The sequence below is a fragment of the Spermophilus citellus genome (assembly GCF_964194105.1).
Source record: "Spermophilus citellus genome assembly, chromosome: 7".
NCBI lineage: Eukaryota > Metazoa > Chordata > Mammalia > Rodentia > Sciuridae > Spermophilus > Spermophilus citellus.
In genome coordinates this window covers 111060286-111348643 of record NC_138188.1, presented here as the reverse complement: position 1 = coordinate 111348643, position 288358 = coordinate 111060286, and the positions used below count along the sequence as shown (strand labels likewise).

Genomic DNA, 288358 nt, shown 5'->3' with positions numbered 1-288358 from the left:
GGAATCCCGGTCCCTGTTGAGCAAGCTGACCCACTCACATGAGCTGGCAGTCAGAGAGAAGGGGCTGTTCAGCCAGAAGAGCTCGCTATGGAACTCCATCCTTTGGAATAGTGATCAGTGCTTGGAGACATGTGTGAAATAGGAAGGAGGAATAATCAATTGCATAGTTTGTAAGAGCCTTCTGGCCTCTCTTGCAAGCCTGCTCGGTCTTTGCTTCTAAAGCAACTGGAAAACCTCCAAGATTCTGTTTTATCACACATCAGTGGCTTGGGAAATAAATTGCCAGTGCCTAATTAAGGATGACATTGAGAGAAGCAATCCTGAGGCCCTAGGTGGGGTGAGCACTTTAGAAATCACCCCTATAAGCCTCAGTCCTTGGGCTGCCACCTCCTTCTCCAGGTTCTGAGGCCTTACCTCTGTGCAAGATGCCTGGGTCCAATATTTCATGAAAATGAGGCTGTAGAAAGTGAGGAGACAGAGGAGCCCCATGGCCACTGGAAAGGCCCACTCTCCACTCTGGGCCAGGGCTCGGCAGCTGAAAAACAGAGCCAGAGTCAGTTCTAGTCTGGGGCAACCCAGAGTGCCCCATGAGGCCTGGCCCACCTGAGATAGGACTCACACACCTTAAGGACAGTTTTAATATCTAGGCTAGAAACACGCCACAGACACCATCAAATGTCACTAGCATGACCCACAGTTTCCTAAATGCATCAGGCACTCTAGATCTGTATGCTTCTTACTATATATCCTTCTACCCCTTCCTGATCCTCTCCCTCCACTTCCCTGCCTCTTCACTATCACTATTTTCCCTTCTAGCTCTTTGTAAACAACCTAGCAGCTTTCATGGGATACTCATGGGATGGAGAAAAAAAGGACACTCAAAGTGACCAGTGCTGCCACATTAAGAGATGCCCAAAGGCTTGGCAAAAGCCAGACAGATTTGGCTGGAGTTTTGGGTGAAGGTGAGAAAATATCTGAGACCATCTTGGCTCATTGCCTGCTCTCAAAAAAATGAGAGCCACCAGATGGCTCTTCTGGTTTTTACCCAGAGTGCCATGACGACAAGTGTGACATAAGAGAGGTTCTGGAATGGGGGCTCTGGCTGTTTCCTGTGGCTTCTATGAGTAAAGATCCTCTTCCCCCACACACATGGTGGTGTTGGGAGTAAATCTGCTCTTATCTACCCAGATAATTTTTGTGTTAAGATTTATTATTGAGAGAAACTAGTCTTAAGGATTTTTATTATGTCGAACTCTGTTTAAAGAATCACTGTTAGTTTAGAGGATTACACTCCACTACAGATTCTGAATTTTTCTTTAAAACTAAACTTAGTTAACATACGAACAACAGTGTAATTATGGTGCTGTTACTTGTTTCTTGGTATACTAGTTGTGTTCATCTTTCACATATACAAATCTTTTAAATTTTATTAGATTTACAAGCGCATTCCATCAAGCTGTTGTTTTTCAAACTGAAGTTTGAAGTAAATATTTGGGATTATAAAAATTATGTTTCTTGCATTGTAGCTATTATACAAACTCAATATGGCTTTACTCTTGCTAATCTCATTTTATATTTTTCTTGTAAACTCCATAATATTTTCTGTTAATGCCTTACACAAGTACAACTTTCACTAAAACAACCTGAGTTCATTAGAGATGCTAGGCCTTCATTGATAAGACAGACAAAATGTAAGTCTGACTCTCAGTACTAATATTGAGCCCAATTAAATATAAGAGGAAAGATAAGTACAAAGGAGACATTAAATTTAAAACCAAGTATTTCTACTTAAAGAAATGTAGACCTGGCTTGCTGGTTGTTGGTTACCAAAAAACCAAAGGCTGTATGCTTTCTCTGATATGAGGATGCTTATTCACAACTTGGGGGTGTGGGAAGAAAAGAGTCTCTCTGGATTAGGTAGAGAGAAGAGAAGGGAAGGATGGGTATAAGGGTAGAAAAAAATAGTAGAATGAATCTAACATTATTACCCAATGTACATGTATGACTATACAACAAATTTGATTCTACATCATGTACAATCAGAAGAATTCATTTATGCTGATGTGTCAAAATGCATTTCATTGTCTTGTATAACTAATTATAACAAATTTTAACAAGATTAGGTGATACAAGTGTATATATATATATATATATATATATATACAAAATATTGCATAAAAACTGAAAAGTATCAGACCATCTTTCTAGTAAATAAGTAAATATAATCTAAATTACCGATTCCAACATGGCAGCGGGCACGGAGAGATCAAGTCTCTGACCTCTTCAGCTGTGCGGGCATAGGGAGTTGTAAACAGTCTAATTTCTCTTTGCTCAGGATCACTAGGCAATGCTGAGCTGACGTGGATCTGGGGCGAACAGTCTGGGCCTCTGAGAACACACACTGAGCCCGGATCAGCTGAATTCAAGCTCCTGTTCGCCTGCTTCCCGCAAACAAATAGCTGTGACTCAGCACTAATCCATCCGGCTGAAACAACTGGTCAGCCCTTCTGATCCTACGGAGGTAAATGCCAACCGAGCCTTCATAGGTAGTGGCCACAGGTTTGAAACGGGGCTTTGGAGAGACAGTAAGGACCCACCTGTTGCACTGGTCACCTGGCAAAGGGAAATGAACTGTCGCCATTTGCAAGAGATACCACCATGGCAGAGAACTGACGTCACCAGACTGCGGTGGAGGAGATAACTTCATTGAAACCTGCAGCTACAGGTGTGTAATTCCCTAGCCTTCCCTCTCCACACATCGGGGAAACCTTAAGGGCCCCTCCCAGCTCTCCCGTGAGCGCGATAGCCAGACGGAGGGAATCAAAAGTGGCACGGGACCCGCAGCGCGGAACTCTCGGCTACCGCTCCCACCAGTGCTGACAACTGAGGTCTCTTGCACCAGCTACCGGGTGCATGGCTACCGGAGGGCAAGTAAAATTTGCTGAGGATTATCAGCCCCAAGCTCTACAAACTTAGGGTCTGAGGGAATGGCAAACAGGGAGAGTGTGCCCAGTCGTTCATGAAAATAGGGCTTCAGGGAGCAGCAGACCTGGCGTGTAGCCAGTATTGTGGTGAGCGTCACCAGTGAGAGGGGCCTGGCTAGAGGAAAAGTGGAGAAGTGACTAGACACAAGAGGAGGCCCTAGGCACTCAGGATTGGAGACTCGCCCAGTCTAGGAGGAGGAACTGCCGCACAGTGATTGGTTCCTGCATATTGACAGGAGAAGCTTGGCCTGGTGCGCACAGCTCCACCTACTGGAAGAGAAGTTAATCAAACTCTAAGACTGCACTTATTAGTTTCTTTTCTTTTTTTTTTTTTTGATTTGGGTTTTTTCTTTTTTTCTTTTTCTTTCATTTTCATTTTATTGTTGTTTTTTAAATTTTTTAAAATTTATTTTTATTTTTTTCTTCTAATTTTAATTTTTATTATTTTTATTATTATTATTATTTTTAAATTTTTTTCTTTTTTTATTTCCTATTTTTTTCTTCCTTTGTCTTTTCATTTCTTTTCAATTTTCTTATTACCCCCTTCCTTGAATCCTTGAATTCTACCTGCTTACTCTCATTCTCTTTAGTGACTTCTTCCCTTCCCTTCAAATACCGTTCCTCCCAAGCATCAAATAAATTTATAGGAGTAAACAGTAACTCAGCAGTCACACAGAACAAGAAGTAACATGAGCAGCATGAAAAAGCAAGGAAGAAAAGGAGTACAAACAATGCAGGACAGCCTAAATATTCAGGAGGACCTAGAGTCATCAGAAAAATGGTCATATAAAGAACTCAAGGAACACCTTAGACAGATGGAATGGAACCTTAAAGAGGATATGAGACATCAAATTCACACAGTGAAAGAACACATTGAAAACGAATTACATAAACAGATAAAAGAAGAAGTTAAGCATCTTTATCAGGAGATAGAGATTATAAAAAAAATCAAACAATAATTCTAGAAATGAAGGAAACGACAAACCAAAATAAAACTCAATTGAGAGTATTACTAATAGAGTGGAGGAAGTAGAAGCCAGAACGTCAGATAATGAAGACAAAATATATCATCTTGAAAAGAGTCTAGCCAACTCAGAAAGGCTGATAAAAAAATCATGAGAAAAACATCCAAGAGTTATGGGATAACATAAAAAAACCAAACTTACGAGTCATCAGGATAGAAGAAGGTACAGAGATTCAAACCAAGGGAATGAGTAACCTGATGAATGAAATAATTACAGAAAACTTTCCAGAAATAAAAAAGGAAACAGATATACAAATTGTAGATGCATACAGGACACCGAGCACACAAAATCACAGTAGACCAAAGCCAAGACACATTGTTATGAAGATATCCAATATACAGAACAAAGAGAAAATATTAAAAGCTACAAGAGAAAGGAGGCAGATTACATTCAGGGGTAAACCAATAAGGTTAACAATGGATTTTTCATCACAGACGCTGAAAGCAGGAAGGTCATGGAACAATGTATTTCAAACACTGAAAGACAATGGATGCCAACCAAGAATTCTGTATCCAGCAAAATTAAGCTTCAGGTATGACAACGAAATAAAAATCTTTCATGATAAACAAAAGTTAAAAGAATTTGCAGCCAGAAAACCAGCATTGCAAAGCATCTTGAGCAAAACACTACACGAGGAAGAAATGAAAAACAATAACCAAAACCATCAGTGGGAAGTGCCTCGGTAAAGACAGAGGGCAGGGGAAAAGATAATCAAGGAGAAACAAACTAAACTTAAAAAAAAAAGGATAAATAATCAAACATGGCTGGAAGTACAAACCATTTATCAATAGTAACTCTAAATGTTAATGGCTTAAACTCTCCAATAAAGCGACATAGGCTGGTATCATGGATTAAAAAAACAAATCCAACAATATGCTGCCTCCAGGAGACACATCTGATTGGAAAAGACATACACAGGCTGAAGGTGAAAGGATGGGAAAAAATATACCACACATCCTCGTAAGCAAGCAGGGGTGGCCATCCTCATATTGAATAAAATCAACTTCAAGACTAAGTTAATCAAAAGGGATAAGGAAGGACATTATATACTGTTAAAAGGAACCATTCACCATAAAGACATAACAATTATCAATATTTATGCACCAAATAATGGTGCTGCGACATTCATAAAACAAATTCTCCTCAAGTTCAAGAATCAAATAGACCACAACACAATAATTATGGGTGACTTCAACACACCTCTCTCACCATTGGACAGATCCTCCAAACAAAAGTTGAATAAAGAAACTATAGAACTCAATATCACAATCAATAACCTAGACTTAACTGACATATATAGAATATATCAACCATCATCAAGTGGCTATACTTTTTTCTCAGCAGCACATGGATCCTTCTCAAAAATAGACCATATATTATGCCATAGGGCAACCCTCAGTAAATATAAAGGGGTGGAGATAATACCATGCAACATATCTGATCATAATGGAATGAAACTGGAAATCAATGATAAAAGGAGGAAGGAAAAATCCTACATCACATGGAAAATGAACAATATGTTACTGAATGATCAATGGGTTACAGAAGACATAAAGGAGAAAATAAAAAAATTCTTAGAGATAAATGAAAATACAGACACAACATATCGGAATCTATGGGACACAATGAAAGCAGTTTTAAGAGGGAAATTCATCGCCTGGTGGTCATTCCTCAAAAAAAGAAAAATCCAACAAATAAATGAGCTCACACTTCATCTCAAAGCCCTAGAAAAGGAAGAGCAAAACAACAGTAAACGTAGCAGAAGGCAAGAAATAATTAAAATCAGAGTGAAAATCAATGAAATTGAAACAAAAGAAACTATTGAAAAAATTAACAAAACTAAAAGTTGGTTCTTCAAAAAAATAAATAAGATCGACAGACCTTTAGCCATGCTAATGAAGAGAAGAAGAGAGAGAACTCAAATTACTAACATATGGGATGAAAAAGGCAAGATCAAAACAGATGCTACAGAAATACAGAAGACAATTAGAAATTATTTTGAAAACCTATATTCCAATAAAATAGAAGATAGTGAAGACATTGATAAATTTCTTAAGTCATATGATTTGCCCAGACTGAGTCAGGAGGATACACACAATTTGAACAGACCAATATCAATGGTGAAATTGAAGAAGCCATCAAAAGACTACCAACCAAGAAAAACCCAGGACCGGATGGGTATACAGCGGAGTTTTACAAAACCTTTAAAGAAGAATTAATACCAATACTTTTAAAGTTATTTCAGGAAATAGAAAAAGAGGGAGCTCTGCCAAATTCATTCTATGAGGCCAACATCACCCTGATTCCGAAACCAGACAAAGACACCTCAAAGAAAGTAAACTACAGACCAATATCTCTGATGAACCTAGATGCAAAAATCCTCAATAAAATTCTGGCGAATCGGATACAAAGGCACATCAAAAAAATTGTGCACCATGATCAAGTAGGATTCATCCCTGGGATGCAAGGATGGTTCAACATACGGAAATCAATAAATGTTATTCACCACATCAATAGACTTAAAGATAAGAACCATATGATCATCTCGATAGACGCAGAAAAAGCATCCGACAAAGTAAATCATCACTTTATGTTCAAAACATTAGAAAAACTAGGGATAACAGGAACTTACCTTGACATTGTAAAAGCTATCTATGCTAAACCTCAGGCTAGCATCATTCTGAATGGAGAAAAATTGAAGGCATTCCCTCTAAAATCTGGAACAAGACAGGGATGCCCTCTATCACCACTTCTATTCAATATAGTTCTCGAAACACTGGCCAGAGCAATTAGACAAATGAAAGAAATTAAAGGCATAAAAATTGGAAAAGAAGAACTTAAATTATCACTATTTGAAGATGACATGATTCTATACCTAGAAGACCCAAAAGGGTCTACAAAGAAACTACTAGAATTAATAAATGAATTCAGCAAAGTGGCAGGATATAAAATCAACACGCATAAATCAAAGTCATTTCTGTATATCAGCGACAAAACTTCTGAATCGGAAATGAGGAAAAACACCCCATTCACAATATCCTCAAAAAAATAAAATACTTGGGAATCAACCTAACAAAAGAGGTGAAAGATTTATACAATGAAAACTACAAAACCCTAAAGAGAGAAGTAGAAGAAGATCTTAGAAGATGGAAAAATATTCCCTGTTCATGGATAGGCAGAACTAACATCATCAAAATGGTGATATTACCAAAAGTTCTCTATAGGTTTAATGCAATGCCAATCAAAATCTCAATGGCATTTCTTGTAGAAATAGATAAAGCAATCATGAAATTCATATGGAAAAATAAAAGACCCAGAATAGCAAAAGCAATTCTAAGCAGGAAGTGTGAATCAGGCAGTATAGTGATACCAGATTTCAAACTATACTACAGAGCAATAGTAACAAAAACAGCATGGTACTGGTACCAAAACAGGCGGGTGGACCAATGGTACAGAATAGAGGATACAGAGACTAATCCACAAAGTTACAACTATCTTATATTTGATAAAGGGGCTAAAAGCATGCAATGGAGGAAGGATAGCATCTTCAACAAATGGTGTTGGGAAAACTGGAAATCCATATGCAACAAAATGAAACTGAATCCCCCCTCTCACCATGCACAAAGGTTAACTCAAAATGGATCAAGGACCTTGATATCAAATCAGAGACTCTGCGTCTGATAGAAGAAAAAGTTGGCTCCGATCTACATATTGTGGGGTCTGGCTCCAAATTCCTTAATAGGACACCCATAGCACAAGAGTTAATAACAAGAATCAACAAATGGGACTTGCTCAAACTAAAAAGTTTTTTCTCAGCAAAAGAAACAATAAGAGAGGTAAATAGGGAGCCTACATCATGGGAACAAATTGTTACTCCTCACACTTCAGATAGAGCCCTAATATCCAGAGTATACAAAGAACTCAAAAAATTAGACAATAAGACAACAAATAACCCAATCAACAAATGGGCCAAGGATCTGAACAGACACTTCTCAGAGGAGGACATACAATCAATCAACAAGTACATGAAAAAATGCTCACCATCTCTAGCAGTCAGAGAAATGCAAATCAAAACCACCCTAAGATACCATCTCACTCCAGTAAGATTGGCAGCCATTATGAAGTCAAACAACAAGTGCTGGAGAGGATGTGGGGAAAAGGGTACTCTTGTACATTGCTGGTGGGACTGAAAATTGGTTCAGCCAATTTGGAAAGCAGTATGGAGATTCCTGGGAAAGCTAGGAATGGAACCACCATTTGACCCTGCTATTGCCTTCTCGGACTATTCCCTGAAGAACTTAAAAGAGCGTACTACAGGGATACTGCCACATCAATGTTCACAGAAGCACAATTCACAATAGCTAGACTGTGGAACCAACCCAGATGCCTTTAATGGATGAATGGATTAAAAATGTGGCATCTATACACCATGGAGTATTACGCAGCACTAAAAAATGACAAAATCATGGAATTCGCAGGGAAATGGATGGCACTAGAGCAGATTATTGCTTAGTGAAGCTAGCCAATCCCTAAAAAACAAATACCAAATGTCTTCTTTGATATAATGAGAGCAACTAAGAATAGAGAAGAGAGGAAGAGCAGGAAGAAAAGATTAACATTAAACAGAGACATGAGGTGGGAGGGAAAGGGAGAGAAAAGGGGAATTGCATGGAAATGGAGAGAGACCCTCAGTGTTATACAAAATTACATATAAGAGGTTGTGAGGGGAATTGGAAAATAAACAAGGAGAGAAATGAATTACAGTAGATGGGATAGAAAGAGAAGATGGGAGGGGAGGGGAGGGGGGATAGTAGAGGATAGGAAAGGTATCAGAATACAACAGTTACTAGTATGGCATTATGTAAAAATGTGGATGTGTAACGATGTGATTCTGCAATCTGTATTTGGGGTAAAAATAGGAGTTCATAACTCACTTGAAGCTAATGCATGAAATATGATATGTCAAGAGCTTTGTAAGGTTTTGAACAACCAATAAAAAAATTAGGCTAACTAGGGAAATTTTGCCTTTGATCATCTATAACACTGGAAGTAGGATTAGGTAGCCTATTAAGCACCTGTTTATGAAGTAGATAAATAAGAATTTTTATCTTCCTATACTTCAACTTTATATAGAAAATAGAAAGGAAATGGTGAAAGTCAAGTTAAATGTAATTTGTGAAGTGCATTATTCTGTGCATGAAATGATAAAAAAAGTGGAAGAGTATATCTCTGTGGTTCATACTAATATATAAAGGTTTCTGAGTTAGTAAGGAAGAGAAAGTTGAAGGAAAAGTTATTTTCAAGTTGTATGTTTGGTTTTTAGTTTGACATGTGTCTAGCTATGATTATCTTTTTCTAATCCTACAAGCAAATCTGTAAATTTATGTTTTCACCAAATTTATAAACAGGAAATAGCATTAAAATGTAATCTTGTAAATGTCTTCAGAAGACAGGTAGAATATTGGAGAATTGAATATTTGGAAGATTAATTAGTCAAAATTAGCCAGTTTGTTATGTGATATGCTGCAGAAGGAGATAATTGTAAATCAAATCTCAATACCTTCATGTAAATAAGTAAACAATTTAAAGTCTATTATGTGTTCATCATGTTTTCAGTCTATGAATTTTACTATTTTTGTTTATTTTTTCCAAGATGTTTGAAAGTAAGGTATAAGATTACTCATGATACATTTGTTTTTGTTGCAGAAATAACATCCCAGCTAATTTTACCAGGGGTGGAAAAAAATTAAGCCATCAGAAAAACATTCATCAGGTGACTTTTCTTTTCAGAAGAAGCCTGAAGGTATTTAAAAAGCCTCGATGGTGTTTTCTTTTTATCCAAAGAGAATCCTTTACCCTTTAATCATAGACAGCTCTTGGTTGAGGCAGGGATTACATCTGGGATATGGGAAACAACTTTAGGTTAGTTCTTTGTTACATTTTTTTCTTTTCTTGCCCTAAACTTCTTATAAGAATTTAATTGGTTATTTAGTAATAAATTTATATTTGCCACTTGTTCTAATACAGTAACCCTAACAGAGAAGTGTTGGCAGAATAGCACAGACCCCTCTCCTGCACTCACATACATGCCATACTGGGTTATGAAGTTTTATAGTGCATGATAGCTGCTTGGATTCAAATTCTTTTGAGATCTACTGCTTTCTTTTTTTCCGTTTAGGTTCAGGCCAAGTTGAACACAGAACAACTGCTACAAGATATAGTAGCAAAGAGAACTCGTCTGTAAGTTTCAATTTGTCTTTCAAGAGGTCATTTTAAAATTCACAGAACACTGGCTACTCCATTTACCATGTTCCCCAGTCTGAAAGAAATTAAATGAGACCCAAAATGAAGTTAAGCCCAAATAAGTCCTATTTTATTTTTGTTTTTTTTTTCCCCTAAACGTGCTTTTGAGTTTTCACATATCATTGATGTAGTAGTGTTAGCACCAGGTAAATTAGCATATTTATTTTTCATTGCCTTTTATTTCACATTAATGAAATTGGTTTTTGCTTCTTTCCCCCCTGTAACTGCTTTTATATGAATAGAAGAAAATCTAGTAGAACTTTTATAAAATTTGTCAAACTTTGAAAACACTAGAACATTTTTCCTTCACCATAATATTTTTTCCCCTGTATCAGAAAAGCTGTTTCTGTTACAATTACATGCCCCAAATGTGAGTTATAACACTCCAAATATCAGGTTTTGAGATAAAACTATTAAAAGTTATGGTTATTTTTTGGAAAATGAAACATAAAATGTGGTGATGGTCCAAATATGACACTAAGTATAATAGGGCATGATTTTGAGCAATCAAAGTATAGGAAAGAAGACTATTTGAGCCTAATGCTGGCAGCATTCTTTAGTACAGAATGTATGACACTAGAAACCATAAGAAAAGAATTGTCTTATTTGCTACTGCAATTAACCATGTTTCCATAATAATTACATAAGTTCCATTTGTTTTGACCTTTGAGATTGAATTTGTAGCCAAAGCATGGAAATATTATAAAATATAAAAATAATTTTAGCATGTTTATATTAAAGACTATCTTTAGAGATACATTGTAAAGAATCATGATTTCTATAACCTCCTCCCAAATAAACAGTAACAATAATTATCTCTGTCTCCCTATCTATATGTAGACAAAGCAAATGTGGCAAAGCTTTAATCATTTGTAAATATAAGTGAAGAGTAAGTGAGTATTCATTGTACTATGTTTGCAACTTTATCTAGATTCAAATGTCTAAAAAATAAGCAAGGATCTTAGTATGGTTTTATTTTCTTATGATTGTATCCTGATCAATATAATCAAAATAGAAATTTCTTAGCTTATAGTGATCAAACTTTGAATATATTTTAAAATTAAATTGTTTTCCCTGTAGTTTGTCATTTTTTGTAAGTATTCTTAGGCAATATTGCCAAATGACCAATTCACTTAACTTACCAAATGTAATGATTTACCAAAATTCTTTTTCTTTTAGTCATATATACTGTATGATGTTGTAAAACTTTTGAGGGCTAGGGCTATAGCTCAGTGGAAGAGCAGTTGCCTAATCTGAGCAAGGCCCTGGGTTTCATCCCCAGTGCTGCAAAAAATAAAAAATAAAATGAAAGAAAGAGAAAAAAGAATTTTGCCAAGTTTTAATCACCTGGTTTTTATTTTGTCTTAAGAAAAAAAAAATTCCACACCCTCTAAGCTGTTAGTATTGGTTTGTTTATTTACTTACATAGGGAAGTTTATTGTCAGCCTTGGACACTGTATACAAATTTGGAATTTTTAATTTTAAAATGAAAATGAATAAAAACCTTATTTATGTACTAAGCAAAACCTTAACAGCTGAGGAATGTTCAATTTGTCCTTCTTCCAACTTCTTACGGCTGGACCCAGAGGAGAGACCTCTGCTAAGTTTCTTAGGACCTCAGTTGCTGAGCCTGGCTTTGAACTTATGATTCTATTGCTTCAGCCTTCAAAGCCACTAGGATTACAGGCTTGAGCCACTGCTCCTGACTCAGATAAACATTAAGCTCTTGATACTAACAATTGTTGATTTTGCTTCTAGGTTTTTATTCCTCTTCCTTTTTCTCCAAAGCTATCTCATGACTCCCAATTCCTGTATCCCTCCATCTCAACACTGAATTTCTTCTACCCTACTGCCAGAATTTTCTGGTTTCCATCTTTGCCATTTTTCAGTCAGTGGAAGATGTTCTTCCTCTCAACAGCTAAGTCACCAAGGACCTGCCCTTCATATTCTATAACCTCCTAGGTTCTCAGGCCACACAGACTTACCCTGGCTCTGCTGCACCTGCCACTTGTCCCTATGCTCTCTCTAACCCTCAGCAAAACCAAAGAATGTTCACAAATAATGCATTTAAAACCAACTTCTTGGACTTTTCTCAACTCAAGTTCTAGAAAGAGGAGACTATACCTACTATATGTACTATTTTCTCTTCATTGTCATAATGTGTCTGTCTTTTCTTTTAAAAAAAAAATTTACTTAAGTTTTAGGTGGATACAATATCTTTATTTTACATTTATGTGGTGCTGAGAATCGAACCCAGTGCCTCATGCATGCTAGGTGAGCACTCTACCACTGAGCCACAACCCCAGCCCCTGTGTCTATCTTTTCAACATGTCATTAACTACCCTTTTCAACACCCTGCTACTAAATTCAATGAGCCCTTTTCAGTCCTACTAAATGACTTCTGTGACACTAGGCACTGTTAATCTGCCTTCTTCAAATGAGTGCCTCCATTTCTGAGGCAGCATTCTCTGGATTTTCTCTTGCACCTCTGGTTGTCTTATAGTCTAGCAAGGCCACAGGAACGTGGCTCTGTCCATACTTAGCATGTAGGCCTATATCCTTCTGCCTGTTGCCATACGTCCAGCCTCTAATTCAAGTGTAAGGCAGGGAAAGCAAAGATGTGCAAGAGACAAAAAGGAAAGCAGGAAAGAATAATACTTATGTCAAAAAAAAAAAAAAGCAGAAACTTTCCCAGAAACCTTCAGTTGCAGTCACATTGGTCAGAATTTTCACCTGGAACCACACTGCAGCAAAACACTCTGAGGAAAAGTGTTTTTAAAAGCTAAGTACAGGGATGGATTTGTAGCTCAGTGGTAGAGCGCTTGCCTAGCATGTATGAGGAGGCACTGGGTTCAATTCACAGCACCACATATAAATAAATAAAGGTGTATCAGGAACTAAATGTATATATACATTATATTGCATTTATGTATGTATATACGTACATATATACACACATATATAAAATCTGGGTACAGCTGGGAGCAATGGTGCATACCTGTATCCCCACCATTTATTCTGAGAGAAAACTGATACACAATAAGGAAATATTTCCCCCACTCCCAGTCTGGGGAAAATTTTAATAAGTTGTTAGCAGCTGAAATTAGAACATTGTTTTCTATTTGTAGTCTTGTGTTTGTTTCTTTCACTCCACATGTAGTGGCTGATGTCTAAAACTTTCAGTAATATTCAATCTCATTAAATTGAGGGTAAATCATGTTTGCTTTTAATTGTCGTTCATTCCCATCTCCCATCTCTTATCAATGTATTTCTTAAGTTCGTGTGTGTATGATTGTGTTGGTTCTTGTTCCTTATATTCACTTGAGAGCCAGAATAATTTGGTAAGAGCACCTGACGGAATCCTTTTCCTGCACAGTCACTCAGAGTATCTTTGTCTGGCAAGAAGGAGCCTGGTCTCTCTTGAGATGCTGATATCATGTATTGATGAAGTATCTATCTGTTGATGACCCTACAGAGCAAAAGTACTTGCCTTTTTAAAACTTTGCTGTAGGAAACAAGTTATTTTGCTATGAGCAAGTTACAAATAAATAACTATGGGGGCTGGGATCTGTAGCTCAGTGGTGGAGCACATACCTGGCCTTTAGAGACCCTGGGTTCAATCCCCACTGTGACAGAAAAACAAACAGAAAAGGATATTAAATTAGTCTTAAATGGTATTTCATTCCCTTTCCCTTCTCTGTTCTTCATTTTATAAATGAGAACACAAAATTTAGATGATTTGTTAAATGTCACTTAGTTAATGAGAAGCAGAGCCAACACTTAGAAACTCTTTTTCTGACTCCCTATCCTATGTACTCCTTTAGAAACTGACTCCATCCTGAGAAATGATTTTTGAAACTGATATATACCCAAGGCAGATATATGGCAAATGGGGTTGTTAGAGTCCTCATGTCTTCCTTCTTCCTCAATTTTCATTGTGAATAAAACTTTGATCATGAAGCATTTTATTATTTGTAGTCCTAAATTATAATATATATGCTCTCCTTTCAAAATTTTGCCTTCATTTCTGTGAATGCCTTCATGACCTTACTTTTAGATTAATATGTAACATTTCTTTACATTTTCTTTTTTGTAGCTACATCAAGTTCTCGTTATACATCAGAAAAATGAAAAGAAAAAAATTCTATAGAGGAAAGGAATCCACTTAGCCTTTTCTGAAAAATGGAATACTGGGTTTGGAGGCTTTAAGAAACTCTACTTTCACCAACACTTACACATTCTGAATGCTAAGTTGAGAAGGCCATTTACTTGGAATAGACAATTGAGTCATTTCCAGTATAGAAAGAAGCCTCTTCAAATCCAGAAATCATGGTCAGAATGAAACCTTTTGTGCTAAGACCAATTCTAGTGTGGCTACTCAATGCTAGTATTTTGTCCTCTAAAGTGAAGAGAAAGCACACTAAACACATCATTTCTTCTTCAAGAAGTCTCCTGAAACTCTGAACAGAGAAGTTGCTATCATCACAAAGAACTCGGACCACAAACATTGTGGAGAGTCACTTGAAAGCATTTTTTAGCCTGCCAGCATTAGGTCAGACCTATGTTCATATGTCTAGGACAGAGCCACAGACTTCTGAGTTTCCCATGAAGTTCACTAGGAAAAGCCATAGTCCAGGTGAGAATGGCAAGACTGTGGTCACCCTGAGCAATGGTAAGATAAATCACTTTTGTCATGGCTGCTATTAAGGGCTAGAGCACCACAGGAGTGGGAGACCCCAGATTACAAAAAGTTCCAGCTTAACCAACATCGAAGAATAAAATGTCTCTTCTTATGATATATGAGAAATTATCCATGATTAGATTTCAGTCTAGGATTCTCACATCCCAGCACTTCAGAAAGAAAAGCAAAGTTCTCCAGCCAGGAAAGATCCAGCGAAGATGAATACAAAAGATCACTGGGGACCACCAGGAGACCCTTAGGGATAATACAAAGGATGGCAGTTGCAGCCCATTTTCTTTCCCAGAACCTAAAGATCCTTCTTGTCAGCATCAGCCATACTCCCCAGATATGGACAGCAATGTTGTGGTGAAGGGAAAGAACTCCCATATGCCTGATGGCCACCCTAAAGGAAGTCCTTTCTTGGACAAGGAGCTTAATTTAGATGAAGTATTCCCTGACCAACAGAATGGCAGTGCCACATATCCTTGGGACCAATCACCTTGTTCCCCTCCTAAGTAGGAATATACAGAGCTGATTTATGACATGCTCTTGTCAGAATATCATTCTAGTAAAACGTTCACTTCAGAAACTGAAAAAGAAATTATGACTCTGGATCAGGAAAATTAGAAAAGCGCTGTCAGTGACCGCAGCAGATAAATCTGTGAGAAGTGTAGATGGGCCTGTGTCTGAAGAGAATGTTCACAATGAGAACTCCTACCAGATGGAAGAGGATGGATCTTTTAAGCAGAACATTCTTAGTTCTAAGTTGCTGGATCACCCTTACTGTAAAAGTCCACTGGAAGCTCCCCTGGTGTGCAGTGAATACAAACTAGAAAATCATCTGGGAGGTGGGAAGAACAATCCAAAAGCATCTCCAGTGAATGATGAACAGCTTTCAGTCTGCCTTTCTGGTATGCACTTTTCCTTTATTCTCCCCAACCTCTGGCCCACACTTGCTGTCCATTAACTTTTCTTATAATGAGTCCTATTTTTCTCTCCCACACATGGCTTTCCCTTTAACCACTTGGATGTTTTTCTTGAGACCTTTTATATTACTGTATTATGTAGAGCTCCACAAATTATTTTGATTGGTGATGGATTGACTGTGTGATAGATACTTAAGATTTCCAATTGTTTATAACAGTGCAATGAAATTCTTTATACTTACATATTTGTTTCTGTAAGTTAATTCCTGATATTAGAATGGCCAGTGAAAGAGTATTCACAACTTAAAATTTTAAGAAAATTGTTTAGTTACCTTCCAAGAAGTTAAACCAGTCAGCTTTGCCAGTTTTATGGATTACAAGAGAGTTTTAATTTGGCATTTTTAAGTTTGACCATCTTTTATGTTTTGAACATTTTATTATTTTTTGCATAGTTTTTCTGTGCCTGTTTTCCTATCAGAATGTTCCTATTTTATTTATTTAATCTATAAGAAGGTCCTATACCAGCCACTATGCTGATTTTTAAGGGTGTAGCAACAAGCAAGATACACTGATTTCACTCCCCTCCAACCTTCCTGATACTGGGATTGAATCCAGGGGTGCTCAGATACTGAGCTACATCCCCAGCCCTTTTTATTTTTATTTTGAAACAGAGTCATACTTGCCGCAGTCTTGGCTGGGCACAGAATCACGAGCCAGTCAAGCAGGAACAAAACTTTATTTTGAAAAAGCCGCCGCAGGCAAGCCAAACCCGGTCCTCCCACGCGGGCGTCTGCCGGAACCGCGCGCCTCCCGGAGCCAGGGTCCCGGACCTTCCCCGGAATTTCCTCCTACTATCTTTCCCCAACCAATGGGAACTCTCCAGCAGTCCGGTAACTTGAGTCCTGTAGCAAGCCAAGGTGAACAGCAGGAGCCCAATTTGCATATGAATGTAAATCTTAGCATAATAATACCTCAGTGGCTAGTTGGCATCACTTTACAACCAAAGGTGTCATTTATATTTTGTTTGTGGCTCCTAGCACATACTAAGTTGCCAAGCCTGGCTTCAAACTTGCAGTCCCCCTGCCTCAGCCTCCCAAGTAGTTGGAGTGCCACTACATCTGGCAGGATATATAGAATTCTGCCTTCGTAAACCACAGCATCATTTTAGTTGTAAAGGTGTTAAATTAATGACTAATTGTAAATGTCATAAGAATTGTACCTTCAAAGGTTCAAATTCTTCAGTAGCCCAAATTATTTGTATTTTTGCTTCAAAGAAATTTTTTAGTAGTAAAAATTGTCTTTAACTTTATGGCTTCTAGGTTTTCATCATGTCTTAAAAAGCCTTCTTGTCAAAGTTTGCATCAGGCAGTAAATTGGCATAAACATTTTTAAAAGACAATATGGCATTTGGCAGTCTTTGATCCATCCCCCTGCTTGAAATTTATCCTAGATATAAAAGAGTACTAATATGTTTATATAAACGTATTAATTGTATTGTATTAGTTATACCACTATATAAACATACATTTTAAAACTGAAAACAACCAAAAGCTGGGCGTGGTGGCACATACCTGAAACCCAGCAACTCGAGAGGCTCAGGCAGGAGGATCACGAGTTCAAAGCCAGCCTCAGCAACTTAGCAAGGTCCTAAGCAACTCAGTGAGACCCTGTCTCTGAATGAAATACAAAAAGGGCTTGGGACCTGGCTCCGTGGTTAGCACCACAGGATTCAATACCCAGTACCAAAAAAACAAAGCAACAACAACAAAAACAAAAACTGAAAACAACAGGATTCTATTAAAGCATTAATTTTGGCACATTCAGGAAATTATATGCATCATGCAACTGTTTAAGAATATATTTTAGGGCTGGGGGTGTAGCTAAGTGTTAGAGGGAGTGCCTAACATGTGTTAGACCCTGGGTTTAATCCCTAGCAGCACTAAATAAATAAGCTTGATTTGTATTTTGATATTGAAAGATGTCTATATAAAATTAAAACAGCAAGCTGAAAAATGTTTTAATATAATTAAGTTTGTAAAATAAAGAGACAAAAAGTAGAGGGCTAGCAAATCATTTATTTATTTAGGTACAAGGGGATCCAATCTGGGGGTGTTATACCACTGAGCTGCATCCCGAGCCTTTTTTATTTTTTTATTTTAGACAGGGTCTCATAAAGTTGCTGAGTTTGGCCTCAAATTACAAAATCCTCCAGCCTCAGCCTCCTGAGTCACTGAGATCACAGGCTTGTGCCACCGCACCCAGCAGCAAATCTTTAAAAGAACTATATCTGTTGTTTATATTGTCCTAGAATAAAAATGAATTTTCTTAATAAAAGGTTAGCAGAACCTTAATACTTGAACCTGAGTAAAAGTAGCTTCTGCCCACAAATACTGCTCAACTTTTATAAATGTAACACTTCCAAATATGAATATGGCATGTAGTAAAACTGTAACATGACCTAAAGAAGTAGGAACTCTTACAGAATACCCATTTAGTAACACACTGTAATTTATTATTTTAGTTGGCTAAAGGAGAAAAATTGTGGCATCTTAGTAAGTTTGGTAAGCCTGTTAATAAGACTAAGCTTCCCTCTTGAGTTTTAATCTTTCAGAAAACTAGAAATAGTCAGGCATTGTGGTGTACACCTATAATTCCAGCAATTTGGGGGGTGGTGAGACAAAAGGATTGCAAGTTTTAGGCCAGCCTCAGCAACACAGCAAAACCCTGTCTCAAAATAACCAATTAAAATGGCTGGAGATGTAGCTCAGTGGTAAATCCCCCCTGGGTTCAATCCCCAGGACAGTACCAGCAACAACTAAGATCAAAGGAAATGTCCTTCACTTATGTTCAATTAGTAAATAGTTTGTCAGAAACCCATAAAATTTCCAGGTTTAAGAGTAAAAAGTTAAATACATGGAACCTGTTCTTCCTACCCACCTCATAGAAATTATGAAAAACATATTCAAAGCATATGTATCTCCATGCTCAAAAATGAGGAACATTTTTTGTGGATGAGAAACTCAGAAGCTTCCACAAAGCAGAAAATAAAGGGAAGGACCAGAGGGGCAGAAGGAAAATCAATGCGGGGAAATGGTGAAATATGGAAGGTGCATATTTCCTGGAGTGGATGAAAGGGGAGAGAGACCCATAGTAAAAGACTGAATAGCTGTAAAAATCTCTCTCTACCTGTGCCACATATTTGTGTAGAAGACAACTCTGTCAAATCAAAATTCTAAGAACAGGAGATAGCACATTTGCCCCCACCCCTGTAACACCAGGCAAACATCAACACTCCCAGTGAAAATAATTCAGGGCAGAGCAACAACTACTGCCCATCATAGTCCCTTGCCCTCAGCAAGTACCCAGATAGAGGTGAGGTCACAATCTTATCAGTCTGAAAGGAGTCATCACAATCAAAGAGACAAATTTACCACATAGAAGAAATGAACTTGAGTCATCAGGATTCATAAAGCCATCAGAAAAGGAAATAGTGTAAGGCAATAGGCACAGTAGATTCTCTCTTAACTGACTTCTGTAGCATTCACCAGAATTGAATTCCATGGGATGCTAAATCCTGGATCCATCATAACTGTCTCCTTTCAGTTGATTTATGTATTTATTGAATTCATTATACTCACAGGAAACTTATTGCAGCGTTATAATTTTACTCAGTACTGCATAAATTGATGGATTGAGCATAAAAAAAAATTACACCCTTGAAATCCAAATTGAGTGCTTTTCTCCACCTCTAATGGTCCTGGGATTGAACCCAGGACCTACCTCATAGTAGACAAGCACTCCACCTCTGAGCTGCATTCCCATTCCTCAACCCTTTTTATTTTTTGGAGACATGGTCTTTTCCAGGCTGGTCTTGAACTTGGAATCCTCCTGCCTCAACCTCTTGAGTCACTAGAATTATAGGTATGTGCCACCATACCTATGACCATCACTCATTGCTATAGTAAAGATTAATACTGAGTTAGACTTGTACAAGACAATTTTAAAAGATTTGAGGTAGAATATGAAAATTTCAGGTTCTGTACTCAGATTACTTGGCAAGTGTCTTTTCTTCTTTCACTTTAAAGAAGAGCTTAAACTTCTATTTTCTATCTCATGGGTGAATCAGGAAATGATGGGAGGAAAACTAAAGAAATTAACAAGGTGAATTTTCCAGAACTGAAAAGTATGTGTCTTCAGATTGAAAGGCTTAGGACTAGGGGTATAATTCAGTGGTAAAACATGCCTAAGGCCCTGGAGTGCATCCCCAGTACTGCAAAAGGAACCAAATTATAAAAGTACAGTAAATGCCAATCAGGATTAAAACACCACTCTAAATTTTGTTCACTGGAATTATAGAACATTAAGGACTAACAAAAATACCTAGAATAGTTCTATTTGGAAGGAAAAGCAATAGATCCTGTTCCACAGTACATTCTAGGTGGATTGAAATTTTAAATAGAACCAAATACAGAAAACATTTTGTTATTTTTTAAATGTGTTTCTGGGCATGGAACCCTGCTAGGCAAGCCCTCTACCACTAAGCTACACCCCTAGACACAGAGAAACTTTGGGGATCTTACTCAGACCTCATGCAGTCTGAGTACTCACTCTACCACTGGGGTTTAATCTCAGCCCCAAGACACAAAAAACCTTGTAGATGAATGTCCATAACACCATTATTCATATTAGGCCTAAAGCAGAAATCTAATGTCCAAATCTATATATAATGAAATATTATTCTACCATAAAAAATAATATTGATACTTGTTTTGATGCAGACATAGTAAGTTAAAGAAGCCAGATAAAAGGCCTCATAACTTTATTCCATAAAATTGAAAAATGTTCAGAATGGGCAAATACAGTAATGGTTGCCAGGATCTTGGGAGAGGGGAGAATGGGGAGTGACTGCTAATGGAATAATGCAAATGTTCTGGAATGAAGTAGTGGTGATGTTTTGACTTTGAATCATACTTTTCCACCCATTTTTATTGATGCGTTATAGTCATACATAATATGGGTTTTGTTACATGTTGTACATGCACCCAGTCTAACTGAATTGTACTCTTTAAGAGTGTGATTTTTGTGGTATGTGAATCATTTCTATAAAACTGTGAAAAGAACACACAGGAGGCCATCTTTAAAGAAATTTAGGGCTGGGCATTTTGGGGAGGTACCTCAGTGGTACGTACAGTTCTTGCCTTGCACTTGCTAAACTGTGGGTTCCATCAACCAACAATGCAAAAAGAAAAAAAATCTAAATTGACAAAAAATTTATTTATGAAGTATTGTGTGATATTCATATGTACACTTGTGTTGATTCAAGCAAATTAACATACCCATTACACTTTTCTTATAGTGAATTGCTTCCTTTTTTTTTTCCTATTACTAGGGGTGAACCCAGGGACATTCTGCCACTAAGCTATAACCCAGCCCTTTTTATTTTATTTTTTTTAGAAAGAGAGAGAGAGAGAACTTTTTAATATTTATTTTTTAGTTTTCGATGGACACAACATTTTATCTTTATGTGGTGCTGAGGATCGAACCCAGTGGCCCCGCACATGCCAGGCGAGCACGTTACCACTTGAGCCACATCCCCAGCACCCCCCCCCCCAGCCCTTTTTATTTTAAGATAGAATCTTGCTAAATTGCCAAGGCTGGCCTAAAACTTGTGATCCTCCTGCCTCAGTTTCCTTAGTTGCTGGAATTAGTCATGTGCCAACAAACCTGGTTTTAAATCTCTTTTGTAGCCAGTACGGTGGTGCACACCTGCCTTCCAGCACTCAGGACATTGATATAGGAAGATTGCTTGAACTCAACTGGCCTGGCCAACATAGTGGGACTCCACCTCAAATAAACAAAAAACCCACAAAACATATTGTCAGTTATGATTTTCTTTTCCACTGCTGAGGATTGAATCCAGGAGTACTTTACTATTGACCTACATCCCCCCAGGATGTTGGGGGTTGTTTTTATTTATTTTGAGAGAAAAGTAATTCTCTTTAAGTTGCTGATCCTCGACTTGTTATCCCCTTGCCTAAGCCTCCTGAATAGCTGGGGTTGTAGATGTGCACCCCTGCACCCAACTCTACTATCAGTTTTCAAGTGTGCAGTAAATTAACTGCAGCTACCATACAGATCACTGGAACTTACTCATGTCTAACTGAAACTTTGTAATTTCTGACTAATGTACTAGCCTATTAGAACTAAAAATAAATAAGTTCACTTTCTATTTTATGGAATAGTTTGAGGTGCATTTGGTATTATCCAAGCTGGTGGATTTTCTCTCCTCTCATCTCCAGCCCTTGCCAGGAAGCCAGCCAGGTCAGTCACTGTGATTATTACTGTTGCCACATTTTAAGGATGAGAGAAATGCTAAGTGTCTTGCCCAAGGTCAAAGAGCCAGACAGTGTTGGTTCCTGAGCTTGGGTCTCCAGAGAGCAATGCTCCTCAGAGTCTCCCCACATTCCCAGGAAACATGCTTCTCTGAATCTAGAACAGACACACGTAGCAGCTATAGGAAGCAGCAAAAAACACTTATGAAGATTTAACAGGCATGGGGGTCATGGCATTCCCAAGAGGAGAGTGAGTGAGGGCTCAGGCATGAGACACCTCCACATGGAGCTCAGGTGATGAACCAAGGTGCATGTCCTGGCATGGCTAGGTGTGAAGTAGTGAATGTGAAGCCAAGCCTCCCCTGAGGGTCTCCTGCTGCAGAATTGGGCTGGTGGGAATCTAAACACAGAGTCACTACATGGGGGCTCTCCCTAACCTCCACATCAAAGCTCACAGTCAAGTCTCTCAGCCCCTAGAGGCAGGACAAAGGAGAGGAATGGCACCACAAATTACTGCAAGGGCCTTTGGGGGACACTGTGGGTTACCCACCCCACTGCATTCCTAATGCTTCATTCCATGTTTCACATGGGAATTCAAGTAAAAATTTCCAATAAAAAGAATCTCCTTTAAAACATTATAAATTTCTAAACTAATCTCAGTCCTCATTAATAGCTGAGGAAACTGAGGCTCAGAAATATAAGGAACTGGCCCAAGGCCAATCAGCAAGTCAGCAGTGCCATCTTTTCTCTTTGTTTATCCTAGGACAGCTGGGTGTGCTCTGAAGCCCTGTGACCTGGACTCTGCACAATCCAGGTACATAATCCTGCTCCTTAAGGCCCAAATGCTTCAACTTCAGAGCCTACCCAATATCAGAGGCTTCCTCCAACACATGTGCAACCTGCAGGCACCCCTCTCCCAATACACACCCACTACTCCTCACCTCTTGGAAAGCCACAGCCTCACCACTCCCAGGGTATATGGGGGGGGGGGGCGTGGGGGACTGCCCACCTGTGTAGAAACCCAGAATTGGAGACCTGGGCCCAGGGAGATCTGTGGGATTGTGTGGGGAGGAGATTGGTGAGTGAAGAGTATGCCTGGGATCCCACTCCATTCCTTACTTTAAACAGCTAGACTGCTTGAGACATATACCTGGGGAGCAAAAGGCCAAATGCAATAGGTCACTACCTACCTTGGCCTGTTCTTCCTAACCACCCTCAACCCTCCAGCTTAGAAAGCAAAGAGCCCAGGAACCTCATCTAGGCTACAGTTCCCCTCTACCCCATTTCTTGGGGCAAGAACCTACAAAGGCAAGGTTTGTGCTCTGAAGCCCTGTGACCTGGACCCTGCACCCTCCAGAAGGCAAGGCAGAGGGGAAGTTCCCAGAGGCTCTCAGAGTGCCCTGGAGAAAACCCCCAAAGGAAAGGAACAGTGAGTATCAGGGCCTGGGAGCTGGGGTAAGGGACAGGAAAGAAAACCCAGCTTTACCCTACCCCACCAGCCCCAGGGTCCACCACTTGAGCCTCTGGTTTACCAACTCACTTGGGTCCCAGTGGTACACAGAGAGTGACATAGCAGTTCCTGATATTGCCCTGGTCGAATAGGTTGTCCCCCTGAAGGAATTGGCCCTGGAGGGAGATGGAGATGGGAAGAAGAGCTCAGAACCAGCAGGACTTGGCAAGGCCATCACCCAATGGCCCTCCCTAAGTTGATCAGCTAAGCCAGGACTCAGCCCAGGCCTATAGTAGGACTCCAAGAGCAGGGATGACCAACAGTGACCCTGGGCCTCCAGCCTTCCTGGGTTCCTAGGAAGAGTGACCTCCCTTGCCCCAGTGGTGAGCAGCTCTCCCCAGACAGTGCTGACATAGCACCCACCTCTCCTGCCTTCCCAGGGCTCCCTCATCCTTGTATATCCCTTTGCAGCATCCTTGCTCTGTCTCCACCGGCCACACATGTCTTCCTGCCAACATCCTCTCAGATGCCTTTTAAGATCTTCATAGTGGTGCACAACTGCTCCAAAGATAGTGTCGCCATTCCCACTTCACTCTCTCATCTTTCATTTTTTTCATTCTTAGTTGTTATCAACTAAATCCATAGAAATATTAACAAAACACCATGCAAGGACTAGTAGTGTAGGTCAGTGGTAAGGTTCTTGCCTAGCACATGTGAGGCAAGGCCCTGGGTTGGATCCCTAGTACCACATTAAACATACGTACACACACACACACACACACACACACACACACACACCATAACACAAAATATTCACTAATAAACTCACCCAAGAGTCTCCACTTGAACATCTTTCATTTAAAACTGGCATCTTGAGCCAGACATGGTAGATAGGCCTGTAATCCCAGCTATTCAGTAGTTAAGATCACAAGTTCAAGGCCAGTCTAGACAGCATAGTGAAACCTCATCACAAAAAATAAAGCAAGGGGCTGGAGTTGCAGCTCAGTGGTAGAGTGCTTGCCTGGCATGTGTGTGGCACTGGGTTTGATCCTCAGAATGACATAAAAATGAATAAATAAATAAAAAGTTATCATGTCCGTCTACAACTAAAAAAAAAAAAAAAGCAAAAGTGAAATAAGCCAATCCCATAAAACCAAAGGCCAAATGAAGGTTCTCTCTAATATGCAGATGCTAACACAAAATAAGGTAGGGAAAGGAAAACATAGTAGTTCATTGGACTAGACAAATGGAAATGAAGGGATGGATGGGGCGGGTGATGGGAATAGGAAAGACAGTAGAATGAATCAGACATAACTTTTCTATGTTCATATATGAACAAACCACCAGTGAAACTTCACATCATGTATTACCACAAGGATGGGAAGTATGTATAATATGTCAAAATACATTCTACTGTCATGTATATCTAAAATAAATAAAAATATTAATAACAAAAAAACATAGCAAAACAACACACTAGCATCTTCCTTTCCCATCAGTCCCAGCTGCAATGTAAAATATTTTTACAATGACAACTTATAACAAAGTGAAATTAAAATTCTTGCAAGAAGAAGTATTTCATGATGTCAACAGAACTGATGCTAGAATTCCACTTAAATTACTTAAAAGTCAAACTAATAAGAATCTAATCTAAAAAAATCTAGTCTAAAAAGCTAAAAACTGAAAAGGGGAAAATCAGCAAGGTTGACAATTTCATTGGTTCTTCTAAAGAAGAATATGAGTTCACCGGTAAATTCTACCAAAACTTTAAAGAACAGACACCACTCCTTCTCAAACCCTACCATGAAGTAGAAGAAGGAACAAATCCCAAATCATTTGACAGGACCAATATTACCCTGATACCAAAGTAGACAAAAATATCACAAGGAAAAACTAAGACTAATAGTGTTTTTAAGTATAGATGCAAATATTTTTTTAAAAAAACCTAACAACACAAAAGAGTGAATGTAAAAGATTATTTATCATTGCCCTGGGATTAAACCCAGGAATGCAAGAATGATTTAACACATAAAAATGGAGTATAGCTGAGCATGGAGGTGCATGCCTATAATTCCAGTGACTCTGCAGGCTGAGACAGGATGATTTCAAGTTTGAGGCCAGCCTCAAAACTTATCAGGTTCTCAGCAACTTAAGGAGACCATGACTCAAAAATAAAAAGTACAAGATATGTAACTCAGTGGTAAAGCATCCCTGGGTTAAATCCCCAGTACACCCACATGAAAAAAAAAAACTCATATATGTGATAGTCTGACACTTTATCACCAAACTGGGAACTAGGGAGATGGCCAAGACTGACTCCAACCTCATGCAGGATCTCAAAATTGGTAGGCACATGCTCCTTAAATGAATGCAAGATACATGTCAGACCACATCACATCTGATCATTGCAAGAATTGACAATATTGGTAATCTCATCCATGATTGGAGTAAAACACTCCAGACCTCATAAATCAGGCTGGGGTGGAAGAATTTGAAAACAGAAACAAGATACTTGCCACACAAAAGAGTTGAAGGTTGCAAGTAGTTTACACTGAAATCTGGAACACCATTTTTCTAAGCTAAGAATGTTTTCTTATAGCTAACTACTATGTGTAGAAAGGTTTTATATTATAAAGTGCATTCTTATCACATACTTTGTAGTTTATAGAGTGATTTCCCCCAATTTTTTGAACATGGTATCTTCATGTCTTGGACCTGGTCAGTCATGCTATTAATTACTAAACACTAAAACCTGGAATAATGTCAATCATGAAGGTACACTACATTAATAGTGAAGGAAGAAATCAACATAATCATTGGATGCAGAAAAGGCATTTGACAAAATCTAATATCTTTTCATGATTAAAAAGAAACACACCAAAAAAAAAAAAAAGATAAAAGGAAACTTCCTCAACTTGATAAAGGGTATTTATAAAAAAAAATCCAACATCATATTTATTAAAGTTGCAGTCACAGAAATTAGACAAGAAAAGAAATTTAAAAGTATCCACTTGAGGAAAAAAAGAAAAACTATCTATTTGCAGATGGCAAGCTCTTGCATATAGAAAACCCTAAGCCAGTTATGGCAGTGAACTCTTGTAACACCTTGGGAGGCTATGTGGGAAGCTGAGACAGGAGGATCACAAGTTGGAGGTCAGCCTGGTCAATTTAGTGAGACCATGTCTGAAAATTAAAGCGGGGCGGGGGGGGGGGGGTCCTGGGAATGTAGCTCAGTGGTGGAGTGCTTGCCTACCATGCATAAAGCCCTGGACTTGATTTCATCCTCAGTACACCCACAATCTATCTCTCTCTCTCTCTCTCTCTCTCTCTCTCTCTCTCTCTCTCTCTCACACACACACACACACACACACACACAATCTTAAAGAATACACACATGTGCTCACACAATTAGAACTAATAATAAATAAGTCCCCTTTCTATTTGAGTAGTTTGAGGTGCACTTGGTATTATCCTAGTGGGTTTTCTCTCCTCTTAACTCCAAGTCCTTGCCAGGAAGCCAGCCAGGTCAGTCACTGTGATTATTACTGTTGCCACATTTTAAGGATGAGAGAAATGCTAAATGTCTTGCCCAAGGTCAAAGAGCCAGACAGTGTTGGTTCCTGAGCTTGGGTCTCCAGAGAGCAATGCTCTTCCCTTCCAGGAGGGCTCTGTCCCATCCCCTCAGAGCCTCCCCACATCCCCAGGAAATATGCTTTTCTCTGAACCTAGAACAGACACACAGAGCAGCCATAGGAAGCAGCAAAAAACATTTATGAGGATTTAACAGGCACTGGGGTCATGGAACTCTCAAGAGAGAAGTAAGTGGGAGCTTAGGCACAAGAGGCCTCTATGTAGGGTTCATATCCTGGCATCACTGGGTGGGATGGAGCCTCCTGATGCAGCACTGGTCTGCATGGGATGTCTCCCTAAACTCCTACCCACAGCTCACAGTCAAGTCCCTCAGCCCCTGGAGGCAGATCAAAGGAGAGGGCTGGCACCACAGTTACTGCAAGGGCCCTTGGCAGGGCGCTGTGGGTTACCCACTCCACTCCACTCCTAATGCTCCACTCCACTCCACTCCTAATGCTCCACTCCACATGTTTCACATGGAGCTTCAAGTGAAAATTTCCAGTAAAAAAAGAATCTCATTTAAAACATGATAAACTACTAGACTAGTCTCAGTCCTCATTAATAGCTGAGGAATCTGAGGCCCAGAAATATAGGGGACTGGCCCAAGGCCAACCAGCTTGTTAGTAGTGCAGTCTTTTCTCTTTGTCTACACAAGGACACCTGGGTGTCCTCTGAAGCCTTGTGGCCTGGGCCTTGTGCCTTCCAGGTCCATAATCCTGCTCCTTAACATCCAAATGCTTTAGCTTCAGGGCCAGCTCAATGTCAGGTGCTTCCCTAACACATGTGCAACCCACAGACACCACCCCTCTCCCAAAGCATACCTACTGCTCCTCACCTCCTAGATATCTGCAGCCTCGCCACTCGCTGGGGAACCCTGCCCACATGTGTTGAAATCCATAGTTTGAGAGTTGGGCCCAGGGCAGTCTGTAGGATGGTGTGCTGAGGAGTATCCTGGTGAGTGCAAGGCCTCAATAGACTCCCACTCGGTCCCTTCCTCTATCCGGAGACACATAGCTTCCAACCTGGGATGTGACAGGCCAAACAAACATGGTCACTACACACCTTGGCCTCATCTCCCTCACCACTCTCATTCCTCAGTTTGGAGAGCACAGAGCCCAAGGCTCTTAACCAGGAGCCTCATCCTGCCTGCAGTTCCCTTCTACCTGATTTTTGGGGGCAAGAATCTAGAAAGGCAAGAAGAGGGAAGTTCCCAGAGGCTCTCAGAGCACCCTGGAGAAAACCCCAAAGGAAAGGAACAGTGTCAGGGCCTGGGAGCTGGGGTCAGAGAACAGGGAAGAAGACCCAGCTTCACCCCATTCCCCCAGCCCTAGGGTCCACCACTTGAGCCTCTGGTTTACCAACTCACTTGGGTCCTAGTGGTGCACAGAGTGATATAGCAGTTCCTGGTACAGCCCTGGTTGAATGGGTTGTCCCCCTGAAGGAATTTGGCCCTGGAAGGAGATGGAGATGGGAAGAGGAGCTCAGAACCAGCAGGACTTGGCAAGGCCATCTCCCAAGTTGGTGACTCAGGCCTGGAGCAAGACTCCAAGGGCAGGGATGATTAAGAGTGACCCAGGGCCTCCTGTCTTCCTGAGCTCCTAAGAGGAGTGACCTCCCTTGCCCCAGTGGTGAGCAGCTCTCCCCAGATAGTGCTGATACTGCACCCACCTCTCATGCCTTCTCAGGGCTCCTTATCACTTTGTGCCTCCCTGTGCAGCATCCTTGCTCTGCCTCCACTGGCCACACATGTCTTCCTGCCACATCCTCCCAGATACCTTTTAAGATCTTCCTTGTGCTGCTCAGCTGCTCAAAAGACAGTGTCATAACCCCATTCCCACTTCACTTTCCCACCTTCTTTTTTTTTTCTCTAAACATGTTCCTTCATTGAATTTTACTCTCTGGGAGAGAACAGTGGCAGCGGGGGATGCCCAGTCATTTTCCTAGTCAAAAATCACATGGTCCAGGAAAATCTGGGCTGCAGATCTTTAGTACACAAAGCAGTAAAGATCTAGCTCAAAAGTCAGGTCCTCCCCTAGACAGTGACTGGCTTCTCCTCTCCCTTAATCTACATTTTTATCCCCCACAATTCAATCCATCGACCTCACCCCCCTATTCCCCAAAAAACAGGTTGGGTCTCATCCCAGCTTCAAGAGCTCAAGAACTTTAGCTAGCAAATATTCTGTCAAAATGGGAAGTGGCTCGGCAGCAACTCTGTCTACCCGCAAGCCCCCTGGCCCATGCATAAAGACTTTGATATTCAACACTATTCTCCACTAGAAATAACTAGAATTCCACCTCAGGATACTCAGGAATATCTCACCATGCCCAAAAAGCAACATGAACCATTGTGCTCCATGAGGTTCTGCCTCCTTTAAGGTGTTCTCATCACTTAAGAAACTAGTATCCTGCCAGGTGCAGTGGTGCACACCTGGAATCCCAGTGACTTGGGAAGGTTAAGGTAGAAGGATTGCAAGCTCAAGGCCAGCCTCAGCAACTTAGTGAGATCCTATCAAAACAAAATACAACAGGATTGGGGATGCAGCTTTGGTGGTAAAGCACCCCTGGGTTCAATGCTTAGTACGAGAAAAAAAAGTAATAGAAGAACATTTTTTAAAATGGCAGAATTTTTAAATTAGAAAATTTTTTGATTAGATGTTTATTAAGTATATAAAATGTTGATTGTACAAAAGGTATAGAAAACTTCTTAAAGAAATGATAATGAATAAGTTTTTAAAACTGAGCAGAAAATTTGAATACCTTTCTCTCCCCACATTGAACCCTATCTGACATGAATAGAATCCAACTGCTCTGAAATACCAAGACCAGCCTCTCTTGCTGGCTCCACTCCTGGGACTCCTGTTCCAATTCTATGTCTCAAAAGCCACCAAACCCTACAGGACCAAAATCCAGCAGCATCTTATTTTTGCCCCATTTTCTGCCCAACTTTCTGCTGCCTCTCCTCCTTCCCCTTATCCCAGAGGGATCAGGGCATCAGACTTCTCTCTGTTCCTTTCTGTTTTTTCTTCTATCCCCAAATGTTGATTCTTTTGTTTGTTGTTCACTCATTTATTCAGATAAATGTGTGCTGGGGATTGAAAAACCCAAGGCCTTACACATGTTAATCACACACTCTACCACTCAGATACAAACCCCACCCCAGCCAGAAATATTTCAGGGCATTAAAAATGCCTCAATCAAGCTGGGCATAGTAGTTCATGCCTGTAATCACAGTGACCCGGGAGACTGAGGCAGGAGGAAGGCAAGTTCAAGACCAGCCTTAGCATCTTAGTGAGACCCGGTTTCAAAATAAAAAATAGCAGGGATTGAGGATGTAGCTCAATGCTAAAGTGCCCCTTGGTTCAATACCCAGTATCAAAAAAACGAAGTCCAGTCACTGCACTGAGTGTTGAGCAGACTGCAAAGTGCATGGCCAGCCTACTTTCAGGGTGGTGAGGCCAGTAGGAATGCAATGCTCTTAGCACCATGCAGAGTGGTCAGAGTAGAGCAGAGAGATGGTATTATGGGAAAAGCATAAGCAACCCAGCCCACGGCACCCAGGTACATGCAGAGAAGAAGCCCAGAGAGTTAAGTGCTAAGACACACAAAAGGGCTATTTCAGCTACTTCCAGTTTCTGAGGCTATGTCCAGTCCAGAAAGAGTAGTCTAAAAAATGTCTACTGGCTTTGGCCATTGATGAGATCATCCTCATGACAACAAAGGCTAGGGCTGGGTTGATGTGGGCCAGAAAGTGAAAGGTGGAGCTTGTAAGCAGTGAACTCTTTCATGGAATAAGGCACAGAGGTATAGTGGAGGCCTGGGGTGTTAAGGGAAGGGCTTGCTTGGCTTTTAAGATGAGGTACAAATATGTGTAACTGACCATGGGAAGGAATGGTAGTAACAGCGGCACATAGGGCACTTTCTGGTACCAGCCACTGTTCTATGTGGTTTACATGAATTAACCCACAATTCCCTATTTTACAGATAGGGAAACTGAGTGACCAGGTAGCTAAGTAGCATATCCAAGGTCTCCCTGCTGGTCAGTTCTAGAGCTGTAATTTGAACTTTTGTCATCTGTCTCCAGAGTCCTTGCCACCAACCACCAAGCAAGTGACTCCAGGAGGAGTTGCAATTGGGGAATGTAGGGAGGGAGTTAAAGTTGGAGCATAGGATCAGTGCCTGAAATGGGTGCTGCAAGTAATGGAAAGGAGCCCTGTCCGGTGAATTCAGAGGGCAGACCACATTTAGGTCCATTGATACTGGTGATCTTGGACTTGGAGGGCCTCATTCTGAGCAGAGGAGGAAGGGCGATGGCCTATGGCCTGACCTGGGGCTGGAAGAACCACAGGATGGAGGGAGGGAAAAGGCTGCCAGGCAAACTCAATGATGGAGTGAAGCTGGAGAGAGAAGACAGGCAGACCACAGGGCTGAGGAATAAGGGCCAAGCACAGGAATCACAGTGGGGAGGGGGCCAGATATGGCAGTGGTGGGTGCTGACTAAAAGGATGGGAGGTGATGAGCAGACAGGCTCCTCTGTCTTTTCAGCTGTCTCAGGGTCTGCAGCTTCCCCCTCCCCCATTGATGCTGCCCACCAGTCTTCCTGAAAGAGCCTTTAGTCAAGCAATTGCCATACTAAAGGAATCCCATGGCAAAGATGCTCACTCCTATCATTCCTGTTCAACACTAAAAAGAAATAAAGATACACATATTGGAAAGAAAGTAAACTGTTCCTGACAGATTACATGATTTTCCATGTAGAATGAATAATGAAACTCAGTGGTAGAACACCCCTGATTCAATCCCCAATACTAACAATAAAAATAACAACACTAAGAACTTCTGCTTTTTTGGAAGATGCTATAAAGAAAATGAAGTGACAAGCCACAGATTGCAAGAGAAGATTTGCAAAACATAGATCTGAATCCAGTATGGAGAACTCTTAAAACTCAGTAAGGAAACAACCCATTTTTTTAAATGAGCAAAAGATTGGAGCAAACACTTTACCAGAGACATACTATGGTCAGTCAGCAAGACATGCAAATATGCTCAACATTATCACTCATTAGGAAAACACAAACTGGAGCCTTAATGAGCTATCACTATTCATTTATTAGACAGGCTACAATGAAAAGACAAAACAAAATAACAACAAATGACAGTGTCAAATGTTGGTAAGGATGTGGAGCAACTGGAATTCTCATACATTGCTGGTAGAAATTAGGAATGATGTAGTGGTTTTGGAAGACAAATTTGGAAATATCCTATAAAGATCAACACATGATTATTGTAGACTCAGCAATGCCACCCCTAAGAATTTACCCAGCAGAAATGAGAACGTCTGTTCACATGCCCGTACACCAATGTTTGTAGCAGCTTTATTTTAAACTGTGAAAAATCTAGCTGAGCACAGTGGCCTACACCTGAATCCCAGCAGCTTGGGAGGCCAAGGCTGGAGGATTGTAAGTTCAAAGCCAGACTCAGCAACTTAGCAAGGCCCTAAGCAAATTAGTGAGACCTTGACTCAAAAAGAAAACAAAAGATTTTTAAGAAAAAAAATAAAGCGGGTGGGGTTTGGGGATGTAGCTCAGTGGTTAAGCACCCCTGGGTTCAATCTCTAGTACAAACCAAAGAAAACAAAACAAAAACACTGTGGAAAAACTAGATACAATGAAAAATCCTTCAATTGGTGAACGTATAAATAATTTGTAGAATATTCATATGATACCACACAGCAATAAAAAGAAATAAACTACTAATATGAACAACACATGGATGAATCTCAAATGCATTGTACTAAATGAATGCAGCCAGATTTAAAAGACCAAGACTTCATTTATACATGATTCTGGAAAAAGAAAAACCAGGAAAATGTAGGAAGAAAAATTGACAACAGAAGATGATGAAAGGATTTTTCTGGGGTATGAAACTGGTCTAACCTTGATCATGGTGGAGAGTGCTGGATGATTATCTATTTGTCAAAATCCTTAACTGTAGACAAAAAAAAGGTAAATTTTACTGTGTATAAATTATTTTTCAATAAATAGCTTTTTTCAAAGAAATCCTACCATGCCTTCAAGGTTTTTACTTAATCCAAACAAAATTTGTCACGCTTGACTTTCGGGGCTGTTTTAATTTTCACCCCCATGGGGTCAGTTTCATTGCCCATGCCAAATTGTGCTTGAATTAGAGCCATTTCCTCCTCATCCTCTTAACATCCTAATTTTGAGTTTCCGGGCCGTTTTGCACAGGTCCTCTGCCTCTCCACAATCACACTTAGGATGGGTAGAGTGGCATGTCCTCCTCTCCAATGCAGGCCTCGCCAAACTTTCAGTTTCTTCCAGTTTGCTACACCACTCAGGACCCACCCCATCTTACAGTGTTCCTGGATGTCTACCGGTGTTATTCTGATCGCAGGTTGCTTATCAACCTAAGTGGCAGGATGTACTTACTCACCTCTATACCCATCCTTTAAATAACACTACTCCTCACACACAGTAAGCTGTGGAATCAAAACATCCTGGAGGGGGAATGACCACCAAGCTCCAGGGGAAGGAGAGATCTGAGCTGCATCTTAAGAGGTAGGTCTGGAGGAATCATCAGGGCTAAAGGCAGTGTAGAAAGTGCCGGGTGACAAAGAAACCTCTGCACAGCCGGGTATTCCTGCACAGGCACGGAGTCTCACTTACCTGGCCCTTGGAGAGGAGCCTGGTGATGCTCACCACTACAACCTGGATCAACAACCCCAGGATGAGTGGCAGCAGGGCACTGGTGGTGGGTACAGCCACTATGAAACTGTGCTGGGTAAGAAACCAAGCCTGGGACAGTTCCTCACGGGCCCTGCCCCCATATGGTCCCACCCCCATATGGCCCCGCCCACCTACTCTTCCTCCCTGGACTCGACTTAGTCTAATATATCCAAGGGAAACCTCACTTCACCAGGGTGTCCTGCCTGTTCCTTTTCTACCTTAATTACCCAACTCCGTGGCCCTGCTAGACTCTCAGCTCCACAGTGCATCCTACCCTGCCTATCTCCCTGACCCCATTCACCTTCCAGATGTCTTTGACAAGTCCTCCCAACAGGCTTTTCCCTCTAGCCCCGTCCACATCTGCCCCTGCCTTCATTTACCCCGCCCCTTGGCTCTCTGCCCTTCCCTTCCTTCAACCCCTGCTGTTTGCAGTGTTGACCCTTGGGACTGTGTGGATGGATAGGCATGGCTTTGTCCAAGAAGAACAGCATGTCTCTGGTGCACACAAGAAAGATAATGCAGGTCACCAGCAAGGCACCCAGGTACCTACCCCATGAGCAGAAGCAGGAATAGACAAATGTTACAATGCCCCATGCAGTTATTCACCCACCTACAGTGGTGGTCAAACACCTAGAGAGAAGGAAGGAGGCTTCCAGGATCTATCTGGACTGGCCTCCATCACCCCCAAATCCTCAGGCCTTCCCCAGCACGACCTTCTGGGCCAACTGTTCTTGGCCCTACATACCAGCTCCCATCTCAGGGAGAACCTGGCATTTCCAATGTACACTTAGGACTCCATGGATCATCAGGTCACCTGTCGTGAGACAAAACTGACTGGTGTCATTTGAGCAGGATATAGAATAACTCTGGGCCCCTTTTCTCAAATATTCAATAAATATGTAAAGAACAACCTTGCCCAGACAGACCTCTGCACTTGCAAACCTGTACAGGTTGTACACAGGACAGAAGAGCACTCAGAACCCAGGAAACCCTCTAATTTGGAAACCCAGAGGAAGACAGGCGAAGATCCCCAAAACAGGGCAGCAGGCAGCAAGTACTAGGTACTAGGTACTAGTACCAGCAAGCCAGGGGATGGGACAGGCACTGCCTTTTTTCTCCTTAACTCCACCAGGCTCAGCACAGATGGGATGCCCTTTTGCATGTCAGCACCTGTGCAAACAAGGCCAGCCTCTCTGGACATGTGCAGACATAGAGGTGATAACCAATGTAAGTGACCAAGAGTGGCTAAGAGCCACTTGTAGCAGTCTGGGAAGATGGTCTCATACCCACTCCTGGCCTATGTATGCTCTGAGGTTCCTGGTCTTGGCCAAGTACCTGGGGATGTTTTGCTGAGTGGATAGGGAGGAGGAGTACTCATCCCCACACAGATGTTGCAGTGGGGATGGTAGACGGTGCGGGGTAGGTAGTGGAAGCAGCACTTTGGGCATTAGGACATTTGAAAGGCTCTCCAAAACATCTATGCCACATATGTTGCCTCAGGGTCCTGCTTGAAGGAGCCTGGCATGGGAAGAGATTTGGGCAGTGACAAAAGCCCTTCCATCATGCAGCTGTTTGAGGCAGCCCCATAGCATCACTGGGCAAAAGAAGGGTGAAGAGGAGGTGGGCAGGGGAATCCTGGTCCCTGTAGAGCAAGCTGAACTCAGATTGGCTGGCACTGAAAGAGAAGGGGGGTTTCCAGCCAGAAGAGCTCTATATGGAGTTCCACTCTTTGGAATAGCAACCAGTGCTTGAAGTTGAGCGAGAAATGGGAAGGAGGAAGAGTGAACTGCGTGGTTTGGAAGAGGCTGTTGGCTTCTCTTGCCAGTCTGCCCAGTCCTCTCTTTTAAAGCAACTGGAAAATCTCCAGGATTCTGTTTTCACACCTCAGTGGCTTAGGAAATGAAGTGCCAGGGCCCAAGTACTAATGACATGAGAGAAGGGATCCTGAGGCCATAGTTAGGGTTAACAGTTTACAAATTACCCCTGTAGGCAAGAGCCCTTAGGGTACCGCCTTCTTCCAGGGGTCTGAGGCCTTACCTCTATGCAAGATGCCAGGATCTGACAGGTTGAGAGAAACCAGACTGCAGAGGTGACCAGAAACAGAAGGCCAGTAACCAGGGGAAAGTCCCACTCTCCATTCTGGACCAGCCATCTGCATTTGAAAACAGAGCCAGACTCAGTTCTAGAGTGGTGCAAACCAGAGCTCCCCACAAGGCCTGGCTCTTCTGAGGTAGTACTCACACAACTTAAGGACAGATAAATGTCCAGGCTACAGACAGACCATGAACACTCTGAGCTTCTGACTATATATTCATCCTCCCTCTCCTGAACCTCTCTCTCCACTTCCTTGCCTCTGCACTATCATTGTCTATTTTCCCTTCTATTTCTTTATAAGAAACCTGACACCTTTCATGGGAGACTCATAGGAAAGCAAAAGTAGGCAACTGATATTGAGCAGCAGCACCACATTGAAAGTGGCAAAAAGACTTGGGATAAACCATGAATATTCAACCGGAAGTTGGGTTGGGAGCTCAAAATCATTGCAGAATGGCATGGCTAAGCCTCCTGTTCTCAGCAAAAGAAAGCCACCTGTTACCTCTTCTGGGTTATCAACAAGAGGGTATTGGGGAAAGGAAGGAGTATCAGTTGAGTTCCTGACCTGTCCCTCTACTGCCTCCCCCTGGGCTGCATATTATGAGAAAATAACTGGATTTCTATTACACTGATATGTGTCATTGTACTGGCCACTGAGCACCTGAAACCCTCCATATCTGGCGGATTCCTCCCAACATAAGTCTTGGTGAGGGACAGAAACCATTTTCCCATCCCAAATGGAGCTGAAAATGGCCAAATACTTTTGGTTTCTCTTACAGTGATTACAGAAGCCTGTGATCCAGGTGACATCAATTTCATTGTAAAACTGCTACCACCAACTGAGAAGTCTCTGCTGAGATGCAGATGTCCAATACCCATGTGTAGTAAACCCCTCACCCATCCCATTGCTGGTTTTGTTTTGTCTTGTCTTGTCTTGTTTTGTTTTGTTTTGACAGGGGATTGAACTCAGGGGCACTGAGCTAAATCCCCAGCTCTTTTTCTTTTGAGACAGGGTCTCACTAATTGCTAAGCCTGACTTTGAACTTGCAATCCTCCTGCCTCAAACTCCCAAGCTGCTAGGATTACAGGCATGTGTCACTATGCCTGGCCAAGGAAATTAAATTAAATGCTGGTGGCATTAAAAATGGGGCAAAATTTTAAAATTTGTGCTTTTTTTTTATTGGTTGTTCACAACTTTACAAAGCTCTTGACATATCATACTTCATACATTAGATTGAAGTGGGTTATGAACCCCCAAATTTACCCCAAATGCACATTGCAGAATCACTTCGGTTACACATCCACAATTTTACATAATGCCCTATTAGTAATTGTTGTATTCTGCTACCTTTCCTATCCCCTACTATCCCCCCTCCCCTCCCCTCCCTTCTTCTTTCTCTACCCCATCTACTGTAATTCATTTCTCTTCTTGTTTATTTTCCCATTCCCGCACAATGGAAACTTCATGTGCCAAGAAAGTTGTTTGAAATAAATGATAATGTTTAGATATGTGCTCACATTCTTGCATAGAAAAGAAAATCATTAATTTGAAATTTTAGTTTCTGAAACTTTTTTGATACCAAGTAAGCATGCAGACTCAAGATGGCAGAAGCAAGGATGTTGAGCAATTGGCAGAGGAAACTTGGGGACTATGATGGCTACAGTGCTGCTATCTCCACCTTGGATGTCAGAATTATAGTTCTTTTGTTTAAACCTGGCAAGCCTATTTGTTTTGCTAAATACAGTTAAATTTAACATTAACTCATACATTTATCCAAGCCATGAATTTCTCCCTCTCATTCTCTTTTCCTGACACATAAATAAGTCAGAAGTATGCATACAACAGAATATACTTTGAATAAAAGGAAATAAAGTTTGAAAAAAAAATAAATAAATAAAAATGGGGCAAAAAAGAAACAGTCATGTAGATAATGAACGATGGGGTCAGGAAGATGGGAACTGATTCAAAAGGAAATAAAATGCTAATACTTCCAGAGCACTTGCCCCTCCTCCAACCTATTGTGAAGTTTACCTGACTCCAGGGAAATGTTCCTCCCACCAAAGAGTTGTGTTTGAGCAACCCCTGGGCAGCTCCCCTCCTGCCTTTCTTGAAAGATATGGAAAATAGGAAGAGACATCCCCTGGACAGCTTCCCTCCTGCCTTATGGGCATATAGGCAAGAAGGGAGGAGGGGCACATGAGAAGAAAGAAAACCTGAAATCTATAAAAGGAGCAGGACACCCCCACTCCCTTGGGCACCAGCTCAGGAACCCATCCTCTCCAGAAGGGGGATGTCTGTCTGTCTGTCTCTCTCTCTTTCTCTCCCCGCTTCCCCCTCCGTGTGTGTGTGTGTGTGTGTGTGTGTGTGTGTGTGTGTTTGTTTTATCCTTTAAATAAAATTTTTTGATCTTGCCTCAGTTTCTTGGGTGTTTAATCTTCAACACCAGGGAAACAGGACCCAATCCTGATTTCCAAGACTAATTTCAGATGGGGGCTCTGCAGGGATTATCACCAGGATAAGCTCCTCCGTGCCCCCACATCTTTCTGAGGTGTGCCTTTCTTTATTCCTGGAGGAAAACAATAGATACCCATCAGCTAATTAAATTCAGTTACTCCATACTGCCATCCTATAAGATTCAGGTGACAGGATTCATGCCAAAGTGGCTTCTAATCATCTATCCTGCAGGTCAGGCATGTTGAATTCTGCCAAAGCCATTTCTCAGAATCCTATCCAGGCCCAGAGTGTGTCTGGCATGAGTACACAGTGTCTCTAATCCCAGTCCACCTTTGGATTCATGGAGATGGACAAAAGGTTGGAACAACTACAAGATTCTATCCAGGGCCACGGTCTGGTAAACCTCAACAGTTTGTCCCCCAACTCCTCTCCTGACTACCCTCATGGGGGATCCTGTAGTGACCAGTCAATGAAAAAGCTCTGTGCAAAAACCTCAGTGACATACAACTCTGGGTGAGCCAAACTGCACTCTCCTGTACTAATTCCTCCCGAGCTTTCCCCTTCCCTCTCTGATCAGACTCTAGCTGTTGAGAGGAACATTTTACATGGAGCGGTTCATAAAGAAATGCCTGGGTTCCCTTTGTTCACATATTAACCCTTTACAAGCCTTACGGATTCTTCCCATTGTTTCTATGCTCCATGAGTTTCTTTAGCTGTAGAAGGGAGGCATTTTCATTTCGCCTCTTCTTTAAACTCCTACAGGATAATGGCGTTAAGCATCTAAGGACCATTAAATGTCCTCTTTACCCTCCAGAGAGTCCTTTGGCCCATAGAGTAGAGAAACATACCCCATGTAGGTCATACATTTTTCATGAGTTATCACAATTAGAAGTTTATTGTGGCAGGAGAGGTCAGTCATACCTCTGAGTCTGGACTTTCCAGTGCCTTGGCATGAGGCAAAACAAGGGCTCTTGCTCATTCTGCCAATGATGCTAGCAATAAATCTGGAAGAACCAAGTGGTGAGAGACAGGTTTTCTGACCATCAGAAGCTCATAAGGAGACATCCCTAAAGAAAAATATGGATTTTTATCTGGTGCAGGTGTCTGAGCTCTATTTTATCATGCTCAAGATGGGAGCTTCATTCTCAACAGTTGTATCTAGTTCACCACTAGCCTACAAACTGAAAAAAATGGAATTTTCATGTTGTTCAGAGGGGAGCTTTGTCCTCAATAATGAGGGGTAGAAACTGTACACCACTAGAGGTTCTGGGATGTAGGTGCTCAAAAAAAAAAATGCCTCATTTTCTTCTTCTGCCAGGCCTGGGAAATTACCAAATCACAGTTGGAAAAAGGAGATGTCTCATAATTTTCTGCATCCAACCTGGCCTGATTACCAACAAGAGGAATAAAAACTGGTCTCTGGGGGAAATATAAACTATAGGACTACACTTTAAGAAACTGATTTTGCAAAAGAAAAAAATGGTTAAATTGCCCTATGTAGGGCTGGGGTTGTAGCTCAGTGGTAGAGTGCTCACCTTGCATGTGGAGGGCACTGGGTTTAATCCTCAGCATCACATAAAAATAAAATAAAGGTATTGTGTCCATCTACAACTAAGAAAATATTTTTTAAGTGCCCTATGTATGAGATTTTTGCCTCTCAAGCTCAGAAGAGTACTTTTTAGCTTCTGCTAGATCTCTATTCACAAGGCTTACAGAGCTTGTGAGAATTACAAGACTCACAGAGGACCAGTTTGAGACCAAAGAAAAAACATCTTGTCACTTTTAAATTCAAGGCTCTGTGGGACCTAAATGGCTGGCTATTTTATGTGCTTTTACACTCTACCATCCTGATTTCTTAACAAGTTTCTTCCTAAACATTAAAGTATAGGAAGGAACAATGTAATGATCTCATATATACAAGCCTTCTTTATCTTGAGAAACTTTACCTGAGGATCACATTCCTTAGATATCTGGACTGACTCTAATCTGAGGCAAAAGTGCACTCCAATCTGATAAAGATGTTCTTCATGCTCCTATACTAGAGTAAGAATAGCTATGTCATTTCATAGAACTCCTGTTTGGAGATATATATATGTTTTGAACTCATGATTTTATGATAAATTCACATTTGAACCTGCATGCCTAAATTAATATATTTTTCTGATTAGTCTTATTTGATCTACACTCTTTGTTCAAAGGTCAATTGTTCAAGAGTTGATTCTCAAATACATTGGAAAATATCCTTTATAAAATCCTAAGGAGGACATAGACATGGTGAAGTTGGGAATAACTCTGATAGCCATCCAGGACAAATGGCCACCTGAACCCTTGATTTCAGTGTCCACCATGGCTGTCAGACTTTATTCCTGGCATTTCCGACTGTATAGGCCTGCCCTAAATTTAAGTCAGAATGTAAAATCTGCTAAACTTTTAATTTCTAAATCAAATAGAAGCTTTAATAAACATCTGTGTCATTGTCTCCTACCTGTAGATATCTCCCACAAAAGCTACAAGATCTCTGTTTCCTGTCTGTTTCATGTATGTGTGCACAACTATGTATTGTATTGTTGTGTCTACTCATGTGTGTGTCCACATATCATGTATGTGGTGTCAAAATTGGAATACAGATAAATAAGTGCTCATAAATCAAAATTTAAAAGAAAAATGGATCCAAACACCTTTTAGTTCACATGACTTTAAAAATAGTTCAATTTAAATTAGATAAACAGATGAGAGGAAAGATGTCTTTAAAATTACTAACTCAGGTACTCAGGGTTTGTACAACTCTGGTTAAACAACAACTGATATTTTAGAGTATTACACTATATTACAGAGTCAAGTTTTTCTAGGTGGTCAGACAATTAACAGATTGTTGATTTCTATAAAATGTCTAGAATGTAATATCCATTCCTTCTAAGATTTTCCTTCAACAGGAAAGAGAAGGCTAATACTATTAACTACCCTTGTCTGATATCTTGGTTTTTACAATTAAAATGAGTAAATTAGATTTAATATCAATGGGAGTAATCATAAATGTGTTTGTTACAAGAGACATATGATTAATTTTCAAAGTTAAAGTGCTAAAACATAAGTAAAATATAAAATCAAGTACTTTTGACTTCCTATATTCTAAAAAATAATATATTTAAACATTATCTGTGTTTTCAAAAATGGGAAAATAAAATAAAATTTGAGATTGTTTTGTTTCTGTGTCTTCACTACTAGGAATTAAGATTCTATCAGATGTAATTTTAGATACAATGAATACAAGAGGTTTTGGTTGGTTTTTAAAGTACCATAAAAACAAAATATTTTATCTTATTAAAGTGGAGTAACTTGTCTAAATTCAGGAATTTCATAAGGATTGTTTCAGATTGTGAATTTTAAAAGGGGTTGTCAGCTAGAAAAGAGATATGAGAAAGTTCTAGATATGGAAATCTATTTTAGTATGGAAAGTAGGAAAAAAGAAATATTTCTGGATGAGAAAATCCTTTGTTTGGTAAAATAAAAGTTTTAGAATGTCTCAGTAAGTTGCAGAAGGATTGTGGAAGGTAAATTTCAAAAACTCTTGTAACTTTGGAATACAGATAAATGAGTGCTCAATAGCAGCTCAATTCACAGTAGCTAAAGTAGTTAAAGCCATTCAAGACTTTTCTTAAGGACAAATATCAATGTACTGATATAAACCAAAGTTTAATCTATGTGTTGAAGTAACAAGGATTTCTTAAAATATTAATCTGCTCTTATCCATCAAGATGATCTCCTGTGTCTGTTAAGTTTTATTATTTAGAGAAACTAATCTTAAAGGAATTAGAGTTTGTACAACTCTGGTAAATCAACAACTGATATTTTAGAGTATTACACTATATTACAGAGTCAATTTTTCTTTAAAAGCTATACTTGGTTAATATAAGAACATCAGTGTAATTGTAGTGCTGTTACTGTATTATTGGTATAAAAGATGTATTCATGGGCTGGGGATGTGGCTCAAGTGGTAGCGCGCATGTGTGCGGCCCGGGTTCGATCCTCAGCACCACATACCAACAAAGATGTTGTGTCCGCCGAGAACTAAAAAATAGATATTAAAAATTCTCTCTCTCTCCTCTCTCACTCTCTCTTAAAAAAAAAGATGTATTCATATCTTCCAAGTATAGAAATTTTTAAAATGTAAGGTTTAGAATAAAATTTTTTCCAAGCTGTTATTTTTCAAACTAAAGTTTAAAGTAAAGGTTTGGGATTATAAAATTATGTTTCTACTTGGAATGGATCCACCATTTGACACAGCTATCCCACTCTTTAGTTTATAATGAAAGGACTTAAATTCAGCATACTACAGTGACACAGCTCAATTAAATCAATGTTTATAGAAGCTCAATTCACAATAGCTAAACTATGGAACCAACCTAGATGCCCCTTGACAGATGAATGGACAAAGAAATGTGGTACATATATACAATAGAATATTACTCAGCCTTAAATAAGAATGAAATTATGGCATTTTCAGGTAAATGGATAGAACTAGAGAATATCATTCTAAGTGAAATAAGCCAATCCCAAAAAATCAAAAGCCAAATATTTTCTCTGATAAGTGGATGCTGACCAATAGTGGGGCAGAGGGATAGAGAAGAGTAAAGGAACTTTGATTTGTATAAAGGGAAGTGAGGGGAGGGGTGGAGCTGTGGGGATGGAAAGCATGGTAGAATAAGACAGATATTATTACCCTATATACACATATGATTACACTACTGGAGTGACTGTATACCATGTACAGTCAGAAGAATGAGAAATTGTGCTCCATTTGTGTACAATATGTCAAAATGCATTCTACTGTAATTTAAATAAATTTTTTAAAATAAAGTAAATAAAAATTATGTTTCTTGGTTCATAGCTTTTACAGAAACTAAATATGTTTTTACTCTTGTTATTTTATTTTATAATATTCTCATAAACTTTACAAATATTATCTGTTAGTGCTTTACAAAAGTACAACTTCTAACATAAAAACATGAGTTAATTTGGAGCTGGGGGTATAGCTCAGTGGTAGAGCGCTTGCCTAGCATACGTGAGGCAGTGGGTTTGATCTTCAGTACCATATAAAAAAATAAACAAATAAAATGAAGGCATTCTGTTCATCTACAACTACAATTTTTAAAAAATGAGTTAATTTGTAATAATAGGCCATCACCTACAGGACAATCAAGATGTAAACTAAGTTCCAGTACTAATACTAATCTCCAACAAAATGAAAGGGCGAATAACTGTAAAATTATAGACATTAAAGTTAAAACTCAGTACTCTTTCTTTATGACTAGTGAAACTTGTTTGCCAGAGGTTTAAGACCCAAACTTGGTGACTAAATTTAAGAAGTAAAAGGGCCAAGAAAGAAAATAGCCAATATTTGGCTCTTGGCTTCTGAGGTCAGCTTGAACTCATGGAGTAAGGGGACTTCACTAAGGGCTGCAACTCTGAGCCACATGACCTCCCAATCAGGGGGAATCAATGAGACCCTGGAGAACAAAAAGCCAACAAGTGCACATATTGCAAAGAGAAGTATTATTGGAGAAGAAAATGTCCCTGATGCTTCCAAGAAAAGCCACTTAGCTAACAAGAACCTGACCCATCCTGGCAGACAGCACTAAAGGAGCTAAGAGGATAATCTCAAGTTCCCAAAAGCAACCCCCTGAGGGAACTCAGCTGACTTTTTATTTTAAACTTTTTTACAGTTGTAGATGGACACATTACCTTTATATTATTTATCTATTTTTATGTGGTGCTAAGGATCAAACCCAGTGCCTTACACATGCTAGGCCAGTGCTCTACCATTAAGCTACAGCCCCAACCCTCAACTGACTCTTAGCAATAGATAGGAACAAAGTTGATTTGATCAGCTTGGTCTTAAACATCTAGCAAAACAAGTTATGACCAAAATACAGCAATACCTGGCATTTAAAATAAAAGAGAATAGTTATTTTAATGTAACTTAAGATATACACTTGTGTTAACCCCACCAAAAGTCAGACTGGAGATTACAAAAGAGGAATTCTTTTTTTTAAGCAAACAAGTTTTTGGAAAATATTTTTTTATATGTTGATAAATTTTTATTTATTTATTTATTTATTTATTTATTTATTTATTTATATGCAGTGCTGAGAATCAAACCCAATATCTCTCTCATGCTAGGTAAGCACTCTACCACTGAGCCCAAACCCCAGGCCCAAAAGAGGGATTCTTAGAAGGAGTGCTTGGTATCCATCAACAGAGACTATCAGAATCAGAAGGTTTTTTAGTCAATAGTCAATTTAAGACCTACAATTATTCCTAGCCTCCTACACAGTTAAGCTTGATCTGTGTTTGCAGTATGATTTAGCCCTACATAACAGAGATAAAGGGGTCTCTACTAAACAGAGTTTATGCCAATAAAAACATATTTTACAAAATCAGATGACATTAGATATCTTAACTACATATCATGGAGGCATCTGTGACGTTATAAAAACTAAATGTTGTATTTACTTAACTCTGGCAATATTAAAGATTTACATTCCCAAATACAGGCCTTGTCCTCACCAGCCTTATTATGTGAATAACATTTTTAGCTCTTGCATCTCCTGGTGGGAGATTAATGGGCTTTATCATCATGATATTCATTGACATATTCCAAATGCTACAACATTAATCACATTCCAGTACTCATGTCTTTTTGTTTTTCTCATAGAAGCACTCATCCCCACATGATTGTACAGCCTATTCCTTCTGAACCAGACTTTTGCCATGGATTTCTTGACTGACCTGAAACATTCTTAAAAGGGAAGTTCAAACTGCTTGCCCTGTGTTACCCCTTCTCAGCTTGAAGCAGCCAGAGTGGTCATTGCTGATTTCCCTCTCACAGCAGTTAGCATTGTATTTTCAGACAGGGAACTGATGGGGGGGTGGCAGTATAAATAGTAAATATTTGGGTTGGAGGGGGAAGATGGAAGCTGATTTGGGTCTTGGATGATGGAGGCTGCCTCTGAGGGATTGAAATGCTAATATATCCAGAACACTTCCCCCACTTCCTCCATCCATTACCAAGCTTATCTGCCTAGAGGACAATTTTCCTCCCAAAAGGTTGTTAATGAAGCAATTTCTAGATGGCCCTCCCACACCCCCATTTGGGCAGACATGTAGAGACACCCTTAGAAGGATTCCTTCTCATATTTTGGCTCTTCTTTTGGCCCCTGGTCACACACTCAAGATAAGGGGAGAAGAAGGGCATGAGAACAAAGAAAATCTAAAATATATAAAAGGGATAGGACACCCCCACTTCCTCAGATACCCAGCTCTGGGACCCCTCTCTGAAGAGAACTCTGTTCTATCTCTGTTCTATCCTTTAAATAAAACTAGCTTTCTATGCTTGCTTTGGCATTTCTCAAGTATTCAATCTTCACATCTGGGGTAACAGAACTCCACCCTGATTGATTCTCATCACTGCAGTATCATAACTTGTTACACATTTGTGATTATCTCAGTTTTCTTTTAGGTTCTAAACTTTCAGAGGAAAAAAAATATTCAAAATGAAGTTAAAACACACAAGGAACTCTTCAATAAAATTTGTTTTGACTGTGCGTGTCCATTAACCTTGTTAAACTGTGAGATAAATCTATGAGGGCAGAAAACATGCCTCATGTGTCTTCATGTTTGCAAGACTTGGAATAGTTCCTGATACACAGCCTAGCTCAACAAGTAAAGAATATTCATTGTTACCTGGTTCTTCTCTTTAGCAGTTCTGAGTCAATGCCTCTAGAAATGAGATGGAAATACTCAGCCATAACTGCAAGAAACTTATGGGGTGTGAGGCAAACCTGGGAAGGATGAAAGAAGGAAGAAGCTGGGTTGGGCATGGAGAGCCTCTTGCCACAATGCATATGTGACCAACTCTCAGCCAACTTGATGGGAAGTTTCAGGACAAAGGCTGCCTGTTAGAGAAACCCTGCACCCCAACTCCCTTTCCATACATGGGGCAAAAATTATCAGGTCCTGATGCCCCTGGAGAGTGTGGCCTCCCTCCAATGCTGTGGCCAGTTCCAAGAGTGTTACTGTCACTGTTCACAGCTCAACAGTGAATTCCTCCTTGAAGTGACATCCCAGTGGTGCTCCTCAACACAGCCATCAATTCCCACATTTGCTTTAATGCCATCCTCTCTCTAGCAGTCATTGAGTTAGAATATGAATGATATTACTTCACAATTATTGAAAATTTTGATTCCAAATCAATCACAAACTTTTAAGACAGGTTAAACAATCTCAACTATGCCATATCTTTAAAAATTGAACTTAATTAAGGTTCCCACCCAAAAAAAAGTCTATGATAATAAAATATTATTATCTTGGTGGCTGGGGTGTGGCTCAGTGTTAGAGCACTTGCCTCCCACGTGTGAGGCATTGGGTTCCATCCTCAGTGCCACATAAAAGTAAATAAACAAAATAAAGATATTGCATTGATGTATAACTAAAAAATATTTTATAAATATTATTATTTTGTGTATAATTGTGATTACACAAAATAACCATAGTGTTCACAACCAGCTATGTGTTTAGATTCATATGAGCAAATATGAAAGCATTTGTTATATGAATAAGTGACATTTAACATCTTTGGGAACACAGGACTATAAGGTCCTTGCTTAGCATCTGGATGGCCATCTTAAGTGACAACTGCCATTTTAAGAAAAAAGTTTCACTTTTCCACCCAAGAGTATTTCTGAGAAAGGCTTACCACTCCCTCATATCAACCCAACCTTTAACCACCCCCATTAGGACCCGCCTGGCTCTGATTCCTGAGCTTCCCCCATAAAAGTCCCAGAACTCAAGCCTTTTTTGCTCTCTCTCCTATAGAGAAATGGCCTTTATTTTTCAACTCTGACAAATAAACTCTCATATGTGTCATTGCCTGGTCTCCATCTTTCATTTCTCGCTTACCGTCTCTCGTTCCTCACTTTCTCTTCAAGGACAACAGGGTTTTACAGTGAGAATAAAATATATTTGGAGTCAGACAAAACATGGTAAGCAAATTGTTGATTCATATTGACCCCTGTTTGATCTGAGTACCCTGCAGTTGTTCGTATCTAACATGCTCAGAAGAAGACTTTGCAGCCAAACCCGGAGTTTCAAAAGAGAGATCTCTTTGCTCCTTTAGAACAATAATAGCCTTGAAATGCAGACTGGTTCAAAAAAGGAAAAGGATTTCTCAATAGTCACACAGCTGGGCTGGGGTTGTGGCTCAGCAGTAGAGCACTCACCTAGCACATGCGAGACCCTGGGTTAGATCGTCAGCACCACATAAAAAATAAAATAAAGATATTGTGTCCAACTACAACTAAAAAATAAATATTAAAAAATACTCACACAGCTGGCTTTCTTTCTTGCTTGTTTGCTTTCTTTCATTCATTTTCCATATCAAAAACTAGAACATTGTGGGACTGGGGCTATAGCTCAGTTGGTAGAGTGCTTGCCTCACATGCACAAGGCCCTGGGTTCAGATCCCTAGTACCACACACACATACACACAAAAACAACAACAAAAAACTAGAACATTGTTCTGAATGTCAAAAGATCAATATTATTAAAGATGAATGAAAAGAAGAGACAGGGACAGAATTCATGGAGTTAAAAACCAGGTACCTTGGAGTGCCCATCCAGGATCTCCCCCACAACCTCCTTTCTCTTTGACTTCATCAATCCTCAGTTTCATTGTTTATAAAATCGGGATTGCACCAGCAGGTGCTTCAGATAACAACTATAAAATCTAAATAAGATGCCACACATAAAGTGGTTAACATGGTGCCTGCCACAGAGTGACTTCTCCACAGATGTGAGGACTAATATCATCTGTTCTTAATATCATTTGGAGAGTCAAAGCCAGAATAGTGGAGCTGGTCTGGGAATCCCCAATATTCTCAAGCTGTTATAGGTCCTGTCCAGTATAACCTCCCACCCTTATGACAAGAAAAAACCTTTTCTCCCAGGTAACATTTGCTTGGCATAGGGTAATAGTAATAGTACCTGTTAAACAAAGAGTCCAAATAGAGGGCATATTGGTGATTCTGTTATCCCTGTTATATCTGGGGAAGCAGAACCTGGGGGAATAGGGACAGGTGGGGGAACAAATTCCTCAAGGGGAAGTACAGCATAACAGATAGGGCACATTGAAACTGTTGCATAGGTTTGTTCTTCATGGAGGCAGAAACCATGGGGGCCTGCTTTTGTTACATGCATTGAGCCTATTGTTCCAGGAGGGAAAAACATATTTCTGATAGCAACACAGTGGAAAAGGACTGTGACCCATTACCCCAGGACTTAGTAAGACACATATCATTATAAAAACAAAAACAAAAAAATTCCAGCAGATTCCCCCATAACAGATTTACCATTTTTAAGTAACATAGAGTTGGTGTAACTCTTTGCACCCAATTCCAGTTTTTCGGGGCTGTTGCATTCAGACCTACAGATAACAGCAAAGCAATTAATGTCATTAGTTCTAATACAGTAGGATGACATCGTGACCATTGCCCCCCCTTGCCCCCGGTTGAATCCCTCAAGGTGCCACCACGACCATTCAGCCACTATGACCAGGTTTGTGACTGGAGCAGGGCTGTAGTCTCCTCAGATCCTGGATCTCAAACAGGATCTCAAATAGGATGTATCCTGTGCTCTCAATGTACTGTGAACCCAGAGGAGAGCTATAAGGAGGATATCTACCCAAGAAACTCCCATTTCCTGGCAGACTTAAGCTAGGGTGGTCTTTAGGGTACAGTTTTATAAGTTCCACTTTCCCTGAACTCTGTGGTTAGTAGGCAGCATGTAGCTTCCATTTGATTCCCAATATTCAGGTGATGCCCTGGACAATTTCTGTGATGAAGGCAGGCCCATTGTCTGACTTGATGGATAAGGGCAGGCCATATCCAGGAATGGTTTCTCTTTTATTAATATTCATTTTTTTTAGTTGTGGTCAGACACAATACCTTTGTTTTATTTATTTATTTTTATGTGGTGCTGAGGATCGAACCCAGGGCCCTGCATGTGCTAGATAAGCGCTCTTATCACTGAGCCACAATCCCAGCCCCAATGGTTTCTCTTAACAGGGCTTTAGTCACTTCTCAGGCTCACTCTTTCTGGTCAGATGACCTCCACCCACCCAGAGCATGTGCACACCATTACCAAGAGGATAGATATCCCTTGCTTGGTTTAACTTCCATAAAGCCCAGCTCTGTAACTTTAAAAGGTAAAATTCCAACAGTCTGGACTCCTGGGGTCTGGGCTGGATGCTGGTTAGCATTATTTTTGGCACAAGTTGTACACTCTGGCTGACCTGGTTACACAGTGTAGGGAGTTTGGCTATGAATTAGTACCTGTTAAGCAAGAGTCCAAATTAGTTTTTCCTAGGTGACAAATTTCATGGTTTTGAAGCATCGCCTGATACCCCAAGCTTTGTGGGATGAAAATCCACTGGTCTGGCAGTACCCTCCATCATTCTGGAATTTTCTGTTCTCTCTCTGTGGCAGCCCATTTATATTCTTATCTGGTGTACCTAGGATGGTCTCGGAGCCTTGAGGCCATCATTTGAGCTGCCTGGGATGCCCTACAGATGATGTCCTGACACAGAGTCACTTCTTTGGCCATCTAATCAGTCATTCTATTTCCTTGGCTTACTGGGTCTGTTCCTTTCTGTTGTCCATGATAGTACATCACAGCCACTTCAGCTGGCTTCCAGACTGCTTCCAGAAGTTTGGGTATTTTTTTCTTATTTTTAATTTTTTACTCCCTGTTGATATAAGTCTTCTTTCCTTGTAGATGGCCCCATGACACATGTAGAGTGGTAAAAACATATTTTGAATTAGTATCAATGTTAACTCACTGGTCAGTGGCATACTCTATGGCTGTGTTCAGTGCCCATAACTCAGTCATTTGGTGACCACCCCTGAGGTAGCACTCCCACTTCCTCCACTTGTTTTTCTAAAATTACCACAAATCCAGCCCTCCTTTGTTCTTTCTGCTGCTCCCATCCATGAATAGGGTGAGATCTGGGTTTTGCAGTGGCTGGTCAGTCAGATCAGGTTGACTGGAGTAGACTTCATCTATCAGGTCCTCGCAATTGTGTGAGGGAGGTGGATCATCTGGCAGGAAGGATGCAAAGTTTAGAGTGAGCACAGTTTCTAGTGTTACATGGGGGTTTTCATAAAATGGTCCTTGATAGTGGGCCATTCAGGAGCTGGTCAGCCTTTGGTACTCCTTGTGATCCATCAGGGCAGTGATGGCCTGTGGGACTTTTACATTGATATTCTGTCCAAGGGTCAGCTTGTCAGTTGATTAAGGTCACAGTATCTGCCAGAGCTATTAGGCACAGAGGCTATCGGGTCACTAATGCAGTTATTCCAATAAATGAGCCACTGACTGCTGCCAGGGCCCATACTCTCAGGTAAGGACCCCAAGTAAAGTTCTGCTTTTTTCTGCCACAAAAAGATTGGAAGCCATTGTTGTATCAGGCAGTCTAAGATCAGGCACCCAGGTTAACTTCATTTTAATCTCCTGGAAAGCCTGTTTCTGTTCAGTTCCCCAACATAGGGGGTCTTTTTCTGTCCCATTGGTGGCCGCCCACAGTGGTTTAGCCATCACTGAATACAAAGGGTTCCAGATTCAACAAAAACATGCTGCTCCCAAGAATTCACAATTTCTTCCTGGTGTTGGGTCTGGGGATAAAACAGACAGCCTGTTTTCAATCAGGTCCTAAAGACCATTGGCCAGGTGTAACGTAAAACCCAGGATACTTTACTTGTTGCTGATAGATTTGAGCCTTTTTCCAAGAGACTATAATGCACTTCTGAAAGAAGGGTCAGCAGAACTGTAGTTCCAGACCAACAGCCCTCTCCATCTGGCCAAGGGAATGTCACAAATGTATTATAGGAGAATGCAATTCAGTTGGTTCCCAGGGAAGGCAGCTAGATCCCTTTCTAGTGTCTCCCCAAATAGGAGAGTTCTTAAGTCCCTGGGGAGTTTGGGTCCAAGTCAGCTGAACTTTCTTTCCAGTCTCTGGGTCCCTCCTTTCAAATGCAAAGAGGGGTTGGCTGACTGGGGCTAATCAGAGACAAAAGAAGGCATCCTTCAGATCCAGACACTAACCCACTAATCCTGGAGTGAAATAGGCTGAGGAGTGTGTAAGGGTTAGGGACCACTGGGTGAAGTGTTACTACTGCCTTGTTAACTGCTTGGAGGTCTTAGATTGATAATCTTTGCTATTAGGCTTTCTCACTGGCAAAAAGGGAATGTTCCAGGGGGACTGGCCCTCGATCAGGATCCCAGAGTCTCTCAGTCTCTGGAGGTGCTTCTTACTCCAAAGGTGTGTCCCTTGAGAGGGAATACTGTGTCCATCTGGTAGTCTCTGCTCCTGGTTTCAATTCAACAACTAATGGGGGTGAATTCTTGGCAAACACAGGAGGGTTGTTTTCTGCACAGACTGAGGGAAATTCTTGAAACAAGGAGGAAGAATTTTCAGTGGCAGTTGGATTTTGGGCATAGAGTCTCCATTCATCTCCCTGGGGTAATGTAACTGCCCTAACCATGGTGGGTCCCTTCCCTAAGGTCATATAGGCAGGATCATCAGAGAAGAAGGTGATTTGTGCTCCAATTTTGAAAGAAGAACTCTTCCAAGAAGGGGAACTGGGCAGCTTGGCATGTACAGAAACTCATGTGATACCAAAAGTCCCCCCAGCTTACAGGTGTGGAATTCACAGAAAGGGCTGGGTGCCTATGAGCCAATTGCTCCTATTATAGTAACTCCTTTACCAGTGAATGAGTGATGGGTTGCATGACTATGCTGTCTGTGCTCCACACCCATGTCTACCCGGAATGTCATTGGGTGGCCTGCTACTGTCATCTTGACAAAGGGCTCCATCAGACCAAGAATCAAAGGGCCCAGTCTCTCCTATTCTGAGTCCATCCTGGCCCGCTAGTGCTGGGCTCCACTTGGTATTGGCCCTCCTGATTCGGTGGTGTGTTCTTTTGAATTGGTTTGGCCTAATTATGATTTGGGCACGTGTGTTTCCAGTGACCTAGTCCCCTACAGTAAGCACACTTGTCCTTCTGCAGTGTAGGGTGACTTCCAGGTGTCTGGTTCTTGCAAGGTGCCCCAGGCCATCTGACTGGGTCTGGACTTCTGAGTGCTGCTGCCAGAGGGACACGTGTTTCATCTGTTTGTCTGCCTCTTTCTATGTAGTTTGATCTCGGGTTACAAAGATCTTTTTGGCTATTTCAAGAAACTGGGAGGAGATCATACCTGTGAACCTTCTATTTTCTGGAGTTTCTTTTCTGATATCTGGACTGGAGTGAGCCACAAAAGCAGCGTTGACCATGAGCTGATTCTTGGGGATTTCTGGATCAAAAGGGTGTGAAAAGTCAAAAAGCTTCACAAATCCACTCATAAAACTCTAAAGAGGGCTCTTCCGTCTTCTGGAGTACCATAGCTACTTTAAACATGTTAATGGGCTTTCTTGCACCTGACTGGGCCCCTTGAGGAAGGGCATTTCAGTTTTGCTCCAGCTGGTTGCATCCCTCTTCAGTGTTGTGATCCCAGGCTGGGTCCTCCCCTGGGGCTGCTCTTATGCCCAGACTTCAGCATCTACCTTTTGGTCAGGGGCCTGTACTTGGAGCTATTTCCAGGCCTCCCTCAAAATTCAACTCTTCTCCTCAGTGTTAAAGAGGGTGAGGAAGAGCTGACAGCAGTCTCCCAGGTTGGTTGATGGGTTTGGAAGATTGACTCCAGGAGTTCTGTAAGCACCTGTGGTTTTTCTGAGATTGAAGGGGTATGGTGCTTCCAATTCAGGAAGTCAGTGGTACTGAAAGGCTAATAGTAAAAAATGGAATGCCCTTCTTGAACAGTGCCATTTGTGTTGCCCTGTGGGAGCCCATGAGTCTCTTGATGAAGTCCAGCCCCGGTGGGGGGAGTGGGGTTCCAGGGGTCCTGAAGGAGGAGTGGCATGGGAGAAAGAAGAGGAGTCAGGACAACAGGTTGCAAGTTACCAGAGGAAATCTCTGCTGCTCCTGGAGGGACCTTTTTTTACAGGTGTTTTTTCAGGTAGTTAATGGATAACTTCAAAGCCTGAAACTTTTTTGATTTACATAATTTTCAAGAGTTACAATCTTTTCTGACATGATTACCTAAGATATTGAGTACATTGTTCCAAATATTTTTTCTGTAACCTTAGTTAATCATGATTAAGCTTTTACATTTTCACCTCAATCTCTAGGTGCTAGGTGACACAACTAGACTACATGACTCCTGACCTATTATTCACTTCTAACTTCAAAGCATACCTGTAATTATTTCATTAACCTTTAACTTTAAAGCATACTTATGATTATTGGTAAGCTTTCTTACTTCTAAACTAAAATCCCAGTAAAACACACTTAAAGTAGTGAAAGTCTAGTATTTAAAAGCCTACTACTCTGAAGAGCCTCTAAAATATATCTATGTTAATTTTACATGATTCTATTTTTAATTTCCAAGGTAATTTCCTTTTTTTCATATGACCTATTAAACTGCTTTCTTAAAGAACTTCCTTGATCCTTGGTCAAACCACACCAATTCTTATGTCTTTGTAATCTTTTAACTAAAGGACAGGCTTGACACCTCAACCCACTTGTCATTTATATTAACTATGTGTTTTCCATTTTCATCATAAGTTTCTGTGTAAGGCAAAGGAGGGTCTATTGGTTGGGGGAATATATTTTTATTAGCCTCTTGTCCTCAAAGGGGGATACCATAAGCTACATATGGCGGTCCCTGTACTGTTGGCACAGCAATTGTTTTTCTGAAGCTAGGCTGTTGTACAGGTTGTGGCTTTAGGATGGGGTTGGGGGGTAGTGTAAATTGTTAACCATGGGATAAATATTTCTTGTTGTTTAAGCTTGAGGAATAATACCATTGTTTGTATCCTGAGAGACACTGAAACTCGCCTCACGGTATGTCTCAATTGTATCCTTAGTCTCATTCTGGGAATTTTCCTGCAATCTCAGGCAATATGTACTTTTATTATTGATTGACATATGCCCTATTATCCATATCTTGAGTATCATAAACAAAACACTTAACATTCTTAATGGTTCCGGTTTCCAGATGGTGTGGCCTTGCCACAGCATCCCCCATGCTGTGACCCTGTCAGACAGTGGGTGCAGGAACGCCTTCACCACAGGAGCAGCTGCAGGGCCTGTGGTTGTGTAGCAGACCAGAGGTGTCTCCTCACAGGTTCTGATCTATGGTCTTCTGGTGGGGTGGGGGGCTGAGGGTGGGGGAAGAGACAGCACATGGCAGCAGGGATATCAGGCAGTGAGGCTGATTGTCTAGGAGCCAGTTGCAGAGCTGTGGGCAAGTAGAATGGTGGGGCAGTGACTGCTCTTCAGGATCCCCTTGTTGAATGGGCTTGGCAGGCTTTGGAGCTGCTGGCTTTTTGGCTAACATAACCCTACACTGACCCTTGGGGTTAATGCCAAACCACATCCATGGAGGCAAAGTCTTGGCAATCTGGAACCAGGAGCCTATGTAAGGAAACTGACCTGGGTGACCTGGAGTCCCAGTGACAATGCAGTGCACTGCCTTGACAGTGGGGACATGGAAGATGCCTTCTGGAGGCTAATTAACATCAAAAGCAAGCCATTCAACCTCACAGAGAGTGCAGAGTTGGCCCTTTTTGAGTTTAATACTGTAATCCTCAGAGTCCCCTTTCTTAAAATACTTGATCATGCAGTCCAGGACTGTAGGTTTAGACTATATTCCTCCCGTGTCCCACCTTGTATCAGTGTGACAAGAAAGACAGAAGGGCATCAGAAAAGGTGTACCCCTATAAACCCCAAGCTTGGTCAGAGGTTCTGCTACAGGAGGTGAATCATCATTATGCCATATGAAGTCACCACAGAACTGAAGCCAGATTTAAAGATAGGTAGTCAATGTAGTTAGGTAAATTGGGTCTAACATCGAGTAAGATCCAAAATGGAGGCCATGCTGAGAATAAATTCCTGGAAAAGCAGAACAACTCTTGGCATGTTAATGAAGTCTGGGAAAAGCAGGACAAGTCGTGTTAATGTCCCCAAGGCCCAGAGCCCATCCCAAAGAAGTGTTAATGAAACAGCTCCCAGCAAACTTGAAGATGCTGACCCAAAAGTCCTTCCTCCCCAGATTACTCCTTTGGCCCACCTGTGCCCCACCCTTAACAGAACAAAGGACAGGAATGTGACAGGAATGAGGGAAAGACCTTAGCTATAAAAAGGGAGACAACCGCACTCCCACGGATTCCATCTCTTGGGTCCCCTTCTTCCTTCGGGAAAAATCTTTTCTGATGTCCTTTAATAAACTTCTGTTTTCCACTCTGACCTTGCCTTGGCGTGCTTCTCTGGTGTTATACTTCAACATTGGGGAAGCAAGGACTTGTCACCGGTACACAGCGGTAACAGAACCACAGGTTGGGACTCACTCAGACTAGGTAGCACAAAGCCATGGAGCCATAAAAAGTCATATTCACTCACACCTACACAGATACTTGAGTTGAAAGAAGTTCCTCCACCACCTTTCTTCCTTTGGGGTTCCCTGCACTGTTGGCTGGTGGGTGGCCATAGGAGGTAATCAGTCTCCTCTTGGGAACAGACCTGCCTATGGTCCTGGGTCCCCGGACCTTACCTCCAGTAGACTGCACAAGAGTTTTGTTCCACTCTTCAGGGAGTCCAGGCACTGGCAGCCACTCTGGAGTTGCAGGCCCTCTAGGCAAAAAAGAGCCCACAATTCTCAGGTGGCAATGTCTCATTCAGTCTGAGGGCCACCGTGGACACCAGCACCAAATGCCCACCAAACTGATGGCCCAAAACCAGCACAGTTGTTGGTTCCCGACCAATGCATCAGAAATGTTGTGGGAGTCAGGTAAAAAATGGCAATCAGCACTTAAAAATTGTAAGAAACCAAACATTATTTTATGCCCCTGAGCACATCTTACTAGTTTTCCACAACATTTATAAGCTATCTAGTGTCATAAAATTTCTAGTCTAAAATGATACACGGTTGTGCACAAAATTTCAGAAAACAAAATATGATTGTGCGTGAGAGTTTTCAGGCAGGAAGGGTGTTTACAAAAGCAGAGTACAGTAAGGGAGACTGGTGCATCTTACAAGGCCTTTAGCCTCAAGTAAGGGGCCTGGAGCCTCACAGGGCATTTACACTTCAAAGGAAAATAGCTGGATCCCAGGGAAAGTCTTTTACAATCCAAAGGGTAAGAGTGGATAATGTTGTTTTTTTTTTCCCTGAAAACCATCTGATGGGAAAGGAGAGGGGAACTCTCCCTCCCTCGGGCCCTAATTTTCACAGACAGTGGCCTTAGTTTATTTTTGTAAATGGTTGTTTTGGCTTGTTGAGTTTACAGGGCTTTTCCATCATCCTTTACACTGGTGCTGAAACCTGGGATGGGGGTCCCCATCGCTCAAGGTGGAACTCCGTTCCCAAACTCCGAGCCCAACCGTTCCTATCATAGTCCACTCCTCTGATCGCCTGCCTGACATCCACCACCGGCCTGCAGATTGGTGAGTTCCCCCATCCCATGAGCACCTGAACCCTAACTCACCAGAATGAGGGAATTGGCCGTTGAGTGTCCGGCAACCCCTCTGGGTGTTTTAGGGGGGAAATGCACCCCACCCAGACCCATCAGGGTCACGGTGGACCCCGGGCGCTCTGCTAGGACACCCCTGGGAATCGACCACCTGGGACATAGGATTAATTCTCTCTTTCTAATTCCTCCGTCTCTCTTCACTCTTATCTCCTGTGGACTGTTTAGCGTAATTGCTACAGCCCGTCTCACCAGAGTCCAGAACTCCATTCGTTCCTCCTGGAACTCCATTCCTCCCATTCCTGACTTTCTCGTTCCAGTCGAAAAACTTTCCTGACGTCAGGTTGCCTGCGGCCCTGGCCCTATTTGGGTCTCACAGATCGCACTTCACTGGTGACGACCGGGTAGTGCTCTCTATATTTCCTCATGGCAGTCGGTCATTTTGGGGACGCCCACTTGATCCTCCATTTGCCCCAAGCTTCCAGGAAGCTTTTTTTCCTGGCCCAGTTTTCTCTCTGTCCTCTCTCTTACTCTTTCTCTGACTCCCATCTTGCCCTTCCAGCATGGGAACTTCCTTGTCCCTCCTGGCCGATTCTCCCTTCTGGTGCCTCTTAGGTAATTTGAAAACCCTGAGCCTGGCCCCTGATATTAAACCAAAAAGGCTCATAAAATTCTGTACCCAGGACTGGCTTACATACCCCTTAGACACCAAAACGTTTGGCCCACATTGGGTCTCTGGATCCCAATTTACTCTGGGATCTTTTTAATTATTGTGAGCGATCAAAGAAGTGGAACAAGATTCCTTATGTGGAGGCTTTTTCCTTGCTTCGATCTCATCCTAATCTTTGCACCCGATGCAAGCCTCAACAGCTACTCCCTTGCTCTCAAACCTCCTTCCTCCTCTTCCTCTCCACCCTCTGCCTCCACATCTTCTCCTCCTCCTTCCTCTTCTCTGTTCTCCGCCTCTACTTTCGATCCAGCTGATGAACCGCCTCCATACCACTCTCCCCCACCCTCAGCCCTGCTTTCTCCACTTTCACCCCCTCCCACTTCCCCGCCTTCTACATCTGTGGCTTCTTCTTCAGACACTTCTCCTCCTCTTCCTCCCAATACTTCTGCACAAACTCCTCCCACTTCCATTCCTTCTGTCCCAGTCCCTCCACCTCAGTTTAGTCCACCCGCCACCCGTTCACACACTAATACAGCACCTAACCCACAAGTCACCACATCTCATCACCTAACTCAAACTTCACATGTTGTGCCCCCCCTTTGGGAGGTCGCTGGGCCAGATGGGATTTTAAGGGTTTATGTTCCTTTTTCTATGCTTGACCTTTCTCAAGTAGAGAAAAAATTGGGATCTTACAGTGAAAACTCTGTCTCTTATATTAAAGAGTTTCAATACTTAACTCAAGCCTATAGTCTCACTTTTCATGATCTCTATATGATTCTGTCCAATACTCTCCTCCCTGAGGAAAGGAGAAGGGTCTGGGACCAGGCTAGGGACTATGCAGACCAGGTTCATCAGACTAATGCCCACCATCCCTTAGGGGCCCAGGCGATTCCAGACCAAGACCCCCATTGGGATTATAATGACCCCCAAGACCTGGGACGTAGGGAACACCTTATTACCTGTCTGATAGCTGGCCTAAAGGCGGCAGCACAAAAGGCTATTAACTTTGATAAACTCCAGGAAGTCATCCAGGAGAAAAATGAAAACCCCTCAGTCTTCCTAGACTGACTAACAAAGGCTCTCCTTCAGTACACTAATTTGGACCCTGAATCCCCAGATGGGAGGCAACTTCTTATGACCTATTTTTTCTCACAAAACTACCCCAACATCCGGGCAAAGCTAAAAAAATTAGAGAGGGGACCCTTGACTCCTCAGACCGAGGTGTTGGCCATGGTCTTCAAGGTCTACCACAACAGAGATGAAAGAGCAAAACGTCCAAAATGCCAGATGTTGGCCCAGGTGTTACAGGGCTCCTTCCAACCTATGGAAACGGGGAGACAACAACCCCCACAACGAGAACCCCCTGGGCCCTGCTTTAAGTGTGGTGATGAAGGACATTGGGCTAGAGCTTGCCCTAACTCCAGGGCACCACCCAGACCATGCCCCAGATGCAGACATCCTGGCCACTGGGGATCAGACTGCCCCAATTCCCGGAGGGGAGCTGAGGTCAGTCACCCCGCCAGTGACTTGCTGGGCCTAGCAGCTGAGGATTGACGGGGCCCTGGGTCTTCTGTCCCGACCTATTCAATCACCAAGCAGGAACCCACGGTGGTTATCCGAGTGGATGGGCATCCCATAAACTTTTTGGTAGACACTGGGGCCACATTCTTGGTTCTGAGAGAGTTTGGGGGAACTACCTATCCCTCTGAATTGCCTATTGTCAGGATAGGAGGTCAAACCATCATCCCACGCAGAACTCCTCCCCTCACGTGCTCCTTATCTAAGTTCTCTTTTTCACACCATTTTTTGGTTATGCCTCAGTGTCCAGTGCCCTTGCTGGGAAGGGATATATTATCCATCTTGAAGGCCTCCATAACCTTACCCTTATTGTCATCCCCTACTTATATCTTCGTCATGGCTTTACTCCCCAACGAAGAAGAGACTTTACCCCTTGTGTCTAGTGTGGAGATCCCAGCAACCACCAGAACAAACATTTTCCCCTCCCCTGTAAAATGGTAGATCCAATTGTATGGGACACTAAAACCCTGTCTTCTGCAAATTGCTCTCCCGTGGAAGTGCATCTTAAACACCCTAACCACTTCCTAAACCAGTCTTAAGGGCCTAAAGCCAATCATTCAGAGCTTACTAAGAAAGGGGTTCCTCCGTCCCACACACTCTCCATTCAATACCCCAATTTTAGCAGTAAAAAAGCCTAATGGAACATACCATTTGGTGCAGAATTTAAGGTTAATAAATTCTTCAACCGACCTATATATCCCCTCATTGCAAACCCTTATACTATCCTTTCCTCCATTCCTGCAAACTCCACTTGTTTTTCAGTTATTGATCTTAAAGATGCCTTCTTTTTGATTCCACTATTTTTTTCTTCCCAAGACATATTTGCCGGTCCTGAAGGCCGCTGCCGCCGCCACCGCCGCCTCCCTCGGAGCACCATAGAGCAGACTCTTCACCGCGCAAATGAGCTGCCGAGTTAAATGAAACAGCTGATAAGATGAGTGACAATTTAAAATCTAAGTGATCCGAGAACACACACTGAGCACTGATCGGCTGAATTCAAGCTCCCGTTCACCTGCTTCCCGCAGACAAACAGCTGTGACTCAGCATTAATCCATCCGGCTGAAACAACTGGTCAGCCCTTCTCATCCTACGGAGGTAAATGCCTACCGAGCCTTCATAGGTAGTGGCCACAGGTTTGAAACGGGGCTTGGGAGAGACAGTAAGGACCCACCCGTTGCATTGGTCGCCCGGCAAAGGGAAACGAACTGTCGCCATTTGCAAGAGACACCACTATGGCAGAGAACTGACGTCATCAGACTGCGGCGGAGGAGATAACTTCATTGAAACCTGCGGCTACAGGTGTGTAATTCCCTAGCCTTTCCTCTCCACACATCAGGGAAACCTTAAGGGCCCCTCCCAGCTCTCCCGTAAGGGCCCCTCCCAGCTCTCCCATGAGTGCTACAGCCAGCCCGAGGGAATCAGAGGTGGTGCGGGACCCGCGACGCGAGACTACCGCTCCCACCAGGGCTGACTGCTGAGGTCTCTTGCACCAGCTACCGGGGGAGTGGCTACCGGAGGGCAAGTAAAATTCGCTGAGGATTCTCAGCCCCAAGCTTTACAAACTTAGGGTCTGAGGGAATGGCAAACTGGAAGAGTGTGCCCAGTCATTCATGAAAACAGGGCTCCCGGGAGCAGCAGACCTGGCGTGTAGCCAGTATTGTGGTGAGAGGGGCCTGGCTAGAGGAAAAGTGGGAAGTGACTAGACACAAGAGGAGGCCCTAGACACTCAGGATTGGAGACTCACCCAGTTTGGGAGGAGCTGCTGCACAGTGATTGGTTCCCGCATATTGACAGGAGAAACTTGACCTGGTGGGCACAGCGCCACCTACTGGAAGAGAAGTTAATCAAACTCTAAGACTGCATTTATTAGGTTTTTTTTTTTCTTTTTTTCTTTTCACTTTTTTTTTGATTTGGGTTTTTCTTTCATTTTCATTTTTCTTTCTTGTTGTTTTTTAATTTTTTTTCTTCTAATTTTAATTTTAATTTTTTTTAATTATTATTTTTATTATTTTAAATTTTTTTCTTTTTTTAGTTCCTATTTTTTTCTTCTTTTGTCTTTTCATTTTTCTTATCCCCCATTCCTTGAATTCTACCTGCCTACTCCCATTCTCTTTAGTGACTTCTTCCCTTCCCTTCTAATACCTTAACTCCCAAGCATCAAATTAATTTATAGGAGTAAACAGTAACTCAGCAGTCACACAGAACAAGAATTAACATGAGCAGCTTCAAAAAGCAAGGAAGAAAAGGAGTACAAACAATGCAGGACAGCCTAAATATTCAGGAGGACCTAGAGTCATCAGAAAAATGGTCATATAAAGAACTCAAGGAACACCTTAGACAGATGGAATGGAACTTTAAAGAGGATACAAGACAGCAAATTCAAGCAGCGAAAGAACACATTGAGAATGAATTACATAAACAGATAAAAGAAGAAGTTAAGCATCTTTATCAGGAGATAGAGATTATGAAAAATAATCAAACAATAATTCTAGAAATGAAGGAATCGATAAACCAAATTAAAAACTCAACTGAGAGTATCACTAACAGAGTGGAGCAAGTAGAAGCCAGAATGTCAGATAATGAAGACAAAATATATCATCTTCAAAAGAGTCTAGCCAACTCAGAAAGGCTGGTAAAAAATCACGAGAAAAACATCCAAGAGTTATGGGATAACATAAAAAAACCAAACTTACGAGTCATCGGGATAGAAGAAGGTACAGAGATTCAAACCAAGGGAATGAGTAACCTGCTGAATGAAATAATTACAGAAAACTTTCTAGAAATAAAAAAGGAAACAGATATACAAATTGTAGATGCATACAGGACACCGAGCACACAAAATCACAGTAGACCAACGCCAAGACACATTGTTATGAAGATATCCAATATACAGAACAAAGAGAAAATATTAAAAGCTGCAAGAGAAAGGAGACAGATTACATTCAGGGGTAAACCAATAAGGTTAACAACGGATTTTTCATCACAGACACTGAAAGCAAGAAGGTCATGGAACAATGTATTTCAAACACTGAAAGACAATGGATGCCAACCAAGAATTCTGTATCCAGCAAAATTAAGCTTCAGGTATGACAACGAAATAAAAATCTTTCATAATAAACAAAAGTTAAAAGAATTTGCAGCCCGAAAACCAGCATTTCAAAGTGTCTTGAGCAAAACACTACACGAGGAAGAAATGAAAAACAATAACCAAAACCATCAGTGGGAAGTGCCTCAGTAAAGACAGAGGGTGAGGGGAAAGATAATCATGGAGAAACAAACTAAATTTTTTAAAAAAAGGATAAACAATCAAACATGGATGGAAGTTAAACCATATATCAATAGTAACTCTGAATGTTAATAGCTTAAACTCTCCAATAAAGTGACATAGGCTGGTATCATGGATTAAAAAACAAATCCAACAATATGCTGCCTCCAGGAGACACATCTGATTGGAAAAGACATACACAGGCTGAAGGTGAAAGGATGGGAAAAAATATACCACACACACAGTCCTCGTTAGCAAGCAGGAGTAGCCATCCTCATATCGAATAAAATCAACTTCAAGACTAAGTTAATCAAAAGGGATAAAGAAGGTCATTATATGCTGTTAAAAGGAACCATTCGCCAACAAGACATAACAATTATCAATATTTATGCACCGAATAATGGTGCTGCGACATTCATAAAACAAATTCTCCTCAAGTTCAAGAATCAAATAGACCACAACACAATAATTATGGGTGACTTCAACACACCTCTCTCACCATTGGACAGATCCTCCAAACAAAAGTTGAATAAAGAAACTATAGAACTCAATATCACAATCAATAACCTAGACTTAACTGACTTATATAGAATATATCAACCATCATCAAATGGATATACTTTTTTCTCAGCAGCACATGGATCCTTCACAAAAATAGACCATATATTATGCCATAGGGCAACCCTCAGTAAATATAAAGGGGTGGAGATAATACCATGCATTTTATCTGATCATAATGGAATGAAACTGGAAATCAATGATAAAAGAAGGAAGGAAAAATCCTACATCACATGGAAAATGAACAATATGTTACTCAATGATCAATGGGTTACAGAAGACATAAAGGAGGAAATCAAAAAATTCTTAGAGATAAATAAAAATACAGACACAACATATCGGAATCTATGGGACACAATGAAGCAGTTTTAAGAGGAAAATTCATCGCCTGGTGGTCATTCCTCAAAAAAAGAAAAAACCAACAAATAAATGAGCTCACACTTCATCTCAAAGCCCTAGAAAAGGAAGAGCAAAGCAACAGCAAATATAGCAGAAGGCAAGAAATAATTAAAATCAGAGCGGAAATCAATGAAATTGAAACAAATAAACTATTGAAAAAATTAACAAAACTAAAAGTTGGTTCTTCGAAAAAATAAACAAGATCGACAGACCTTTAGCCATGCTAACGAAGAGAAGAAGAGAGAGAACTCAAATTACTAACATACGGGATGAAAAAGGCAATATCACAACAGATGCTACAGAAATACAGAAGACAATTAGAAATTATTTTGAAAACCTATATTCCAATAAAATAGAAGATAGTGAAGACATCGATAAATTTCTTAAGTCATATGATTTGCCCAGACTGAGTCAGGAGGATACACACAATTTGAACAGACCAATATCAATGGATGAAATTGAAGAATCCATCAAAAGACTACCAACCAAGAAAAGCCCAGGACCGGATGGGTATACAGCGGAGTTTTACAAAACCTTTAAAGAAGAATTAATACCAATACTTTTTAAGTTATTTCAGGAAATAGAAAAAGAGGGAGCTCTTCCAAATTCATTCTATGAGGTCAACATCACCCTGATTCCGAAACCAGACAAAGACACCTCAAAGAAAGAAAACTACAGACCAATATCTCTAATGAACCTAGATGCAAAAATCCTCAATAAAATTCTGGCGAATCGGATACAAAAACACATCAAAAAAATTGTGCACCATGATCAAGTAGGATTCATCCCTGGGATGCAAGGATGGTTCAACATACGGAAATCAATAAATGTTATTCACCACATCAATAGACTTAAAGATAAGAACCATATGATCATCTCGATAGACGCAGAAAAAGCATTCGACAAAGTACAGCATGCCTTTATGTTCAAAACATTAGAAAAACTAGGGATAACAGGAACTTACCTTGACATTGTAAAAGCTATCCATGCTAAGCCTCAGGCTAGCATCATTCTGAATGGACAAAAGTTGAAGGCATTCCCTCTAAAATCCGGAACAAGACAGGGATGCCCTCTATCTCCACTTCTATTCCATATAGTTCTCGAAACACTGGCCAGAGCAATTAGACAAACGAAAGAAATTAAAGGCATAAAAATTGGAAAAGAAGAACTTGAATTATCACTATTTGCAGATGACATGATTCTATACCTAGAAGACCCAAAAGGGTCTACAAAGAAACTACTAGAACTAATAAATGAATTCAGCAAAGTGGCAGGATATAAAATCAACACGCATAAATCAAAGGCATTTCTGTATATCAGCGACAAAACTTCTGAAACGGAAATGAGGAAAAACACTCCATTCACAATATCCTCAAAAAAAAAAAATAAAATACTTGGGAATCAACCTAACAAAAGAGGTGAAAGACTTATACAATGAAAACTACAGAACCCTAAAGAGAGAAGTAGAAGAAGATCTTAGAAGATGGAAAAATATACCCTGTTCATAGATAGGCAGAACTAACATCATCAAAATGGCGATATTACCAAAAGTTCTCTATAGGTTTAATGCAATGCCAATCAAAATCCCAACGGCATTTCTTGTAGAAATAGATAAAGCAATCATGAAATTCATATGGAAAAATAAAAGACCCAGAATAGCAAAAGCAATTCTAAGCAGGAAGTGTGAATCAGGCGGTATAGCGATACCAGATTTCAAACTATATTACAGAACAATAGTGACAAAAACAGCATGGTACTGGTACCAAAACAGGCGGGTGGACAAATGGTATAGAATAGAGGACACAGAGACTAATCCACAAAGTTACAACTATCTTATATTTGATAAAGGGGCTAAAAGCATGCAATGGAGGAAGGATAGCATCTTCAACAAATGGTGTTGGGAAAACTGGAAATCCATATGCAACAAAATGAAACTGAATCCCTTTTTCTCGCCATGCACAAAAGTTAACTCAAAATGGGTCAAGGAGCTTGATATCAAATCAGAGACTCTGCATCTGATGGAAGAAATAGTTGGCTCCGATCTACAGATTGTGGGGTCGGGCTCCAAATTCCTTAATAGGACACCCATAGCACAAGAGTTAATAACAAGAATCAACAAATGGGACTTAATTAAACTTAAAAGTTTTTTCTCAGCAAGAGAAACAATAAGAGAGGTAAATAGGGAGCCTACATCCTGGGAACAAATCTTTACTCCTCACACTTCAGATAGAGCCCTAATATCCAGAGTATACAAAGAACTCAAAAAATTAGACAATAAGATAACAAATAACCCAATCAACAAATGGGCCAAGGACCTGAACAGACACTTCTCAGAGGAGGATATACAATCAATCAACAAGTACATGAAAAAATGCTCACCATCTCTAGCAGTCAGAGAAATGCAAATCAAAACCACCCTAAGATACCATCTCACTCCAGTAAGATTGGCAGCCACTATGAAGTCAAACAACAACAAGTGCTGGCGAGGATGTGGAGAAAAGGGTACACTTGTACATTGCTGGTGGGACTGCAAATTGGTGCGGCCAATTTGGAAAGCAGTTTGGAGTTTCCTGGGAAAGCTGGGAATGGAACCACCATTCGACCCTGCTATTGCCCTTCTCAGACTATTCCCTGAAGACCTTAAAAGAGCATGCTACAGGGATACTGCCACATCGATGTTCATAGCAGCACAATTCACAATAGCTAGACTGTGGAACCAACCCAGATGCCCTTCAATAGATGAATGGATAAAAAAATGTGGCATCTATACACAATGGAGTACTATGCAGCAATAAAAAATGACAATATCATAGAATTTGCAGGGAAATTGATGGCACTAGAGCAGATTATGCTTAGTGAAGCTAGCCAATCCCTAAAAAACAAATACCAAATGTCTTCTTTGATATAATGAGAGCAACTATGAACAGAGCAGGGAGGAAGAGTAGGAAGAAAAGAGTAACATTAAACAGAGACATGAGATGGGAGGGAAAGGGAGAGAAAAGTGAAATTGCATGGAAATGAAGGGAGACCCTCATTGCTATACAAAATTACATATAAGAGGTTGTGAGGGGAATGGGAAAATAAACAAGGAGAGAAATGAATTATAGTAGATGGGGTAGAGGGAGAAGATGGGAGGGGAGGGGAGGGGGGATAGTAGGGGATAGGAAAGGTAGCAGAATACAACAATTACTAATAGGGCATTATGTAAAATTGTGGATGTGTAACCGACGTGATTCTGCAATCTGCATTTGGGGTAAAATTGGGGGTTCATAACCCACTTCAATCTAATGTATGAAATATGATATGTCAAGAGCTTTGTAATGTTGTGAACAACCAATAAAAAAAGACATATTTGCCTTCACCTGGACTGATCCAGAAACTAGACATTCCCAACAGTTAACCTGGACATTCCTGCCCCAGGGGTTTTGAGACAGCCCACATATTTTTGGACAAGTCCTCGCTGGAGATCTTGAGGATTTTTTAACTCTATGGCCTGACTCAACCCTCCTACAATATGTTAATGACCTCCTCATCTATAGTCCCTCATTAGAAACCTCAAAGTCGGATGCAGCCACCCTTCTGAATTTTGTTGCTCACCGAGGATATAGGGTTTCTTCACAAAAGGTGCAGCTCTCTCTCTCTCTGAGGTTGTTTACTTAGGGTTCCACATTTCCCTAGGAAAGAAAGCTATCACAACTGATAGAAAAGGCCTTATTGAAAGCCTTCCAGTACCAAAAACTAAAGAGGAGATTCTCTTGTTCCTGGGTCTGGCAGGCTATTTTAGGGCATGGGTACCAAATTACTCATTACTTGCCAAACCATTATATGATCTAGCAAAGGGGAACAAGCATGATCCCTTGTTACTTTGAGCAGCACCACATTTCAGAACCCTCCAGAAGGTCCGCTTACAAGCACCAGCTCTACACCTGCCAGATGTTAAAAGGCCTTTTACTCTCTATGTTCATGAAAACAAAGGGCAAGGCTTGGGAGTGCTGGGACAAATGTATGGGCCCACCTTTGCTCTGGTGGCATACCTTTCGAAACAGTTAGATCCAACTGTCCGGGGATGGGCTCCTTGTCTCTGTGCCCTAGCAGCCTCCTATGTTTTATTAAAGGAATCACAAAAGCTTACCTCTGGAGCCCAAATCACTGTCACCTCCCCTCATCACCTCAAGGACTTGCTAACATACAAAGAACTGCAAACCCTCCCTCCCTGTCGAATTCTATCTCTCTTGGTCTCTTTCCTCTATGACTCCTCCGTGTCCTTCCAAACCTGTTCCCTCTCAACCCAGCAACTCTGTTACCCATTCAGGCTCAAGGTCAAACACAGTCCCCAATACATAAATGCAGGGAAATTCTAGAAAACTTCCTCCAATGCCCAATTAATATCACTGAGGGACCTCTAGACCAACCTGATTACACCTGGTTCACTGATGGCATCCTTTATGCATTAGGGGATTAGAAAAGCTGGATATGCCATAGTGTCCCTATCATGAGTAATAGAAGCCAATCCCCTGCCTGAAAATACCACCAACCAACAGGCTGAGCTGGTAGCTGCAATGCAAGCCTGCGAATTGGCAGCAGGGGAAAATCTTACGTTTTATACTGATTCCCAATATGTTTTCCACATTCTTTTATCTCGTGCAGCAATTTGGAAGGAGAGAGGTCTCCTGAACTCAAAGGGTACCTCTATAACCAATTTCACATACATCACCCAGCTACTACAAGCCTCCTAGCTTCCTAAAAATCTTGGAGTCGTCCATTGCAGATCACACCAAAATGACTCCTCCCTGGTCACATAGGGGAATTCAAAAGCAGATCAGGCAGCCAGGTCAGCCACCCTTTCAGACCTCACTGGATCTCTCATTGCCACGTGCTCTCCATCATTACCCAATAACGGAGACCCACCTAAACATGCCCTCTTTACTTACCTCCACTCCATTTTCCACACCAGTCCGCAGGCTCTCAAAGCCTTTCTCCACTCTTTCTTTACTCTGACTCCCCAGGATAAAGAAGTGATACAGCAAATCACAGCCTCATGCCAGATATGCAAAAGCGTGAATTCCAATACATCTTTAAAACCCAGAACCCTCCCTTCTCATCAGGCTAGGGGCCATATTCCTGGGGCAGACTGGCAAATCGACTTTACCAACATGCCCAGAGTACAAAAACTTCAAATACATACTAGTTTTAATAGACACATTCTCGGGTTGGGTAGAGGCCTTCCCCACCTCAAATAAGCAGGCTACCACAGTTGCTAACATCCTCCTAACTGAAGTAATCCCTTAGTTTGGGATGCCTGCTTCAATCCAATCTGACAATGGGCCTGAGTTTGTCTCTCAAGGAACCCAGAATGTGGCAAAGACATTGTCCATCCCATGGCACCTTCATTGTCCCTATCGCCCCCAAGCCTCAGGTAAGGTTGAGCAAGCCAACCACACAATGAAAGACATCATAATGAAACTATCTTTAGAGACTCATTTAGATTGGGTTAAACTCCTCCCTCTTGCCCTACTACGCATGAGAGCTTTACCAAAAAAGCCATCCCTTGCTTACCCCTTTGAGATAATGTATGATCGTCCCCTTCTCCCCCCGGGAATCTCACTAGAGCCTTGGCCCCTCCCTGACCAATATGTTCTTCCCCTCCTCTTCCTTATATGCTCTGAGCTATGCCCAGATCCAGAGACCTCAGCTGCCTCCTTTCTGCTCAAACCTGGAGAATGGGACTACTTTTCTTCCCCAGGGGAAAGATCTCCCCTAACCCCAAAATGGGAAGGGGCATTACAGGTGGTCCTGTGTACACCCAATGCTGCAAAACTCCAACAGGAAGGAAAGAAACTAACCCCCTGGATTTATATTTCTAGGTTAAAACCAGTGACAAGCCCTCTGGAGGACAATCCCACCACAGCTCCCAACCTTGCAGGACCCCCACAATCACCCATATTTACCTGTGAGATATCCCCAGAAAACCTTCTCAAGCTGTTTTTCACAGTCGCACACCACCCTTCATACATAAGAATGGTCCTCCTGATAGGATCTAGGAACCCACAGCAACACAGTACACCCACACCCTTTTTAGAAAGCAGCAATTGGCACAAACAATCCTATTGGGACCTCTTCACAAACCCTATCAGCCGCTGGATTCTCCTGATACTGGGACCTCTAGTTGGGATCTTTTTATTCTGTGTCTTCCTTCCTTGCATTTTAAAATTCCTTCAAGGACAAATTAACAAAATCTCTAACCAAACTTTCAATCAGCTCCTCCTCAGGGATTACCAGCAACTTGCCAACGAGCCAGACGACATGCACATTCAGTCATCCCAAGAAACCTCCATCAAGTGCTGAAAGATGAAGATACTGAATGACAACTCCACTGAAGGGCCATCTCTACCCCACCATACCAAAGAAATAAGCCCTCAGTTTTCAGCTTTATGTTCTAATCTGCCTTCTCCTGGGCATAGGCTTTTTTTCTACCAGCCCTACAGACTGGATGACATGCCAGAAATTAATGCTGTTTCTTTTCTTTTCTTTTCATAGTTGCAGGGCACATTCATGGACTTCTCCCCAGAGGAAATCTGTGCCTTCAGTGCATGGATATGGGGCCTCCTGGCCCTTCTTCAACCAACTGACCTTCCTCCCTCCCTCTAAATGACGCCCCTACTCAGCAGGAAGTAGCCAGATGGAGTGGGACGCCTCCAAACCAAAAGGGAGGAATGTTGGTAAAGATGGTGCCCGGAGTGCTTCTCTTCCAGGAGCTCAAGAAAGATGGCACCCGGAGCACTTCTCTTCCGGGAGCTCAGGTCCATGACGCACTGAATGGCGCATGAACCGTCACCTCCAATCCATGTGAATGGCGCAACCTTTGAATGGTGCACCTCCAATCCCTGAAGTGGCATGAACTCTCAGCCAATGAAGAAGTAAAAGCCCACTCGCCTTGCTCCTCCTCATCCTGTGTTAAGCCCATAAATATCAATACCCTGTTCATGTTCGTTCTCTTACTCTTACTCTCTCCCCCCTCCCCTCCCTCTCCCCCCTCTCCCCCCTCTTCCCCCTCTCCTTTCTCTCTCTCTCTCTCTCTCTCTCTCTCTCTCTCTCTCTCTCTCTCTCTCCTCCCTTCTCTTCTGCGACTGGCCGCTACGGTTCTGCTAATAAAATCTCAGACAGGTAAATGGTTGTTTGGGCTTGTTGAGTTTACGGAGCTTTTCCATCGTCCTTTACAGAAGCAATGTTTTCTTTTCTTCCTGTAGTTGGCTTGAGTGCACCCTCTGCAGAGGGAAATGCCTGCTGGGGATCTAAGAACTTTGATATCTCCCTTTTTCTTTTTCTCAAAACCCTGTCCTCATTATTAAATTGGCATTAATTGACTTTGAGGACAGGAACCAAACTTTCAGTTACAAATTTTGGCACCTGAGAGGGGACTGTAGAGGAACCCCCACTCTACCTTCTTGGGGAAGCCTAGCACTCCAAACAACTGCATGCGGAGGATTAACTTTTTGAAAGATGACTACTGGAAAGTTAGGAGATATGCCAGTGTGATTTGGATCGAACCTAACTAGAGGAGCTAATCCTGTAAGTAAAAGGAGGGATTGAGGGACTCCCAGCAGCTGCTGAAGCCCCTCTCACTTTGGGGAACTCCCTCTTTCTTTCCCTGCACTGTAAGGATTGCTCCATCTCTGTCTACTTAAAAAAAAAGGAACACTGAATGCAGTAAAATCGCCACACCTAGACCCTTGATTTTACACTGCTGGTTGCCCCTCTGTGAGAACATCTGGTCCACTCATGGGAACATCTATGGTGCCACTGGTGTAGGAGTCATAATTAAATGGGAATTAGAAATTTGGGGAGATTTTTCTCTTATCTGGTCTGTTTTAAAAGTTCCTATCTGTCAGCCATAGTGTGGAGCTCCTTTCTGTCTGTCTGTCCTGTGTCTTTGTTTATATCTGTTTCTGGCCCTTTAAGACATGGGCAATAATGTGTTGATATCAACTGTGGAGTTTTTAAACATTGCAATGGAGATTTCACCTGCGAAAATCTACAAGGCCTTTACTACTGTGTTATGTGTGCACACTTGTGTTATGTGTTGTCAACAGATGAAAATAATGATGTCTTTATGAAAATTGGCAGATATATAGAGCACTCATGAAAATTTAAAAAATGGATCCAAATATCTTTGATTCACATGATTTAAATGGTTCAATTTAAATTGGGTAAACAGATGAAAGTAAAGATGTCTTTAAAATTAAGCTTACAAGTTTTTCTAAGTGTTCAAAAAAACTAATAAAATGTTGATGTCTATGAAATAATCTGCCTAAATTCAGAAATTTACAAGGATTGTTTCAAAAAGTGAACAGAAAAGGAGGTTAACATATGGAAAAGAGAAATTAGAAGGTTCTAGATATGGATTTAATAGAAGGAAAATGTGTTTCTGGATAAGAGAGTATATGTAATTAAGTAAATAAGAGGGTTTAAGTAAGTGATAAAGCAGGTCTGTGTACGTTGACTATATAGGTTTAAGTAAGTGATAAAGAAGGTCTGTGTAAGTTGGTTATATATGTAAGTTTTTTGAGCAAGTAATCTTAAAGAAATTAAAAATTATACAACTATGGTTAAACAACAACTGTTATTTTGCAACATTGTAATATGTTATTTCTTTAAGAGCTAAACTTGGTTAATATAAAAACATAAATGTGATTGTGGTGCTATTAATGTGTTCATATCTTCCAGGTATACAAGTCTGTAAGGTAGAAGCTTTAAAAGAGCATTATATCAAGCTGGTGTTCTAAAGTTCTATGGTAATTTTAGGCTTAAAATAAAAACATATTGGAGATTTATTTATATCATTTGATGTTCTATAACTGGACCTGTTATCAATAAGATATGTAAAGTTTTATGTTACTTTTTACACTGAGGTACAATTAATGTATTTTTAAGTTAATGAGAGCCTAATCTGTGTAAAGGTTAATATTATAAAACACAAAAGTACTTTGTTACTTTTCTACAAAAGGTTAAAAGCTTTCAGCCTTTCTTTAATTCATGTTTTAGATGTGATATTATATTGTGTTAGCTAATATTCATGTGAACTTGAGCAACAATTTATGTAAGCTTTGTAAAATGATGTTTAAAAAGCAAAGATCAGCTTCAGAACTAGAGCACTTTGCTTAAGATTTATGAAGAGCCCCGCCTTACATGAGATAAGGCTCTGTGTCCCATCTTACTACATGTGAGAATGACTATGAAAAAAGAAGGCCAGATTTCAGTACATTTAAAGTTGTGTCCAAAAGTTGGTTTTTGTCAAGATTACTAGGATCTCAAACAGCGGATATAATGTATAACTCAGCCAAAGTTCAAGGTAGCTATTACATGAACTAAATATGTTTTTACTCTTGTTAATTTTATTTTGTAGTTTTCTTATAAATGGTCTAAAGATTGCCTGTTAATGTTTTGCAGAGGTACTGATTTAAGAACATGAACATGGGTTGATTTAAGATAATGAGTTATCACCTACAGGATAGAGAGATAGACATTAAAGCCCAGTACTCTTAATATAAGGCTGTTGAAATTTATTTGCTGGATGTTTAAGATTAAGATTTAAAATTAAAGTTAAATTAAAAGGGCCAAGAAAACCAATATTTGTCTCTTGCCCTCTGAGTCAGTCTGAATCCAGGGAACAGGGGACTTCTCTAAAGAGCTTTGCAACTCTGGGGCACATACCATCCCAATCAGGGAGATTAATGAGACCACTGGAGAACAGAAAGCCAATCAGTGCATTTGCTATGCAGAGGAGGGTCATCAGAGAAGGTAAACATCCATGATGCTTCCAAGGGAAGCCACATGGTCAAGCAAGACCCATCCTAGCGCAAATGGCATTAGCAGAACTGAGAAGCTGCTGTAAAGTTCCCCCAGGACTCCCATGGAACTTCAGCTGACTGTTAACAATAGATAGAAACAAAAGTCAGTTTGACTCCTTCATCTTAAATACTTGGCAAAGACAGTTAAAACCAAAACACAGTTATTCCTGGGCATTTTAAATAATAAAAATAATTAAATGTAACTGAAGGTATACACCTTGTGTTAGCCCCCAAGAATAAGTAAACTGGAGGCTACAAAAGAGATTAGGCAGGAATGCCTGATAGCTATCAAAAGGAACTTCCAGAGTAGTTTTTAGTTTAAGGCCTACAGATATTCCTAACCTACACAGATAGGCTTGGTGTTTGCTAGTATGATCATGCAGCCCTAAGTAACACAACTAAAGGTTTCTCTATTAGACACAGAGGTCATACTAGTAAAAGGATTTTGCAAAATCAGATGACATTAAATTATTAAACTGTGTCTTATGGGGAAGGACATCTGTAACACTAAAAGTTAAATGTTATGTTTACAGTCCTGATAACTGGGGATGTTAAAGCCTGATGAGGAAACTTCTATTATACAGCGATATGTTCCAGCTGCTGCAACATTTATTCAGTACTCATGGTTTTTGTTTCTCTCAGAAGCACCCATCCCCAGATGAATTTACAACCTGTTCTTCCCAAACCAGACTTCAAACCGAATTGACTTCTAAAAGGGAACTCACGTCCCCCAAGTCGTCCCCCACGTTGTCGAGCCCCCTCACGTTCGACACCCCCTCTCAGCTCTGAAGCAGCCAGAACAACCGGCACCCCTTCTCCTTACAGCAATAAGGAGTTCCTAAAATTAGAGGGGGGAATGAAGCCAGAAATAGATAGTGTAGATAGGTAAATCGAGTCAGGTTGGATCTAGGAGTCCAATTTTGAATGAGTCTGGGAAGTTGAAGACTGTCCCCTGAGGGTTACTGGTTACTCTACCAAGATGTAGAGCCTGCCCAACTAGACCCTCAACTGAGGGAACCATGATTGGTTCCCAAGTTTCCAGAAAAAGTGGGGAATGAGAAACAAGCCTCTACTTCAGAGCAAAGCCTGTCCAAGTAAGGGGGCATGGCCCTTGTCCTTGGAAAGACCTACAGAGCACTCCTAGGCACATACCCACCCTGCTGAGTTATTTACCTACAAATAACAGGAGAGATCTACAGAGGCAGGTGTCCCTGACTCAGTCAGGCTAGGTGGGGATCCATAGCAACCCCTAGCAACCACCAATCAGCATGAGACAGGGAAAATACCTGTGATGCCAGATGACCCTCTATGTTGGGTTTATTGTGGTTGATAACATGTTGGGAAACCATATAGTACAGCACATACTCCCCTCATGGCTTAAACACCTCTTTTCTGCTTACATCAATCTTGGTCTCTGGTGGTCTTTTGGGGGTCCCGAATTCGAGCATAACATTCACATACTGTGAAATTACAGGAGAAAATGTGACCTTAACAAGGTTACATAGCTAGTTAGTTGTGATGCTAAGTATAGAACACCAAGCTCCCTTTTCTCAATTCACTGTAGGAATCTTATAAAGCAGATCACAGAATCAGACAGAAGACTAATCATGTGGCATGGGGGTGTGGACATATTTATGCTCATAGCTCCTTGTCCCATCTCCAGAAATAAATGGTTGCATGCTGCCCAGGTCCAGCACAAGCAACAGAACTAAAATCACTCTTGTGAACTTGGGATGAAACAAAATGCCACGCAGACACAGAATACCTTTTTGTAAGCTTCAGGATGGCTTCCCCAACTCCCAGCCTCAGGTTCCCACGAGGGGGGCAAGAGAAAGTTATGAGAGACTAACGGGGGTGGGGGGAGGGGGCATGTTCTTGGGTTGGCTTTTACTGGGGGATGCTGTTTCTTAGAACTTTCTATCTGAAAAAGGGCAAAGCATAGGATCACAAAGGAACAGGTAAGTGTAACTTAACCCCTTTGGGTAGGGCCTACTCCTAGAGACATCTTTATTATCTGAGCAGAGGTAAAGCCCACGTTATTGCAGGGTGCAATAATTGTTCAGTATCTCTTGCTCAGGACTTAAGGGCATATATTTTTAGAGCAGCTCCCAACAGTTGCACATGAAGAAAACATAGAGCCATGAATCAGAGCTCTGATGCACTCACTCCATGGTGTTATGATGATAAGTTATAATGCTAATGCAATTACACTATAATTGTAGCCTGCCCAGCACCTAATAGAGCTGTGTGCATACTTTTGAGAAAGATGGATGGGCTGTCATCTTAGGCTGTAGAAGTAAGATTAAAGGACTCCCATCCCTGATCCTGCCACTGATTTTGTAGCACTCCTATTAATGAGATACCTCATTTCCACCCCTCTATCATTCCTTAGAGGTTAAGACATAGTTTTAGAGTATAAATAATTAGACCCTCAAAATCCAAGGCAACAAATCTTCCCTGCCTCCAATTGCCATGAATCAGGACACATAAATCAAAGCCTCTTTTGAGGATGTGTTCATGAACAGAAAGATGAGTTTACAAAATGAACCTTCTTTGTGTTTTCCTTTCTTCCTCTTCCTCCTTTTGGCTTTTGCACAAACCTGGCTTCCAAGGTTAATCATTTAGAATAGGGTGGTTATATAAACAGAGACATTTTTGTGAAAGAGTGAAATTGCTCTTACACCAGGCCAACCAAACCAAACAATAACAGTCCCTGGCAAACAAGGACACACATTCTTTCTAGGTTAGGGTCATAATTATTAGATATGGAACATGACAAATCCCAAAATAGTATGGCCTGGGAAGAGAGAGTGAGGAAGAGGGCAACATATTGATAACATTGATTCTTTCCCATGAGAACATTGATCCTTTCCCAATACATTATTTCCCAGTGACAAGACAAGCCCAGGAGAGGAAATATCCATTAAATTCTTGACTGGCAGTCTCTGGAAAGAAGCCAAAACATTGATTCTTCCCAAAATAAATCATTTTTCAGTGACAGTATAATGGGACCCTGGGGGAAAAGAGATAAATATGGACTGCTCACCCAATACTCTCCATCTGGCCCACTGACTGCTGACACCAGACCCTCCATTAGTCATGCTCTGTCAATAATTAAGTTACCTCTCAGTGTAACACATGGAACCACAGACTCACTCTTTGGCCAGTGGCTCATTTTACACAAGGAAAGTGGGTCCATCAGAGGCATGACTCCCTTTGCTGAATAGAAGCTGTGTTGATCCATGATGTTTGCACCTGGCTTTGTCTTTTCATGCTAACATTTTTGTTCCCTGACTGGGAAACGGGAGAAAGGTAATATTTTGTACTTCCCCATTCCCTAAAAACCCATTCCATCTCCCCACAGTCAGTTAAATGATGTAGCCTGGAAAGTGACCACTAAACCTCGGGCACTTCCATGGCTTTCTGGAAGTCAGGGGTCCCCCAGCCACAGCTCATATGATATACTGACCATTCCCCCCACCCTGTAGAACAGAGGCCCTTCATGCCCTCTGAAGTTCACTTTAGCTGAGCAACTGCCAGCTTTTGTGTGGAAGAAATTTTTGAATGGGACAGAGGAGGGCTTAAGGCAACTGGCGAGGGCCACTCCCTGGTGTTGTAAGAAGGCTTTGAATCTCAAATCTGACCCTGGTAGTGATACTGCTGGTTACTGGTTACTTTATCGAGTTCTGTTTCCTCAAATATTGAAGTACAACACCAGAGAAGCACACCAAGGCAAGTGGAGGGTAGAAAGTAAGAAGCTTTATTAAAGAATAGTACAACACACTTCTCCCAGGTGAAAGAAGGGGACCCAAATGTGGAATCCATGGGATAAGGAAGTCTTGTCCCTTTTATATGTTCAAAGTTTCCCTTGTTCTCCTGCATTCTTTTCCCTTATCTTGTTCATTTTTCCTTCACCCTGTGTAGTGACTGGGGGATATCAGTGGAATGGCCAGGGGGTGAGCAGGTGGGCTGGTAGGGCCTAGTGGAGTGCTAGGCAGGAAGGGAGCAGCAGCCCAGAGCATTGATTAGCAGCTCCCTGTCTGCTCAGGAGTTGCTTAATTAACAACCCTTTGGGAAGGTGAATATCAAAGGGCTTTGGAGACATGAATGTTCCATTCTCCTAGGGGCTGTTTCCAATTTCCCAGACTCAATTAGACTCCATTTTCTACATCAGACCTGATTTACCTAGCTAGGGCCCTCCACATCACTCCTTCCCAGCAGGAAGTAGTCAAAGATCAATCTTGCCATCCCAATTTATTCTCTCCCTTTCAGAGCTCATTCGTTAACTACCTATCTTTAAATCTGGTTGTAATAGACCTTAGGGGTACTAAATATCAACCATAGTGTGGGAGAAATTTTGGTTCAAGGTACAGAGGAGGGCTTACTGCAACTGAAGGCAGCTGGCTAGGGCCACTCCCTGATGTTGCACGAAGTCCTCATGTTTCAAATCTAACCCTGGCAGCCCTCAGGGGTACCCAATATTGACCACCTGCTAAACTCTTGCAGCCTTATGCCATGTGGATGGTAAAAGGATTTGTACCAAGCCCTTTGTTGGCAGTGAAGGTGTCCTATTTCTACTTCCTCCCCTCTCCAACCTTCCCTTTCTTTATACACCCAGCAAAACTTCATGGATCAGGGACTTCCTCACCATTTTGTTTCTGAACCCACCACCCATCTTCTCATCTCTCGAGAGAGGTAAGACTCTGTCCATTCAGTCTCCAGCAGACAGGTACACACCCTTTAGCTAGTTGGGACTCTGGGGGTCCCCTACCACTGAGATTTTGGTAAAGATGTTTCCCCAGTCTCTGGTGGAGAAAGTCCAGTCCAGTGACTGGCATACCTATGATGTACAAGTCCAGAGGATGCTCTACTCTCAAATTATCACTTCCTGCACTTCTGTTGAGCCTCTCCAAATATGAGAGTTACCCACTCAGTTCCCAGAGACACTCCCTCAGACTGTATCTTCACTGATTTTAAGTCACTCTATTCTCAGACTGACCTCAAAATTAAACACCTCATTAGGTTCAGCACTCAAATTTGGCCAAAATACACTACCTTCAGCAATTCCATAAGAATTACATGAAACCTGGCAAACTCAAGTACATATTGATCAGGAAATTCTCAGCAAGGTCCAGCAAATAAAGATTCTGATATATGGCTAAGAGAACAGTTCCATATAATGTCACTGAGATTTAATGGCAAAGTGTATGCAATCACCTAATGGGATTTAATCCTTTTTATAATGCTTATTTGGATGTATTAAAGTTACAATCTCAGGTTCTGGCCATGATTACTGCTAAAACACCTACTTTTGATCATGATGAGTGAGATTTGGGGCAGTTTATCTGAAGAGGTTTCTTCCCTTTGCCTTTTAAGTACTTTTCTACACATATAGCTGCATTACTAGCCATAACTGTACTGTTAATTTTATCTCTGTTTTTGTTTTGCATAATCTGTGCAGGATGGAGACAATTAAACCATCAGGAAAGTATGGTTCCAAGGTTAATCATGCTTGCTATGCTGCAAAGGAACCAGACCCCTGAAATCATGGAAAGAGCACCTTAAATCTGATTGAGCCTTAATTAAGAATAATAGGGTCTCTGACTATATTACATGCCCAAATCATTTTCCTAACACTAATGAATTAGTTAATCTTCACCTTTCACACTAAAATTATTCTTCTAATACTAGTAAGCTAGTTATTTTATATGCTACAATTGTTTCCATAACCTAGAAAACCAGTTAATTTTCATGTATTGTTATATATTTTCTTCTCCCTATTTTTAGTTTTACAGTTTCTTAATAAAGTGACCAGATCAGTCACAACTGCTGGGAAACATCTCAAAGCCTCTCTCCTCCTGCTACTCACTGCCTGATCTTCTGAGACCACATAAAGAGAGTTGACATTGCTCATGTTGGCCTCAAAACTTCTCCCACATATCCTTTCTGCACCTCCCCGCCCCCATATTCACTTCCAGAACTCTGAAAGAGGGCCCTCTACGTCACTCCTTCCCAGCAGGAAGTAGTCAAAGATCAATCTTGCCATTCCAATTTATTCTCTCCCTTTCAGAGCTCATTCATTAAAAGAATAAAAAGTCAATAAATAAATGACCTGAAATTATATCTCAAAGACCTAAAAAAAGAAGATCAAATAACCACTAAAAGTAATAGAAGTCAGGACATAATTAAATTCAGAGCTGAAATCAATGAAATTGAAACAATTGAAAAATTGACAAAAAAATTGGTTCTTTGAAAAAATAAATAAAATTGATAAACCCTTAGCCACGCTAATGAAGAGAAAGTGAGAGAAAACTCAAATTACTAACATTCACAATGAAATAGGAAATATCACTATTGAAATACAGAAGATAATTATAAACTATTTTGAAAATTTATACTCCAACAAAACAGAATATCTCAATGACATCAACAAATTTCTAGAAACATATGATCTACCCAAACTCAATCAGGAGGACATACACAATTTAAGCAGATTGATTTCAAACAAGGAAATAGAGAATGCCATCAAAAGTCAACCAACCAAAAAAAGCCCAGGACCAGATGGATTTTCAGCCAAGTTCTATAAGGCCTTCCAAGAAGAACTAATACCAATACTCCTCAAGTTATTCCATGAAATAGAAAAGGAAGGAACACTTCCAAACTCATTCTATGAGGCTAGCGTTACCCTGATACCAAAACCAGACAAAGACACATCAAGGAAAGAAAACTTCAGAACAATATCCCTGATGCACGTTCATACAAAAGTTCTCAATAAAATCCTGGCTAATTTCATTTAAAAAAAACATATTTTAAAGATAGTGCACTATGATCAATTGAGGTTCATCCCAGGGATGCAAGGTTGGTTCAACATAGAGAAATCAATACATGTAATACTTCACATCAATAGACTCAAAGACAAGAATCACATAATTATCTCAATAGATGCTGAAAAGCACTTGATAAAATACAGTACCTCTTCATGTTCAAAACACTAGAAAAACAGGAATAGTAGAATCATACCTCAACATTTTAAAAGCTATCTATGCTAAGACCAAGGCCATCAGAGAAAAAATGAAAGCATTCCCCCTAAAAACTGGAACAAGAGAGGGATGCCCTCTTTCACCACTTCTATTCAACATAGTCCTTGAAATTCTAGCCAAAGCAATCAGAAAAACAAAAGAAATTAAAGGGATTTGCATAGGAAAAAAAGAACTCAAACTATCACTATTTGCTGATGACATGATTCTATATTTAGAAGAACCAAAAAAATTCCACAAGAAAACTTCTACAACTAATAAATGATATCAGAAAAATAGCAGGATATAAAATCAATACCCATAAATCAAATGCATTTCTATACATAAGTGATGAATCCACTGAAAGAGAAATTAGGAAAACTACTCCATTCAAAATAGCCTCAAAAAATAAAAAATACATGAGAATCAATCTAAAAAAATAGGTAAAAGACTTCTTCAATGAAAGCTACAGAACACTAGAAGGAAATTGAAGAAGACCTAAGAAGATGAAAAGATCTCCCTTTATATTGGATAAACAAAACTAATATTGTCAAATTGGCCATACTACCAAAACTATTATACAGATTTATGCAATTCCTATTAAAATCCAAATGACATGGGCTGGGACTTCTGCTCAGAGGTAGCGCACTTGCCTGACATGTGTGAGGCACTGGGTTAAATTCTTAGCACCACGTATAAATAAATAAAATAAAGATCTATCAACAACTAAGAAAAAAAATTAAATCCCAATGACATTCTTCATAGAACTAGAAAAAGCAATCATGAAATTTATTTGGAAAAATAAGAGACCCAGAATAGCCAAAGAAATCCTTAGCAAGAAAAGTAAAGCAGGAGGCATCACAATACCAGACCTTAAACTATACTACAGAGCAATAGTAACAAAAACAGCATGGTATTGGCACCAAAATAGACATGTGGATCAATGGTACAGAATAGAAGACACAGAGACCAACCCACATAAATACAGTTATCTTGTACTAGACAAAGGTGCCGATGGTATTGGGAAATTGGAAATCCATATGTAGCAAAATGAAATTAAACCTCTATCTCTCACCATGCATAAAAATCAACACAAGATGGATCAAGGACCTATGAATTAGACCAGAAACCCTGCACCTAGTAGAAGAAAAAGTAGGCCAAAATCTTCATCATGTCAGATTAGGCCGGACTTCCTTAACAAGACTCCTAAATGCAGAAATAAACTCAGGAATCAATAAATGGGAGCTGAAGTTGTGACTCAGTGGTAGAGTGCTTGCCTAGCACATGTGAGACACTGGGTTTGATTCTCAGCACCACATATAAATAGATAGATGATAGATAGATAGATAGATAGATAGATAAAATAAAGGTCCATCAACAACTTATAAAAAATTTTTTTAAAAAAGAATCAATAAATGGGATGGATTCAAACTAAAAAGCTTCTTCTCAGCAAAAGAAATGATCATTGAGGTGAAGAGAGAGCCTATAGAACGGGGAAAAAATTTTACTACACACACATCAGATAGAGCACTAATCTCTGGGATATATAAAGAACTGAAAAGACTTACTACCAAAAAAAAAAAAAAACCCAATCAATAAATGGGCTAAGAAACTGAACAGACACTTCTCAGAAGATATACATGTGATCAACAAATATATGAAAAAGTGTTCAACATCTTTAGTAATAAGAGAAATGCAAATCAAAACTACTCTAAGATTTTATATCACCCCAATCAGAATGGCAGTTATTAAGAATACAAGCAATAATAAGTGTTGAAGAATATGTGGGAAAATATATACACTCATACATTGCTGATGGGACTGCAAATTGGTGCAACCACTTTGAAAAGCAATGTGGAGATTCCCCAGAAAACTTGGAATGGAACCACCATTTGACCCAGCTATCCCACTCCTCAGTCTCTACCCAAAGGACTTAAAATTAGCATACTATAGTGACATAGCAATCCCTGTTTGGGAGGTCATGTGGCCCAGACTTGCAAAGCCCTTGAGAAGTCCCCTTATTCCAAGGGTTCAAACTGACCTCAGAGGCCAAGAGCCAAATATCAGCTGTTTTCTTTCTTGACCTTTTACTTCTTAACTTTAGTTTTCCAAATTTGGGTCTTAAACACCCAGAAAGCCAATTTCAACAGTCTTAAAGTAAGAGTTTTAACTTCTTTTTTTAATATTTATTTTTTAGATGTACACAATACCTTTATTTTTATTTTTTATGTGGTGCTGAGGATTGAACCCAGGGTCTCACACATGCTAGGTGAGAGCTCTACTGCTGAGCCACAACCCCAGCCCAGGTTTTAACTTTAATGTCTATAACTTTACAGTTATTTACCCTCTCATTTAGTTGAGGATCAGTATCAGTACTGGAAGTTAGCCTTACATCTTTACTGTCATACAGGTCATAGCCTATTACCTCAAATTAACACAGGTGGTTATATTAGAGGTTACATTTTTGTAAAGCCCTAACAGACAATAGTTATAAAGTTTACAAGAAGAATATAAAATGAAATTAACAAGACTAAGAACATAATTAGTTTGTATAATAGCTATGAACCAAGAAACATGACTTTTATAGTGACAAAAGTTTGAAGAACACCAGCTTCGGGCTTGGGTTGTGGCTCAGTGGTAGAGCACTTACCTAGCATGTGAGAGGCACTGGGGTTGATTTTGAGTACCACATTTTAAAAATAAATCAAATAGGGGATCCAACATGGCCGCCAGTGAGGAAGCAGCGATTCCAATGTCTCCACATTAACGGGATCAGAAAGACCCATTGGAACAGCGGCAGTCTACCTACTGAGGAACTTCTAGCAAAATTCCGTTAAGAGGGGACCTGCCGGGAATTGGTAGGTTTATTAGAAGTGTCAGTTTGTCCCAGACAAGTGGATCTGGGCCGGCCACGTGGGCGCGGAAGTCCAGTCCCACAGCCACCAGCCGCTTCTGCAAGCGGCCGGTGGCCCAGAGCGGCATGGCCCGCCCAAACCCACAGACGGCACCCGCCATCCCACCATCCTGGGGAGGCCCTGCTCTCGCTCTGCGAACGGCCACCACGCCTGCCAGGCTCGTAGCCACGCGGCCGCAGCTGCCTGGCTCTACAGGGGGCCCCCCAGCGGGTGCAGAGGTACAATCCCGCGGCCACCAGCCGCTTCAGAAAGCGGCCGGCGGCCCCAAGTGGTGCAGCCCGCCCGAACCCGCAGACGGCACCCGCCATCTCGCCGTCCCGGATCCTAGCCACGCGGCCGCAGCTACCCGGCTCTATAGGCAGAAGTGTCCCCACCTGGCCCAGCAGACAGCCCGTGCCCTCCTGGCTCTACTAACAGCCCCGCCCACCCCGCGAACGGCTCCCCCCCCCAGACAGCGTGAAGGGAATCTAACCAACCCTTTACGAAATATTGAACTGGGAACTAAAACCAGAGATTGTGTCAGACCAGAGACAAGCCAGTTCCACCCCTCCCTTCGGACACTCCGGCAAGGAGCCAGGGGCCTGCCACAGCAGAGAGGGGAAGTCACCAAAGTTCGGCCAAAGAGATTCCTTCCCAGCGGAATCTACTTTAGCAGGTGTGTGACTCCCACCCACACCAGATACAAACAACCGGGAAACTTCAAAATCTCTCCATGGGCGTGACTGTAAGGGCCAAGGGACTCTCGACCCCCAACTCCCCCTACTTCCAGTGACGAGGGCGTGACTGTAGGGGCAGAGGGAAGCAGAGAGGACTCCCCACCCCCAAATCCCCCAACCGCGAACTGAGAGGGTGTAACGGTAGGGGCGGAGGGAAACAGAGGACACTCCAAACCCCCAACTCCTCCTACCACCAGCAGTGTGGTTGTGACTGTAGGGGCTGAGGGAAGTAAAGGGGATCCTCAACCCCCAACTCCTATTACCACCAGCAGCGACACCAATGGTCTTAGCTGCCAGATTCCGAAGGTGTGCCCACCAAAGGGGTCCGGAAAAATTAAACAATTGACTCCCAGACCACAGCTCCACAGCACTGGGGCTTAGATGAATGACAGAGAGAGTGCTCAGTAGTTAGGGAAATAGAGCACTCGGTGGGGCTGAAAGTGTAACCAAATCCTTGGGGAACTGCCTCTGGTGAGCAGGACCTGGCTGGCTGGCAAGAGGAAGGGGAGGAGGGGCCGTAGAAGTGCAACGGCTCTGGACCAACAGGATTGAGAGACTCCCAGGAACCGCCTTACAGGGATTGCTGTTGACACATTGAGGGCAAAACTCAGCCCGGAGGGCACAGCTTTGCCTACGGGAAGAGAAGAAAATGGATCTCTAAGACCTAATTTTATTTCCTATTTCATTTTAATTTTTTCTCTCCCTTTTCCCTCTCTCTCTCCCCTTCCAAGTTTTACTGCTCTTTCCATTCTCCTCTATGCTATCTATCTCCCTCTCCTTCTTTCTTTTCAAGAACACCTACCTTCCCCTTCCCCCCAACTTTCATCCCAAGCATTATGTCCTCCATTTCGCGTAACTGTCTAAATACAAATAGGTGTGCGCCCTCCCCCTGCACCTGCAAGGTAGCCGGCCTGCAACCCACCAGCAAGTCAGGCCCAGCAACCTGGGAGTGGCAGAGCCGCCCCACGCGCCTCCAAGGTAGGCACACCTGCTACCAACCAGCAGAACAGGCCCAGCGGCCTGCCGATGTGGTAGGCACAGTGCCCCAATTGGAGGAGGAGCAGAGCCCCTGCCCGCGCCTGCGCGGGAGACTTTGCAACTATACAAGAGTAATACAAATATATAGGGGGAAATTCAATAACACAACAGTCTCAGTAAGCAGAAAGAAATGCGAACAGTATGAAGAGACAAGGAAAGAAAGGACCACAAGCAATGCAGGTCAACTCAACGTTAGAAGAGGTAATATCTGCAGCAGATGGAATGTCAGATAAAGAATTCAGGAGATACATGCTTCAGATGATCTGGAGTCTCAAGGAAGACATTAGACAGCAAAATCAGACAATGAAAGATCTCTTCAACAATGAAATACATAAACAAATCCAGGAAGCAAAAGATCAACTATGCAGGGAGATAGAGGTTATAAAAAACAAACAAACAGAAATCCTAGAAATGCAGGGAGCAATAAACCAACTTAAAAACTCAATTGAGAATACTACCAGCAGAGTAGAACACTTAGAAGATAGAACATCAGACAATGAAGACAAAGCATTTCAACTTGAAAAGAACATAGACAGCTCAGCAAGACTGTTAAGAAACCATGAGCAGAACATCCAAGAAATATGGGATAACATTAAAAGACCAAACTTAAGAGTCATTGGGATACAGGAAGGCACAGAGCTCCAAACCAAAGGAATGAGAAATCTATTCAATGAAATAATTTGAGAAAACTTCCCAGACTTGAAGAACGAGACAGAATCCCAAATCCTAGAAGCCTACAGGACGCCGAATGTGCATAATCATAAGAGATCCACACCTAGACACATTATATTGAAGATGCCCAACATACAGAATAAGGAGAGAATTTTAAAAGCTACAAGAGAAACGAAGCAGATTACATTTAGGGTAAACCAATCAGGATAACAGCTGATCTCTCAACACAGACTTTGAAAGCTAGAAGATCCTGGAATAACATATTTCAAACACTGAAAGAAAATGGGTTCCAACCAAGAATTGTGTATCCAGCAAAATTAAGCTTCAAGATGGAAGAAGAAATTAAAACCTTCCACAATAAACAAAAGTTAAAAGAATTTGCAGCTAGAAAACCATCTCTCCAAAAAATCCTCAGCAAAACATTACAGGAAGAGGAAATGGAAAATAACAATGAAAACCAACAGTGGGAGGAAGGACAGTAAAGGGGGGAAAATAATCAAAGAGGAAAACAAACCATATTCAGTAACATAAATAAACAAATATGGCTGGAAGGATAACCCATATCTCAATAATAACCCTAAATGTTAATGGCTTAAACTCACCAATAAAGAGACATAGGCTAGTAGAATGGATCACAAAACATGACCCAACAATATGCTGCCTACAGGAGATGCATTTGATAGGAAAAGACATACATAGACTGAAGGTGAAACGTTGGGAAAAATCATATCACTCATATGGACTTTGGAAACAAGCAGGAGTGTCCATACTCATATCAAATAAAATAGATTTCAAGCCAAAGTTAATCAAAAGGGATAAAGAGGGACACTACATACTGCTCAAGGGAACCATACACCAACAAGACATAACAATCATAAATATATATGCCCCAAACAATGGTGCACCTATGTTCATCAAACAAACTCTTCTCAAGTTCAAGAGTCTAATAGACCACCATACAATAATCATGGGAGACTTCAACACACCTCTCTCACCACTGGACAGATCTTCCAAACAAAAGTTGAATAAGGAAACTATAGAACTCAATAACACAATTAACAACCTAGACTTAACTGACATATATAGACTATACCACCCAACATCAAGCAGTTACACTTTCTTCTCAGCAGCACATGGATCCTTCTCAAAAATAGATCATATATTATGTCACTCTTAGACAATATAAAGGAGTAGAGATAATACCATGCATCTTATCTGACCATAATGGAATGAAACTGAAAATCAACGATAAAAGAAGGAAGGAAAAATCATGCATCACTTGGAGAATGAACAATAGGTTACTGAATGATCAATGGGTTATAGAAGACATTAAGGAGGAAATTAAAAAATTCTTAGAGATAAATGAAAACACAGACACAACATATCGGAATCTATGGGACACATTGAAAGCAGTTCTAAGAGGAAAATTCATTGCATGGAGTTCATTCCTTAAAAAAAGAAAAAACCAACAAATAAATGATCTCATACTTCATCTCAAAATCCTAGAAAAAGAAGAGCAAAATAACAGCAAAAGAAGTAGAAGGCAAGAAATAATTAAAATCAGAGCTGAAATTAATGAAATCGAAACAAAAGAAACAATTGAAAAAAATTGATAAAACTAAAAGTTGGTTCTTTGAAAAAATAAATAAGATCGACAGACCCTTAGCCATGCTAACGAAGAGGAGAGAGAACTCAAATTACTAGCATATGGGATGAAAAAGGCAATATCACAACAGACACTTCAGAAATACAGAAGATAATCAGAAATTATTTTGAATCCTTATACTCCAATAAAATAGAAGATAGTGAAGGCATCGATAAATTTCTTAAGTCATATGATCTGCCCAGATTGACACAGGAGGATATAGACAACCTAAACAGACCAATATCAATTGAGGAAATAGAAGAAACCATCAAAAGATTACCAACTAAGAAAAGCCCAGGACCGGATGGGTATACAGCAGAGTTTTACAAAACCTTTAAAGAGGAACTAATACCAATACTTTTCAAGCTATTTCAGGAAATAGAAAAAGAGGGAGAACTTCTAAATTCATTCTACGAGGCCAACATCACCCTGATTCCTAAACCAGACAAAGACACTTCAAAGAAAGAAAACTACAGACCTATATCTCTAATGAACCTACACGCAAAAATCCTCAATAAAATTCTGGCGAATCGGATACAAAATCATATCAAAAAAATTGTACACCATGATCAAGTAGGATTCATCCCTGGGATGCAAGGCTGGTTCAATATACGGAAATCAATAAATGTTATTCACCACATCAATAGACTTAAAAATAAGAACCATATGATCATCTCAATAGATGCGGAAAAAGCATTCGACAAAGTATAGCATCCCTTTATGTTCAAAACTCTCGAAAAAATAGGGATAAAAGGAACATACCTCAACATTGTAAAAGCAATCTATGCTACGCCTCAGGCTAGCATCATTCTGAATGGAGAAAAATTGAAGGCATTCCCTCTAAAATCTGGAACAAGACAGGGATGCCCTCTCTCACCACTTCTGTTCAACATAGTTCTCGAAACACTGGCCAGAGCAATTAGACAGACGAAAGAAATTAAAGGCATAAAAATAGGAAAAGAAGAATTTAAATTATCACTATTTGCAGATGACATGATTCTATACCTAGAAGACCCAAAAGGGTCTACAAAGAAACTATTAGAGCTAATAAATGAATTCAGCAAAGTGGCAGGATATAAAATCAACACGCATAAATCAAAGGCATTCCTGTATATCAGCGACAAATCCTCTGAAATGGAAATGAGGACAACCACTCCATTCACAATATCCTCAAAAATAATAAAATACTTGGGAATCAACCTAACAAAAGAGGTAAAAGACTTATACAATGAAAACTACAGAACCCTAAAGAGAGAAATTGAATAAGATCTTAGAAGATGGAAAAATATACCCTGTTCATGGATAGGCAGAACTAACATCATCAAAATGGCAGTATTACCAAAAGTTCTCTATAGGTTTAATGCAATACCAATCAAAATCCCAATGGCATTTCTTGTAGAAATAGAGAAAGCAATCATGAAATTCATATGGAAAAATAAAAGACCCAGAATAGCAAAAACAATGCTAAGCAGGAAGTGTGAATCAGGTGGTATAGTGATACCAGACTTCAAACTATACTACAGAGCAATAGTAACAAAAACAGCATGGTATTGGTACCAAAACAGGCAGGTGGACCAATGGTACAGAATAGAGGACACAGAAACCAACCCACAAAACTAAAACTTTCTTATATTTGATAAAGGGGCTAAAAGCATGCAATGGAGGAAGGATAGCATCTTCAACAAATGGTGCTGGGAAAACTGGAAATCCATATGCAACAAAATGAAACTGAATCCCTTTCTCTCGCCATGCACAAAAGTTAACTCAAAATGGATCAAGGAGCTTGATATCAAATCAGAGACAAGGCATCTGATAGAAGAAAAAGTTGGCTACGACCTACATACTGTGGGGTCGGGCTCCAAATTCCTCAATAGGACACCCATAGCACAAGAATTAATATCTAGAATCAACAAATGGGACTTGCTCAAACTAAAAAGTTTTTTCTCAGCAAAAGAAACAATAAGAGAGGTAAATAGGGAGCCTACATCCTGGGAACAAATCTTTACTCCTCACACTTCAGATAGAGCCCTAATATCCAGAGTATATAAAGAACTCAAAAAATTAGACAATAAGATAACAAATAACCCAATCAACAAATGGGCCAAGGACCTAAACAGACACTTCTCAGAGGAGGACATACAATCAATCAACAAGTACATGAAAAAATGCTCACCATCTCTAGCAGTCAGAGAAATGCAAATCAAAACCACCCTAAGATATCATCTCACTCCAGTAAGATTGGCAGCCATTATGAAGTCAAACAACAACAAGTGCTGGCGAGGATGTGGGGAAAAGGGTACACTTGTACATTGTTGGTGGGACTGCAAATTGGTGCAGCCAATTTGGAAAGCAGTATGGAGATTTCCTGGAAAGCTGGGAATGGGACCACCATTTGACCCAGCTATTCCCCTTCTGGGTCTATTCCCTAAAGACCTAAAAACAGCATGCTACCGGGACACTGCCACATCGATGTTCATAGCAGCACAATTCACAATAGCAAGACTGTGGAAGCAACCTAGATGCCCTTCAATAGACGAATGGATAAAAAAAAATGTGGCATTTATACACAATGGAGTATTATTCTGCATTAAAAAATGACAAAATTATAGAATTTGGAGGGAAATGGATGACATTAGAGCAGATTATGCTAAGTGAAGCTAGCCAATCCCTAAAAAACAAATGCCAAATGTCTTCTTTGATATAAGGAGAGTAACTAAGAACAGAGTAGGGAAGAAGAGCATGAGAAGATGACTAACATTAAACAGGGATGAGAGGTGGGAGGGAAAGGGAGAGAGAAGGGAAATTGCTTGGAAATGGAAGGAGACCCTCAGAGTTATACAAAATTACATACAAGAGGAAGTGAGGGGAAAGGGAAAAATAATACAAGGGGGAGAAATGAATTACAGTAGAGGGGGTAGAGAGAGAAGAGGGGAGGGGAGGGGAGGGGAGGGGGGATAGTAGAGGATAGGAAAGGCAGCAGAATACAACAGACATGAGTATGTCAATATGTAAATCAGTGGAAGTGTAACTGATGTGATTCTGCAATCTGTATACGGGGTAAAAATGGGAGTTCATAACCCACTTGAATCAAAGTGTGAAATATGATATATCAAGAACTATGTAATGTTTTGAACAACCAATAAAAAAAATTTAAAAAAAAGAAAGAAGCTAATAAGAAATATGTCTCCATAAGAAAGCAGATCTCCACAAAGAACTGAGAGCAACAAATGGGTGGGTGCATTCCATGCTGACTGAATGACATACTGTAAACCACGGGGCAAAGAAAAGACCACCGACTCCAATTTTAAATCAAATTAAAGCAAGCTTGTAATTGTGGCCAGGACTGTCTCTCCTGAAACACCTGGGCTAGAGAATAGTACCCCAGCTCTCTAGGAGCATAGTTTTATAGCACAAAAATTTGCAAAAGGGGGGTGTCTTGAGAACTTACAGATAACAGGATTTTGACAAACATTATACAAAGGCAGATAGTAGGTTAATGATCTAAATTGTTCAACATTTCAAGTTAGGGAGTAAATTTAGATCCCAACACCAGAATTTATGAGGCGCCACTGAGGTTTCAGAGAGGGTTGTTATCTGGTCAGGGAAAGCCAGACTTGGGTGAGTTCAAGGCACGGGCAGGCATTCCAAGCAAGTTTAGACATCCCAGTAATTTATAGTAAAACAAAAGTTAACTTTTCATGACTTTGTGATGAGATGGCTCCCAATCTTAAGATGGAATTAGGCTGGGTTTATCAATACACAAATCAAAACTGCTATCAAAAAGGGCTGGATTAGTACACATATCACTTTATGGCTTCTAGGAAGTTCCGCTACAGCTTCTAGGAACTATATATTTCAACTTCAGTATTTCATAAATACTTGATGGGCAAGTACTCTACCACCAAGCTACACCCCCAACCCCAAATGGTTTCATTTAAAATTTTATTTTTAACAAGTACAACAATTTAAACTATCCCATGCATAAATGGTTTCCAATTCAAAATTAAAATCTTTCAATAAAATCTTCAATGTTCTCCATAAAGCATTATACTATAATTTATAAGTAGTTTATATTTTTGCTATAGCATAGATTCTTAAGATCACATTTTTTATTTGTTGTTAGCATTTAATGATATAATTAACTTTTGCACATTGATTTTTGTATCCAGTAAATTTGCTAAATTTCTTAGTAATTCTAATAATTTATCATGTGTCCTTTTGGGTTTCCTATGTTCTCATCTTATCTGAAAATAATGATAGTGCTTTCTTCTTTCCCAATTCTTAAGTCTTTGATCTTCAATTTGAAATTTTAATTTAAGTGGTGATAGCAAGCGCCCTTGCCTTGTTCTGAGTCTCAAAGGAATACTTTCAGTACTTGACCACTGAGCATGATTTTTTGCTACAGTTTTTTTGTAAGTACACTTTATCAAATTAAAGAAGTTCCCTTCTAATTCCCTGTTTAAATATGTTTTTTTAATTAGAAATTGATGTTGAATTTTATTAAGTGCCTCTTCTTCATCTATTGGAATGCTCATTTAATCTACTAATATAATAATTTCTATTTTTAATTTGTGTGTATGTGTTGCTGAGGATGCAACCAGGACTTTGTGCATTCGAAGCAGGCACTCTATCACTGAGCCACATCCACAGAATGATGAATTATACTCTTAAATTTTCCTAACCTTGCATAATCCTATTTTACTATGATAAACTATACTATCTTCTTATCATGTTTTTTAAAATAATGGGGTTTTGTTTGTTTGTTTTGTTTTGTTTTTATAAAGAGAATTGAACTCAGGGGCACTTTAACACCGAGATACATCCCCAACCCTTTTTATTTTGAGACATGGTCTCACTAAGTTACTTAGGGCCTCACTAATTGATGAAGCTGACCTCAAACTTATGATCCTCCTGCCTCAGCCTCCCAAGTTTCTGGAATTACAGGTATGTACTACCATGCCTGACTTTTATACTATCTTTTTAAGAGATTGCAAGATTTGGTTTACTGGTGACCTGTTTATTAATTATTCATTTACAACAATGGATGAGATTACCCCATCAATTTCCCTTTCCCATGTAGTTCTGGGATCTTGGTTATGGTTTATCATAATAGAATTTGGAGAGTGTTTTTCATATTATGGAATATTTTGTGCAGGACTGAAATTACTTTTCCTTTAATATTTGTACAACTTGCTGGCAAAACTGCTTGAATTTTTGCTGTAAATTTCATCCAGAATGGAGAACTAGCCACATACCAAATGGTTAGAACAGAGGGAGAGAAACAAAAATAATTTTTTTTTGTATCCTTTAACAACTGCTCCATCTGGGTGTGGTGGTACATGCCTGTAATTCCAGTGACTCAAAAGGCTGACCTAAGAGAATCACAAGTTTGAGGCCAGCCTTGGCAACTTAGTGAGACTTTATCTCAAAATTAAAAATAAAATAAAAATAAAAAGGTTTGGAGTTGTAGCTCATGATAGAGCACCCTGGGTTCAATCTCTAGTACAAACAAGCAAACCAAAAACTGCTCAGCCTATATAATTCACAACTGATCAATATCCAGAAGTTATGAACAGGGAATGGTCTGAAAAGATAGGAACCAGTAATGGTTTCCTTCCTGGATAGAATTGTATTTGGGTTGAAGAAAATTACTTTATTGCTGAAATTTTAAAAATGAGAATGTATTTCTATATTACTTAAGTACCTAAGCATTTTTTTTTCATGCTGGTGAATCCAGGGCCTCATGCACACTAAGCAAATGTTCTACCACTGAGCTTTAGACTCCCAGTCACCCATTTTTAAAACATTTTTTTAAACAGTAAAAAAGATTACATCAGCTAGGCACAATGACATATGCCTGTAATCCCAGCAGTTTGGGAGGCTGAGGCAAGAGGATCACAAATTCAAAGTCAGCCTCAGCAAGTTGATAAAGCCCTAAGTCACTTAGCAAGACCCTGTCTCAAAATTAAAAATTTTAAAAAGGGCTGGGATGTTGCTCAGTGGTTAAGCATCCCTGTGTTCCATCCCAGGACCAAAAAAAAAAAAAAAAAAAAAAAAAATTACAACAATGTAAGATTTCTGGAGCACTGGTAAGTTGGTGCCCTGGGCCTATTTTCTATCCATGAAAGAATGTGGCTTACGATTCTGAATTGACTCAAGAACCGAAGGTGCCCCAGCTTCTGGACAGTCAGAGGGTACATTAACATTCTTGGTGTGAGTCTGAGTATGGTGGGCAACACAAGCATTGGGTTTCTTTTTCACCTCTGATAGGATGGATGCATCTTCTGAGAGAATGTCAATGTTACCAGCTCCCCCTAGAGGGATCTCAGGGGCCAGAAGCTGCCATGATGGACTAGCTCAAGGTCCCCTATGTCCTGTTTGGTGTGGCTGCCTCCACTTATTTTAGCTAAATCAATCAGGAGTTTTTACTTGGGTCTCCTCCCACTAAATGTGCAACCCTGTAACTATTCAAATTGCATTATGGCTTCAGAGGTTATGGAAACAATCATATTCCTTCAAAATCAGCTACACAACTGAGATGAGCTCTGGAGAGTTGAAAAGTGGTTTCCTGTTAACTCAGAGAGGCTTAAGGATAGTGGGAAGGTCAAAATGCTGGCTGAGAAATATTGAGCAAGTTCTTTAATCACTCTTTCCCTTTTCTTCATATCTAAGAGTGGGCATAACAATCCCTATCAACCATGTTTAATTATCAAAGGAGCCAATAGAAGTGGAAGAAAGTGCCTATGAAATGTTAAAGGAAGAACTATAAAAAGTTGAAATTAAACAGTTTTCATTTACAAGCTACGGTGACCACTACTATGCATTATTTCCATTTGCTTTCTGCACTAACACTTCTGATTTGCCCAACTTTTTTCTTTTGAGACAGGAGGATCTCGGTTTCAAAGCCAGCCTCAGCAAAAGCAAGGTACTAAGCAACTCAGTGAGACCCTGTCTCTAAATAAAATACAAAATAGGGCTGGGGATATGGCTTGGTGATCGAGTGTCCCTGAGTTCAATTCCCAGCACCCCCCAAAAAAAGAAGGTAATTCTATTTTTAGTTTTTAATTTTATTTGAGAGCGACTTGTCAAGTTGCCCAGGCTGACCTTGAATTTACAATCCTCCTGCCTCAGTCTCCTGAGTAGCTGAGGATACAGGGGTGCACCATAGCACCCAGCTGTACCCAGCTTTTATATATTTATATATTTAGTTGCTGATGGACATTTATTTTATTTATTTATATGTGGTGCTAAGGATTGAACCCAGTGCCTCACACATGCTAGGCAAGTGCTCTACCACTGAGCTACAAACCCAGCCCTGTACTCAGCTTTTAAAACCACTCTTCAAGGTTGTGAGGGGAAAGGGGGGGGAAACAAGGGAGAGAATTGAACAAGAGCAGATGAGGTAGAGAGGGAAGATGGGAGGGGAGGGGAGGGGGGATAGTAGGGGATAGGAAAAGTAGCAGAATACAACAGTCACTAATGTGCCATTCTGTAAAAATGTGAGTGTGTAACCGATGTGATTCTGCAATTTGTAGTTGGGGTAAAAATGGGAGTTCATAACCCAATTGAGTCAAATGTATGAAAGATGATATATCATGAGCTTTGTAATATTTTGAACAACCAATGAAAAAAAAAAAACACTCTTCCTCAGAATGTCTTGCTATAGTGTGGTTCCAGGTGAAAATTCTGACCAGTGGGACTGCAATTGAGGGTTTCTGGGAAAGTTTCTGCTTTTTTTTTTTTTTTTGACATAAGTATTACTCTTTCTTACTTTCCTTTTTGTCACTTTCACATCCTTGCTCTTCCCTGCCTTACACCTGAACTTGAGGCTGGCAACAGGCAGAAGGATATAGGCCTATAAGTAAGTATGGACAGAGCCACGTTCCTGGTGGCATTGCTGGACTATATGAAAATATTACACTGACTACCACTGGACTTTCTTACATGTGAATTAAATAGAGGTGTGTGTGTGTGTGTGTGTGTGTGTGTGTGTGTGTGTGTGTTGCTGGGGATCGAATCCAGGCCCTTACACATGCTATGTACACACTTTACCACCAAGTTACATTCTCAATCAAGTCCTATTAGTTAAGGTCACTCTTGTGTACCTTTTACTAACAGTCATTTGTCTTCTTTTCTTTTTGTATTGGGGATTGAACTCTTGTTTAACACTGAGCTCCATCCCTAGGCCTTTTTTATTTTTTATTTTGAAACAGGATCTCGCTAAGTTGCTGAAGCTGGCTTTGAACTTGAGATCCTCCTGCTTCAGCCTCCCGAGCCACTGGGATTAAAAGCAAGTGCCACTGTGCTCAGCACAATATAATTTCTTAAGACAGAATATGAATACCCCGCTGGGCATGGTGGTGCATGCCTGTAATCCCAGCAGCTCCAGAGGCTGAGGATCATAAGTTCAGCTAAGGCGAGGCACTACGCAACTCAGTGAGACCCTGTCTCTAAATATTAAACTACAAAATAGGACTGGGGATGTGGCTCAGTGGTTGAGTGTCCCTGAGTTCAATCCCCAGTACCCACCCCCCACAAAAAAGAAAGGAAAAGATAAAGTATGAATACATTTTTTAACAGATGAGAGGAAGGAAAAGGACACACAGCTCTGTGCAGTATTCTCAGTACATTTATTATCCTGCATTTATCATAAAGTGTTGTCCAAGGATACAGTTTTTAAAAAATGGCAGGGGTATAGCTCAGCATCAGAACTCCTTACCTTCCATGTACAAGGCTGCAAGGGCCTGGGATTTGATTTCCAGCATTGGGAGAGGGAGAGAGAAAGAGAGAGAGAGGAGATAAATAGAAAATCACATTTATCAAATCCTTACTGTGTGCTAGGTACCATTTTAAATATGTGAAATTACCTCATTTAATATTTTTAAAAGTCCCTATGATGTAGGCCCTTGCATTATCACCCAAGACAAAATGAAACAAATAAGTAAAACCCTACCAATTTATGTACACATAAATTACGTATACATAATGTACACACAAATTATGTATATATAATGTACACATAATGTACAACAGTATGTACACATTTTTAATGTACACACTATTAGAATAGTTACTAACTAAAAGTATCACTGGATCTCCCATTGGCAGCAAAATTTTAAATTACATACCTCATTTTTATTTATCACTCTTAAGTTCAAACATGACTATATGATGAAACCAAGCAAAATTAAGCCGTAATCAAAATTCTATATCTTGCAGTACTTGGTGATGAAAAAAATATGTGGCCAGAATACTCAAATACCTCTACTCATGGGGGCCCATGTGCAATGGCTACAAATAGCAGCATCTGTAGAAGTGTACAGAGTGGTTGCTTTTCTGATTTGCCATTCAGACCTTCGAAATGGCCCATCCCAGGGCTCTGATCCATGTCTCCGATCTAGTGCTATTCCCAATCTTGGCTCCAGACAGGATTGTAGGTGCCTTTGGAAAGCCCCTCGGCACAGTGGCCAGCATTCACATTGGCCACATCATTATGTCCTTCTGCATCAAGCCACAGAACAAGCACACAAGGAGGACGTAGCTGGGCCAAATTGAAGTTCCCTCGCGGCCAGAAAATCTACATCTCAGGTAGAGTTTTACCAAGACATGGTGGCTGGGATACCAGATGGCTATGGGATCAATACATCCCAAATCACAGGGTTCCCTGGACAGGCGTTGGGCCCTGCACTCCTGAGAGCTTTCACTCCCCTCTCCTTAATTATACACCCACCAAAACTCTGAGATGAGCCCCAGAGAGTTGAAAAGTGGTTTCCAGTTAACTGTACTAACACAATCTAATTTGCCCTTTCTAAAAAAAAGAGTCTTCTAATTAATTAATTAATTAGTAATAATACCTTGATGATCTGTGCTGTCATAAAAAATAAATTCTGAAACAGGACAGAGAAGGACACATGAATATATATATATATATATCAGTAGCAAAACATGTATGGATGAAAGAAAGTAGAAAAATATTTGCTTTGCTGACAATGCAAATTATATAAAAGTGACCAACAGACGCACACACTTTTCCCCCTGTGGTGCTGGGATGGAACTCAGTGCCCCCTTATGCATGCAAGGCCAGCACTCAACCACTGAACCTCACCCCTCATCCACCACCTCCATGGCCTAACCTTATTTTTTCAGTGACACATCATTGTCTTGGGACATGCTCCAATAGATCTACAGAGGAACAAAATATCAAACACTTAAATTATTCTCATGTCACCAAGAGTGTGAACAAAATAGTGACAATATCTGTAGTAACTCAGATGGCTGTTTTAGTTTATTGAAAAAAAGAAACTGTCCAACAAAGTTACTAGCAGCAAATACTAAAGGATCCTGACATATAAAGAATATTGAATGTAAGATGTCTTCTAGTTTCAAAACACCTCAAAGATTTTTTTAATATTTATTTTTTAGTTTTAGTTGGACACAATATCTTATTTTACTTATTTATTTTTATGTGGTGCTGAAGATCAAACCCAGGGCCTTGCAGGTGCTGGGCAAGTGCTCTACCACTGAGCCACAACCCCAGCCCCACCTCAAGGAGTTTAATGACAGTACATTAAAGCAATCAGAACCAGATTTATTGTTAGACATTCTTTAATGTCATGACCCAGATCAAGTAAAATATGGAAATAGTGAACTTTTATTTTTAAATATAGGAAAAGACAAAGTAGTTAAGAAACAGAAAAACTTTTTTTTTGCAATGCATTTAATGCTGTATATAACTACAAAGCTAAGAATAAAAAACAGGCAAGTATGGCATCCTTAACTCTATTTTTGACTGTTAAAAAGACCCTGTCTCAAAATAAAAAATACAAAAAGAGCTGGGGATGAGGCTCACTGGTAAAGTGGCCTTGAGTTCAAGTCCCAGAATCAAAAAAGAAACAAAACAACTACGAGTTAAGCATTCCTAATTTGAAGTTCCAAAATGTCCAAAATATGTGACGTGATCCCACCAGTGGAAAATTCTACACTTGCTCTCATATGATATGTCAGTCAATGCAGTGCAGGGTGGCACACACCTGTGAGCCCAGGAATTCAAGTGGAAGGGCAGAACATTTGCAAGTTAGAGGCCAGCCTCAGTAATTCAGCAAGACCTTATCTGGAAATAAATTTTAAAAGGACCGGGCATGTAGCTGAGTTGGTAAAGCACTCCTGGGTTCAATCCCCAGTATAAACACACACACACACACACACACACACACACACACACACACACACACACATGCAAAAACTACCTTCAGTTATGTTACATGAAACATAAACTTTGTTTAGACTGGGATCTCATTCCCAAGATATTTCATTATAGATATGCAAATATTCTGAAATCTGAAAATGTCAGAAATCTGTAATACTTCTAGTCCCAAGCATTTTGGACAAGGGGTACTCAACTTGTACACCAGAAATTATGTATCTAAGTGTTGTTCCTTTCCAAATAATCAACTTTTAAGTTACAATATAAATGATGTCATTATTTACTGAACAAATTTTCTAGAAAGGCAACATTTAGTCTTTTCCTCTAACTAAAACATGTATAGGTAAAATAGCTATACTTGTTACTGAGATTAAAAACCTCTTACAAAGGTATAGGCACCTATCAACTTTTATTTTCTGTCCAGGAATACAAGCTGGGTTTGAAGGCTGGGCCACTTACGAAACTCCTAGGTAAGCCTAGGTAAGCCTCCCTCTTTGGGTGCCCACATTACTGTGCTCAGGAATGAAAACTTTGTGGGGCAGTTACCAGGGACTGAACCCAGGGGTGATTAACCCCTGAACCACACCCCCAGGGGTTTTTTTGTTTGTTTTGTTTTTTGAGACAGGGACTCACTATGTTGCTGGCCTTGAACTTGTGATCCTCCTGTTTCAACCTCCTGAGATGCTGGAAGCGTGCACCACCATGCCCAGTCTGAAGACACATTTAATATCAGACTATACAGAATTACCTGGAGGGCATATCTGCTATACAAGTAGTACACACTCTAAATTTGCAAAGAAAGTTTAAATAATTTTCTCTTTTTGATTGGGTGGGGTGGTACACACCTGTAATCCCAGTGACTCAGGAGGATCAGAGTTTGAGATCATTTTGAGCCACTTAGACCCTGTCTCAAAATAAAACAAAACAAAACAAAACAAAAAGCTGCAGATTTAGCTCAGTGGTAAAGCACCCCTGGGTTCACTTCCCATTGCTAAAAATAAATTTTAAAATTTTGCTTGTTTTAACCATCCTTACCACTGCATCTTCCTCATTTCTAAGATCACCAGGAGGGCTTGCATATTGTGTGTTCACAGTATGTAGTAAAGACAGTCCTTCTGAGGAAAGGCTTTGAAATCCATACTAACTTCATATCTTAGACCCTATCCCCAAATGTCTGGTCACAGTACCTAATGCCATGTGCAGCGGTGCAATGGAGGCAGCAACTCTGGAGGCTGAAGGAGGATTGTAAATTCAGGCCAGCCTCAACAATATAGTGAGACTTCTCTCAAAATAATAAATAAAAAGGGATGGGGTTGTAGCTTAGTGGTAGAGTGCCCCCAGGGTACCATCCCCAGTATGGAATTGGGGGCTTAGCTAGAAATAAAGTCCTTTGTTTCACAAGGAAGTCTGATGAAAAGATTCAAAAACTTTCAAAAATCTCCATCAGTGATCACATCAGCTAACAGGTGGAGGGAGCCATCTTTTTTTTTTTTTTTTTTGTATTGGGGATTGAAACTGGAGGTGCCAAAACACTAAGCTACATACTCAGCCTTTTTATTTTGAGACAGGCTCTTGATAAATTGCCCACACTGGCCTCAAACTTGTGATTCTCCTACCTCAGCCTCCTAGTTGCTGGGATTAGAGGCATGGCCACCATGCCAAGTGAGCCATCTTTCAATGAAAGAATCCTCTGGAAATGTAGTGAAAGTTTAACAACCTGAATCTCTAAAGGAAGAACCATCCTTTTCTTGGGGTTGCATAACTGTCCAATGAGCATCTAATGAGGGCAGTACTGCTAACGCCTACACAACACGCTTGCATCAATTAGAGCTTTGTTTTATTTTGGTGCAATTTTTGGAAAAAAGAAAAACCTCTTTTACCTGAAGAAAAGAAGAAAAAAAAAATTGAAGCTGTTCAGCATTGCCAACATTACCCTCCCTTGAGCCCTTTCACAGTCTCCTCGAAGAGTCAAACATTTACATCAAAGCTCAGAGACTGATATGCAAATCTGTGCATACTATAAATCTATTTTAAAGTAATGAAATAGGGTTGGAGCTGGAGCTCAGTGGCAGAACACTGGCCTAGCATGTGTGAGGCACTGTGTTTTGACCCTTAGCACTATAAAAATTACAAAATAAAGGTATTCTGTCCATCTAAATACAAAAAAAATTAAAACAATGAAATAAACTAAAAATAAAAATCAAATGTTACTCCTTTCCTGAAATGGGGCAGGGGGGCAGGGAATGCTATTTCACAAAAATGCCTTAGGTCTAACTGCAGGTGGTCACAAGCCCAGAGTAAGCCAGCCAACTTTTATTGAAAGTCTCTTTCAAGTCACACATTCAGCATGAAAGTACTTCTTTTGCCAGTGTGAAAACAGCAGATTCCCAGAATACCAAGAAGTTGAATCCATGCCAACTTGTACTTCAAGCTGCTTCATGGTCACATGGGATCTCGGAGACCACCGTCCTAAGCTCTCGGTCTCCCTGTGTCTCCCCTCCAAGGTAGGAAACTGTCTTGCTTACAACAGAATCAGACAACATCTGTATCAGATTTTTCTTTTCTTTAAAGGAGAGAAGGGGAGCTTGTTGTATCAAAGGCTTTCCTATTTCATTTTGAAATAACAAGTAACTTTTTAAAATTTTTTACTGGGACCAGAGATGGCCCCAGCAGTGAAGACTTTTAGCCACGCTGAAGCAGGAGTTTTTATAACTTAGAAAGGTCACTCGACAGCAGTGTTGCCAGAATGCAGTGTGATGAAGAAAAAGTAGTTATAAAGCTGATGCAAAAATAATTCAGCTTATAATACCCACGGGACAGAGAGCAGCAGCTTCAGGAATATTAAGGAGGTAGAATCCACAGGACTTGCAGTTTTCAGACATGAGCTCAGAGAAAGGGCACAGCCCCAGAGGAGTCCAAGGGCCGATGGTAGTGCCAGTCACTTGGTCTTCCCAAATAGGAATGACTGACACATGAAGCTGTGCATGGTGGTGTGAAAGGTCTGTGTGACGTCCAGTATTTATCTCAAGTGCAAGAGAGGCCTTTGAAAAGATAGGCTTGGAAATTAAGTGGTAGACAAAAATCACAAAAGTCAGAGGCACAAAAGTTCAATTGCCTGGGAACAGCAAATTGGGGGAATCCACAGAGGCAGGGGAGGAATGGCCAGAGGTGCAAGAGGAAAGTCCAGAGAAGGGTGACTCAGAAATGGAGGGACTCATTTGAAGGAGGCAGATTAACAGTGCCCTGTGTCACAGAAGTCATTCAACAGTACTAAAAAGAGCCCAGTGAATTTAGTATGTGGGTGTTGAAAAAGGCAGTTATCAACATGTTGAAGAAAGAGGCAGATACATCATGACAATGAAAATAGTAGGTATAGTCTCCTCTTTCTAGAACTTAAGCTAAGAAAAGTCCAATGAATTTGGTTTTAGATGCGAGATTTGTGAACACGCTTTGGTTTTGCTGAGGGTTAGAGAGAGCACAGGAACAGATGGCAGGTGCAGCAGAACCAGGAAGGTTGTGTGGCCTGAGAACCTGGGAGGTTACAGAATATGGAGGGGCAGGTCCTTGGTGACTTAGCTGTTCAGAGGAAGAACATCTTTCACTGAGACCTGAAAATGGCTAAGATGGAAACCCAGAAAATTCTGGCAGTAGGATAGAAGAAATTAAAGGATGGGATGGAGAGATACAGGAGTTGGGAATCATGAGATAGCTTTGGAGAAAAGAAAGGAAAAAAGACCTAGAAGCAAAATCAACAATTGCTAGATAATAATTAAGAGCCTAGCATTTATCTGACTCAGGTGCAGTGGCTCAAGCCTGTAATCCCATCATTTTGGGAGGTCAATGCAATAGGATTACAAGTTCAAAGCCAGCCTCAGCAACTCAGTGAGGCCTTAAGCAACTTAGCAAGACTGTCTCAAAATAAAAGAATACAAAATGGGGTGTGGATATAGAACTCCCGAGGTTCAATCCCTGGTACTCTGGTACCAAAAAAAAAAAAAAAGAGAGAGAGAAAAAAAAAGAAAGAAAAAAGTGTATGTGTGCATGAGACTAAACTGCTTGATAGTGACAAATATAAGAAGTTATTGCCTACACCTCTTACCCCAGCCTAAAAGTGTGTATATTGTATGCCTTTTAGTAATGAACCCTCAATAGTGCAGGTGTTACCCATGTTAGAGAATCCGACCTCACAAACTAAATTTGTATAATTTCAAATAATTTTACCCTTTGTGCTTGTGGTACTGGGGGTTGAGCACCCTGGGGTGCTCTGCAGCTGATCTATATTCCCAGCCCCCCCCCTTTTTTTTTTTTCAGAGAGTATCTCACTAAGTGGTCCAAGCTATCCTCAAACTTGTGATCCTCCTACTTCAGCCTCCTGAGCTAATGGGATTATAGGTGTGTACTACCATAAAGTACTATACTCAGCCAGGCATAGTGGTGCATGCCTCTAATCCCTGTGGTTTGGAAGGCTGAGGAAGGGGTATTGCAAGTTTGAGGCCAGTCTTAGAGACACAGTGAGACACTGTCTCAAAATAAGATATTATAAAGGGCTAGGAATGTAGCTCAATGGTAAAGTGCCCCTAGAGCCCTGGTTTCAATTTGCAGTACAAAACAAAACAAAACAAAACAAAAAAAAACCCAACTCTTAAATGACTTCTTACACATTCAAAATGGTGCCATTACACCATTAAAAGCTTTCAAATATTTATTGCTAAAAATACCTGTAATCCAAAGTATACTCTTAGGAAAACTTTTAGACTTTTAAACATTTATTATTTTTATACTATTCTGACCAAAAGAAAAAATGGAAGTTTAGAAAAGGTAAAAATGGACATTAAAAATGTTTATTTCTAGCCCTGAAAGAACAAAATTAAATGAAGTCTCAAATACAGCAGTTAATGTCAAAGTAACAATTAAATATTGAATGGGATTAAATTAAAATAGAAGGTCATATAATATCTGAAGACAAAACAGAAAAGACAACTACTTTCATTGAATTCCATTTCTACCTACAAAACAAGGGGGGGAAAGCCAACACATTCCAACCAACAACGTTGAATTTAAAATGTAATTCTTTCTCTTATGAAAGTTTGTCAGGATTACCAGACATTTCTTTCTGCCTCTTGTCTTGGCAATGTTTTAAAATGGTGAATGATACAGACTTCAGTTCTTTCAAGGCCAGGCCACTGCTTGATTCTTCTTTCTAACACAAATACCTAACACAGCATTTTTGCCAATTTTCAATAAATGTGTTGAGTGAGAAAAATAGTGGGCATTTTGTACTCATGCTACGGAAAAGCTGATTTTAGCTGTTTAAGTATCCATTGACAGCATGGAGACAAGGAAGACAATCTTTTTATATTACTATGAAATCCCATTATAAAAGCCAAAAATAAGTATTCATCTGAATTTTAGATAGTCTATGACATTTGGAAATTTCACTGGATAGGCATCTCAGCATATTTAATAAGTTTTAGATTCAAAAAATTGATGTAAACTCCTTAAGGCTCTTTTTTTTCCCCCCTAACTATAGCTACTGCCTAATCACATCTAAAGTTTTTCTGGCTAGAATACAGAATATACAAACAAACATGTATTTGAGTGAGCCCTACAGAGAAATACTCATAGGTAGTTTAAACTCGTTTGTCAAAGGCACAGTTTGTTTAGGACTGGTGGTTACTAGATAAAACTGAAGCAGTTCAATATTTATGTTGAAGGGCAGAAAATTCCTGCTTTGTGCCAGACACTTAACAAAGACCACTGTGCTAGCCCTGGTGTCCTTACTTAACAGAGTCAATGTTCATCATTTCTAGGTAGGGGAAAAAAAAAACCAATATTTTTATAGTTTCCCAGTTCAATTATCCCTAAAAGCAGCAAAAGGAACGAGAGAAGATAACTTTAGGACCAGAAAGTCTACAATGTAATAAATAAGTACTACAGTAATATTGTCCCAATAACACAAAAGGACTCCTACTGTATTTTTAGATTTAAATAGGAATTCTCATTTTAAAGTGATGACAAAAAGGGTAAATACAAAAGATAATGATTAAAAAACATGAATCTTGATTCAGATATAATTGTTCTTTCACGAGATCTAAAAATTTTAATTTAACTAATAAATCACAATTTTGTATTGCTTTTTAAGATGATTTTGTTTCAAATGACACATTTCAGAATTAACCAAAATATATTTCTATTACAGGTTAGTTTACCCAGGTAAGTAAAAGTAAAGAATAAACCACAGTGCAGCTCCCTTAACCTAGGAGGCAGGTTTTAATGACAAAGTCCGTTGCCAGCAATGGACATGCAGGTAACCATCAAAGAAGTTGTATACAAATCCCAAATTGCTTCTATCAACAGAAAAGCCCTTTGTTGAGTCACAGCATAAAATGGGGGTGCTGGCACATATCCCATGTCTGAGGATGGAAGTGCCTTCTTGAGTGGTCATGATGAGCAGTCTTATTCAGTCAGGTTCATTTTCTATTCATTAGTAGCATCTTCTTTATCATAATCCATCCAACTGTTTACAAAGAAGGTTCAAATTTGGAACTCAAGATGCACTGTAGCTTTCCTCAAAAAATAAACCAGCTTCTTTCTGTAATTTAGTGACAGCTATAGAAGACCAAATACAGTCCAGAGAAAAATGAAATCAAGAATCATACTGAAAACAGAGGCCATTAAGTGCTCTAGATGAGTTTCATTAATTATTTTACTCATTTTTCTGAAAACCTTCCTGTACTATCGATAAAAAAGCCATTTCTCTTTATACCTGAATTTAACAGATACAGTGGAAATAAAAATGAAACCCTGCTAATTTTCCCAATATATTCCAAAACATCAAAATTACTTTTATTCATGATTTGTATTATTGCAGGATATCAAACAGGTGTGAAGAGTTCATTGGGAGAAGATGGTGGGAACAAAATGCCAGAACCAACCACAGATTTTTCTCTGTATGTGGTTCCAGGCATGTCAGGATGGCCAATACCTCCTCCAAAAGCAAAACAGCAACAATAATAACAACAATGAAAAGGAGAAGAAAAGAAGGAGAGGGGAAGGACAGGGAACTCTAATATAATGCTAAAGGTCACAGACCTTTTATTAAATCTTTTTAAAAAAGCATTACTATCATCAAGTACAATTTTTCTTCCTTTCTCCACTTTTTTACACGAATAGTTTCTACTTATTTGAAAAACAAAAACTAAAGTAACTCAACATCTCAAGTGATCCATATTAACAACTACTTTGTTATTTAAGTTCTCATAGATAATAAAACATTACTAATGGGTTGGGAGAACAGTAACTTAATGACAAATCTTTATAGTTTACTGTTTGTTCATAAGTCTCATCTCTATATTATTGATATTTCTCTTTCATGATTTAAATTATTTTAGAACTCACTAAGGTTCAAGACTTTCACTTTTGTTTTTGCCCGCCCAAATGTAAGAGGGAAAAAAAGTTAACTTTTCAATTCTGAAAATTCGATGGTTATTATATTATTTGTTCCAGGGGTTGGGGGAGGGGTAAGTGTATGGGGAGAGGTTAATTAAAAACAAAATAAAACAACCCCCCCAAACCCAAAATTGCAACATATACAGAAACTTATTTCCAAAATGAAGGGGAGAGAAGAGGGAAAAGAAAGGGGAAGGCAGCGGCACCAACCAAAGTCACGAGGCCCAAGTTAGAACAAGCACAAATCACTGTGGTTCCTAAAGCCAAGTCTGAAGAGGAAACAGGCAGAAAGGAAGACAAAACCGTAAGGAGGTAAAGTTGATGGGATTCCTTTTCTGTTTCAATGATTTTAGTTATAAATATAGATTATTAGTTTTCTTTCTATACATGTAACAAATGCCAAACTCACTACCATGAAATTTCTAAAACTGACTCTTTCACATTTGTTAAAAAAGGTAAAAATCACATACTTTTCTTCCTTGCTTCCTTCAGTTCAAGTTCTGAACTGAAATATTACATGTAACAGTAGCTGGTCGTAACTTCTACAAAAAGTTAAGCCATATCAGCCTCCTTTGCCAATATAAAGAGCTACATAATTTCTATCATACTTGCCTTCAATTTAGGCCTGAGAAGAACTTCTCAAAGCAACTCAGAAGGAGCAAGTCAAAGAAAGGAAAGGAAAAGTTATGAAGGAGAGAAATGAAGACCAGCAGATAAAACACTCTGAAAAACTCAAATCTGCCATTCAAGTATTGAAAATATCCCAAAGGAGACAACGAATGGGATCTATTATACCAAAGTCGGCAAAATAAAATGCAAATCTCAAGCATGATAAATGGCCTCGGTAGGCTGTCTGCTGAAAGATGTAAGGCTAGTGATTCAGTCCGTTATTCCTTTTTGACCCTAAAGGAGGGATTCACTTGAAAGTCACAGTTCTCTTTTTGCAATTTTTTTCTTAGTTGTCTTCAGGGAATAGTAGTTTGTTTTTTTCTTCCATGTTATGCAGACCATCTCTTTAAACACACAAAAGAGAAATAACTTTCATATATTAAAAAATTTCTTTTTAGAAAATGGAAAAAAAATATGAAGCCCCATCAATGATGTTAACGGTTACTCTTCATTGCTTCTTTAGCTGCCATGATCAATGGTGTCAAGCTAGATAATGGTTTGGCCAGTTTCAGGAAGGGGTGCTGCCAGAAAGAGGGGAGAAAGAAGTGCATAAATGTTATCAATTTAGAAACAAAATATTTTCCTTCAACTAAGCCCTGAAGAGTACTTATGAATGCAATTTACTTAACACATATTTTATTACCTGCCCAAACCCCTCATAATCAGTATGTAACTTTCTTAGTTGAAAACAGAGTTGTTTTTCTAATTTCCAAAAATCTACAGTTAAAGAGCCCATAAATACAATCAAGCCAGCATTGAATGGGCAAGATATTTGGTAATATACAAAAACTTACTATCATGATACTAAACTTTTATTCCTGGCATACAAAAACCCTAAAATGTAGCAGCTGCCTTACTAGCAGTGACCAATGAATAGTGAAATGTTATTAACACTATGAAAATTTTCTGTTGATTATTCAAAAAGAGTCAACATTTTCCAAAAAGGGTATAATTTCCAAATTTACCTGTAACAGTTCTTTGGCTGAACCCCTTTTCTCGACATCCATTTCCAAACATCGATTTAAGAAATCTCGAAATATTGGGGAAAGTTTCTCTGGATTCTGAAGTTCTGGAGTTCCATTAGTTGCTATCAGGTATAAGGCCTAAAAATAAAACAACATTTATGACATTCTACTTAGTTGGTAACTGAGGAGTATACCCAGGGTTGCTTTATCAGTGGGCTATATCCCTAAACCTTCTTTTTTATTTTTTTGTTTTATTTTGTTTTTTGGTACCAGGGATTGAATCCAGGGGCACTTAACCACTGAGCCATATCCCCTAGCCCTTTTTATTTTTTTATTTTGAGAGAGGGTGTCTCACTAAATTGTTAAGCTGGCCTCAAACTTGTGATCCTTTTTTTTTTAGTTTTATTGATTTTATTTTTTAAAATGCACAACAGCAAAATGCATTACAATTCTTATTACACATATACAGTACAATTTTTTCATATCTTTGTATATAGAGTATGTTCACACCAATTCATGCCTTTATACATGTACTTTTTTTTGCATTACAATTCTTATTACACATAAATACCATGATTTTTCATATCTCTGTTTATAGATAAAGTATGTTGACACCCAATTCGAATATTCATACATGTACTTTGGATACTGATGTCCATCACATTCCACTTGTGATCCTCCTCCTCCAGCCTCCTGGGTCACTGGGATTATAGGTGTGCAATCATTGGATAACGTATTTGCAACATTCTGAAGAAGGCTCAACAAAATTATAGTGTACTATAATTGGAACTCTGTGTGTGTGTGTGTGTGTGTGTGTGTGTTAGTACATCAAACCCAGGGACTGTGCATGCTGGGCAAGCACTTTACCACTGAACAACATCTCCAGCTCCTCTTTTTTTTTTTTTTTAAGTTTTCTTTTCAGTTGTTGATTTATTTTATTTATTTGTTTATATGTGGTGCTGAGAATTGAACCCAGTGCCTCACACATGCTAGGCAAGTCCTCTACCACTAAGCCACAACTGCAGCCCTCCAGCTCCTCTTAATTCTTCAAAGACAATCACCATAAATACTAACATGAGGTTATCATTATCTCCACCTGTTTGGATTTTGCATCCTCCCTCTTTCCCTTCCTTTTGTTTTTACTGGTGTAGGAATTGAACGCAGGCATATGCTGGACAAGTAAGTGCTCTACCACTGAACTATACCCAGCCCTCTTTTTATTTTATTTTGAGATAGGGTATTTCTAAGTTGCCCAAGCAGGCCTCAAACTTGGAATCCTCCTGCCTCAGCCTCTCCAGAAACTGAGATTACAGGTGTGTGCCACCAGGCCTGGCAGCTTCAACATTTCTGTGTCAAACTATAAATTGCTTAAAAAACAAAAAACCCAACAACAACAAAACTGATGAACACTTTCAGCCCACACACTATACTTGGACAGCATCTAGCCTTTTTAGACTGAATTTCTTTGCTAAACAATATGCACTTAAAGATCTTTCAGTTTAATATACCCATGCCACAGGCATATAATAAATTTTCCACGTTCTTTCCCTGTAATAAATAAATAAATAGATAAAATTCTCATGTCTTTTTGTGGTCTGATTTTTTTATCAATGAATAACATTCTATTGTATGGATGTAATACATATATATCTGATTTTCTTTTATTTATTTTGTAGTGCTGAGGATGGAACCTAGGACATGCTAGGCATGTGCTCTACCACAGAGATACGCACAGGCCTTACATTCACTTTTTGAAAGACATCAGAGTTCCAGATTTGGCAATTATGAATAAAGATGCTATAAACATTTTGTGTATACATTTTTATGTGGACATGTTCCAGTGCATTTGGATAAATACCTAGGAACACATTGTTGGGTTATGTGGTAAGATCATGTTCAGTTTTGCAGGAAAATGTGTCTTCTGGAGTGGAGCATCCCACTAGCAATGAATGAGTGTTTCTGTGGCTCCACATCCTCACTTAATATTTGGTATTGTCAGATTTTTTGGACTTGAGCATTCTAACAGGTGAGCATTCTAACAGGTGTGGTATCTCATTGTTATTTTAATTTACCAATTCCCTACCTACCCACAAGTTTAGCTCTTTTCATATGCTTACCCCCACCCTCACTTTTTTTTTTTAGTTCTTGGAAACTGAGGCCCTCACATGTTAGGCAGAAGCTCTACCACTGAGCCACAATGTTAGTCCTAAAAATCTTCTAAAGGAAGTCCAATTTATTTCTTTCATGGATGGTCCTTTTAGTGTTGTACCTGCCAAACCGAAGGTGAACCTAGATTTTCTCCTGAATTAATTTTACTCTAAAACGTCATGCCTTGGATAGCAATTAATTTCAGGTTAAGATCAAAGACTGTTGGAAGCCTCCAAACCTCCAACAGAATGGATAGACAGAAGCCCATAAAACACTCAAGCTAAATATTACCACCCCCCCACCATCACCAGTCCCCCACCCCTGCTCACAATCTTCTCACCATTTGAGATCAATCTCACTATATGCTTTACCTTCATTATGTTAATGATCATAAGCAGCCCAGGACTCCCAGTCATCTCCCCAGTTTCTCCACTCTAATGCCCATGTGGCTCGGAATATTCTCCTTACTTTCACCAGCAGTGCTTTCTAGGGGCGACTTTTTTTCCTCACAACTCTAGGTCTAGAGATGAGCAAGTATCCTTTCAGCTTTTCGTTGCTCTTTGAAATCTTCATCATTCTTTTCCTTTATAACACAGGCTTTTGACTACAAATCTACCTTTCCCTGTTTTAAATACCCACTAAACCTCAGGCCAGTCCCCCCTTACTCAACTTCAAGATGTTAGCTCTTTGCACTGTTATCTCTAACATTATTTCTATCATGATTCATGACTATTTCAATAGCTACACAGATGCATGTTATAATTCCTCATCTTCTCTTATGTGCTAGTCTTTCTCACTATATACATGTATGTCCTACCCTCCACAGGACAGACACCAGCAACTGCAACTCTTAATTGTTGTTGCACTCCACCTCCTATCTTTTGTATTCCTAGTACTCCAGGTCAGCAATCTTATGACTCCACTGGACCTTAAATCTCATAGGAATCTCAGTGTCCATCATTCCTTTCACATGTCACTTCCATGACCCTCTCCCACTCACCTTATAGCATTTATCCGACTAAATGTGGTTAAAACTATGTATTCTTTTCCTGTATCCATGCAGCTGAATGTGGTGGGATAAACCACTTATCTACAATGATTGACATCACTTAAGATTGATATCCACTAAGCTCATATGGGCTCTTAGTGCTTTCAGCAATCATGCTAGATTTCCCTACTCCATTTTTTCTCCTACTCTCCTTTCCTGTTGTAAGACAAATACATTTAGTTGTCATGTCTCCTTAGATGCCCCTTGGCTGTGACAATTTCTCAGACTTTCCTTGTTTTTGATGACTTTAGACAGTTTTGAGGAGTACTGATCAGGTGCTATATAATACTAATGAAATGTATCTGACATTTTTTCGTGGTTATATCAAAATATGGATTTTTGAGGAAAATCACAGAATTAACAGTGCCATTTTCTTTTCTTTTGCAGTACTAGGGACTGAACCCAGAGATGCAGAGTTACAGCCCCAGCCCTTTTTAAAAACTTAAAAATTGTGAGACAGGGTCTCACTAAAATTGCTGAGGCTGGCCTCCAACTTGCAACCCACTTGCCTCAGCCCTCCAGATAGTCAGGCCACCATGTCTGGCAACAGTACCATTTTCTCTGCATCATATTTAAGGTACATACTAGCAATATGAATTATTACTGTTGATGTTGACCTTATCACCTGGCCAAGGGCTTGTTAACTTTTTCCACTGTGAAGTTATTCTCTGGAAGTCACTAAGTGCAGTCCATGCTTGAGTTATGCTCTACTTCCTGCAAAGTAGAGCATCCACATAAACTTTTAGGATTTGTCTGCAGGGATGATTTATCTGTCTCTTCTCCACATTTATTTATTCATCATTTATATCAGCATGGACTCACAGATGTTTATTTTAAATTTCAAGTTATAATTCTTTATTACTTTATTTTTCTGTTCAAATTCTCCCAGCTTTGGCTACTAGGAGCTCCTTCACTTGCTCCCTATGATACATTTCTCTCAATGTGCCCCCACCTTTCTTTTGATAGTAGGGATTAAACTCAAATAATACTGCTATGAACACATTTGTGCACGTTTTTGGTGGACATATGATTTTGTTACTTTTTTTTTTTTTGGCAGTGCTGTGGATTGAACCCAGGCCTTGTGCATGCTTGGCACTCTAGTGTTGAGCTATATATTCTACTCCATGGATATATGCTTTTAATTCTCTTGGATATATACCTAGTAGTGGAATTGCTGAGTCATATGGTAACTCAATATTAACTTCCTGAGGAACTCTCAAATTGTTTACAAAGCAGTATAACATTTACATTGTCATCAGCAATATAAGAGGGTTCCAATCTTTTTTGTCATTTTTAGTTTTTGTAGTACTAGGAATTGAACTCAGGAGTGTTCTACCTCAAAGGTGTATCCACAGCCTTTTTGATTTTATTTTGAGATGGGGTTTTGCTAAATTGCCCAGGCTGGCCTCAAAATAGAAATCCTCCTCCCTTAGCCTCCCAAGTCCCTGGGATTATAGACAGATGTGCACCACTGTGCCTGGCCAACAATTCCAATTTTTCCACATTCTCACCAGCACTGATTATTGTCTGACATTAGGTAGAAAAAGGTATCCTCTGGTTTTAATTTATATTTAAATTATACTTCCTTAATTAAAATTTAATTAAAATTAAAATAATTTTAATTTATATTTCCTTAATTGGGCCACACATGGTAATTTAAAAGGAGATGGGAGGATGGTTGAAATTCTTCACCTCAACTGCTAGAATATTTACTTATTCAAAGTCTACTCTCTTTGAAAATGGGCTTGAACACTGTCAGTTAGAGAGTTTTCTCAGAGATGTGGTTCTATTTTCCGCTTTTCTGGACCTTGGTATACAGAGGCTGAAGTTCAAAGTTGATAACTTGATTTCTATTCTATATCCAGAAATGTATAGAAAAAGTACTAACTAGGGTACTTCATATTCTTACTTATACCATACAGAAACCATACAGCTGACTAATAAATACCTCCAGTCTTAGCTAACATTTTCAGCTCTGTAACTCAGAAGCAGAATGACTTGTAGATACAAAGTAAGGGCAGAGATTAGGTTTTGTCAAGTTTCAATTCTAAATTCTTAACCAATGAACATCACAAGAAGTTTTAACTACACTTTAAGGAAAAGTATTTTCTTACACTAAAGCTGGTGTTAAACTGGTCTTACCCTCAAAGGATTTTCATTGAGGTATGGAGGCTCTCCTTCGACCATCTCAATAGCCATGATACCCAGTGACCATATGTCAACTTTGGGGCCATAAGCTTTCCGTGTAACCACTTCTGGTGCCATCCAATAAGGTGTTCCAACCATGGTACTGCGTTTACTCTGCTCAGGGGTGATCTGGGCACAAAAACCAAAGTCGGCTAAGAAACAAACAAACAAAAAAAAAACAACTAGAGTTAATAGCTTCTAGTGATGGTTTTATAAAAGAGTGAACTTCAGATGACACAATTACATTTTGACTGTTCATGCTTTTTTTAATCTTTGTTAAAAAAAGAATAATAAAGTAATCCAGAATGGGATTAAAATACATTGATGATGTTATATACTGCCACTTTTTGCTTTTTGTTCCTACAACAGAGTGTAAATTATTAGGATAGCTTTTATTCTTAATAATAAATTCTATCCTAAAAAATTTAATAAAACTTAAAAAGTCCAAAGGGGAAGAGGGAATCACCAAAGGTGGACACCAAATCTAAATGCAGGCAATCAGGCAAGGGTCAACACTACTTTAGAATAAAATAAAGAGAAGCTAGAATCACTAAGCATACAACTTAGCAGACAGCTTAGAATTGAGTGCAATTGTATTGACAAGATACTCACTAGCATTAATCTACTCCAACTATCTCTACTATAACCAAGGAACAGAAAACTTACTTTAGTACCTGATGTTAATTTTGTAGAAAGGTCAGGATGAGAATTTATAATCTTTTCTTCCCTTCTACTGTTAAAGCCATTCAATTACTTATGTAACTACTGGTATCAGGTATGTAAACTTTAGACTGTTTTGTATTTGGATAAGAATGTATAATAGCTATGAATTGCTTGGTTTGTTTTTACTTAACTAGAATATTTTGTTAATTGTTTCTGTAAGAAATCCTTCCATACTGGAATATTTATCTGCCTCATTTTAAAAACCATAATATATTACAGTATACAAAAATACCAAATTACCATTCACTTACTGTTTGACACTTAAGATAGTTTTAGTTTTTCTTTACAATGTTGCAGGGAATATCCTTCTATTAATTGTAATGCATATATTTAGTAATTCTATAGGAGTTAGATAAAATAATATTTATAATGAAAATGAGTGTTTATAAAAGCCAGGTACTGTTCCAAGTACCTTATAAAAATATCTAATTCTCATGATAAAGAATTTTTTTTTTTTTTTGTATTTGGTTCAGAGTAATTAACTTTTTTTTTTTTTTGGACCAGGGCTTAACCACTGAGCCACATCCCTAGCCTTTTTAAAAATTTTATTTAGAGACAGGGTCTCCCTAAGTTAAGTTGTTAAGTTGCTGAGGCTGGCTTTGAACTTGCAATCCTCCTGCCTCAGTCTCCAGAGCCACTGGGATTACAGATGTAGGCTACTGCATCCAGCTTAAATAATTTATTTTAAAATTTATTTATTTTCTTGTGGTGCCAGGGAATTAGTCACTGGGGAAATTAAACCCAGGGTTTTGTGCATACTAGGTAAATGCTTTACCATGATCTATAATCCCAGACCCAGTTTTCTTTCTTTTTTTTTTTTTGCATGCAGTTTGGGTGGGGGGAGTTTAACCAAGGATTGAACTCAGGGCTGGTTAACCACTGAGCCACATCCCAAGTGCTTGTTATTTTTTTATTTTCAGACAAGGTCTCACTAAGTTGCTTAGGGACTCGCTAACTTGTTGAGCTGGCTGTGAACTTTCGATTCTCCTGCCTCAACCTCCCAAGCCAGTAGAATTACAGGCATGCACCACTGTGCATAGCCCCAGGTATGTTTACTATTAAAATTATTCACATTTACAAACAGGGGAACCAAGGCATATATATTTTTAGTTAATTTACCTAAGATCATTCATCTACTTAGTAGCAGTGACCACAAAACACTATCCAAAAAAGTCTAATTCCATTTTCATATGTCTCCACCAAAAAATGTATGCGGTTATCTACTTCCAATTTGTCCACTAAGATAATTTAAAGATAGAATCTTATATTTTGATGACCTAATTGAATAACCTTTAGAGGACACAGTTTAATAGCTCTGCTTGATTCCTCCAGAGGGCATGGCAGGAATTCCAAGATACAGACACAGAGGAAAAAAAGTTTAGGATGTTTTTCATGACTCTACTGTGTCTGATACAGAAGAAAATAGAAAAGTAGGATATTTTATTTGTCATCTCTGAGGTTACAGTTATATAGTTATATAGATCAGGCTATACTGTACAAAACTCAGAGAATGCTGAAGAGTACAATGAGAAAAACCAGTCTAACAGATGGCAGAAACAAATGCAAATTGATCTCTAAGACAGCATCAACATAGGACAGGCTCAGGCACTCCTTTACATTTTTAACTTCCCAAAAAATCCTGAGATTGGTTCTATTATCTTCCTCGGTGAATAAATGAGAAAAGACACACAAAGAGATTAACTTGCCCAAAATTATTAAGCAATTAGTAGCCAATCTGCTATTTAAACCCAGTCCAGTTCATAGTTTGTAATCTTTACCATTAAATTCCCCCCATATATTATTTAAAATATTAACAGAAGAGATTTGTTTTAATTAAAAAAGCATAAAAGTATACTAAAAATAATGAATGAATTTTTTTTTCATTTGTTACTCACTAAGTTTAACTGATCCTTCCATTCCCAAAAGCACATTGTCACTTTTGATGTCTCTGTGGATCACTTGATTGGCATGTAAAAACTCCAATGCCTGTAAACACTGAACAGAAGCAAACATATGTCAATGAAATAGTCCTAAAAGGACTATCTTGCTAGTTCACATAGAGTAGTTATGTGTCTAGTATCTAGCTAAACACCCTGCAATATATTTACATTAACATTTATAAGGAAAAACATCCTCTCATATGCAAAGTTCTGAAAATAAAATACCTTAATTAGTAAGAAGATCCCTTCCCACATTCTGATCTCTAGATATCTAGAGACATTATTAAATGATGTCTTATTAAGTCCTTTTTTTCCTAATGATTCTTTTTTTTTTTTTTTTTAAAGGAAAAGGCCTTTCTTTGTTGCCCAGGTTGGCCTCAAACATTCCTCCTGCTTCAGCTTCCTGAGAGCTAATACTGCAGACATCTGCCATGTGCCCAGGTAGGTCATCCATCACTGATTTCTTCTTCTTCTTTTTTTTTTTTTTTTTTTTGGCAGTGCAGGAAATCAAACCTAGGGCATTGTGGATGCTACATATATAGTCTACTAATGAGCTACATCCCCAGTCTCTGACATGGATTTTTAAAACTTAGTCTTCAATGGTCTCTTTTATAATATGATGGATGAGTCCATATAACTTCTAGGCCTTTTCAAGTTTAAATCCCTAGTAGTACACAGTACTTGGTCAATAAACATAAGTTCTTTAGAAATTATTTCCAGAGTAGAGAATAAACTTGTGGTTATTTGCACTTGAAACCTGAGGCACTCAGAAGTCTAATCAATGCGAGTCACTAAGACAAGCAGGTAAGATTGAGGGTAGTATGGTTGCATTCAGGGGTTCATTAAGGTAATGTACTATGTCTTCATCATTTCTTCTATGGTGGATTTTATGTCATGCTATATCCACAGCCTGACACTAACAATGAAGGAATATGGCTAGAGGTAGAGAGCTCAGTGGTAGAGCACTTGCCTAGCATGTCCAAGGCCCTAGGTCTGATCCCCAATACTGAAATAAAATTAAACAAAACAAACACTTAAACCAAAAACACTGCTAAAAATAAATAATAAAACAAAGTTCTTATGTCCATCTACAACTAATTTTTTTTTTAATTAGGATAAATTCCTCCCTTCCTTAAACACAAGAATGAGATTTTAAATATTTCTTTGTCCCATAGTTTTTCGTTGTTGTTTTGTTTTGGGTTTTTTGGGTACTGATGATTGAACCGAGGGGTACTCAACCACTGAGTCACATCTCCAGCCCTTTTTTTTATTTTATTTTATTTAGAGACAGGGTCTTGCTGAGTTGCTAAGTGCCTCACTAAGTTGCTGAGGCTGGCTTTCAACTCGCAATCCTCCTGCCTCAGTCTCCTCAGCCACTGGGATTACAGGCACATGCCACCATGCATGGCACCGCCATAGTTTTCTAATACAAACTGAGACAATAAATTATGTACTTGGGAAAAGTTAGGTGTATTTTTATTCTTATTCCCATCAGAGTAGAACAACAAATAAAGTCTGCACATTATTTGTAACTATTAAAAGTCTCATTCAAAATATTCTACTATTATACAAAGAAAAAAAAACAGATAATAATGGTCATGTTATTTTTACTAGGCATTTAATTGGATTCTGAAAAAGAATAAAACCACAGAAAAATATTCATACAAATAAGTAGAAATTAACTTGTCACATTTCAAAAACTTTGATACATAAAAGAACACCCAAGTGAATGCAGTTAGAACAACTCCTAAAATTATCAACTATGAAAAAAATTGTGAGAAACAAATTAAGTATAAATAAATTCTTATTAAATTTTTATTAGTTTTTAAGTGATACTGTTAAGGGATATAATAACTATGTTCAGAACTATGAAAGAGTTCTTATTTCCTTTAACCACTCAGGTGGGACACAACTCAGAATTAAATTTTCAAAGAATATTACCTTAATAATAATAATTCTCTATGTATTACACAAAGTTTATAATTCACTATGTATTACACATAGTACCTCATAAACTTGTATAATTTTCTCATTTATGACAATGATCTCTGTGACATCAGGACAAAATACTATCAGTTTCAATGACAATGAAAACCATTAACCTAAGTCTTCTCTATTAAAAAAAAAAAAGCGACAGACAGATGAAACACTTGCTTTTGCTTAGACTTAGGCAATTTGGAAAATTCTACTAGCTTAAGCAAACAGTACATTTATAAATTCATTAATAAATATGAAGAAACAACCAATTTCTTCACCTTCAGTGAGCTCAATAAAGCTAGAAGCAGACTTAGTGATATTAAAGGTAATCACATTATCTTGTTTGGTCTGTGCTAGTTCTAGTTCCCAATTTGGGGGGTGAGGAGCACAAGGAGGGATACCAGGGCATTTTACTACTTTACTTTAACCCAGAGGTACTTTACTACTAGGCTACAAACCTAGCCCTTTTTATTTTGAGACAGGGTCTCACTAAGTTGCTTAGAACTTGCTAAGTTGCTGAGCCTGACTTGTACTTATGATCCTCCTGTCTCTGCCTCCTGAGTCACTGGGGGATTATAGGCATGCACCACCACACCTGACTGAGTGGCATATTTTTTTTTTTTTTTTTAAAGAGAGTAAGAGAGGAGAGAGAGAGAGAAAGAGAGAATTTTTAATATTTATTTTTTAGTTCTCGGCGGACACAACAACTTTGTTGGTATGTGGTGCTGAGGATCGAACCCGGGCTGCACGCATGCCAGGCGAGCGCGCTACCACTTGAGCCTGAGTGGCATATTTTTAATAGCACCTACCCTGTCTGGATGATAAACTATCGTGATGACTACAAAGAGATTTGAAGATGAACCTAGTTCTTCAAAGACCTTAACCAGGCACGTGTGTAACCCCAGCTACACCAGAAATGGAGGTAGAAGGACCACAAATTTGAGGCCAGCCTAGGCAAGTTTTGAAACTGTCTCAATATAAAAAAATAAAAAGGGGATGTAGCTCAGTGATAAAGGGCCCCCTGAGTTCAATCATCAGCATATCTCAAAAATTAAAAAGGGCCTAAATTTCATTCCCAAGGTAACTTACACCTGAAGGGCTGAAACTCTCATTTGAGATGAAACAGTATGGGATAACTTGCAGAGAATGTGTACAATCAAAATTCCCTGTGCAGAAAAACTTTCCTTTAATTTATCTCTTGCTGACCACACATTGCCCTTCTTTATCCCAAAGAAAGCAAACTCACCTCTCTACACACAGCAGCAATCTGCGCCTCATCCATGCAGGTTTCTGTTACAACATCAGTAAGTGACCCACCAGCAAGGTACTCCATTACTACAAACAATTCATCTCCTACCAGGTAACTAAAAACAGAACACATAAAACATGTATTTTTATTTTTCTAAGCACATTACACTCTAGGTTCAAGATTTCAAGTGTTAATAAGCACCATAATAATAAAACTAAAGAGCTGATAGTTTGAGAGCTAAGAAGAAAACTGAAAAGTTACTATGTAAGAGCACAAAAAAATAACTGAGGGTCATTATGATTTTTAAGTCATAGTTTGCCCATAATAGTAGTCAAGGTGTATACATAACCAAAATAACCCTAATGTAAGGATTATTGATCTTGTTTTGCAGACACAGGGACAAAGGCTTGGAGAGGTTATGTAACTCAGAGAGTAAGTGACAGAGTCAACATCTAAAGTCAAGTTCTAATGATTTCAAAGCCTATGGCTTATCTTAACCAGCATTATATGATGACTTGAAATACTATTTTAAAAAGCAGAGAAATGTACCTGAAAAGTTTATTTTCACGAACACAGACCCCATAATTAAGGCTAAAGTCTCAAAATATATTATCATTTCTCCATCCTCAACAAATTTACATATGGAAGAAAATCACCTGTAACTCTAATACGACACTAGTATCATATAAGTGAATCACTTTTTAAAAAATTGAATAATATACCTAATTTTCCATTCTGTTTTGTTTTTTTGTTTTTGTTTTTGTTTTTGTTTTTTTAACATCAATGTCTGGGGCTGGGGTTGTAGCTCAGTGGTTGAGCACTTGCCTTGCGTGCCTGAAGTACTGGGTTCGATACTCAGCACCACATTAAAAAAAAAAAGTCAAACAAAGACATCATGTTCATCTACAACTAAAAAAATGTTTAAAAAAAATCAATATCTGAATTACATGCACTTTTCATAAACATACAATTTTCCCACAAAGAACAGCATTTGAAATAAAAACTGATCTAAAAGTTTAAGAACTGTGTGCTAGTCACCTCTGTGGGTTAAGACATGAATCCCAGTTGACCATTCCTTAATGTTTCAGCTTCTGATCATTTGCACGAATATACACACCATCAGCAAAGTCCTTCATTTACCTGCCTTCTCTCTCTTGCCAAGTTAATATCCTTGTAGCAAAAGGACCTTCTAACTTGGAATATGCTATTTTCACCTCTCCTCTTTCTCTCTTAAGTTTATTTCTCGGTACTGACACTTCAAAGTGGATAGCCTCCATCAAACCATAGACTACAAATTTCCATATTTTTATCCCCATATTTAAAAGAACCTCAAACATATTTACCTGTCTAAGAAGTTAACTATGTTGGGATTCTTTAATTCTTTCATCACCAAAATCTCATTAATGATCAGTTCCTTCTTTGGCTGTTTCTGTAAATTAATCTGTTTGATAGCAACCTATAAGGGAAATAGAATTGGGGGGGAAAAAATCAATGGTTTCCCTAATTATCTTAGAAAATAACAAACACCAACCAGTTAATTATTTATAGTAACACACAATATTACATAGTAAGATTTAACTGACAAACAAGTAGTATTTTCACTTGCACACTGCCTATGCACAGTGTTATACACTATATGGACCCTAAATATGTTCAGATTTATCCTGAAGTTGATTAACTAACCTAAGGTAAATACAGTGCCAGGAATTAACCCTCTTTTCACTCCAACCTGGGAAAATATTTTTTTTTAAATATTTGCTTATTCATGACATAATTCCTTCTCTGTTCCCCTTAATGTGAGAATGGCTATAAAATGACATAGATTCATTCTTACAACATATCTAACTTAAAAAATATATTCCTACTGATTATGCTTAGCTTTATCTAGTATTTCTCCTACACAAAAAGCTAATATAACATCTAGAAGTATGAAAAAGTTGCTACCTCCTGTCCCAGAGCCACATCAGTAGCAGTAAAAACTGTACCAGAAGCCCTAGGGGAGAAGAGAGACAATTAGAATTAAGGTTTCTGAATCACTGCCATTTATAATATCCAAAGACTAAAATTTTTTACCCTTCTTACAATTGAAAAAGGATGAAAGAACACTTAGATTCAACATCTTAAGAACCAAAAAAATAAATAAAATAAAAATAAAGGAAAAGAGGAGGCCATCTTTCTGGACAAAACTTTTACTTTGAAATATTTCAGGCCTACAAAAATATAGGGAAAAAAGAAATTAAAAAAAATAACAAATACTCATGAATACAATTCCCTTCTTAAGAAACAAAGAACTGCAAATAAACTTGAAAATTCTCAGTAAGCCTTTTCCTTCAGCATTCTCCCTCCACCCAATGGTAACCTGTCCTTTTTGTTTATCCTGTATTAGATGAGCATCATTTCCATGCATTTTTGTATACTATGAAGTTTCAGTTTATGTATTTCTCTGCAATTTGCTTTTTTAAAATTCATCTGGCTGGGTGTGGTGGCACACACCTGTAAAAGGGCTAGGGATGTAGCTCAGTAGTAAAGCGCCTCTGGGCTCAATCCCCAGAACCATAAATAAATGAATAAACAAACAAACAAATATATTCAACTGGATTTGTGATACCTATCCATATACATAGGTATTCGTCTTATTCATTACTAATTATTCAATATATAACATCTATATGTTCAAAATATTAAGGTGATTTTCAATTTTTTATTATTAAAATCAGTGCTGAATTGAATTTAGTTGTTAAAAAGAAATTCAAAAGGAAGTTTCCAAAAATTCTCATTCTAAATCCCACAAATTATTTCTAAATCCACAGAACATTTTGTAGAGATTAGTAACATTAAAAAATTCAAGATGTTGGGGCTGGGGATGTGGCTCAAGCGGTAAAGTGCTTGCCTGGCAATGCACGGGCACTGGGTTCGATCCTCAGCATCACATAAAAATAAAAAAAATAAAGATGTTGTGTCCACCAGGAAAAAAAAAATTCAAGATGTTCATTTGCTTTCAAGCAATAGAGGAAAGAGCTTAATAAGTATAGTTTAAAAACAAATTATTAAACAAAATCTGATTGGCAGACTCAAAGATCAATACTCAATGATATGATTCAAAAACATTCATTCATTCATTTATTTATTTTTAATTTTACTTTTTAATTTTAGTACTGGGGATTAAACCCAGGGGTGCCTTACCACTGAGCTTACTCCCCAATTCTTTTTATCTTAGGATCTAACTAAATTGCTGAAACTGGCTAAAAACTTGAAATCCTCCTAACTCAGCTTTCTGAGTTGCTGGGATTATAGGTGTGCACCACCATGCCCAGATAAATGTGTGGATTTTTGCTCTGCTTTGCTTTTGTTTTTGCATTGCCAGAAATCAAACCCAGGACCTCATGTATCCTAGACAAGCACTCTACATGGAACTACATACCCAACCCCAAATGAATGTTTTTATGGCCTATAATCCTGCAATAAAATTGTCTTTTAAATATGTTATGGGCAACTTTTCCATCTAATAATCCCTTACCATCTATGAGAAATAACATTTAATAAGAAACAATGATGTAAAGTCATTGCTGACATGTAGGGTTTTTTTTAACAATTACATTATGTATTTACACAAATCCCCTAGGGTACCACTCATAGAATGCAGTGAACGCTCAATGTCAGGGGGAAAAGAGAGATCATGCTGAATACCCAGTAAATAGTGAATATTATGACAATACAATCATAAACACTTACCCCTGTCCAATTTTTTCATATCTTGTATATTTTTTCTTAGGATCACCTATGCTCACAATAGTTCCTATTTTAAACAAAAACAACATTGCAAGCTCAGTTGAACATTTTAAACACAAATTAATTTTGGTATAATTATTTCTTTTAATAAACTCTGATTTTAAAACACTGGTTTTCAAACACATCAAATTTCAACAATAATTTTTTTCAAACAAAACACTGAAGAAACTTAGTAAAAAAAGCAAAAAGGTATCCGAAACAAGAAGACACATACTCTCCACTAGGTTAGGACTCCTAACTAATCATTTTCTCAAAAATCATGACATTCCAGAACAACCAATTGTTCTAGTCTGCCTGAGATTTAAGGGGATTCTCAGGATGTACAGCTTTCCAAATGGCAATTTCAGCTGAGGCAAAAGAATCATAAACTCAAGATCAGTCTTGGAAACTCAGTGAGACCCTGTCTCAAAACAAAAAATAAAAAGGTTGGGGTGTAGCTTGGTGGTAAAGCACCGCTGGGTTCAACCCCCAGGACCAAAAACAAACAAAAACTTGGTAATTCCTGGAAAATTGGTCACTCTACTTTTCTACCACACTGCATATATATTACACACAGTGATAAGTTATGAAACTACTTACTATCAGTAATAATAAATGAATGATATCAAAATGAAATAACCCTAAATGGCTTTTCTGACCATTTCAGTATATCTTCTTTTAATATATTTAGGAAATCACCCACTACTAATATGAACTAATTATGTATGTATTTTAGGAATGTTCAAAGTCATAATTAAGAAAAGATCAAAACTTAAATTCTATGACCAGTAAGTCAAAACATAAGAAAATCACATTAAATTTTCACTTAGTTAAGATAAAAGAAGACAGGGACATATCAGGAAACTCACATACATAATATTATATAGGTACTCAAATTCAAGTTAGTCACTTAAGTTCAAGCCAAGAAGCTAAGGGCAAAAAGATAGGGGGATGTGATAACTAAAGGTCACAAATGAATAGCCACAACTATTATTCTAGTTCATTTTTTTAAAGCAGCAGCCCTCCTAAGATAAGGTCTATTACATACATAAATATCTATAGGATAACACAGTCAAAGCAGTTTTATATTGGAAAGTACTAAGGAATCAAGAACAAATTAATGTAGAATATGTGATTATAACGACCTGTCTTTACAGTATTTTTCCTTGATTCTTCTATGTCACATGTTCTTTCTAACTATAGTTACTGGAGCCTTGTAATCCCCTTCCTGGAACTGTTACATTATTTGTAATGCTTAATTCAGGCCACTGATAGTTATTAAAATTAAAAGGGAAAAGTGTTTTTCCCTTGAATATATTTTATGACTACACGTTCTACTTTGAAAAGCTATAGGTTTGGACAAATATATACAACCTCTTTTGATAAGGTTTGCAACTATGTCCATGTTCATATCCTTCAGATTTGGCCCACAGAAAAGAAGTACTGCTCTCAAAGGGACTGACTTCACTATCAATACATAATATGTTTCAACAAACAAACTGAATATTACTTTGCCTTCACATTTATTTGGGGGGGGGGGGCAGGGAAGTACTGAGGGTTGAATCCCGGGGCACTTTTTATATTTTATTTTGAGACAGGGTCTCACTAAGTTACTCAGACTGGTCTTGAACTTGAAATCCTCTGCAATCTCCTGCTAGGATTATAGTCATGTGCCACCATGCCCAGCTCACTACATTTTAATTGAAGCATCTATTTCTGTAAGAAAACAATTTTTCTTTCTGCCTTGAGGCAAAATAATAGGCATATATTACAATCCAACTGGGACTTTTTTTTTTTCTTTTTTGCAGTGATAGGGATAGAATCCAGGACCTTACTTACACTAGGCTAGTGCTCTACTACTGAGCTATATCCCCAGACTTGGGTCTTATGTTTTAAGAAAATTAATAAATTAATTACATAATAATGTAAGGTGGGGGTTGTGGTTCAATGGTAGAGCACTTGCCTAGCATGTATGAGGCACTGGGTTCAATCCTCAGCACTACAAAAAAATAAATAAAATGAAGTTACTGTCCATCTACAACTAAAAAATATTTGTTTTTATAAAATAATGAAAAATGTAGGTAACATACTTAATTTCTCCATAATCTCTTCATCTGTCATCTTTGTCTTCTTTTTCTGTTTGTCTGAAGATTTGGCACCACTGTCGACATTGGAATCACCAACAGGTGCAGGAATGGGGTCAATTACAGACCGTGTATAAATCTGCAGAGATATAGTTCATTACTGAGATTTGAGAATAAAATATTTTCAGATATTCTTACTGGAACACTAATTTTTTACCCCAAACTGTTACCTCTTTTTGTTCTAAAGAATGCAATATTTTCAGACTACAAAAAAACATGTATTGAAAAACAGTGTGAAACATTTTTCTTTGCCATAGAGTAAATTTATTTAAAAGTATATCTAGCAGCCAGGCACAGTGGCACGTCTGTAATACTAAGGACTTACGCACGAGGCTTAGACAGGAGGATTCCAAGTTCAAAGTTAGCCTCAGCAACTCAGTGAGGCACTAAGCAATTTAGTGAGACCCTGTCTCAAAATAAAAAGTTAAAAAAGGGGCTGGGAATGTGACTCAGTGGTGAGATGCCCCTGAGTTCAATCCACAACACCAAAAAACTATAACTAGCAAAATAGTAGGTCCATGAATAAAATTTACGTGTACCTAGATCTAAAATAGTAAAATGGGCTGGGGGTGTAGCTCAGTGGTACAATGAGTGCTTGCCTAGCACTTGTGAGGTACTGTGTTTGATCTTTCAGCACCACATAAAAATAAATAAATAAAATAAAGGCATCTACAACTAAAAATATTTTTTGAAGTTAAAAAAAAATAAAATAGTATAACAACATAGTAAAAAACAGCTCAGTTTAAAAATGTTTTTAATAAAAAAGATGAATAAAATGCAAAAGACTAAAGCTTTGTTGTTGAAATAACTATTACTAATTGCTATAAAACATTTTACACAAATATAATACCTACCCTCCCTTTCACTTCAAAGAGCCAGTTATTGAAAACTCAGCCATCTGTCATGAGATGGGATCCAATGGCAGTTCTCGGAGCCACCACATCACAGTCCAGCCCCCTTAGTACTTCTCTCCCTGGCTCCATCTGAGCTTATTACTGTTGAAATTCTCCTCAGCTGGGGAGGAATTTCACTCTCAACTGTCTTTAGAATGCCATCAAGGCTTTGAGAGATATGTCAAAATGAGAAATAAAGTACATAATCTGGGGAAGAGGAAAGATCTAAGTTTTAGATAGAAGAGTTACCCACATTATGAAACAGAGAAAAAAACAGATAAATAGATGACCTTTCTGGGAAAGAGGGCAAAAAGAAAAAACCCAGGGGCTGGGGCTGGGGGGCTCAGTGGTAGAGCACCTGCCTCACATGAGTGAGGCATTGGTTCGATCATCAGCACCACATAAAAATAAAAAAATAAATGAAGATACTGTGTTCATTTACAACTAAAAAAACAATAATTAATTTAAAAACCCAGTGAAAGGGCTGGGGATGTGGCTCAAGCGGTAACGCGCTCGCCTGGCATGCACAGGGCGCTGGGTTTGATCCTTAGCACCATATAAAAATAAAATAAAAGATGTTGTGTCCACCGAAAAACTGAAAAATAAATATTAAAAAAATTCTCTAAAAAAAAAAGATAAAACCCAGTGAATTAAATATTCTAATTTTAAAGCAGCCATTAGATTTTTATTTTTCAAAAAAGTAGTTTTTGATGAGTACTCTTTAAGTAAATTCAATCTTAAATTAATTTTCTCATACTAAAATATTTTAAACTTGAAGACTTTTTGAAATAATCACTGAAAGTCAAATACAAATAGCTGTTTTTAGAAACACATACATACACAGATGCACACACCAGGTCATTAGCCAATCACTCACTGATTTCGTATGATCTGGTCGTGGGGCAATGACAGGAGGCGCGGCCTCTTCATCATCATCATCTTCCTCTGTTACTACTGCTGATGTTTCTGACCCCTTGGTATTAAGCTGTGTTCATCACAGGAGCAAAGGAAGACAAGCCAGTAAAATAAAAAGGTTAAAATGTGACCATCTCTCTTTTTTTAAACATACTTCAAGAAGTTGTTTTTTCAATAGCTAATTTTAAAATTTTTAAACCTTACTACTTCCAATATAATCAATTAAAGAGTAAAGATGATTTTATGAAATATGGAAAAATAAGTATATGAAATAAACATATGATAAATATTGAGTACTATTTACAAACATAGTAGTTATTTACCTCTGATGGCTGAATTCATTTTAAAAAGCAAAATAAAAATTTGGTTTTGGTAACCTAAATTAGAATAAGAACAATAAGAAATCATGAACTTACTGCTGGTGTTCCAGAAGGGAAGCCATCCTTCTCTGAATATGAAAAAGAAAAGTATGTTAGCAATTCAAGAAAGAAAACTTTTATATGACAAAAAGAAAAATAATATAAAAGAGGAGCAAGTGAAATTTCTTAACCTGATTTCATTTTAAGTTGAACTATCTCCTGAGAAAAATGACAATAACAGTAATATAAATAATAATTTTTACAGAACTCAGCTAATAACTCTCAAATCTTAATGAAACCTCAAAAATACTTTTTAAAAAAACATGAATTGATACTTAAGATGGGTAAATGAATTTTATTGTAAGCAAATTATACTTTTTAAATAAAGTTATTAAAATGTAAGGAAAACTATGATTATCAATCCATTTTAAAAATAAAACATTTAGGGGCTGAAGCTGAGGCTATGGCTCAGTGGTAGAGTGTTCGCCTGGTGTGTGTACATCACTGAGTTCAATTCTCAGCACCGCATAAATAAAACAAAAGGCTATGGACAACTAAAAAAAATAAAATAAAACATTTCTTGTTTAAGATACTTTCTCCAAAGAATTGCCTACCAAGGAACAAGGGATATAAAACCATCATTCAAACATGGCAACTGCGAAAAGCAGTATTTTTGATATAAGTTTTGTTTCTTTTTAAAAATGCAACTTACTTACTGTTTGACACAAAAGTTCTAGGTAAAAGTCTGAACTTTTAGTAAGGATATACCAGATTAAAGTAAAAAAGATCAAGATTAATATTACTTGCAAAGAAGTCTACTTTTTTTTTGAACATAGCCTTTATCTCTGTGATGATATAAACATATTAAATACAGTTAACTCAAACCACATATGATTTTTACATAATTACATTATTTTTAAAAACTAGATATATGACTTCAGAGACAGAGAAACATATAACTAGATATATGACTTTAGAGACAGAGAAACATATTAAATAAAAATAATATCCTGGGGGGTGTAAATGGCAAAATCTACACTGAGAGAAACAGGACAAATGATTTGCATCTTCTAAAGTAGAATGCAAGGAAGAGAAAGCAGGAGAACCAGCGTGGGGAAGGGGAGTTTAACTAAATCCCAAAAGACATTCTAGGGATCGCTCAACCAACTGCACCACGTGGACTTGATTCTGATGCTGATTTAAACAAACTATTTTTAAAAATCCAGTATATTCCAATTCTTACCCACTGATATTCTAATTCTGAGGTTTAAACCTTTTAGTTATAATGTTTATTTTTATGTATTTACATTTTTTATTTATTTCAATTTTTGAGTAGAAAACCATTTTTTACTTCAAGGTCTGTGCATTTATATAGCAAAACTTCCTTCCATGCCACTGACAATAAACATATCTCTAGCATAAAGATGTCTATAAATCTACATCTTTTCCTTCTAAACTGAAAAGCAGTGAGGAGGAAAAAAACCCCAAGTACATGTAACAACAAATAACACTATCACATTTAATTATAATGTATAAAAAAATCTGGAAAAAACTTAAAACATCCAGTTCCATTTCTAACAAACTATGAGAGTAATGTAATCCTCAGACTCCAGATGATGTTTAAGAGCCACAGGATAATTAACAAAAAGCAGATTCAATACAGAAGAAAGCAGGGTCAAGAAATACAGCTTAGCCTTTTATTTTTCCAGAAATAATCTTTTTATCTAGCAGTGCTTTACAATTTTCCATGTGATTCAGTCTTTTACCACCATCTGATGTCTTACCAGGAGGAGTAAAACTGAGATATTTCTGCTTTACTGTGTTGGAGTCATAGAACTTTAAGACATCCAGCACAGCTTGAGGATTCTTCTTTTGCTCTAGTTTGGTGATATTGGAGGTCTGTAACAATCGAGCCCACTGCTCTGGCATGCCCTAATAAAAAGAGATTCAGAAATGAGTTGTGGTTTGAATTGCTCTAATAAAATTAATTTTCAAAGATAAATATCAAAATACATAAAACAAACCAATACACATACTTTTAGATTTGAGTAAATTCTAACTGGTCTAGTTTTCTAAAGGTCTACTGTTCCTATATTTATTCTGCATAATTATAACTAACAGGCTCAGCTCCCCTAGGGAATCTGCATAATTATAACTAATAGGCTCAGCTCCCCTAGGGGAAAAATCACACACTACTGCTAACACTTAAAAGAAAAAGCAATAAGAACTAATAATTAACTTGTGGGCAGAAAAGTTAACTTCGAAGTTAATACCACAGGAAAAAGTTTGAGTGATGTTCTAGTGTTATAATAAACAAAGTCTACCGAGGTAAAACTTACAGTAAATTCTCCAGTAACAGCATCAAAGCCAACATGGATGGTGTGCTCAAAATCAGATGGAGGCGAAATCTCTGGCCGTTCTTTTTCTTTCTTTTTACTTCCTAGAAGGCATTCAGAAAAAAGAAAAAAAGTATTTAAACAAGGTTAATAAAGGCACTTATAATCATATGTTGACATTTTTCCTAAAACAGATTAGGAATAAAGTTATTCAAGGAAAGACAATTCCCTTAAAATACTGTCTGAGCAGAAACCAGTAAATGAGGTAAAGTAACCTATACTGTTGTAAAGATGTGGGGACTTGACAAACAGTTTGGAGACCACTTCCTTATAGAACAAACTTAATCCCTCCTTCTTACTTAACAACTGCTGTATTTTAAAACAGTTTTGGAATGATCCTACTCTTGTACTTTATGTAACATTTACACCTCACACCTATCAATTACATTCTCTGTAAATTCAAACACATCAGTTCCCTTTCTCCCTCCCCAAATTCCTCTGCTTGAATCTGCAGGTCTATTTCTGAATGTCCTGCTCTGTTACAATGATTTGCTTATCCACACCTTTATGCCAACACCAGTCTGCCTCAATTTCTGTCATTTTTAATAAGCAATTTAAGTACACAGTGTAAGTTCAATTCATCATCCTGTCTTTGTTCTTCTCCTCCTCTTTTTCTTCTTCTAATTCAAAACTACTTGGATATTTCAGGTCTGCCTCATTTCCATATGAATTTTAGAATAATCTTGTTAAATTTCTATAAGAAGCCTGCTGGGATTTTGATTGAAACTGTCTGAATCTATAGAACAATTTAGAAAGAATTGATTTCTTAACACTGAGTTTTCTCATCCATGACAACAGCGAATCTCTCCATTAGTCAGGACTTTTTAAATTTCTCTCAGAAATGTTTTACAGCGTCAGTTTACAGAGTACAGATCTATCACAGCTTTTGTCACATTTCTGCCACAGTACTTCTTACTAAGTTGCCCAAGCTGGCCTCAAACTTTGGGATCCTCCTACCTCAGCCTCCCCAGTAGCTGAGATTATAAGCATGTGAAACTGTACCTAACTATACCTTCACTTTTTAATATCCATAAAATCTGCAGAGATGGGATCTACTTCTTTCATTCTCTCTCAATTTGGTAATTTTTATCTTCTCTCTTCCTCCACCAGTCTGGCTAGAAACTTATTCATTTTATTGGTATTATAAATTAATCAGTTTTTAGTTTCGTGATTTTACTACTTTTTCTTTCATTTCACTGATTTCTGCTTTGACTCTTATCATTTCCTTTCTTCTACTTATTTTGGATTTGGATTACATTTGCTATTCCCTTTCTAGTTTATGAAGATGGCTTAGCTGGCCAGGTGCAGTGGGTTGGGCGCAGCTCGGGAGGCTAAGGCAGGAGGACTGTAAGTTCAAAGCCAGCATCAGCAAAAGTGAGGCACTAAGCAACTCAGTGAGACCCTATCTCTAAATAGGGATGGGGGTATAGGTCAGGGGTCAAGTACCCCTGAGTTCAATCCCCAGTATCAAAAAAAAAAAAAAAAAAAAAAAGATGGCTTAGCTAAAGTCATTGATTTGAAATTTCTTTCTTTTCCAATACTGTAAAACTTCCTCCAAGTAGGGCTTTAGAGATCTCTTATTTTAAAATTATTTTCAGTTGTAGATGACACAATACCTTTATTTTATTCATTTATTTTTTATGTAGTGCTAAGGATGGAACCCAGTGCCTCACACATACTAGGGAAGCACTTTACCACTGAGCCATAACAGACCAGCTTTAGATATTTTACAAATATTGATGTTTTTTAATTTTCATTTTCATTCAGTATGTTTTCTAAATATCCTTTCTTTGTTTGGAAGTGTTTTATCTACTTTCCAAATATTTTCAGAGGGTTTCCTGTTACTAATTTCTAATTAAATTACATGTGTTCACATAATACACTTTATATTGTTTAAATCCTTCTACATTTATTGAGATGTTTTTTAAAAACTTTCCTTAAATATGATTTATCTTGGTGTATGTTCCATGTACACTTAAAAGAATTATGGATTCTAACTGTTATTGCATGGAATGTTCCATAAATATCCATTAGGTCAAGTTCGTTGTTATGTTCAAATGTTCTAAATCCTTACCAATTTTCTATCTAGTTGTTCTATCAATTACTGAAAGAAGTGTATTAAAATCTCAAGTTATAACTGGATTTGTCAATTTCTTCTTGAAATCCTTTCAATTTTTATGTCATGTTTTTGAAACTGTTAGCAGTACATGTTTAGCTGCTATATTATCTAAATGATCTATCACGAAATAATTTTCTTAATCTGACAATATTTTTTGAGCTCTAGAATCTAGTTTGTATGATACAGAGTCAGACCAAGTTTATGATGCTAACATAAGTAGCCCTTATTTTTTTGTGGTACTGGAGATCAAACCCAGGGCTTTGAACATGCTAAGCATTCTACCACTGAGCTATACCCCCAGTTTTAGCATACTTTTTATTTTAACCTATCTTATGGCTGGATGTAAAAAAGCGAATTTCCTGTAGAGAGCATGTAGTAGGACTACTTTATCAATCTTTTCTGCCTTCTTTTGGATTAACCAAATTTTTTAAAATTTTTGTCCTTTACTGTTATTTTTTAATATGTGGTGCCGAGAATTGAACTCATTGCCTCACACATGCTAGGCAAGCACTCTACTACAGAGCTACCACTCCAGCCCTAACCGAGTATTTTTCAATCATCTCCTTTCATCACCTTTGTTGTTATGTTAGCTTTTTAAACTACATAATTCAATAATTATGTAGTTTAATAATTCAATGGCTTTAGTACATTTTTTAATTTTCCAACCATCATCACACTCTAACTAGAATATTTACATCATGAGCAGAAGAAATCTTGTACCCATTAGTGATCATTACTCCCCATTCCATCGCCTATGTCACCACAAATCTTAGGGATACCACTAATCTATTTCCTGTCTCCAAAGATTTGCCTATTCTGGCTAATCATATAAATGGGATCATATAATACATGGTCTTTTGCAAATAGCTTTTTTTACTTAATATTTTTGAAATTCATCCATGTTATAGGATGTATCAGCACTTCATTAAGAATATAATTATTTTTAAAAATTATTTAGCTAAGAGAAAAATATAAGCACCAGGCGCAGTGGCACATGCCTGTAATCCCAGCAGCTCACAAGGCTGAAGGAGGAGGATCTTGAGTTCAAAGCCAGCCTCAGCAAAAAAAGCGAGACATTAAGCAACTCAGTGAGACCCTGTCTCTAAATAAAATGCAAAATAGGGCTGGGGATGTGGCTCAGTGGTCAAGTGCACCTGAGTTCAATCCCCAGGATGAAAACAAACAAACTAACGTATTCCAATGCTTTTCATTTCTTAGTATAGACCCACATTTCACCTGACATCATTTTCCTTCTGTCTGAAGGACCTGGTTAAACATTTTTTGGTAATAAAGTACAGTGTGCTGATGGTAATTTTTTTTTTTTTTTAGTTTTCATAATCCCACTTCCCTTTTTTTTTTTTCAATGCTGGGAGACAGAACTCAGGACCTCACATATGGTAGTCAAGTGCTGTACCACTTACACCACAAGCTTATTTTTTTTTAAATGTATATTTTTAGTTGTAGGTGAACACATACCTTTATTTTATTTTTATGTAGTGCTGAGTATCAAACCCAGTGCCTCATGCATGCTAGGCAAGCGCTCTACCTCTGAGCCACAAACCCAGCCCCACCACCAGCTTTCTGCCATTATTTTTAAAGTATTCTTCAAGTATTTCACCCCTCCCTCCAAGACTTCAATTATACATATGTCACTCTTCCAGAGGTTGTCCCACAGTGCTGTTTGTTTTGTTTTGCAGGGTTTCTATTGCCCTATCTTCAAATTCACTCATCTTTTCTTCTTTAATGCCTACTCTGCTATAAATCCAATTATTTAATTGCGCTGTTCCTCATCTCAAAGAGATCACCAATTTCCCTCTCCCTGTGCTGCAGTCTAGAAACTCTGGGCAGAAAGCTCAATCAATGGTAGGTCTTACCTCATTTCTTTTTTTTTTTTTTTTTTTTTTATTTCACTGAAATATCCTGCTGGTCCCGTTTTATTCTGCATTTAAGAAAAATAATACCCATGCCCAAACAGCCTCTTTCTCCCTCAAGTAGAGGGTTGATATCACGCAGATTGTCTACACAGGGGAACCAATTCAAGGCAGAACTGAAAGTTCCAATTCAATCCAATCAGCCCATGTCACATGTCTGGGACCAGTCCAACAGGGCTTAGAATGTGATTTGAAAGAACCAATGTGAGTTCTCAGTGGCCCACACAGGCAGGAGCTGATATCTTGGGTTTGCTTGAACAGAAATTGAGCAGGATGGCTTTTTTTTGCAAGCCTCTGTGTGCCAGGCTCCGTGTGAGGCATTTATGTATGTTTCTTAATTCACCTTCATGACAAGCATGGAAGGTAGATTGTTTCTTTTTGATCATTTTTCTTCATTGCCTGATGTTCACTGTCTTGAAAACCATTGTTTTGTATATTTTTTCCATTACTTTAGTTCTTTTAGGTAGGAGTATAAACCCAGTCCCTGTTGCTCCACCTTGACTAGAAGCACAATATTTCACTGTCCTATCTGTAGTATTATAAAATTTGAGGATGCTGTGATCTTCATTCATTAACTGAGCTGAGTTCACAGTGAGTCACATCCATCTGGAAATAATATTCTTCAGATCTGGGACATTTTTTTCCATTATTTCTTTGATATTTTCTTCACTCTAATTTGTTTATTATCAGTAATTTGAAATTCTCATCTTTTCCATGCTTTTGCTTTTTTGGTACCCTGTATCTAAATAAAACGTAAAATAGGGCTGGGGATGTGGCTCTATTGAACCCTGTACCCAACAACCCCATTTTATTTTTTATTTTGAGACAGGGACCCGCTGAGCTGCTGAGGTTGGCTTCAAACTTGTGATCCTCCTGCCTCAGCCTCCTGAGTCACTGGGATTATTACTGGTATATGCCACCATCATCTGGCCCCATTGACATATTTTTGTTTAACTCTTTGGGAACATTTTCTTGATTATCTTCCACTCATCCTTCTATTGATATCTCTTGTATGTTTTGGTAATCTTTTAAAAAAATATTTTTATTTGTAGATGGACACAATGCCTTTATTTTATTTTTTTTTAATATTTTTTTTAGTTGCCAATGGACCTTTATTTTATTTATCAATACGTGGTGCTGAGAATCAAACCCAGTGCTTCATACATAGCTAGGCAAGAGCTCTATCACTGAGCTACAACCCTAGCTCCTATTCTGGTAATATTATATATTGAATTGCTAATAATTATTTCTCAATATTTTCTAAGTATTCTTTTCTCGTTTCATGGGTTCAATTTATCTTCTTTGAAGATTATACAGTATATATGTATGTATAGTCTGAGTTTTGAGATTTGTTTTCTCTCTACATTGTCTGTTTTTCTAAATGCCCTAATGCCCTTAAAATTTTTTTCTTTCTTCCTTTTTTTTTTTTTTTTTTTTTTTTTGGTAGTACTGGGGATTGAATGTAGACAATCACTACCACTAAGTCACACCCCAGGTCTTTTTTGAGATAGGCTCTTGATAAAAGTTACTGAGGATGAACTTGAACTTGTGATCCTCCTGCCTCAGCCTCCTGAGTCTCTGACATTATCGACATGGGTGGCTAAATGCCTTTTAAAAATTTCCCCAATTATTTTGGACTCTTATATGTAAGAGTTTTCCTTAAATGTCTGGTGATCTTTTGCTATCTAATAATATAGGAAAGTATTAAAGAACTAACTGGGAAATAAGCTAGCCTTTTCACTAAATTTAGGATCAGGGTACAGGATACCTAAAGTATATTTTCCCCAAGAACATTGTTTATCTGATGGGGAAAAAAATCCTCAAATCTCTGTGAGAACTATGAGTCAAGCTATAAGTATTCTGAAAACAGGGCAGAGGAAAGGAGTTTTATATGCTGGCTTTTATTGAATCCATGTTTTTTATTCTAACCTTTAACTTCCTGTGAAAAGAATAGGGCCCTCTCTGGTTTAATTTGTCCTGAACTAAAAGCAAATATCCTCCCTCCATCCCCAGGATGGGGGCTATATTTGTATGGCTGGAGAGGTAAAAGAGGAATGAGTCCTGGGGAGTCTTTGACACTTTATATGAAAATTTTCAATTAATTCCTAGTCCTTTCAGCCTGGATATCCCTTCCTCCCCTCCCCCTTTTCCTACAGTACTGTGTGCCTCTAAATCTTGAGTCTCTGAGGTTTTTAGAGGGAAATTCACTTCCCACAGACATTACCTTCTGCAAATGTTTAGGTGATGTCTCTCTGTTCCATTTAGTCAGGTGTCATTTCTCACCACTCCACTCTCTAAACATATACTGAGAGCTCCTGTATACTACTGTCTCTCTCCTATTCTCATTGTCCTTGTAATTATTATTTTTTTAATGTTTCTACTGTCATTTTAGTTGGGCCTTGGGAGGGAAAGTAAGAAGAATCATGTGGTCAATAGCTATGTTTAACCTGAGTATTCTCCCATTATAAAAAAGTTTAAAATGGTGATGTTTGATAGTTCTGCACATACAAAGCTGGAATTGTTACTGCTATTCTTTGTTTACAAAGGTAATAATGATCTAGCATTAATAGGAAACAGGATACCTTTTGAACATGATGAGACTTGTGTTCAAATGTCTACCTCTTCTCTAGGTTTTCTACGCACATATGTGGCCATGGTAAGAAAACAGGGCACAATTGTTGTGGAAAGGAACAGAGGGAAACACAACTCTCAGAAAATTTTGCTGTCTTTAATGAAATATACATCTGTCATAACCAACTTCTCATTTTTCTCTAGACCGACTTTGAGTAAACTGAGCTCATACCCTCTACTTCTCTTTATGTCCTATGGCTTCTAACTCAGTATACTTACTGCATTCAGAAATAAGTATTTGTTAACTATAAATTAATAGTTTAATTTGTACACTGTTCTTGTATGGCTGACAGAAAAAACAGAATTTGATGAACCATGGAAACTGGGAAATAAGCTAGCCTTTTCACTAAAGATAGGATCAGGGTACAGGATACCTAGAGATACTATTTTCCCCAAGAATATGTTTATCTGATGGGGAAAAAAATACTCAAATCTCTGTGAGAACTATGAGTCAAGCTATAAGTATTCTGAAAACAGGGCAGTTTTTCTTTTATCTTTTTGTTTGTTTGTTTGTTTTAACTGTTTGGTATCCCACTTTTGGGAACATTCCTCATGCTTTCCTTGTACATGGCTGGGAAAATGCCATTTTCTTTTATAATCCTAACCACAGACAACTGGTCCAAGGCAGGCATCTCATTCAAACCAGGCCAGCCCCAGCTGCTCCTCCTCACTCCCAGTCAACTGCTTAAGGAGTGATATCTGACCTAAGTCAGACTTGGCACCCTAAAAATCAGTCTATCTCCAGTGATTACATTTATAAGAAATAAAGCCCAGTTACTGTTGAGGGCTATATTTCCTTACATACAGAGAAACTCCAGACTGAAACAGGAAACAGGTACACAGAAAGGAGAAAGATAAGATACAGAGCAAGAGAATTCCTGGTTCCTGTTGTGTCTAAGGCCCAATAATGTTCTTCAACTTGGGAGTGTTTAGTTTAGAGAAACAAACATATTAAAGAAAGTTTCAGATGTTAGGGATAAAGAACGAAAAGTTAAAGTTACAGAAGGACATGAAAATGATTAAGCAGAACTTGAGATATACTTACATGTTAAAATCTGTTCAAAATAAAATGACACAATATACTAAAGAAATCTATTTAATTCCATTTATTTTTCACAAATACCTCCCATATTTTAGTAGTGCCCGCAGCAAGGGAAAAGAATATCAGAAAAAGCATTAAAACAAAAGTGCTAAACCAAGTCTCAAGCTGAACAATGTGCTGAAAGGACCCAGCTATATAAACTGACCACATAACTCTAGAAGCCAAGAACTAAAAGATAAGTAAAAACAATTTATTTGGACACTTTAGTTTTGGAAGGAAATCTGTTAATGTTTAAAAAAAAAAAGTATATCAACTTCCCACTTTTGCCTATCAATCATCTACAGTGTGTCTACAGGAATTAGATCACCTGATAGGAAGTAATGGACCACAGAAAGAAGCTTCTCTTAATAAAACTTATTAGTGTCCCAGGAGAGAACGAGATTCTTAGAATCATTTCCCAACTTTACATTAGACAACAAAATAAGCAGCAGGCAGGCAGCAAACTTTAGCCACCAGGTAAAGATCCTGAGGACAGTGCTGACAACAGGTACTTCAAAGAATTCTAAACAGGCTATTGTCACATCCTTTTAGGGCCTCAGTCTTTCAGGCTACATTTGAGTTACAGTTTAGGGTTAAGAAAATCTAAATCTGTTTAAAAGGAAGACTCTTCTTTTTCTAGTATAACAACCAGTTGTTACACACACACACCCTTATTATTTTGACTTAGAAAAACTTCAAACTGAAGAAACTAAATTTGTTCCACTATACAGAAGAGCATTATCTAGGAAACGGGTAGGGAAGTATAGGCTAATTTTATTACTACTAATACCAGCATTTGATTTTTGGACAAGAAAGGATGTTCACCATCTATCATCTCCATAATCAGAAGTGAAGGTGTATGTTGGTTAAATAATTAGAGGTAAAAATTGCTTTAGTTAATAAATATTATGTACTCAACACAAGCTATCTGAATAGAGCTTAGAAAAATACACCAAAACAATGGCTCACTGCTATTTTCCTTATTAAAACTACTAAACTAGCTAAGCCATTTCTCACCTGGACTAAGGCAAAAGCCTTCTAACTAGTTTCCAACTTCAGTCCTAGACCTCCAACAAAACCTATTTTCTACACAACAACCAATCCTTCCTACCTAAAATAAAAATGTGACCAAGACTTTCCCCTGTTTAAATTCTCTCGTGGTTCCCCAGGAAACAAGATAAAAATCTGAGCTCAAAACTACAGAATACAAGGCATTTTTGTGACCTGGTCTCTGCCTACCTCTCTGTTGTCCATAGTCCCCTCCATACATCACACTGTAATTCTCACCTACCCTCTGTGCTTTCAAGTGACTCTGGACTACACAGCTCCATGCTATACTGTGATGCCTCCTGGGGCTGGCTCTTTCCAAGGCATTGAACTCACTTTTTAACTGTTTTCTCACTTATCATCCTTTATTCTTCAGCTCTATTTTCATTTCCTTGCTTTCCCAAATACTTCAGATTAGACAAACATTTTCCATTAACCCTGTGTCACTTTAATAGTTTATAATTACATGCTACAGTAGTTTTTGGTTGGTGTCATAAGAGTAAGGATATCTGCTTTGCTTATTACTGTATCTCTGATGACTCACACAGTGCATGTGATACATATTATCAGGAAAGTGAAAAAGATTTCTTCAGTTGGGTTGTCATGAAAAGTTATATAAACTTTAAAAAAAAAAAGCCTCCAGACAATCAGTGGGGTAAGGAAACAACCTGCAGATTAGGAGAAAATACTTGAAAACCATTCATCCAACAAAGAATGAATGCCCTGAATATTCAAGGAACAGAAAAAAAAATCATATGTAAGGAACAGGAAATAAAAATCATAATCTGATTTAAATATGGGTAAAATGATCTCAACAGACATTTCCCAAAAGAATACAAACATATAGCCAACATGCATATGAAAAATTACTCACCATCACAAATCATCAGGGAAATGCAAATCAAAATCATAATCAGATATCATTTCATTCCAATTAGAATGACTATTAATAAAAAGCCAAAAAATAATAAATGCTGGAGAGGATGTAGAGAAAAGGGAAGTCTTATACACTGTTAGTGGAAATATAAACTTGTACAGCCATTATAGAGAACAATATAGAGGTGTCTCAAAAAGCTAAAACTGGAACTACCATCTGATCCAGCAATCCCACCACCGGGCATATATATCCAAAGGATATGAAATCGTTATGTCAAAGAGTAATCTACAGTCGCATATTGCAGCTATATTAATAAAGCAAAAGAATGGAAACAACCAAAGCACCAGTATACATGAATTGATAGAGAAAATGTGGAATATATGCACAATGCAGTATTATTCATCCATAAAAAAGAGTGAAGTTGTGTTCCTGTGCAACAAAGATGGGCCTGAAGGATACTATGAATTAAGCCAGGCACAGGAAGACAAATACTGTATGTACTAATTCATGTGGAAGATTTAAAAAAAAAAAAAAGTTGATCTCATAGATGTCAAGAGCAGTGGTTACCAAATGCTGGGGAAGATGAGGGGGAGAGAAAAGGTTACATAGAAGTATTAATTACAATTAACTTTGGTACAAAATTACAATTAGGAATAAGTTCTACCATTAGATAGCACAGGAGAGTGACAGTAGTTAATGCTAATTTATTATGTATTTAAAATAAAATAGCTTGCACGCACAAAGCCTGGGTTGAGTCCCCAGGATCAAAAAAAAAAAAAAGCTAAAAGGGAGGACTTTACATGTTCCCAACACAAAGAAATCATAAATACTGAAGATGAAGGATATGCCAACTATATTGATTTCATCACTACACAATGAATACATGTACCAAAATACCATACAGTATAATGTACAATTATATATCAATTTTTTAAAGTTATTTTTGATATTTTAAATTTTTCCAGTGACACCAATTAAAACCAGTAATCATTGAAGACACCTTAAAGTATTTTTTGTAGAATCATTGTGATTTTTTTAAAATGAAAATGTAATTCTTTCCCTTCTAGACCTCTGTAAAGATGGTGTATCGCCTACACATTGCAGTACTCCTCTTCTACTCCAAATCACTATATGTAAAAGAACACAATATATGAGGAATGTTCAAAGATGAAAAGCAACTAGGAAACAGCGGCTCAAGATGTAGGTAGAAAACTAATGCAGAAATGTTGCAGGCGGTTGAAGAAAGAAGCCAAGCAGGTAGGGATGGGGGAACTAGTAATATAGTAGGAACAGCCCAGCGTGAATACACACACACACACACACACACACACACACACACACACAGAGAGAGAGATTCTTCCTCATCTTGATGGTAGCTCCCAGGTAGGAACAATTAAGAACAGGAACATGGGTTGGAAAGAAGGGTCAAAAGGAGGCAAAATGATGGTAATGACTGAAGCTGGGAAGGAAGTTCATTATACTATTCTCTTTACTTTGTATGTGGCTAATAACATCTGTGTTTTTTGTTTTCCCCAGTGCTAGGGATCAAATCCTGGGCCTCATTCATGCTAGGCAAACATTCTGTCTGAGCTATATCCTCAGCTCAGAAACTTCTATTTAAGATGAAGAAAAATGACCTGGGGCTAATTGCAGCTCCTAGGTAATTCTGTGAGAAAGGAAGGGAAAGAGAAGTTTTGGTAATGAGAGCAAAAAAGGAAGATTCTCAAAATGATCAGAGATGGAAAAAAAAATGATCAGAGACGGGTATGTTGTTTCACATTTATGCAAATGCATGTTCGGTTTGTTCATAAACCCTAACCATTATCCAAAGTCAGGTATTGGATTGTTCACATTTTCTATTTTGTTTTGTTTCATTTTATAGTCTTCTTTTACCAGCTACAAGGTTGTTCCCAACTATGTACGTGTGTGTGTGTGTGTGTGTGTGTGTGTGTGTGTGTATCCAGCCCCCAGATTGAACCCAAGGGTATTCTACCACTGAAGCTATATCTCCAATCCCATTTTAAAATTTCTTTATTTAGAGACAAGGTCTTGATGAGATGCCAAGGCTGGCCTCAGACTTGTAATCCTCCTGTCTCGGCCTTCCAAGTTGCTGGAATTGCAAGCATACACTACTACACCCAACATATATGCATGTATGTGTGCATGGGCGTGTGTATTTCCAACATACTTTCAATCTTGTACCCAACATATTTTTTATCCTATCTTGAACATTCCCTTACTCTGCTTTGGATTCTGGTTCCCCACAGGCAAGTAATTTCAATTCTGCAATTTCTTCTGGTACTAACCACCATAATTTTATTTTTAATTTCCATAGTTTCAAATGCTGTGTTTACACTGACATTTTCAGATTTTCCCACTTTAAACATACTGACCCTCTACTATGGAAGATGAGGATTTGGTGCTAACCCATGCTTTTTCACCCTCTTCCCATGCACAGTTTTTGGTTCACTGCTTTGTCTTCTTCCCCTTTATCCTTTACTTAATCCAACCTACTTTTTATCTTCAAACATACCACATACACAGCTGATCCCTTGTTACATAAATTTAAAAGCCATACTTTTGCTAGGCTCTTCAGTTTATAGCCTCATGGAAAAAGTTTTTCAGGTGGTAGTGGGGATCAAACCCAGGACCTCATGCAGCATTCACTCTACCACTGAACTACATATCCAGAGGCAAGCACTGAGCTATATCCCCAGCCCTTGCATAAAATCTTAATAAAAGCAAAATTAGAAATAAGTGATATATATGACAAAATGAACAAGTTTGCAATTGTCTAGTGATTAAGTTGTGTTTGTAAATCAAAATTCTCCAAGATTTGATTCTTTATTAATGTTAACTCAAATTTTCATTATTTTAAAATCTCAAATGTGGGGCTGGAGTTGTGGCTCAGTGGTAGGGTGCTTGCCTAGCATGTGCGAGGCACTGAGTTTGATTCTTAGCACCACATATAAATAAATAAAAATAAAGGTCCACTGACAATTAAAAAAAAAAAAAAAAAAAACCTCAAATGTGTCTCAAACCAGGCATGGTGGCACATGCCTGTAATCCTAGCAGCTTAGAAGCTTGAGGTAGGAGGATCTTGAGTTTAGTTTAGCTAGGCCCTAAGCAACTTAGCAAGACCCTGTCTTTAAATAAAATATAAAAAACCTGGAGGTGTGGTTTAGTGGGTAAGCACCTCTGGATTCAGCCCTGGTACAAAAAAAAAGTGTATTATTATTTTATACAAAGCATCATTCTTCCAATTGGGTTTACCTCTCCATGTAGACTTAGGACCTATATCTTTATCTTTGCTAATATCGACTATCATCTATCAGAGCCAAATTAGCATGCTCAATGTGTTTAAATAAATAATTCCCCTACCCTTATTTGAAAAAGCTCTGAAAACCAAAAGTTTCTTCCTTGACTTCTCATATAAATATATACAATTTTTCATATATATATATATATATATATATATATATATATATATATGATTATTTATAGCCTTTGTCCCACAATGTGTGACAAAAATCAATGGTTCTTAACTGGGAGTGCTTTTGTCCCTCAGGGAATATTTGGCAATGTCTAGAGACATTTTTGGTTGTCACAAATGGGAGAGGGTTGCTGAAATCTAATGGGTAAAAACCAGGAATGTTGCTAAATATCCTATAATGCATGGGAACAGACTGCTACAACCACACCTTATTTGGCACCAAAATATCAGTAGTGCTGAGGCTGAGAACCCCTGGACTAGACATGTTTTACTGAAGACACACTGTTAATCACTAAGGCTGCCTCAGATCCTTCTGAGGAACTACTCAAAAATCAGAAAAACTCTTTATTCCAAAACACAGCTGACTCCAGGAATTCAGAAAGGGGATTCCGGTCCCTATGTTACCATTCTGTTAATAGTAGGTTTCTGGGCTGGGGGACATAGCTTGGTAGATTGCTTGCCTGGTATGTGTGAGACCTTGGGTTTAATCCCTAGCACAGGGTGTGTGTGTATGTGTATGTGTATGTGTATGTATGTGTGTTTGCATGTGGAAAGTCAGGTTTCCTCAAAATATCACTGCTATGGATAGATATGGTTTGTCCCTCAAAGGTTCATGTTTAAAGGACTGGTCCCCAGTTATAGCATTGAAAGGTGTCTGGATCTTTAAGAGGCGGAGCCTAGTGGGAAGCAACTGGATCCTACCATCTCAGAATACATTAATGTCTGTCTCAAGAAGTGCATTGGTTCCTGAGGGAGAAGGTGGTAAATAATAAAAAAACAAGTCTAGCTCCTCCCCACTCTCTTACATTCTGGCCCACACACGTCCCCTTCTGCAAGCAACTGCTTCCCATTTTGTTTCTCTGTCATGTTGTCAAGATGTCAAGGGCCCTAACCTGACATAAGGGCCACATTCTTTGGACTTTTCAGCCACCAGAATTATTAAGCCAAATGAATCTCTTTTCTTATAAAGTACCCAGACATAGATATTTTGTTAAGGCAACACAAAGACAATCACAAATCCCCACTAATGTGAGAAAGCCTTGAACTATAGCCCAAAGTCTCAGAAAATGGAAATGAGTATAGAAATTCATGGGCTGTAATAAGTAGGATGAAAACAACTTTATAATTTTGTAATTTTCTATTACAGTTTCAAATAAACTAGTCTTTTGTTTATTTTGTTTTATAGACAGGGTGCCACCATGTTGTCCAGGCCTGCACTGAACAGGGCTCAAGCAATCCTCCTGCCTTGGTTCCCCAAGGAGCTATGGCTGCAGGCACAAGTCACCATGGCCACCTAAAGTAGTGTTTTCATTAGTGCCTATATATCAGCACCAACTATTTTCTTGGATCTGTTCGTTGTTCATACAGTGAAAGACCAACACAGGTAACATAAAATAATAAACTAATGCTGAGACTCTTAAAACCACAACAGCTATTTACCTTTTTCTGTGCTTGAGAATATAGAGATGATTTTATTCCTGGGCTTTTTTTCCTCTGGAACAGAAGGTAAAGGTTTCAAACTATGATTGGCTGACAAAGGATCTTTGCCTCCAGTGCTAAAAATGGTACTGCTCATTCGCACAGGAGGTGCTGGAGGCTTGTCTTCCAGTTCTCCGTTGTCAGACATGATTCAGAATTATGAAATGGCCTGAAACAGATAGGCAAACCCCCCAAAAAACAATTAATAAACAACATTAAAAAAAAGCAGTATGCACAAGCAGAAGACAGTAATACTAATTCCCACACACTCCAAATTAGAAAATGTTATCCATTTAAAGTGACATCTGTGAAATTCGGGGGGTGGGGGAGAATCAATAAATCATGAGGGAGACATTTAAGAGTAAAATTGATCAAATTATGTTCACACATCATCACACCATCCTGTATAATTAATATGTACTAATTTTTTTTAGAGAGAGAGAATTTTTAATATTTATTTTTTAGTTTTTGGTGGACACAACATCTTTATTTTATTTTTATGTGGTGCTGAGGATTGAACCCAGTGTCCTACACATGCCAGGCGAGCACGCTACCTGCTTGAGCCACATCCCCAGCCCATGTACTAATTTTTTAAGGGACAAAAATCAGTAACATATATAACATTGTGATTCTTAACAAAGGTAATCTCCCCTAACAAAATTAGCAAATGTTTTGTTTTAAAATGTTACTAAATATTTAAAAAGCCAAGTGGAAATCATGATAACACTAACATATCAAAAGCAATGCCTGGGCTGGGATTATAGCCCAGTGGTAGGGTACTTGCCTAACACATGTGAGGCACTGGGTTGTGTCCATCAGCACCAAGGTATTGTGTCCATCTACAACTTAAAAAAAAAAAAAAAAAGGCAATTCCCCTAATCAACTGATTGTGAGATGGTTCCAATGGACAGACAACATGGAGTCTCAGAAAATTCCAAAGAGGAGACCAGACCAGACAATTAGAATATCTCTGGTTGGTCCCTCTTTAGAAACAGAGATGGATGCTAAGATCTTAAACCCATGAACTAACACCCCCCTGTTAGGATTCCACACAAATTATTCTTGTGATTGATAACTTACCTTCACCTAAATTTCCCAAAAGAACATGCCACTGATGCAATGTTTGATGTCTCTGGAAATCTGATATTCTGATCTACACACATTAGTCTCTTTTTGTAAGACAGTCACATGAAGCTTGACCAATTCAGGTACACTGTCAAAATTAAATCTAGAGCATAGAACCAAGGGTGGGGCCACAACCCCAAGGTTCTGTCACCCTGTCCAGGCAATCAGGTGACCTCACTTATAGATATGGCCATTTTGGTAGAAATATCAATTTTGCTTACATATGCTTATATTTTATCTTTTAAAAAGGTGGGTCAAACACATTTAAAATCAAGAATAAAGGGAAGAGGATTCCTAATTTATACAAGTTCTGATGCAAAAGTTCATTTAGGAAACAACATATTTCCCCATTAAACAAGGTTTGTATTGGTATCTGATCTTGATTTGATTTTAGTATGTAATATATTTAAGTAAATAAAATTGTGTATGTGTATTAAAAAAATAATAATAGCACTTAGAAAATTGAGGGATGAAGAGATTATACCAAATTCTACTCCAAATCTTACAGCTTTTGATTCCCTTGTTAGAGTGTGTCACAAGCACTACCTGTGCTAGTGAACTACTTTAGCACACTACTATCTGCTAAAATGACAATTATTTTTCAGCCTACAAGAAGCATAAGAGAAGTTAAGGAAAAAAAGTACACATTTTGGGGGATAACCAGATAGAGAAAGGCTGGGGAAAGGAAATAACACACACACACACACACACACACACACACACACACACACACATATATGGGGAAGACTGCCTGCCTAAGGAAGCAGTAGGGTGGAAACTAAGGTAGCACCAAAGACATGCCTCAGATGATTCTTCTAAACCAGCTGCTTGCAGGTGGTGGGGGGCATGCTGGTTGTTTTCTTAAGGGGACAGGGGGGAAGGCAAGCAGATTCAACTGGCTATTCCTAAGTGTGGACTGCTACCAATATGTACACTACCACAGGGGATCTATTTTGCTACAGATGGAAGAAAGATAAGGCTTAGTATCAAGTATTGCAAGGATTACTTGATGAATAGATAAACCAACATGGATGCTTAGGTCTTAATGTTCTTATAACACTAAGGCACACATAGTACTCCTAAAATGGTTCACTTTCCAGTTACAACAGAAATGGCACATAAAGCTACAATATCTGGATTTTGTATTTTATAATTCCATATTTATGCACACTGTTTAAAAATCAGAAGAAAATAAAAAATTTAAACACATTTATATGCACTGACAGAAGGAAATGCACCAAAATTTAACAGTGATAATCTGTGGCTAATTACTAGCTTTTAAACTCAATTACTATCATCAGAGCTGTGGTTAACAAAGTAATATAAAACAGGAGAGTACTGGTGTACAGCTTGGTTGCAGAGCATACATTCGGAATGCAAGAGGCCCTGGGTTCAATGGAAGGAAGGAAGGAAGGAAGGAAGGAAGGAAGGAAGGAAGGGAGGGAGGGAGGGAGGGAGGGAGGAAGGGAGGAAGGAAGAGCGAGCCAGAGGGAGAGAGGAAGGGAGGGAAGAAGAAAAGCGGGGCAGGGAAGGAAAAAGAGAAAAAGGAAACACAAACATAGGGCACAATAATTACTTGATGTAAACTGATTTTAAGGCTTGTCCACAAACAAAACATAACTAGAAACTCAAAAGCAACTGAACAAAAGCAAATTAATTTATTAATTAATTACATAGAATAATACCAGGAGCACATTGTCCAGTTTTGTGGTTAACAGCATAGGATCTAGAATCTGCTTTGGTTGGAATCCTAGTTCTACCATTTGCTTAAATGTGTGACCTTGGGCAAATGAGTTAACTGTGCTTCAGGATTTCTTGAAGAAATGGCTGGTTATATGCCTGAAACAGGGAAAATGTGAAGTGAGCCTAGAGCATCTAGTAGTTTTCAGAAGATAAGGAAGTACTTTAGAAGGATAAATGTGTGGGGCATGGTGGCACATGCATGCGATTTTAGCTACTCAGGAACAGAAATATCACAAATTTGAGGTCAGACTGGGCAACTTAGCAGGCACTTATCTCAAAATGAAATTTTAAAAAAGGGCCAAGGCAGAAGAATGAGAAGTTTTGCTCCATTTGCATACAAAATGTCAAATGCATTCTACTGTCATGTGTAACTAATTAGAATTTTAAAAAACCTAATAGCTTTGGAGAACTAAACATATGTATAATGCCACCCCTCCATAAAGCAGAAATGAAGACCATGTCAGTCAAACAAAAAAAATAAATAAAAGTAGATGGACTACAGACAATAGGACATATAACTTCAATAGAATGCAATTGACTATTCACATTGATCTCTAATTTTGTTGCAATCACAATAAGTGACAACTCTCTTACGGGCGCATATTAAAATAAATAATTTTTTAAAAGGTCCAGGGATGTAGCTTAGCGGTAAAATGCTTGCCTAGCATGTGTTAGACTCTGTGAGTTCAATCCCCAGAAACGCCAGCACCAGTACCAAAATGAAAAAAAGTGTGGAGTGATGAGGACATGTCAAAGAGACAAGGGACATAGGAAAGAGTTCCCAAAAACCAATGTTGGAATGATACAAAAAATAAAATTAATATAGTATTAGATTACAACTCAAAGTACACAATAAATATACATCATTTCACATAGGTACAAATAAATGAATGGAGGACAAATCTGTATAGAAGAGTTCCAAATTTATATATGTAGATACATCTCTCTGTAGGAAGTTGAGATTAATTTTCTCTCGAGTATGGGCTGGATTTAACAATTCATTTGCAAAGGATGAAAAGGGAAAAATAACTTTGCAGTTAAACCTGGCAAATACAGCCAAGCAAATACAACTGGCAAACAGTGACCATGGTTAGCAGTTACCAGTTTTAGATTAATAAAACTTAATCCCTGATATAATGTAATGAAAAGCCACTTCACCTGTGTGTATTCATCCCCAAAACCCATAACCCTAGTGTAGTCATAATAAAAACATCAGATGAACCAAATTGAGGGGCCTACTACAAAATTCCTGACCAGCATACTTCTCAAAACTTTCAAGGACATGAAAAACAAAGAATAATTTTTAAAAAATAGTAATAGTATTTTAGGCTATGTAAATTACACCTCAGTGAAAAAGAAATAATACCTATCTCACAGAATAAAGATTAAATGAGCTAATAAAGACTAAAAGCTGCTATTATTATCATTTTTTTTTTTAAAGAGACTATGATAGACACTGGGGAAATAAAAGATGACCTAGGTCTTCTCTAAGAGTCCACAAGCCAGAGAAAAAGACCAATACGTATCTGCTTAAATTAGGGTAGGCATGCCCTTTATCACTGCCTGTTCTCAATACATGCTTATTAAGTCACTCAGTTTCTTCAAAACAACAATTTTCAAACAACAGCAATAACAATTCTTCAAAACATTTCAGTTTCAAGGCCTGCACACATGCATAGCAAGCACTCCACCACTGAGTTATATTCCCACCCTTTTTTTACATCTTTAAAAAATGTTCAGGGGCTGGGGATGTGGCTCAAGCAGTAGCGCACTCGCCTGGCATGCGTGCGGCCTGGGTTCGATCCTCAGCACCACATACAAACAAAGATGTTGTGTCCGCCGAGAACTAAAATAAAAAATAAATAAATAAATTCTCTCTCTCTCTCTCTCTCTCTCTCTCCCCCCCCCCCTCCACTCTCTCTTTAAAAAAAAAATATTTCAAACAGGATCTTATGTTGGACTCAAACTTGTAATCCTCCTGCCTCTATTTTCCAAGTAGCTGAGATTACAAGCACGCACCAATGTACCTGGCCACTTTATATTTTAAGTGTTGAGGATTCTGTTATGCTTTGGATTTTAAATTTCCCCCCAAAGCTGGTGTGTTAAATAGGCTTGGTCTTAGGCTGATGGCATTACTAGGAAGTAGTGGAAGCTTTAAAAGGTTGGGCCAAGTTGGAAGAAACAGTTCTTTCTTTCTCCCTCTAGCTTTACTGGCCGGCCACGAAACAAGCAGCTCTGCTCCACCATGATGTTCTAACCTCGCTTTATAAGCCCAGAGTCAAGGGACTACGCAACTATGGGCTGAAACTTATGAAACCATGAATCAAAATAAATCTTTCCTCTTTTTGGTTGATTTCCTCGGGTATTTTGTTGCAACGAAGGAAGCTGACTAATATATTCCAAAGAGTTTTTGTTTATGAGGGTTACACTTATATTTATTTTATAAGAAATTAAAATAAGTTATTTAAAATTTAATTCACTTATAATAACAATAAATCCATTATATATTAAATAAATAACGTTTTTATGAAAAACATTTTTTAAAACAAAATAATGAATCATAACTGTACATCATTAGTTAACATTTTATGTGTTTTTTCAGACCAAAATTTCAAGCAATTCAAAGGCAGAGACTTTCTATATATTAGACAATGAAGACGACTGACTCATGGTATCATGTTCCGTCCCCAAAGGAAATACTATTCTTCTTGAATTTATTAAATCTTTTATAAAACAGCTTTTTACTAGATAATATATAAATTATCCTATATTAATAAAACTTATCTTCGGAAATAGTTGTACTTTTCCCCTTATAGCTGATTTATGGCCTTAGTCTTGTCTTTTCCATAAAGCAGATTTCGGGGGTTTTGTTTGTGTACTGCTTCTACTGACAGTGTCAAATGCCTAAAAAATGTCAAATGAGGTTGTAATAAGGTTCTTTACATTCTTCTTACATTTTATCCAGAAAAAATAATTTGTGATAAAATACTTATTTACCTTATGCTTTGTTCCACCATTACTCAAATATGTCTTTAAAAAAAAAAAAAAAAAAAAAAGCAAATAAATAGTGCCCTTCTTCCAGTCTGTTCAAACACTTTTTGCTACTTTTCAGTGACAAACAAGTAGGCGAAACAAAAAGTGTGCCCAAAACACACTGTACTCTTCTAATAGGCCCATTGTTTAACTGTGACACAACTCAAGCACAAACAATCCCTCAATTGTCTGCTGAAGGAGACTAGGGGTAGTTAAATATATGGCAGAAATGAAAAAAGTAATGGTGTCTGGAACCAGTCAGTCCAACTTTACTGTAATCCACGGAGATCAAGTACAAGTCATATAAGTTGAAAAACATAATTTGAGAAGCACAATTCTGGTTTTTATCTTTAATTACAGTTTATATAAATAACAAAAATTATGAATGTAATAACAATCAGACTTCTAACAATCTTTCAATAAGCTGCAAAACCTTCAATACCAATGGCCCTTCCTCTACCCTAATAAAGTCTCAAAAATTTCTGAGACACAAGCATTAGTGAAAATATACCCATATCACCTGAAAATGGCAACAAATATTATAAACAGCAGGTTCACAAATCAGAGGAAAAGAGTGTTTTCATTTGGTGCTAAGAACCATAACATCAGGCCAACTAGTAGCCAGGCTAGGAAGAAAAAAACAAAAGGAAGACATAGAAAACACAATCAGGAGACTAGGAGGAGGGAAGGTAGGTATAGGGGTGGGGGCGACTTTGCTTCAAAATCAAATAAATGTAGAGCTGGATAAAATACTGAACTGATAATTTATCAAATCTTTTTAAATGCATGGATGGAGCTAGTAATAGGGATGATTCCTTGGAGATCCAAAGCAAAGAGAAATCAGAAACTAAAATGAGCAAGCAATTTATTAATCCATTTCCTCTCAAGGGATTTGACTACACCCTGGAGACCTTAAGCTTCCATTCCAATGACTACCACAGGAAATAAAACTTGGTCTACTTAAGGTAAAAAACTTAAAAGGAATTCCTCTCTCATAAGGCTAGGACCTAAAAGGCTTTTAATATTTAGGATAAATCAGAAATAAGTCCCTCTGGACAGAAGGAAACAAGAAAACCTTAAGCACGAAGTCTGGTGATGGAAAGAGGGAAAAAGTAAATCTGCAAAACTTAATTTAAAAATACATTTTGATGGTCTGAATTCATTCCATCTAGAAGGTCCAAAAAAATCTTTTATCTAAAGTTTTTTTAAATCTTTTTTAGTTGTCAATGGATCTTTTATTTTACTTATTTATATGTGGTGCTGAAGATTGAACACAGGGCCTCACACATGCTGGGCAAGTGCTCTACCACTGAGCCACAACTCCAGCCTCCCCCAAACAGGTTTTAACTGCATATGGTTTCATTCTCTAGTAAGTGTCAGAAGTCTTTATTATATAAAGCCTCCCTGGAAAAAATGAACTTCAGTTCAGGTATCAAATAATAACTGAAGATAAAAGTTCTAAGGGAAAGGAGTAGCCCTCAGTGAAAACTCAGAACACAAGCAAGGCAGGCAAGACCCTGAGACTGGGAACTAGCCATACAGACTGATTACAGGAGATGATCGGGCAGAATAAATATACAAACCTAAAAATAAAGGCAGAAAACAACTACTGTGAAAAACCCATACAAAGCTTTCAGTAAAAAAAAAAGTAACAATATCAGAAAATTAAAAACTCAACATTTAAAGTTAACAGACAGAACAGACACAGCATAAGTAAAGCGTAGTGAACTGGGAATGTGTCTGAAGAGCGAGCCTAGAAATGTAGCACAGAGAACCAAAGAGAAAATATAAAAGAGAAGATACGTAGGTTAGACAGTCTAATCTACATTTATTTGAGTTCCAGGCAATGACAGATTGTTTGAGGGGGTTGGCCCCTGGATAAATTAATAGCTGAGAATTCTCAGAACTGATAGTGATCATAAATCCATTAAGTTGAAGAAATGAATTAAAAGCAGGAAAAAATAATGTATGGGCTGGGGTCGTGGCTCAGTGGTAGAGTGTGCCTAGAACGTGCAAGGCACTGGGTTCAATCCTCAGCACCATATAAAAATAAATATAATATTGTGTCCAACTATAACTAAAAACTATTTTTTTAAAAATAATAATTTACATGTAGCCACATTATAGCAAAATAACATCAAAGACAAAGAATTGTTAAAAGTTAGCCAAAAGAGAAAAAAAAGACAAACTTTATGGACACAGCAATTGAAGTGTCAGCCTACTTCTTGCTATCGACGATGAAAGCAAGAAAACAGTGGAATATCTTCAGTACTGTAAGGGGGAAAGCTGCCAAAAGAAACTGAAGATCCAACTCAACTATCTCAAGAAAGAGGTAAGACAGAAACAAAGAAAAAATTTAACAAGATGAGCATCACTCTGCACATATTTTTATATGAAAAAGAATTAAATGAAATCAACTGATTTAGAAACCAATACCAAAAAGATAACTGGAGGGGGAAATCCCTTAAGTTTATATAAATAAAACACCTTCAATAAACTATTAGAACACACTTAGAATTGAATAAGAAATTTTAGAACTGTATTAAAGTACAAAAGAGATTACCAGAGGCTACGGAAAGGATGAAATAAGAGTTACTGTTTAGTGCATACAAAGTTTGTTTGGGATCATGAAAAAATTCTTGGACATGGATAGTGCTGATGGATATGTAATACTGTAAATGTACTTATCATCACTAAATTGTACCCCTAAAATGGTTAGAATGGTATAGTTTATGTTCTATATTATTTTACTATAATCTCAAAAAAAATATAGGATATGAGGTTCTTAAAGATAATTATAACTCTGAATTTTTATATGAAAAAGCATTAAAATTAATGAGTTAAGTATCCAGTCTAAGAAGTCCAAATAATAGAAAAAATAAACCCTACGAGGGTGGGAAGGAAATAATTGGGATAAAAGCAAAAATTGCTGCATAAAAGATTAATATACAATAGAAAAAAATCAGGAAAGTTAAAAGTTGAGTCTTAGACAAAACTAGAAAAATATGTCTGGTGGCATTAATCTAAACAAAGAGAGAAAGCACAGATAAACAGTATTAGGGAAAAAAAAGTGATTCTACTGGGATTCAAGGAGCAGAGGTCATAGATGTCAAATGTTCTACAATGTACTTAAAACTCCTAAATGTTCTACCATACATAATTTATATCTTTTTTAAAAAAAAAAATCACAATTCTCTGAACCTGGTATACAGGTTTTGTTTTGTTTTTTACATTTAAAAGACTGTTTTGAAAATCTGTATTTTTATGACAAAATCATAGAATTTTCAGGGAAATGGATGGCATTAGAGCAGATTATGCTTAGTGAAGCTAGCCAAACCCTAAAAAACAGATACCAAATGTCTTCTTTGATATAATGAGAGCAAGTATGAACAGAGCAGGGAGGAAGAGTAGGAAGAAAAGAGTAACATTAAACAGAGACTTGAGATGGGAGGGAAAGGGAGAGAAAAGGGAAATTGCATGGAAATGAAGGGAGACACTCATTGCTAAACAAAATTACATATAAGAGGTTGTGAGGGGAATGGGAAAATAAACAAAGAGAGAAATGAATTACAGTAGATGGGGTAGAGAGAGAAGATGGGAGGGGAGGGGAGGGGGGATAGTAGGGGATAGGAAAGGTAGCAGAATACAACAATCACTAATATGGCATTATGTAAAATTGTGGATGTGTAACTGACGTGATTCTGCAATCTGCATTTGGGGTAAAATTGGGAGTTCATAACCCATGTCAATCTAATGTATGAAATATAATATGTCAAGAGCTTTGTAATGTTGTGAACAACCAATAAAAAAAATGTAAAAAAAAAAATTAAAAAAAAAATAAAAACAACAGTTTTTTTAGAAAAAAAAAAAAAAAAGAAAATCTGTATTTTTAACATACTCGAATTTTCCAGCTATGTAACTTCTATCAAAAATAAGTAAGTACGAAGAGCTTATACTTTGTTTTGTTCGGATTTTACCAAGAGGCCTAATCACCATTTGGAAAATCATATCACCAAGAGTACTATGCTCATTCTAAGTCACCAAACTAGTCCACATGTGTGAGACTGCCCTGTAGCCATGCCCACATATACATACAAGCCTCTGAGTACTTCAGAATGACTTTTTTGTGTGGTCGTGATCAAGTATTTACAAACAGAAATATATATATATGTTTTCTTTTATTTTTTTCTATTACAGTTAGGGCATTGTTTTTTTTTTTCCCCCTGAAATTCTGTGGGGTAGGTTTAACAAAATACGGTTTACATTTAATATGAAAGCAGTGTAACAGAGAGTTTAAGTTACAGACCCAGATATCCTATTTCTGGGAGTCTATTCCAAAGATTTCACTGGCAAAAATACAAAAAGACATACATTAGGCTATAATTGTAGCAGTATATGAAACAACAAAAGACTGAAAGCAATTCCAATGGCCATAATAGTGGATTGCCTGAATTAACTATATCACAAACTAAGGGATTATGAAGCTACAAAACAAATCCCTGACACCAATCTCTAATACAAAAAAAAAAAAAAAAAAAAAATCCATGAAAAAAATTTAAAAGGACAGCAAGAGGGAAAAATCACTCCATATAATGCTATATTCACCAAAGCATATTAGATTAAAATGCAAGATGGTGTTGGGGGGAATATATATGTATATGTGGTACACACACACAGCTTGTATATAACTATATATGTATATATATATATATATATATATATATATATATATATATATATATATAAAATGTGTATATATAATGCTATCATTTACTGAAGGGAGTGGGGAAGGATGAAATTGGCATATCAATGGATACGATTATATTTTTTTTAAATGGAAGAATGCACCATAGTTTTCCCAGCTTTGAGACATAACTGACAAAAATTATACATATCACATGATGTGATATACACTGTATAATGATTACTAACACATCTGTTACCACCTATAGCTATCATTTCTGTGGAAGTGTGCGTTTAAGACCTATGTATATATATTTTAATGATTACTTTAGGAGTGGAAGGGAACAAAAACAGGGCACTGAGTTAAAAATCGGATTTTTTTCTTGTTTTGCATACTTGATACACCTTTGTAAACTATATAAAATTGCCAGCATAAGCAAAACAAATAGTGCCTGTAATATCAGAAACCCAATATAACAATCTATTTTTTACCAAAATAGTCCTTGTAATTTTCAGTTCTCAGACAACACAGGAACCTTGCTTAGCTTTATAATTACATGAAACAAGGACCAAATATTGAATAGAATTGAATGTAAATTAGCAGTGCTGAAGATTCTCATTTCTTCTGTTTTTTACTTGTTCAGAGAATGACATCCACAATGGGATCTTCACTATTATGACACATTTAGCAAATACCAAATTATGATACTGCCCCTATTATCATCTATTGTTATGTATCAGATTTCCTTTCCTGAATTCTCTGAGAGGACACTATATCTATAAGTCTTTTTAAATTCCTCCAAGCCACCTGGTAAATTATTAAATACATCATAAAAATTCAAAATGTGTTTTTCAAATAAATAATGTTAGTCATTTTAGGAAAAAAAATATATATATATAGCCACTATTTAAGCTGTCTATTGAAAGCCAATTCAACTTTTCCTTTTAGTTCCTTCCTTCAATCACTAAATAATCTATATTACCTATTCTTTCACATTGAATGGGGATGGGAGATTCCAGGATGTGAAAAGTGCTTTGAAGAGTTTTAAATTTATTATTATCATTAATTCTTTTGTCTCTCTTGGTATGTTATATTAGAAGAAACAAATGTCATTATTTGCAAATGATTGCCTACAAAATGCAGGCTAAGTGTTATGGTTAGGATGTGAGGTATCCCCCAAAAGCTCACGTGTGAGACAATGCAAGAAGGCTCAGAGGAGAAATGACTGGGTTATAAAAGTCTTAACCCAATCAGTGAATGAATCCTCTGATAGGAATTAGCTGAGTGGTAACTGAAGTGATAGGGTGTGGCTGGAGGAGGTGGGAATTAGGGCATGGCTTTGGTGTATATATTTGTGTTTGAAGTGGAGTCTGTCTCTCTCTGCTTCCTGATGTGAGCTGCTTCCCTCTGCCACACTCTCCAGCCATGATGCTCTACATCACCTGGAGCCCTGAGGAATGGAGCCCGCCTTCTATGGACTAAGCCCTCTAAAACTGCAAGCCTTCAAATAAACTTTTCCTTCCCTACAGTTGTGCTGGTCAGATCCTTTAGTCACAGCAGTGAAAAAAACTGACTAGAACACTAAGTGATAAATTATCAGGATAAATGCAAATTTGTAGGACAAAGAGGAATACACACAAATTCAATTGAATTTTTGTATGTTGAACAGAAAATGAAATGAAGGAAAGATACCATTTACAATAGCATATAAAAATGTGAATTTCCTAGAACAGAAATTCCCAAACATTCTTGGTTCCTAGTATATTTAACATCCCAATAATTATTTCATATTGCCTCTAGGCCAAAAAAAAATTCCAGTTTCATTTATTTAGGAGTCAGGTTGAAAAACTTACTCTTAAAACTTACTATTAAAAAATAGACATAAATTGAAAGAAAATGATTACTTCATTCTCAATCACAAGTATTTCTGAAATTCCTAATAAGGTAAAGTTACATAAGCCCTCTGTTCAAGCTCTGAGTTGTGGGAATCCAGGTAAAGAGAGACTACTATCTTATATCAGACAAAAAAAATTTTAGACAAAGATTTGATATTAAAGTTAAAATTCTCTTAGATGATTACATAGAAGTATATCTTTATATAGGAAAATATCTTCATGTTTAGAAAGCACTGTGAGGAAAAAGACTATTAAATATGACTACATTCTGGATTGTAGAATACAAAGCTACAAACCAGGATTACAACAAAAGTAACTGATAAAAATGTATCATATCTTGGATAAAGGATATAAGTGATCCAATAAATAACGAACAAAGGACAAGAGCAAGCATTTCACAGAAGACGACAAAGAATAAACACATACGTGAGAATATGCCCAATCTCAGAAACTGTGGAAATAAATTAAGGCTACTAGCAGATACCATTTTATATCTCCCATGATGACAACCATTAAGAAGTCTGACCAAATATAAAAGTGTTAACAGGTATGTGGCTCAAGGAGAATTTTCTATATTGCTGGCAAGAGTCAGCTAGAACCCTGATCTTTTTCTTTTTCTATTTTTTATTTTTTCTTTTTAGTTCTACATGACAGCAGAATGTATTTTGACATATTATAGAGTATAACTTCCCATTTTTTAGGTTGTACATGATATGGAGTTTCACCGCTCATGTACAGAACCCTGTTCTTAAGAAGAGCAATCATGGGGCTGGGGATGTGGCTCAAGCGGTGGCGCGCTCGCCTGGCATGCGTGCGGCCCGGGTTCGATCCTCAGCACCACATACCAACAAAGATGTTGTGTCCGCCGAGAACTAAAAAATAAATATTAAAAAAAAAAAATTCTCTCTCTCTCTCACTCTCTCTCCTCTCTCACTCTCTCTTAAAAAAAAAAAAAGAATAAAAAAAAAAAAGAAGAGCAATCATGTGAAAATTTGGGGTCAAGGAAGAGATAAATTCAAAGATACAATGTTCCATCAGAAAATCTCTTCTAGCTGGATGCAGTGGCGCATGCCTGTAATCCCAGCGCCTCAGGAGGCTGAGGCAGGAAGATCGTTGAATTCAAAGCTAGACTCAGCAACTTTACAAGGCACTTAGCAACTCAGTGAGACTCTGTCTCTAAATAAAAATACAGAAAAAGGCTGGGGGATGTGGCTCAGTGGTTAAGTGCACCTGGATTCAATCCCTGGGAAAGAAAAAGAAAAGAAAATCTCTTCTTAATGATCACCTGAAAAACACCAAAACAATACCTATTTTCTATTTGACAAATTTGTTAGAAAAATTCTGCAAATAAACTTCATATAGTTTCAAAAGCAAAAGACAGAAAGCTCCTCAGAGTATTCCTTTATGAAATTTAGCATCTCAATAACTTTTTTTTTATGTAAACAAAGATACAAAAGCAGCAGTAAGCACCATCGTAGAAAGCTTTCCCACCACACCATACCCACTAACTGGCCACATTTTATTGAGTGATTAACACTGGATACCTCCCTGTAGACAATGGAGTGGAATGTTTTTCCTTTTTTGAGGAAAAACAGTAAGTTATCTTTTAATTTCAAAAAAACAATCTATTCATCTTACAAGTTCTCTCATACACTGCTTATTCCTTTATTGCCATAACCTGACATGATCTCTACTCCTCTGAGATCCTACAGAACTTAAGCCATTCCTATGCAGATTACTAATCTAATGCCTCTCAATTCCACATCATCCTTTTGGCCTACTCTGAAAATGGAAAAGGGCCTGTATTTTTCTTTGGCCAGATAGCACAATAATAAGTTTTGTCAGTAGAGGGCGCTGGAAACATTTCAGGGAAAAAAGAATTTTACTTCCTGGTTCCACCAAACTCCTCAGAGGCAGGTGGTTCCTCCAGTGTCAGATTCCAATAGGACAAGGTGGCCAGCAGCACCCAGTTCAGGTGGAGCCCCATTCCAGCAGCCTATTCCCACCTACCCCTCTTGTGCAGTTTTGTAGCAGAGTTAACTGTGAACAGCTTTCCATGACATCCTACAGGCAGATGTCCAGCAACTATGGCCAACACAAAACCACTAAATGGCAGAGATTTCTCTGCTATTACAGTGATCCACAACCATACTCTCTCCCACAAGGTTCAGGGCTTATAACTAGAAGGAGGGAGGGCTTGTCTCTGGGTGCTGTATCTCAACCCTGGTGGTAGTAGCCACTGCTTTTGTCATTCCTGTGTTCTTTTATTTCTTACTTCTTAATTTCTTATGTTCTATTTACATTTTACTAGCTAATTCTTCATAATCCTGCCATTCCCCTGTTAAAAGTCAGTCAATCATTCTTTTCATGTTCAAATTGCTTTTGACTAGACCTGGAATGATACAGTCCCATCCATCAATATGATAGTTACACACGTCCTTTAATGTTGATCATCTGCTTTCTAACTTTACTTCTTTCTTTCTACAAAATTATTAACTGCCAGGTGAGGCAGAACACACCAGTAATTCTAATAACTTGGAAGGCTGAGGCAGGAGGATCCAAGTTCAAGGTCAGCCTCATAACTTGGAAAGACCCTGTCTCAAAATGGAATTTTTTTAAAAAGAATACTAACTGGCTGGCAAGGAACACCTTCCATACTTCTCTGCATCTATGTACAACATAATACTTTCAACAAATGTTTATAAACTTTTAATTCAAATAATGATGCAAAAATAGCCCAGAGACCTTCATTAGTTTAAAGGCACTATAAACAAATAATAACCCACTTTGTTTCAGAATCTTCACCAGAAAATAAATTGACAATGCTAAGCCTTATAAATGGAATAGTATGAGAAGCTTTCTACTTTTGGTTTTAAAATATATGAATTTTAGCTGTATAACTTATCTAACAAACTTTTCAGAAAGATAATACCTGTACATAAATGTTCGTAGCAATATTGTTCATAACGGTTAAAAAAAGAAAGAAAAAAAAACAACCTTAATATCCAATAACTGATGAAAAGATCCATGAAATGCAATGTTATTCATACTATGGAAATATTATTTGGATAACAAAAGGAATGAAAGCTGGGCATGGTTGTAATTGCAGTTACTCAAGAGGCTGAGGTAGGACTATGACAAGTCTGAGGTCTTCTGGGCAACTTAGGAAGACTGTCTCAAAATAAAAATTGAAAATGGCTTAGGGTATAGCTCATTGGCAGAGTGCTTACCTAATACGTGGGAGGCCCAAGGTTCCATCCCTAGCACTAAAAGGGGGAAAAAAGAAAGGAAGTATTGATTCATGCTACAAGAAGGATGGCCCTTGGAAACATTGTATTAAGTGAAAGAAACCAGTCACAAAAGACCACATATTGGATATATATGTCCAAATAGGTAAATTTAAAGATAAAAACAGATTATAGCTTGTTTAGGAGTATAGGGGTGACTATTCTTGAATAGGAGTTTCTCTTTGAGGTGATTCAAATACTCTGGAATTAGTGGTGATGATTGTACAATCTTGTGAATATACACACACACAAAAAAAAATTCACCTTAAATGGTGAACTTTATCACATATGAATTATATCTCAGTCCTGTTTATAGCCATACCACCCTGAATGTGCCTGATCTCCTCTGAATTATATCTCAGTCTTAAAATTTTTAAGTGAGTTTTTGAGGAAAAGAAAGCAAGTAATGGGAGGCAGGCACATCAAATTTAAGATGGACACTGAGGCAGAGATGATGAGTTTGTCTCTGGTGAAGTAGATACTCTAACAGGCATAGTGGTGCCCTCCTATAATCCCAGAGACTTGGGAGGCTGAGGCAGGAGGATCCCAGGTTCAAAGCCAGCTTCAGCAAATCAGTGAGACCCTGTCTCAAAATAAAATATAAAAAGGGCTGGAAATGTGGCTCAGCGCCCTTGGGTCCAATCTCTGCTACCAAAAAAAGAAAACAAAATGATGGTCCAAGAGCAATTCAAAGAGTTTTTTAAATGATTTGAAGAAATGGAAGCATCACTGGAATAACCACATGGCTTTTCAATGAGATTACTTTTGAAGGTGACAAAACCACTTATAGTTTTTATTATGTTCAGAAATAGAATCACTTTCATGATTTCTTAGCTGTCCTACATTCTATGCTATTATACTTCATGTGAAAAGAAGGCTGACAACAGTCATCATTTTAAAAAACAAAAACTGCTGCCTGGATTATTTATTTTTGCTAGTAACTTTCGTTATTTTTTTAATATTTATTTTTTAGTTGTAGTTGGACACAATATCTTTATTTATCTATTTATATGTGATGCTGAGGATCGAATCCAGGGCTTCGCGAGTTAGGCGAGTGCTCTACCACTGAGCCACAACCCCAGCCCTTGTTCTTCTTCTTAAAGGGGATTGCATGCAGGGGTACTCAACCTTTGACATCTCCAGTCCCTTTTTTTTTTTTAATTTATTTTTTGGTACTGGGGATTGAACTCAGGGATGCTTAACCACTAAGCCACATCCCCAGCCCTGTTTGTTTTTTATTTTGAGGCAGGTTCTCACTACGTTGCTTAGGACCTCGCTAACTTGCTGAGGCTGGCTTTGAACTTGCAATCCTCCTGCCTCAACCTCCCAAGCCTCTACAGGCTTACATCACCTTGCCTAGCTATTTCCTTTATCTTAACATTCATCTCGATGAACAAATGTGTCTTCTCTAATTATGGTATAAACTCTGAGAGCACAGACTCAGTGAATTATCTGGTTGACCATTCTATTAATACATAGCATTGTGCCTAGACCAGAGTAGGCAATGAGTTATTATTTGTTGAACAAATAAATTGGTGAATTAACAGATTTTGTTTGTGAAGGCATAAGAATTAAAGGGTTTCTTCTTCTTTAGAGTAATGAAGGTCCAGAAAACGAGAAGACACACACATTCACTATCTTCTTGAAGGTCACTATTCTAAAAAGTGAGGACAATTAAATGGAAATGGGACATTTAATTAATTGTCCTAACTTTTGATAAAACAGATCCAGAAACCTCACACCTTAATAATCATATGTTCAAGATGAGACCAGGACTTTAAATAGTCTAAATTCTCACTACTCAATTTCCAATACAAGTATCCCTTGGTATTTATAAGAGATCATATTCCTAACCAGAAGATAGGATTCCAGGTAGGAGGAACAATAAGTATAACCTAGCTTGTGAGACAGTAAGGATAATCTTGTTATGGTAGCAAGTAGTAGCAAATAAAGACTATGCTGAATGGGCCCAGAAAATTGTAGATACTGGGCAATTGGAAGCACCTGGAAGTTGAGGAATGTTGTTTATATTCTTTTTGTTTGCTTGTTTTTGGTATCAGGGATTTGAACCCAGGGTCGCTTACCCACTGAGCCACATCCTCAGCCCATTTTATTTTGAGACAGGTCTTGCTAAGTTACTTAGGGCCTCACTAATTTGCTGAGGCTGCTTTGAACTCACAATACTCCTGCCTCAGCCTCCTGAGCTGCTGGGATTACAGGTGTGTGCCACTGTGCCCAGCTTGTTTTTATTCTTAAAAGTAGTATGTGATCATTATAAAAACCTCAAACAGAGATTCCTGCTTTCTTCCCATTTCCACACTAGAATAAGAAACAATAAATTAAAAAACATATTTAGGGGGAAATAATAAGAATTCTTAAGTTTTTCCTAATTCATTCATTCATTCAAATATATTTTGTGTGTGTGTGTGTGTGTGTGTGTGTGTGTGTGTGTGTGCGCGCGCGTGTGTATGTGTGGTGCTGGGAATTTGAACCCAGGGCCTTGTGCATGAGAGGCAAGCACTCTAACAACTGAGCTATATCCCCAGCCCTCAAATATTTACTTGGTGCCTAAAACGTAACAGGTATGAGAGATCAAAGACTTGAGTCTTAGTTGGACATTATAGTGTAAACCTATAATCTTAGCTATTCCAGAGGCTGAGGCAGGAAGATCACAAGGTTAAGGGCAGCCATGGCAACTTAGGGAGACACTGTCTCCAAATAAAATTTAAAAATAAAAAAAAGAAAGAAGAAAAAGAGAGACAGAAAAGTCTCACAGTAGAGTGGGTAAAGAGAGGTGATGGGAGGGGAGGGGAGGGGAGGGGGGTTAGGAAGGGTAGAAGAATACAATAGACACTAGTATGGCTGTATGTATAAACGTTGCTGTAAAACCAATGTGATACTGAAATCTGTACACGTGGAAAAATAAGAATTCACACCCCATTTGAATCAAATGTATGATATGTCAAGATAATTGTAATGTTTTGAGCAACTAATAAAAAATTAAAAAGTAAAAATAAATAAATAAAAAATTTTAAAAAAAGAAAAAAGGAAATAAAGGGTTGATATAGTTCAGGGGTGTTGTTCACAAGGTCCAAGGCCTCATACTACAAGATAAAATAAAAAGTTAGTCTTGGTTTTGAGGTCAGTCAGGGGGAAAAGAGCAACATATAACACTCAGCAATGAAGTAAGAGCTGAAAGAGATCAAAGAAATCCAATGGAAGAAAACCCAGAGGGCTGGGGATGTGGCTCATTGGTAGAGTTCTTGCCTAGCATGCCTGAAGCCCTGGGTTCAATCCCCAGAACAAAAAAGAAAAAGAAAATAAATAAACAGATAGATAGATAGATAGATAGATAGATAGATAGGTAAGTAAGTAAATAAATAAGTAAATAGACAAAGAAATCAGATTGGCTTTTGAAAGATGGGAAGGAATCTGCCAGGCAAAGAGAGGTCTCTGTATACAGAGAAAATACAGGAGTAAAGAAATTGTGTAATTCAGATGTGATCTTTATTATTTATTTATTTATTTATTGCTTCTTTCCTTTGGCCTCTGCTCCATCACCACACTAAAAAGTGAAACATGACCAAGCATGACGAAACTAAATTGATGAGGCTCAGAAAATGCTTTAGTACTATCTGTACAGTAGAGAATGGGGAGAGAACAGGCAAATAACAACAAAGACTACTAAAAAATGTAGAAAGAAGAAATGCATTAAACACTATTAAGTCTAGCTTGTCTAAGTTTAGCCACAAACTCTGAATGGCAATTCAAAATGGAAAAATGGGGACTGGGTTGTAGCTGAGAGTGGTAGTCTCGACTTACATGTAGAGGCACTGAATTTGATCCTCAGCACCCCATAAATAAATTAATTAAATAAAGGTATTGTGTCCATCCATCTACAACTAAAAAATTTATAAATTTTAAAAAATGAAAAAGGGCCAGGAGTGGTGGTGCATGTTTGTGATCCCAGCAACTCACAAGGCTGAAACAGAAGAATCACAAGTTCAAGGCCAGCCTCAGCAACTTAGCAAGGCCCTGCAACTTAGTGATATAGGTCAGTGGTAAAGGGTACACTGGGTTAAATCTCCAATATAAAGAAAGAAAAATGGGTGAGGGCACAGGAGGAGCAATAAATATATGAAATGTTCAACTTCACTGAATATCAAATATATACAAATTGGGACAAGATAACTTTTCCCTGTTAAAGTGATAATTTTCAATCTCAGGTAAAATCTTTTAGTGAAAGATGAAGGTCAAGATTGATTTGAGAGGCTGGGGCTGTAGCTCAGCAGGAGCGCTTGCCTGGTATGTGTGAGGCACTGGGTTGATTCTCAGCACTGCATATAAATAAATAAACTAAAAGTCTATCAACAACTAAAAATATATTTTAAAAAAAGACTGATTTGATTACTTAAGTGGTAATCTAAGTCTTAAAAACTGGAACAGAGTTTCAGGTGTAGTTCAGTGGTAGAGTATGTGCTTACATGTGCAAGAAAACAAAGGAACAGACTCATTCTAGTGAATAATGGTATCAAATCAAAGTCACTCATGTAGTCTGTCCCAGATTTCAATGAACACAATTTATACCAGACCTCTGAGTATTCCCACTAGCTATAAGGTCATTAAAACTTAACTGAAAAAGACTCATGAACCAACCATGTTCTGCCTCATAAAATGAAGTTCAACCCTCTGCCTAAAAGAAGATAGGAAGATACCTTATCCCTCTGCACTAGCCATCCCTTTATTTAGAGACTCAATGTCACTCTCAAAGGAACAAACTAGTCAAAACATCCACGGTTATGCAGAGGCAGTTCTTGTAGCAACCAGAGTTCCTTATCTTCTCTGATTTTTCTACATACATTAGAATGGCATGCATGTTCCAGAAAACAAATAAAAAATACCTAAGTGTTTGTGTATATGTAAGGTTCAGGCAGAGCTGTATAAGAGCAGAAACCTGGACTGACAAACACATCGCTTCCTGAGAGGCGTAATCAAAAAAGTAAAGTGTAACACAGCTTGCTTTGATTCTAACCTTACACCAGCTGGAACCAGGAAGAGCTCTTAGTGTAGCACATTCTAGAAACCAAAGATTTTTATATATTATGTCAGTTCAGAGTTACACGGATAGAAACACTTTGATAAGAAACACTTTGATAAGATCCCATTACCCTAACTAGAACTGCATATTAGACGAATGCCCATTATTCATTGGGAATCAGGCGATAGGTTGTGTTTTTAACTCTCAACATACACATAAGCAAGTTTCATCCAGAACCACAGTCAACAGCAAAGGCAAGAAGAACTCACAAACATTTCTAACAAATGCACAATTATTATTCAGTGATGAATAGGCAGGAAAAAAATACAATGATCCCAACAAAAAAATAAATCAGCACAAGGAAGAAGAAAGATTACTCTTCACATGGAAGCAGGGCCCAAAACCAACTAACTTCCCAACATTAGGTAAACTTTATAAAACAGGTGTATATTGAAATAAAAGACCAAGATGAAATGAGAGTAATTTAAGAAGAAAAGGGGGCCATGTGCATACACCTATAATCCCAGCTACCAGGGATGCTGAGGCAGAAGGACTACAAACTCATGAGGCAAAACATGAGGAAGGAGGAGGAGAAGGAAAGAGAGGATAAATTTTAAAAGGATGCAAAAAATTAAAACTGCAACAGCAGAAATAAAATCAATACTGAAGATAAAAAATGAAAATCAAAGGTGATAATAAGGGCAAACATTTGAGCAGCTCACAGAGAGGACAGAAATGGTAAGCCAACTTAACAATTACAATGTTTTCTTTAAAAAAAACATTTTTATTATTTATTGATGGAACTTTGTTTATATGTGGTGCTCAGAATCGAACCCAGTGCCTCACACATGCTAGGCAAGTACTCTACCACTGAGCCACAGCCATAGCCCACAATTATAATGATTTCAAGGAAGAAAAAGAACAACTGAAACAAAAGTAACAACCAAAGGTATTTCTGGAAATTAAAAAAAAAAAAAAAGTATGTCAATCAGGAGAAACTAGTATTTCAGGCAACAATAGTGAACATTTACAAGACATGATCTGTTGAAATACTTCAATAAAAAGAAAAAGGAAAATTCCTACCACCATCATGGCACAGGAAAAAGAAAGAATGCGGGACAGGACAGCCTGAAACAAATGATTAATGCAAGTTGACACAGAACAACATTGACAGAATTTCTGAGGAAGTCAATGACTTGATAATTTTATGCATGGCTTCCAAGTACTCCTACTATAATATTAGTTGAAAATATATAACATATGAAAATGTACAACATACAATGAATCCTATCAGCATGCACATCCACACAACTGGGGTCCTAATTAGAGTAAGATATAGTCTATGTACATATAATTCTAAAAAAATGGATTTTCTGTCATGTGTAACTAAAAAAAAAAAAACAATTTTTTAAAATGTATGATAGGTGATATATATGATCAATCAATTTAAATTTGAAACCTAGAAAACTGACAACCCACCTAAATACAGTTTAAATAATGTGTTAGCACTGAATGTAATTACTAGGAAAAAAGTCCTGAAAGAAGATGAAGTTAAAAATACTAAATACAAAATATATTTTAACAATATCCTGGGTCCCAAGCTCATCCTGGAAGGCATAAGAGGATGAAATGAAGAGGGTCTAGGGAAAAAAAACTAGTCTTCAGATAAAGGGAGAATCAAAATAATTTTCTTTTTCAGACAAATCAGAAATGTTTAATTTTTTTCAATTTAGAACAAATTTGAATTCACTTAAACTAGTATACTTTAAATACAGAATTTATGCATTCCAAATATTTTAAATAGAAGCAAACCAACAATAACTCACATAGTTATGTAAATAGAACAAAGTTATGAAAACAGAAAACACCAACAGATGAACGGATAAACAAAATGTGGCACAACGGAATATTACTCAGCCTCAAAAAGGAATGAAGTACAAACATATACTACGACATGGATGAGCCCTGAAAACATGCTACCCAAAATAAACCAGACAGAAAGGGACAATTAATGTATAATGCCACTTTTATGAAAATCATAAAGACAGAAAATAGATTAGAGGTAGGACACTACAGGTTAGCAGTAGGAAGGAATGGGCAGTGTTTAGAAAGCACAAAGTTTCAGCTGAGGAAGATGAAAAACATTTGAGAGATGAATAATGGTGATGGCTGCATTACAGTGTAAAAGTACTTCGCGCCAAAGACTTCAAAATGGCAGAGATGATAATTTTATTACATATATTCAACATAAATTTAAAAATAAAAACAAAGCAACAGCAAAAATAATAATAATAAAAAAGAAAACATTAAGTAAACATCAGAAAGCCAGCAATCATTATGACAATAAGCATGAATGTCTTAAGTATCCATTTTGGACTAAAATATAGTCCAAATGTAATTTAAAAAGAGACACAACAAAAACAAAATTGCAAGAAAAGATAAACTTTAGTAGTATGCAGGACAAAGAAAGTAGATGGGAATTTAAGACAAAATATAAGATGCAAAAATATTAAGCAACACATTTTTTGTTGATAAAGCATAATCCATAACAAAGACCTTAAGCGGCACAGAACTTATACCTGCACCAAATACTGCCATCAAAATGTATGAAAAACTCAGAGTCAAAGGACGAGAAGATAAGCCACACATGAAGAAAAAAATACACAAAAAAGGACTATTTCCCAAAATTTACAAAGAACTCTTAAAACTCAGCAATAGGAAAACGAGAACTCAATTTTAAAAAATGGGCAAAAGATATAATTACTCACCAAAGATGATAGCTGGTACAGTGGTACATGCCTATAATCCCAGCAATTTGAGAAGGTGAGGCAGGAGAATCACAAGTTCAAGACCAGTCTCAGCAACTTAGTGAGACTCTGTCTCCAAAATATAAATGAATGAATAAAAGGGACTTGGGATGTAGCTCAGAGATAAAGTGCCCCTGGGTTCAATCCCCAGTACAAAAAAAAAAAAAAAAAAAAAAGAACAATGACACAAATAATAGATCAGTATACTTATAAAGAAATAGAAAAAAAGAAAAAATATATAGATGGCAAAGCATATGAAAAGATACTCAACATCATAAATCATTGGGGAACTGAAAATTTAAGAACTAATGTTATTACTTCACATACACCTGAATGGCTAAAATCTAAACCACTGGTAACAGCATGCTGGCAAGAAGATGGGAAATAGGAATTCTCATTCATTGCTGGTAGGAATGCAAAATGGTGTATAGCTGCTTTGGATTTCTTACGAAACTAAAAGTATTCTTACTATACAATCCAGTAATCATGTTCCTTGATATTTACCCAAATCAGTTGAAAACTTATGTCCACACAAAAACCTATATGCAAGAACCTGAACAAACATTACTCTGAAGAATACATACATATGGCAATAAGCACATGAAAAGATGTTGAATGCCACTAATCATTAGGGCACTGCAAATCAAAACTACCATGAGACAACATATACCCATCAGAATAGCTACTATTTAAAATTGGAAGGGGCAAATAAAAAGTATAGCAAGGATATAGAGAAACTAGAACTTTCCTGTATTGTTGGTGGAAATGTAAGTATAGCCAGTGTGGAAAACAATTTGGTGGTTCCTCAAAAAAACTTAAAAATAGATTTACCATACGCCCAAGCAATTCCACTTTGGAAAATAGAGTATCAAAGAGATACTTGTACATCTATGTTCATAGCAGCATTATTAACAACAGGTAAAATGTAGAAGCAATCCAAGTTTCCACTGATAGATAAATGGGTAAGTAAAACATGGTATACACATACAATGAAATATTATTCAGCCTGGGAAAAAGAAATGATTTTTAAACATGCTATAAGCCAGTCACAAAAAGGCAAATACTAGATGATTCCAGTTATATGAATAGTCAAAATTATAAGAGACAGGAAGTAGAATGGGGAGTTTATGTTTAGTGGATATGGTTAGTTTTACAATATGAAAAGAGTTATAGAGATCAATGGTGGTAATAGTCATCCATTATTATGAACATATTTAATACCACTGTATACACTTAAAAATGGTTAAAAAGGTAAATTTTCTGAAGTGTATTTTATGCCACATTGAAAAACTGAGGGAAAAAAAACCATAGAAATGGATATTGTATAGCAGCCTCATTCCTAATTTCACAACTTGGAAGTAACCAAAATGTCCTTCAATAATTAATTGCATGAATAAATAGACAGTGGTAGGGGCGGGGTTGGGGCTCAGCAGTAGAGCACTTGCCTCGCGCATGCAAGGCCCTGGGCTCAATCCTCAGCACCACATAAAATGTATATAAATAAAATAAATGTAGTTGTGTCCAACTATAACTAAAAAAATATTTAAAAAATAATAATAATAGGGGCTGGGGTTGTGGCTCAGTGGTAGAGTGCTCGCCTAACACAGACAAGGCCCTGGGTTCGATCCCCAATACCACATAAAAATAAATAAATAAAGATATTAAAAATTATAATAATAATATAAAATCAATAAATAGACTGTGGTAAACCCAGATAATGGATGTGTTAGAAAGAAATGAGCAATCAAGTCATGAAAAGACATAGAGAAACTTAAAATGCATATCGCAAAGGAAAGAAACCAAGTTGAAAATTACATAATGTGTGATTCCAACTATAAGGCATTCTGGAAAAGGAAAAACAATAGAAACAGTAAAATGATTACTGGCTGCCAAGGGTTTGGGGAAAGGAGAGATGAACAGAGAATTTTGAGGAAGGGAAATTATTCTGTACGATACTATAAGGGTGAATAAGTATCATTATACATATGTCAAAACCCATAGAATGCACAACACAAACAGTGAACCCTAATGTAAATTATGGACTTTGGATGATAATGACATGTCAATGTTGATTCAGAGAACTACTCTGGTACATGATGCTAACGTTGAGGAGGCTTGAGGGAAGGGAGCATGAGATATATGGAAACTCTGATCTGTATTCAATTTTGCTGTGAACCTAAAACTGCTATTATATATAACAAAGTCTATTGGTTAACATACACCCAGAATTTTAAAAATTAGAAATATTCACTCGATAAACACATACTTATTGCACAGCAACTTGTTTGAAGCTTTCCAGAACAGAACATACCAAACAAATTAAGAAAACAAGCGAAGAACAACAACAACAACAACAAAAAACTGGAACTATCAACTGTTTGGAATGTACTGAATAGAACATCATTTATGTAAAATTACAGAGTGCAGCCAAAGCTGTACTCAAGAGGCAAATTAAGAGTTTTAAAACTTTTTATTTTTAAAAGGAACTGAAAATTCATTAGATTAGAAAAAATATAACAAAAAGAAAGAACAAGAGTAAATAAAGAGAAAAGCAGAAATCACGGATCAAATAAAAATAATGAAATTGCTAATAAAAGACCTTAATGACAAAAAAATATTACAAAAACTTATACAATAATAAATGTGAAAATCTAAAAAAATTGACCAGGGAAAATTAAATTTTCAAAAATAACTCATTTGTAGTGACTCCTAAATAATATAAGTAATTACAGAAGTACTAGGGATTAAATCCAAGGTGCTCTACCACCAATGCTTTTTTTTTTTTTTTTTTTTTTGAAACAGGATCTTGCTAAATTGCCCAGGCTGGCCTCAGACTCAAACTTGTGATTCTACTGCCTGAGTCTCCCAAACTGCTGATATTACAAATGACAGCCACCATGCCCAGCTTTTGCCTACTCTTAATAAAACTAAATTTGTATAAGATTCTCATCCATCCTTTCAATAAATTATTTATTCATGACTAACATGAGTAGAATTTTGGATCCTCACAATCTATGACCTACGGGATACCTATAGTTAACAGAAATTTTTAGTATTAAATACTCCTATCAATAGTTAAAAAGAAGCTAGACATGGTGGCACAAACCTGTAATCCCAGCAACTGAGGAGATTAAAGTGAAAGAAATCTAAATTTCAAGGCTAGCCCAGGCAACTTAACAAGACCTTGTATCAAAATAAAAAAGGATGGGAATATTGCTCAGTGGTAAATCACCCCTAAATTCAATCTCCAGTACCAGAAAAAAAAAAAAAAAAGTTAAAAGAAAAACTATCACCTAGTGAAATTAAGGTACAACCCCACAATGAAAAGTCTAACAAAAATAATTTTTAAACATTTTTTAAAGGAGAACAGAGTGAAATGTTCAAGATCCATCATTAAGTAAAAAAGAAAGTCAATTATTCAAAATTATTCTGATTTTATAAAAATAAAGTATAATAAACGCATAAGTAAAAGGAGAAAAACTACTGGCAAGAAACACACCTAAGTATCAACAGTAGTTATCTACAGGTAATATAAGAGGTAATTTTTTTTAAACCTTATTTTTTCCAAATCTTTAACAAGAAGAGTACAAGGTTTGAAAAGAATTTACAATACAGAAACTTTATCAAAAATTTAGCTGATTGCCACTATTATATCTGCCAATCTAACTGCCAATTCTTTAGTAAATTGCTCTTTAGAGCACCTAAGATTTTTGTCTAAATGCTTTTCCCATCTCTATTGCTTGCTTTTATTATAGAACAATTTGCTCATTCATAAGATTAAAATTTTTAAATAATCTCAGAACTTAAAGAAATAGTAATTTTTTAAGGCTAAAGTATACTTTAATTTGTATTTTGAGTGTAAAACCTTCTATCTTTTGAGAAACTTTTAAATGTTTACATAAAAAAACAAATTACCAATGTAATAGCTTGATCAGAAAGAAGTTAAGGAAGAATTCAAAAGTGCACCAAACTGGGCTGGGATTATTATAGCTCAGAGGTAGTGTGCTTGCCTTGCACACATGAGGCACTGAGTTTGATCCTCAATACCATATAAAAATAAATTAATTAAATAAAGGTATTGTGTCCATCTACAACTAAAAAAATGCCCCAAATGAGAAATAACTCTTATTTCTAAATGAGTAACTCATGCTTTCAACACACAGAACATAAAGATTATGTGTTAAAATGTTAAGATAAAATATATAATATCTAAATCATAGTGAGATCAGAAAAATTCTCAAAGAAAGCTACACACAAAAATTGAGACTTGAAAGGTGAGGATTAATCAGGTAGATGAGAAGCAGGGGTCAAAAAGGGGCATTTTCCCTTTTTAGAAAATGTGATGCTTACAATAAAAAATATATATTTCCTCCTCCAATCCGTATAATAATACTAATTTTCACACCACAGTCCTAAAACACTTTTACACCTATATTTTATTTCTGTAACAAACTATTTTAAGCTCTCTTATCCCTACCATGAACAACAACAACATAACAGAAGGATGAGGATTCAAACAATTACTGTGGGCATGGTGACATAGGCCTATAATCCCAGCAACTGTGGAGTCTTGAGGCAAGAGAATTGAAAGCTCAAGACCAATTTCAGCAATTTAGTGAGACCTTATCTCAAAAAGGGGGGAGGAGATGTTGCTCAGAGATAAACAAAGCACCTCTGGGCTCAATCCCCAGTACCAAAAATAAATAAATAAATAACCAACAACAATTATTAAAAGTACCATAATATAGAAGAATGTGCTTTATAAAGGTGGATAGGGAAGAATTTTTTGTTTGCAGCGCTGGTGATGGAATCCAGGATCTTGAGCATGCTAGGCAAGTGCTCTTACCAATACTAAACTACACCCCCCCTCCAACAATCTTAGTAACGAATTAATACCTATTACGTAAAGGACTAATACCTATTGTGTGTAAAGAACTACAATTCAATAAGGAAATATGAATAAGAAAGTATAGATTGGTAAAATCTTTTGGGAAGGCAATTTAGAATCTACCAAATCTTAAAATGCACGTTTAAAAAATTCTCTTTATGGAAATGCACAAATGTGTATGCACAAAGACGTGAGGAAATTCATTAAGGCTCTAGTTTTAGTTGTTCAAAACAAACAAATGATTATGAACAATTAAAGTAACTACCAGATGCTGGTATGGTGGCACACGTCTGTCAATTCCAGCTACTTGGGAAGCTGAGGCAGCAGGATTGCAAGTTCCAGGCCAGCTTGGTAATTAGTGAGATACTGTCTCACAATTTTAAAAAATAATAAAAATGGGTTGAGGATGTATATAGCCCAGTGACAGAATGTTCCTGGGATCTACCGCTCTAGTACTGCAAATAAAATTAATTAATTACTACCATATAATGGAGCATCTATTTCCTGATTGTCAAAAACAAAAAGATGAAGTGCAACTATTCATATTAATATGGAAAATAATACACAATGATCAGGTTTTTTAATTTTAAAATAAATGTAAAAAATATACAACATGTGACACCAATGCTTAAATAATATTTTTAATAGTGGGTAGATACCTCTAAGGAATAGGACTAGAAAGTGAGGAAGGAATAATTTTAACTGTTTAATTATAATCAACTTGTTCTAACCTTTCATAATGAGCATTTACTACTTTTGAATTTATTTTAAAAATAATAGAAAAATACACATTTCTAGTCTGTTATTAAGGTTATCTCTGACAGCTGAGATTAAGATGATTTTGTCCTGTTAATTGTTTTCACTATTTCCAAATTTTTCATAAGAAATATGCATCCTTTTACATTAGAAAAACTATTTTCAAAAAAACTGTATTTTATTTCAAAAGTAGAAGTATTTTATTTTTTTCTCATGTAAAATTAACTTTATTCTCCTGAAAGATAATTTTTAAATTTAATTATGACTGCTGGGCCCAGTGGTGCACACCTTAATCCCTGCAATTGCTAAGTATTTTATCTTCATTGTCTAAACTGGCATAAACAGCTCTATGAAATTAATATTATATTATTATATTATTATCCCCATATTATAAATAAGAAAACTAAGTTTTGAAAAGAAACTGTATCTTACCCAGGATCAAGAAGAGGAGCCAAGATTCAAATCCAGGCCTCCAATTCGTAAGTGCTTAGGATATAAGGAGTACATACCAATATGAGATAACACAGATAAAAGACTTGAACTCTAGAATCTTGAATGAATGATCAGACTATAATCAGCTAGTGATCTAAGAATCAGTAGTGAAACTATTTTGATTGGAAGAAAACTATTAGTATTTGAGGCAATGGGGGCTATTTCCCTCCTCCCTACTTATGGAAAGGAAAAAGGAAGAACTCATAAGAACAAATTCCAAGTAACTTAACACCCTCCCTCTGATTAGTCTGTATTTAATTAACCCTCTAACTGGAAAGGGTTTTGATAAAATGATCAAATCCCTGAGGACTTAATTCTTGCACATGGCCCAGTTTAATCAAAAACAGAAAATTCAGGAAGCCAAAAGAAATGTATACATGAACACCATTACTGAAATAACCAATACTGACAGATTAAAGACAGGAAAAATTTATCAGTACCTTTTATTTTATCCTTGGCTACTTATACAAGTTCTCTCATTTTTTAAAAAAGTAAAATTGAAAGTTTATGCTCAGCTATCAGAACAAGTTCTAAGTTCCCTCTTTTAAAACATAATTGAAAAGAAATACAAACTAAACTGTTAGCCATGTCTACATGGAAACCTATCATGAAGATCAAAGAACCACATGTTTAGTAGACATATACCACTACAAACTCAACAGTTACTTTATGAGTTTGAGTTTGCAACACTGGCATTAAGTGTCACCAAGGCCAAAATAATAACACTCTTTCTGAATGATGGCAAACCTGGAATCAAGACTCTAATGGAAGTGAAATAACCATGGAAGTCTTAATACAAATTATCTGCTTTTGCGGCTAGAGAGCAGGGTGAGTTTTGCCTGTAGTTTCGGTGCACCAAAGGCTGAGGCAGCAGGATGGCTCCAGCCCAGAGTTAAGAGGCCAGTCTGAATAACACAGTGAGACATCAGCTCAAAACAAATATAAAACAAACAAAACAGTTTATAGAAATAAGTGGCAGAGAAGTTGGTATCAACAGAACAAGTTTCACACTGCTACATTTCTACACCTCAATCCCTCAGGCCAACAAGGCATCCTGATAAATTACAGACAACTAATATTTGGTATAAATGATGACAGTATTGAACCTAGTACTAAGCTATTTTTCCAGAGCCTATTGGAGAGAAAGGTAACAGTGGGGTATTTAGTGAAAACAAAACACACTGAATTTAGGTCAACCTCTTTCACCAAAATCTGAAAGTCAGATTAAGACCTACATATATTATAGGCGAACACCCAGGTTCAGTTTCCATAATGTAAATCAGTGTTCTTAGCTAATTAATAGCTAGAAAGACTTAAAAGCCAAGGGTGAAAGAGTAAGAATTGCCTTAAATCAATATCTCTAACATGAAAAAGTCTTTCATTCATGGAGGAGGGGAGAAATATATATAGAGAGGAACATGAATGTTTTACATAGCCATACAACTTCTGGCAAAGCTGACAAGTTTTAACCTGCTTTAAAAATTACTGTTCACCGCCTTCATCCCGATCTAACTTATTAAATGCTATTCTTTTGGACAACCCTACAAAAGCAAAACCCCCAGAGCAAATTCTTGTACATTTCAATATCCTGCCTACTTATAAGAGCGGAAGAGTCAACACAGCAGGGGAAAAAAACGTGACGTGCACAACCTTGATCCAAAATACAGCTCGTCGTAGTCTAATTTTAGGCCTAACCATTTTGATTGTCTTTTTACAAAGTTTAAAAAATAAAACAGAAAAATTACAGATCACTTGCACTAAGATTATATTAATGGGAGTTGGTTATTATCAAAGGGGCAACAAATCATGCTCACACTACTCAGTTATTCCCATTAAAAATACTTGGATGGGGGCAAACTTACACCAACTGACAATGGCAATTACTCTAGACACTTCAGTTCTTCGGGTGACTATATCTTTAAACAATCAGTCAAAAGGTTGAGTACACCGAGGAATTTGTGGCAACGTCTTATGCGTGCAGGCGCGTCTGTTTCAAAGAAAGCCAAACATGGTGAAAAGCCAATCTCAACTTCACCTAAGTTACCTAAAGAAGCAAATATTCACCTCCTGGCAGAAGATCAAACAAGCACTGTGAGAAGATCCGAAAATTCTATTCTTAAGCGGAGGCCCTCAACTCCCGGGTAAACTGTTTCTACTAATGTGAACTAGAGCAAAAAGAGCTTACAGTTGAGAAGAGTTAAGAACTGGGACAACAATCCTGAGCAGTGAAACTGCAGCGAACAGAGATAGCAAGGTGGAGCTGAGATAAAGGGGGGGAAAAAATCAAGGAACCAACTCCGAGAGGTCCCGTCCAGCGATAGTAGACCGAAAAAAAGGGAGAGGGTGAAACGCGAGGGAAGGCAAGACCAAGAGTAGAGCCACGATCAGAACAGGGCTGGGTCCAGGAAGAGCCAGCCCTGGCAGCCCAGCAAGCTTCCCATTTCGGGCTAAAGCCGAGAAGAAAACAGCCCCAGGGAGCAGACAATGAGCCACCGCCCCAGGAGTCGGGGCCCCCAGCTCGCAGGTGGCAACTTCCCGGACCTCGCGGGGCAGGTCCGTAGTCCCAGGCCGCTCCCACCAGCCAGGCCGCGGAGAAGGGAGGGATGAGGGCGACGGCCCGCGTCCGGGACAAGCGGGCCTGTCTGCACACTTACCCCAGGGGAGGAAAGGTCCCCGCCCCGGCGAGGCGCCTTGGTCCGAGCTCCTGGCGGGCTGCGGAGCTGCCCCGGGCGAGTGCGCGGTGCTAGGAGTGGAGAGCCGGGCAGGACAGCGCGGCGGGGCGGGAGGAGCCGCGAGGGAGTGCAGCCGCTGGTAAGCTTGGCCGGGCTACGACCCAGCCCGGCGGCGCCAGGGAGGGGAGGTTGGGAGCCTTCGGCAATGGCGACGGCCCGGGCCGGAGGGGAAGCGGAACAACCGCCGCCGCTGCGCGTGGCCACAACCCTCGGGGAGGGCGAGGGCGGTGAGCGGGGGGCGGGGCAAGAGCACGGCCCCGCCCTGACCGCAGCCTTGGATCGGGGGACGGAGTTGTGCACAACCTCCCAATCGGCGGGCTCGCGCGGGGATCCTGGGAGTTGTAGTTTAATCATGATTACTGCTTCCCCCACAACACACACCCTGCCTTTTTTGGGTGGGTGGAGTGGAGATGGTCTTTGTATTGAGAAGGACAGCCATTTCCTCATTTAATTCAGCATTGCACTGTCTCCAGTCAGGTTGTGCATACCGATGATGCTGTCACAGCTGCCAGAGGATTGCTGACATATTTGATCCAATACATTTGTTTCTGGAAATTCATCCATTCTCCATTTTGCTTTTTATTTCTTTTTTTAACCTACAAATTCTCACTACATTTTGCTGCTGATTTAAACCCAACTCTTCGCAGATTAAGGCTTCTTTATTTTTTCCACAAGAGTCAATGAATGTATTCATGTATTCAACACACATTTCAGTGTCTAATATATAGGATACCCATTAGTCATCAGGGACACAGGTGAACATGACTCACCTTGTCTTTGTGAAACTTACAAATATGAAAAGAGTAATTAAAGTACTAATATCTGGTATGAGGAAAAAACTGAGGGAGATTACTTTGGATAGAGTGGCCAAAGAAGCCCTCTTTTCAGAGTTGACCTTTAAGCCATGAGAAACATCCAAAGGAAAGCATTACAGGCCGTAGGAGAAAATAGGTTTCCATTGTCAGTTAAGAAAGCCTATGTAGCCAGGTGTGGTGGTACATGCCTGTTATCCCAAAGGTTCAGGAGGCTGAGGTGGGAGGATCCCAAGTTTGAGGCCAGCCTCAGCAACTCAGCAAGGCCCTAAGCAATATAGTAAGACCCTGTCTCAAAATTTAAAAAAAAAATTAATAAAGGCTCAGTGGTTAAGTGCCACAGGGTTAAATCCCCAGTACCAAAACACCAAAAACCAAATGAACAAAAACCAAAATTTGAATGCCATAGTAGGAAGTCTGCAATTCATTCCAAGAATCCACTAAAAGATTTTAAGTGAAGCAGTGATATTATCTGGCTTATTATACTTCAAGATCACTAAACTGCTAATTGGAGAACAGAGTATAGGGATGCAAGAGGAGAAGGCTAGTGAATGAGAGAGGCAGTAATCATGATGGACACTAGGCAGACAATAGTGGAAAAGGAGAGAGGTAATCTCAGGAGGCAGAGCAAAAAACTCAATTGATATATTTAGAGAAAAGAACCAAGAAACAACATGGCAACTGAAAAATGAGGAGGGGGAGGAGGAGAGGGGGAGGAGGAGGGGGAGGAGGAGGAGGAAGAGGAGGAGGAGGAGGAAGAGGAAGAAGAATGTTTTTGGTAGTCTTCCAAACTTCACACTAACCCAAACAAGAAGGAAACCAGAGTGGTATGCAGGGCAGAGAAACCATGGTTGTTCAGATTGAGAGTACCTACTTATCAAAGAAATCTGTATGGTTTTAAAGGCTGTAAAGGAGACAAGAGAGCAAAGATAAGGCCTTGGACCTGTTCAGGAAGATGGGTCTGTGATCTTGGTAACTCAAAGGGGTTATATCCTCAAGAACATACTGGGAACATGCAGAATATTTACTTTAGCCTTGGCTTGGCATAGACAGAAAAATAAAAATTAGTCTGTAGAATTCTTAACTAAATTTTCCCTTATATGAGTTTAAAAGTTCCACTTTATAGCAAAATTCAGGAAACTTCACGTCAGGAAAGTAACTGATAATGCTTAATTAAGGATCTGGAAGAAACAAATACAAATCCTCACGGCATAGATGCACCTTCAACCCAGCTCTCAAAGAATTCCACAGATGAGAGGATTTCAAAAGCTAAACATAAGTACCCAAAATATGCTTATAAAATACCCAAGGAAATAACCCACCATGAGCAGATCAAGAGAAACTAAAACAGACACGAAGTCCATACAGATGTTGGAATGACTGGTTAGAGAATAAAATAAGTTTATTTAAATGATTAAATAAGACAGAAACTAAAAAACACAAGAAACAAAACTAACTTTTTAAAAAATGACTAAGCAACTTTGTAAAGAAACCAAGTAGAATTTTCAGAAATAAAGAGTAACTGAAACTAAATCCAATGTTTGGGTTAAAAAGCAGATTGCACACAATTGAAAAGAAAATTAGTAAACTGGAAGACAGATCTAAAGAAATTACTGAGAACAGGATGTGCCCCTGGTTTCAATCTACAGTGGGTTGAGAGGCTGAAAACAGTTCAGAGACAGAAAAAAATGAAAGAAAGTTTAAGAGACATGGAGATAGACTATAAATGTCTATCATATCCCTAATGAGAATTCATGGAGAGAAAAAACAAAAGGTCTCTGTTGTTAATAACATCAAACAACAGTTCATGATGAAATAATGGCTCCTCGTGGTGAGAATGTTGAGAATCTTCCAGAACTTATTAAAGATAAGAACCTTCAGATTCAGGAAGCAAACTGAATTCCAAGCAGTGAAAAAAGAAATCTCAAACATATCAAAGTAAAATTGCAGAACCCCTGAGATATAACAACCAAAAGTAAAAGATATTGCCTACGAAGAAACAACTTATTAAATTCATAGCATATTTTTCCAAAGCATCAAAGGGATGTTAGTCTATAATGAAATAAAATTTTCAAAGTACCAAGAGAAAACAACTAAGTGTACACCTAACTAAATTATCAATCAGATGAATGAGGCTGAAATAAAGATATCATAAAAATTTTAAAAAAGATATTACTAATAACAGAGACATACTAACACAACCCCTAAAAAGACATACTTTAGAGCTGGGTGTGGTCGTGCTTACCTATAATCTCAACAACTCAAGATGTTGAAGCAGAAGGATCAAAAGTTCAGAGGCCAACCTCAGCAACATAGCAAGGCCTAAGCAACTTAGCAAGACCCTGTCTCAAGTTTAAAAACCAACAAATTTTTTTTTTTTTTCTAAATGGTCTGGGGATATGGCTCAGTGGTTAAGTGGCCCTGGGTTCAATTCCTGGTACCAAAAAAAAGAGATAATTTAGATGATATAACCAGATTTAGATCTTAAAAAGAAGGTGAAAGATACAAGGTATCAGATCAATAGCTATTTACCTGCCATCCTATATCATTAATTAGGACAATTGTGAAGAATATACTTAGTGCATACTATTTCATTCTCTCATGGTCTACCAAACCCTACATTTGGCCTTGAGGCTGAAGCTTCCTGTCTGGAAATCTTGTCAGAGGTCGCTGTGGAAACAGCAGGGAGCGAGGCCCTAGGGCTCCTGAGCCAGAAATGTGAGCTCAGAAATGTGACCTCAGATTCTGCTCCTCCAGGGCCTTAGTTTCCCATTTCCATAGGAAAACTGAGGTTGACTGAGGACCCGCTGTGCAGCCTCCTTAGTCCCTCCTCTCATGAGATGCTATGGACTCTCCGTGTGTTCAGAGGAGCAAGGAAGGACAGGTTATGGCATAGGGATTGGACATCCATCATCTGGATACATGGTCATTGCTCCACACAGTGCTTCTGGATGAGAAAATACAATCCAAACAGTACATGAGGGTGAAAAGCTCATGAGCAGCAAGATGGTCCAGGTGGCCCTTTCTCTATAGGGGATAGTTTTGGAGATAGGTTGTGAAGGTGCTAGAAGTGCCTCTTATGCCTGCACAAGAGAGATACCATGTACTCACTAGAGAGGGCCATGAGCCCTATAAGAATGACATCCCAGAATATACCCAATATGGAAAATAAATGCCTGAGGAAATAACTAATTGGTAAAATAATACAGGATTCAGCAATAAATACAAGAACACGTGAGGTTACACTGGGGATGTTAGTAGTAAGATTGAGAAGTGAGCAATCAAGGAAATGTAGAAGACCCACAGAAACACAATGAAGCACAGGGTCGGATGTAAGGATTTATCTTTGAACTTTGCCAAGCAGGAGCTTCTGGGGCTGAGGGTGATGGCCTGGAGGACACTCAACAGGCAGGTGGCACAAATGGAGAAAAAACCTGTATGAGTAAAAGTGATTTACAGTTTGTGTCATTCCAAAAATCATGAGACACATAAACATTTGTAGCTATGTTCCCCATAATTATCAGCATCCCCAGGTGGATTAGAGCCAAGAGACCAATGATGAGGTCGGTGGTCTTAAGCCTGAGTAGAGAAGGAATGTGAAGATGTGGAAGAGAAGAAGGAGGGTTTTGGCTGAGATCCCAAGGCCAACTTCAGAAAAAACAGCATTTCTTATGCTAATATATAGTTGTTTGGTCTTTTTCATTTTGGGGGCAAGGAATCACATGGTATATATCTTAAAAGAAAATGAAGAAAATGTCTTTATTTCAAATAGTAACACTTTCATCAATTTCAATGTATATTCTTATCATCAGGAAGTGTGTGGATTCACCCCAACACATCCTTTTCCCACTCAAGTCTCTCTGACACCCTCCAGATGCCATTTTCCTAATCTTACTAAAATAGGTCTTGATTATGTAATGATTGTTGGGCTCCACTGTACATTAGCTTTTCTATATGTTCATAATTACCATATATTATTGAAAATAGTTTTTTATTATAATCTCATCCCAAGGTTTTCTGGGGTAGTGTCTTGTTTTTCAACTTTCTCTTCTTGAGTAAGCTGTTCAAATTGTTTGAATTTGCATCCATGATTTTCCATTGAGTTCAAGTGTGACCTTGGGCAGTCTATATGGTGAACTCTGATCATGTTATCTATAAAATATAGGCAGTCATATTACCTGAATTCTAGAGCTATTATGAGTAAAAGAAGATGAAGTACCTAATACAGAAGTGTTTTTGACATATAATGACCTCTAGAAATATTGGCCATTTTTAATTATGCAGTTCCTCAGATATATGACTTGGGAGATTTATTTCAGTTCTTTTAATAATGACTACCTCTGTTGTTGCCTCAAAAAAAGAAAAACAAAAGCAATGAGTTAATTCTGGAAGAACACCTCTAGTCACATTAACATATCTTATTTGGTTTATAGAAAACATTAAACTGTGTAAAATTTACAAAGAAAAATGACCATATTTGAAAACAGCTACAAGAATCAAAGTAGAACACAGGACTGTAATGAGCAGAGTCACAGAACATACTAAAGAGGTATGTATAGTCAGTCCCACTGGAACTTGTAGAGTCACATTCTTATATATCTGTGGAGAGAGGATAAAAAATAAGAAACATTTCAAATGTATGTCCTAAAGGGAAACTGCTATTTCTTGGATTTTTTTTAATTTGATCTTTTTCTCTTTTCTTTCAAATATTTTTTAACCAATGCATTACATACAACATTAGTGTTTGAATGACTTTCAGATCCACCATTTCATTTAATGTTATAGATTAAAATTCCCATAATAATTGATTTCACATTAGTTTGACTTTTTCTACTTGCTATATAGAATTCAGTGTATTATTTTTAAAAAAAAAAAAAACTATATCCCAGCATCACCTCTATAATCAATATAAACAATTACTTCCTTTGGCTATGTTTTACCTTTGAATATAGAATTATAATTTGAGATCTAGAGAAAAAACAATAAAATAAAGTATCTATTTAGTTGTTTTGTAGTACCTCTCCTCAGCTTTTTCCAGTTTGTTATTCACAAATCACAAAACTGAATATATCCTTTCCTATGGCTAGCAATGAAAAATTCTCCTATGTTCACTTTACTTTCTATGTTCTGTTTGGTTTTGAAGATAAAGGGGTTTAATTAGGAACCTTGGGAAATTTTATGTTTAAAAATAAGTTTTTAAATAAGTTTTTTTAAAAAACATTAAAATTTAGGTAACCTGGGAATACTTTCCTTTTCTGTTTATACACACCTGGATTTTAATTTCACATTAAAAAAAAAACAGTTATCAACAAAATCTATAACAAACACTATCTGAAAATCAACTTAAAAAAAAGGCACCTTAAATCTTAATTTAGAACACCACCTAATTAATGGCCTAATACCTATTTTCCTGGTACATAAAAAGAAGAAATAAAAGGAAAACAATCTATAAACTCTTAAGCATACTCTTCATTCATATAAAAAATCAAACGCAATTCTCCAGATTTTTTTCAGGTACAAAATGGCAATGGCAGTCTACTGAAAATGGTAATCTATATTGTGTAAGAGATTAGCAGCCATCCATCTTCCTAAAAGTTGGTTCAAAGAATGTCCTCCAATAAAAAACAGCAGTGCTTTACAGTAGGTCTTCACTGTAAGCAGTAGTTTCCTGAGCTAGCTGGTGGACATATTTCTAAGTAACCATAAGAAAATTACTTTAAATGTAAATATCCACAATAGTACATATGAATAAACCTGCCTTCTGGTTATCTGACTGACAGTTTTTGTTGCAAGTTCACTTGGCTCCTTGTAAAAATATACTAAAAATTAAGATACAGATTGTACCATTCAACCAAACAAAGCAGGCCTTAAGGAGAATTAGAAACAAAGAAACTAACAGTAATACAAGCACCAATTAAAAGGCAGTTCATAAAAGGGGAAAAAAAGGATAGTGGGGGAAAATAAAAAGGAAAAGAGGTACTTTGTAAAGAGACTTATCATGATGAAGAGAGGAAAGAAGTAGACTTCTGTTAACCAAAGAAAGGGGAGGGGGGTAAGTAGAAACTGTAGATTCCTAAGACAAAGCTGGTGCTTAGAAAGTATTAATGACAATTTAATAATAACTGAAAACAAGCTGGGGAAGTCAAAACTACAAATGGCCCAAAGTGGCCCAGACTAGATTTAAAAAAAAAAAAAAAAAGCAACTGTCTAGAAGCTTTATGGTAAGTTTAAATGATAGTACTGGGTTTTAGTTTCCTTTTTCTACTTCCTCTATGTAATATAATTATTTTCTTGTTAAAAAACTAATAAAAAGTTCTAAATAAAAATAAAGTTTTATTGATAAAGGAAAACTAAAACTTTACACTATTTTTCCTCAGCATTTCACACCTTTAAAAAGTGTATCAGCTATACTTATGTTCTAACCCAATGAGGCACAGGATTAACAGCCCCTAAATAATTGTATAACTTTACCCAAATAAGGAAACACTGTTACCATCAGTAGCAAAGAAACAACATTAAAAACAAACAAAAACTCACATTCTTTTTTTTTTTTTTTTTAGAGACAGCAAGAGAGGAGAGAGAGAGAGAGAGAGAGAGAGAGAGAGAGAGAGAGAGAGAGAGAATTTTCAATATCTATTTTTTAGTTCTCGGCGGACACAACATCTTTGTTGGCATGTGGTGCTGAGGATCGAACCCGGGCCGCACGCATGCCAGGCGAGCGCGCCACCGCTTGAGCAATATCCCCAGCCCTAAAAACTCACATTCTATGACAAAATACAAGACTTAAAAGAGGCAGCACTATCTAAAAACATTAAAATATTAGCTTACTGATTTATACTTCATGTTGTTCCACTGGCATATATCCTTACTCTTCAAAGCACAAGGAGCTGCCACTTGTGACTGAGCCCAGCACCTCAAAATCGGGAACTCTGAGAAAAGTAGTAGAACACAATGTCAGAAAATCTGATTTGGACTCAAGGTTAGTCCTATATTGAACATGAACAAAAGTTAATCCTGGGATATGAGTCTCCAAACATTTTAATACACTATATATATGATTTGGACCCATCTATCACATACTGTTATTTTAGCATCTTTTTTAATATTTATTTTTTAGTTGTAGATGAATACAATACTTATTTATTTATTTTTTATGTGGTGCTTAGGATCAAACCCAGGACCTCGCACATGCTAGGCGAGCGCTGTACTGCTGAGCCACAACCCCAGCCCAAGCATCTTTTCTTAATGTGGATGGATGGCTAAGAAATTACAAAATTATAAAGAAATCAAACTTGACTTAACAAATACCCCCCCTTTTTTGGGGGGTGGTACTGAGGGGGACTCTTTTTTTTTTTTTTTTTTTTAAAGAGAGAGTGAGAGAGGGGAGAGAGAGAGAGAGAATTTTTTTAATATTTATTTTTTAGTTCCCGGCGGACACAACATCTTTGTTTGTATGTGGTGCTGAGGATCGAACCCGGGCCGCACGCATGCCAGGCGAGCGCGCTACCGCTTGAGCCACATCCCCAGCCCCATGAGGGGGACTCTTAATCAAGCTACATCCTCAACCCTTTTATTTTAAGACAGTGTTTCACTAAATTGCCCAGGTTGCCCTTGAAATTACTATTCTCCTGCCTCAGTCTCCTGAGTTACTGGTATTACAAGGCATGCATCACTATGCCTGGCTCCATTAAAAATTTTAACACAAAAGATTTTTTTTTTTTTTTAAAGAGAGAGTGAGAGAGGAGAGAGAGAGAGAAGAGAATTTTTTTTTTAATATTTATTTTTAGTTCTCGGCGGACACAACATCCCTGTTGGTATGTGGTGCTGAGGATCGAACCCGGGCCGCACGCATGCCAGGCGAGTGCGCTACCGCTTGAGCCACATCCCCAGCCCCAACACAAAAGATTTTTAAGGTATAACATTTTTAAAGTGAACACATCCTAAGCATATAACTTGATAAATTTCCACATGAAAAACACCCATATAAAGAGTGCTCTGGCTGGGTGCAGTGGCACATGCTTATAATCCCAGCAGCTAAGGAAGCTGAAGCAGGAGGATTGTGAGTTCAAAGCCAACCTCAGCAACTTAACAGGCCCTAAGCAACTCATTGAGACCCTGTCTCCAAATAAAATACAAAAAAGGGCTGAGGATGTGGCTCAGTGGTTGACCACCCCTGGGTTGAATCCCTGGTACCATAAATAAATAAATAAATACATACATACATACATACATACTCTGATCAAATCCACCACTGCTGCCTCAGAAGAGGCACTTTTCAAACTTTATTTAGAGTTAAAGATACTATTACTAGAAACAGAAAATTAGACTAGATGAGAAAAGTTATGATAGCTGAAATATTTTTGAATTTCTCATTGTAAAAGGTATGATGGTGGCAGATGTAAAATTAAAAACATCCTATCTGCCAGTTTTTAGACACAGTGCTATTAATTTTATAAACATTCTAGTAAGCCAGCCCAAATTCAAAGATACAAGGATCCAAAATCTGAAAGGGGCTTCTTTAAAAAAAAAAAAAAAAAAAAACTCAATTCAAAGACTGTAAGACTGTGAAGAAGAAAAAGCAAAAGAATAATTTTTTTTCTTACTTTACCCAAATCTCCACAAAAAGAACAATTACAGAGCAAAACCAAAAGCTCATGAACAAAGTTTACAACAACAGAGGTAACAGCTAGGCATAGTGGAACACACCTATAACACAATGACTCAGGAGGGTGAGATAGCAGAATGACAAGTTCAAGGCCAGGCTCAGTAACTTAGCAAGAATGTCTAAAAAAAATTTTTAAAGGTGGGGGGACTGGGGAAGAGCTTAGTGATAGAGAACCCCTGGGTTCAATCCCCAGTACTGAAAAAAAAAAAAAAAAAAGCAAGTGATCTAACCATACCTCTGGAGTCAGCTGCCAATTGCCAATTTCTGGGAATTAAAGGAGTCAGAGGAACATGATGAACTGCATCATGTGTTTTGTACAATTAGGAAAACACCAATCATAAGAAACCCTACAGGTCAAATGGCCCAGGTCCTCTCAATACATTAGTTTTGAAGAAAAGAAGGAATGAGGAAAAAATTGAACAGGCATAATGGAAATAACAGATTTCTTTAAATGGACAAGATTAAATGATAGGATCTAAGAATCTTGCCCATTATGGTAGTAGAAGTATTGAGAAACAAGAGAATGATTAAATCAGTAGAGTGAGTTAGTGTTAAAGAGAAGGAATAGACCATGAGTGGGAAAGAATATGTGAAGTTCCCACTAGGTGCCTGGCAAAGTTCTATTTCTTGAACTGGGTGGTAGTGACAAGGGTATTTGCCTTATAATAATTCTCTAAATCATATATATATGTAGTTTTTTCTATACCTGGCTTCATTTTACAATCAAAAAAGTTTAAAGGAAAAAAGAAACATGCTTTTGCCATCCCTGTCCTTGACTGAAGACTTGGCATCATACATACCCTCAATTCTTATTTTCAACCCTCAGAAAAGACTTGAAATACGCACCTTGGTCACAATACATCAATAAATCTGGGTTGTTGACTATAATAAATGTTTCTTCGTCTTTACTATGTGGCCGGTGATAACGATAGTGCACAGGCAAAAAGGCTTGGAAACAATCAATGCACTGTGCATCTTGTCTGGCGTAAATGAGAATTTCAGATTCCTTGGACAAATAGTTTGGGGCTTCTATATTAAAGTTTTCTGAAATCATCACTGCCTGTTGAAGAGAAAACAGACATTAATCAAGAAAAAGAAAAGAGGCTGGAGTTGTGGCTCAGTGGTACAGCACTTGCCTGGCATGTGCAAGGCACTGGGTTCGATTCTCAGCACCACATAAAAATAAATAAATAAATAAAATATTGTGTCCATCCACAGCTAAAAATATTTTAAAAAAGAAAAAGAAGAAATAGATGAAGAAAAATAAAGACACAAGTAAAACCAGAAGACTGCAGTGCAAATATACAGAAGTGTCAAATTTACCCCCATTATCAACCTTTTCATTTCCCTTCCATCCTCAAGTTTAAGTAGAAAACACAGGATGTGATCTGTGTATAATAAAAGTAAACTGGGGAAATTATACTCTGGGGTGCCAAATTTACCAAAAAAAATTATTTCTATGAAATTTCCTTATTAACCTCTGTTTAGGTGACAAAACAGGTACCAAGAAGAGACTGTGTGAATAAAAACAGCATTATTTAATAAGTATAAAAGCTACTATGACAAAAACTATTAAACCTATATTAGGTTATAAGTTATTAATATCATTCTGGTAATCTTCTGTTCTTTAGTGAAGTAACTAGAGTGGTAGTAAGATAGTACAATGGGGTCAGGCAATGGTCAGCAACTCTTTCTACAATGTGTATAAAAGGTTAATGGAAAAAATGGCAAATGATTGTGTGTGTGCAGTGCTGGAGATGGAATCTCACATGTTAGGCAAGCCCTCTATTGCTAAGCCCCAGGCCCTGTAAATATTTTATTCATTCATTCATTCCTCTGAAATAGGGTATTGCTATATTGCCCAAGCTGACCTCAAACTTGTAAACCTCCTGCTTCAGCCTCCCAATTAGCGGAAATTACAAGAGTGCCACTTTGCATGGTTTGCTTCATGCATTTTCAAGCTCTTTTATTAGGTGCATAAATATTTAGGATTGTTACTTCTTTCTCATGCACTGAACTCATTAACCAAAGGACCTGGTGATAGTCTTTGCTTGCTCCAAAATCTATTTCCTAATTTTAATATTGACAACTTTCTTTTGATTAGTGTGAGCATATTTTTCCCTTTTTTAACTTTTACCTTGTGTCTTTAAATTTAAAGTACATTTCATATAAGCAACATACGGTTGAGGAGTATCGCTTTCTTATCTGAAGATCTTTATATTTTAATAGGGATATTTAGAAATTTGCTATTAATGTGGTTAAGTTTAAATACATCATCTTGTTACTTGTGCTCTACTTATAACATGATCTTTGTTCCCCTTTTCTCTTTTTCTGCCTTCTACCGGATTAACTGAATTTTCTTTTTTTCTTTTTTTTTTTTTTTTTTTTTTTTGGTACCAGAGATTGAACCCAGGGGTGCTTAACCACTGAGCAACCAGAAGTTTATATATTTTACTTTGAGACAGGGTTTCACAAAATTGCTTAAGGCCTCAGTTACTAAGGCTGGCTTTGAACTTGAGATCCTCAGCTTCCAAAGCCACTGGGATTACATGTGTAATCCACCAAACCCAGCTACCTGAATATTTTTTATAATTCCATTGCATCTGCTTTGTCACAAATTAGCTACGACCTTTGTTTTCGTGATAGCTTCAGGATTTACATGTTTAACAAATTACACTCTACCTTCAAGTGACATTAAATGACTTCATGTTTCATTTCACAACTTTATAAAGTTATACCTCTAATTTTCCCCACTCAACCTCTGTGATATTTGTCACACATTTTACTTTTACATATAGTACTAATACTACACTACACTGATGTTTTTGTCAGTAATCTCATACAGAGTTAAATTGTAAGAGAAAAAAGTTACCCTTTTAAGCATTCTCTTTCCCTTGTATAAATCTAGATTTTACTTGGTATCATTTTCCTCCCGCCTAAAGGACTTGCTTTAACATTTCTTATAGTGGAGGACTGAGATGAGTTCTTTCAGCTTCGTATGTCTGAAAGCCTTCATTTCCCCTTCACTTTGAGACATTTTCAGTAAGTACAGAATTCGAATTTCACAGGTTTTTCTTTCAATGTTTTATAGATGTTATCACAGTCTTGTTTACATTATTTCTGACAAATCTGCTGTCATTGTTGTTTTTGTTTCACTGTATATGCAAGTTTTTTTCCTGTTTTTTTGTTTTTGTTTTTGTTTTTTTAGTTGTAGATGGACACAATATCTTTATTTTATTTAGTTAGTTTTTATGTGATATTGAGGGGGTCAAACCCAGTGCCTCACACGTGCTAGGCAAGTGCTCTACCACTGAGCCACAATCCTAGCCCCCTCTCACTGCTTTTAAGAGTCTTTTTTCTCATTGTAGAAAAATTTGGTTGACGTGTGACTTGTAGTTTTCTTCATGCTTCTTGGACGTAAGCATCTTAACCATATGTTAGTTTACAACTTTCATCAAATTCAGATAGTCCTCAGTCATTATTTTTCAAAACTTTTTCCATTTTCTCCTCTTTTTATTCAATGGAGATTCCAATTACTTGTATACTAGATCACTTGAAGTTGTCGCACAAGTTCTCTTATGTTCCAGTCACCTTCTAAATTGGATCTTTTATCTTTTACATTTTTGGTAGGTTCTATTGCTATGCCTTCAAGTTCATTAATTTTTTTCTTCTGCAATATTTGATCTGCCATTTATCCCTTCCAGAGTTATTTTTGTCTCACACACTGGAGTCTTTTTTCCACATCAGGTGGGTGATGTGATCAAAACATCATAAGAAGGTTTAGAGGGAGGCACATCTCACGCAGCATTGTGAACACCCCATCATCATACTTGGGAACTGAGGATTGGTCACACACTATAGTCTTAAATGTTAGTTCAGTGCTGTTTTTTTTACAGAATCTTCCATGTCTCAACTTTCTGAACATACTGAATATAGTTACAGCAACTGTTTTAATGACCTGTTTCCTAATGCTAACATCTATGCCAGTTCTGGATTGGTTTCAATCAATTAAATAATCTCCTCAATATAGGTTTTATTTTCATATACACTTAGATAACTGCTAGATTTTGTGTGAGTCTGTGTAGTGCTAGGAATGGAACCCAGGGATTCGTCCATGCTCAGCAAGTTCTCTACCACTATGCAAACCCCTCAGGTTTTTCTTTTTCAAAGAAGTCATAATATTGTGAACCTGATCTCATTTGATGCTAGGTATTTCTGTACTCCTATACTTTTTTTCATTCAAAATGCTTTATTTACTCATTTTTGATTGTATATATTCTTTCCTATAAATATTCTTGAGCTTCATTTAAGATGCAATTAGGTTAAGGGCTAGGGATATAGCTCAGTTGGTAAAGTGCTTGTCTTGTATGCGGAAGGTCCTGGGTTCAATCCCCAGTACCACAAAAAAAAAAAAAAAAAAAGATGCAATTAGGTTATCTGGAAATGATTTGTTTTTGTTTTTGTTTGGGGGGGGGGGGGGTTACCGGAGATTGAACTCAGGGGCACTTGACCACTGAGCCACATCTCCAGTCCTATTTTGTATTTTATTTAGAGACAAGGTCTCACTGAGGTGCTTATTAGCACCTCTCTTTTGCCAAGGCTGGCTTTGAACTCACAATCCTCCTGCCTTAACCTCCCCAGCCACTGGGATTACAGGCGTGCGCCACTACACCAGGCTGGAAACAGTTTGGTTTTTTGAGGGTCTTACTTTTAAGATTTGTTATGCAGGACTGAGGCAATGCTCAGTTTTAGGCTAAGTGCTCCCCACTAATGAATAAAAGCTGTTCTGTTTACTCTATCCATTGTCCAAAAACTATGAGGCTTTTCTCAGGCTGCTCAGTGGAAAGAGACACTATACTCTTGGTCCTGTGTGAGACCAAGCACTGTTACCTCTCATTTTGTCAGATGGTTCTCCCCCTGGCATCAGGTGGTTTCCTCACATACATGCACTAATGAATACTCAGCTACATATTTGAGGGCAACCTTGTACGGATCTCTGGAGTTCTGCCTCTATGCAGTTCTCTCTCCTCAAATATACTGTCCTGTGAATTCTAATGACCTTCCTTTCCCCAGAATCCTAACTTTATCTCAAGAAGTCCATCAGGCTCTGTTTGAGTTCCTCCTCCCTGCACTACAACCAGAAACCTCTCTCAAGGAAGTAAGCCAGGACAACCATAGAACTCACCTTGATTATTTCCCTTCTCAGATATCATTGCCTGATAGTCAGTGACTTTTTTTTTTTCATTATTTCATATATTCTAGTTATTTCAGGTGGGAGACTAAATCTGTTCCTTGTTCTCCAACTTATCCGGAGGCATAAGTATTAATGCCATATATTTTGATTTGGCAAAAATATGGTTTCAAAAACACTATTTTCACTTGGATCTATAAAATAGGAATTTAATATTATACTGTTCTTAAAATATATGACAAATTTGATTAAAAATATCTATAGGGAGTAGGTACATAGATCAATGGTAAAGTACTGCCTACCATGGATGAGGCCTTCAGTTGGATCCAGTCACACTGTCTAATAGCCCTACCTAAAAATGAGGTGAGTATTTATTAGGCATGTATCTTATCCTTGGTGAACCTATTTAAGGCTTGCAATTATTTCCAAATTGCTCACAAGCTACTTAAAAAGCATTTGTTATCATACCACCCATGTGCTTTGAGAGCCCAATTCTATTTATCTATAGGAAAAGAATTAAAAATCTCACTGTAGCCAGATGCAGTGGCACATGCCTATAATCTCAGCAGCTTGGGAGGCCAGGGCAGAAGGACTGAGTTCAAAGCCACCCTCAGCAAATTAGTAAGCTCTAAGCAACTCATTCAGATCCTGTCTCTAAATAAAATACCAAAAAGGACTGGGATGCGGCTTAAGCACCCTCAGTTAAGCATTCCAGATTCAACCCCTAGACAAAAAAAAAAAAAAAAATCAGTCTAGGTATATAGGCATCAATTAATCCCTTTATATAAATTCCCCTCTATCCTCATCAAAAAATATGACTTTTCATGACAAAATCTCTCTGCATAAGGAATTAGGCCACAGTCTCTCAGCTAGGAAAAGGAAAACCATCTGATACATCAAGAAATAAACTTCCAATTACCTATCACAAATTTGGCATCTATTTTTGTAGAAATTTTTAAAATAAATATACTTACAACATTATAATTAGGGATTTGAAAGATGGTTAGAAGAGCAGTTAAAGAGAAAGTTGTCAATCAATGTATAGGGGCATCCTTTCCCTTCCACCTTTTCTTATAACATTCAAACTAATCAACCAAATCTCATTCCCCAATCAAAAGTGTGGGTGCTTTAACTTCCTTTTGGATAACCCTATCCAAACACTTTCATTTTCTTAGAACATGATAAGTGATTTTATTAAGTATGTTTAAATATGATTCCAATTCACATAATTACAAGCCAAGAACCATGTTTAAATTTGAAACCTATTATTTTAAATTCCAAAAGCTTCACTTAAAAGTCATAACTTGGCAAAGAAAATAATGAGGTCCTCCCATATAGGTACAGGTATCTAAACTGACATGCATACATACAAAAAATCTTAGAACAAAGGAAGAAATATGGTAACTGAGGATTCAGAGTCAGAAACTTAGCATTACAGACCTTTCTTTATCTCCTGAATTTTAAGCCATGAGAATACATTCTCTGTTAGAGAAAGTTAAAATAAATGAAAAAGGTGAAGAAATTGTCTTAAAACCACAATTAGAAATAAACTGCCATCATGAATGACTACAAAATTCTTATGTGAAGCCGGGTGCAGTGGCACACACCTGTAATCCCAGCAACTCAGGAGGTTGAGGCAGGAGGACTGGGAGTCAAAAACAGCCTCAGCAACTTAGTGATACACTTGGCAACTTAGTGAGACCCTGTCTCTAAATAAAATATTTAAAAAAGGCTGGGGATGTGGCTCAGTGGTTAAGTGCCCTGAGTTCAATCCCTGGTACCAAAAAAAAAAAAAAAAAAAAAAGTATGTAAATAATAATATTATTAACTAAGACAGTTTCCCAAAATTTGTTTTTCCCCACTTTGGTGGTACTAGGAATTTAATCCAAGGGTACTCTCCTCTAAGCTACACCCCCAATTTTTTTTTTAATATTTATTCTTAAGTTTTAGGTGAACACAATATCTTTATCTTACATTTATGTGGTGCTGAAGATTGAACCCAGTGCCTCATGCATGCTAGGTGAGCACTCTACCACTGAGCCACAACCCCAGCCCCTACACCCCCAATTTTTTTTTTAATATTTATTCTTAAGTTTTAGGTGAACACAATATCTTTATCTTACATTTATGTGGTGCTGAAGATTGAACCCAGTGCCTCATGCATGCTAGGTGAGCACTCTACCACTGAGCCACAACCCCAGCCCCTATACCCCCAATTTTGAGACAAAGTCTTGCTAAATTGCCCAGGCTAGCCTCAAACTTGCAATCCTCCTGCCTCAACCTTCTAAGTAGATGGAATTACAGGCATGTGCCACTATCTGGCCCAAAATTTCTTAACAGGAAGCACCTGGTTTATTAAAAAAGGTATTTGAATCCAAGCTAGATGTACTAAATTGGGATTTCCCAGGAACACAATAATCTGTATAAAAAGTACCCATTATTTTTGTTCTTATCAAAGTTGGGGAAACTCCTGACTATGTGAGATTCATGTCAGGAAAGAGCAACAACTTTGCAACCAGACAACCTTAGATTCATTTCTTGGCTCTACCATTTATCTATATGATCTTTTATAAGTTACTTGGCCTCCTTGTGCTTCAGTTTCCTTATTTATAAAATGGAAATAATACCTTCAGGATTGTTATAAAGATTAATTTTACCTTGCTTCCTTTAGAAACAAATATACAAAAATTAAATAAATATTAAATATTAGTTTCTTTTCCGAATTATACAGATATGAGGGCATATGTCTATCTACTTTAACATATAGGCTATTGAAGCACTATTTATTAAGTATTCTTTTCAAGATATACATATATATATTATATACACACATATTTTATATATATATATATATATATATATATATATATATATACACGTTTTGTGTGTATGTATACACATAAACATAATTTTCCTAAGTCACTAAACTATGAATCATTCTGCTGAAAAGCATTTAACTGGCTCAGTTTAGTTGGCTTAGTCCTAACAAGTATTACTTATTGAAGAATACTCCCATCTCTAAAGATATCACTTTATACACTGCAATAACAATTTTAAAATACTATAAAATTGTCTTATCTACTATTTTGTCTTAATCCAAATTATAGCATTCCCTAAAAAAATTTATTAATGGCTGTACCTCTGTTATGTTTCTCTCTCGTAATGAAGCCAACTCATAAGGATCCACAAAAAGTCCTTTTGGGATATAGTGTTTAATTAAGAGTCTGCAGGTCTGTAAGTCCTCAATGCTTTCTCCAAATTTCACTTTTATTAAAAGGTCTCTGAAAAACAAGTGCATTTAAAATAAATTTCTTCATTTGATTGTTAAATGAACTAGCATAACATCATATCCATAAAAGTAAAAACAATCCCCAGTACAATCATCAATGAATCAATCAATTGATAGAAATCCCTTGAGTTTTTGCCGAATACCAAGATAAGCACAAGTGAGATATAACTCCACAAAACTGGGCAAAAAAAGACCAGGGAACTGAAAAGTGAAAAACTCCAAAATTTCACATAGGACTAACTGGATGACATTCAAGTTCCAACCAACCAATACTTACAGAAACTGAAGCACTCACTACAGACCCTAGTCTGATAAGGCTTAGTAGAAAAAATAGCCTTAGAGTAAATGTCACTTTAGCTTTAAGAATATACATTTAGGGGGAAAAAATGGTTGAGAGAGGATTAAACAGATTGGGGGACAGAAGGATTACAAGTTCAAGGCTAGCCTCAAGCAACTTACTAAGTCTTAAAAAATTTTTTTAATTTAATTTAAAAACAAGAAGGAATGAAGATATATAGCTCAATGATAAAGTGCCCCTGGGATCAATACCCAGTATCAAAAAAAAAAAAAAAAAAAAGCATCAAGCCGATAAGTAACAACCACCAAAAGAAGAAAAGTCCTAAAAAAAGTCACAACTGCCAAAAGAAGAAAAGCTCTAAAAAGTCTCTAAAAGAAGACAATCCAACTCAATAAAGTTTGTATCAAAAACATTCCATGTTCAGCATCCTATAAAATGTTACTAACAGATGCAATTAAGCAGGGAAATATGACCATGAAAATATTAGTCCATAGACACAGACCTAGAAATGACAAAAGTAACAAAATGGAAATTAAAACAGTATTTGTACATACACCATATAGGTTCAGGGATTTAAAGACAAGCATGAACGTTCTGAAAGAAAGAAAGGGTAATTTTTAAAAGAACTGAATGCAATTTTAAGAGATAAAAAATAAGACTCTTGAAATAAAGTTACCCAGATGTGATTAAAAGCAATTAGATACTGAAGAATAAAAAGATCACTGACTTGATGACAGAGCATCATAAACTACCCAAACTGAAGCATAGAGAATAAAGAAGAATAGGAAGAAAAAATAAATAGTTTCGGTGATCTTTAAATAGCAAGTGGTCTAGTATATGTACAACTGGAGTCCTAGAAAAAGAGGAGAGAATGCGACAGAAAAATTAAAGGCTGAAAATGTTCCAAGTTTCATGAAAACTATAAGCCCATCAGTCAGAGATGTTCAACAAAACCTAAGCAGGATCAACATAAACAAACCACACCAAAGTATATTATTCTTCAGTCAAAAAATAAAGAAAAATAGTCAAAGGCTATCAAGAAAAAGTTCACTTTGTAGAAAGTAACTACAATAAGCCTAAGCCATAAGACAAAGCATAAGTAAGCTGCAACTGTACAAGACTAGGCATATTTAAAGTAATAAAACAAAAAAAGCTGTCAGTCTATAATTATTCATCCTGGAGAAAATCCTTCCAAAATGAAGGCAAAATAAAGACTAAGACAAACACAAACTAAGTGAATTTCTCACTGCAAGAACAGTAAAAGATATTCCTCAGGTAGAAAATGATAACCAGATGGAAACATCCACAAGAAAAAATGAAGAACATCATAAATGGTAAATATGTGGGTAAATACAAAAGACTTTTTTGGCCAGGTCTGGTGGTGTGAACTTCTAGTCCTTGCTACTTCAGCAATTCTACTTCTAGGAATTAAAAGAATCAAAAGTAAGAATCTGGAAAGATATTTGTACATATATGCTCCTAGCAACATTATTTGCAATAGCCAAAAGAGAAAAACAATCCAAGTGTCCATCAACATTCAATGGAAGGAATATTATTCAGCTTTAAAAAGGAAGAAATTTTCTGATATATGCTCCAACATGAATGAACTTTAAGAATATTATGCAAAGGAAAGTGGATAAGTCACAAATATTGTATGATTCCACTTATATGAGGTACCTAGGGAAGTCAAATTCATAGAGACAGGAAGCAAAATGGTGGCCAGGAGCCAGAGGAAAGGGGAGTTATTACTTAATGAGTACAGAATTTCAGTTGTGTAAAATGAAAAAGTAATATGGAAGAATAGCAGTGATGGTAGCACAACAACATGAATGTACTTAAGGCCACTGAAGTGTACACTTAAAAACTGTTAAGATGACTTTTTATGTTACGGGTACTGTATCATAATTAAAATAAATAATATAAAAAATATAATTGAAGCAAAAATAACAGCAATGTAATGAGGAGTTTATAACAGAAGTAAAACATGACAACAAAAGCATAAAGAAATTAATCTATTCTAAGATTTATAATCAATTTATTCCAAATAAGACGAGAGAGAAAAAAACAGAGAACAACCAGAAAAAGAAAGAGAAAAAAAGTAGCAAGGTGGATAAATTTAAACCAAAATAACTATATCAATATTTACATAAAAGTTGGAGCTGGTGTTGTAGCTCAGGGGTAGAGCACTTACCTAGCATGTGTGAGGCACTGGGTTTGATCCTCAGTACCACATAAAAATAAATAAATAAATAAATAAAACAAAGGTTAAAAAAAAAAAAACTCTACATAAAAGTTAATGGTGTGGGCAGGCACACTTGCTTACACCTGTAATCTCAGCAACTTGAGAGTCTGAGACAGAGGATTGCAAGTTTGAGGCCAGCCTTGGTAACTTGATGTGACTAGCTTGGAACAAAAAATAAATGAAACAAAAAATAACTTGAAATAAACTCAATTTTAAAAAGGGCTGTGGATGTAGCTCAGTGCTAAAGCACCCTGGTACCCAGTACCATAAACAAATTCAAAAAAAAAAAAGAAAGAAATGGTCTGGCCAGGCACAGTGGCATATACCTATAATCCCAGCAATCCAGCAATTTGGAGATTGAGGCAGGAAGACTGCAAGCTCCAGGCCAGCCTCAGCAACTTAGCAAGACCCTATCTCAAAATGAAAAAATAAAAAGGGCTGAAGATGCAGTTCAGTAGTGGAGAACACCTGAGTTCAGTCCCTAGTATCACAAAACCAATTATAAAAAATAATAAAGTAAATGGTCTAATCATTCCAATTAGAATATGGAGACTGACAGACTACATGAAAGAGAAACACTTGACTATATGCTATCCACAAAAAACATTAAACAAAAGACATAGATTAAAAGGATTAAAAATACATTCAAATATTAATAATAAATAGGGGTGGCTATTTATTAGAACTTTTTATTTTTTATTTTGATACAGAGTCTCACTAAAGTGCCAAGGCTGGCCTCAAACCTGCGATCCACCTGCATGAGCCTCCTGAGTCACTGGGATTATTGGCATTTACCAACACACCTAGAGTATTTTTAAATTTTTATAAAGAAATTTGTCTTAATTATCTTTCAGGCAACATTTCTTCATCTTGTTCATAGATACCATATAAAACTTTATTTAAAAAAAAAAAAATCTTCCAGCTGGGTGCAGTGGCACACGCCTATAATCCCAGAAGCTCAGGAGGCTGAGGCAGGATAGCGAGTTCAAAGCCAGCCTCAGCAAAAAGCAAGGGGCTAAACAACTCAGTGAGACCCTGTCTCTAAATAAAATACAAAAAAGGGCTGGGGATGTGGCTCAGTAACCAAGTGCCCCTGAGTTAAATCTCCAGTACACACACACAAAAAAAAAAAAAAACTTCAAGAAAATCAGATACACCATGACCATAGCACTTCCCTGATCCACCTATCTACCAACTTTATAAAGGAAATATTTGTAATAAATTCATGATAACTTCCAGCAACCACCTCTTCCTGTTCTGTGTTCATAAACCAACCTTTTAATAATCTGATCTAGAATTCTGCCCAGAATCTACACCAACACCAAGCTCACAATTTTGTAGTTCTAACTTACAGATTATCCAAAGGTTATAAACATTAGTTCAGCAATCTTTTTTTTTAAAGAGAGAGAATTTTTTAATATTTATTTTTTAGTTTTCAGTGGACACAACATCTTTATTTTATTTTTTATGTGGTGCTGAGGATCGAACCCAATGCCCCACGAGCGCGCTACCGCTTGAGCCACATCCCCAGCCCTAGTTCAGCAATCTTTTAAGCAAATTCTCCCTCCTACTGCAATGAGAGTTCATCAAGGAAGGGAGACTCTGAACTTATTTACAATAGTAGGCCCTTTTGTATGATTCCCTTATGTATTCTGCACTTTAGTTCTCTACTGTGAATATTTGTTTGGCCCCTTCCAGAGTAGAAGTAAATCTTTGTGACCAAGAAGAAAAGGAACAAAAAAGTTCTAATGTTCTATAACTTGTTAATCCTTCCTCATTCATTCTAGCAGCAAGACATCTGCTTTAAACATAACTAAAAAGCCTTCTGAAAAAAAGGATTACTGACATTTTCTATCTTAAACAACTCAGATTTCTACTTTCTGAATCTATTATGGGTGCTGTCATTCTTTATCCTTGGTTGGTTTTATGTCCCGTTTTCATTCTCAGTATGTGTAATTGGAAAACTACATTTCTTATCACAATAGCCTCTACAAGTACTTCTTTTTTCCTTATTAGAATCATTTTTATCGCAACAGCCTCTACAAGTACTTCTTTTTTCCTTATTAGAATCATTTTGATGGCACTGTCAAATTTACATTATTTAGTAGCCCCATTCCTCTTGAAATTCAGACCATAACAATAGTTTTATATATGCTAATTATTGTAAAGAGAGAAGTGATGTACCTAGTCTAACTACCTGGACATTGCTTAAAATGTGTCTCTGGAACTCCATTAAAAACTTTCAGAAGTGCCCTCTCACCATCTTCTCTCCCAAATTAATTTTACTACTTTACCATCACATCTCCTCTTTGACTAAAATTGGCTTGCTTAGCTTGATCACCTACCTCATTATAATAATGGCTAACATTTCCCTAGTATATCAAGGAACTTTCTATATATTCTCTGACTTAAACCTCACAACACCAATGAGGAAATACTAACATTACCCAGTTTTACTGATAACAAAGAAAAGACTTAAGTAACTTGCTTGCCTAAGGACACATAGATAATGAGTACCTACATCTTGAGGCCAAATCTATCCAAGTAACAGCAGCCCAGGTTTTTTTTTTCTCTCTCTCCTAGCCCTGCATATGCTATACTAACTTGGAAGAGAGGGGAAAGAGGAATTTCATGTAAGGTGACTATGAAATGAAATTATTTTAAAATCACAGGTATCAAAATTTATAGAACAAATGAAGTTTGGGGAAGTTTTCTTATGGAACTGTTTCATAGCTTTTTACCAGTATAAAGATCTTTAATACTGCAAACATTTATCTTCATTCATCTTTTTTTCCCCTCCCAGTGCTGGAGATTGAACTCAGGGTTTTGTATGTGCTAGGAGAGCGCCCTACCACTAAGCTACACCAAAAGTCTCATTCATCTTTTTCAAACAATTTTATTTGAAATCAAGTCTACTAAATAAGAAATAGTGATTCAGAATGTTGTATCAGACAGTATTTAAAAGCGTGCATAGCTTTGAATAATGGGATAATAGTATTAAATCTGAGTCAGAGCTTTATCACCCTAACTTCTACCAAATGATTTAACTTCTCTGAGCCCTAGTTTCCACATCTGAAAAGCAAGAAAAAGTTCATGTGTCTCATAGCCATTTGTGATTTAATGGAGCACTGCATATGTAGCTATTGCCTATATGTATATAAAAATTAAAGTACGCATGGTAAACAATGTTTTCTTCTTTTCTCCACTGTTATTAAAACCATTATTTCTGGCTGGGCATGGTAGTACACACCTGTAATCCCAGCAGCGGGGGAGACTAAAGCAGGAGGATTGCGAGTTCAAAGCTGACCTCAGCAAAAAGCGAGGCACTAAGTAACTCAGTGAGACCTTGTCTTTAAATAAAATACAAAATAAGGTTGAGGATGTGGCTTAGTGGGTGCATGCCCCTGAATTCAATCCTGAGTACAAAAAAAGAAACATTATTTCTAAGTATGAACCACACATGATAAATCTCTCACTGATAAACTTTAAAAGTGATTTTTCAATTTATCTGTTTCAACTATCAACTTTTTAATCTAAATTATAAGATAGTATTTTAATATAAATAGAAATCAATGGGCAACTTACCTGTGGAAACCATCTTTCAAAACTTCTTGCCTTAAAATAATTTCAGAACAAGTGGCCCTTATGCCTATAAGAATGAAAAGATTTTTTAAAATAAGCACTCAATGAAAGAATATTTAAATAATTAGAAAATAATTATTTCAATAGGTTTTACTTGCCAGAAAAGTAGTCAATCTAAAAGCAAATAAAAACAAGTTTGAGCTACCTCTAAATCTATTTCTAGTACAACATAGTGGTTAAGAATACTGACTATAGAGCCACACCTGTAACCCCAGAGACTCAGGAGTCTGTTGTAGAAGGATCCAAAATTCAAGGCCAGCCTCAGCAACACAGTGATGCCCTAAACAACTTACTGAGACCCTGTCTCAAATAAAAAATAAAAAGGGCCAAGAATGTGGCTCAGTGATCAAGTGCCTGTGAGTTCAATCCCCAGTACTAAAAAAAAAAAGGAGGGGGCAGATATTGACTTTGGAGTTAAGATTGTCTGATTTCAAATTCCAGTCTGTCACTTAATAGTGATGTGTCTAGGCAAGATAGTTTCTCTCTCTATGGTTATCATAAGAATTTAGGATATGGAAAAACACTTAGAACAGAGCCTACCATATGGTAAGTGCTCTATATAAGTGTTTGTTATTAATAGTACTTTAGGGTTGGGAGTATAACTCACTGGTATAGTGGTTATCTAGCATGCCCGAGGCCCTGGATTCAATCTCCAGCCCACCACCAAAAATACTTTAGTTAGATGATCCCAGGACACCAAAAAAGAAGAGAATGGCTAAAGAGCCAGGGAATCTATTTTAATTCTAGCTCAATGAAACTATGTACATATGAGAGACATAATAGAAACTTCTGTATTCTAACATCCATGCCTATAAAACTGGGACAATTGTACATTTATGCCTTGTGGAGATGTTGGGTTAAATAAAAAGGCAAGAAAACTGGAGTCACTTAAATGCTAAATGGGTTCCTTTGTAAACTTAGAATAAACAGAAATCTTACTATACTGACACCATGCAAAATTCAGACACTAAAAATTACTTAACACTCAATGTAAGTGTCATAAAACTAAAGATTCAGTTTCTATCACCACCAATACTACCAGCACCTATCTTGCTATAGAACTTTACCCCATCTCAAAAGTTAGAACTATATAGAAAGAATATTAAAACAAACACACAGAAAACTACATATTATGGAATATTACTGAACAAATTAGATATAATCCTGAAAGGATGTATTAAGAAATATGACTTGAAGAAACCATTTGAAATTAGGAAAAAATATTAGAAAATGTTACTTTTACATTCAATCTTCCACCTAGGGCTTTCATGTTTTCTTTTAAATTTCACAATCAGCAAATAGGCAAGCAAAATTACTTTCATTAGTACATACAGGAAACTCAGACTTATAGTTAGCAACTGGCTCTGGGCATAAAACTAAGTGACTGATTGGAAACAAGTTTTACCATTTATTGATTGATTGATTATATGTGGTACTGAGGATTGAACCCAGAGGTTCCCTATCAATGAGTTCATCCTCAGCCCTTTTTTAGACAGGGTCTCCCGAAATTTCGAGGATGGCCTTGAACTTACAATGTTCTTGCCTCAACTTCCCAAACTGTTCAATATAAGTGTGGACTTGCCTGACTTTATTTCGTACTGGGGATTGAACACAGGGGCACTCAACTCCAGCCATTTTTCGTATTTTATTGAGATACATGGTCTCACTGGATTGCCTAGGGCCTTGCTAAATTACTGAGGCTGACTTTGAACTCATGATCCTCCCACCTCAGCCTCCCAAGCCACTGGGATTATAGGTGTGCACCACTACCTTGCTTGCCTGACTTTTTTATAAAAGCCTATGATATTTTCACTCTTGGCTACTTAAAGAAATCTTATTTGATTTGGAGAAGCATATAATTTTTTCCAAATAAACAGATACCATCTATCTCTCAAATTAATAGGCTTAATTCTTTTTAGATATACATGAACATACGGTGTATTTTGATCTATTATACACATATGGAGTATAACTTCCCATTCTGGGTTGTACAGATGTGGAGTTTGACTGTTCATGTATTCATATATGAACACAGGAAAGTTATGTTCAATTCATTCTGTGTCTTTCCTATTCCCATCGCCCCTCCTTTCCCTTCATTCCCCTTTGTATAATCCACTGAACTTCTATTCTGTTCACCACCACCACCAGTACTGTGTTAGCATCTGCATATCAGAGAGAACATTCCACCTTTGGTGTTTTTGGGGGGTTTTGGGGTTTTTTTGTTTTGTTTTGTTTTTGCAATTGGCTTATTTAACTTAGCATGATAATCTCCAGTACCATCCATTTACCAGCAAATATTGTAATTTAATTCTTCTTTATTGCTGAGTAATATCCCATTGTTTATATACCAAGTTTTCTTTATCCATTCATCTGTTGAAGGGCACCTATGTTGGTTCCAGCTTAATTATTGTGAATTGAGCTGCTATAAACATTGATATGGCTGCATCACTGTAGTATTCTGATTTTAAGTCCTCTGGGTATATGCTGAGGAGTAGGATAACTGGGTCAAATGATGGTTCAATTCCAATTTTTCTGAGGAATCTCCATGCTGCTTTCCAGAGTGGTTGCACCAATATGCAGTCCCACCAGCAATGTATGAGTGTATCTTTTCCCCACATCCCCACCAACATTTATTATTTCTTGTATTCTTGATTATTGCCATTCTGACCAGAGTAAGATGAAATTTCAGTGTAGTTTTAATTTGCATTTCTCTAATTGCTAGAGATGTTGAACATTTTTTCATATGTTTGTTAACTGATCATATTTCTTCTGTGAAGTGCCTATTCAGTTTCTTTGCCCATTTATTGATTGGATTTTTGTTTTGTTTTGTTTTGTTGGTGTTAAGTTTTTTGAGACTTTTTTTTATATATCCTGGAGATCAATGCTCTGAGGTACAGGTGGCAAAGATTTTCTCCCCTTCTGTAGGCTTTCTCTTCATATTCTTGTTTCCTTTACTGGGAATAAGCTTTTTAGTTTGATATCACCCTATTTATTGATTCTTGATTTTACTTCTAAAGGAGTGTCACTGAAGAACAGTTCCTAAGCTGACATGATAGAGAGCTGGGCCTACATTTTCTTCTAATAGGCACAAGGTCTCTGGTCTAATGAATAGGTTTAAATTCTATTGGGATGTACTCTAGAGTAGTAAACCATTCATCCTGGGGTGGTAGAAAAGCCAATTCACAAATAGGCAAGCAAATATTAGTTACTTATGATATTTAAGACAAAAGTATCATTTCAAATTGAAGATCAAGCATCTGGATTCACTTTCAAGATTTTTTTTCCTCTTAAATATTATTCGGTTGAGGTGGATTAAATGGTCTCTGTCAAGTGACCCCTTTTCAATTATAAAATTCAAAGCTAGAGAAATCTTTACAGATGTCAAGTCCAGCTGCTTGAAAATTCTTTGTTCTGATAATCATTTTTAAAAATAAATTTGGAAGTGTAATTCTGTAAACACACAAAAGCAGAACTGTGCTGATTGACATATACTAGTCTAACACCCTTATTTTACAGGCGGAGAAACTCACACGGTTTGTGCTAACTTTCCCTCCCCATCCAAACGTGGTCATTGCATTGTAATTTCTCTTGTAAGTGTCTCTCCCTCACTATCCTGCAAGCTCCATGACTGGCTCAAGGATGGATCCACAGCACTTGGCAGAACATTAAGGCTGACGGACTCGGGTCCAAAGATATGCATCAACTCCTGACCCATCCCCGAGTCACCTACCCCAAACCAGTCAATCACGAAAAAAGTTTGTAAACAAAACTAGTTTCCTCCGCACACGCACAACCCAAGACTCTTTGCTCTTCTGGGATTCTCACACCTCTCAGGACACGGAGGTTTTTCTAGCCCTTTAGCGGCTGGAAGCTTCATGCAATGCATCGCAAGATGCTTCCCCGCTGTACTTCTTTTACCATATTTTAAAACAGCGCTCCAGGCCCACTTCGGACGGACTAAGCCCGGACTAAATCTCTCCAAACTCCCGGAATCGGCCAGACAACAACGAGCAAGGGGAGGAAATAGGGGAGGAGAAAGGCACGCGGCCTTTGTTTTAACCTCCTCCACCTCGCCCTACCCTTCCAGAGTGCCGCCCAGAGTCCGCGAGGCACCTTAACTAACCGCGGCGCGGAGACGACCCTGCAGCCTGGAGTTTCTGCCAAGCCCCACCTCACTCCCGAGCCCCGCCCCCTTTACCAGCACCGAAGGGGGCGTCAGAGGAGTTGGCGGCGAGCGTCTGGGTGAGCCCAGCTGCCGCGAGGAGCAGCCAGGCCACGACCCGGACAGCCACGGCCCGGGCAGCCAGGACGCCGGCGGGCGGGCGGACGCCTGAGAAGAGCGCGGGGACCAGATGCAGACGCAAAAAGGAGCCTACACACGCCTCACGCCGCTCCTAGAGTGCGCAGTCACCGACTTAAGGGACTAGGACCGAGAGCTAAGTGCAACGCACGCCCGCGGCCTTGCGGTTTCCCAGTTCTCCACAGCACCGACACCACAAAGCTCCCGCCAAACGTAAAGCGGCAAGGCCGGCTCCAAAATGCGCTCTCGTGCCGCCCCGCCTCCCGCGGCCCCGGTCGGAGGCGGGGCAAGGAGCGACGCAAGCGTCGTGACGTGTACCCGGGCTGTTGCTGTGGGAACGGTTCGAGGGGTTCGGGAGGGCGCGCCGCGCAGCGGGCCCTGGACCAGGCTCTCAGTCCGGAGAGCTGGCGGGTTTTGCTCGGAGTGGGCCTCCTCCGCCCGTGCCAGGTCCTGGAGTGCTTCGGCCTCCTACAGAGGAGTTCACCCTGCGGTGACGTCAGCGATCTGTGGCTACGGCCTCTTCCTGCAGCGCCAGGCTCCGCCCGGCCTCAAAGTCGACCTAAGTGCGCTCTGGTGCTCTGCGGTTGGGTGAAAACAACCCTCTCCCAGCGGTTTAGACGTTGGCCTGCAGGAGAAAAACATTTTCTGTACTTCTCTAAGGGTAAGAAGTCATCCTTACACTGGTGGGGACGTGAGTAGGGAGAGGTTATTTTACCCATTGGGAAATCTAATCTCTTTAGGTTCTATGGGGGACAATTATCAAGACCTTCGCAGTTACTTATGCCTGGGCAGAAAAGTATTCATGTCTAAGAAGAATAATTAGGTAATGTGCCGTCCCTTGTCCTGAACTGAACGAAATCTGTAAGCAGCCTAGAGAGCACCTACTGCAGATGGGAGTGCTTTTGTGCTATGCAGTTGGGTGGAAACAACCCTCTCCTGGTGGTAGGACAGAAAGCTCTAGGGCGGATGTCTCAAAGAGTAGCGTGTGTGTCTATCTTAAACTGAAAATAGCAGAATAATCATGTTATGTAGAAATATGGAGATAAATTTTGGGGGGGAAAAGTGCCTAAAAGAATTGAAACTTGTTGACTATGGAGATGGACAGTAGTTTTTTATTATTATCCTCCTGGGATTTATGTTATATTCCAAGCAGAATACAAACATTTTTTAGTAAAAATGAAAGTTAAACTTGAAAGAGAAAATAAAGTCTTATAGTAAATGAATCTACACTATTGAGTATCAATTGCATACATCATTCCCAAGTACATCATCCATCTGCTGTAGTGTGTGCAGTTTATATTGTGCTCAGTAGGATCTCCTAGAAAGTTTACTAACATCAAATTTTAGTGAACTGGGAGATGTATTTGATAATTGCATGGTATCAGAGGCAGAACACAAATTCTCACATTCAACAATAAGAAGTGATAATATAGATTATAAGACAAATCCACATAGCAGCTATAAAAATTGCCTTTTAGTAAAATATGTATTAATGAAATAATCACATTGGTTAATAAAAGGAAACAGTATATATGATGTAAAAATATATGACAGTTTAAAAAATAAAACCGTATGTATAGGGAAAAAAAGGATGAAGTAATCAAGGGAGATTACTTTCCTCAGTTTTCTACAATGAGCATGTATAATTACTTTTAAAATATTTAAAAACTACACTCTTATAGTGAATCTCTAATAAAACTACCTCAGTTTTTGACAATTTTCAAATCTTCCTGGGAATGTCATAGCCACATCTAAAGCAGTTTTTATAATTAAATGTATTTGACACTGAGAGTGGGGAAGGGAAGAAAAAACAGAAAGTGCTAATCTGGAAATAACTCCATTTTTTAAACTGGAAGAATATCACATAGTGAAAAAAATAAGCTGAAATAAAGGCCATGTAAACATTATTGACCTGTATGTGGCCTCTTTGATCAGGTTTCTGGACTATAAATACTTGGATGACATACAGGAGCCATGTGTTATATTAATAGATAGCATTAAGAAGTATGTATAGAATGCCAACTACATTCCAGATATTGTGAGATGTTGTGGTGAAAATGGATATGCACCTTCATGAAGCATATAAACTGGAAGGGAAGATGAATGATTAAATGAACAATTTCAAAAAGACTCTGTGAGTAAAATAATTGAGCAAGTATACGGGAGTCAGATTTGGTCTGGCAAACCTCAAAGGACAATTTTTTATTAAAGTACTAAGGATTGAACCCAAGGGCACTCAGAGCTATATCTACAACCCTTTTTATTTTTTTATTTTGAGGCAGCATCTTGGCAAGTTGCCCAGGTGCCTGGCCTCCAACTTGGAAGCTTCCTGCCTCAGCCTCCTAAGTAGGCAGGATTACAGGGTGTGCACCATTTGCCAGCCTGACAAAATGTCAAAAGTTAAAATAACCATAGTACCTTGATATAAAAAGTGCCTGATACACAGTTTCTTAATTAATAAATGGGAAAGACTCCATAAGTCAGTTCTTGGGTTCACTCAGGGGTTCATATACAGTCTTCAGTAAGAGTGTCGTATTCTAAGAACTCCATCTGAATTGTACTCCCAGCTCATATGTGAACATACCTACATCTTTCAATGAACCAGAGAATCTTTTTCTTTTTTTTTTTTTTTTTTTTTTTTTTTTTTTTGTCCAAGGGACTGAACCCAGGGGCACTTTACCACTGAGATACATTCCCAATCCTATTTTCATTTTGAGATAGTGTCTCACTAAGTTGCTGAGGCTAGTCTCAAACTTGCAGTCTTCCTGTCTTAGCTTCCTGAGCCATTGGGATTACAGGTGTGTACTACCTTACCTGGCCCACCCAAAGAAACTTAGGGATACAGACTAAGATTAACCAGAGCCAAAATGAATTTCAGGCTAGGCCTCTAAGTATTGAGCTTCATAGGCTAAGCATGCACAGAACTGGACTACAGCTGCCTATGCTGGGAAGGTGGGGCCAAAGAAAGAAGATTTATCTATCCAACACCTAGTTGTTTTGTTCCCCTACCCCTGCCAGCAGAAATTATTATGCAACTAACACATTTTCATCAGGTTTCCTCTGATTTATCCTGAAAGTTATGTGAGAATGATGTGCACTGCCAAGAAATGTGGAGTTAGATTCCAGCCTCCAGCTATTATCTTAATCTATGAGAATGAAATCAAAGGAAAAAGTCGCCAGCGCATCATGCCAGTCCGAAATTTTTCAAAGTTCTCAGGTACCTCATATTTTATCTTGCCTTCTAAAATGTTCCCTAAGTCGCTTAATAAGTACAGTTTGAGTCTCTTACAATGACGTGACATGGACTTCAGAGTCAACAGATGTAGATTCAAATCATGACTTTATCAGGGACTAGATATGTGACCTTTGGATAAATTGATAGTGAGCTTCAGTTTCCATATCTATAAGAGGAAATTGATAATCCCCCCCCCAGTTCTTTAACTGATTAAAAATTTAATCCTTTTCAGAATGTTCTGGACTAAATGAGATAACATTATTCAGTAATATTAATTCACTTCTCTCCCTCCAAATGTTTTTAATTCATAATCTTAACATTTTATTACTACCACTACTGCTGCCTAAAAGCTATAATGCCATTTTTTTCTTCTTAGATATGCTCTTCAGTTGAAATTTTTTACATCTCCACAAAGTGATTTTAAGTTAAGTAAAAAATACATCCATCCTTCCCCCTTCACACTCAATTTATTATAAAGAAATAGTTTTATAAATAGTTAATTCCAATAAAGCCATTTAGCCACTTGTCTATAATGTAGATAATGATTTCAGGGTTCTGAGTTTTTTGCTGCATTTTTGTTCTTGGAACAGTTTGTGGTGTATTAATTGCTTGTGGTGTATATTATATATGTAGTATATGTTTTCCCCCTTTCCTAGACTGCACCAGAGCTGCTGAACAGTTAAAGAATAATCCACGACACAAGAGTTACCTGGAACAAGTATCCCTGAAGCAGCTAAAGAAGTTATTCACTTTTTTACGAGGTTACTTGTGGGGACAGAGTTTGGCAGAAACGATGGAACAAATTCAACGGGAAACAACCATTGATCCTGAGGAAGACCTGAACAAACTAGATGACAAGGAGCTTGCCAAAAGGAAGAGCATCATGGATGAACTTTTTGAGAAAAATCAGAAGAAGAAAGATGATCCAAATTTTGTTTATGACATTGTAGTTGAGTTCCCACAGGATGAACAACTGCAGTCCTGTGGCTGGGACACAGAGTCAGCTGATGAGTTCTGACACCAAACACTCAATTTATTGGGGTAGCAGAACATCCATGTTTATATAAAAACATAGATGTATTCTAGAAATATCTGTAAAGAACACCAATTATATATATTGGGTCATAAATCGAGGACATTTATATCTACTATGTAGGTGCATGAGGAATAGAGGAAAAACAATATAGGAATCTGCCTTTAAGGAACTTGCAATCTAATTGGGAGATAACTCAAAAACTTGTGAAAAGCTAGTTAACAGTATTAAGCAGCAAAATATTAGAGCCAGATAACAGAGGCTAAAGTCAGAGCTTAGATTATTATAGGTTAAAATAGTCAGCAAAGACCTTTTCCTTTAATAGAGAGATAGGAGTTTGCCTGGACCTTGAAATGGTAGTATTTATATAGATGTATATGTAGGATTCCAATTGAGGGCAATGGATAAAAGGTGAAAGAGGACGTTAAAGAGACAAGAAATAGAAATTTTTTTTTTTATTGGTTGTTCACAACATTACAAAGTTCTTGACATATCATATTTCATACATTAGATTGAAGTGGGTTATGAACCCCCAATTTTACCCCAAATGCAGATTGCAGAATCACGTTGAGGAACAGTGAGCAAATTATGGTTTGATGAGATTAAGGGGCATATATGGTTACCAGGAAATTATCCTTTATGCATTATGCTTTTAAATATATGAACATTCTTTTGTATGTATATAGATCTGGAGTAGAAAAGTACCTCTGCAAAATTCCCTGCTGCTGCAAGTGGATGTTATGTGATGGATATTAGGGGAATTCTGCTCCTCTGGGACAAGGAAATGTATACTAAAGACATTCCGAAACCAGGAACCTCTTCCCATAAGTGAGAGGTTGGTTTGTAAAATGGGAAATCCACCCATAATAAATGAACAATAGGTACTGCCAGTTTAAACCTATTCATGAATTTGGATGTACAAAGAAAGGATTTTTATTTAATAAGGTTATCTGTATTCAGATACATTTGTTTTTACTCAAATATTATTTAATTGGTAAAAGTCCTATACTTTCTATAAGGAAATTTAATATTTATTAAGTAAAACTGTAAAAACAATTACTCATTCTTTCTACCTGTTTATTCCTACCCTCTTTACTATTAAATGCCCCATTAAAAGGGATCATTTGCAAAGTGATATCATCGGGGTCTTAACATAGTCACATCTTAGACATATATTTACCAAAGATAGCAAAAGAATTTTTGGAATTAGAGATTCTTCTGTATCTATGCAGTATTCCATTTATTCTGTTGTATAGATAGATGTAGGTAATTTATGTTTAAAATTGACCTTAGGTACATTTCAATTTTCACTATTACAAACAACGCTATAGCAAATAGCTGTATATATTCTCTTTTTGTATACAAACAAGAATATCCATAGGGTAGCAGGCATTGAGGTACATGCCTGTAATTCCAGTGACTCAGAAGGCTGAGGCAGGAGGATCACAAGTTTAAGGCCAGCCTCAGCAACTTACTGAGGCCCTGTGTCAAAATTTTAAAAATAAAAAGAGCTGGGGATGCAGGTTAGTGTAAAGCACTCTTTAAAAAAAAAAAAAAAAAAAAAGGATTGCCTTTTTTTTTTAATAACTTTATTTTGTTTATTTATTTATGTGGTGCTGATGATTGAACCCAGTGTTTCACACATTTGAGGCAAGCTCTGTACCACTGAGCCACAACCCCAGCCTAGTAAAGCACTCTTGATTCAATCCCCAATACAAAACAAAACAAAACAAAAAAAGGATATCTATTATCTATAGGGTAAATGCCTTCAGGAGAATTTCAGAGTATATATACATTCTAAATTTTTTTTAGTTGTAGATGTGCACAATACCTTTATTTATTTCTATGTGGTGCTGAGGATCAAACCCAGTGCCTTACACGAGCTAGGCAAGTGCCATACCACTGAGCTACAACCCCAACCCTAAATTCTAAATTTTAATAAATGTTGTTTAGTTGTCCTCTATAAATGTTCATTCAGTATGTACCTTTAATGAGCAGCTACTGTATATTAAGCCTGTAGGGTCTGGGATACAGCAATATACACAACAAAGACCTTGTCTTTACTGAGTGTAGAGACTAGATAGGGAGGAGCGACAAACAAAACACAGATGATAAGTTCTTTGTATTAAAATTAGGGTGGCAAGAATGATGAAGAGGGGTGGGAGCCACTGTTTTAAATAAGGTAATGAGAGAAAGCCTCACTGAAGAGGTGATATTTGAGCAATATTTACCTATTGAGGTGATATTTACCTGATAGAGGTAAAGAAAAAATTGATGTGCTTTTCAGGATTAGTAGGGAAAGTTAAATGCATAGGCCCTGGAGCTGGAATGTAATTGGCATATTTGAGGAAAAGCTGGAGGGCAACTGAGCAAGAGAGAAAATGGTAGATGAGGTTGGAATGTATTTACCAATGCATAGCATTTAGGATGAAGATTATTTATGCCAACTTGAGCTGGGGATGTGGCTCACTGGTAGAGCACTTACCTAGCATGTGGAGGCCCTGGGTTTCATTCCCGGTACCACACACATTTTCTGCAAGAAAGGTTGGGTCGACTTAAAACTATCAATACTTTCAGAGTACCTGTTTTCCCCACTTCTCAACAGGAAGTGTAATCAAATTTGTTGAATTTTTCCAGTTTTATAATTTAAAAATGATATCTCACATTTGAATTTTCATTTCTTTTATTTGAGTAGGATTGAGTATATTGAAGAGCCATGTATCCCTCATTTTTATATTGGGTCACTGGTCTTTTTCTCACAGAATGATAATTTTCTTATTAAGGAAATTAGTTCTTGTACTACAATATGAACTGTAAATATTTCCACCTTGTCTTTTCTTTCCTTCTTCCTTCCTTTTTACCTTTTCTTCCCTTTTTCTTTCTTTTCTGCCCAAGATTCTACTCCAAATAACTGTAGTCAAAATATTAATGGTGGCTGCTTTGGGTCCTATGGATTTTCTTCTCTTTTTCAATCTACTTCAACAGTTTTTGTTATAGTCATTTCTTCTACCGACAGAGAATCCTGAGGGGATTCAGGTTTTTTATTTCATTAAATTCAGAAACTGATTAAATTGATAAATACCAAATTTATTATCTCCCTTTTCTTATTATTCTTCTATAACCAAATAGGTTAGACTATGAAACAATTCAACTCAGAGGCAGTTCATCATAAATGGACTGAATTCATAATTCCACATTTTTGATAAGATGAATTCTCAAAGTAATTGGGCCTAATAATAATCATCTTTTCCTTTTTAATAGGGAAGAGAAGCTGGAGATAAGAAACTGGTGCCCAGATACCTACTAGTTTCAGTTTGAAAATCTTAGAAACTATCGAATATTGAAAGGGCAGGCTGTCGTGTTTTAGGAGCTTAGGGGGAAAAGTAAAAAACTGATCAAAAAAGTTAAACATTAGTTTTGAAACTTAATTCTAAAACCTTCCTTATCTATAAATAGTTCATGTTTTAAAACACTCATAGATTCATAATGGTACCCTTCCCCAAAAAATAAACTATTTTTAAAACTTTCAAGTCATTCATATATAATTAACCCAACCATTGCAGCACAACCATCTTGTTTTATAAATGAGAAAATTATAGCCCAATTCAGAGACAGCTGACCAAGATAAAAAGCTAAGAACTCAAGTGGTAGTACATACTGCAAGTAATATACACCTAAGTGTATATTACCTAAGGTGTAATATATACTTAGGTATATTACTGCAGATGCTGCAGATGTCCAAATCAGGTTGTATAAGGGATCTGGCCATTTTTTTGGTATAAAACTCGAGTAAGTTCTAAACTCTAAAACTTAAAAACTATGTCTTAGTGGATATACATGTAGAATTCTAAACACCAAAAAAAAAAACAAACAAAAAAAATTGAATTTTAGAAGAAAACAAAATGTTTCCACAATTGTATAATGATTTAGTGACAGAAAGGTGAATAGAACTAAGATCTTCTGTTCCCTTGTATATCTTACAGGTAAGATCTAGAATGCCATCATCAAAATATTATCTTCCATACAAAAGTATTCTTAAATAGTAAAAGAAATTACCAGATCACCTCATGCATTATAATAAATAAGGACTTTTAATGATTTTTTTCAATGTAATAGTTGTTAAGATGACTTTATGACAAGCCTGGCCAGTATGTAACCTGAACAACATTCCATATTAAAAAAATAATTATATATATCAGAAAAAAAATTCCCACCATGCTTCACTAAAAGCAAAAAAAAACAAACAAAAAAAAGTTGGAAGTATATATTTAAGACAGGGTATTCTTTAAATTAAATAAATGTTTTTTGTTTTTAATTAAATATGGACACCTGATCCAGGAATTTTTCAGTTTTTGGTACGAGAATTCTTAGGTTAACAAATTTCATTAGGCAGCCTTCCTCATCACCCTTGACCTTGTTAATTGTAGCCTTGTATAATTTAGTACAGCAAGAGTACTTTATACTCTCTACTTAGAAAAAAATTTTAACTAGAGCCAAGAAATCTGTTATCATTACTGTTAAGTGTTTCTCAATTACTTTATCACTCTTCTCTTTTATTATATGTTGATACTAGTAATTTTCACATTTTTGGTCAGTTGAATTTTTTTTAATGTTTATTTATTTATTTTTTTTAGTTTTCAGCGGACACAACATCTTTGTTTGTATGTGGTGCTGAGGATCAAACCCGGGCCGCACGCATGCCAGGCGAGCGCGCTACCACTTGAGCCACATCCTCAGCCCATCAGTTGAATTTTCTTCCTTCAAGAAACTTATAAAAGTATCTGTTATTCTGTTATTTCTAATATGATGTTATATTCAAAAATTAAATGAATAAATTTAAATCCTAACATAATACTCCATTAATGTTTATAATTTTTATTTTTAGGTATTAGTTAAAATGAATTTATATTTTAAAAATGAAAGCAAAAAAAAGGGAGGAAATTTTCAAATTTTTATTATAATCCTCAAAGTTCACTTTTTTTATCCAAGATATTTAGTCTCTTTTCTTGCCTTTTTCTCTTTACTCTTATCAAAAACTCCCCATTCTAGAATTATCAGCTAGTAATAATTTTTGTTGTTGTTTCTTTCTGTGGTGATTGGGTTCACGCCTAGGGTCTCAGGCATTCTGGGCAATGTACCACTGAGCCACATTCCCAGACCACAAAAGAAGTTTTGAGAGTTACATTTTCTCTCTCACATCTACTGTCTATTGGAGAAATACTAACATACTCCAAAGCAGGAAAAGGCTAAAACAAAAAGGTAATACCTTGAAAAATATGTAAATGTGTTAATTATCCAAAACTTGCAAATATGGCAAAGAAAGAGGGCCACCATCTTCTCAATGTTATACTGGGGCATTGTTTATAAGCTCACCCAATAATTATGTAATTTTCCAGAACAAGGTAACTATGTTTGACTTTGCTGTTTTCCTATTGATTAGAGCCTAGACATTGTATAGTTACATATTAACTTGATTTCTGTCCAGTAAAGAAGAGAACGCTGAAGATTATGGTTTACTTTCCTAGAAGACATGAACCACTTTTGTATACCACCAATCAACAGTATTTCAATCTGCTCTTATGAATGCCTCTGAATACTTAGTTCTGAACCTGCATTACCATCTTTTTTATCTTCTTCTTCAGTGAGTGGGTATAAAATATAAAATGAGTACAAGTCTTAAACTTGTACTCATTTTATATTTATATGAGTTATATTTTTTAAATTTTGAAAATTATTATTTGATAACTATAGCCTATGTGATACCAAGATTAACATCTTTTTTGGACTTGGGGGCATGCTTTTTTTTTTTTTTTAGTTGTTGATAGACCTTTATTTTATTTATTTATATGTGTTGCTGAGAATGGAACCCAGTGCCTCACATATGCCAGCAAGTGCTCTACTGCTCAGTCACAGCCACAGCCACAGCCCCTGGAGGCAGGCTTTTGATGTAATGACCTGACATACTTTAAACTTCCCACATTTCCACCTGTTGAGAGAAGCTGAGAACAGGAAACAGGAAAGTACAGAAAGCTTGAGGCAAAAAATGGAAGAGGCCAGGTTGAGTAGTCAAGACAGAAGAAGGACAACTGCCACAATAGGAGTCACCCCTCTCTGGGTCCCAGTTGGCCCAAGCAATCAAGCTGTGTCATTGTCATCTTGATAATGATTCTGAGCAGGTTCATCCTTGCACTAAACAATTTAACCAGTGGAGAGGCTAGGGGCAGTAATCTAGCTATAAAAGTTGGGGTGTGTGGATAATGGTTACAAGAATTGTCTTGAACATATAAAGCAAATGCACTGTGTTCCTTGAAACTCCCTTCCAATGGCTCTGCCATAGCCCACAGTTATAGTTTGATCTTAAGGAAAATAAGATGTTTAGTTATTGTTGCAAATATGAAAGAATAAAAAAAAGCTACCATCAGAGGGCAGTATTTGTTCTTTAATTGATCAAATGTAGCTTTGGCTAGGCAACAGAAGAATACTAGCTGTATTTTCTTATAATTTAATCAATGTGTCTTCATCCACAATTAACCTGGAATTAATTTTTCTTTTGCTTTCCTTTCCTCCAAATCAACCTTTCATTGCCTTTATATAATCTTTTTCAAATGCTAGGATGGCAGGGTGCAGTGGTGTAATTGGTTAGTATTCACCTGTAATTCCAGATATTACAGAGGCTGAGGTGGAAGGATCACAAGTTCAAGACCAGCTTGGGCAATTTAGTAGGACCCTGTCTTAAAATAAAAAATAAAAAGGACTGCAGATGTAGCTCAGTGGTACAATGCCCCTGGGTTCCATCCTCAATACAATATAAAATGCTAGGATGCCTGTGTCATACTTAGAGTCAATTTTTATTAATGTATCTTAAGCACTTTCTCCATGCCAAGCACTATTGTAGGTAACAGAAATACAAGGAGAACAAGCCACCAGGATCCTGCCTTCATGGAGCTCACACTTCACAGGAGAGAAATATCATATGGGTCATAAACGCTGTGCAGAAAAAGTAGGGTAATGTGAGGTTAACCCTTCACTTAATCATCATTCTCTCCTGAAGAATATGAAAAGGTAAAGGAAGATAAATTTTTAAAATATTTTTTAAGCTATTTTTTTGAATTTTTTAATACCTTTATTCTATTTATTCATTTGTATGTAGTGCTGAGGATCGAACCCAGGGCCTCACATGTGCTAGGCAAGCACGCTACTGCTGAGCTATCGCCCCAGCCCCTTTTTTCTAATATTTATTTTTTAGGTGTAGATGGACACAACACAATGCCTTTTTTTTTAAGAGAGAGAATTTTTTTTAATATTTATTTTTTAGTTTTTGGCGGACACAACATCTTTATTTGTATGTGGTGCTAAGGATCGAACCTGGGCCGCAAGTACGCTGGCCGATTTCGCTACCGCTTGAGTCACATCCCCAGCCCAACAATGCCTTTACTTTTATGTGGTGCTGAAAATCGAACCAGGTCCCACCCGCGCTAGGAGAGCGCTCTACCGCTGAGCCACAATCCCAGCCCATGGAAGATAAATTTTATCAGCCTGATAAAGCCACCATATGCAAATTCCAAGATCTGGCAACTAGAACACCAGTATGACCAAGTCATAGTTTACCATTTTTGCTCAATAAACTTTATTTTTAAAATCCAGCTTTTTTTCTGTTTTTTATTTATTTGTCCATTCCTGGGCCTGTCCTCGTTTTCTTTAAAAGGTCGATGAGAAGGAAACCTGGAATTAATTTTTCTTTTGTTTTCCTGCCCTCCAAATCCAAGGATTTCATTCACAGCAGAGCTAAACCTTCCCTTGGAACTGGGCCTTTTGCCTCCACCTCTCTTCTAAGCTCCAGGTATATGTTAACCTTTTTCCAGGTATGAAGAGGTAACACTGGAATTCAATGTAACTTAGACAGTGAAGTAATATCCCATGGAAAAGCCAGATCAGGGTTTTATAATATTTTGATCAACTGGACTAAAACTAACAGGATGAAATACTGTGGAAATAAAAGTAATATTTACCACTTACATTAAGAATCATTGGGCTGGGACTGTAGCTCAGTGGTAGAGCGCTCCCCTAGCACAGGCGGGACTCGGGTTCGATCCTCAGCACCACATAAAAATAAAGGCATTGTGTTGTGTCCATCTATACCTAAAAACTACATATTAAAAAAAAAAAAAAGAATCATTAACTGCAGTAACACAGGCTTGGAAAGAATTCACTTAACAGCAAGTAATGTGAAACAGGAGGTTGAATCAGCAGTAGATTCAGTATGAACGCTGAGGAGTGGCTGTCAAAGAGTTAATGTAATCTTACACTACGATAATTGAGGCTTAATGTCCACAGCAAGGAAAGGAATGGCGCCATTTTATGCTGCACTGACCAGATCCTGTCTGAAACTGTGTTCTCTTCCAGGAATCTCATTTCAAAAGGAACATTGACTAACTGAAGTAAATCCCACAGAGTGACCATCTCACATGAGAATCCTCTGAAAGAAGGGGGTAGGATTTTTGCCTAGAAATGAGATTGCTCTTAGGGTTTTCAGTTATGTAAACATGTTTATGTAGAAAAATATATGAAGTACTTACAGAAGGAAAAACATATATGGTAAATGGAAATTGAGAGAGTAGCTCTCACTTCAGTGATAGACGTACTTTTCTGAATATCAACTGCCAACATGGAGAAGGTTGACTTTGTGAAGTAGTGGCCAGGTAGTCCCGGAAAGCAATCCAAAGAGGCAGTGGAGGAGGTCAGCAGTCCGGGTTAAACACACAGCTTTCTATGGAGTGGCATCGCAGGGAGACAGGGTGAGGTGAGGGAGGGACTGGTCATTGTGGAGTGAAAATAGGAAAACTATGGAGTTGAGAATAGAACTCCTAATTTATTCATACCAGCTCAGTTCTTATGTGTTTGCATTTTCCCCATTTCAGAGGGCCCATTGATACATTCATTAAGGTTCTACTTCTAAATTCAAAATTTAGAAACCACCAGAGATGACAGCTGTCTTTCCCAACTTGGACACAATGTCCTCAGTCACTTCTGGAACTTTCCAACCTTTCCTGGAGTGGGCTCCTTTGGGGTGTGGGAGAAAGGAAGAAAGAAAAGAAAAAGCAGTCTTTCACTCTTTCAGATAGTAGCTCTTGAGTCCACAGGGGCTGGCAATCTCTGGAGGAAATTGGCATTTCCCTGTAAGCCTGTCTTCATAGGCTGCCTTTCCCCTTTCTCCTGTCTCCTGAGATCCTCCTGTAGCAGACAAAGCTTGTCTCTCCATGCAGTGAGGAGAGAAATCCTGAGGCCTACTTCCTGTCAGAACTCAAGTCTTGGACACCTTTACTTCTGTCCCCAGCCAGCCCTCCAGGAAATAGTTGACCAGAACAGGCCCTTGGAGGAGAGCCTGCCTGGTAGAGGACCCCTCCCTGCTAGCTGGGGTTTCCCGGACCACCCCAGACTCAAGTTCTCTCCTCATTCAGAATCTCTTCAGCACTGCTATATATACCAGGGCTCCCTAACCAGGCTTCTCTTCAAAGTTGTCATTTGAGCAGTTTTGTTTTAAAATATAGACTCAAGTCACTCCTCAGATTTCCTGAATCCCTATCCCCTAGAATAGGATCTGGGAATGCTATTTGTAACAAACTTCCCCACACTCTGGCACTGAGGCCATCTTATATGATTATTGGCTTATTTAAACATCTTGTCTTCCCTTACAGTGAACAACCATTTGTCACTTGAATTTGTTTTTCCATTTCCTACCCCCGAATCAGAATATGTCAGTTGCTTATCAATGTTTGCAGTGGACAGTAGGGTGAAGCATAAGTAACCCCTGGTGTCCTTTCTTCTTGTTTTACCTTCTGAGATTTTGGGCTGCAAAAGTCACTATTTCGTTCAAGACACAAACTTTGAGTCTCTACTCAAACTGATGATTCTCAGACTTCAGGACGCATCAGACTCACCTTGAGGATTTGTAGCAACACAAATTTCTGGTCCTGTCTTGGGGTTTTTGATTCAGTAAGCCTGGAGCAGGGCCTGTGAATCTGCATTTCTAACAGCCCCACCCTTAGACCATACTTTGAGGAACACTGTGCTAGGATTTTGCTTTCCTTCTTTTTGGGGGGAAATCCACAATCCACAATTCCCTTTTATTCATATTAGCTCCAATATATTCCATAAAGTCTCTCTGCTGGGCTGGGGTTGTAGCTCAGTGGTGGAGTGCTTGCTTTACTGTGTGAGACACTGGGTTTAATTCTTTGCATCCAAATGGATGAATAAATAAAGGTTCATCAGCAACTAAAAACATATTTTTTAAAAAGTCTCACTGCTTATAGATCACGCCCCACCCCCATTCTGTGGCTCAAGGGTCATCCTCACCCAGACACTATGCACTCTAAGCCTTTCTTCAACAGAGAGAAGGGTTACCTCAGGCTGAAGCACTGAGAAAGCTTCAAAAAGGAGATAGATTCCTGTGTGCCTTCCAAGGGAGGCTTGTCTATTTAGAAGGAAGAGGAAAGAGCATTCCTGACCTAGGCACCATATTGATGGAGACTCCTGAGAATGTAACAGGGGTTCACTTTGTGCCTTGACTATATCCCTTGTGGCTTTGAAACTCACATGTTTTTTTTTTTTCTTTTCACCAATCTTCTTTTTTTTTAAGTTGTTGATGGACCTTTATTTTTGGACCTTTATTTTATTCATTTATTTATATGAGGTGCTGAGACTCGAACCCAGTGACTCACACATGCGAGACAAGCCCTCTACCACTGAGCCACGACCCCAGCCCCTCAACAACCTTCTTCTCAGTGATCTTCTTTTCCCTGATTTTCTCTGATCTTTTCCCTGATCTTTTTCTTCCTGATCTCTCCTCCCTAATCTCATTTTGTCTGAATCACCTCTATAAAAGCCCCCTGTTCCTGCTGATGGGCAGAATCACAGCCTTTAGGACAGGAATCCCCTGTGTTTCTCCTTTTGTAGCAAAGCAATAAACCATCTTTTTCCTTTTTCTCAATCCTTGTGAATGGATTGGCATGGGGACAAGGACCAAGCTTTCCGAAACAAGAACAGAAGTATGTGTTGGGATGACACTGAGGAACAACTCCTACTGAACACAAAAGTCTTCAGTGAGGTGGTGAAGTACATAAGGGGCAGAGACTTGTTTGTTGTCGAAACTATTAGAACCTATTAAGTGCAATGGACTGCCCGGGGGCCTGAGTGATGCTGGTTTTGTTGTAATAGATTTTGAAGTTGTTCAGGAGCCCAGAGGCGGGGCAAGGGTGGGGGGTGCTGCATGCAAGGCTGCAAGACTGCACCATCAGGAGCATGGGCATGTTTACTCCAAAGCCCAGGGCAGATCTTTCCACTTCTTCTTTTCTGTGGAAAAAAGCCCCCACCCCTGCAGGGTGTGGCAAGAGCTGACCTGAGGAAGAAGCTTTGCTCAATAGGAAATGAGCTGTAATGTGAAATGAGGAAGCTATTAGGGTTCAGCTTGATGGTTTTGAATTAACGATAAGAACATGCGAGAGGTGAACACGATTGATAGTGGGAGATTGGAAACAACCCAAATATCCATCTGTACAACATTGATTAAATAAACTGTGGTGCGTCTATGCTGTGGCATATTGTGAAGCCCACAGGGAAGAGTGGGTAGAACTGCACCCAGTGACCTGGAAATAACTCCAAGCTTCGTGACTAAGCCAGAAAAACAAGTCACCAAAGAGTGGGCATGTTATAATCCTATGAAGTTAAAAAGACATCAGTAAAGGCTCTTGATGGATGTTTACAAGCCAGCTGCTCACAATGACCCATGGAAAGATGTAAAGGTAAAATTCCTAAGCTGCAAAAGTCTGAGTTAAAGTGTAAAAGACTAGGGCATTGTAAAGCTTCTAGATTACAAGGCCTGGGCTAAAAGGTAAAAGCCTATTGTTACAATTCCTCTGCTATCCCCGGAACCTGTAAACTTGTTAGGACAATGCAGGAGCTGCTCAGTAAATATCTCTATTGATTCCCTGGTTGTTCAATAGCTAAGGGCTCCAGGTAACATGACACGTAGGCATCCTGGCCCCAGAACCAATCAGTTTGAATGTGTACCCCACTTAGAAGTGACCAATCACCCCTGCCCAAACTGTTCCCGCCAATGAATGGACTAATCACGTATCAGAATTGTTGTTCAATTTCCCCGCGCCTCATGATGATTTGTTCTGATGTATGCAAAGCCCACCGCCCTCTCCAAAAAGTGTACTTAAGCTCTGCTTGACCTCTGCTCTGGGCTCTGGGCTGCTCTCCCTTCTTGAGTGAGCACAGAGTCCCAAAGCGTTGGAATGGATCCCTAATAAAAATCCCCCTTGCCATTGCATGAAGCTAGTCTCGTGTGGTCTTTCCTTCTCCGACGTTTCGCCGGACCCTTACAAAGGGAGTGAGGTTAAAGTGGGATGTGGAGATCTTAAGTGAGATTTTTATTTTTTGAATTAATTTTCCAAATGTTTTGAAATTTTTCAAACATACTGTAAAGCACTGCCCTAAGTGCTTTAGACCTATTACCTTATTTAATCTTCCAAACATACCTCTGGAGACAGATATTATTAATTTCTCCCGTTTTACAGAATATGAGGCAGTCCAGATTTATTCACTTACTTTCTCAATGGACCCGATTGGTCTATTGGTTAATAACTAATTTTTAAAAAAGTAAAAAGAACAACTACATGCAAAGAAAAAAAGGGGGGTGGGGAGTCTCTAAAGATGTCCCTTTAAAACATTGATCCAAAGATTCCTCCTCTGTTTATTTGGTATGAGGGACTAAACCCAAGCCGCTTAACCACCTGAGCCATATTCCCAGACCTTTTTTTTTTTTTTTTTTGGTACCAAGAATTGAACCCAGGGGCACTCAACCACTGAGTCACACCCCCAGCCCCTTTTTATATTTTATTAGAGACAGAATCTTTCTGAGTTGCTTAGGGCAAGACTGGCTTTGAACTCCCAATCCTCCTGCCCCAGCCTCCCAAGCCGCTGGGTTTACAGGCATGCACCACTGTGCGCAGCTCAAAGATTCCCTCTTTTTTTTCTCTTTTTCTTTTTCTTTTTGGTACCAAGGATTGAACTTGGGGGCACTCAACCACTGAGCCACACCCCTAGGCCCATTTTCTATTTTATTTAGAGACAGGGTCTCACTGAGTTATTAAGCACCTTGCCATTGCTGAAGCTGGCTTTGAACTTGCAATCCTTCTTTCTCAGCCTCCAGAGCCTCTGGGATTACAGGCATGAGCACCACACCAGGCCAAAGATTCCCTCTTAATTTCAACTCAGATGGGATAATTCAGGCCTGAAATATAATGATTTCAGAGCCCAAGGAAAACCTTACTTCTCTCCTCTGCCTCAAACTCTTGGTTAACATTTATGGAACAGGAACAAAATGTTTTTGCCACCCAAATAGAAATTTGTCTTAATTTGTAAATATCTTTGAATGAAGTGTAGCTATCTCAGATTTCATTATATAAATCTCTGATTTAATATTATTAAGGTCTAAGCAGGAATCATATCTGAAAAGCAGGTTGTGATAGGAGAGGAGATAGGCAGAAAGGAGAGGGCCTGAGGCATACCACTGGGCTCACCTGGGGAAGACGGATGCGGCAGCTGATGGCTCTGCCAGTTACCGATCTACACAGTGATACATGCCTTCCCTTTCACAAACCCTTGTCCATTATTCAGGTGGGATGACAGAGCCAGAGCTGAGGCCAACCTGGAGGCAATAAAAAGGTAGCAATGCCATAGGATGGGGAAAAGGCCCTACGCACTGTACCAGGCAGCTAAAGGTTAGGGCAAGAGTTCTAGTTAGAGCTACTAAATGTGGGAAACTTGCTCCCACCCTTTGCTCACCCAATCCCATTTCTGAAATCATCCTCCTATTTCTTTCCCATCATTCTTTTCTTTCCTCCCTTACTCCTACTACAAACTTACATTTACAGTCATAAAAAGGAGGGAAATATGATTTTTTTAAAAAAGAAATTTGTTCTATGGGTTGGATTTGTAATCCTACTCCCTTGGATCCAATTTATAGCTCTCCCGATTCTTTGAGCTTTTTTCACTTTATCACTTGCTAGATGGGGGAAGTTCCATAAGCCAAATGCTACCCCCTTAATTAAATCCAGTCAATCTACATATTGCTTCATTTACTTTTTTTTTGTTCATTCAATCTTGAATTCTTTGCATATTCTTTCCACCTGCTAGTGCTGCAGCAGTTCTAGACATTTAAACAAGTGCTGGCTGGATTTTGCATATCCCTGATGGCTTAGATTCTGTGATCACATCTCCTAAAAAGGCCATCCTAATGACAGGAAGTTATGGATAGACTGTAAAAATCCGTGTTCTCTAGAGGAGAAGAAAAATAAAAATGAAACCCAAGGTAAGTGGATGACTCCTGAAACTTCCTACAGGGTATGTTCAGCCTGATGGTGTAGGAGGGAGAAAGCAAGCGTGGGTTACAAGGAAGGCATCTGCTGCTTTTTGTTTCACAAGCTCCACATTTCATTTTTGCCCTGGTCACTGCCCACGTAGTTCTAAAAATTACCACCAGGGGGCAGGAGTATGCCAATGTTCCATCTCTCCACCTGTCCATTTTGGACTTTGAAAGAATTTCTTTCTCTCTTTTTGTTTTTATTTTTATTTATTTATTTTATTTTATTTTTTTGTACAGGGGATTGAACTCAGGGGCACTTGACCACTGAGCCACATCCCCAGCCCTATTTTGTATTTTATTTAGTGATAGGGTCTCACTGAGTTGCTTAGTGCCTCGCTTTTTGCTCAGGCTGGCTTTGAACTCACAATCCTCCTGTCGGAGGCTCCGGAGCTGCTGGGATTATTTACAGACATGTGCCACCATGCCTGGCTCTCTTTTTCTTTCTTACTGGAGTTTAACCCAGAGGCATTCTTTCACTAAGCTATACCTGCAGTCCTTCTTTATTTTTATTTTGAGATATGGTCATCCCAAATTGCCCAGGTTGGCCTCAAACTTGAGATCCTCCTGCCTCAGCCTCCAGAGTTGCTGGAATACAAGTATGTACCACCACACTGGGTAAAATTTCTTCACAGAGGAATTTCTTTTTTTAGTATTTATTACTTTTTAATTGTAGATGGACACAATACCTTTATTTTATTTGTTTATTTTTATGTGGTGATGGGGATTGAACCCAGTACCTCACACATACTAGGCAAGCACACTCCCACTGAGCCACAACCCTGGCCCTTATAGAGGAATTTCTGATACTATTGTACAGATTAAGAAACTAAGTAGAATGAGGTAAATATGTGACCGCATTTCATGAGTGGCAGAGGTGGAATGTAATCCACAGACTGGGCTTTTTAGAACTCACCTGAGTTTATAGCTGATTTCGACATTAGTTTTCAATGTTTTACAACCATTTTTTTAAAAGGCAATACATTAAGAAAACTTCAATGTTGCTGTAGCTCCTTTTTTCCAACTTTCTTTCACGTGTTCCTAGTTTGTGTCATTTCTACTCCTTTCAGTACTTTGCCTAATTTCATAAACAGAGCCTTGTGTCCTTCCACTAAGCTTTACTGTGTGTCCCTCAATTGATACATTTCCTTCTGTGTTGGCATCCTCACTGTTGTCTGTGACTTGAAGATGTCAGCAGAATCATTGGGATATAAACATGTGTGTTAATGAGATCGCTCTACAAGTGAGAGCTGGCTACCTGCCTTAAACAGGAGCACACACTCTTGGGGTGTTTTGCCAAGTGGGTCAACAGATGCCTCACAGTCCCCCGGAGGCTGCTGTGTTAACCGGCATAATGAGTGTGAAAGAAGTTTCACGGGGGAAGTTTGCGGTGTCCAAGATGTGTGGATTACCTGGAAATAGTGAAGAGGCATCCTTGCCATTTCACAGGTGGGGTCACAGGCTTGGTGGCCCATACCCTGGTAGAGCAGCACTCTAGGCTTGACTCCTGACTGGACCAGCTACAGACCCAAGAGAGTCTGGTCCCTTGGAGTTTGACAAGATAGTAATTGGCTCCCTTAATTTGTTTTAATTGAGATGGAGTGCCTAAAAGGACAGAGACCTGAGGCTTCATCAAGTCCACAAGTTGTTCGTTTGTTTGTTTATGGTGTAACTTTTATTTTCTTGAAAAGACCAATGAGCTAAGTGTAAAAGCCACAGGCATCATTTGCTTTATTTCACAAGTCCAAGAAGAGTTGTAAGTTCTAACAGATCACTCTAGAGGATTTCGCAATTCATCCATCTCACCATTCATTCCACAAATACTCACTGAGTGCCTACTTCCTCTCAGGCATTCTGTTATGGGATGGAGATATAAGATAGGTAAGATAAAATTTCATTTTGACTGAGTAAGACAAAGTAATTAATTCCAAAATGTGATGGTAGAATGGGTGAAGTACATGAGGAGTCTTGAACATATTGTTGTTTCAGAATGTATAAAAACAAACTCAACAATTCATGAAAAGAGAAATCACAAGCAAGTGAGGTTCCATCTCAAGAATACAAGATAAATTTAATATTTGGAAATCAATCAGTGCCATTCACTATGTTAACAGAATAAAGGAAAAGAAAGTCTACAAAAATTCAGCACAGGCAGTAAAAACATTGGACAGAATTAAAATCCCATTTATACAACAAAAATCTTAGTGGCAAACCAGGACTAGAAGGAAAATTCCTTACCCTAATTAAGGGCATCAATAAATATTTGACATTTTTCTTTTTTTGGTGGTGCTGGGGATTGAACCCAGGGCCTTGTGCATGTGAGGCAAACACTCAACCAACTGAGCTATATCCCCAGCCCTAGCATCATTCTTAATGATAAAATTTTAATCTTCTCACCAAAATTGAGAACAAGAAAAGGATATTTGCTTTTACCACTTCTATTCAACATTATACAGAGGCTCTAGCCAGTGTGCAGGGATGTGAGAGAAAACAAAAACCTAAAGATTATAAAGAAAAGAACATAATTGTTTTTATTATTATATAACATGTCATTTAAATATAAAACTCTAGGAAATCTACCAAAAAACTCCATCAGAACCAATATGTAAATTAGGAAAGTAGCAGGATACAAAGTATTAAAGATCCATTATGTTTCAAATACACTTGTACAGAAGACTTGAAAAATCTCAAGGATTGGTTCTAAAGTCTATTTACATGCTATTTCAGAGAAAACACCCCCCAGCAAACACATCTGCATCTCTTTCCTTCTTGGGCCAAGGAAAAGTCCCAGTGGCAGTGAGGCAAGAGACGTCACCTGCATCCTCTCTCCACCTGTCCTCTCTGACTAGAGGAAACAGCTTTCCCTGCTTTCTGCTCTTTGCAGGCCGGTTTCCTGCAGCTCATTTTTCGCCCTCTCAGCAGTAGTAGCAGGTTTTACGCATCACAGTGTGTTTCCTAATTAACAAGCCTTTGAGCAAGTTTTCCTAAGCTATATTGTAACACTTTTGAAAATCTGTTTATATCAAATGTTTAAAGCAACAAAGTAACTTGAAATATAAGACAAAATTGCAAAGTAAACACTTTTTTTTTTATACCAGGGATTGAACCTAGGGGTTCTTAACCATTGAGCCACATCCCCAGCTCTTTTTAAATGTTATTTAGAAACAGGGTCTCGCTAAGTTGCTTAGGCCCTTGCTACATTTCTGAGGCTGGCTTTGAACTTGTGACTCTCCCTCTTCAGCCTCCTGAGTCCCTGGGATTACAGGAATATACCACTGTGCCCAGCTCATTTATGTTATCTTTGTTATCTAAAGGAGTACATGCTTTTACTACTATTCTTATCCTTATCATCATCATCATCATCCTCATCCTCCTTCTCCTCCTCCTCCTCCTCCTTTTTCTTTTAACTTTTCCCTCTTTCTAAGGAGGTGTCTTCTTGTTGGTTTCATCAATTCCTGAAGAATCATCTCAAAAATGACAGCTCCCATCTCCATTCACTGTTCTTGCCTACTTTGTTATTGTCTAGATTGGTTACTATTGTTGTTCCATAGTTCTTGTTTTTTTATGGAGATTCAGCAAAGTACCAATTTTAAATGCACAGTTTAAGGAATGTTACACATAAATATATTGTCCTTATGGCTTATGGAGATGTGCAGCACATCTCCCACACCCGATCAACCTACTCAATACCCAAGCCCCTAAAAGTTAAGAGATGTTACTCTAACTTCTTCCACCATAGATTGTTTTTATCTTTCCCTAAATGTCATTGAATCAAATGGTACATATGCTTTGATGGTACTGATTTCTTTTCTCAACACAGGGCAATAAGATTTATTCTAGGGGTTGGGGTTGTGGCTCAGTGGTAGAGCGCTTGCCTCACACGTGCAAGACCCTGGGTTCGATCCTCAGCACCTCATAAAAAAAATAAACAAGTGAAATAAAGGTGTTGTGTTCAACTACAACTAAAAAATAAATTTAAAAAAAAAATTTATTCTACTATAGAAATTTACTCTTTGTTCCCATACGGTGTTCCATTCTAGGAACATATCACAATTTGGTTATCTAGTCTTTTTGTGAATGACTTCTATGTTGTCTCAAGTTTTGGGTTACTGCAAATAAAACTGCTAAAAATGCTCTTGTTGGTAAATTCAGTTTCCTTGGTAATATGCTAGGAATGGAATTACTAGGTTAATAGTATAGATTTACAATTAGCTTTAATATATACTATCCTATAGTTTCCTAAAGTTGCTTTGATTTACATTCCTACCAGCAATGGACAGAGTTTAGTGGTTCCACATACTCATCAACAACTGATATTAACAGTATTTTTAATATGAGCCATTCTGGTAAATTATTAGTAATTTATGGGGGTTTCAATTTACATTTTCCTGATTTGAGCATTTGTGGATTTTTTTTAATTACTTATTTATTTTTGGTACCAGAGATTAAACCCAGGGGTGCTCAACCATTGAGCCACATCCCAACCCTTTTTATTTTGAAATGGTCTTGCTAAGTTGCTTACTGCCTCCTAAGTTGCAGAGGCTGGCTTTAAACTTATGATCCTCCTGCCTCAGCCTCCAGAGCCATTGGGATTACAGAAGTGAGTCACCATGCCAGGCAAGCATTTTGTAACTGTGGTACTGGGGATGGAATCCAGGGCTTTGTGCAATGCTGGGAAAGCACTCTATCACTGAGCTACATCCCCAGCCCTGATGTGAGCATGTTATGTGCTTATTGGTTCATTTGGATATCCTCCTATGAAATTTTGTTCATGTTTTGCTCATTAAAAAAAAAAAAAAAAAAAACTAGGTTGTGAAGCTGGGGTTATGGTTCAGCAGTAGTATACTTTCCTGGCATGTGTGAAGCACTGGGTTTGATTCTCAGCACCATATATAAACAAAATAAAGGTCTATCAACAACTAAAAAAATTTTAAAAAATAAATTAGGTTGTCTTTATTGATTACAAAAGTTCTTCATAGAGTCAGAAAATGAGTTCTTTATTGGTTAAACATATTATAAAAATTTCCCAATGCAAGACTTGTCTTTTCACTGTCAGTATTTGATAAATAACCTCAATTATAATTAATTTAATTTATCTTTTTTTTTCTTTTGGGTATTGCTATCACCTTTGTGTCATGGCTAAATAATCTTTGCCTACCCTAAAAACATGACTATATGGTTTTATTTTCTCCTAGAAATTTTGTTTTAGTTTTGACAGTTAGGTCTACAATCCATTCAGATGAAATTTTATCTATGGTACAAAATGAAAGATCAAGGTTCTTCATTTCCCCAAAAAGAATATCTAATTGCCTTAGTCCCATTTATTAACAAGATCATTCTTTACCCATTGCATTTCAGTGGTGGCTTGTATACAGCAAGTGACTAAATATATGTTGAGTTTATTTCTGGATTCTATTCTCTTTTATTGGCATATTTGTCCATTTTTACCTCCAAACAATGCCATCTTGATTAATTATAAATTTCTACTAAGTCTTTAAATCTGGTACTCCAACTCCTCCAACTTTGTTTTTCTAGGTCTTTTTTTTTTTTTTTTTTTTTTTTTTTTTTTTTTTTTTTTTGGTATCAGGGATTGAACCTAGGAGCTCTTTTGAAATTGTAAAAAAGTGTATCTCTAAATTGCTGAGGGTGGCCTTGAAGTTTGATCCTCCTGCTTCTGCCTTCTGAATCACTAGATTTTAGGTGTCTGCCACCATACTCAGCTCTTCCTATCAATTTCTTTTAAAAAGTTGGTTGGAATTTTGATTGGGATTGTATTGAATCTATAGATTAATTTGGTGAGACTTGATACATTAATAATACTGACTTCTAATTCATTCATGTTACATATTTCTCCATTTATGTTTTCTTTAATTTCTCTTATGTTTTGTAGTTTTCAGTGTAGGGTTCTTTTTTTTTTTTTTTTTTGAGAGAGAGAGAGTTTTTTTTTAATATTTATTTTTTAGTTTTCGGTGGACATAACATCTTTATTTGTATGTGGTGCTGAGGACCGAACCCAGCGCCTTGTGCATGCCAGGTGAGTGCACTACTGCTTGAGCCACATCCCCAGATCCAGTGTAGGGTTCTTTACATCCTTTGTTAGATTTATTCCTAGATATGTTTTCTGTTTGTTGTTGTTGTTGTTGTTGTTGTTTTATCTTTTGGGTGGTGGTGGGGGGATCAGGGATTGAACTCAGGGGCACTCAACCACTGAGCTACATCTCCAGTCCTACTTTTGTATTTTATATATAAAAAAAAAAGTTTAAAAGATAATGATATATTTTGTTGCATTAATGTAAAAATCACTCAAGGCTAAATTTTATTAGCTTTTATTAAACACTAAATTTTGGTCACGTCTAATTTCTTTGACACAATGAACTACAATTATGTTCAAAAAACGAATCAAGGTCTGTATGTTTTCCAGAATAATTCTAGTGTTGCTAGCTACAAGAGAAAGCCAAGGAAAGAAAAAAGGGCTACTTGTCCTTTTTGATGACCAGGTTGAAAGAATGTGAAATGGTATATGAAGTCAAGAGATAATAACTTAAAGTTTTATAATATATAAAAACTTATGGTTTCATAACATAGTGTAGAGGGTACAGGGAGGACAAGGAGATGCTTAACAATCTGCTATTCACAGATTGTGGTTACCAAAGGCCAGACACATTTGTCATTGAAGAAATAACTCAATTTTATTGGTTCTTCATCTAAGACAAATTGGTTTTGGATTTTGGAATAATATCAGAAATGAAGCAACAATTGCCTGACAACTATAGTAGACTATTGGGAGAGTTTCAATGTCAGTATTCTACTCTCAGACTATAAAGACTTTACTGAAGTTATAAAATGTAATAAATGCTCAGAATATGGAAAAATCCAAAAAAGAAAAGAAAAGAAATGTGGTCTCATCTAGCTTTTGCTGAAGCTGACTTTGAACTCTCAATCCTCCTGCCTCAACCTCTTAATTTGCTGGGATTACAGGCATGCACCACCATGCCCAATTATACCTGATGTTTTTTTTTGTTTGTTTTTTTTTAATGTCATGAATGATGTTTAAAAGATCTTCAGGGCTGGGGATGTGGCTCAAGCGGTAGCGCGCTCGCCTGGCATGCGTGCGGCCTGGGTTCAATCCTCAGCACCACATACAAACAAAGATGTTGTGCCCGCCGAAAACTAGAAAATAAATATTAAAAAATTCTCTCTCTCTCTCTCTCTCTCTCTCTCTCTCTCTCTCTCACTCACTCTCTCTTTAAAAAAAAAGAATTGTAATGCATTCTGCTGTCATTAAAAAAAAAAGATCTTCATTTTCTAACTGATTGTAGAAGCATAGAGAAATAGGGTTGGTTTTGTATATTAACTTTCTATTTAGCAGCCTTATTAAATTCAGTTATGAATTCTAATAGTTATTTACAGACTTTTTCAGAATTTCTATGTACATCATCATGTCATCTGTGAATAATGACAGCTTTCTTTCTTTCTCCCAATTTTTTATCATTGTTTGATCATACCTATAGGCTTTTTGCAGATTGATGTCATTTATTAAGTTAAAGAAGTTTCTCAGTATTATTGGTTTGTAGAGTGTTATTACATTAACAAGTATTGAATTCTATCAAATGCTTTTTGCATATTGAGATTATTACAATTATTCTCCCTTAGTCTGCTAATGTTAAATTTACATTAGCTGATTTTCAAATGTTATGTTAATCTTGTATTACTAGAATAAACTTGGTGATTTAAAAAAAATTGTTCTTTTTAGGTATACCTGAGAATAGAGTGTATTTTGACAGGTCATACATACATACATACATGGAAAGGTGTGATTTTTAAAAATATAATGTTGGCTTTGATCACTAGTACTTTTTTAACCTCTCTCCCACTGTGCTATCAGGTGTAGACTAAACACTTCTAGGCACCCCCTCCAGGGGTCTTATTGAAACTAACAGAATATCCCTGAAAGTCTTGTCTCAGTTAAATTAGGTTAGGTAAATTTAGGGTTAATAAATCTTGGGTTACAAATTTTTAGATGAGCATTCTTTAAATAATTAACATGTTTGCATGCAGAACTAAGCAGGGAACATAAAGTTTAAGGTAATAAAGGAGACAGATTCAAAAAGAAGGCAGAGATGCCAGTTTATCCTGATTTTGGCTACCCATGGGACATTCACAGGCCAAGTAAAGAGTCAGTGCTCTTAGCAAAGTCAGCCTAAGTCCCTCTTACAATATCAGTTAATATGTTTTCCGGTTTCTTTAAGATTCTGAGTTCAGAGCCTGGACTAATGTGTGTATTGGGTGACTGGAACTGTGGCCGATTGATGTTGTATGTCACCCAGCTTTGAAACCAAGAACCAAAAAGGGCTATTACCTTGTATGTGTACCAAAGGCATGATTGATATAAGAACAGAAACTGATTCCCCTCTCAGGAGCACATTAAAATAAAACTATTGATGCAGAGAAGGACTTATATCTCACATGTGCCACACACCCCTCCTGTAATTGCCCAAACAGAGTACAGAGTACTTCAGTCCAGTACTAACCAGAGTAATTCAGTACTCAGTTCTCAAGGGTACCGAGGAAAGTCAACAACACAGGAGGGACTGGGAGATGCAAATGAAGAAAAGTAAGAATGCCAACCAATAAAGGGGAGAAAGGTATCTTATGTATCTCCAGAGCCAACTAATACTTGGCACAGAGCAGGGGCTTTATGAATAGCTGCTGAATAAATGAATAAATGGCTATTCCCTGTGTAGGACCCGGAAGGATATGGAACTGTGCATTAAGACTTGAAATAAGACCTAAAATGTTTTGATGTCAAAATCACAAGAGAAGAGACTGAACTGTAATTCCCTGGTTGGGACATCAGATTTGAGGATGTGGAGTGGGGTAATGAAGCGGGTTTTTTTTGTTTTGTTTTGTTTTGTTTTAAGTTCTGTTGAATGATATCAAGAAATCTGTGGGCAGTTCAGGGAGTGCCTATATCACGCTCAGGAACCTCTAACCCTTCCTTAGTCCTCCTCAGTTGCTGTCAGTCTGTTTGGGGACTGGGGGAGGGGAATTCAGTTCATTTTAGAAGCATTTAAGAGAAAAATTCCTAGTAAATATCCCACAAGTGGGTTCTAGAACTGAGACATACCAGTCTGGAAGGGTTACTGGACTTTTGGAGTCTGAGCTATCTAAAACACCCTAGACAACAGCAAAAATATACATAGAGTTTCCCCACAGACCTAAAGTTTACAGTTACACACAATAAGATAAGTGTTGGGCCAAATGCAGTGGCACATGCCTGTAATACCAGTGGCTGGGGAGGCTGAAGCAGGAGGATCACAAGTTCAAAACCAGCCTCAGTAACTTAGAGAGGCCCTAAAGCAACTTAGTGATATTCTATCTCAAAATAAGATATGTCTGGGGGTATAGCTCAGTGGTTAAGTGCTCCTGAGTTCAATCCCTAGTTAAAAAAAAAAAAATCATGTATCTAGAAAAGGGTAGCTTGGGGCTGGGGATGTGGCTCAAGCGGTAGCGCGCTCGCCTTGCATGCATGCGACCCGGGTTCGATCCTCAGCACCACATACCAACAAAGATGTTGTGTCCGCCGAGAACTCTCTCTCCTCTCTCACTCTCTCTTAAAAAAAAAAAAAAAAAAGAATATGAAGTTAAAAAAAACAAACAAACAAAAAAAAAAAAGAAAAGGGTAGCTTGGTATTGGAAAGGACAATATGTCACATTAAAAAATTGAAAGACCTACTAAGGAACAATATTGACCAAATTTTGTTGTTATACTGTGTGCATGTGTGGATATGTGACAATGAATCCCACTGTTATATGTATATTATATGTATAACATATAATGCATCAATAAAAATATGAAAAAAAGTATGAGCCTCTGATGACTCAACTGAGTGGAATTATTCAATTAGCAACCCTCTCTCTAACACTCCCTGCAACCAAAAAAAGCTATACTTAATCTTCTCAAAGGAGGTTATAAGCATTGTCTTTCACCACCAGAAATTAAGCAGGATCTAGAGTTTAATATTGAAACTTGTAATATGATAAGTTTTGGTAAGCAACTCAAAATTAAATTGTCCTCAAAGAATGAACACAGCTCAGGATATCAGGACAATAAAGTTCAGGCACCACTTAAGTCTTAACAAACAGGTTATGACAGTTGTCATCTTGGTTAGCAGGCAACAGGAGGAATTCAGTTCCCAAAGTAATACAGGGATTAAAACTATAAATTACAAAAATAAAGTGCAGCATTTTGTAAGCATTAGAGATAGGTATTTATGGGTAAAGAAATCAACATTAGAAAAGCAAGCCTCTTAAAAAAGTTAAAATTGGGAGCTGGAGTTGTGGCTCAGCAGGAGAGCTCTCACCTGGCACTGGGTTCGATCCTCAGCACCACATAAAAATAAATAAGTAAAATAAAGATATTATTAAAAAGTTAAAATTTGCTATTAAATTCACAAAAATATACTCAAGAAGAGCATCTAAAAATGTAAGAAAAGGGAGTGAGCAGGTGCAATTTGGAAGGGACAAAATGATAAATTCAGTGATGAGATAATGGCATTCAATATCAGGTTCCAGGAGGAGCTTCTCAAAATATCAGCTTTTTTCCCCCCTTCCTTTGAAACCTGAAAAATGCATGGTATTTATTTATAAGATTTTAAATGCTCAAAGGAGAGAGTACTCAAGTTAATAGCCATCAGAATAAAACAAATCAAATTGCTAAATTATTTCACTGTCAGTCTGAATCAACTTTAAAAGAATGAACGATGCACCAGATACGATGGCCCACACCTGTAATTGCCCCAGCTCAGGAGGTTGATGCAGGAGGATCATGAGTTCAAAACCAGCCTCAGAACTTAGCAAAACCCTAAGCAACTCAGCAAGACCCTGTCTCTAAATAAAATACAAAAAAAAAAAAAAAGGCTGGGATGTGGCTCAGTGGTTAAGCACCCTTGAGTTCAATGTCAAGAACCAAAAAGAAAAAGAATGAACAACATAGCTACTCAGAGAGGTGAAGCAAGAGAATCAAACCTCCAAGGCCAGCCTGAACAACTTAGTGGGACCCTGACTCACTAAGATTGTATTTCAGCCACAGACTTTGTAAAGGCATTTCCTCTTGTGAACACATACTTTATGCAAACAGTTATTTCATTTCTAGATGAAAATGTCTTTACAAACTCAATTTTTTGGGGGGTCCTCCTTTTACTTCCCCCCCATTATATAATATGCCTTATTGGCAATATCTCAACTGAACTGTTTCTATCTTTTGCATATTTTGCATTTCTACTGTGCTATTAAGTTTTATTCTTGTAATATTTAAAAAGATGACATTTCTTCTTTTTGCATTTATGGACTCTCCTTTTTTTTTTTCAATGTGTAATTTTTTCATTCATCTAAACCCAAATCCAAATGGCATTAACTGGGTATATGGTAAAGTCCTATATCTCTGCTTTATCTTGGGTAATTAGTTCCTCTATATCAAGAAAACACATCCATTCTCTGAATTCAGTAAAAAGTCTGCTGTTGCTCAACAATTTGTCATTCCTCATATGGTGCAAACCACAGAATGTCGAACCTGTTTGTATTTTTTTTTAATATTTATTTTTTAGTTCTCGCGGACACAACATCTTTGTTGGTATGTGGTGCTGAGGGTCGAACCCGGGCCGCATGCATGCGAGGCGAGCGCGCTACCACTTGAGCCACATCCCCAGCCCTCGAATCTGTTTTTATATCACCATCATTTAAGTTCCCAATTCCTGGGTTATACTTGTGTAGTCTCCTCTTTTTTTTGGAGGGGCGGGTACAGGGGATTAAACTCAGGGGCACTCGACCACTGAGCCATATCCCCAGCCCTATTTTTTGTATTCTATTTAGAGACAGGGTCTACACTGAGTTGTTTATGTCTTATTTTTTGCTAAGGCTGGCTTTGAACACACAGTCCTCCTGTCTCAGCCTCCCGAGTCTCTGAGATTAAAGGTGTGGGCCACCATGCCCAGCAGTCTCCCCTTTCTTAATGAATATTTGCATTGCATTTGTTCTGATTCATGTCACAGTAAAATTTATAGCCATCTTGTCAATGAATGTAGGGTTTTTAATCAACAGTGAAAAAGAAAAGAGAACTGAATTCAATTTATGTTATAGTATTCCCTGCTACCAAGGAGAGCCCACTGGTAATGCTGAGCAGCTTCCTGTATAGATCTTTTTTTTTCCTCTATAAATCTTCTTTGCTTCTTTGCTTTGGGTTGTTACTGGATACAAACTGACCGTTTCCCTGTGATCTGATACATATTGCAGAAATTTTTTTTTTTTTTACAAAAATTGGTCCAGAAAATAATGAAAATGCAATTGGAACTTCTGGTAAAAAAGAGTGAAATAGAAAAAACATTATGGGGGCTGGGGGACTGGGGTTGTGGCTCAAGTGGTAGAGCACTTGCCTAACACACATGAGGTACTGGGTTCGATTCTCAGCACCACATAAAAATAAAAGAAAGATATTGTGTCCTCCTAAAACTAAAAAATAAATATTAAAAAAAGAAAAAACATTATCTTTAGTAACAAAACTGTATGTAAAAAGAAAGAACCTAAAGCAATGATAACAACAAAGGTGACCGAGCTTCTGTTTGTATCCTCACCTAATAGGTCATCAATAGTTGCCTGTTAGGAAAACTGTAGGAAATTGAGTTGAGGAAGTAAAATTTACCCATATTTTAAGAGGAAAGTATGACATTTTCAGAAAGAAAATTGGAGGTATTTCCTTTTCTAATCTACAATTATGATCAAAGTGGAATTTTTGTTGTTCTCTCTTTTTGAGGAAGGATGTTCTACAAAAAGAGACACAGAAAATAGAGGAAGATCATATTGTTCAAGCAATCTAGTTCAAGAAGTCATGATTAGCCTGAAAAGTTGGAGAGAAGCACTCACATACTCCAAATTTTAGGAGAGGTGACCATTAGCAAATCCCTGTTTATAAACAGTTCTTTCCACAGATGTCCTAAAGATATATTTAAGAGGACGTCGGGCAGGGGTGAAGGAATGCAGGCAAACAACATTTTAACTGGGATAAAATTGGCATTTGAAGAAAATAGATTACTCTTAGCTTGTTTTACACTGACAAACTTTTTTGTTTGTCAGTATAAAGCAAGCTAAGAGTAGTCTATTTTGGCAAGCGATAAACTCTTCAGTGATACAGACAATAAACTTATTTATATTGATTATAGTGATATCAGTAAATATACAAATACATGATGACCTGTGTCACCAGCACCTGTGGATTTGACCTCAGGGGGCAGGGTGTTATTTCCACTAAATCCCATGAAGTATCTCATAGATAGTGAGGATGATCACGGCAGTAAAACAATAAAACAAAATCTCACATAAAAGTGATTCTTTCCAACACTGCAAAACTTTGTGGTACAGGCTCACAGAATGGAGATAAAGTCAAGCATTGGGACTGGACCTCATTCCTGATTTCTTGTTTAACCTCACATAACCTTCGTCTTCCACAATAATCAGATAAAGTATGTTTTATCTCATTATCATGAGTTTGGCTATTATCCAGAGGACCTTCGGACAGCTACCCAATCTAGCCTGTCTCATGTGTAATTTGTCATTTGTCAGGAACTGCATATGGGCAAACTAATCGGTGACAAGACTAGCTACAGGAAATATTGATATTTGTTGAGATTTGAAGAACTGAAAATCATCTTGTGACGAGGCGATTAGAATCAGATGTGCATCATCTGGCCACCCACTGTCAGCAGGCACCCACCGGACTGGGAACACCCATTAACCACCTATGTAAACCACTCCTCACTCAGTTTTCCAAGCAAGATGGGTTTCATGACATGAGTCCTCTACCTTCTCATCTAACTGGCTTTTCCAATAAAGTCACCTTCCTTTCCTCAACACCTTGTCTCTCGACTTAACCAGCCTGGTGTGTAGCCAGCAGTCGGACTCGTTCCCATAACTGAGAATTTTTAAGGGCAATAAGCAGCAGTTAGGTCTGTTTCTTTGGTAGTATTACCCTAAACCTCTCTTTATACTTTATTTTAAGATCTCCAGCTTTCTTGTCCATTCTGTTGTTTTTCAAAAGGTCCTTTTTATAAAGAGAAATTACTTTCTGGATCCTGATTTATTTGAGAAGCAATTGACATATGGAATGTGCCTCTTCCTCTATATCTTAAGGAAAAAAAATGAGCAGTTTTGTTCCTGGAGGTTGGTGTCCCTGATCTGGCCAACAGAGTTTTCCACTTTTCCCCTTTTCCCCCTTTTTTTCTTTATTTCTAACTTGCATTTTTCAGCATTTGGTAAGACAACAGGAAGTGCTAGGCTTCCTCTCCAGGGCATTCAGCTGAAGGATGTGCTCACCACATTGAAAACAGTAGCAGGAAAAGAGAAACACACCCACCCTCCAGAAAGCATGACCCTCTCCCTGGCTCCCTCACCATGGCTCTCCATGTCCTCCCCATCCAGGCCCCGTCCTCCTTGGAGGCTAGGAGGCCAGATTAGGGTTGCACTGTTCAGATCAAGCCAGTGTTCAAGCCAACTTTATCCCCATTGAAACTTGGTTCTGCTGTATGGCTCCGCATGATCTCTTCTTATGCATTTTTTTTTTAAGGTCTGTGGGAAAGACTGTTTTCGAATTGTCATCTTCCAATACCATCTCTCTTAAGGATTTTTTGTTTGTTCGTTTGTTTCACTTGTGGTGCTGGGAATTGAACTCAGTCAGAGTCTTGTGCATGGTAGGAAAGTGTTCTACTACCCAACTACATCTCTAGTCCCCCTCTTAAGATTGTGAGATTACGCAAGAGATTTCTCTCAATCTAAGTCACATCTGAGATACTATTGTGTAAAGTTACTCAGGGTTAACCATTGAGATTCAGACTCATTTGAGGTCATAATTGCTATGGATGTTCTGCATAAAATGGTTTGCTATGTTGCCCTTTCTTCCTTCCTTCTTTTTTTTTTTTTTTTTTGAGGGAAGCAGGTACAGGGACTGAACTCAGAGGCTCTTAACAACTGGGCCACATCCCTAGCCACCCCCTTTTTTTTTTTTTTTTTACTTAGAGACAGAAACATGCTAAGTTGTTTAGGGCCTCCCTAAGTTGCTGAGGCAGGCTTTGAACTTGTGATCCTCCTGCCTTAGCCTCCTGTGCCTCTGGGATTACAGGCATGTGCCTCCATGCCCGGACCCCTTTTATTTTTTGAGACAGGGTCTCACTAAGGTGCTTGGGGCCTTGCTAAATTTGCTAACTTGCAATTTTCTTGCCTCAGCCTCCCAAGTCACTGGGATTATAGGCATGTACTACCACCCCTGGCTGAATTGCCCTTTATAATCTTAACACCCTTGAAAAAAAGCAAAGCGGAAGATTACTGATTGCAAATTTTAAATATGACAGTTGTTGGGAATCTAGTTTTCATGTTTCACATCTTAAAGGATCTGGAAGGTGGGAGTGCAGGACTGCAAGGCTGAAGAATGACACAGGTCCAAGAGCCCAATAACCACCAAGGATTGTCACTGTACTGGCATTTAATGGACAATTAAAACAAAAGCTGGGTCTGAAATGAAAAACACAAGCAACTCTCAAGAGCAGTCACTAAAAAAGACAGTTTTTAAAATTCCTGAGAAGTATCATTTGAGAGAAACTCCATCTGAGATGTCAAGGAGTGTGCTTGCAAGCTCTTTTGAAGTCTTTTCTGGGGTTTAGTTAGTCCCCTTTGACTATCTCCGTGGTAACACCAAGTGTCAAGAACTGCCGAGTTTCAGAATGGGTCAGTGTCTTAACATCTCATAAGTCTGAGTTAGTTACGTTTATTAATGTTTAACTGAATCTTTCTTCCCTGAGAAACTGCATCTCTAAAAGTTATATGTTTAAAAGACTTGGATCAAGTGATCAGCCTTGAAACTGCCTCCTCCCTGGCAAGACTTTCTAATCTCTAATCAATCCCCACATGCACACTGAACCTTTAAAATCATGGTGGAAACCAGAGGCCTCTTGCCCTTCATCCAGATTGTTCAGCAGGAAAACGTTGCACACCAAGAGAAAGGAATTGTGTGAGATTCCTCCAGTTGTAAATTACCTCCAGAAAATCACCACACCATGCTGATGACTTTTTAACAGTCTCAGTTGCAGTAGGGGATCTTCTACTATGCTGGTCTTCCTGCCCCATATGAAGCCTCTTCACATTTCCCATTTAATCAGCAAATGCGTTCTGTTCAGCAACTTCTTATCACCTTTAGATTGACGGACTCGATAAAGATGGTCAAGTTGCTGAAGCTGCTTTCTCTTAACATAATGATAATATTTCTTAACAAAATGATAACATCTTGACCACAGTTCTCTATGACCTTAGGCAAATTTTAACTGCTCTCAGCCTAGGTTTCCCCAAGATTAAGTAATGTTAGCCATATAAAGTATTTAGCACACACAGAGAAAAAGTTTGGTAATCTTTAATGGTAACGAAAGATAAGAAGAACACTAGTTAATAAGGAGTATTTTTTTAATAACATTTTTCCTAGCCCTGCCACCATCTTTTCCTTTGGCCATCACCACACCCAGTCTTAGAGATCTTTAAGGATAGAAACTTCTCCCCACTTCAATTTGGGTAAAATCTGAATGTATTTGTGATACAATGAGATGTGCCATCTTACTCATATCCACACAGTGACTCAGAGGGACGCCATCTTTAAGGGACTGGCCTTCCTAGCTCTGGCTGCATTCTTAGCATTCTCCCTGATGCAAGTTTTAGGATTTTCTATCACAGTATCACTAAATAAATAACCAGCTACATCACCAAGGGTCTCAAAAGGAACCGGATGGTGCATTCCAACAAAGATAACTCAAGGAGGATTTATAAAGGGACTACTTACAAAGGGTCAGTTAGGGAAAGGCAACCAACAAAGGACAAGGAAGTTACACAGGGCAGATGAGACAGAACTGTTACCTACCCTAAGCCCAGAGAGAGGGACCAGCACCAAGAGTGGTTCCTAGACCCAGAGGCAGAGATTTATATATAAAGAGCCACCTTGAGAGGAGTGTTATCTTTGGTTGATAGTACCTATTCACCAGTTTGAGACAAATCCAAATGTCAAGAGGGTAAATAACTGAACCTCATTTTCCTTTTTCTCTAATCTGTCAAGACTTATTCTTAGCCAGATAGAACTGGAAGCCAGAGGGAAAGGGAGAAGTCACCATGGAAGTCACCCTCCTGGGCAACAGAAATATGGAAAGTGGATATTGAGGGGCAAAGGGAAGTTATCTGGCACATTAAGTAAGTAAAAGTGGGTCATGCATGAATCAGTAATGATGACAGATGGCCAGTGATATGACCTAAGGATCATTGTTTATCCAATTCCTTGCAACTGGGGTCCTTGGAAAAAAATCAACCAAGCTCTAACAAAGATAACTCAAGGAGGATTGTGCCTCTAACAAAACCTTAAGCTTTTATTTTGGCCATATTTTCAATATCTGAATTGTTGTTATTCATGTTAACAGACCAGTCTCTGACATTTATCTTTGATTCTGAACATTTTCCCGTGTGAATATTCTGACATGTGGCGACTGGGGGTGGACCCCACTTCCCACCCGCTGAGGAAGAACTGCTTGGTGCTCAGTTCTGGTTGTATGGGAGATCTTAGGCTGATAACCACCCTGGTCCTACCAAGGAATTCTGGTATCAGGCTCTGTGGGTCCTTCCCTCTCCAGTACTCCCTGAGAGGACATTAGAGTACACTCTCTTCCGCAGGTGGAATTAAAGTATACAAAGCTGGGCAAGGGTACAGAATCTGCTGCAGAAACTGTAGCTCAGGCCTGGAGGCAGAAATCCACACACTCTATTCAACCTTCTCATCACACTGAAAGAAATCCAGAAAATAGCTTTTTGAACTTAGGGATGGAATAAACTAGTAAAGAGAGACCACAGCCTTCTGAAGTCACTATCACCAGCAGAGGTAGGGATCTGTCCTAATTTCTCAGTCTGAGACCCTGCTAGGCAGGGCCCTAAGAGCAGGAAAAGTGGGTGGTCTATGTGGTGCCACTTGAATAACTTTGAAGGGCCTTCCATACCCCAGAGATGATCTCTCCAGCAGACCTGAGTTTCTGTCTTAACTTTCCATCATTAGAGTCATTCCTTTATATGATGAATTTGTTTCCAGAAGTCCTCTGCTAAAATGTATATGCTGTTTAAAAGGGCATGGTGCTTGTTATTCTTTTTGTCTGTTCAACATCTTGCTTCCCTTCTTTGTTTTGATAACTCTGTCCCTTATGAGTATTTGCAGGAAGCAGAGCCCAGCTATCATAAACATGTCACTGAGGGGTACAACATGTGCTGTTCCAGTTCTTCCAGGAGCCAGGCAGGGGCACAGGACCTAAGGTCAAATGACCATACACTTGCTCCAGATTGTGCATTAGCTAATGAGTGACACAATAGAATTTGGGGGCATTTATTCTCTACAGTGGGTGGCAGCAGTGGTAGCAATCCTTCAGTGGTGACAGCCATGCAAACCATGGTGTCCAATATTAAAGAGTGGTTACAGCAATGTTCTCATAATGATTGTTTTTGACATAGTGTGGGCTGAGATTCCAACTGCTGCATGGAATCCCCTATCCCTACCCATTTTCTGAGCCTCATCCTCAGCCTTTCCAGAGAGACTAGAGTTTCCCAGCATCCTTGTATTAAATCCCCATGCTGCTTATAAATCAGATAGGATCATCTTCAGTTGCAAGAAACTGGGAATGCTGACTGATACAAAGGGTGAAACATTAACTCAAGATCAGTCACAGATAGATTCACTTGTCTAAGAAGCTAGTTGTCCCTTTGGGAAATAGCAGGGCTCCAGGGAAAGGGCTCTTTGTTCATGTAGGAAGAAATCAGGAAAGTCTGGTCTTATGGGCATTGGCTGATGGAGCTTGCCAAGATGGACTGGCCAAAGGCAACCTGAGGGACAGCCATGCCACTGGATGGGGCCACTACAGGATGGAAACATTGAAAGGAAATGTGGGGTTACTGTAAGGGCAAAATCTAATGCTATCTAAGGACAGCCACTGTTAAGAACAGAATGAAATGACCTAGGAGAGTAAACTTCCCTTGGGAAGTTTCTGCTTGTTAAAGTAATGCCACTTTTTTTCCCCCTCTTTGATTTCTGACATTTAGTTTACACAGTAATAGAAATCAGTTTTGGGGCTTCTGTCCTCTCTCAGTTTCCCTCTTCCACACTGCAGTTAAACCCCTTTAAGATTAATAAGTGGAGATAAAAAAGTTCAAAGACTGTGAATTCTCAACTACCAAAAAGACAGCGGCTGTGTCTTTATTATCTTTTCCTAGAAAGGAGCTCAGGACTTGTTCACCATTCACTGAAGGAATGGAGGGAGAGAGGATGTGAGTACAGATGCTGAACACTGGCTAAGAAGTTATTCATGATCCTCTTGAAGAGTATGAGCACACTTCACTCCTTTCTGCATTTCTCTTTACTTTCCCTCAGAACAAAAACTGTTCCCAGTGCTCAGTTTACTGACTGGAGAAACTCTAAGCACAGTTATTGTTCTCTTTAGCTTTTCCATAGAAAGGTCATGTTCATCTGCCAGAGACTCTAGATATGAATCGGGGGCCCCTGGAGAGGCCCTGCCACAGGTCCTTTCTCATGGCAGTGGCAACAGGGCCAACATCAGGGGTGAGACTTGTCTCATGCCAGACCCTCCAGCTGTGCCTGGAAATCATTGTCCTTGCCGAATCCCCAGGGCATTGACTCTCACCCTCCCTAGGACATGCTCTCAGAGGTGTGCTTGCTGTAGAGTAGCACTGGATTGCTACTCTTTTATCTCCATGGATGTCACCAAGGGAAAGGAACTGAAAAACAATAATGGGAAAATACACAAAAGAACATCAGAAAAAGAAAAAAAGGCAAGCTGTGTTTCATTTAAAAAATATTTGAGACACATTGTCTTTTATTTTCATAGTATGTCACTTAATAAATATTTTATCTGGATGATGAGGATGAATCACAAAGGTGGAGGAAGGACTTGGGGGGACTTAAGGATGGAGATATTTAAATTTTTTAATTTAAACCTCAACTCATCAGACTTGGCCTCTGCAGCAGATTTTTCGGGGACTGAATCACAGAATGCTTAACCATTGAACCATATCCCCAGCTCTTTTTGTATTTTATTTAGAGACAGGGTCTCACTGAGTTGCTTAGGGTCTCACTGAGTTGCTTAGGGCCTCGCTAAGTTGCTGAGGCTGGCTTTGAACTTGCAATGCTCCTGTCTTGGCCTCCTGAGCCACTGAGATTACAGACATACACCACCACACCTGACCTCTGCAGCAGATCTTAAAATCTAGCAGAGAAAGTTGAACAGACCAAATTTCTAACCTGGTATGTCACCAGGTCAGTATATGGAGGACCAGTGGCAGCGGCTCTTGATTACCTGAAGCAAAGGCTTCTTAAAAGTGAGGAAGATCACAGTGCAGGCCACCAATAGGGTGAGGCAGCTGGGGAGAATAAGCACAAGGTAGAGCAGGCCCATGTCTACCCGCTCCCACTTGCAGTCCTGAGGCACGCCGCCTGGCAGCTCCAGCACACGAATGACCTTGGAGGAGAGGTTGCAAGTGACCATGGCCAAGTCGGCGACACTCTTTAGGTGCTGCAGGGCCCCCCATCCCTCCACTCCACAGCAGTCATATGGATTCTGACTGAGGTAGATGGTCTGCAGACTCCTCAGGAGCTGCTCAGACACAGCCCTCTGAGGAAGGGCAGTGAGAGAGTTTCTACGGAGATCCAGGGTCTGCAGAGCCAAGCTGCTCCTGAACCTCGGGAAGCTAGTCAAGAAATTTCCTGACAGATCCAAGTCCCTCAGATTCCCAAATCCAGAAAAGTCCAATTCTGTGAAGCCAGAATTGAGGCCCACGTTCCTGAGAGATAGGACCTGTAAGGTGGGGGCAATATCCTGGAGAGGGGCAATGCTCCCATTCAGAATCCCCCAGTTGCTGGATAGGTCTAAGTGAGTGAGGGCTGTCCCTTGGAATGGGCAGTCTTGTAATGCCCCTAACCCACAGCCCTCCAGAGAGAGGCTCCTTAAAGATGTCATATTTCTGAAATCCACACAGCTGGGGGGTCCTGCCCTATCTAAGGGAGCTGGCTGGGGACAAAGTAAGACCTGATTATGGCTCATGTCAATTGTAGTGATGTTACTGGCATTGGCAAAAAGGCCAGTGGGGACACCCTGGAGCTGGTTGGAGCTCAGGTTAAACAAGCGGAGGCTCCTTAGGCAGCCCGTAAGCCCTGGAGCCAAGTGCAGCTCTGAAAGCTGGTTGTGGCTCAGGTCTAGTTCTGTAAGTGCAGCTAGGGGCTCATGCTCCCGGATGTGGAGCATCATCAGACAATTCTGGTTGAGGTTCAGGTGGGAGAGGGAAGGCATTTTCTTTAGGAAGCCATCAGGCAGGTACTGGAACTGGTTCTGGCTCATGTCCAGGAAGTGAAGAGCTGCCAGGTCACTGGAGGCAAACTCTTCCCAGAGGCTGACAGTGGTGATGTTGGTCACGTTGCCGTCCACAAGGAGGAACTGGGCCACCATCTCCTGCGGTGACGAGGTATTGTACAAGTCCCTGTAGAAGCCCATGTTGTTGTCCCGTAGCAGGAGAGTGTGCAACTTACTGCACTGGGGTAGGAGAGGGAAGAACAGCAGTTGGTTGTGAGACAGATCCAGCGTCTCCAGCTCAAAGGCAGCCTCCTCCTTGGCTGCCAGGAACCATTCCAGGGCATTGTAGCTGATGTTTAGAAACTGTAGCTGTGTGAGACCAAAGTCCACAATGCAGGGGAGGTTGTTGTAGGCCAAGTTGAGGCGTCTAAGCTCAGTCAAGCCATCAAAAGCACCACCCTCAATCTCAAAGATGTAGTTCCTCTGCAAATCCAGTTCCCTGAGGTGCTCCAGGCCCTCAAAGACACAGTCATCAAGCCTCATCAGGGTGTTCCTCGCCAGGGACACAGCCTCCAGTGAAGAGAGGTTCTGCAGCATGAGGGCTGCCATGTCTTCTGTTAGGGAGTTTCCTGACAAGTCGAGCCTCCGCAGATCTGGCAGAGTGTGGAGAGCAGCTGCTGTCTCCTTGTAGTTCTCAGAGAGGCAGTTGTCAGCCAGAGCCAGATTGTGCAGGTGGCCTTGCTCCTGGAAGGCATCAAGGCCAATGAGTCCCAGGTGGCAGCTGTGCAGGCTGAGGTTCTCCAGAAGAGGGTACGGCTGGAGGGAATGATTCCACAGGGTCTTGAGAGGGTTGGCGTCCAGGATGAGTGTCTGTGAGTGGGACGGGAGGCTGCTGGGCACTGAAGCAAGATTCTGCCCTCTGCAGTCGGCAACGCTATCCCCCTAGGTCCAAAACACATGGGTCAGTGGAAAAGACATCTCTAAAGTACAGATTTATGCCCAGATACTTGGTTCATTCATCAGACTGTCCCTGAAACCACTGGAAATGACTCTGGAGATCAGAGTTTTTGAAATAGGACAGGAACATATTCTTTACCTTCACACTTTAAAATAGTCAGCCAAGAGTTGAGTTCCAGGCCTCACTTAAAACAGGGTGTCAGAGAAGATCTGACATCAAGTGCTGAGAATTGACAACTGTATTTGAAGTTTGGTTTTAACTCTGAGGGTTGAGGACCAGGTCTCTACCTGGATTTGAATTCTGTCTCTGTTGTTTATGTTCTATGTGACCTTGGGAAAATAATTTAACCTTCAGTCTGTTCTGCAAAATGAAGATAAAAAGTGGCACCTATTTAGAAGGGTTGTTGTAAGATTAAAGTGGCTGCTTATGAGGAGCTTAGCATGGTGCCAGGTACATAGTCGGTACAGGGTAAATGGTTCACACTGCACAGTTACCACTGTGACATAATAGTTGGGTATCTACAGCGCCATTGCCCAACAACCAGATGTACTGTGGCACCTTCATTTCACCCAAAATATTTTTGCCTGGGAAGCTCCCCTATACCTGTATCAAGTAAATATGGTAGCAGGTCTACTGATTGTGCAGTTTAAGGAGACAGAGGGATGGGGTGACCCTGATGTCACAGCAGAAATCATATAAAGCCTTCTTTAACTCAGCCAGATGTTTTATAGAATTGGCAAAAACATAGGATGTAAGTTAGGTGTTAGTGAAAAAAGTTTAAAATGGTAATTTCTATAGGTTGGAAAACAAGGCCAATGATTGGCTAAAATTGTGGACCCCATCCCTGAGGGCAAATGGAACAGGGAAGAAGAGTCCTGGGTAAGAAGTCCAAATTAGGAGAGCTAACACTCAAGCTGGAAACTTGCTCTCCCACTTCTTAACTTTGGACCCTGGGCAAGGAACTAATCTCTTAGAATTTCAAGTTATTTTATCTTATATATATTTTTTGGTACTGGAAATTGAACCCAGGGGCATTTTATCACTGAGCTTCATCCCCAGTCCTTTTTTTTTTTATTATTTGGAAACAGGGTCTTGCTAAGCTGATGAGGGTCTTGCTAAGTGGCTGAGGCTGGCCTTGAACTTGCCATCCTCCTGCCTTAGCCTTCTGAGTCACACTGGGATAACAGGCATGCGCCACGGTGCCTGGCTGAACTTCCAAGTTCTTTATCTGATTTTAAAAGCAACATCCTCTGATAATTAAAAATTGATGCTGTATTGAAAAATAGAAAACTAAACTCTTCAGTAACCTCAGACTCTCCCTCAGAAAAACACATACTAACTTTTTGTTATATCTCTTTCTCACTCTTTTCTAAAGATATTACCTACCCTTTTTACAAAAAAAAATATGATAACAAACTCTACAAGATGTTCATTAATCTACTCCATTCCCAATAATGCATGATAGACATATTGTTTTGGCAGTAAAAATAAATTTGATCACATTTCTTTTTAGGAACTATATTAGTACACTGCATGAATAGCAATGATGAAGACAAGAGTTCTAAGGTTCACTTCATTTGGGCTCTAATTTTCTTTTTCTTTTTGTTTTGTTTTGTTGTGTTGTTTTGGTACTGAGGATGGAACACAGGGCCTCACATAAGTAAGCATGTGTTCTACCGAGTTACACCCCAGTCCTTTTTATCAAATGGGTGACCTTGGGATAGTTACCTCATCAGTAGAACTCTACTACCCTGCCTGCAAAGTGAAAATTATACTTGTATTTTTTATTTTTTTAGGATTGAGTGTGATTGCTTATGTAAAACACATTTATTATGCCCAAAGTTAGTAATAATTATTTGTTTCATCTAATTAATTAATCCCCCATTATTGAACATTTGAGTTGTTTTTAAATCTCCAGATGGATATTAGAATGAATTTGTCAGGTCCCTTCCACACCCTCCACTCCCCCTAAAAAAGTCTTTGGAATTTTGATTGGTATTTCATTATCATTTTACCATTATGGATTAATTTGGGGGAGAACTTGCATTTTTACAGAATTGAATGCCCCCCTCCCCTACCCCAAGACAAGGTGTTTTTCTATATTTGAGTAAGCGTTGGTCTCCTGGCTTCATGGGGAGTCTCTGAAGAGTGCTGTGGTTAGGGGCTTTCCTCAAGCTGTGAGACCCCGTCCTACCACAATTGCTGTAGTAAAGACCTTTGCAATTCTTTGTGGACCCACCGAAGCACTTCAAAGGAACACATGGCCACCAGAGCCCCGGAAATCCTTACTATGTCCAGTTCATTTTAACATCAGATGGCCAGTGTAATGACTTGCAAACAGTCCTCAAATTGTAAGAGTCATGGGAAGTCCATTCTTTGAGCTTCCTGGCAGCTGAATCCCTGCTTCTGGCGGCCAAACCAGAAGGGTCAGGCAGAGAGTCTAGCCTGCACCCTGAAAAGCAGCCATGCTTTATTCTTCTTTTATTTATTTATTTTTTGAAGTTGTTGATGGACCTTTATTTTCTTTATTTATTTGTATGTGGTGATGAGAATTGAACCCAATGCCTCCCACATGCTAGGCAAACGCTCTACCACTAAGTCACAACCCCAGCCCTCATGCTGTATTCTTTAAAACTCCAACTGTCATGGTTCTGAACCACTAACAGTAACCTCTAACCACTAGTCTAGAGTATGCTCCACTATGGTATAGGGATTATGAGTCAGACCAATCCGGATTTTTGTTTTGTTTTTTGGTACCAGGGATCAAATCCAGCGATGCCTAACAACTGAGCCATATCCCCAGACTATTTTATTTAGAGACAGGGTCTCACTAAGTTGCTTAGGGCCTTGCTAAATTGCTGAGGTTGGCTTTGAACTCTCAATCCTCCTGTTTCAGCCTCCTGAGCTGCTGGGATTACAAGTATGTGACACCACATCTTAGACATCAGGTTTAAAGCCCAGCCCCACCACTGATTAGTTGGTGACACTAGGGCCACTTTGTGCCATAGCCCCCACTATCTATAAAATAGAGAAGTAATAATAATACCTATCAATAATTCCATAACACTGGGTTATTGTGATGATTAAATGAGTTAAAACATGTAAACTTCTCTGGCAGTACCTGGTATGAGAAAGATGACAGGGACTGCCAGCCGTTCCCAGGCATTATCTTTAAAACCTTCAGTTAAAGAGCTACACATGGCATTGAGTGAGGCAGATTCAGAGTGATCCAGACACTCCTCCTTGACTAACAATCTATCAGTCAGGACAAGGTTGGGACAAGAGCAGGAGACAAGTCAGAGTTCAGGGGGGAAACTCACCAACTTGCAACCCCCTTGGGAAGCCACCATGGCTATCCCACTTCCATTCTTCCATTTCATGGTCAAGAAATGAAAACCCAGGCAGAGCCAAAGGGGCAGCAACTCCATCTCAAGGGCAGCACTGTGGACAGAGGAAAAGAAGCAGCATGTAAGGCAAGGGCATTCCAGAAGGTTGCTCTACGTTGGGTAGAAGGAGCCAGTTCCCAGTTCTGTCTGGTCTTAGAGGCCAGCAGCTACATGGAGGTGAAACCCACAGATTATTCAAATACCTCAATTTAACCAACACTTTCAACCTTTCACTGAAACCCTCAACAACAGCTCATTTTCACTTTGCCTCTACCATTTGATGGACAAGTGGCTGAACTCTGAAACTCCAGAGAGTCCAGCATTGAAGAAGCAGCAAAGGACTTAATCAGGTGTCACTGGGTATTTCCCAAGCTTTGTAATTCTGCTGGAGTTTTCTACCCTCCAGTTTAACTCTGCTGAGGCATAGCAGAAACTCAAGAAATATGTGCTGAATGAATAAAAGAACCAATGAAGGGTAAACTGGGACTGAAATACTACTCATAGCCTCAGGCTCTATAATTGAGTTCTTACTTATCTTGCTGACTGAGGCTTTTTTATAATTTTTTTAATATTTTATTTTTTAGTTGTAGTTGAACACAATACTTTTATTTCACTTATTATTTTTTTTAATGTGGTGCTAAGGAACCCAGAGTCTTGCACGTGTGAGGCAAGCGCTCTACTGCTGAGCCACCACCTCAGCCCTTTTATAATGTTTTTAATTTTTGTTATTTATTAATTGATTACAGTGACCAATTTTTATATTTATCATATACATCATGATGTTTTAAAGTGTCCATACAGGTGAAATGACTAATTTGAACTAATTAACTCATGCATTATTTTATATAATTAGCATTTTTATTCTTAGGACACTTTGATCCATCTTAGTAGCATTTAGAAAGATACAATACATGAGTCAGGATGGCTACAAACACCTACAATCCCAGTGGCACAGAAAATTCAGGCAGGAGGTTTGCCAGTTCAGGACCACTGACTGAGGCTTTTAGAAAAGTGTGGATCTCAATGGTCACCTCATTTGAATACAGCCCTTTGAAAAAAGGATTTTGATATTTTACCTGGAAGAGGAAAAAACTTGATGGGAAAATGAATGAGTGTTATGTTTAGATGTAGTGTCCCCCAAAAGCTCATGTGTAAGGCAATGCAAGAAGGTTCAGAGGAGAAATGACTGGGTTGTAAGTGTCTTAACCCAATTAGTGAATTAATCCCCTGATAGGGATTAATGGAGTGGTAACTGAAGTGGTAGAGTGTGGTTGGAGGAGGTGGGAATTGGGGCGAGGCTTAGGAGTATACATTTGTATCCTGCCAGTGGAGACATCTCTCTCTCTCTCTGCTTTCTGATCACCATGTGAGCTGCTTCCCTCTGCCACACTCTTCCACCTTGATGTTCTGCCTCACCTCGGGCCCCAAGGAATGGGGCCGCTCTTCTATGGACTAAGACCTCTGAAACTGTGACCCCCTAAATAAACTTAGTCACAGCAGCAAAAATACTGACTAAAACAATGAGCAATCTTCAGATGTAATAAAGATTACATAATGAAGTATGGTTATCAGTCCTCTTGCCTGGCTAGTGCACAGAACAGCAGACATAAGAGGGCTTAACATTATACATATGTCATGCTGGTGTGTGGGGGTGATGGTGCAGGCCTGTAATCCCAAAGACTTGGTATGCTGAGGCAGGGGGATTGCGAATTTGAAGACTGCCTTAACAACTTAGTGAGACCCTGTCTCAAAATAAAAAGTGAAAAGGCTGGCTGGGGATGTTTCTTAATGGTAAAGTGTCCCTGGTTTCAATCCCCAGTATATATCAATCATACATATACCAGGAGAAGAATTTTAGAACTAAGAGGAACCATAAAGGGTATGTATTATATCATCCACCATCACATTTTTACAGTCAAAGGCCCAGAAATAATAATAGCCTATTCAAGGTTCCAGATTGACTGAGTGGCAAGGGGTCCCTCTCTGAGCTCCAGGATGAGTAACTAGGTAATTTCTTTCTCTGTATATTGCATTGACTGACTTCCAGAGTTGACAGTTGGTGGCAATCCCTCCCAGCTTGGCATTAAATGGGAGGCAAGTGCCTGGCCCAGCATTTCATCTGCCCCAGCCCCTCCTTGGCACCCTTGGGAAGGACTGCAGGTTAGCCCTTGTCTCCTCCTGGCCCACTGCTAATGCAAACCTCCTTACCTAGTCCATGCCATTCATAGCCTTTTCTGCTGACACATCTAGGCTACCTTTGGCCCCTTCCTGTTATCCTTTCTTCAAGTAAGTTTACTCATCTCAAAGACTAATTTTAACTTTCTGGTCAGATTTGAATATTCACCAGTGAAAAAAGACTAACAGAGAACCTACATGAAATCAAGTGAATCAACCTCAGCCTGGACTTCTGGCTGGGTTACTTCTCCTTACCACACAGAGAACCTCCAATTCAGAATTCATGCTGGACACTGGGGATCCCCTTCCAGACCCTTTTTTCCGCTTCTGCACCTGTGCAGGAATAATTACCTCATGGCCTGCACAGATGGCAAATGCAGGGCCATATGGGCTCCTGTCCCCAGTATCCTCCCAGTACCCCTGCCACGCACACAAAAATGCCCCCTGAAACCTTGGAATCACATCTCGTCTTGAGATGATTGCCAGATTTAGAAAATGCTGAGATACCTCTTGAGTGTCAGATATGTATTTATGCCAAAAACTTATTTATCTGACATTCAAATTTTATTAGATGTCCTGTATTTTATTGTTGAGAGATGGGAAGACATATTACCTTCTTCTCCACCTCCTATAAGGCTTGAGCTTGTACATGCTGCTAGGTTTCTGATCTCTCTAGAAGAGCCAATCCTGTATATTGAAATACTAAATTGAGATGCGTACATGGCAAGAGTGTAATTCTTCAGGGACAACATAACTCTCCAGACTAGAATGCCAGATAGTTCTGGTGTCACTTATACCCAGGAAGGTAATTTAATTTCTAGGTCAACAAGTATTTTTCAAATTTAAAAAATGTATCCTCTCCTTCTTCTGAAACTCAGCCAGCCAGCTAAGAAAAAAATCTTGCTATGCCCCCTGGGCAACTTCTGGAATGAAACATCAGAATATCATGAGAAGATTATGGAGTTTGGAACCTGACAGTCCAGTTTAAATTCTGACTCAGGTACTTGCTGTTTGTCCTTGAGCAATTTATATAAAGTCTCCAAGACTCAGATACTACTTCTGTAAATTGGGAACAATATTAACATTTCAAAAAGTTTTATGAGAATCACACAGCATAATGTATGTGAAAGTGCTTCATGAACAGTAAATGTAATTAACAATATAATTATTATTTATGAGTTCCAAACACCAATGAGCTGTTGTTGCTACTGCTATGCATAATTTCCAAGAATCCCACAGCTACACAAAGCAGAAAAAAACAGTGCATAATTCAGCTGAAAGGATGACTATATCATTACATTAACTAAGTGCATAAAAGGTATACAGGAAGATTGGCTTAAAATTATATATTAGTAATCCAGAACGAGATTAACTCCAGGGGCAATGACTATGCTGGTGGAGTTTTTGTCCTCAGAACCATGCTTTCCCCTGCTTTGCTGCTCTGTAAGGTCGAGGGCTGGCTTCTGAAGGCCCTGCTTCCCAAACTCTGCTGTCAGCTGGCCTCCTGCAGGTTTGGCCAAAGGGGGACACTAGTGGGTGGCTAGAAAGCAGAACGAGCAAAGAGTTCAGGGGATTTCTGTCTCTGCCTTGAACAGAGATATCCTTGAGCCTTTCCTGGTGACCCTCAGGCTCTGGTATCATCACTCCTTCCTTCTTTCCTTCACCTACCGAGGGCAGGTCAAAGCCTCCTAAATTGCTCTTCTCTGGGTGGTCTGTCTATTGTCTGTTTGGCTTCTCAGGCTCCTCTGTCATTTGTTGCCAGTTTCCTAAATTAAATTTCCTCTGTTTTAAATAATCTAGATGATTTCTCTTTCCTGATTGGCCCCTGGCTGATCCAATAATATACGTGAGAATGGCCTTGAAGCAGGGCTAAATAAAAAGATGCAATGACTCTAAAAAGAAACAGAAGACTTTCAAATAGTAGCTATTCCGATTGAGAAACACTATTCTAGACTATGAAAGGTTTTTTCAAAGTCATATCACTGCAAAGAGTCCAAGAGAAACAGCTCAATATCTCACTGGAAAATCCCATGCGGTCTCCCAGGTGCACAGGACTGCTTCCCCTCCTCCTCCCCAACCCCCAACTGCTACTACTACAGCAGCTGCTGCCTGGGTAGAACTGTAACCTCTTTGCCCCAAGAGCTTTCAGCAAGTGTTATACATATATTACCACATAATTCTCTCCTCAAAATAATAGGCTGAAAAAGCTTTAAAGAAAGAAGGCTTATGCAGAAAGCAGTTAGCTATCAAGGTATCAAGGTATCTGTGTTAGGGATAAGTATTGACAGATTGGGGAAGGAATCTCCAGAAGCAGAGTAGGCAGGAGTATGTCATAATGTGTACCGGTGATACCCATGAATATGCAAAAGGTGTAACTACCTTATGAGATGGAGGGCCCCACAAGAAAGTGGGTCTGCGTTTGTTTAAAAGTAAGGAGCCAATCCCACCTGCCACCTTGGGAGAAAGCGAAAGCAGCTGTTCACAGACTACAGAGAATAAAGACAAAAACCCCAGTCTGTGACCCCTCCAAACCATTCCTACTACCAAGAAGCATCTGAAAGCTCCAAGCGAGCAGCTTTGGTTCCTTTGACTCTTAGCAGAAAATCAAGGAAGGTTGAAGCATCTCCCAAGGTAAGATCCCCTCAGAACCCAGCATCCCAGTGGGGATTGCTGGGAACACAGAGTACCATCCCGAACGTCCCCTTGCCAAAATGTGTGCACTGAATCTAGTCATGAGGACACCTCCAATAGATCCAGGCTATATGATGTCTTACAAGACAGAATTTTCCAAAAATCAGGCTTGAAAAACAAAGAAAGGCTGGGAGGGGGCAGGGTAGCAATGTCTGTTCTCAATTACAAGTGACTAATAATAAGCCAATTAGCCATGTGTAATTCATGAATCTGGAGTGCATCTTGGACTTAAAAAAAAAATACCCAAAAGAAAAAGTTTAAGACAGTTGGGGTGGATGATTTAAATACATATTAATGAAGATGGTTTCATTTACAGATGATATTAGCAGATTATTGCTATTTTTTTCTGACAATAATGTCCTGTTTGTGTTAAAAAAAATAAAAAGTGCCCTTCTTCTTAGGAAATGCATGCTGAATCATTTAGAGGTAAAGCTTCATGGTGTTTATAATTTGTGTAAATTATTTAAAAATGGCTCAATAGAGAAAGTTAAAGCAAACTACTAACTGATCAATCTAGCACTGGGCTTTAACTTTTCTGCCCATATGAAATTTTTTAAAATAAAAAGTTTTTTGTTGTTGGAATTCCTAAAGGGGGAGAAAATATTATGGTAACCTTTTTGTCCATAAATTTCCAGGTATTTTTATTAGACTTTTTCAATATTCTTGTCAGGAAGAGGCTCAGTAAACGTTTGTTAGGTTAAAAAACCAATACACACATAATCTTAAAGATATTCTAAAAGTTTTAATATTTTGGCATTCAAACTAGAGCTTTCAGATGTATTTATTTATTGGAGGGGTGGTGCTGAGGATGGAACCCAGGGTCACTCTCCCACTGAGCTACATCCCCAGTCCTTCTTAGGTTTTTGGTTTTTTTTTTTACTCTCTGGAAGGCCATTATATTTTTATTTATTTATTTATTTTTAGGTTTTCAGCAGACACAATATCTTTGTTTGTATGTGGTGCTGAGGATCAAATCCGGGCCGTACACATGCCAGGCGAGCGCGCTACCGCTTGAGCCACATCCCCAGCCCCCTTCTTAGTTTTTATTTTGAGACAGGATCTATGCTAGGTTGTCCAGGCTGGCCTCAAAGTTGTGATCCTCCTGCCTCGGCCTCCTGAATAGCTGGAAGGACAGGCATGCACCACCATACCCAGCTCCAAATGATCTTTTATATCTATGAGAAGCACTGAGGTATTAGAGCACATGTCCTGATGTAGTTCAGGAAATACAGTTTGATGCACAAACATAACTTCCCCTGTCCAGGTGGTTTGCTCTGACTAGCACACCCACAGTCCCTCTGGAGGGGCAGCCCTCAGAAGAATCACATGACAGCACCATCAACCACACCAAGCTGCCAGAATCTTGGGGAAGCACTTGAACATAAGTAGTAAATCGTTACCTGACAGCGGCACCCTGTGAATGAGTCTGGTGCAAAGACAAGGAAGAGAATTAGGTCATTAGCAGTAGATTAGAGCTAAAAGGCACAGAGGGAGAAGGTAGAGATGACTTCTTCAGAGATCTTGCCATGGGGAAGCAGATGCTATGAGGTACATAACAAGGCACATAGACAGAAAAGAATAAAACAGTCAACAGAGGACAGAGAAGTTGGAATAGAAAGAATGATGGAGGATTGACCAAGCTAGCTGAGAGAGGGCGGACAGAGTGGGCTCAGGTTGCCTCCTGATGCCTCAGGGTTTTTTCCAAGGCCAAGGCCATTTACAAGTGTCATATTTTCTCTTGATAAACATCCCTCTACCCCTATCCTCAAGAGCTGGCTCAAATGTTGCATCTTGAAAACAAAAAGAACTGAGCTAAAATAGAATTTGGACCCACAAAGTCCCAAGTTTTCACATTCTGTGAATATTTCAACAAAATTGACACAGGTGCATTAAAATAGTTTTGAAATTAAAATCTATAGATTCTATAAATAGGTCACTGGGATGTTATAATTTTCTTGAGCATTCAGAAAAGTATTTTCTCTAATATCTTCTTTGGAGTATAAAAACACAGGTCACAACTGGTCAAAAAAAGAACATGAGTAGCAACACATTAGATTTTGTCAGGCAGCAGTTCAGTGCAGTATACATTGTCCCTGGGCCCTATTTTTAGGACAGTTACTTTTGTGTGTGTGTGTATGTGTATGGTACTGGGGACTGAATCCAGGGCCTGTGCATTGGAGGCAAGCACTCTATCAACTGAGCTATATCCCCAGCCCCCAGGACAGTTACTTTTGAACATTCATAATTTGAAATATAGTGCATTCCTTGAAATAAAATAATAACCAAGTTCTAGAAAATATTTTCATGAATACATTTCTTATATCACATATCACTTATGTATGCAATATTTTTTTCAGTTGAACATTTAGTAAAAGTAATTTTTGCACAAAGTTTATGCCAATTTCACAATGAATTTAAAAATATCTTCAAACACTCTCATCACTCACCTATTACTTTTCTCAAAAGAATACAACTTTAAAAAGATAATATTTTACTTCAAAGTTACATAATCGTATATTTATTGCTCAATTTGGGTTTTTGTAGGTGTTCCACATCTGAGATGATGGGATAAAATGGGTTAATAAACCTAAGTGCAAAGTACAAATCTGTTCATAATATTTCCAAAAAAGTAGGTGAAATATTTATGATGTTACCTGAACATTTAAATAAATTGCCTAAAATTTGCATCTGGTACCGCATTTTTCAAAGTGCATTCTGCAGATAAGATTGTACTCAGAGGGGACTGGGGTTGTGGCTCAATGGTAGATCGCTCACCTAGTATATGTGGGGCACTAGGTTCTATTCTCAGCACTACATTTAAAAAATAACAATAATATATGGGGCTGGAGATGTGGCTCAAGCGGTAGCGCACTCGCCTTGCATGCGTGCGGCCCGGGTTCGATCCTCAGCACCACATACAAACTAAGATGTTGTGTCTGCCGAGAACTAAAAAAATAAATATTAAAAATTCTCTCTCTCTCTCTCCCTCTCTCACTCTCTCTTAAAAAAAAAACAAAACAAAAAAAACAATAATATAATGTGTCCATCTACAACTAAAAAATAATGTATAAAAAAATAATCAACCAGAGATGTTAAAACTGGAGGGTGAAAAAATGTTGGGAAATAAAATATTAATGTAATTTTTTTTAGAGAAAGAGAGAGAGAGAAGAGAGAGAATGTTTTTTAATATTTGTTTTTCAGTTTTCGGCGGACACAACATCTTTATTTTATTTTATGTGGTGCTGAGAATCGAACCCAGTGTCCCGCACATGCCAGGCGAACACTTTACCGCTTGAGCCACATCCCCAGCCCCTTAATGTAATTTTAAAGCATGTCCCTACTGGTTACTTGTTAATTTTACAAAGGCAAAAATGGAAACTTACAGTGGGGAAACCAGGAGATACCTCAACCAAATGCTCAAATTATTATAGAGGCATCACTAAGCACTTTTGAATGTTTCCAAAATTCAATTTTGAAAATTTTACTGGGTCAACTTTGAATACAGACTGGATGAAATAATAGTGTTATGTCAACATTAGCTTTTCAGACTTTATCATTATTCTGTTGTTATACAAGAAACTGTCCTTCTTGGGAAATGTGCACTGAAATATCTATATCTGTAGAGAGAAAAAGTAAAAGTAACACACAAAATGTTAATAAATGTTAAATCTGGATGAAGAGTCTGAGTCCTTTTTAATTGCAACTTTTCTGCATTTGAAATTTCTTTAAAAATAAACGAAATGTGTTATATATATACTCAATGGAATATTACTCAGCTTTAAAGAAGAGTGAAATTATGGCATTTGCCAGTAAATGGTTGGAGTTGGAGAATATTATGCTAAGTGAAATAAGCCAATCCCACAAAACCAAAGTCCCAATGTTTTCTCTAATATTCAGATACTAATTCACAATAAGGTGGGGGGTGGGGCACTGGGGAAGAATAGCATTACCCTAGACTAAGTAGAAGGAAGTGACTGGAGGGGAGGGAGGGGATGTGAGGATAGGAAAGATAGTAGAATGAAATAGACATTATTACTGTATGTATGTATGTGACTATGAGACTAATATGACTCTGCAATATGTAAAACTCAGAAAACTGAAAAATTGTATCCCATCTATGTATGATATATCAAGCATAAATGCATTATACTGTCATGTATAACTAATTAAAACAAATTTTAAAAATCAAAAAATATACATATAAGTTCCCAAAAATTAACTCATGAAAATACAAAATGTTTTTAAAAAATGCATTCTAATACTAATTACATTTATGTAACACATGAAAAATGGCCTCTTTTGAAAACTGATACATCATAATGTTAAAAAAAAAAAATCTGTGTGCCAGAGTGTTGGCATAAGCCAGTATCCCAGATATTCAGGAGGATGAGACAGAAGGACTGTCTTGAGGCCAGACTGGGAAACTTAAGCAAGACCTTGTCTCTCTCTCTCTCTCTCTCTCTCTCTCTCTCTCTCTCTCTCACACACACACACACACACACACACACACACAAATCTGTCTATAAAACTAAACTTATTTGCAAGATTTTTGTTTGGATATATATTTACACCAGGGAAATATATTTTGTTAAGACCAAAAGGGTGGGAGGTGAGGAGGGAGGGGGGATGTGCTGGGGAGTGATATTGGCAACATTAGACGGTTACATTGTATGCATGTATGAAAATGTAATAACAAATCTCATCATTATGAACAACTATAATATACCAATTAAAAATGTGGAAAAAATGAGATACAATGCTTATACCATAAAATTTACTCTTTAAAAATGTACAGTTTAGTTTATTCACAATATTGAGCAATCATCAATACTATGCAATCCCAGAGTATTTGCATTGCCCCCAAAAGAAAGCTCATATTATTAGCAGTCACTCCCCATTTCCAACTTTCCCCCATCCCCTGGATACTACTAGTGTACTTTCTGAATACGGATTTGCCTATTCAAGACATTTTATGGGCTGGGGCTCTAGCTCAGTGGTAGAGCGCTTGCCTCACATATGTGAGGCACTGGGTCCAATCATCAGCACCACACATAAGAAAATAAATAAATACATAAAAAGATATTGTGACCATTTACAATTAAAAAACATTAAAAAAAAAGACATTTTAGCTGGGCTCATTGGCACACACCTGTAATCCCAGCAGCTTGGAAGGCTGAGACAGGAAGACTGTGGGTTCAGCAAGTGAGAAGCTAAGCAATTCAGTGAGACCCTATCTCTAAACAAAACACAAAATAGGGCTGAGGATGTGGCTCAGTGGTTGAGTGTCCCTGAGTTCAGTCCCCACAACAACAACAAAAAAGATATTTTATATAAATAGAATCAAACAATATGTGACCTTCTATTTCTGGCTTATCTCACTTAGCATAATGCATTCAAAGTTCATTTATGTTGTAGCAAATATCAGTACTTCATTTCTTTTAAATACCACTAAAATTCCATTGTATGTATGAATATACCACATTTTGTTTGTTTCATTCATCGGTTGATTGACATTTGGGTTGTTTCCACTTCGGGGCTATTATGTGTAATGCTACTATGAACATTCATGTTCAAGTTTGTGTGTGGGCATGCTTTCAATTCTCTTGGGTATATACCAAGGAGCAGAATTATTGAAATTGTTTTGTTTTAAGGAACTGGGGATGAACCTAGTGCCTTGCTTATGTACTCTACCACTGAACCATAACCCAGCCCTATTTAACATTTTGTTGTTGTTCTTTTTAGTTATACATGACAGTAGAGTATATTTTGATATATTTATATAAACATGGAGTACATCTTCTTCTAATTAGGATCCCAGTTTCGTGGTTGTACATGATGTGCAGATTCAGTGTGCGTATTCATATATGTACCTAGGAAAGTTAAGTCAGATTTCTTAATTCTGACCCCATCCCTTCTCTTCATTCCCCTTTGTCTAATCTACTGAACTTTCATTCCACTCCCCCCTTGTTGTGTGTTAGCATCCATATATCGGAGAGAACAACTGACCCCTATTTTGGGGGGAATTGGCTTATTTCACTTAGCATAACAGTCTTCTCCAGATTCATCCATTTACCAGCAAAAGCCATTATTTTTTACCCAGCCCTATTTAACTTTTTGAGACACTGCCAGACTGTTTTCCAAAGGGGCTGCTCTGTTTTACATTCAATCAACAGTATAAGAGGGTTCTTAATTTCTCTACATCCTTTCCAGCACCATTATTACCTGTCATTTTTAATTATTGTCATCTTAGTGAGTATGAAGTAGGATATATTGTGTTTTTATTTCCATTTCCCTAATGACTAAAGATATTGGGAATCTTTAAATGTATTTACTAACCATTTCTGTATCTTTGGAGATATGTCCATGTGTACTCTTAAAATCCAAAATTTTTAAAGTAGATTTTGGAATTACATGTAAAAGAAAATAAAAAGAGCCAGCTATATACTCTCATAAAATAATGCATTTTTATGTTTTACAAATAGCTAATATTCAAATGCTGGGTGCATTAAAAAAGAACTTGTAAATTGAGGGTTAAGGCAACAGAGCATTTAGAATTGTGACATATGAATTCAAATCATGTGATTCATTTCTCTTACTTTCTCTTAATAATTAATTTTTAAAAATATAGCAATACAATGGTTTTTGAGTTTTCTTCTCTTAAGAATCATCCTATGCCCTGTAAGTGGAAAAGCAAGTTGGCACACCTTTTCTGAAGGACAATTTGGCATAATTTATCAAAGACTTGAAAGCATGAATTCTTTGTGATTCAATAATTCCATTTCCAGGAACTTATTCTTAGAAATTAAAAGCATGTAAAAAATATTTCAAATGAATATAAAGCATGGATTCTTTGCGATTCAATAATTCCATTTCCAGGAACTTATTCTTAGGAATTAAAAGCATGTAAAAATATTTAAATGAATATTCATTACAACATTAGTAATAATAATTAAAAAGTTGATGTTGGGAGCAGTGCTGCACACCTGTAACGCTAGCTACTTGGGAGGCCAAGGCAGGAGGATCATGAGTTAGAGACTAGCCTGAGCAACTAAGCAAAACCCTATCTCAAGATATTAAAAAAAAAAAAAAAAAAACAAAAAAAAAACAGATGGTGGCTCACAGCTATAATCCCAACAGTGTAGGAAACTGAGACAGAATAATCATGATTTCAAAGCCAGCCTCAGCAATACAGTGGGGCCCTAAGCAACTAAGTGATCCTTGTCTCTAAATAAAATATAAAAAGGGTTGGGGATATAGCTCAGTAGTTGAGCACTCCTGGGTTCAATCCTTGGTACCAAAAAGAAATGTTAATAAAAGAGTGGAAATCAGCATAAGTCAGAAGTCCAACAATGGAAAGAATGGTTAAATACATTATGATTCAACTATATGTCAGGACTCGTGTGCTGCAATGAAAAAAAATCGGTAGATATATATATATAACCTGAAAAAAATATTAATAGAATAGTATTAGGAAAAAAGGAACGTGCAAACAAAATATAATTCCAAGATTTTTTAAACTTTACATATATCTGCATATTTTCAATAAAATTCTTGAAGGGACACATCAGAATCTTAACATGGGAGAATTGTACACTGTTTACTTTTTCTACATCTGTATATTTTTCCTTCTTTGTATTTTCTATTTTTCTAACAATCAACTTGAAGTTCTAAAGGAATAGAATAAATCTGTTATAACTTAAAAATTAAAATATGCATTACTATCAGAACCTAATAAATATCACTGACATAGAGAATTTCTTATAGATACTTAGAATTGAAATTATTGTAAGTGTGCTTCAAATGATTTTGTTTAGAGTTAGTGGGAAAAAGTAACATTGACTAATGATTAAGAAAAGTTTATTTTATTTATTTATTTATTTATTTGTGTGTGTGTGTGTGTGTGTGTGTGTGTGTGTGTGTGTTGCTGGGGATCGAACCCAGGGCCTTGTGCATTCGAGGCGAGCACTCTTCCAACTGAGCTACATCCCCAGCAAGAAAAGTTTTATTATGGACATCACTTTTCCTTTTCAGGGTGAAGAGGATTTAGATTTGGGGTTTCATGTTGGAAAATTAGTCCCTGGAAAGGCAGCTGTCAAGGGAGAAGGAAGAACCAGGCCAAGGGGAAAAATGGAACAAGTTCAAACCCTGACTCTGACTTTGGGCCTTAATTTCGTCCCAGTACAATGGGAATTACAGTGCCTGTGATGCAGGTTGCTGCAATATTAGGACAAGTTTTTTTTGTTTGGTTTTGTTTTTTGCTTTTTTAATGTTCAAAAAATAGTCTTTGTCATTATTACAGCATCCCTGCAGGATGTCAACCTGCCTGCACTCACACTCATCCACAGTAGGAAATCACTACCTTGGAAGCAGCTGATTGAACTACTGGGTCCCCCTCTCACTGGCCTCTGGGGCTTGGATTCCCCTTTCAGCCTGAACAAGTAAAGAGTTGTATTATTTGAATTTGTTGGAAGGCACCTTGAAGCATGGTCCTGAGAATTTGTCTGAGAAAGGACAGTTCTGTTGCATGTGACCCTCATTCAAATATCTTAAAATGACCATCCTTTTGAAAAGAACTGGAGCAGTTTCTGGGGACCCCCACCAATTCTCAAAGGATCATAGCAATAACTAGGGACTAGCCCACCATTTTGGATGTGATAACACTCAGGCCAGATCAATAGAAGGTGCGCAGGGAATGCCCTGCAATGGTTTCCAAGCATTGGTCAGGAGTCCCACCCTAAGCAGTGCACTCCTGTTCAACTAGGGCTCTGACCAGGCTTGTGAGAAAGGTTTTGTCTAGGAATGGCTCAGGCTCAGCTCTGCCTGGACAAAGGTTTAAGGCCACTGCAGCTGTTCTTCCCTGGAGCTCTTCCCATTGCAACTTCAGTGTGAGGAGCCCCACACTGAGCACTACCTGCTCAAACTTCATTCTCTCAGGGCCACAGATGAGTCAACTGGTTTCCCTATGTGGTCAGGGCCAGCCCATCACAACCAAAAGAGGCCAGTTCGCTCTGTCCTATTCCATAGCCACAGGCTGCATCTGGTCACAGGTCTTAGAAAATGCAAATCTGCCCCCACTGGGAGATAACACCTTGATTTTGTATGTCTTGTTGTGGCTGGGAGGAGGTCCCAGTGTCATCTTTGTATATGAGGGACCCACATAATCTGTACAGATAGGCCCAGCCCTTTAGGTATCACAGGTTTATAATCTCTGGTCACTTCTGAAAGAATGATGAGCAGAGAAAGGAGCCCCAGATGGGGGTAAGAGATCTGGACCAGTGTAGCTCTTTCACTCCAGTGATGACCATGGGTGACAATATTAATTGCCTCACTGACCTTCAAGGATTGTGTCAAGACTAAATGAGAGAAAGTGTGTAGTAAAATTTTGGCAATATAAAGGGATGCTTCAGGCTTCATTTCAAGTGCAGGAGGCTGGGGACTCTCACCAATTCTCCAAGGCTTGAAGGAAAACCCCTCATTCCATCCCCTAATGGCAGACATTTCCTACAGTGAGACTGGGTGTGTCAAAGGGAAAGCAGAGTCACCCTTGCAAACAGAGAGTTAGTGTTGAAATAAAAAAGACAAAATGCCCACACTATGTCCTGTCTATGTGAAGTGCCGTGTAGACCTTGGGACATGCAGTGGAGGTGAGACCACTCAGAGTCTGTGGAGTACTGCAGCAGGGATCATAGCAATAACTAAGGCCAATTGCTGGGCTTGGAATGAGAATGAAAATATAGACCCCTCCCAACTTGGTTTCCTTGCAGAAGAGCAACAGGGGTGTGACAATATTTTTGCAAGCTCTTTTGCAACTGGGGAGTAGCTGATACAGATTCCTGACATGGACCTGCACAATAGAACAGAATTCAAGGTGTGCAGAAGAGTTCTCAGATTCCTTCCAGGCTCTTAAATATAATAGCTCAAGTTTATTGAGTGCTCACCGTGGAATAAGTTCTATGCCAAGTGCTTTACATATAATAATCCTCACAAAATCCTGGCAGGATTATTTATCCTGTTGCATTCACAATAGAGTGCGGCTCCCAGGGGTGTGGTTGTACACCTGGAGAATGTTAGAGCTGTGATTCAAATTCAGGCCTCTGAGTTCTGTATCAGTTCAACCTCAATACCACAAGCCTCAGCCACTCTGGGATACTTGGTATCCTTGACAAAATCACACATTTCACATGCTGCTTCATCTGTGGGAAAGACCCTTTCACTGATCTTCTTTACCAAACTCCTGTTCAGACTTCAAGGCCCACTGCATGTATCAATCCTTACCATAGTCTGATATTTCAGCTGAATGATAATCCAATTATCCATATGACATGATAGTATATTATAGGTAGTTATAGTTTCTATAGTTTTTAAATTTTTTAATTATTAATTTGTTGAAAAGCATTGTGAGCAGATACTACATATTATTAGTAATTTTTTCCCAACATTTTGTTATGAAAAAGTTTTAACATATGGCCAAATTGAAAAAAAAAATTTAACAGTGATCACTGGTATATCCACCACCTAGATCCTACTCTGGACATTTTACTATAACTGCTTCATCATATATCTATCCATCTAACTATCCATCTAGTCATCCTTCAGTTTATCTTATTTATTGATGCATTTCAAAATAGGTAGCAGTCAACAGGACACTTCCCCCTTTAGTACTTCAGAAGATATATCAAATGTTTTAACTTTTTAAAAATGTTCCTGCTTTTTCAATCTTCTGGATCAACTTAACTGAAGAGCATCCTGAAATTGCAAAGTCAGAGGCTTACTTTGTTTTACTTTGGATGGAGACAGATGTCTCTGTGCTAAAAAAAAAAAAAAAAAAAAAATGGATTTAACCACTGCCTTAGTGTTCTCAGCCAAAATTAGAAGGAAAGCAGCTCCCAGTGACGTGCAAATGACTGATATCCTTTTCAATGCACCAATGCACTGCTCTTTTTCATGTATGTATGTATGTAGTTTTGCAGTTGTGGGGATTGAGCCCAGGGGTGCTCTACCACTGAGCCACATCCCCAGATCTTTGTATTTTTTTTAATTTTGAGACAGAGTTTTGCTCAGTGGCTGAGGCTGGCCTCAAACTAGCAACCCACCTGCCTCAGCCTCCACAGTTGCTGGGATTACAGGCAAGTAACACTGCACCCCAGCCAATTCACTGCCCTTGAATGAGTATTTATACATGTAATGATGAAAAATAATAATGTAGTTATTATGGTATTCTTTCAGGATAATATGTAGGACAATTTTGTCCTTTTCAAATTCCCTTTAGTTACACTGGCAACCTGTTCTAAGGCTGATTTTTCCCCCCTCTAGAAGTTATGTGAATTGACAGAGGAAAGGGAGCCATATGATTTTTTTTTTTAATCTTAGGGCTGGGGATGTAGCTCAGTTGGTAGAGTGCTTGCTTCACATGCACAAGGCCCTGGGTTCAATCCCCAGCACCATCACCACAATAACAACAAAAAATCTTTCCATAAAAAAATAATAATTTGGGGGAAATTCTTGGATAAAGCCAAGAGAATTGGGTTAAAACTTAATGCTATTAGTCAACCAGAATAATAATACTTGAAAGATACAAAGTCTTTACAGACCTTTGATCCTTTTAATATTTGCTATATGTAATAGGCATTCTTCCCACTTTTTATTGTGAGAAAATATACATAACAGTTACAACTTTAACTCTTTTGAGGTTCAGTTCAGAGGCATTTACACTCACATCGTGCAATAGTTACCACCATCCATCTCCAGAACATTCCATCATCCCAAACTGAAATTCTGTATGTAATGGAAACTCCCTATTGTACCTGTCCACAGTCCCAGAAACCACTATTCTTTCTCTATGAGTTTGCCTTTTCTAAGTTCTTACATAAGCGGAATCATGTAATAAATAATATGTGTCCTTTTGTGTTTGGCTTATTTCACTTAACATAATGTTTTCAAGGTTCATCCATGCTCAGCACATTCTAGAACTTCACCCCTTTGTAAACTAATGGTGGTATATATATTTTGTTTATCCAGCCATCAGTTGGTGGGACATCGGGTTGTTTCCACCTTTTGGCTGTTGTGAATAATGCTGCTCTATTTGAACATGGGTATACGCATGTCCTATTCAAGTCCCTGCTTATTATTTCCATTTTACAGACAAGAAATCCAAGACTCAAAAGGTCAAAGTTCAAGTCACACAGAGTATGCATAAATCTAGAAGTGAGTTCAGACCCAAGTAGGAGATGGATATTCACCTATCTGGGAGACATGTGTCCTACAAATATTCAGCTGGAGTTGTGCAGATACATATTTGCTAGTAAATAGCTACCCATGAGCCTTCACCCCAGATGCCTGGCCCCTCTTGGAACTCCCAGAGACCCTAACCATAATTCAGCAACCAAATAGGTAGCAGCTGATCCCCCAGGATCCTGCTTCTGATGAGAGCACCCATTCTGATCAGTGCCATGCTGTCTTGGATATTCGGAATAGCAGCCCTGCCTGTGTCACAGAGTACCATGATCTTCTGTAAGGGTGAGTTAGGACAGAGGTCTGTTAGAGGTGCTGCCAAAGGAGCTAGACATCTTAGAAAACACTGGGAATTTAGAAGGAAATAAGAGGCCAGAATTATTAGCTAAAATGGAGGCTTCAGTTTAAGCACTAGAAAAAGGGCCCAACAACCCAGATGAAGAGAAAGGCCACTGAGGGAATGCCATGAGGAGGTCCTAGAGTGCCAGGCAGGGCAATGAGAGGGACACCATTAACTTGACTGAAGCTGAAGGAAGTGGCTCAGGGCCAGGAAAATAAGGACCAGCCGACCCCTGAGCCTAAAGATTGAGGGACAGCTCAGCCTTGTCATCTGAGGGAGATGCTGGGAAGGCAGCGGAGACCTAGACTGCTGCAGGTACTTAGGTGCTGCCTGAGAGGAGTCAAGGCGAGAAGACAACACCCCAAGCGCTATCTCCCAAAGAGAACCGATTCTTATCTTTTTTGGAAATGGCAGCAAAGTTGCTCGGGGCACAAGCACACAGCACAGCACCTGCCTGTGGTGACTTTTGGGGTTGGGGTTGGAAGAGGGGAGTCCCCGTGACCTCACAGGGCTTTGTGGCCACATTCAGCCCATCGCTGGTACCAGCCTTGCGCCTCATGCCCATCTCGCTGGTAAGAATCATGGCAGAGTTCTACTTCCTTCTTTATTCCCTACATTGAGTCTGAAGTCATTCACGCATTAAAGTGAGAAAAGACACGTGGTTTTGGTCTCAGCACCTGACTCAATTGCTCTGGAAATCAGTTGGTTTTGCCTTCTAACATACATTTCTCCTCCTTATGATAACAATTCCTCAATTCCTCTTTGGGGGGAACCACCACCTTCTTTTCTTCTTTTTAGAATTTAATTATGGTAAAATATGCATAATGTAAGATTATCATCTTAACCATTTTTAAAACAATTTTTTTTAGTTGTAAGTGGACACAACACTTTTATTTTCTTTATTTATATGTGGTGCTGAGGATCCAATCCAGTGCCTCACCCAGACTAGATGAGCACACTACCATTGAGCCACAACCCCATGGTTAAGCCCCATCTTAACCATTTTTAAGTGTACAATTCAGTATTGTTGAGTACATCTTATTGTTGAGCAACAAATCCCCTTCTCTCTCTTTCTTTCTTTTTTTTTTTTTTTTTTTTTTTTGGTACCAGGGAATGAACCCAGGGGCACTTAACCACTGAGCCACATCCCCAGCCCTTTTTATTTTTTAATTTGAGACAGGGTCTCACTAAGTTACCTAGGGCCTCACTGAGTTGCTTTGGACTTGTGATCCTCCTGCCTCAGCCTCCCTAGTCACTGGGATTACAGGGGTGTGCCACCTTGCCTGGCTCCCTTCCTTCTTAAGAAGTAATTTATTTGGTCTGATCCCAACTTCTGGCTCCGGGATGGTGCCTTTGAATGAGGCTAGACTTATTACAGTATCCTATATCTCTAGCTGCACTGATTGGCACATCACAGAAGCTGAGTCCATGAGAATCAATACAAGGATAGCTGCTAGAACTAATGGGAGCAGGCCTTGTCTTCTTGCTCCAGATGCCAAACTGGTGAGGATTAACTTGGAGCCACAGGTGGCCATCTTTGCCACCAATGACAAGATGTGCCTGATAATAAAGCCTGCACAGGGGAAAGCAAAGCTGAAGGACGAACGCAGATGGATTTCTGGCAAATGTTTTTGAGCACCTGGATCCAGCTATGCCTGAAACAATTGCCTAAAAACTTTACAGTTGCATGAAACATAAATCCTCTTTTTTTTAAATCCAATTTGAGTCGGGTTTTGGTCATTTATAACTAGAAGAATCTTATCTAAAGCTAAGGATGTAGCTCCTGATACAGCTCAGTGGTAGAGGGTTTGCCAAGCACATGTGAGGCCCTGGGTATAAGCCCTAACACTAAAAATAAATAAAACAAATACAATAAAATAATCCAGGGTTAGGGTTATAGCTCTGTAGTAGAGCACTTGCCTAGCATGTGTGAAGCCCTGGGTTTGAACTGCAGTAAGAAAAAAAAAATTTAAATCTTATCTAATAGACCCCTGAACTTAAGTCTAGAATTTTATGAGACTCTAAGATCCAAGCACTAATGTTCTTCTCCCTTCTCCTTATCTCTCTGAGCTATCAAAAATCATCAACTGCCAGGTACAGTGCCTCATGCCTGTAATCCCAGCAGCTCAGGAAGCTGAGGCATAAGGATCGAGATTCAACGCCAGCCTTTGCAACTTAGAAGGCCCTAAGCAACTTACTGATACCCTGTCTCTAAATAAAATATAAAGAGGGCTGGAGATGTGGCTCAATAGTTAAGCACCCCTAAGTTAAAACAAAACAAAACAAAACAAAATCATCTAACCTATCCCAGAATGCCCCCCCCATAATTAACACATGACATTTGTTCAATGATGAAGCTGAGAAGAATGCTGGGTGGGTGTGGGGAATTAGTATAATATAGAAATTATATCAAAGGAAAAAAATTATAAATAAGTATCTAGATGACATATCAGCGACCACACGTGAGCACAGACCCCTGGAACTACAGTGTAAACAAACAGCTCCTGAGAAAGACAGCGCTTGTCAGTCGTGAGGGGTCACCCTCTCCTAACTTACATGGCTATAGTGTGGCTCTGAGCATGGTGTAAGGAGCACTAATCTTCCATGCAAGAGTCTAGTTTCAGCTCTGTGGGGGTGGACAAGCCCAAATGGGGTTGTAATGAGTACTAGCACAGCTCTTCTGCAGGAGTCTAGAAGACCAGAGAAAGAGGCCAGCGCCTTCCTCACACAGACCTCAGAACAGACACTGGGCGCCTGCTTGCTGTTTGGAATGTTCTGGCTCCCTCATGAAGGCTTAAAGTCTAGGGGGATGGAGTTTATCTAGGTGTTCATGAGGATCCCATGAGGGCACCCATTAGATGAAAGCACCTCTGTGAAGGTTTTGTTTTTAACCTCAAAGCAGGCGAGGGCCCATGATTCTACAATCTCCCCTAGGAGCTCTGGGCATATATGTACAAACCTGTGGGGGGTCTGAGAAAAATAAGTCTCCAGGCTATAGAGCGCAGCAACCTGCCAACAGAGGGAACAGTCTTGTTCCCCAAGTCAGGAGGTAAAATGGGCAGGGGAAATCATGGAGGGCCAGCTCCATAGACTCTGGATGTTTCTACTACCCAAACTTTTAATAGACCGTGCCCATCATAGAAGAAATCTCTGGTGAGGTCCCCTCACTCTCCCTGGAAACATTCTTGCTGGTAGTTAGAGGAACCCTGCCCTAGCCTTCTCAGTCCCGGCCATGATTAAATGATCTCCCACGTGCTTGCCTTCTCTCCGTCCTGAGGTGGAGCTCACCACCCATTCTGAGCGCAGTACTTCTTCCTGACAGACACATACATATATATCCCTAGAATCCAGCCCACATGGACAGGCCAGGAGGGCTACAGAAGAGCACTGGACAAAAAAAAATCAGAAGAGCCTGAGTTCTAGTCTTCCTCTGACGCTAGTAAAAGAGTCCAAGAAACAGAATCCCAGAGAACCTCCCCAGGACAAAGCCTCTGTGGGTGGCGGGAAGGAGCTTTGTGAGTCTTCTCAGCTGCATCCCCAGGATGGTGAACACACATCCTGGCACTTGGAAATATGTGTTCCATTTCCCGATGGAAATATGTGTTCCTGTAAATGAGTCACCACGTATTTATCAATGAAATAGTGATTCTCAAGCTATGTTGTGGGGCAGGAAAGGAGATCCAAGCACCCCGAGGATTCTGAGTGTTCACAGAATAGTCTCATTATATCCTATCATCCAGCCCAGGGAGGGAGCATTCCCATTCCCATTTTGTAGATGATAAAACTGAGGTTCATAAACTCTCACTGACCTGCTCACATTCTCCCCCGCAGAACCAAGAATCAAAACCACATCTGAGTCTGAAGCCCTGGTTGTTTCCACTACCTCACATCACTCCAAGCGCTCCTGCGGGATGCATGTCCACCTACACCCAGAGCTGTAGCCCCCAAACCCTGCGCAGAGGCTGGGAGCAGCCCGCCACAGCTTCCGGATCAGCCACCAACAGTGGACCACGGATGCTGACCTCCCACCGACCAAGTTGACCTGAACTCGCCCACCTAGAAGGGCGGTGGCTGCGGGGCGGGGAGGTCCCCAGTGCAGGAAATACTCACGGCTCCCGGAGGCCCAGGTGGCTCCGCGGGGCGCATCGTCTCCCAGGCTCGGCCTCCTCCTCGAGAGCAGCCAAACGCGGCGCTGGGCTGCCTTCTCTCTGGGGCATCAGATTATTTTAGCACTTGCGGAAGGAACGGACGGAAACTGAAGTCACATGGAGAGCGAGCAGCTCAGCGACTCAGCACCCAGGCTCACACAGACCATCTCAGAGGGAACTGCGGCGCACGGGGGGGCGCGGGGGATGGGAGAGGGCGGCGAGCTGCGCCCCTTGCAAAAGTGATGGGGTGTAGTCACCAACGAGGTGGATTTTTAGGGATCTGCCGCAATACTTAGCAGGCTTCTCTTAAGACTTCCTCACCTTAGTGTTTTTCCTGAGGTGGTAGCTGGGGGTCCTTGCCTGTGTGAGGTCTGCTGTCCCAGGAACTCTTCTCCAAGGTCCTTCTATCCAAGGACCAAGTTAGGATAGACTTTGGGAAGTGGTGGCACATGTTTCCCATCTGAAAAGGGGGAGAAACCATCATCTGGAAGAGTTATCCACTCTCTAGTCTTTCTTTTAATACACATAGCTAGTTCCTATTAATAATCTTTTATGGTTCCAGCTCTGAAAAAGAAAAAGAAATGGAACTTGCAGTGTGTTAGATTGTCAGTATCATGAGCTTCTTGATAATAGTCCGCATGGATGGGTTTCTTATAGCTGAACGATACACAGTTTCCCAATAGCTCTTGCCAAAAATTCAAAAGAATAATGCAAATTAATAATATAGCCATCATGCTGGGTACAGTGGTGCTGCCTGTAATCCCAGGAACTCAGGAGTCTGAGGCAGGATGATTAGAAGTTTGAGGCCAGCCTCAGCAACTTAGAGGGACCCTTAGCAATTTAGCAAGATCCTCCCTGTCTCAAATAAAAACTAAAAAGCCGTGGGGATGTAGCTCAGAGGTAAAGCACTCCTGGGCTCAATCCCCAGTACCTAAATATATAAATACATAATCATCATCAAAGGGGTGCCAGACACTGTTAGGAACTTGATGTGCATTTTCTCTGAGCTCCTGTTTCTGAGGAGCTTCACTTCTAGTGCAGAAGGCAAAGCACCTGCTACACGGTGAAGGAGTGATGCAGCCCGTCACACTGCCAGGGTGGAGAACGGGTCTCCAATCCTGCTCTCCAGTTTTGCAGTAGACCTTGAACATCCTCCAGGGTTGAGTCACCTCTCTTGCAGTGTGGCAATTTGGGATTCTGTACAGCATAATTATTCTTGCCGTGTCCATCCTAAAAGTACAGGAGCAAGTTCTTTCTGCTTTAAACATCCAGCAAATTTTCTGTTCTTTAAAATATTCACTTGTAAGGGTGATAATGATGACACCAATGAAAACAACTAAGTAAAAATCAAATTGTCACAAGCCAAGTTTTCTGATTCTTGCTTTATATACACTCTTTACTCCCCTGTCCTTCGTGTCTACCAATATGTTGATAACTCCCAAATATTAATCTCTAGCTCCAAAATTCTCTTCTAACAGATAAGATTTAGACTTGTATTTTTAACTAATTACTGATTAATCAACTTCTCAATGTCCCAGACTGTTATTATCACTGTAACATAATATATCCCAAACACAAGTCTCTTTCCCCCCCCCCCACATCCCTAGCCCCCACCCCTTTTTAAACTTCAAAACAGGGCCTTGCTTAGGGCTTTGCTAAATCGCTAAGGCTGGCTTCGAATTTGTGATCCTCCTGCCTGAGACTCCCAAGCCCTTGGGATTACAGGCATGTGCCACCATGCCCAGTTCAAATCAGAACTCTTATCCTTTGCCCCAACTGGTTTTTCTTCCTGTGGGCAGTCATCATTGATGGCATGCTTCAATTTAGGCAGCCCAGCCCTCTCAGACTCCACCCCTCACTTTAAATTGGCCACCGATTTTTGCTGAAAGTTACAAATTTTTTTAAATATGTTTTTTTTAGTTGCAGATGGACACAATACCTTTATTTTTTTTTTTAATTTATTTTTATGCGGTGCTGAGGATGGAACCCAGTGCCTCACACATGCGAGGTAAGCACTCTACCACTGAGCCACAACCCCAGCCCCTAGAAATGTTTTTTGAATCCAATCTACTCTTCATCCTTGGGCCACTGCTCTGGTGTAGACTAACCAACTCATATCTGGATTATTTTGACAACTGGCTCCTTGCTCCTAATGTTGTCTCTCCAATGCAGAATGTGTGGAAACATTAAATTGGTATTGGTTTATCTTATTCCCTGCTTAAACCCCTTTTATGATTGCCATTGCATCACTTTAACTGGATCAGAGCTTAAAACCAGGGTCAGCAGGTTCAAATTCCTCACTGATGGCCTTCTCTTCCACTTTCATATGTTTTACACATTGGCCTTTTCTATAGGATTTCTTTCAAGAAAGGCAACTGCTACACCTCAAGATTTTTTTTTCTTTTTTCTTTTGGTTCCAGGGATTAAACCCAGGGACACTTAACAACTGAGCTACATCCCCATTCCTTTTTATTTTTTGAGACAAAGTCTCACTAAATTGCTGAGGCTGGTTTTGAACTTGTGATCCTCCTGCCTCAGCCTCCCAAACCATTGGGATTATAAGCCTGCACCACTATGCCTGGCTCCCCAACAAATTTTTAAAATCCAATGATTTTTTTTTTTTTTTTTTTTGTACCAGGGATTGAACTCAGGGGCACTCAACCACTGAGCAACACCGCAGCCCTATTTTGTATTTTGTTTAGAGACAGGGTCTCAGTTGCTAAGCAACTCACCATTGCTAAGGCTGGCTTTGAGCTATTGATCCTCCTATCTCAGCCTCCCAAGCTACTGGAATTATAGGTGTGTGCCACCACACCCGGCCACCAGTGATCTTAGTGGTTGTATAGAGACAAACCAGTTTGTTGGAAATCAGCACCAACAGCTCTTCTCTAGCAGCAAGCTGGCTCAGCACGGGAACCCTAACACTTTAACTGAAACCAGGGAAGATCTGCAGCTGAAAACAGAACATTCCTCATGCCTGCAGGGTTGTGAGCTGTCAACTCAGCTAGGATTCTCCAGCTTGGCTGGATGCTCTAGGCTCCCTCCCAACTGTGCTGCTCTAGACTGAGGGGATCAAAGTACTTCCTCTCCAACATGACCCAGAGTGCACCCTGCCCTCCCAGCCTGGCATGTCACTTCATGAGACCATGAGAGTCTCGTGGACTATATGCTTCTTTATTTGAGCCTGTGGCATGTGCTGTCCTTTTTGTACCCACTCCCTGCTCAATAGAAATTAAGCAAGTTGTGTGCCTAGGATATGGAGGAGATCTGAGGTGAAAATAAGGAACCCGCAGATCCCAGAGGGAGGAAAAGAGTTCCATCAGGTACCAAGTTAGCCTCAGTCTCTTCCACACTTCATCTCAGGTCTACAAGTGCATTTCAGCCAGTCTGGTCTTTTTGTTATTTCCCCAGGCAGAGGACCATGCTCCCCACTCTGTGCTCCTTCCATCAGAGGGTTTCCTTGCTTGGGATAGCTTCTCCTCTGCCTACCACATCCCAAAGAATGGCTGGGCTCTCCCTCTTCTGTGAAGACTTCCCCACCCCATTTGTACTTCTTCCTCTGAACACAGGGTCCCAGTGCCTGCAACACCCACAGCCTCCTAATAGCTCTTGTGTTGTGATTTATATTTTTGGTTTTCGGTCTTGTTTTCCCAACTACATTATCAACTTTTGAGATTGGTGACCATGTGCTATACCAAAAAGCATAATGTCCAATGCACATAAAAAGGCTCAGTCAATATTTACTCCAAGAAGAAAGGAAGAAAGAAGACAATAAACCTACCTGTAAGTATTGCCTTCAAAGATTCCTTTCTTCCTTTTTCTCTTCCTGTCCCTCCCTCCCTTTTTTTTCAGCTAAGCCTCATAATAGTTGGTCATTTGTGAAATTTTTCATTTTCCCAAAGAGATCAATAGGAGCTTTGGTTTCTGCCCTCTGCTTCCACTGCTTCACCAGATGATCAGACACAATTGGGGCAGAGATGAGGGACTACAATGTAGACTGTCAAGGGAGACTCCTCTGAGTAGGGGGCACATCTGCAAGGGATCCAGTGGGAGAAATAAAGGTCAGTTTCCTTCCTCCAGCCAGCTCCATGGGAGATAAGAACAGTCCACTGTACCTGGAAACGGAGTGGTAAGGAAATAGACCTGGCCACCCACCCAGGCCCATGATCTTGGTCCTCCCGCTCTTGCTTCTAATGTTTTCCTCTCTGTTTTGGGCTGCCACAGACAGGGCAGCCCTTTCGTCCCAGTGCTTCATCTTGGTGACCGGGCCTGGCCAAGCACAGAGCTGATGCCTCCCCTTCCTCTCCCAGCCTCAGCACATGACAGGGAGGGGATTTCCTTTGGGGCCTTAATTGGGAATTGTTTTCTTGCCTTACATCAGCTGGTTACTGGGGAAGAGTTTTCAAAAGTTTCATTTCCTTCATTTGTAATGGAGTTTTTAAGAACCAAAAATGAAAACCGGAAAGAAGAGAGGCCACCACCCACGCTGGTACCACTCAATGCCTCATGATGCCAGTCCTGGAAGGGCATAGGGGTTAGGGCAAAGATTCCTATGACTCAGGCAATATGAGTGGGGAGGGTGGATGGAGGGTCCTTCCTGAAATGTTCACTTTTCTCCTCTAACCTTCTTGGGGAAGGGATGGGTCTCCTATCCCAAGGTCAGCTCCTCTTTCTCCATGTTGCCCATGACCTCCCTTCAGGTACTAAGTCTAATGACTGAATCATGTGGGTTTATTGCCACCTTTCTGGAAACATTGACAATATCAACATATGATCAAAGACTTCAAGATTTGTGTACAAAGATAACAAGATGGTCATGGAAGAATCCTGTCAATGCCAGGGCATGACTGGCAGTGGACAGCAAGGAGAAGAAACTCACATAACTAACGACATCTCAGGTCAGGGAAGAATGGAAGAGGACCATGGCAAATCAGAAGCAAGGAGATGCTGAGAGCTTCATCGGAGGAGGCAAGCACAACTGGTGGAAGATCTGAACTGGACCATCTTGAGATGGGACTGAACACCAGAGATTAAAGAATTAAAGAGGATGAAGAGTCAGGATAACGTCATGCCAAGGAGCACAGACTGTAGGGATGATGGCATCTCTTTGTCCCTCTAAAGGACTTTGTTCATGTCTCTGTCCAGTACTCCTGTGAGGAATCACTATCTTCTGTTACAGCCCTACATTTCCCCCAGAATACTGAATCCTTGTAGCCTAGGACTACGGTTTGTGTTTCCCTTAAGCAGTCCTTAGTCTAGCACCTTCTAGCAAAGTTTTCTTTATTGAATGAAGGTTGATGTTATTTGTTTTAGAGCAGTTAGAGAGATTGAGGACTTGGGAAGCCATTTGATGGTCATTGAGAAGTCTTTTTTTTTTTTTTTTCTTCATAGTTGATGTAAATCACAGAGTCCTTACCATGGGCTCAAGGCCCTATGACCACATCCTTTCTCTGCTCCTTTTGATTTCATACACCACCATTTTCCTTCCCACTTAACTCCACTCAAAGCATAAAGTTCTTTTCATAGCTCCTTGATTAAGCCATTTCCTCCTTCCTCAGCCAGATCTACTAGATAAGCAGATAGCTTGCTCCATAACTTGCTTTAGGCCTCTGCTCCAGAGTCACCTTCTCAAAGAGGCATTCCCTGACCACACCATCTAAATAAAAGCACATGCTTCCAAAACTTTTTTTCTTCTTACTATGCTTCCCCACATTTTTAAAATTTATGTCACTGCCTGATATTTTATATATATATATATATATATATATATATATATATATATAATCTGTCCTTCCTCCCCAACTACATTGTGTGATAAGAAATTTATTTGCTGATGTTTCCCAGGGCCTGTAACAGAGCCTGACATAGACTAGGAGCTATGAATTTCTGTGGACTACATGATTGAATGAATAATCTTTCAAAGAGCAGTTTCAGTAGAGTGGTAGGTTTAGGAACTAGATTACATGTATTGGTTGATTGGTAAATGGGGGTTCTGAGCTAGGCATGGTGACTACACACCTATAATCCCAGCAACTCAGGAGGTTGAGGTGGGAGGATCACCAAGTTTGAAGCTAGCCTCAGCAACTTAGCAAGGCCCTAAGCAACTTAGTGAGAACCTATCTCAAAAGTAAAAAAATTAGAAGTGTTCGGGATAGAGATATAGGTAGGTAGGTAGATAGATAGATAGATAGATGTATAGATACAGATATATATAGATATAGATGTAGATATATAAATTAATGGGGGTAATGATGTAAACAGAGAAGGACAACTGTCCTTTCAAGAATAAGGTAAGAGCCAGGCAGTATGGCACCTATATATCTATAGTCCCAGATATTCAGGAGGCCAAGGCAGGAGGATTGTTTGGGCCTGGAAGTTTAAGGCTAGTCTAGGCAATATAATGAAACCCCATCTGTTAAAAGAAAGGGGGGGGGGCTGGGGTTGTGGCTCAGTGGCAGAACACTTGCCGTGCACATGTGAGGCACTGGGTTCAATCCTGAGCACCACATAAATAAAAATAAATAAACAAAATAAAGATATTGTGTCCATCTATAACTAAAAAATTTTAAAAAAAGAAAGAAAGAAAAGGGGGTTAGCAAGGGAGGAGAGAAAGCAAGAAACAAATAAGAAAGGGAAGAGTCAGTATGTGAATACCTTTTGAAAAATAGGAAGTGCCATATAAACTTATCTCTTTTCTTTGTCAGAATAGGTCAGGGAGAGATAAATGGAGATGTAACTGAGTGTCCATAAAATGGGGTTTAGCTTTGGCAAAGTAGAAAACTGTCTGCATGTGGGGATGAAATCAAGGCAGTGTGATAGGGAGGGGGAAAGACACTTGAAAGTCCCCTCCTGATCATCAGCAAGGATCCACTTGGAAAATAGCAAGCAAAGTGTAGCACCTGGGTTTACACTATTTTATGACAACAGTGAGTGGCCCAGTCCTGCCTGGCAGAGGATAAAGCAGAGTTTGACATGGGGCCCACTCTCTGCCCCACAAACACACATTATTCCTCAACAACTCTGCTTGGTAGGTATTAATAGTCCCAGTTTACAGAAGAGAAAATATGGGCTCAGATTAAGTCATTTGCCCAAGATCGCACAGTAGAAAGTGTCAGTACCAACTTGGTTTTAGTAATATTTATGTTTTTTTTTTCCTGATTATAAAAGTATTACATAGCTACTGGTAAAGAAAAACTAAAAAGAAGAAAATTAATCATAGGTCCACAACACAGAGCCAAGCCATTATTAACATTATGGTGTACTATTTGTCAAGCTTTTCCCAAGCAGATGCAAGGATGAATGGATAGATAGAAATATGGACGGATAGATAGGTAGGTAGATAGATAGACAGATAGATAGGGATATGTATATATAAAGTAGGAATCAGGGTCCAGCACAGTGGTGCAGGCCTGTAATCCCAGCAACTGGGGAGGCTGAAGCAGGAGGCAGAAGGATTGCAAATTCAAAGCCAACCTTAGCAGATTAGTGAGGTACTTAGCAACTCAGGGAGACCCTGTCTCTAAATAAAATATAAAAAAGTGTTAGGTGGGGCTGGGGATATACCTCAATTGGTAGAGTTCTTGCCTAGCATACAGAAAGCCCTGGGTTCAATCCCTACCAACACACACACACACACACACAAAAAAAAAAAAAAAAAAAAAAGGTTGGGGGGTTAAGTACCCCAGTACCAGAAAAAAAAAAGGGGGAATCAGTTCTGTACGATCTTTTGTAAATTCATATGTATAATTTACAATATGCAAATAACATGGAATTGTTTTCTCATATCCTTAAATTTTCAGATATGATTTTTATTAACTCCATAGTATTCTGTCACATGAATGCCTATAATTAACTATCCAGTCATCTTTTTTTTTTTTAAGAGAGAGTGAGAGAGAGAGAGAATTTTTTTTTTAATATTTATTTTTTAGTTCTCGGCGGACACAACATCTTTGTTGGTATGTGGTGCTGAGGATCGAACCCGGGCCGCAGGCACACCAGGCGAGAGCGCTACCGCTTGAGCCACATCCCCAGCCCTCCAGTCATCTTTTGAGTGGTATTACGGTACAGATCCAAAATCGCTTATCCTAAAATTAGGGGGCCGGAGGGTTTCAAAGGTCACACTTTTTCTGTGGTTTACAGAGGTATCACAGTGCATATGTAACATATTTATATAATTCCTCCACCAGGGTGTTGAAACATTCCCCAACATCAACACGTCAATATTTTGGCAATAAACATGAATATTAACATTAAGTGGACAAAGTGAACAAAACAGCCCTTTTGCCACTTTTCGTTTTGCAACTAAATGAGTTTGTGCCAAAATCGAGAAAAGCGCGCGCGCGCGCACACACACACACACACACACACACACACACACAAAACCAACTTTGGTTTTTAGAGTTTTTTTAGAGTTTTGAACCATACATTCATCTCAGGACCTGAAACCTGCCATGTTCCACCACCTGACCGCCTTTCCCAACAGCTGTGGCGTTCTAGAGTGGCAGCAGAGTGAAAGGCAAGGTTCTGGCTGCTCAGAGAGGCGAAGGAAGCAAATAAATGTGGTGGCAGATTCCTGGAACAAGGAGGGGTGCAGGCCTGGGGGTCAACTGCAGGTTCCTGAGAAGTGAGGAAATGCATGGGAAGGAGGAAGTGTCGGTGACAGACCAGAGGGGCCTTGGCAGTTGGGCAAGGTGCAAACTTCCACAAAGAGTCAAAGCTCCCAAATGCATTTCGCACCCACCTACCCCCAGAAGCTCTACGGATCAGGATCAGACCACCAGCGGGGCCCCTGCTGGGCCTCCTGAGACCCAAGGAGAGGAAGGAAGGGGGAGGGATCTGTAGCAGCCTGCGGTGGGAGCGGGAGCACGCCCTGCCGATTTTGGAGGCCCAGGGCGAAGGGCCCCTCCTTCCTGCGTAGTGTGGTTTGCTGTCAAGTGGTAGCAGGTTCAGCCACAGTCAAGGGAGGTGGCGGCGCAGGCCCCCAGAGAGCAGGAGGCCCTGTGGTGGACACCCTGAACCTGGAAGGCGATTTGCTAGCGCCCCTTTCAACTGAGGAGCGAGGGCAATGGAGGGGACTGGGGCATCTGGGCGGCGCAAGGCACGCTGGGAAGTTGGGTTTTCTTTGGCAGTTGGGCAGTTTAGCCACAAGCTGGGGGCAGGGTGGGGTCCGCAGGGAGGGTGCTGGGAAGGCGGAAACGGGAGAAGTAATTTTTTTTTTTCTTCACACCAACAAACCAGAGGAAGATGAGCCAATCAGAACCGATTATTATCATCAGCTGCCCTCAGAGTGCAAAGGCTGAATTAGCCCCTTCAGGGTTCTGAGATGCACTCTTCCTCTTTTGTTGCTTCTCACCTAGTTACCAGGGTCACTCACACCAACAATGCGATGACTTCCCTTCGTCCTGTGTATCCCTTCTCCTTGTACTGACCACTGCCCACCCCACTCTCCAGTTCACGGGCCTGGGAACCTCCTCCTCTCTGTTAGTTTGCCACCATAGCCTTGGCAAACCTGCCCCAAGCAGTAAGTGGTCCCACCCTATTCAACCTACCATCTCTAGGTAAAATGCCACCTAATTGTTCCAGAGATCAGACTCCTGGCAACTTCCAGGTGCCCAAATCACAGCAGAAAACTGTCTTAAAACCCAGGCACTTGATTCATGGGAGAAGCTGAGCCTCTAATCCATAAACAATAATACATATTTAGAACTGTGGAAACAAGGGAAAATAGGAGAGAGAGAAAGAGAAGAATCTAAATATATAAATATATGACATATCCTATCTGCTTTTTTGTTTTTACCGACAGCTCTGTGTTGCTGACTACAGGTTTTCCATGAGAGTCCCTTCCTTTCACAACCGTGGTCATTTATGCTTGAAAGTATCCTCAAGACAGATTAACTTGCCAGTGGCCAAGAAGCACAGAAAATATCCTCAACATCAGTCATCATCAGGGAAATAGAAATCAAAACCATAATGAGAGACCGCTTAATATCCACCAGGATGGTTAGAATAAAAAAGTGAGGTAATAACATGTGTTAGCGAAGATGTGGAGAAATTGGGACTCTTTGGCTGCTGGTGAGAATGTAAGGTGGTGCAGAAACCTTGGAAAACAGTCTGGGAATTATGATAATTCTCACTAATTCCACTCCTGGGTACCCAAAATAAATGAAAACATATGGCCACACAAAAACTTGTACACATATGGTCATAGAAGCATTATTAATGTCAGCCAGAAATTGGAAACAACCTAAATATCCATCAACTGATCAATGGATAAAATACAGTATAGTAATCCCTCTGCATTCTCAAGGAATTGATTCCAGGCTCCCCTCAGATATCAAAGTCCAGAGATGCTCAAGTCCCCCATCCAAAATATGTTGGGTTTGCATACAACCTACACATACCCTCCCATATACTTTAAATAATCTTTAGATTACTTATAATACTGATACAATGTAAATGTGGTATAAATAATTGTTATACTGTACTATTTAGGTAATAAAAATCTGTCCATGTTCAGTACAGACATAATTTAAAACATTTTTTTTTCTATGCTTGGGTGGTTGAATTCACAGATGTGAAACCCTCAGATAATAGAAGGCCAATGTGTATCCACTCAGTGGAATAGTATTTGACCATAAAAAGAACAATATTCTGGGCTGGGGATGTGGCTCAAGCGGTAGCGCGCTCGCCTGGCATGCGTGCGACCCGGGTTCGATCCTCAGCACCACATACCAACAAAGATGTTGTGTCCGCCGAGAACTAAAAAATAAAAAAAAATTTTAAAAAAATTCTCTCTCTCTCTCCTCTCTCACTCTCTCTAAAAAAAAAAAAAAAAGAACAATATTCTGATGCATGCTACAACATGGACAAACTTAGTCACAAACGGTCACATGCTGTATGATTCTATTTTGTATGTGAAATATCTAGAATAGGCAAATAGAGACAGAAAGATGAGTAGTTACCTAAGTCTGGGAGTTTGGGGAGTAACTGCTAATGGGTATGGGGCTTCCTTGTAAGATGATGAAAATATTCTGAACTTGTATTGAGGGTTTCACAACTCTATCTACATGCTAAAAAGGACATTGCCTTGTATACTTTAAATGTGTGAATTACATGGCATGTGAGTTATATCTCAATAAAGGTATTATACATAAATAACTAAATTCAAACCAGGAAACAATAGAATCCCATAGACCAGTATCTTAAATGTAAGAAAGGGAAATGTACAATTTATTTAAAATTTCAAAAAGAGAATGAAAAAGATTAATACTTAAATTGACACTCTCTAGTTACCTAGAAATACATTTATGTAAGTCACCATATTTTCCAACTATTAGAATTTTTTATTGTTCTACAAATGTATTTAAAACCTGTTATGGAGCACCATCCATATGCAGAGCACTATACAGGTATTAGTGATAAAAATAGAAAATGAGAAAAACTTAAGTTTTTGTCTGCTGAAGGCTACAATCAATGGATAATTACAACTCTGTGAGAAAACTGATGTGTAGTGGAAAATAGAGTAAAACAATATGCTGAAAAGTAATGAGCCAACTTCTAGTTGTGAAAATATAGTAGGTATTTGGGGTTTTTTTCCTTCTTTTTACTCTTCTGCATTTTAAATTTATAATAGTTTTTATTTTCTTTTCTTTTTTTTTTTTTTTACATGGCATTCTCAGCAATGGTTTATTTTCTTTTTAGTAAGACGTATACTTAATTACTAAATTTTCTCAGAAACGTGCTTTCCCTCCTTGACCTCCCAAATGTTACACAACCATGGCTCTGGGAGACACTTGGATACATGTGGTCCAATGCAGAGGGCTCAGCTTTGCACTAGGGCAGATGTGATTATGAATCTCAACTCAGTCCCTCCTGGCTGTGTCACCCTGTGAATGCTGGTCCCCAAGCCCCACAGACATGGTGTGCTCCATAAATGCCCAATGATCAAGGGTTGGTATTTGTTAACTTACTGAACCAAGTGGCTTTCAGCAGCTGCCTACTCTCATCATTCTGTTCTTGCTTCCATTTGACAAATGTAGCTGGGTGAGGTGAGGAGGTGCACACTTGAAATCCCAGAGACTTGGGAGACTGAGGTAGGAAGATCACAGGTTCAAGACAAGCCTTAGCAACTTAGGGAGACCCCCATTTGACAAATGTCATGAGGCCCATTTATCTGATCATTTTTTTTTTTTTTTTTGATACCAGGAATGAACTCAGGGCCACTCAACCACTGAACTGCATCCCCAACCCTATTTTGTATTTTATTTAGAGACAGGGCTTCACTGAGTTGTTTAGCACCTCGCCATTGCCGAAGCTGGCTTTCAACTCATGATCCTCCTGCCTTAGCCTTCTGAGTTGCTGGGATTATAGGCGTGCGCCATCTTGCCCAGCTCAGATCATCTTTTGAGAGCCATTCTAGGGAGTTTGATCAGTGGTGGAACCATGTCCGAGGGCCTGTCAAGCGACACCAACATGGTCTATGTGTAGTGGTGTCTCTCCAGAGAAAGACCCCAGAGCAGGCGCCTCCAGGAAACCACACTATAGTGGCTGCAGCTCTGCAGTCTAGGAGCAAATACCAAGGCTGAGGAGTGCTGCACTTGATCTTCCATCAATGGCAACAGTGGCTGCCCACCCTGCTTTCTGTCCTCTGTGCTCATCACCTTGGCAACCAAAAAAAAAAAAAAAAGCACAAGTATAATTGGCTCTGCAGTCCTGGGAGGGACATAAACAATGCCAGTGGTAAGGGTATTTCCAGAAAGGTTGAGGTGAGCATATATGTTTCTCTCTGCCCTTCATAGTTGTGACACAATAGATGGGTGACAGCAGTTAGCTGCCTCTAAGAGCTCCTCAGACAGCAAAGGATGAAGAAAGTACGAACAAACCCAAACTCACAGGAGCCATGGTGCGCAGAGAAGACTTCTCCCCGAAGGGCACTTCTGAAATCTCAAGAGAATCTTTTTTCCTTTCCTGTTCCCGGAATGAGTCTGGTCTAGTGACAAGCATCAAGAGATGGGAATATAGCCAACCAGCTTGGGCTGGGGCAGAGCTTTGTCCCACTCTAGCCTCATTTCCACCTGTAAAACACATCATCTGGACTAGGTGACCCTAAGGCTCCTGTCTCTGCACCCATGGGAATTGGGGGAGGACAGTCATTTCCCTTTCTGTCTCCCAGGAAAATCGTGCCAATTTTTCTCTTCGTTCTTTCAACACTACTTCATAAGTGGCTGTGTTTTCCTTTCTGCCCTATTTACCTGACCATCAGACAAAACCTGATAACATAAGGAGTGCTTTGGAACAGAAGAAGCCACCAGCTCCCATGGAAGGTCTCTGAGAGAGCAGCATTGTGGAGAGGAAGGAGGGGAACAGAGTGAGTCTCCAGAATGGACCAAAATCAATTCTAAAATCTCGGGCTCAAAACCTTGCAAGACCCAGCTTGATTTGTTCAAAGTTCCAGCTAACTGACCTGTGGATACTTCACAGAGTCCACAGTGATGGGCAGCAAGCTTTCTATGGATGGTGTTTTCCTGCTGTGGAAATCCACACAATGGAATTGGCTCATTTACATTAGTTTACTCAGGCTGCATGACAAAGAACCACAGAACAGAAAGTTTCTACAGCAGAAAGACTCCTGGTGCTAGAGACTAAAGCCCAAGGTAGAGCTGTCAGCAGGGCTGGTTTTTCCCAAGGCCTCTCTCCTCAGCTTACAGATACCTTCTCTAGGTACCTCTCTAGGTTGTATCTCTGTTTTTGTCAGTGCTTAATCTCCTCTTTTTTTTCCTTTCTTTCTTTCTTTCTTTCTTTTTTTTTTTTTTTTTAGTTATGGTTGGACACAATACCTTTATTTTATTGATTTATATGTGGTGTTGAGGATCCAGGACCCCACACGTGCTAGGCAAGTGCTCTACTGCTGAACCACAACCCCAGCCCCAACCACCTCTTCTTTAAAGCACACTGGTCAGATTGCATTAGGAACTCTCTAGTGACCTTACTTTAACTTACTTAACCTCTTTAGGCTTTTATCTCCAAATACTGTCACATTTGAGGTTAGAACTTTATCATGTGAGTTTTAGGGACATAGCTCAGACCACGACATCCAAACTTATTTTACAGACAAGTGAGTTAGGCCTGGGGGGCAGGGGACTCTTCCTGGATCTCAGAATTGGTGTCAGAAGCAGGAGTGGAGAGATGAGCCCCCAACCCCGTCCTCTGCCTTTCCTGACAGCCTGTGTAAGCATATTTCACCCTGAGTAAACTTCCACTCGTTTCTTTGTGGAAAAGAACCGGATTTCAAGATGAAATGCTCATAGAGAGGATCCACTTGCCAGCTGTGTGGTTTCTGGCAACTCATCTAAAGTTCTTAAGCCTATATTTCCTCATCTATAAAATGGGAAGGTTAGTCCTAAATTTACCAAACTATAGTCAGTATATGTTTTTCTGGTGAGAGCTGTGGGGTAAGGACAGAAAGGAGGGTGGGGCCGAGGGTGGCCCCAGTCAAACGAAATTTCAAAGTGCTCCTGACACCACAAACCAGATGAGCGCATGCTCTATATATGCTTTAGAAGTTTACTGTAATTTAAATTTAAATTTTGAGACATCAGAGCAAATTCTCTGGCCTCAAGTCTACCTCCAGATCAAGCTGATACGCCTACGTGGGTTTCCACACATTTGTAAGACAAGGTAGACTGCAATTCAAGGCTGCAGAGCATCCCAGTGTGATAAGGCCAGCTCTCCCTGTCTTCTGCATGCATCACTGGCAGAGGAGACATGTGAGGCCCCCAGCTTTCCAGAAGACAGAGGTGCCATAAGTTTCCAGATCCTGGTGCCATGTTGGCTCGTAGTGTGGAAACTCCTCCTCAGGACTCCTCATTGCTCACCTTCTCCACCTGGCTCAGAAGATACCCTCAGGCTCTGTGCCTTCATCAGGAATGAAGGGCTTGCTCCTGATGTCCCCTGGCCTCAGCCCAAGCTGCTGGTGACCAAACTGGGGAAGGAGACATCGTGGTCTCTGAGGTGTTCCATGCCACTAGCAGCTGCTATGAATTCCACAGGTCCCTGCCACTTCTCACCAAGTTCTGGAGACTGGAAGTCCAAGATCAAGGTGCCAGCTGATTTTCTGGTGAGAGTTCCTTCCTAGCTGCTGATGGCCACCTTCTGTGTCCTCACATGGTCTTTTCTCAGTAGAGCAGGGGAAATGGGAGAAGGTGAGAGAAAGAAAGAGCCCAACTATTAGAATTTAAGTCAGATGGTATATTAAAGCAACAAGCAGCATTTTTTCTTCCCCCCTTAGCATTGCCATTTATTAGATATATGACCTTGATAAAACTTGATGTTTAACTAGCAGCATCTTAAAGCTACTTAAACAATGACACAACATATTAACCTCTTGTGTGTGTGTATGTGTGTGTGTGTGTGGTACTGGGGATTGAGCCCAGGGGTGCTCTACCACTGAGCAACATCCCCAGCCCCTAATATTTTTTATTTTGAGACAAGGTCTCACTAAGTTGCCTGGGCTGATCCTGAACTTGTGATCCTACCTCTCCCACTCCCATGAATACTTGGAATTATAGGTATGAGCCACCACACCCAATTTCACCTCACTATTTGAAGTTGTGCAGTATTTCTCTTTGTTGCTGTTGAGTGTTTCATAAAATATATATTTGGCTTCTTGAAGTAAAAATATTCCACTGCTATTGAAGTCTGTCCTTCTGATAACTGTTTAAATGTTTTAAATATTATGTTTTGAAGCTATAGAGTCCTTATCTAAAATACGGTTGTCCTTAATCCCTTGTTGGAGATGATTGCTAAGAGGATCATTAATATACATTATTTATATTATACTATATAAACAAAGTATATATTTCATATTATTATAATGTATTAAATATAACTATGATATATAAATATAGTAAATATTTAAATATTCATAAATTTTTGTGATCTGTATAAATTGATTATACATTATTGATGTCAGAAAACTTCAGGAAGTTGATATTCCTTATTAAGGAGAAAGGCGCTTTTATTCCTTTGAGAGCAAAAATGACTCCCATTTTCTGTTTAGGAAAAGAGGATTATGTGTCTTGGGCTGGGATCTATAATAGGAAGTATTTGCTGATAGTATTTGTTTTGGGGGTATATTCAGCATCTAAACCCCTTTACTGTTTAGGGGAGCATTTTCTTGTCTGGTCTTGGGAAACACAACCATATCCCTTGGAAATTAGGGTATGGTTGCATAATCCAGGCTCAACCCCCTGAATATGTGCCAAGAACATGGATCTGGAGTAAGTGGTATAAATATGCTGACTGGCTTCAGAGGTGGCAGCGGCAGTCTCTGGTGTCTCAGACAGTAGTGGCAGAAGTACCGGAGACAGTGTTCAGCAGCCACAGTGATAAAGGATTCCAACCAGGCCATCCCCTTGGTTTGACTGTGGTTGTGGTTACACTGCCCACCTCCTCTTGGTGCTGCCCATGTGATCATCTAGCTGTCCATCCTTCACCTGGCATCTACCCAATATCTGTCCAACAAATTCCTTTCCTGCTTAGGTGAGCCAGAGTCACTTTCTGTTGCTTGCAATTGCAAACCCTGACTCATTCTTCCAGTAGGAAAAATAAATGAGCAAACAATTCCTTGAAGTTGAGGAAGGTGGTGGGGAAAAGATGAGACTGAGGAAGGCAGAAGGCACTGGGATTTGGAAAATTTGGAGGATTTGGATTTTGGAAAGTTTTTTTCTAGAATTAGTGGAAAGAAATGATGGCTATCAGGAGGCTGGAGTTGTGGCTCAGTGGTAGAGCGCTAGCCTACCACACGTGAGGCACTGGGTTCAATCCTCAGCACCACATAAAAATAAAATAAGGTATTGCGTTCACCTACAACTAAAAATGTATGTATATTTTTTAAAAAAGAAATGATAGCTATCTGTTTTGCTCAAATTAAACTACATTGCCTGCAGCTATGAGCAAAGCTTCCAGACCCTCAGAGAAATGAATACTGCCATTCAACTGTCGAAAGTAAAAATGTGTCTACCATCCAGGGGAACTGAGTCACCTAAATGATAGAGTTCTTCAGAAAGGCTGGGCTCAGTGGTGCACACCTGTAATCCTAGCTGCTCCAGAGACAGAGGCAGGAGGATCGTGAGTTCAAAGCCAGCATCTGCAACTTAGTG

The 288358-nt window shown here is 38.8% G+C and overlaps 4 protein-coding genes and 1 pseudogene across 10 annotated transcripts; 2 read left to right on the top strand and 3 right to left on the bottom strand.

Annotated features, from left to right (window-relative positions):
- Positions 1–13756: 13756 nt before the first annotated feature.
- LOC308653382 (sentrin-specific protease 5-like) lies at positions 13757–15960 on the top strand (annotated as a pseudogene). Its single transcript has 2 exons — positions 13757–13794; positions 14409–15960. The product of its transcript is annotated as a sentrin-specific protease 5-like (transcript).
- Positions 15961–103444: 87484 nt separating this feature from the next.
- On the bottom strand, positions 103445–176959 carry PAK2 (p21 (RAC1) activated kinase 2). Its single transcript, XM_081300850.1, has 15 exons — positions 176651–176959; positions 144210–144417; positions 129534–129634; positions 128979–129126; positions 127252–127283; positions 126798–126905; positions 124974–125106; positions 122848–122911; positions 121060–121108; positions 120459–120571; positions 119113–119230; positions 115845–115944; positions 113182–113378; positions 107844–107981; positions 103445–107399 (listed from the first exon to the last, which is right to left on the bottom strand). Exons 2-15 carry the CDS (start codon positions 144394–144396, stop codon positions 107313–107315), a joined length of 1575 nt encoding a protein of 524 aa, XP_081156976.1. The 5' UTR covers positions 144397–144417; positions 176651–176959; the 3' UTR covers positions 103445–107312.
- A 4993-nt stretch (positions 176960–181952) lies between these two features.
- Positions 181953–207143, bottom strand: PIGX (phosphatidylinositol glycan anchor biosynthesis class X; the record flags this gene model as incomplete). Its single annotated transcript, XM_081301967.1, has 8 exons — positions 181953–182139; positions 184369–184469; positions 187052–187265; positions 194536–194677; positions 200811–200874; positions 205066–205261; positions 205381–205635; positions 207135–207143. 8 exons carry the CDS (start codon positions 207141–207143, stop codon positions 181996–181998), a joined length of 1125 nt encoding a protein of 374 aa, XP_081158093.1. The 3' UTR covers positions 181953–181995.
- Positions 205689–209884, top strand: CEP19 (centrosomal protein 19). 4 transcript variants are annotated; one of them, XM_081302146.1, is made up of 4 exons: positions 205765–205828; positions 205908–205990; positions 208245–208384; positions 209059–209884. In XM_081302146.1, the coding sequence occupies exons 3-4, from the start codon at positions 208255–208257 to the stop codon at positions 209418–209420; spliced, it is 492 nt and encodes a 163-aa protein (XP_081158272.1). In that variant the 5' UTR covers positions 205765–205828; positions 205908–205990; positions 208245–208254; the 3' UTR covers positions 209421–209884. The 4 variants fall into 4 exon arrangements, with proteins under 4 accessions (XP_081158270.1, XP_081158269.1, XP_081158272.1 ...); XM_081302144.1 differs by lacking the exon at positions 205908–205990 and having other exon boundaries at positions 205689–205828; XM_081302143.1 differs by lacking the exon at positions 205908–205990 and having other exon boundaries at positions 205692–205828; positions 208221–208384.
- Positions 209885–240253: 30369 nt separating this feature from the next.
- On the bottom strand, positions 240254–275442 carry NRROS (negative regulator of reactive oxygen species). Of its 3 annotated transcripts, XM_081300932.1 has the most exons (6): positions 274981–275442; positions 271521–271659; positions 271162–271283; positions 249549–249669; positions 244281–246212; positions 240254–243702 (listed from the first exon to the last, which is right to left on the bottom strand). In XM_081300932.1, exons 3-6 carry the CDS (start codon positions 271266–271268, stop codon positions 243430–243432), a joined length of 2433 nt encoding a protein of 810 aa, XP_081157058.1. In that variant the 5' UTR covers positions 271269–271283; positions 271521–271659; positions 274981–275442; the 3' UTR covers positions 240254–243429. The 3 variants fall into 3 exon arrangements, with proteins under 3 accessions (XP_081157058.1, XP_081157059.1, XP_081157060.1); XM_081300934.1 differs by lacking the exon at positions 240254–243702 and having other exon boundaries at positions 243762–246212; positions 274981–275440; XM_081300933.1 differs by lacking the exons at positions 271521–271659; positions 274981–275442 and having other exon boundaries at positions 271162–271292.
- Positions 275443–288358: the final 12916 nt, after the last annotated feature.

Excerpts from the sequence above, each read along its gene's own strand:
- PAK2 (XM_081300850.1), bottom strand. The coding sequence starts at position 144,396 with ATGTCTGACAACGGAGAACTGGAAGACAAGCCTCCAGCACCTCCTGTG. Across the intron at positions 129,127-129,533 it reads CTGTTACTGGAGAATTTACT|GGCATGCCAGAGCAGTGGGC; the intron begins GTAAGTTTTACC and ends TCTTTTTATTAG. Across the intron at positions 122,912-124,973 it reads AGAGATTATGGAGAAATTAA|GAACTATTGTGAGCATAGGT; the intron begins GTATGTTACCTA and ends TGTTTAAAATAG.
- CEP19 (XM_081302144.1), top strand. The coding sequence starts at position 208,255 with ATGATGTGCACTGCCAAGAAATGTGGAGTTAGATTCCAGCCTCCAGCT. Across the intron at positions 208,385-209,058 it reads AAATTTTTCAAAGTTCTCAG|ACTGCACCAGAGCTGCTGAA; the intron begins GTACCTCATATT and ends CCCCTTTCCTAG.
- NRROS (XM_081300932.1), bottom strand. The coding sequence starts at position 271,268 with ATGCCCCAGAGAGAAGGCAGCCCAGCGCCGCGTTTGGCTGCTCTCGAG. Across the intron at positions 246,213-249,548 it reads CCCAAGGGGGTTGCAAGTTG|GGGGATAGCGTTGCCGACTG; the intron begins GTGAGTTTCCCC and ends TTTTGGACCTAG. Across the intron at positions 243,703-244,280 it reads TTAAGAAGCCTTTGCTTCAG|TTCCTTTCCCTTGGTGACAT; the intron begins GTAATCAAGAGC and ends ATTGTTTTTCAG.